A 249,143-nucleotide genomic window follows, 5' to 3' on the forward strand; every position below is an offset into this window, starting at 1 on the left:
ATGGCGCTTCAGTAGCTTTCAGTCTGACCACAGGCGGTGAGATAGCTCTAACCTGGTCCTCATCACGAAGTGAAGGTGAAACAGAACTCACATGCGGATTGACTTTGAGCTACCGGTGAACTAGAATGACTAAAGGATCTCTCAGCGTCTAGCTGTCTAGCAAAAACACCAGATCCATTATCAGTGTGCCCATGTGACCTGTAGCTTGACCTGCTCCATACTGCACCAGAGATAACTCACTCATAGGAGGCTGATCCACAGTCGAGCCTGGCTCGGCCTGTCCACTGAGGTTTAGCTGTGCTGTTGGGGGATCCATCCTTGGCTGGTATGAACTGTCGTACAGCACAGGATCTGGTATGAGAGATTTAGGTAATGTAAAGTCATAAGCTTGCAGACGTGTTGAGAGCTGATGTGCTCTGGCCTGTGGTCGAACAGGATGTGTGGAATCAGGAGAGTAATGTTGGCTCTGTTGCTCCATATCACCGTAATGAGTGCAGCATCCGGCTCGAAGGAGCAAATATTGCGTGTTAAATATTTAAATATAGGACGGTGAATGCATATCCACTACAGGGCTCTGGTAAGAAGGGTGACAGGAGACAGGGAACTGTTAAACGCTTTATAGATTTAAATGTTCACATGTATTGGCATCATCCAGTTGTATTGAGTTTTCTAATATATGGACAAGGTATTGAATGTGGTCGTTATCAACACCTGAAGAAATGGCGGAGTAGCGGAAACTAACGTTACCCAGCAGCATACACCGTAAAACGTGTCATTATAAAAGTCCTTCTCGAATACTTGTATATTGGGAATTTAGAACAGTAATATGGGCCTAAGCAACTATTTTAATAATCTCCTTTTTGACTTGTTTGAGTTTGTCTAAGTTTAGATGTTTTTACACAGAATTGGAGAGGGAAAAAAAATCCATCAGTCTCATTATACAGATCCAATGAAACGTAGTTAGCATCTAACCAGAAGTGCAAATAGGAAAATGTATAGAAATGGTTAATGTACAGTGCAGGTATGTGTGTGTGTGTTATGGTTACAAGTCTATAAGTTACTTTTAAAAGTAATGCATAACAATATTGCGTAACTCCCTAACTAATATGTAACTAATATGTTACGCTACATTTTCTCCCCTGGACTGGGCTTGCGATTTATTAACATAAATAACCCTCTGGCTGAAGCAAGTGTAAATTCACTCTTGTACAGTAGAGGGCGCCACTCAAACAAACCTTTCAGCCGCTGCCATTCTGGATCACAGGAGAATAGATGCAGGAGAAGAAAGTTCAACAGCATCAGAACCATAGATATCATATCTATGATCAGAACAACCACACACTTCCCTACAGTACCTAACCTATAGTAGGCGGAAAACTGTGTGACAAAAGACAAAAGGGGTTTGGGGGGCGTGGGGGAGAAAACTAAACACAGAACTGCTTTTTTTTATTTTTATTAAACTGTTCTTTTTACAAATGTGTGTTGAAATCAATTCTATTATAATTAAACATTTCTAAAGGATAACAATAAAATCTATCTTAGCTAATGCTGTAAACTATATTGGGAGTGCTTAGTTACACATTACTATAATATTAAAGGTAACAACAGAGCCCAAATTATTAAATTGAGTAACTATTTATTTTTTTAGATATAATAATCAACACTCAGATAAACAAAAACTGTAAATTGCACATAAGGTAGGTTTTGCAATAACTTCTAAAGTTAATTTTCTACTCAAATTCATTTGTGAAATATAATCCTTTACACAGTGGCTGTCATGTAGGCTATGTTTAAATAAATTTGTCAAGAAAACGGTAATTAAATAATCAAGACATTGCTAACAGGTTAAGTATATATTTTGTTGTAAATTTAAAAGTTACTCTATGACAATGCATGGCTGTTTGTGTACGCAGACCCCGCTGACGTCACCAGTAAATGAGCAATATTCTTTATTTCTTATATGGTTTTATTACATTATTTTGGCACAAATTAAATAAGGCACATTTACTGCATTGTTACAGAAAAAAGCTGAAATGTAATCATACAAAAATAATTGCTCTCTAGCTCATCAGATTGCCACAAAAACCCCTTACATTCAAAGATGTGCGACATTTGATCACAAACCAGCTGTTTTTATTACATGGCCAATTTGTGTGAAGATATTTAATTACTTTCTGTCCAGCATTAATTCTAACCCTTCTAACACACACTCCTGCAGTAGAAAATGCACTAACACCCGCCACTCAAAATGTGTTGTTAGTAAACTGCAAAGTCATATTGGTGAACCAATCAAACACAGTAACCTTGCAAGGGAATAAAGTGCATGACTTAAATAGAGCTGTGGTCCATAATACTGACCCCTGACCCCTGCTGAACCCAGACCACATTTATCCTGCAGGAATTCTTCACTTCTTTACAAATGCAACATTTTCACCTTGTGCTAAGAAGAAAAAGAAGAAGAAGAAGAAAAATCCACACACCAAATATAATTCCTCTGCATTATTATTAAAAGTGATTTATCAGCTTTATTATCAGCGTAATTAGTTGTTTAGTTTGAGGGACTTTTTAGTGTATAGAGGAGATTCATCCCATAAAAGACCAATGGAATTAATCGCAACAGAAAAGACCAATGGAATTAATCGCAACAGAAAAGACCAATGGAATTAATCGCAACAGAAAAAAAAAAAAAATGTTGGAAGACATTAAAAGAAAAGAAAAATGAGGGGAAAAATACACTATTAAGTACCTATTAGAAGAGCACCTAATCCTGTGAAAAGACATCTACAAACAGAGATGTTTAGCAAATGTAAGATTAATGAAAAGAAACACTTCAGTTTTGTAAATAAAAATAATAATCTTGCTACATGATTTTATCTTTAATTATCCCTTTTCATAATGTGACATTCTGAAAGAAAATGAGGTGCTAGTTTAAAACGAAAAACAAACAAAAAACTCCACCTTCTTTCAGTGCAGGTTATTCTAAATGTCTCCCTTTAACCTACAAGTAATAAAATAAAGTTTCTTCAAACATCCGAAATATTCTCTAAAGCTGGTTCCTGTCTTATACTTTTCATTGCTGTTTTAGTCAGTTCACCCATCACTGTTGACACATGCAAAACATTTTTCTGATATTTTGTGATTTGGAAGTGTAATTAAAAACCCCTTCTGGCTGGGGAGCAAATTCTGATTTCCACTAAAAACCTCTAAAACAGTTTTTTACCATCTCATAAACCAAAGGCGTGAGGAAATATGTTCACCTTGGAAACCACAGTCCTTGCATATTCAGGTCAATAGAGCTACTTCAACAATACAGCAAAGACCAGGACGGGGAGGCGGAACAGATTTACTATGAGAGGTTCATATTTAGTCTATTAAGCAGGAGTTGTTTGAAGAAGACATGTGACATCAGGTTCATCACAACACAACACTGTCCATTTCTGTGCCAGCGGTCTCCACACGGCTTCCCCCGGACTGAGCCTCCCCCTCCAGGTCCGTGGCCAGCGCCGGGTCCCCGTTGAGCTGCGGGTCGGCTGAGGGTGTGTGGAGCGAGCGCTGGGTCAGGTCCTGGCTGATGGTGTGGCAGCGGGTCAGGCTCCTGCTGTGGCTCTGGGGTGACGGCGGGCCGCCGATGTCCAGCGTTTCTCCTCTCATCAGTCTCCGTCGGTCACTCGGACTGTCTGGAGTCTGTGGTGAACCGTTCAATCAGGAGTCATGTTAGCAGTTAACATGTTTTTTTAATTTCCATTACAAAACCGTGCTATTCAAAGTGCCCCTATTATGCTTTTTGGGATATTGCCTTTCATGTAGAGTGTAATGTAAATGTATGTAAGTGTGTAATGTAATATAAAGTAAAATGTCTGCAAAGTTTCAAAGATCAAAATGCAGATAAATGGAAAGAATCGATTCTGAACTGCTGAAACGAGTCGTCAGTAATTCCCGTCTCACTTCCGGCTGAACTTGCGTAGGTTTGGAACAGATTTGCATAATGCCAGTTAATGGTCTTCATTGGCTGCCGGCGAATAGCGTCTTTGACCCTCAAACTGTAGTTGTATCTGAGACTGGAAGATATTGATAGATATTTGAGTATCTGAGACCGGAAGATATTGTAAGATAACTGAGACAATAAACAATAACAATACTTGCATTTTAAAGTGCAATCCAGCATTCTCTCTCTCTTTCAAAAAAATAATTAAAAATCAATTTGTCATTGGCGAGCAATGAATCGTGGGATAGGCTGAGAAGGATCCACTCGTTGTGACGCTTCAGCATTGGAAAGATGCAGCCTCTGAACTGGGACGCAGCTACTGTGAGAAAAGAGCTGATGCTGCAGTGTATTTTATGAGAAAATGTGATTTTGGACCTTGGATGCATGTAAATGTACTGTAGGACACTCTAAAAATAAAATTAGGAGCCTTTAAAATAGCATAATAAGGAAGACCAAATCATTTTTACTTACATTTTATGATATAGATGATTATGGCTGGGTGAATAATGATGATGATAATAGTAATAATAATAATGACTAAAAATTGATGATGACTATTCCATTGTTCTTCCAAATGATGTTGTGGAGAAGAGTACCTGCTCTGCTACTGCTAAGGTGGTTGCAGCTCTGTCAGTCCTCTTCTGACTCCTGTCAAGAGCAAAAGCTTCTCAGAAACAGCTTGAAATCATATTGAGGAGAAGTCAATCTAGTCAGCAAGTGAATGATCACAATGGGGATTTTTTTAAAAGGTTTTTAAGATATTAATTGTTTAGCAAGGACACACTACATTGCTCAAAAGTGTCAGTAAAGACAACTATAGTGTTACAAAAGATTTATATTTCAAATAAATTCTGTTCTTTAAACTTTCTATTCCTCAAATAATGCTTAAAAAATATTAGAAATTAGATTTTCTGAAGGATCATGTGACACTGAGTAATGATGCTGAAAATTCAGCTTTGTTCACAGAAATAAATTACAATTAAATATATTTTCAAGTATAAAACAGTTCTTTTAAATTGTAATAATATTTCACTGTTTTTACTGTATTTAGACTTTTTTCAGAAACATTTGAAAATCTCACCGACCACAAATTTTGAATGGTAGTGTAGATCAGGGGCGTTTCCTCCGAGGAGGCAAGGGAGGCAGTGCCTCCAAAAAATTGGAGAAAATTATCCATATTTTCAAAAATAAAACAACGCAAATATTACAAAATGTGACATTAAAAAGTGTATAAATAACTCGTTTTTTAAAAGAAACACAGTCCAACAGCGCCACCAACAGGTGAAGTTACAGCAGGAGTCCTCATCTCTCTTGCCTCCTCTGAGCCAATTGACTTATAACAGTGAGGACTTTACCTCCTCATTTCAGAACACCGCTGGTGTAGATTTATATCTCAGTCTTATGCCATAGACTAGCCATTAATGGACAGTAAACATACCTTTGTTTAGTATGATCTAAGTCTCGTCTGCCACTGTTGGGACTCTCACGCCGTTTCACTCTTTGCACTATTGAGTGTCCTGTTGGAGATGATGAGGATGAGATGCCTTGTGAAAGTTGAAGAAAGTTATGTAATTAAACTGAACTCTATATTTGCCATATAACTAGGGGTGGGCGATATGGCAAAAATATCATATCACGTTTTTTTTCTCTCTTTTTCATGTTGGTTTTACTATTTTGCAAGTGACTGAGCATTACAGCCAAACTAATGGCCCTATTTTAAAACCAAAGCCTTATGTAAAAAAAAAAAAAAAAAAAAAGGCTGACATTTAGGCCAAAATGGCGAAGATAAAAATCTTATTCATTATTTTCTTTGTTATTAAAAATTAAGAACAAAGATACACATTACACATACACAACTATATATATAAATGAAATAAACAGTGCATTATTTTTTCAGCTACAGTAGATGTATTTAACAGTAGCATTGAAAAAAGTAATTAAATGAACAAATATGAAAATAAAACACAACACACTGTATACATTATACACTGATTCTTATTAAAGCTACTATTAAAGGGATAGTTCACTTTGAAATTAAATTTTGGTATGTTTTAGCTTACCTGAAGGGCATCCAAGATGTAGGTGTCTTTTTTTCCGCAGTAGTTTCAATTTTGATATTTTTAGGTCAAACCGTTCTTGTCTGTTAGTCATTTCATGCAGGTATATGGATACTGACTCAAAGAGCATGCACAAAGTCCAAAATAAAACAGTTCCCCATCGTCCAAATTAAACAATTCCCCATCGTAAGTACACATTGATGGCCTAAGACACGAAACGAGCGGTTTGTGTGAGAAAACGAACAGTATTTATATAGTTTTTAGCTCTTATAACACAGCCGCGTCCAAATGATCTGAGGGCTCGGCGGGTATAGATACACTAGATGTCGCTTGGCTACGGTTTCGTTCCAATGAACTGCAGTAACCAAGGCGACATCTAGTGTATATATCTATACCCGCCGAGCCCTCAGATCATTTGGACGCGGCTGTGTTATAAGAGCTAAAAACTATATAAATACTGTTCGTTTTCTCACACAAACCGCTCGTTTCGTGTCTTAGGCCATCAATGTGTACTTACGATGGGGAATTGTTTAATTTGGACGATGGGGAACTGTTTTATTTTGGACTTTGTGCATGCTCTTTGAGTCAGTATCCATATACCTGCATGAAATGACTAACAGACAAGAACGGTTTGACCTAAAAATATCAAAATTGAAACTACTGCGGAAAAAAAGACACCTACATCTTGGATGCCCTTCAGGTAAGCTAAAACATACCAAAATTTAATTTCAAAGTGAACTATCCCTTTAAAGTTCTCAGTCAAGAGCAGTGAGTGATTTCCTCTTTGTGTTTTGTTGTTTTATTAACATTAAAGGGATAGTTCTCCCAAAAATTTGAATTGTCATCATTTACTCTCTCAAGTTGTTTTAAACCTGAATAAGTTTCTTTCTTCTGTTGAAAATTAAAGTTATTTGGAAGAATGTGGGTAACCAAACAGTTGATGAACCCCAGTGACTTCCATGGTATATTTCTTCCTTACTATGGAAGTCAATAGGGACCAGCAACTGTTTGGTTACCCACATTCTTCAAAATATCTTCTTTTGTTTTCAGCACAAGATTGAAATGAATACAGGTTTGGAACAACATTAGAGTGAGTAAATAATGACATTTTGTTTTTGGGTGAACTATCCCTTCAAGGCAGCATGTTTATTATTAGGCCACTGTCCCTTTAAGACCGGCACGTTACGCATTTAATATACACGCATTTGACAAGCAGATTTTCTCTCAATTTAGACATAACCAACTTTGTTTATGTAAACCTTGTGTGTATTTGACAGTATTATCGCATTAAGACTCAAAAGATAACTTTCGGCTTGGGTGTATGCACTCAGAAAAGCGCATGCTAGAACAGCGCATCAGCACGTGAATGACATGTTCAACAGGCAAAGCTTTAAAGCACATGCAAATACTGAAGTTTTGAGAACTGCAGTGTCCCGTTTCTCTGCGTTAACATGTGATGTGAATATACGTTGCGTTGTACAGTGTGTTGAGACGGAGGCGCCAGAACTGAACTGAGAGAATGCACTGCAGCACGATACTACGATACTTCTTCAAAAGCAGGTCGTGGAGACATTTTAATCATCCACGATCAAAAGTCGTGAAATCGCACACCCCTACATATAACACGTACTATCTTACACATCACAGCCTACTAGAGCATTTCTGGAGATGAAATAAAACAGTATAAATATAATTCTCAGATTCTTACCCACAATGCCCTCTAGTCCTCTGGAGTGTGGTTTGACCAGACGGAGATCCGGGACTTCAGCACAGGCTTTCTGCAGGAGTCTCTGAATCTCTGTGTTCTGTGGAAGCATACAAATACAGATGAAGCATTTCCTTCCCGTGACACAGATTAGCATTTTGTGAAAGAAAGAAATATCTAAAATAGGGCTGTCAATGTATAATCATAACAGGGTTGCCAACTCTCACACATTCAGGCTCACACTCTCACCCACAGGACTTGCTGGTACCCCTCAAGTACTTTGAGATTGTAAACAGCATGCAACCAAAAAAGTTTCTAAAAAGTGTGACTAACCTTAACCTGTTATCTGTCAGCCAAAATTTTTTGATCATAGATCTGAACTTACATGGTTTTAAGAAGATACTGACAGTTAATAGTCTCTGTTTTAAAGGGCCCTTATTATGCTTTTTCAAATATTACCTTTCATATAGTGTGTAATATAGCTGAATCTTTGCAGACCTTTTACATTCACAAACAAAGATCAAAGTGCAAAACCAAAAGAACAATCAGAATCAGAAAGAGTTTTACTGCCAAGTGTTCTTGCACACAAGGAATTATTCTTGGTAGTGAAGCTTCCAGTGCACATATACAAATACAACAACAAGAAACAGTGATAAAAATGTAAGATTTAAAAATATAAAAGTGTAAAGACAGGGTTAGGTTTAGTCTAAACATTTACAGATTATGAACATTTACAGTATTATGAATAATATGAATATCAATTAAATTAGCAAAGATATTGCACTAAGCAGGTGGTATTGCACTTACAGGCATATGCCCTGGGAAGCAAACTGTTTAAGGGGAAAATGTCCAGTGGGAATAAGCTGTTCCAGTGCCCAGATGATCTAGAGCCCAGTGACCCGAATCACCGCCCAGAGCAATAGCTCAGACAGGCTGTGTCCGGAGTGAGTGGAGTCTGTGGTGATATTACCTTCTCCTTTTACTCACTCTGGAAGAGTACAGGTCCTGGAGGGTGGGCAGGGGAGCACTAACAATCCTATTAGCTTATGTCTGATGTGGTAGATGAACCAATCCAGACAGTTAAAGAACTGCATAGAACAGACTCAATGACGGCTGAGTAGAACGGCATCAGGAGCTCCTGTGGCAGACTTCCTCAGCTGGCAAAGGAAGAACAACCTCTGCTGGGCCTTTTTCACAATGGAGCCAATGTGATTGTCCCCCTTCAGGTCCTGGTAGGTCCCAGAGATGGTAGAGCCCAGGTAGATCCTGAAAGACTGCTGATGAGGGGGAGTGGGGGAGCGCTGGGGTGTTCCTCCTGAAGTCTACTGTCATCTCCACTGTTTTGAACATGCTCAGCTCCAGGTTTTTATGCCTCCAGTCTGCACCAGAAAGCCAGTTGCTCGCCCTCTTGTCTGTATGCAGACTAGGGGTTGAATGACTTCAGATTTTTTAAAGTCAACATTTATGTGATGAAAGTCGAGTCATTAATGAACAAGAATAGCCTGAACCTCGAGCTGAGACTGGAACAGATATGGCGTATGGACACAGCGCTCCTACATAACAATTTCTCACAGATTTCTGCTCGTTTTAAATCAGATACAGATAAACTACCACAGTAAAGATTACATTTATATGAATGAGTGTGAATTAATTCTACCTGGCAGCGTCTCTCTACTAATAGTGAAGATGTGGGTTTTAGTTACTAAGAAGTATATGCTAGAACTTCAGTTACTTAGCTATTTTATTGATAAATCACAGATCAGTGTTGACAACACATTTATGTGCTATTGGATGATTCTGTGTGCGTGATCTGAGCTGCTTCTGTGTGTGTGTGTGTTTTGCCGATTAATTGCCGATTATCTTGTGTGTACAAGAAGCTGATTAAAACGTGCTTTCACCAGATCGATTTTGAGCATCCAGATGGTATAATCAAACACGTCTTGTGGAGCACTCTCAGAGTATGCATTTTAATTGTCATTTTAACCGTTTGACTTTAAAGATTTCTTATCCTGTTGCGCCCTCCATAGGGGACGACCAGTGACTAGTCGACGTCAAATGGCACATCATTAAAGTCGACTAGTCTGTGCACCCCATTAATGCAGACTCGTCACCACCCTGGATGAGGCCGATGACAGTGCAAAATTCAGCTTAACAGAGGAGTCATTTAAAGTGCAGTCATTTGTGTATAGGGAGAAGAGTAGTGGGCAGAGGACACATCCCTGAGGAGCGCCAGTGCTGATGGTGAGAGTCCTGGATGTGAGTTTCCCCAGTTTCCCCATCAGAGAGCTGGTGATCCACTGACAGATGTGGGTGAGCACAGAGAGCTGGGTCAGTCTGGCTGTGAGAAGATCAGGCATGATGCTACTGAAGGCCGAACTAAAGTCACCAAATAATATACCAAATACACCAAATAAGTCCCAGATCTGTCGAGATGTTGCAGGTTGTAGGGCAGTCCCATGTTGACTGCATCATCCACAGACCTGTTTGCTCGATAAGCAAACTGAAGAAAGTCCAGCAAGGGTCCAGTGATGTTCTTCAGGTAGGCCAACACCAGTCTTTCAAACAACTTCATGACCACAGACGTGAGAGCGACAGGTCTGGAGTCATGAAGTCCAGTGATTTCGAGTTTTGAAGCAGCAGGGAACCTCACACTCCTCCAGTGATCTGTTGAAGATCTGCGTGAAGATTGGGAACAGTTGTCAGCGCAGAAACAGGCGGGTGAAACACCGTCTGGGCCTGAAGCTTTCCTAGTCTTCTGTTTTTGAAGACCCGGCACACACCCTCCAAACCGACCATAAGCACAGATTGAATAGCAGGAGGGGGGAGAAGGTAAGGGGGTAATCCAGCACCGGGAAAGCGTACCTTCCCTGGGCGCCGCCATTGGTTAGCAAGCCATCACCTGCTGTTAGCATTCCATTGACTCCCATTTATTTTGGCGTCACTTTGACAGCAAATAACTTTACATCTGAGGCGTTTAAAGACTCTATTTATCCATTGTTTATTTCTAAAGAAACATGACAGTGTATAAAAGGCTCCATTACCTTGTATCTTACGTTATGGCCCCGTAGAAGCAGTTTTTGTAAAAATAGGCTAACGATTGCGTCATAACCACGCGACTCTCTGTCGCACAGTAGAGAAATTACCGTATAGACAGGAGGAGAAGCTCGCAGTTCAATCGGGGGGGCGTGGAGGCATAGAGTCCGATAAAGTCAAGCTCATGGACAGCTCCTACTCACACTCTCCGTCTCTGCAAGATTCGGAAGGGAATGATTCAGATTTCTCTGACAGACGGTTCAGAAGACAGACGGGTTGCTCACGTCACATCTACGTCGTCAAGCTCAGTTTGAGTCTGTGCAGTCGCTCAGCCATCAGGAAGTCAGTGCTTCTAATTGACTTCACTGGTCTCCGTCGAAGTCGAAGAGGTGTGAAGTGCAGGTCAGGATGGATTTGGGGTGTGAGATTGGGCTTTTCAACCCTACAGTAAAACACATTCAGATCCTCAGCCAGGTCTTGATTCTCCACAGATCGGGGGGTGGTTTTTATTTTATTTTGTGATGTTCCTCAGGCCAGTCCAAACTGACGCCAGGTCGTTGGCTTAGTATACATTTTTCAGCTTCTCAGAGTAGCTTCTCTGGTCTCCTTTATTAGTTTGATTCTGGCCTCGTTGTGCAAGATTTGATCCCCACTTCTGTAAGCATGATGAAGCTGTCTGAGTTTTGCTGTAAACCATGGTTTATTGTTATTGAATAATAGAAATGTCCCAGTAGGAATGCACAGATCGGTGGCAGCAGCTTCAAAAACAGTCCAATAAATGCAATCGAAGCAGGCTTGTAAATCCCGCTCTGCTTCATTAGTCCATCTTTTAACCATCCTAATTACAGGTTTAGCTGATTTCAGTTTTTGCCTGTAGGTCGGTATAAGAGTGATCAGAGAGCCCCAAAGCTGCTCTTGGGATGGAGTGATATAAATTCAGTACATTACTGTCTCTGGTGGGACATGTAACATGCAGTCTGTATTTTAGCAGTTCACAGGAGAGATTTGCTTTGTTAAAATCCCCAAGAATGATTGTAAGAGAGTCCAGTTAATGTTGCTCTGTGTCTGTGATCTGATCCTCCAGCTGTTGCAGCGCTGCGTTCACACACCCGTTTGGAGGAATGCAAACATTCACAAGAATGAATGAGGAAAACTCCCACAGCGAGTAGAAAGGTTTTCAGTTTACAAAGGACGCCTCTTAATTAGGAGAGCCCATCTTCTTTAGGGTTGTTACGTCTGAACACCAACTCTCGTTTATGTAAAAACATAATCCACCACCTTTTGTTTTCCCTGTTAACTCCGCGATCCGAACAGCTGGAAGCCCGACAGAAGTCAAGTCACCGTTATTTATATAGCGCTTTATACAATACAGATTCTATAAAGCAGCTGTACAGTGAGAACAGGAAAATTATGCATTTCGGCTGTTGTTCTGTTGATTCAGTTCCGTTGTAAAGATCATCAAATTAATTTATTTACAGTTATTGTTTCTTAAAAGAAAGAATCGATTCTGAACTCGAGTCCTCAATAATTCCAGTCTCACTTCCTGCTTGAAACTGCGTAACAATGTAACAAATTTGCATAATGCCAGTATATGGTCTTCATTGTCTGCCCGTGAACAGCGTCTATTTGCCCCTCAAACACTGTAGTTTATCTGAGACTGGAAGAGTTTGGTTCGTGTTGTTCATGATGAGAAGACACTGATTTCTGCTGACAAAGCAAATCCACTTTGATGCACTTCCAAAGGATGAGATTAATATGCTAAAACCGACGCCGTAGTTACTGTTCGTGTCACTGTGTATCGAGTGCTGAGATTCAGATATGATAATGAGCGTTTTGTTTCCGACACATGCTGTAAGCGGCCAACCAATCACAACAGACTGGGCAGTCTGGTCTACTCTGCTCTGATTGGTCAGATGACCCGGGTCTGTTGTGATTGGTCTACTCTGCTCTGATTGGTCAGATGACCCGGGTCTGTTGTGATTGGTCTACTCTGCTCTGATTGGTCAGATGGCCCAGTCTGTTGTGATTGGTCTACTCTGCTCTGATTGGTCAGATGGCCCAGTCTGTTGTGATTGGTCTACTCTGTTCTGATTGGTCAGATGGCCCAGTCTGTTGTGATTGGTCTACTCTGCTCTGATTGGTCAGATGACCCGGGTCTGTTGTGATTGGTCAACTCTGTTCTGATTGGTCAGATGGCCCAGTCTGTTGTGATTGGTCTACTCTGTTTTGATTGGCCAGATGGGCTGGTCTGTTGTGATTGGTCTACTCTGCTCTGATTGGTCAATCACAACAGACTGGGCCGTCAGACAAAATGTAGGGCATCTTTTAATGAATTCAGTCCTTCTTTTAAATAGCAATAAATATATGTCTCATAATGTTGGTATAAATGTTAAATATGTTAATATATGTTGTTAAACATTACGTAGGTGCCCAATTTAAATGATCTAAATTGCTGATAAGGAAAGTTTTTATTCATTATCTACTAAAGATTGAAAAAATAATGAACACACACACACACCTTTCCGGCGGTCTCGTGAGCGCAGTCGAGGGCGGTCCTCTGTCTCTTGTTGCGCAGGAGCACCAGAGCCCCCCTGTGCAGGAGCAGCTCCACCAGCGGGACGTGCCCCCCCCTCACCGCCTCATGCAGACCCGTGTTCCCGTGGCTATTCGCCAGATTCACCAGTGCACCGCTCTGATCCACATCACGGGTGTAGAGTACCAACAACATCATTAGTTATATAAACTATAAAAACTATCAATGTATAGTGATATATCATAATACATAAATGCAAATTATATTTCTGTACATTAGACACATATTATTATTTATATAGTGTGATATAAATATGAATAGAGTACCTCCAGCAAGACAGTGGCTATCTCCAGATTTCCCTTTAGACAAGCATGAATCAGCGCTGTATTTCCATATTGATCCTTCTTATTCAGTTTGGCATTACACTCCAATAGAGCACGCACCACCTGGAACAACACACACACACACACACACACACACACACACACACACACACACACACACACACACACACACACACACACACACACACACACACACACACACACACACACACACACACACACACACACACACACACACACACACACACACACAATGAATCTTGACAACCTCAGTTCTTATATTTTTTTATTATATAGAAAAGAGTAGCAAATATATTGTACAAAGGAAGAAAGACATGGGTTTGGAAAAACATAAGGAAATACCATTTTTGGGTTCTTTAATATTATTTTAGTAAATGTAAAATTGTAAAAACACATCTTTTGGTTTTTACAGTAATCTGATATATTGAAACTTGAATGAGGAAATGTAGGCAGTTTATTAATCTGCATTTGATTAGACTGAAAAATATTAGACTATAATAATATTGGTTAATATTATTGTTCATACAATGTTTTTGTAGGCTGCATTTATTTGATATACTGTAACATACTGTAAAACGTGTAATATTGTGAAATAGTACAAAGCAACACAGCTGTTTTCTATCTGAATATATTCCTGTGATCAAAGCTGAATTTTCAACATCATTACTCTAGTCTTCAGAGTCACATGATCCTTCAGAAATCATTCTAATATGCTTATATTATTATTTATATATTTATATTATTATAGTGCATAATTTGCACTATAAAAAACTGTGTTTTTAAAAAAGGGGCAATTTTGATTTCATTTTGACTAAGTTTAAATTGGCTTACAATGTTATCAGGGAAATTAATATAATTAACATACAGTTTTAATCATTTACACAGCAAAATGGGGCACACAAAAACTACTAGTTAAATCCGAACTGGTGACCGTTTCCCGATCAGTCCTGTTGATCTGTGTGAGAGGTGAGCTGTGCCCACCTGTGTGTGGTTGTTCTGGCAGGCCAGGTGAAGCGGAGTGGCGCTCTGGGTGTTGCGGGCGTTGATGTTGGCACCGTGACGGGTGAAGAGAGACACCAGAGCTGTGTGTCCGTGCAGCGCTGCCACATGGAGCGGCGAGAAGCCGTCGGCACTGATGCTGTTCACACCGAGACCGTCCGGCTGCAGGCGGGCTGCTTTCTGAACACACACACACACACACACACACACACACACACACACACACACACACACACACACACACACACACACACACACACACACACACACACACACACACACACACACACACACACACACACACACACACACACACACACACACACACACACACACACACACACAGTCAGCAGGAAGCGTTTCTCAACTCATTTTAGGGCTGTGAAACGATTAATCACATCCAAAATTTTGTGTTTACATAATAAATGTGTGTGTACTGTGTATAATTATTTGGTATATATAAATACACACACACACACACATGCATGTATATATTTAAGAAAAACATTATTTATATATAAAATATTTATATTTATATATACAATTATATATACAGTATATACACATGCAAATATTTCTTATACATGCATGTGTGTGTATTTATATATACAAAATAATTATACACAGTACACACACATTTATTATGTAAACAAAACATTTTATTTTGGATGTGATTATCGCTTCACAGCCCTAATTCATTCCACTGTCTTTCAATAGAGATTTGAACAGAGGCACACATGTTGCATAGAAGATAATGTTTAAATTTAATCGTGGGAAAAAAAATTGTAATTTTGCAATATTTTCATCTTCTGGGTTTAAATTCGGGACCACAGGATGTGATGTTTTCTTACACCGTACATTGATGACTCATCGGAGTCGTATAATTATTCATGAGACTGCGTGTCCTCATCCTATGAGAAGATGTCTCGCTAAATTATTTCCTAAGGCAGACACTTCAAACTGTGTCTACTGAGAGTCTGTTGAATTGAAGAGAACATGTGATGGAGAACATCACACTCTCTGCAATAGATTCAGAGACTTTGACACAAACACGATTCATCCACACTGACAAAAAACACTGAGTTCCCACACTGTGTTTGTGGGAAGCTTTTTCCTCAATGAGCGAGATAAAACTGTCTGAATTAGCATTTTGCAAAACTGTTGCAAGAACTATCTGACACAGGATCTACACTGGATGCGACACAGAGAGATTTGCAAATCCATTAGTTCTGCGTGTCATAAGCAGCACGAGCGCTTGAAGTGCGTCAAACACAGAACAAGACTCAGTTTACTGTCGGGAATTTGCTGCACCGCATCAGTGTAGACAGATTCAGTGATTATAATGGGTTCTGATTGCCTTTGTGCACAGTGCGCAGTGGATCAAATGATTCATTTAAATGTTAATACATAGTAGTTAATAAAGACACTTAATATAAAGTGGATCCATATTTCTATTACATTTATTTAGTTAAGAACACACACACTATATATTTGGATGATGCTGAGTGTTCAGACCTTCTGTGTGGGTTCACAGCGTGAGAACTGGCACAGAGGACACACACACACACACACACACACACACACACACACACACACACACACACACACACACACACACACACACACACACTATATTTGGATGATGTTGAGGTGTGTTCAGACCTTCTGTGTGGGTTCACAGCGTGGGCTCTGGCACAGAGGACACACACACACACACGCACACACACACACACACACACAATGTATATTTGGATGATGTTGAGGTGTGTTCAGACCTTCTGTGTGGGTTCACAGCGTGGGCTCTGGCACAGAGGACACACACACACACACACACACACACACACACACACACACACACACACACACACACACACACACACACACACACACACACACACACACACACACACACACAGTATATTTGGATGATGTTGAGGTGTGTTCAGACCTTCTGTGTGGGTTCACAGCGTGGGCTCTGGCACAGAGGACACACACACACACACACACACACACACACACACACACACACACACACACACACACACACACACACACACACACACACACACACACACACACACACACACACACACACACACACACAGTATATTTGGATGATGTTGAGGTGTGTTCAGACCTTCTGTGTGGGTTCACAGCGTGGGCATTGGCACAGAGGATGGCACAGCTCGGTCTTTCCTGTAACCTCCTCTTCCTCTGGCTCCTCATCCAACCACTCCAACAGATAACGCACCTAATACACACATGCACACACACACTACTGCCATTCTGTGTTGAACTCTTATTATTATTACTAAAGCAAGATCAAAGCAAGACTCCTCTTTGACAAGGTTTATGCGACCCGAGATGAGCTCACCATCTGCACATCTCCATCAGCCACAGCTCTCAGCAACTTCTCCACCTGTTCAGCAAAAACAAGGAAGAAAGAGCACAAGCAAAACTTTACATAACATTTCTCCACAAACACATTGATAGTTAAGTAATGATACATGCTGTTTTTCAACAGTCAGATTCATATTATAAATTATGCACCCTTATTTTCTTAGACTAAACTTCTCTTATACTCTGCCAATACACTGATATTACATCATTTTCAAAACATTGCATTTGCAATAATTTTTAAAGGGGTCATTGACATGGGACATTAAATTTACCTTGATCTTTTGACATATCAGACCAGTCTTTGAACCATTAAAACATCCTTTAAGATTCATAGCTTAAAACAACATCCTCAGAACAAAACGAGAATTTGAGAACCACCGACTGTAGCCGAAGCACAAGACACTCATTTAGTCTTTCCCAAGGCTCATATTAAATGTATATTTCTGGTAATCCATAACCTGGTCTCATGAGAACAAAATCAATCATTTTGGATCTAACAGCATCCAAAACGTGTGGCACTGCAAGAGGGAGGAGTGCAGTGAGAAATGTTCAACATGACAATGACTCTACACATTCCCCCAAGGTGAGGATCCTTCAGTGGACGAGTATTTCACCGAACACTATAGGGCAGCCGAGGGGGACTGTGTGAGACAGGCTGAGCAACACTTCCCGTCACACACCAGAACACTCAAGGAGCTCATACTCCCGGAGTTCAACAGGATAGATGTGAAAATGTGTTGTGAACTTATAAACTTAAAAGAATAATTCACTTAAAAATGAAAATTCTGTCATAATTTACTCACCCTCAAGTTGTTTCAAACCGGTCTGAATTTCTTTCACAAAAGAAGATATTTTGAAGAATGTTGGTAACCAGACAGTTGAAGGCAGCCATTGACTTCCATACTATTTGTTTTTCTACTATGAAAGTAAATGGGGAATGGAGAAATATCTTCTTTTGTGTTCAGCAGAAGAAATAAATTCATACAGGTTTGAAACTTGAGGATGAGTGAAAAATGAGAGAATTTTTCTTTTTAAGTGAATTATTCTTTTAAGTTTACAAGTTCACAACACATTTAAGGTTTACTCACTATTCCTTTACTGCCAAGAAGGTCATAGCAGTATATTAAAAGCTATGGAGGACATACGGTGTACTAGAAGATTACATGTTTGTTGAATATAATCAAGGGCGTACTCATTTTTGCATCCCTTCATTAAAGCAAAATTAGCTGATTTACTTATTTCACAGATACTGAAGACATATACAAGTATATGTTTAATACATTTAAATGTTGTCATGTTTCCATGAAATGTTATAGTGATCACTAAGAAGTTTCAGATGGAGTGTGCTCATTCATGATGAGTGCTGTAAATGATCTCATCCTGGAGAAGTGTAACGCTGAGATCTGTCCTCCAGATGGCGCTGCCTGTACCTCTTTGTGTCGGGTGCGTTCGGTCTCTGGCGGCGTGGCCTCGACGCTCAATGATGACGAGCTGGACATGGATGAGCGTCTACTGCTGCAATCAGACGGCGGAGGAGAGCGACTCGGAGACTAGAGAGAGGAGAGAGAGAGAGAGAGAGAGAGAGAGAGAGAGAGAGAGAGAGAGAGAGAGAGAGAGAGAGAGAGAGCGAGAGAGAGAGAGAGAGAGAGAGAGAGAGAGAGAGAGAGAGAGAGAGAGAGAGAGAGAGAGAGAGAGAGAGAGGGAGAGAGAGAAAGACAAGGGGATTTGGGAATGGAGAGAACGGTTAGATCTGTTGCTCAAAGACTTTCTCTGTAAAGATTCTGTAGAGTTTTTCCAGTCAACTGAACGTGTTTCTCTGTTGCTCAAGGCATTTTGAAACTTGTCAGAATGGGTTCATCGGTTGAGACACGGATGAGTGGCGAAACAATGTCTAGAACGGGGTTTCCAAAGGAGTTTGTGAGGGAACTGCAGGGGGTTTGTGACATGATGAAACACTAAGAATTATATTAAAAGCAAAATTTTTATAAATAAATAGGGCTGGACGATAATTGTGATTATAGCATTCCAGCATTTCACCAGTATTCTACCAAAATAAAAGCTTGAGGGTTCAAGAATTCAAGAATTTAAGACATAAATAATACGATTGTTACTTAAAATTAATACAATTATCAAATTATCACAATTCTTATTTTACAGTACAATTAAAATTTACATCAGCAATATATTTCGGTCTTAAATTTTATAATTAGACGAAATTATATTACAATAGTAATAATAATTATTTTCATTCAATTCGATTGGCTTCCTTAAACACCAGTGAATGTGATGTAAACTGAGATAGTATCGCAACTGAAGAGATGTTTGAGTCTGCTATAAAGTTCAGCTACAAAGTGATTATGTGAACGTGTCATTAAATTATTGAAATGCTAACTTAAGATCTGGGGGGAACCATTGGTCAAGAGAAACACATCCAACTCACAAGAACTAACTTTACTAACATTTAAAAAATAAGTTTGAATTTTAAGCTCACCTCAAATCCACTTTCCCTTTTACTGGAGTCATGGTGTTTGCGCTCCAACAATGACAGAATCTGCAACACAGATCATTTCGATAGTTTACGAAATTCTCTGTTGAACATAAAACGACTGGACACCCCTGAGCTGCGTTCCAGTTCTCCATGCCCTTCCCTCGCTAACTTTCCTCAGTCCCGTTCACTCAGTGCGTCATTGCTTGCGTTGCATGAGTGTCCACTACTGGCGGACCCCTTGCAGTGTGTTGAATTTGAACGTCCTAAGCCCTTGATCACTTGAATCCGCTATGGAGTTGATATATTATTTACTCTTTTTTTTTTTTTTTTTTCTGAAAAATTAGTTTAATACCGCGTTCTATATGTAAATAGGTGTGTTTGGGTTGTTTTAAATAAAAAAAATAAAAAAAATTATTTAATAGATCATAGAGTTGTGTGTGGTGGTGGTAAATTAAACATTATATGCTGTGACATCACAATCGTGTTGCATTGTGGTATATGGAGCTATATGAAGTAGACTCGCTCCCACGGTCAACATCGAGGGATCGAGGGTCTGTCCATATAAACTTCCCTCGTCCACTTCACGAAGTGGATCGGCACGGGGATTCCCCCGAGGGGAAGTGCTCAGGGAAGTTCGTGAGTGCGTGTCTAAAAGTGGAGTGGAACGCAGCCCTGGTCCAGACTGTGTGCAAACCTAACCTTGGAGTTGAGGGCACAGTGTAACGGAGTCTCCTTGGCTTTGTTATGGATGAGCGTTGATGCTCCATTCTCCAGGAGCACCTCCATGATGCCCTCGTAACCCCAGCGAGCGGCGATGTGGAGCGGCGTGTCTCCCTTATCATTCTGAACGTTCAGTCGACAGGAGTGCAGGTCGAAGTACACCAGGGCCTTCACACACTGACACACACATTTACATCAAGAATGAAATACCTACATTACATACACCATCAGTTTTACCACTAGACATTCACAAATGGAGTTAGTTAAATGTAATGACGTGTCACAATTAAAAGAAAGTAAAACTACTATGTACTGTGTCTTACATCTTCGTGTCCGTACATGCAGGCCAGGTGTAGAGGAGTGTTTCCACTGTTATCCTGAGCATCTGTGTTTGCCTTATAATCCAAGAGCAGCAGCTACAAGAGCAAACGTGAATCGATGAAACAGCAGATAAGGGACAATGCACAGGAGTTTTATGAAATATGATGAGACTTATTATGATGCACCAACTCCAGAGAAGACTTCAGATGACAAACTCTGAATCAACATGCACCAATGCTACAGTTCTCTATATGTCCTAATCATTTGTTAACAAACATGGATTCATTACTTTACTGAGTTCATCGTTTCTGCCTTAAAGCAACACTATGGAACTTTTCCTCTGCGGTCCCCCTACTGGTTGGAAGCCGAATTGTCCATTACCGCTGTCGTAAATCATTTAGCCCACCGCAGCTACTGTCGCACACACGCTCGCTGTTTGGAATGAACGATGTCCACAGATAAGGTAGAGTATGATGCATGATTTTATGAAAGTATGATGTATTGTGACATCAGAAACGAAGAAAAACTAAATAATGACTATTGTAACGCTTGCCGTAAAGCAAGTCAAATTTGTAGTTTTCTTATAGGTCTCATTAGAACTACAGAAACACGACCCGATCTGTAGGGGTGGTTAATCTGTCTGATTTCCCGATTCGATTCGATTACGATTATTGAAGTCCCGATTCGATTACAGTCGATTTTCGATTAACGATTCTCGATTAGCGATTATTGATTTTCCATTTCACAACAGTAAACGAAAATACACTACAAAGTGATTGCAGTATTAAAAAAAGTCAGCTGCTGAATTACTTAACTCTTTTATTGAGTAACAACAACTCAAAGCACTTTCTGTGTCGTGTAGTTATAACTTCAGAATTATTTTGTATTTAGCTTATGTTCTGTAGAACACAGAAATGAATACATCACATTGTGTTGAGACTCATCAAGTTGAACTAAACAATAACAAATAAATGAAAGGCTTATTTCCTTTAGGAAGTAGATCAGAACCAACATACTGTAGAAATTGGACAATTTTCTTCTAGAAAGACAAGGTGTTCAGGTGGAGGAAGACTGCAGGTTGCAGTCGAAACATGTCAAGGTAAAGAAAAAGGTTTTTCTCCACCTGAACACCTTGTCTTTCTAGAAGAGAATTGTCCAATTTAATCATTAAGAAGACAAACTGAACATTTTTGAACAACTTACTGTAGCTTCAATTAGTAACATACAAAGCCACTCTTATACACAACTAAATAATAAAGAGTTATGACTTGAAATGTTTTGCTGTATACTACAATCAAAAACAGCTTATACAAAAAAGTGAATGAACATCTGCAGAGAGCACAGTCAAAATGTAACTTTTTGTGCCTGAAATTGCACATATTGCAGTATAACGTACATATAACAGATCGGTTTACACAGTGTACTGATGTGAAAACTAAACAATACAGAAAGCAGCTCTCATACAAAAATACTAAATAGGTAACAATGAAATTGCCAATTTTACATACGTTAGCTTTTAACGAAGAAGGTGCCGTTCGAATTTGGCGCTCAGCCATCATGCGTCTGTTATGTATGTGCACGTCTCTGTTATGTGCACGCCACAGACTGTCCGCGCACTGCACGTCCGCTTATTGTTCCGTCAATATTACGTTATTAGAAAAAAAAAATTTTTTTTTTTAGAAAATCGATTTTTTGACATTTGTGAATCGATTCAGAAGCGTCCACGTCCGCATCGCGATGCATCGAAGAATCGATTTTTTCCCCCACCCCTACCGATCTGGCAATCTTACATAGTGTGGTTATAGCAGATAAAGGACCGCAAAGCAGAGGCATAAGTGCCTTTCACCCTGTTGCGACTTGATGAACCACTGAAACGATTTTGGAAACATTATTTTAAGGTAAAAAAATGTTACATAGTGTTGCTTTAAATTAATACATTATTAGCTAACTGTGTGATTTGTACATAACTTGGACACAATCACCTCTGATAACAGATCACTCTAAATTGTAATGCAGACATGCACTTTCTGTCCCAGTGTTGGAAAATAATCTAACACTAGGAACTAACCACACAGTTGTGTTACTCTGCTCATCAGAGCTACATAACTACAAGATAGTTATTGACACACGCTATGTGGAGCTCTGACCGTGACTCCCTGGTAGCCCTTCTGGCAGGAGAAGTGTAGCGGTGTGAGGGCATGGTAATCGGTGGCATTCACCACAGCTCCCTTTGACACCAGCAAGTCAATCAGCAGGGACTGACCTGGTCACAAGCACAACACAGTCACAACATTTATTGGTCAACTCCGTGCGAAATCTACAGATTCATGATGCAGATTCAAAAATACTACAACAAAATCTACCCCATTATAACATCTATCATGTGAAAAATACAATCCTCACCACAAATAGCAGCAACATGTAGAGGAGTGTAGCCTCGGTCATCCCGAGAGAATGGAGTGACTATGGACGGGTCGTTTAATCTCCTGAACCAAGAAAAGACCAAGAAAGACAAGCAAAGCAAGACTTTAACATTTAATTAGGGAAAGGACATTCATCACTTTGTGGTGGTCATCAGCCCAACATATGGTCATTAAGGTCTCAAAATTAATTTGACAACAAATTAAAAGACTGTGATAAAGATTGTAGTGTTAAAGGGGATATATGTAAGAATGTTTATGTATTAATCACCTTTTATTGCCAATGTGAACAAGTACTAATGAAAAAAACTTGAACTTCCCCGACTTCCTAGGTTGTGTATGAAAGCCTGTAGATTGATATTTAAGTGAAGGACTCGGGCATTTTTTGCAGGGAAAATCAAACAGATGTGACGGCTTAGTGCCTTTCTTCAGTTCAATGACACATGAAACGAATGCTTATACAATGTTCAGGATGTAATGCTGAAAGAGCCATTCTGTAATGCCAGTCTCTCATGAAAGGAAAAGGGATTCATTCAAACCATAGTCTCACATAGCCAGTCTATATAGTCTATCGTCTCAAATATACTTTATAATCAAACTATTATAACAGTGTAATTTTAATGACCTCATCTGTCGACATGATTCTGGTGAATTGCAGAGCTGTATCCGCATCACTATGATCAGATGCTTTCTGAACTGCTGTTTTTGTTGTGTTTATGTTGTTATTGAGAGGAAAGCATAAAGCACATATTCACATATTGTATGTGAAATTCATTAACAGTATATCGCTGCAAAGGTATTTACAACTTCTTTTTACTTCTAAGCAAAGAACGAAGACCTTCGTCGTGGACCTTGAATCACATTCAGTCTCTTGTACGTTACGTGTGCATGAGCCGTGAGTTGCAGGCTGCATTTCACTCAAGTGTCACCGGTATAACAAGGGTTTCTGAATTCTACATATACCCCTTTAGATAATACTGTCCTCGTTCACACGGATCCGCACCAAAAATGCTGTATTCTGTATGCCAGGCCTTTAGGTGGCGATATCACTTTGTAAAGAAAAACTATAGACTGAACACTAATAAGCATTTTATGATGTCAACATTTTCACAAATCACATTTTTGTAGTTTACACAGACAATAACAGTATAATTTTCAAAAAGCTACACTTTGAAACCCGTTTTCAAAAGTTTGTTTTCAGGCCCCCAAAAGGCCATTGTAAAGGAATGTCCAAAACGCATAAAAAAGATTTTAGTTGAAAACGGTGTCGTGTAAATGACCTTAGACCTTCAAGATCGCCTTTAAGATCAGGTATTTGGTGTTTAAAAGGCCTTAATGCAAAATTTCAGATCACTTCAAAAGCTTCTCTGCATTTGTTGTGTGTGTGATAAATATGTTTGCTAGTCTGTCAGTACTGACCCTGAGATGTGGAGGTCACAGGCGTCACAGGAACACAGTGGGTGGCATAACTTTTTCCCGTCCTCCTCACTCTCGCTTTCACTCAGCAAACGCTGAACCTCGACCTCATTTCCGCTCACAATGTACTGCCCACATACATACACACTTAGAATCAATGCATTACTGCTAATGCGCTCATAAATCATATATTTATTTAATCAAGAGCCAATTTGAGACACTTGTCTTGTGCATCTAAACTAGAATAAAAATGTACTTCCTGTTCTCGAGCCAACCAAAAATAAGGCAGAAAAACAGCCAATGGTGCTCACCTCAAAGAGCTGATCTGTAGGTGTTGCATTCTGGGACAGCAGGTCCACCTTCTCTCTGAAGGACAGCCTGTCTCTTGACCCCTGTGGACCACAGCACACATTCACCAACCAAGACATTGGCTCAGAATTCTGGGATTAAGCATCCCTCTTTAAGGAAACATGGGGTGCTGTTGACTATCGGGTCAAATACTGGGCCTGGTGCCTGAAAGTGTTCAGCTTCAAACCCTGCAGTGGTTGATCAAGGGACTTCCAAAAATTCAAACCAATTGCTTGTATAAAAAGTTAAATTAATTAACGTTAATCTTTCTATTTAAATGAACTCAATAAAAGTTCCTTGCACAACACTATTTTTTTGACTTGGAATATAGTGTAATAGTAAAATGAGCTAATTATAAGATACTTTCATGGTGGTGTTTGGTTATTTTTGGAGCTTGACAGCATTTGTTCCCATTCACTTGCATTTAGAGGTTGGCGATATGACCAACATCTTTATTGAATAATTTTACCTATAATAATATTAATACAAATACAAATATGACTAATGTTATTTCAAGATAACAACATATGATGTTGTTTTTGCTAGAATTTAGGTTGTTACAATATCAACACTTATGATACCATTGAAATTACATAATTTTGACACCAATTTCAATATCAGCAAACCAAATTCAAGCCTAAGGGCTGGGTATTAACATTTCACGACTCGATTCAATTTACATTTGCAATCTTCAATTTAATTCGGATCTTGATTCAAATTGATTTGATATAGATTAATTTGGAGATATACAGTAGTGGCCAAAAGTGATGTTCAGAGGAGATTTTTTAATCAAATGTTGGGTCATCATCATCATAATTAGAAACCAAACCATATCTTGACTGTCTCAAGCACTGTGTTTGCTCTTACCAGAGGGCTCTGGGTGAGGTTCCCCTGGCGGATGTACTCCACAGCAGCCTCAAACGAGCTCAGATAGTAACTCAGATCATCCTTACTGGAGTTGCGGAAGCGGAAGTTCTTTATATAACTCAGATTTGCCATCCTGAAGAAAAAGTCAGATCATCAACATTCTGCATATATAATCCACAGACTGCTAAATACATTCATTTAAAGGCACACTATGTAATTTTTCACCACTAGAGGTCGCTTATTCAAAACAAAGGTGTAGCTTGATGACGCCTTGATTTGGCGGGATCATGGGAATTGTTGTCTTCACCTCTACAGCCAGCTGAGAATACGACTGGACTCGGACAGAAATCATATTCATGGATGACCGGTAAAGTATTAAAGATTAATTAACATTGCAAAAGCCGTTGGAGTGAAACGAGGCGCTGGAGCGATTGCTAATGAGAGACGAGCGCGACACATGGCTCGAGAACAGTGGAACTTTTATGATGTCGCAGACCGCTTGCGTATGTGGGGTAACGCAGCGCTGTTTTATCATATTAGATACTTTTGAGTGTGTTTGAAGTTGTTATAATGCTGTTACCGTGCGTTCGCTCGGCGGCTGCTATATGAGACACTTGTTGCACACTGCGGTAAGCTAGATAATTATTAGGTATGGCAAAACAGGGTACTCGCGGTAAATCAAGAAAACGATATTTAAACAAAAAGACTAACTGTGTTGAGCTTATATATAATAATGATTAGGTTTCTGTCAATTAATGTATCCAAACGGTTGCTCACTTGTCTAATAAAACACGTTATAGCGTCTTTGGTGTTTCCATGAAATCGAGAGTAACGCGGGTATGATTCTTAGAAACATTTGGGATAATGCAAGAACACAAATCAACTAAATATATATCATTGTTCTAGTGGTTTTTGGATATTTTGATCCAAAAATCTTACATAGTGTGCCTTTAACAATCACATCAATGATACAGAAAACAACACTCACCAGTTAGGAATTTCAGTTTTGATTAGCAAGTAGAGAATGACTGACAGAAGATCATCAGCACACATGGCCTCAATGCTCACCGCTGAAAAGAGACAGACAATCATCATCAGCTTTTTAAATGTGTAATATCTTACTCTACACATGAGAAAGATAGAGTCACATGTTCAGTCCACCAGATTGCTACACTAAGTGCTTCTCGTGAAGAACTACAGCCATGGTATTGGCAGCGACAAAGTTTGTTGCTTCAGTATTTGTAGAATATATTTTCACATTTTTCTCTTTTTTACTGGAAAACAATGTTTTTTTTGTTGTTTTTTAAATCTTTTACTGGGCTTTTATTGGCAAAAACATATACAAAGACTCAATATTTAAAGTGTTGACCATTCTTCATAACCTCTGCAATTCACTGGATATCACTGGATATCAGCTCCTTACTGATGCCGATCCATTCTTGCCTCGGTGCCCGGAGTTGATCACAGTTTGTGGGCTTCTACTCGTCCACTCGCCTTACATGGATCATCACCAAACTGCTCCTGGATCGTTGGGAGAAGTTGCTTCTGCAGGACGTTTTGTTTTATTCCTGGCAGTGTTTTGGGCAGAATTGTGAGAGAGCCCACATATGGATGGTCTCAGGATGCATCACTCTCGGCACAGAACAGGACTTCCATGGTAGCGTTCACCTTTTCTTCTCCTGACAACTGATTTTTTTAGATGCCCCAAACATTCAGAAGAGAGCTTCATCAGATAAAATAACTTTGCACTAGTCTTCTGCTGTCCAATCCTTGTAGCCTAGAAATCTAGACGCACCCTAGCGGCAGCAAAATTTATTTTGCGCCCAGGGTAGTCTAGCAACTCTCCGTTGACTTTCGGAGCTGTAAAAACCTAAATTGGGTCAGGCCAATCACATCGTGTATAGAGTAGGCGGGGCGGGCTTAACATAATGATGACAGAGTTGCGATGGTTCCCTGCTACTTGAAAACAAAGAATGGCGGCTGCTGCTGGAGAACAGTCTTTCAAATCGGCTTTGTCCGCGACTCTGGAGGACTTGGAGTTAAGCTTTTCTTTGAGAAAAGAGCAAAGAACGGCACTTAAGTCATTCTTAAAAAAGGAAGATGTGTTCGTAGTTTTGCCGGCCAGATTCAAAAGTTGAATCTATCAACTAACGCAAGCTCCGCTGTTGGGAAAACGCTCTGGTTGGTTGAAGCGCTGTCCTATTGCGTACAGAGGGAATTTGAAAGCGTTTGTGTTGCTTAGGCGATGTATAATATTTATAAAATAATAAATACAACAATATTTCACACACATTATGTGACGTGTGCTCTGCACGTATATGGGCACAATGAAAGTAGAGAAACTAAATAAGCCCGAGTCCAACCCGAGCCCGATCTGTAAAAAAAAAAAAATGGCCCGAGCCCGGCCCGAATGGGCTTAGCGTGTCGGGCCCCGTCGGGCTTGCAGACCTCTATGCCAGACCTAACATCTTGATGTAGGTCTGGCTTGCCAGGCTACAATCCTTGTACTTCCAGCAACATTTCAGTCTGTACTTCTTTGTGCTTCCTTGCTGCTCTTCTTGACACCAGGCCAATGTCCAAAAGTCGTGGCCTCACTAGCGCATTTCCATTACCCTTCAAATTGTGCGAATTTGAAATTTAAAATTTAAAATACGGCCAATGGAAAGACGTCAATTTTGCAAAAACTCCCATATATTGCAAAAAAGTTTTTACGCTCGCATGAGGTGGTTTTTCAGGCAATCCGAAAAAGGAATATTTCGCAAAACTGCAATGGAAACAGATTTACAGTCACCTGACGTACAGAACAGTCATTCTTTAAAAAAGGCGTGGTATGTTTGAACAGAAGACAAGAGAGTTCTTTATTCAAATCATAAAAGATAAAAGAAATACGGGAATACTGGATTCTAAACAACAAAGAAATGCCCCAATTTATCCAGAGCTTGAAGCAGATATGAGGGAGAAACACCCAGAAACACCTCATATGTGCCGCTCCCAGTATAAGGGGTTTTCCTTGCCATTAATGCACGCCTGTCTCCTTCCATTAAAGATAATGTCTAGTGCGGTGGCTGAGATATATACAAACCTACCAACATTCATCGCCATGATTTTTGGAATGATTATCGTGAGAGGAAAAATTAAGTTTTAGTCGCATAACATCGGTTAATGGAAACGGCGTCATTTCACAATAGTTTTTTATCGACATTTCGAAAATATCGCAAGATTTTCTCACACTCTTCTGCTCAGTAGGAGACGGTCCTGGTGCTTGATGGACACTCTGGGTCATCCTGAAGCCTCCTCCACTGCAGGTGAACCTCTTTCCTTGAGGTTCTTGATGATCCTGTAAATGGTTCTTTCAAGTGCAATATTCTTTGCATCAATCTCCTTGCATGTGAGGCTATTTTGATGAAAAGCAATGATGGCTGCACGTCGTTCTTTGGAGGGAGCCATTGCTAACACAAGAACACAATGACTGGAAGCACTTCTTCCCTCTTTTAAAAGCGATCAGTCTGCTGTAATAATCCACTCAAAATGATTGCGCTTTCACCTGAATAGAACTTGTTCACACTTTCCCATGTGTTGACGATGATTAGTGAAATGATGTTAGCTGATGTTAGCTTTTTCTGCGCCAATTAAGCTTTTTGCAATTCTTTAAAATGCACCTGGTCACTCTGCAAAATAATCTAGAAACAATGGAAATCAACACCACAACAACTGAAGAAGCAAACTTTGCAAAAACAACTTTAAAAATAACAGGGTTTAAATAAGAGTCATATTTCCTGGGTTGTGTCGACGTGTGGTAGTGAAATATGTCTAAATTCAGCAGTTTCAAGGCGGCCTCAGATCAGAAGTTTGGGTGGAGCTGACGATTGCCTAACCCGCCCCAACAACTAACCATAACTTCACTATAACTAGAAGCTCCACCATAACAAATGCCCGACCCCACCTCACCATTAAACCTAACCTTAAAGATGCTGTAATCTCCAGCCTGACTGCTGGTCTTAAACTGCTGGTCTTAAACTGCTGGACTGCTGGTCTTAAACTGCTGGTCTTAAACTGCTGGTCTTAAACTGCTGGTCTTAAACTGCTGGTCTTAAACTGCTGGTCTTAAACTGCTGGTCTTAAACTGCTGGTCTGGCGCTGCTGTCCTGAGACTGCGGTGTTGTATGGCTCTGCGGTTCTGCAGTTGGTTAATATTGTAACTTTATATATCTGCACAGTGCAAGACTGCTTGAAGTTACTGACATGTTAGAGTGATAAAGAAACATTCACGAAGGAGAAAAAACATGGGACACGCTCAATTTTAAAAAGAGTTAAGCACAATAAGCCTGGAATGCTTAATGCTTTAAAAAATTTTTATTGCAATTAACGCAAATAAAAGATGTGAAAAAAACAAAAGAATGTGAAGCTGCGTCATTAACACAATTTATGTCAAGCAAGATTATCTCAGAAGTCTTGAGGTTATCACACTGAGCATCTACAAGCACCTGTAACCCTGCTAGGAGGAAATTTCCATTTCTAACCCTTTAACCCGATTCTGCTTATCTGTTTGTGATCAGACCATTTAAAGCCCTGAAACTAGATAATCCAGTAATCAAATTCATTCAAACAATCAGTCCAAAACAGCGCTAATGTAAAGAAGGCCCGGCTGATCCCGAGAGAGAATAAAGACTCACATTGCGTTTTTAGTGAATCACTCATCCCAGTGTGTGCTTTACTTTAAAACACAAGTTCTGTCATATTCTGTGCTTGTTTCTGAAGAGAGTGCAGTTTTAGTGACGTACAGGAGTCGTACAGTAAGCGTGTGAGAGTCTGTTAATGCACAAACAGCTCTCGATCACAGATCACACACTGCATTTATACAGACATTTCAGTACATCCGCGTTGTTTCCACACACACTCAGGATAATGTTGGATTTGTAATGTGTACGTAGCTGTGTTTAGCAATCGTAGGTTTATGCAGTCAAGGCGCTTGATTTAGTTTTTTTTTTTTTTTTGCGTCTCCACGTGGTCCTGTTCGGGATCGCATTTTGACTCGTCTAAAATGAAGCTCTTTGTTGTAGCTCTGTACACATACTATAACATGTTTTATTGTAATGTTTTTTCATGGGTGCTATGGTGTGCATAAATGTATCATATAATAGAATTATATGGACTACTTATATAATTTGGTTATTTGATGTCCTTTTGGAGTCTCCAAGTGTGAAGCTTGCAGAAAATACAGTTTTGTGAGAATCACCCTTCAATTTGATCGTTTACTTTGCTGGATAGCATGGAACAAGATAAATGGCTTATGCTTAATTTCACAATAAGTGTGCGATTAATTGTGTCATTAATCCGATTTTTTTTTTTTTTTGATTAATTTATTCAATTTCTGTAATATTATTTACTTGATCACTACTAAATAGACCTGCATCTGAAAAAACTTAAAGCACTGTTTATTTAATTTGTCTGTGACAAGTGAATGTTTTCTCCATCCGAGTTTAACAAGGCAATTGAGGTCAATAATAACAGTTTAATCTGGTTTTATCCTTTTAGCCAAGTTACCAATCTTGCAAAGATCTGTATTTTACCTGTAGGCTTGTCTGTATCATAGACGACTGGTGTGATTTTTTATTTAATTATTTGTTTTTAAGGGGAGGGAATGCTCAAAAAAAGCAGGGCAGTGACATACAATAGTTAAAGAGATTTAATTATTTATTATAATTGACCAAAATGTTCTAAATAAAATCCTTCCTGAAGAAAAGAAGCATTGAACACATGTATAAAAATGGAAAGAACATCCTGTGCCTGTTTTTCTGTCTGCCTTCAGTGCCCTGTTATGGCAAAATTGAGAAAATGGCTTAACAAGCTGTTTGACAAACAGACATTAGGACGGCATTCCTCTAGTTTACACACACTGGAAGTGTTGAGGCTCTGCTGCATGAAAACTAAGATCTGAGGTAAAACAGAGGACTAACTGTTCATGAATGAGCGTAAACTGGCTAATCCGGTCATAAGAGCCATGCAGAACGAGATCTGTTTGCAAAAGGGAAATTTAGACAAACCTTCACACGCACACGCACACGCACACACACACACACACACGCACACCCACACGCACGCACACACACAAAGTTCATCATTCATTTACCATGGTATTTACATGGCACTCCTAAATAGTTGCAAAAGTACCATGGTAATACCTTGCTGTGAATACAGAGTATTTAGATAGAAAGTAAGGTTTGTGGTCACAGCACCTGTATCTCGGCGTCTGGTGGACTGCATGATGGTTAAAATAACTTTCCTTATGCAGAGCAGTTTCTGCAGGGGAGACGTACAGATGTTCAGCTGACTCAATTCCCTCTTAGCCCGAAGAATATTTATACTAGGAGAGAGAGAAGTGACATATGATCACTAAATAATTTAAAACTCTCAGAGTCTATTCTTTACAAAACTTTTAACAGATTTTGCATGTCTCTATGATATTCTGGTCTTTAAAAAAATGGCGCAGGTCCTTCCTTAAATGTTACTCTATGGGATATTAATATTTCATCTGTCTGAGCACTCAAAAATATCAAACTATAGTAATTTGGCTTAGCAGCACTTAAAGGAGCATTTCACCCATGGGAAAATTAATCTTTATTGAAAGTGGGTCATTTAAAATATATAATAGGTCTGTAGCGTGAGTGGGTCCCATGAGGAACGAGTGTTTGTAGTCTCAACGCCTCTACAAAGATATGGGACTTCCTGCTTAGAATGACACAAAATGGCGATTTTTACATCATTATAAGCAGGAACTGCAACACTGAAATCCGTATTTCTCCCGTCTCAGGGGAAAATGAGGGAATAATGCACGACCATTCAAAAATATGACTGGGTTTCTAACGATACAAAGCTTCATGCAAATGGGTGAAGTGTTCCTTTAAGAAAAAGACATCCATCTAGAGATAGAGCAGTTCACCTGAATTCTGACTTCACACCAAGGTCTTTCTGTTGCAGTTCCTGTAGGGATCGCGTTGTTTTATTGAAAGCTGCATCCTGTCAAGACAAATATACATTTAATAACGGAAAATACTCCCTGCAACAAACAAACACATTAAGGTGAAAGTGAGCTAATTAATGGAATGGTTTATCAGTACCCGACTTGCTTCAAGAGTCCCAACATAACTAAAGAGTAGATCATGGATGCCATGATGGATGTACATCTGAAAACGGAGGAAATAAAAACCAAATTAATTCTTAACTCAAGGTTACACGTTTAAAAGACAGAACAAACTGTTTGGTTGTTCACTGACCTCCACTGCTTGTTTGAGTAGAGTCATCTGTATCTCCTGTCTCGCCAAAAGTCTCTGAAAAGAAGACATTTTACCCAGTCAGCATCACAAGAGACCGTATTAGAGAGATCCCTTCTTAAACAGCTTACCAGATGAGAGTCCCTCAACAGCCACTGAAGACATCTTGTGTAAAGGGTATTTACAGAGTCCTGAAGGATTGGGTGACAAAATAAACAATAAATAGTGAGATCTAAAAAGGATTGAAGTTAAATACATGATATTGTTATTTTATTGAGGAACCAGGGGCCGGTTGCATCAGCTGCGCGCAAGTTACAACTTAGCCTAGTTTTGATGTAAATGGGTACACTAAGTTACAACTTATGCACTATTATTTATTTAGTAGTGCACAACACCATATTTGTGCATTGCTCCATTAAACTTAGTTGAAACTTAACTCTACGTATAAACTAAATATTAACGGAAGCCTCCGATCAGGAGTTGGAATGAAATAGACTGACTGAACTGCATCGACAAGCTCTTGTTTTTCCCCACAGACTTCAAATCTTTAGACATATGTGACCCTGGATCACAAAACCAGTCACATGTCGCACGGGTTTATTTGTGGCAATAGCCAGCAATATATTGTATGGGTCAAAATTATCGATTTTTCTTTTATGCCAAAAATCAATAGGATATTAAGTAAAGATCATGTTTCATGAAGTTATTTTGCAAATTTCCTACCGTAAATATATAAAACATTTATTTTTGTGAGTGAATGCAGCACAATCGCCAACATAAATGGACAACTTTAAAGGAGATTTTCTCAATGTTTCGATGTTTTGCACCCTCACATTCCAGATTTTCAAATAGTTGTTTCAGCCAAATATTGTCCTATCCTAACAAACCATACATCAATGGAACGCTTATTCAGCTTTATATAAATATAAATGATATGATATAAATCTCAATTAAAAAAAAATTACCCATGTGACTGGTTTTGTGGTCCAGGGTCACATATATGGTAATCAGTGATGAGAACGCATTAGAAGTAACTTGAGTCATGAAATCAAATTACTTTTTTTAAGTAACTAGTAAAGTAACGTATTACTTTTAAATTTACAACAAAAAGTTACTTTTTCAAACAAGTAACGCAAGTTTACTTTGTTTTTCCATTTATTGACTAACAGCTCTCCTGTCCTCATGTTGAGAGAGATCGTGAGTGCAGAGGTGTTGTGAACATGATGGTTATTGTAGTTCTAGAATAAATGGAAGTTGGCATTTACTAATTTAACTTGCAAAAAATAAAAATATAGTAAAAAATAAAAAAACAGATTCAGTATCACCCAAATGTAATAAAAACAGTGAAATGCAATCTCAGAATATTACGCAAACCTGCAATAATGTTACATTAAATATACTTTATGTATTTAATCTCACTTTATTACTGTCTTTGCTGCTGTCCTTCCATGATCCACTTCAATAAGCAAAAATGACTTTAGATAAACATCTCATGTGTTTAATTTTATACATTTTTATTGCAGAAGTAATAAGCGTGTTGAACTTCTCCTGCATCCTATTCTTCTTTTTTTTTTTTTTTACTGTACACTCTACTGTACAGGCGTGAATGTGTGTTTCCTTTAGCCTGAGGCATATTCATTTCACTTTTGGTGTGAAAGGGCCTTTACATTTGCTGAAAATAGAACTCTTTTTGTTATAAAAACAAAACAAAAAAACAAGCCCAGCCCAGCAATTTAACACATTACTTTACATAAAAAGTATCTAAGTAATGCAGTTAGTTACTTTTTTATGGAGTAAAGCAATATTGTAATTCATTACTTTTAAAATAACTTTCCCCAACACTGATGATAATGCTGACATTTACACTCGTTTATATTTTAAGAGAGAGAACATTATGAATAAACTACTTTGTTAGTAGCTCTTCAACACGAATCCGTCCTAAACAATGTGTCGCCGTGTGTATCAGTCCGTATTCTGCATGCCAAATAAAATGTCATAAATATAAATTACTATGTTTTTTTGCATCAGTATTTATTTATTGATCCTTATTAATGTCAACTACAGTTTCTGAATGCTATTTACATATAAAAATACCCATCATGTTATTCATGATTAAGTAGTATCATATTTAATGGAAACTTATTTTTATTGTTAGTTACGTGAGGCAAAAGAAGTTAGAATGAAGGAGAAAGTGGAATTCACAGCATTTCAACACAAATTCGGCTCACATATTTGAAGGCTGCTATTGGATCATTGAGGCACCACATATATTACGCAACCACGCATTACTTACTAGCTTCGTTCTGTCTTTAGAACAAATGGTGCAACCGAATAAAGTACAGAGTTATTTACAAACGAGCTAGCGGTTACTAAGTCTCTAGTGTGGACTTTAAGTCCCATTTTAAGAAAGAACTTATGAATGGCTGGTGCAACTGCAACACATATCTTGTAATACATTTCTTCAGTCACAGTAAAGTGACTCTTGTGAGGCGGTTCTTTTTAGCAAATCAAATTAAAGACATATTCCTTTTAATGGATAGTTAAAAAAAGATGTGTTACCAGTTTGAATCAGTGTTAAACAAATCCCTGTATATTTACAGCATTAGCAGAGAGAAATTATTTGATATGCAAGCAAAATAAACATTATTACTGTTAATTGAATTGCAATCAAATCAAACTGAATCAGAATCTAATCGAGATCTTGTGAATCGGACTTGAATAGAATCTGGAATCTGTATTGATGACCAGCCATATGGTCTTGGAATAACGTCTAGCTCCTGGACAGGGAGTTTAAAGTTTTAAAATCGTATTGAAATCCCGTTTGATGTCAAACAGGAACACTGAATCTTTATTTTTTTTCTTTTTTTTTGTAATAAGATAAAAATGTGTTCTAAATATCTATTTGTAATATTTTAATGCTACAAGACAATTCCCATTAGTATTCTTTAGGATTGCTTTCAAATAATAATATGTTCAATTCATTTGTTTTACTGTTCCCACTTTTCTTAAGGAATTATGTATGTTGTCAGGCTCTGATTAAGATAAAAGCAAGGTATTATGAAATGTAAATCTGGGTTTGTCTCACTATGTGATGTCGTAGGCCCTTCCTCTCTTGTTCTTTGAAGGACTGACAGAAGGTGGCCACAAACTTGTCCAGTTTCTCAGCATGGCGGCCCAAGAATTCCCTTACTTCCTCGATATTCTTCAGACAGTACAGAGCAGAAACAGAACTCAACTCCTCTGCGAAAGATAAAACAAATCATCAAATTCATAGATTTTGAACAGTTGATCAAAAGGAACGAATCAGTTCAGCAAACGATCCATTTACAGTAATACAACATTGGCATCTGTGACTGTTTCAGTTTGTTTCATTGCTATTGCTTTTCAGACAAGGTGTCAAGCAATATATCACTAAACATGTAAATGTTAAACTACATTCTTTGTCCAAATCAGTCATTGCATGTAGAGACTTTTTATCAACTGCATGGATTTAATTTTTGTACTGTTTTTCTTCTGTTTGGCTGTAATTTCATCGCCTCACACAACATTTACTTGATGCGTTGCAGTTAGGATGAAGTGTTAAAGTCCCCCTGTGGTGAAAATCCAGCTTTTAAATGTTGTTTATATCTATGTGGTGTTTTTAATATGATTTTGCACATGGTTTGCCTTAAATTCATAAGTCGACACCATTGCTGAGTATTTCCTCCTTAAAACTGCAGTGAACCAAAGACAGTCTCAAAAACACGCTTTGAAATCGCTGGTGTTTCTGACGTCACAAACTACCTTGTAAGCAATCAGATCAACGTGTGATCGTCAACCAGTGGATCGCTGAGCTGAGGGAGTGAGTGGAGGCGGGGCTCATTTGCATATTCATGGAACCGCGTACTAAATGAGGCAAGGGTGTGGAGTTACATTCAAGATATATTATGGCATGAAGACTTTTTTCAAGGACAAATTTTGGTGATCAAAGATGAGTTTTAAGGGATACAACTATTGGCTACAGGGGGACTTTAAGGTGTGGTCACAGTGGCGAAATTCAGCAGGTGAACTGTAGTGATCTAAATAGGTATTTGGATTTTCTGCAAAATATTCCACACAGATTTCATTTTGTGGATTTGCATTTAAGTTTATGGAATGTTTAAGGCAAATTCACTGCATTACCAATTTAAATCTGCTTGGTTTGGAAGTGACCTCTGTGTTTCATGCATTATTACACTAATACGACTGCACCTTTAGCTAGAACCTCTTACAAACAAATTACCAGGGCTGTGGTCAGAATCGAAGGGTCTTGTGATGCACAGTATGCTGTAGGCCTGCTCTTTCTCATTGTAGAAAGTCTCCTCAAACAGGATGGGGACAGAAGTGGGATTGGGAAACCCTGCTCCCAGGCGGACCTGGTTGTTGTCTATAGACACTTCCTGGAAGATACGCCACAGTAAAAAGCTGGTCAGTTACAGTCAGCATCCTGATATTTAACTCTGAATGATATATGTGGGACTTCTGCATTATTACATGTGGGATTTTACACACCTTTCCATCTAGCGTCTGGTAACCCTGTTCAGCCGGCTGAAGCACGTAATCGTCAAACTGGGCTGCTGTAAAAGAGGCCGTTGGTAAACTTCCACAACACGGTACCAGGATCTAAAAAAAAAAAAGAGGTTTGTAAGTTTTGAATTGATCAAGCACAAACAAACTCATCACAAGCTTTACTACGACTTCAGGAGCCTTGGAAAACAGCACACAAGTCATAAGGACTACTTATATGGTGTGTTTTGTTCTATATCGTCACTCACTATATGCTTCTTTTGAGTTCATAAAAGAAAGAAAGTCATATGGATAAAGAACAACATAAGGGTGAGTAAATAATGTTCAAATAAAGCAATAAACCATGTGGATAATAGTGTTTTTACCACTTAGAGGTAATTGAAACCAAAATATAAGACTCAAATTTTCTTCAATTTTTTTTATATTAATAGACCTTAATCAGGGTAGCACCAGATTTTATTTTTGCCAACGAGGCTGAGTTCAGTGTGTTCAACGAGGTTGAATTTTTCCATCTTTCAGAGGAAAATTAATACCGATTTATTTTATTTTTTTAAAAGAAACTTTACATAGTGCATGCCACGGAGAAGACTGTACAGTGAGCATATCCTTCAGCCTCGTTTTCATGCCCAACCAATACACCCTGACTAAGGTCTATAATCAAATCAACAATTCTTCAGCAAAGTATTATAGTTCATTAGTCTAACTGGAAGCGGTTTATGGCTGTTAGGCAACACAGAAACTTCAATTACACAGTATTATACAGCAGTTAGTTCCCATCCTCGGGATATTCCTGATATTGCTCCAACAGCACTGGGATGTTTGACTGTGTCACTCAGTTTGAGTAGCTGCGTTTACATAGACACTTATAATCGGATTGACGGCTCAATCGGACTAAAAAACCTTCATGTAAACACCTTAATCGATCCGATTGAGCTCGATCCGAATGAAATTTCGATCGGATTGAAAGGGGTGGTTTATCCCTTTTGTAATCCGATCGAGAGAACATGTAAACACTTGATCGGATTGAAAACCTAAACTGAAAGGACTGCGCATGTGCGATGGCGTTAACTAGGGTAATGACGTATGACGCGCGAAACGAGCTGTTCTTCCCGTTGAATAAAGTGTCATATTAATAAGTTTCCCGTCATTCTAAAATTCTCATTTCACACGCGCGTCTGTGAAGTGAAGCAGGACAACGTCCCACCAGTCCTTGTTTTGGATTCTCATCCACAGACGACTGGTTTTGGCCGCGGGGAGGGGCATTTTTACTGCTTGATCAATAAGCAGCACGGCAAAACGGTTAATATGCTCTAAATTATGACCAGAGACAAATTAATATTACGTCTGTTTAAAACAAATAAAGAACCAATAGAGGAGAATATTTATGCGCGGAAAGCGGGAAACTCTGTACATTCGTGCAGTGTGCGCATGTCAAAACATCAGATCCAATTTAAAACTTGTGACATATAAACGCGCACATCAACCCGATTATTTATCATTCATGTAAACACCTTGTTCGGATTCATCAATCGGATTGATTTCATTCCGATTGTGTCCATGTAAACGTAGCTAGTGTTTGTTACTTTACACAATGGTTGATCCTGCTTCGGCTTTGTTTGGAAGTATTATCACAGAGAGCATTACAGGAATGAGTCCTAAATCCCAGAAATTAGTTAGTATTTTTGCATACCAGGTTCCAATATGGGTTGAATACGTTTTTGGTTAAATTAAATAAATAATAAAAGCCTAAATGAACTAGGGCTGGGCGATATGGAGCAAAAAATATATCTCGATATATTTTGCTATATCTCGATATACGATATATATCTCGATATCTTTACAGGAAAAATAACCCCCCAAAAACTACTGCAAAAACAAATATGCCAAATACTACAAAGTCTTTTTTTTTATTGAAGTGCAAATAGGTAGGCAGTTCATGTATGAAAAAAATGTTTCTGCGAAATTTAAAAAAAAAAAAAAAAATCCCTGTATACAAAAATAATAATTTAACTGTAAAATAAAGGAAGAAATAATACATATTGCACTATTTTTAATAAACCTGTATATAAATATCATTACTAATTTTGGCAAATAAATTTAAAAAATGCCATATATCCCCCAAATATCCCCCCCCCGCGCGCGCTGTTTCGGACGCACTTCAAGCACTCGCTGGGCGGGGAAAGATTGATGTGACTTGGTTGAATGAGACAACACGCGAGGGGAGGGGGAACAAAAGCAAGCAGGCGGAGGACGGCAACGGCGAGCACAGCACATAGAAGGCAAACAAGCAAAGTGGCGAAATCAGAATTAAATATAAACAATATATCGATATATACGATATGTGAAAATCCATATCGAGTTTAAAAAATATCTCGATATATCGTAAATATCGAGATATCGCCCACCCCTAAAATGAACACAAGCTCATGATATTATCACGTTTTATTCTACGACATAAATAATTAGGCTTCAAAATTCATAATGGTGGTTCGCGTGACACTAGTGAAACCAGACTTCATTCGCCCCAATGGAAAGCATATTTACACTGTCTGAATCGTTCCCTATCCCCTATATAGTGCACTATGTGCCATTCACCAAATACATGATAGTTAATGCGTGAACAAGTGACTGATTTCAGCTGCAGCTTCAGCATCTACTAATAATGTAGGGGGCGGAGCTTCAGATTCTAGAGAGCATTTGATTGGACAGAAAATCTGATGAGAAGCTGAAGTGCAGAGTGATGTCATCAAAATCACTGATCCATGTTGGCGGAAGTGAGAGACTGTACGTTTATATCTTCTAAATGTGAATTTTGGCACTGTTTTGGAGCACACTAGCTTTAGATAACAGTAAGCAGTGGTTGACCGATGTTGGTTTTTTGATGGCCGATGCCGATATTTTTATATATATACTTTATATTTATTTTAATCAATATTTAATAAATTAGAAATAAATTAGAAAACAAATCCTTAAAATAAACATGCTTATACTTTAGATGGCAACTTCTTGAATCTGCAATCCTATTACAGTATTTTTCACAAATAAAGTAATTGTTTAAAAATGTATGCATATGTGAATAAAAAGGAAGTAAACACTGTAACAGGGCTCTCAGTAATCTGGCAATATCGTGCACACTGGTAATCCTATTTTTCAAATAAAGACAAGGTAACGCTAATTTTACATACAGCACACAGTGAAAATTATATGAATATGACACAGTGGGCAACTGGATATAGCACAGCATATTTTAAAATGAAGGATTTCAAGTTTTTCGATCACGTCTCCTGTGAAGCTGATCTTCTGTTCGCATTCACTCACTTCGCACGGACCGACCGTTACTCGCAGTAACACGTTTATGCAGGCTACAAATGCACACTTCACAAGATATCACAGCTGGATTCAATTAAATCTGCAAGGTTTGTGAAATTAAATGTTGATTATATATTCAAGGATTTGTTTAAATGATGTAGATGCGCATTTGCTGAATGTTGACGGTAAATGAAATTATTTTAGCCTGATTGTTTGCCTTTTCTGTTACAAATAATATAAAAGCAACGCTTTACTTTTTTGCATAGCATTTACTTTCTTTGTTTACCAGTTCTGTCTAACAAAGTATTAGATATGACTGACAGAGATCGTAAACTAATGAAGATGGAGAATGTGAGTGAGCGCTGTGTGATCAGGCGCTGCCGTTCTCTTCTCAGGCGCTGGTGTTCTCAGCGCCGCCCGTCAAAAAAAAATTCCTGCTTCCAACACATCGGCCAATCAGAAAAACGTATCGGCCGACGCCGATATTTAAAAAATGCCAAATATCGGCCGATATATCGGACCACTAACAGTAAGGCTAACATATTCATACTAAATATTTTGATTTCATGGGGTCTTTAACTTCTTGATTATTGAACAGATTGAACTGATCTGGTCACAAGCATGAGGCTGCAGGCCAAATGAAATCGGAGACGAGCTGATAACCACAACAACAGAACAATTTGTGATAATATAGAATGTGCATCACATGTTCACGCTTATCAGCATTTTTATCAGCTTGAAACACAGCTCATTCAATCATTTTTAGGAGAAGTATTCATTTAAGCATTGTTTTAAAGTTGAGAATGACCTCAAGACAGACACTGTCATTATCATCTGATTAACAGAACTTCAAACATCACCCAACAATTAAAGAATCAGTTCATACATACAGAACCTCTTTCTGACCGCATGTGAACTGACCACAGTCACATGAACGAATACATGACTAATTCTGTTCTACAAATAAATCCGTTCATCGTTCCAGTCGTCAACACGCAGACAACATTCACTTTTGCTGTTTCAAAGCGGTTTAAATGAGTAAGAACTTGAAGAGCATTTCCGATAAAGCACATAAAATGGTGATAAATGAGGAAGTGTGAACTCACAATGCCATGTAGTTCTGCCACCCTGCTGCTCAGGTCCGGTCTGTGCTTTTCCAGGGCCAGGTAAAAGGGGTTCTTTAGGATATTCTCATCATACACAGCCATATGTGTCCCAAACTCCAGCTCCTTCAAGAGAAAGAAAGGAACAGATAAAGAGAAAGAATGACGCAAAATGGGGGAACATATGGAGAAAAGGAATTTTAGAAATGTCACAGGACGTGGGGGTTGAACTAAACTGGATTAGCATTACTAACCACTTTTGCTCAGCTTACATTTTCTCTCCGGATTGTTTTTGAACTTTGCAAAGCTGTATTTATGTCATTATAAACCTAATTTAATATTAAGTGGCATTTGCCAAGCCAAGCATGACTATTACTCATACTTAAGATTGGTAATTTGAACAAAACCCCATTCCTAAGTATTAAAAAAAAAACCTGTTCACACCAACAACAATAACTATAAAGATAATTTACACTATAACAATAATTATATCAGCATCCACCAGTGGAAGATATCGTTCTGTTTATTATAAGTGCTGTCGTTTTGTCGTCTGCAGCTTTAAATGCTCCAGTGTTTTAAGGCAGGATTGATTCTGATTGGCTGTCAATGTTTTTATCGTTCATTAGCTTGAAAAAATCGTTCTGAAAGTGATTCCAACGATATCGTTCTTCTGTGCCATTATCGTTATAGTTGTGATGTGAACTCTGCTGTTATTTTAATGATAGAATGATTTTAAAAACTGTATCTTTATCGTTAAGGTTATTGTCCTCCTTCGGTGTGAAAATTTGGTGCAATAAATATTTTAATTTGAATGGGCGGCAACAGACAGTTCTCATTTGAATGAACACAAATATTCGCATGCTAAAATGCTGTTAGATTTTTACAGAGAAATGTTCTGATCTCATTTCCATTTCACTGAAACAGAAAACTGCACAGTGCTGCTTTGTACACCGTATTAACCAGGGTAACTGCTGTATTACTGTTATAATCAACCGGGGTAACCGCTGTATTACTGTTATAATCAACCAGGGTAACCGCTGTATTACTGCTATAATCAACCAGGGTAACCGCTGTATTACTGTAATAATCAACCAGGGTAACCGCTGTATTACTGTAATAATCAACCAGGGTAACCGCTGTATTACTGTAATAATCAACCAGGGTAACCGCTGTATTACTGTAATAATCAACCAGGGTAAGCTGTATTACTGTAATAATCAACCAGGGTAGGGTAACCGCTGTATTACTGTTATAATCAACCAGGGTAACCACTGTATTACTGTAATAATCAACCAGGGTAACCGCTGTATTACTGTAATAATCAACCAGGGTAACCGCTGTATTACTGTAATAATCAACCAGGGTAACCGCTGTATTACTGCTATAATCAACCAGGGTAACCGCTGTATTACTGTAATAATCAACCAGGGTAACCGCTGTATTACTGTAATAATCAACCAGGGTAACCGCTGTATTACTGTTATAATCAACCAGGGTAACCGCTGTATTACTGCTATAATCAACCAGGGTAACCGCTGTATTACTGTAATAATCAACCAGGGTAACCGCTGTATTACTGTAATAATCAACCAGGGTAACCGCTGTATTACTGTTATAATCAACCAGGGTAACCACTGTATTACTGTAATAATCAACAAGGGTAACCGCTGTATTACTGTAATAATCAACCAGGGTAACCGCTGTATTACTGTAATAATCAACCAGGGTAACCACTGTATTACTGTAATAATCAACCAGTGTAACCACTGTATTACTGTAATAATCAACCAGGGTAACCGCTGTATTACTGTAATAATCAACCAGTGTAACCGCTGTATTACTGTAATAATCAACCAGGGTAACCGCTGTATTACTGTAATAATCAACCAGGGTAACCGCTGTATTACTGCTATAATCAACCAGGGTAACCGCTGTATTACTGTAATAATCAACCAGGGTAACCGCTGTATTACTGCTATAATCAACCAGGGTAACCGCTGTATTACTGTAATAATCAACCAGGGTAACCGCTGTATTACTGTAATAATCAACCAGGGTAACCGCTGTATTACTGTAATAATCAACCAGGGTAACCGCTGTATTACTGCTATAATCAACCAGGGTAACCGCTGTATTACTGTAATAATCAACCAGTGTAACCGCTGTATTACTGCTATAATCAACCAGGGTAACCGCTGTATTACTGTAATAATCAACCAGGGTAACCGCTGTATTACTGTAATAATCAACCAGGGTAACCGCTGTATTACTGTAATAATCAACCAGGGTAACCGCTGTATTACTGCTATAATCAACCAGGGTAACCGCTGTATTACTGTAATAATCAACCAGGGTAACCGCTGTATTACTGCAATAATCAACCAGGGTAACCGCTGTATTACTGCTATAATCAACCAGGGTAACCGCTGTATTACTGTAATAATCAACCAGGGTAACCGCTGTATTACTGTAATAATCAACCAGGGTAACCGCTGTATTACTGTAATAATCAACCAGGGTAACCACTGTATTACTGTAATAATCAACCAGTGTAACCACTGTATTACTGTAATAATCAACCAGGGTAACCGCTGTACTGTAATAATCAACCAGTGTAACCGCTGTATTACTGTAATAATCAACCAGGGTAACCGCTGTATTACTGTAATAATCAACCAGGGTAACCGCTGTATTACTGCTATAATCAACCAGGGTAACCGCTGTATTACTGTAATAATCAACCAGGGTAACCGCTGTATTACTGCTATAATCAACCAGGGTAACCGCTGTATTACTGTAATAATCAACCAGGGTAACCGCTGTATTACTGTAATAATCAACCAGGGTAACCGCTGTACTGCTATAATCAACCAGGGTAACCGCTGTATTACTGTAATAATCAACCAGGGTAACCGCTGTATTACTGTAATAATCAACCAGGGTAACCGCTGTATTACTGTAATAATCAACCAGGGTAACCGCTGTATTACTGCTATAATCAACCAGGGTAACCGCTGTATTACTGTAATAATCAACCAGTGTAACCGCTGTATTACTGCTATAATCAACCAGGGTAACCGCTGTATTACTGTAATAATCAACCAGGGTAACCGCTGTATTACTGTAATAATCAACCAGGGTAACCGCTGTATTACTGTAATAATCAACCAGGGTAACCGCTGTATTACTGCTATAATCAACCAGGGTAACCGCTGTATTACTGCTATAATCAACCAGGGTAACCGCTGTATTACTGTAATAATCAACCAGTGTAACCGCTGTATTACTGCTATAATCAACCAGGGTAACCGCTGTATTACTGTAATAATCAACCAGGGTAACCGCTGTATTACTGTAATAATCAACCAGGGTAACCGCTGTATTACTGTAATAATCAACCAGGGTAACCGCTGTATTACTGTAATAATCAACCAGGGTAACCGCTGTATTACTGTTATAATCAACCAGGGTAACCGCTGTATTACTGTTATAATCCCCTACTGTCAGAGAGTAAATGTACATGTTAATTTAGCCCTTCTGACGTTGTTTTTTTTTTTTTTCACGCATTGGTCTGAACAGACAAATCTCACTGAATTAAGTTGTTGTGAGAACATTCATGTTGGTGTGTGAACAGGCCTTTAAACCTTGACGTGTAACCCATCCCACATAGTAACATGAATGATATTTTCAATAGTGCAACTTGTTTAAGTGATCAGATTAACATTGAAGAGGGACAAGAGCAATATCAGAGACGTGAGGTTGTTACTTTTGACATGGGTTACTAGTACACAGTCACCTTGCAACCACCTTAGGCTATATATCAACCGCAAAATAACGCCTCAATAAACACTCTGAACACCTTAACAACTGCACATCAATGCCCTATAGCGCCCACTCAGGCCACCCTACAGTCGCATTTGTGGTAGTGAGTTTTTTCAGAGACAAGCCCCACTTTACGCAGGAAAACATCACTCACTTTTTTTCTACAAACAGACAGAAGTTAAAGGAAGAGAGCCTTTTTTTGTCTTTCACTGTCTGTCCGATCAGTAGAAATGCAGCTGAACTAATTTAAGCATTCTGAAAATGAAATTAACTTCAAGACACTCCAACGTACAGTAAACATGATCGTATCCAAGTAAACAGAGGCAGACTATGAGGCGGCAAAGCACCCAACAACAAACTTTCCTCTGACTGAAATTCAAAGCCACAGCACATGTTTCTGAGGGGGAAAGACGCCTTTATTACATTTCCACCAACAGTTGTATTTTTGAGCCAGTCTTGAAACTGCAGGAAATCCCCACTATGTTCAGAGTGGGAAATAAAAAGTCTATTCGACTCACTTCCTTAAAATGTGTGTGTGAATTCTGACCAGAAAGACAAACAAAACCTGTCAAGAACGAATCTGAGACATATTGGATCTCAAAATTAATAGAAAAATTTAAGAAACTATACTTAAGAAAATGAATCTTGTTTTTAAGACCATTGCATTTTTTTTGCTCTGTAACATTATTTGAATGACAACTATACGGATTTCACCCACCAATTAAACCAGTTTACATAATTGTGATTATTTTAATTGTCACTATCGCAGTAGTATATTTCTACCGCCTTAAAATTACACTTAAACACCATTGATTTACTGCATTTTTTTTTACAGTATGAGGAAAAAACGTCCAGAGCATTGTATTTCACCCTATTATTCAACCATGTTAGATGGTATTCAGGCCATGAAGTTTGTGTTTTAATACGAACATTCCCAGTCTAGAATCCTCAGCTTCATGTTCCAACCAGAAAACTTGTAAAAACAGTAAAAGTTTGAACGATTCTGCTAAAGACTTACTCACATATTTATGATGGTTAAAGAGAGTTTGCGACACCATAAATAATTTCTTCTTCAAATCGTTGAAACGACGGATAAAGAGGAGGAAAGCCATGAAGATGAAGAGGCTCAGGGTGTCCTGGCGAAGATTAAAGAATCACATGGCAGCTCTGAGAGGTCAAGGCCAAAATCCCGATAATATTCAAGAGTCAGGCCTCCACCCCTCATTCTGGGCATCATGGGAGGATTGCTGGGATGACTGTCTGCTGAAACCCTGAAGAATGTGAAATCTGCCATGTGATCTGCTCCTCCGGGCCATAACAAACTGGGTTGAGGGGGAACCACACTCCTGTGATCCTTACAGGGATTTCATGGAGCGTGTTTTCCGGTTGACATTGAATTGAGCCATGCCTCCCAGATATCCAATACGCTGGCAATCGGTCACATGACTTACCATATAAAAGTATTTCACAATGAGCTTTTATCTTGACCTAACACCAGGCCACAAATGATTCAAGCAGAACGATTTTATACTTTAAACGGACAAAACAAAAATGGGCAACTGACGTGACATTACAAGAGATGTCATTTTACTGTCCTCAGAGATCATTTGGCTGGACTACAACAAACACACATATTTCACCATGACGCGGCGGAGTCAAGCGCATCTCCGGTCTGATCTACGAAGAGACCCGCGGAGTGTTAAATTAAATTACCGATATTTAACCAGTATTAATCGGTCAAAATTCTTAATATCAGTTAACTGTTAATTATGAGCATCCTAATGCTGGGTACACACCAAAAGATAATCGGGCTGATTTTGGGCCGATTACCCCCCTTCTGGCAATCCTAGCTATGTCCCGATTATCTTGATGGTTCTACAGATTATCTAATTAGATTTTCCCTTGGTACAAACGTCGGAGCCGCCCCGATCACGAGTCGTAAATATTCAACATGTTTAATATTTACGATCAGAAATCCTGATGTGTGTGATGACCCCGAGGACAAACGCGTGCACACTCTGGAGATTATCACGTGAAACGAAACAATATCCAATCAGAAAGCGAGATGATGGAAGACGGAAGCATTACAAACGCAGTCATGGCGCAGCACAAAGTGAAACTGATGTGGACAGCAGAGATGGAGGATCAGCTTGTTGATTTGTGGCAACAGCACAAATGTTTAAATACAACGTGTTGTGTAAAACCTTTCCAAACACTATATGCTTATTCTGAGGTCTCGCGAGATTTTGCAAGATTTCCTGTGTTCACAGTCGAGACTCTGGTTGAAAATCTGTTAGTGTGTGGTGTGTAAGTAGAACTGGTAAGTGATGGATGCTGTGTTAAATATTGGGTGTGCATTAAACACATGTTCCTGCTGCAGTGGCTCCTGTTAACAGCATCACTGATTGTAAACGCAAGCGAAAGGGTTTTATTGCAGCTTGCAGCTCGAATACAGTACAAGTATCTCATAGTGCTGATTCACTCTCACTGTTGGTGATATTACAGTCTTACAGAAAGATTTCAAATATTGATTTGATCTGTTTATCTGTCTTAATTTATTCAATCCACATTGCTATATGTATTTTGGGTGAATTCCTGCATTATAAGCACCAAACTTGCAAGACAGCTTAAAAGTTACGCGCAATAATCACAGTCCTATGCTAAAATTCAGGGCCAGAATAGTGAATATGGCCTGATAGTATTTTAATATAATGGCATTATATGTAAACTTGCGGAGTCCTCCAGGGATCTACCCTTGGACCTCTCCTGTTCAATCTGTATGTTTCCCACTAGGTCAAATAATGGCAATAATGTTAAAAGCAGATGAAACTCAAATCTACCTCTATTATCAGGTGACGACAGTCCCATGACACAAACTGTGAAGTAATGATGAAAACCGACCACACTGCATTATATTATTTTAAACTGGTTGCCTATTTCCCAACAACGTAAAAGAAATCATTACAATTTTCTCACCACTTATTTAATTGTGTGGGGGGGGATTCACAAAATCAATTTCATTGGACAATCTCTAGTGAATTCGTAAAAATCTTGTCAATAAAGACTTCAAAACTTTTAGCCTAAATGGCAGGTGTCTTTCTTTTTTATTCTTCTGCAAATTAAATAATTTTGTTCAGAAATAATGCATCAAATGATAAAAAGAAAACAACAACAGACAGTTCTGAAGTTTCAATTCAAAATATGATCACGTGCCTCATTGCAAATCAATATGAACATTACAACAGTTATGCTCATGTTTTACAATCATGCACACTGCATTTGCTATAAACACTTACATTCGTTAGTAAATAGATAAAGACCTTAGAAAATGCTGATAATATTGATAAAAGTAAGCACCCAATTTAAGGGAAAATAGCAGGAGACTCAAAACAACAACATATGCTTAGTGTGCATATTTTTATACATGGCATCCATGGGTTCAGTCTGGAATCAGTATCTGAGCCTGACGCCGATTCAGATCACACATCATTTGTAATTCAACACTATGTGTAATAAAACATAATCTGTATTTCATGACTAATGGTAAAAATAGCATCCGATGCTAACTAGCCATTTGCAAACCAGAAGAAAACACAAACTGCATGGGTCAAATGGTTGATCAAGTATGGTTTTTGATTAGTTGTAATTATTTGTGTATACATGCATGTTTCATTGATGCAGAATATAAATAATGACAATATGAGTGCTAATATTAGCGTTCATTTTCTGTCAGTTCCTCAGACTTGCTATTGCTAACAGCTCTAAAACAAAAGAGCAAAAACACTGAAGATATAACTATTAAGCCGTCTTGAAAGAGGAAACAGGTTCGTCTTACCTCAAATAATTATGTACAAGATGGTAAAGTGGTAAACAGAACATTTACTGGAGTTTGGCAGCGATCGCAGAAACATTTCAGACAAGTATCGTCAGTCACACACTGATGATTACTGTAAAATGACACACACCAATCAGAGCTGTGTTCGATGAGGTGTTAGCCAATCACAAAGCGTCTTTCAGTTTGCTATCGTGATACAGGGAAGCGTCTTGTTTGGGTTAGGCAAAATCTTCTTAAGATTATTTAAATTTAAGAACAGATGCACAAACAATTAAAATCACAAAAATGTAAAAAATAACAATAAAATAAAATAATTGGGAAAACTTGTATGAATTACTTGGCATGAGCATGCCTGGACAACAGCGTACTCTAGTGGAAAATTCCAAAGCCTTGTTAATCAAACCTGGTCATTTTATAAAACAGATTTTATTCATTCAATAAAATATGTTTAAATACAAGTAAAACATGTTCATTTTAAATTAGGATGAAAATGTAATATTTGTATTCTAGAATAAAAACAAACATGACATTCTTGATATAGTCATGTAATATTATTTTACCCCTCTCATTAAATTATTTAAATCAATCTAATAGTATGTTATTATTGTATTACTTTTTATTAATTATTCACTTTTGAAGATTTATCAACATATATTAAATGCATTTGTACTACAGCAAAATTGTTATAATGTAGAACAATTTCCTTTTGACTTTCAGAAAACCTATGAAAGTTTATATCGATACACATATTGAATGATGTATACTTTCTAATGTCTAATGTTTCAGGATAATTTATACATTACATACACTGAAGAAAGCAAACAGTTGTATCAACTTAACAAATTACTTTAATTGGTAAAGTCATCTTTTCTTTTTCAACTTTTTATCAACTTAATTTAACTAGGTCAATCACACTTATATTATTTAAGTTTGTTCAATCCTTTTATTTACATAAACTTAATTTGATTGCATTCCAACTTTTTTTCCCAAATCATTTTTAATTGACCTTTAAGTAAAAACTTTATAATTTCAGAATTAATATTGATAAAAAGTAATATTTTTAATTAGTTCTGAATTATGTACCTTTCCCGATAATGCAAGATTGTTTAGTCACAAAAGACTCAAATTGCTTTATAAGTATTTATTAACGTTTGTTCAGTTTACACACTGACAGTACACTGATACAAATCATACAAAAACAACTGAAACATCTATCAACTAAAACAGTAGACATTCTTGAAACTCTGAAAAGATTCAAAACTTCAACTCCCTCGATCGATCACAATGCCAAGGTCAGCAGGTGGTTTATGAAGTTCTCCTCCCTCCTTCCAAATAATGAACACCGCCATGGTGAGCTGCTCAAGGTCAACCTCACAACCATCAGTTTCCACACTTCATCATCTCTGCTGGCTCCACTCTACTTCCGGTTCTCTGGCTGCGCCCCCTCCATCGGCTTCGTCTGGTTCTCTGGCTCCGCCCCCTCCATCGGCTTCGTCTGGTTCTCTGGCTCCGCCCTCTCCATCGGCCGGCTTTGTCCGGTTCTCTGGCTTTGCCCCCTCCATCGGCTTCGTCTGGTTCTCTGGCTCCGCCCTCTCCATCGGCCGGCTTTGTCCGGTTCTCTGGCTCCGCCCCCTCCATCGGCTTCGTCTGGTTCTCTGGCTCCGCCCTCTCCATCGGCCGGCTTTGTCCGGTTCTCTGGCTCTGCCCCTCCATCGGCTTCGTCCGGTTCTCTGGCTCCGCCCCCTCCATCAGCGTCATCCGGTTCTCTGGCTCCGCCCCCTCCATCGGCCGGCTTTGTCCGGTTCTCTGGCTCTGCCCCCTCTATCAGCTTCGTCTGGTTCTCTGGCTCTTCCCCTCCATCAGCTTTGTCCGGTTCTCTGGCTCTGCCCCCTCCATCAGTTTCATCTGGTTCTCTGGCTCCGCCCCCTCCATCAGCGTCATCCAGTTCTCTGGCTCCGCCCCCTCCATCGGCCGGCTTTGTCCGGTTCTCTGGCTCTGCCCCCTCCATCAGCTTCGTCTGGTTCTCTGGCTCTTCCCCCTCCATCAGCTTTGTCCGGTTCTCTGGCTCTGCCCCCTCCAACAGCTTCGTCTGGTTCTCTGGCTCTGCCCCCTCCATCAGCTTCATCTGGTTCTCTGGCTCTGCCCCCTCCAACAGCTTCGTCTGGTTTTCTGGCTCTGCCCCCTCCATCAGCTTCGTCTGGTTCTCTGGCTCTGCCCCCTCCATCAGCTTTGTCTGGTTCTCTGGCTCTGCCCCCTCCATCAGCTTTGTCTGGTTCTCTGGCTCTGCCCCCTCCATCAGCTTTGTCTGGTTCTCTGGCTCTGCCCCCTCCATCAGCTTTGTCTGGTTCTCTGGCTCTGCCCCCTCCATCAGCTTCATCTGGTTCTCTGGCTCTGCCCCCTCCATCAGCTTCATCTGGTTCTCTGGCTCTGCCCCCTCCATCAGCTTTGTCTGGTTCTCTGGCTCTGCCCCCTCCATCAGCTTCATCTGGTTCTCTGGCTCTGCCCCCTCCAACAGCTTCGTCTGGTTCTCTGGCTCTGCCCCCTCCATCAGCTTCGTCTGGTTCTCTGGCTCTGCCCCCTCCATCAGCTTCATCTGGTTCTCTGGCTCTGCCCCCTCCAACAGCTTCGTCTGGTTCTCTGGCTCTGCCCCCTCCATCAGCTTCGTCTGGTTCTCTGGCTCTGCCCCCTCCAACAGCTTCATCTGGTTCTCTGGCTCTGCCCCCTCCATCAGCTTCGTCTGGTTCTCTGGCTCTGCCCCCTCCATCAGTTTCGTCTGGTTTACTGGCTCTGCCCCCTCCATCAGTTTCATCTGGTTCTCTGGCTCTGCCCCCTCCATCAGCTTTGTCTGGTTCTCTGGCTCTGCCCCCTCCATCAGTTTCATCTGGTTCTCTGGCTCTGCCCAGCTTCGTCTGGTTCTCTGGCTCTGCCCCCTCCATCAGTTTCATCTGGTTCTCTGGCTCTGCCCCCTCCATCAGCTTCGTCTGGTTCTCTGGCTCTGCCCCCTCCATCAGCTTTGTCTGGTTCTCTGGCTCTGCCCCCTCCATCAGCTTCATCTGGTTCTCTGGCTCTGCCCCCTCCAACAGCTTCGTCTGGTTCTCTGGCTCTGCCCCCTCCATCAGCTTCGTCTGGTTCTCTGGCTCTGCCCCCTCCATCAGCTTCATCTGGTTCTCTGGCTCTGCCCCCTCCAACAGCTTCATCTGGTTCTCTGGCTCTGCCCCCTCCATCAGCTTCGTCTGGTTCTCTGGCTCTGCCCCCTCCATCAGTTTCATCTGGTTTACTGGCTCTGCCCCCTCCATCAGTTTCATCTGGTTCTCTGGCTCTGCCCCCTCCATCAGCTTCGTCTGGTTCTCTGGCTCTGCCCCCTCCATCAGTTTCATCTGGTTTACTGGCTCTGCCCCCTCCATCAGTTTCATCTGGTTCTCTGGCTCTGCCCCCTCCATCAGCTTTGTCCGGTTCTCTGGCTCTGCCCCCTCCATCAGTTTCATCTGGTTCTCTGGCTCTTCCTCCTCCATCAGCTTTGTCCGGTTCTCTGGCTCTGCCCCTCCATCAGTTTCATCCGGTTCTCTGGCTCTGCCCCCTCAGGGCTCGACATTAAGGACTGCACGATGGCCCGGGGCCAGTGTGAACGACGCTCAGGACAGTTGAGGGAACTGTCACTTGCCCAATCAGGCCAGTGCTGTAGGGGTGTACAATATATATCGTCTATGATGTCGTAATTGTTGATTTAAACGATCTGACATTATCAGTATGTCCCTCACATTACAAAAACCAAACAAAAACGCACCAATTGAGTGCACGCATACACTACGTGATGTAGTCTAGTAGATTAGACTAGCGCTTGTACATTTAGAGTGCACGCTTTTACTGCGCGATTTAGTGTATTAAAATGCATTTAGAATGCCCCCAGATTCAAGATAAGGGGCAAAAATGTAAAAATGTAATGTAAATTTGTTGTGGGGCCAGTGAAAAATTTGGCAGGGCAAGTAAACTTTTTTTACCACTGACCCGACCAGCCCAGTCAAAAAAAAATTCTATTAAACACTGGTCAATTCTTCAATTGCATGTGCTGGAAGCAGGAAAAATGGGCAAGCAAAAACATCTGAGAGAGAAGGGCCAAATAGTGATGCTAGACGACTAGATCAGACCCTCTCCAAAATGTCTTTGGGGGCTTTTCCTGGTAAGCAGTGAATTGGTGCGAGGAAGGACAATTGGAGAACCAACATCAGGGTCATGGATGCCCAAGCCTCATTGATGCACATGGAGAGCGAAGGCTATTCCATCACACAGAAGAGCTACTGTAGCTCAAACTGATAAAAAACCTAATGCTGCCTGTGATAGAAAGGTGTCAGAACACTCAGAGCATCACAAGTCAGGTTTCCATAACAGATTTGGGCAAAACTTTTGCAATATTTTCTAAATGTCAATAAAAAACAATCGCAAAATTACTGCCAGTATTCCCGTAATACTTTTGTCTTTTATGAGTTTAATGAAGAACTCTGTCTCGTCTTCTGTCCAAACATACCGCGGCATCTTAAAAAGATACCTTTTATAGAAAGAGGAAAAGGTAAAAAAAAAAGGGGAAACCATCTACCCTGAATAATCACTGCAAAATAGTTATGAAAGAATGAGACATTTTACTCAAAGTGTTTGTAAAATCTGGTCTTATATTGATATGCAAAGATGTACTTCCATGAGAAACAAAACAACTCATACCTTACGTAAAGCCAAGGCATTTTTTTGTGCAAATAGAAATGGCAAAATCATATGGCAAAATATTAATAAACTGATTGGAAAGCAAAATAAAATGGACAATGATAGATTGGAAATAAAAGTTAACAACGAGCTGCTAAATAATCCAAATTAATTAGCAACTGAATTCAGCAATTTCTTTATTAACTCTGTCAATGAAATAACACAAATGTTTAGTTCGTCAGAATAGCTCGTAAGCCTATTGATCCTGGACAGCCGGTTTTCAGGTTAGAGCAAATAACTGATCTGGAAGTGGCTAAGATTATTAAGCCCATGAAATCCTCAAAGGCCAAAGATGCGTATGAAAATATATAAATACACAAAGACGCGCTGGTATGCTCGTTAACACATCTGATAAATATATCAATTAAAATGGCAGTTGTTCCATCAGTTCCTGTCAAGCGTCAACATATCAGAAAAACATACCCGGACAAGAGAAAATGGATCAGAGAGTCTTTACAACTTTACAACAAAAAAATAAATAATAACTTGCCAAGGTCCAGTTGTTGATGACATTGTAAAATGGTGTGGTGATGCTTGTCTGCAGCTCAATCTAAGACCTAAAATATGACTATTGATTACAGAACTGAAGCTCATTCTTCCCAGTATGTTCATTAAAGGTGAGAAAGTGGAGTGTGTGGAAAATTATAAATATTTAGGACTATTGTTGACAATAAACTGCGTTTTGGTGTGAATACCAAAAAGAAGTCTGTCAGTTTTATTCAACAGTTATGTCCTTAATCATGCTCTTAGCTAGTGACCTTTTTTTTGCACTCAAAGTTCTCTATTCTGCTCTTGCTAGACTACAAACGATGAAAAACAATTGATGCAAATATTAATTTGTCCCTTGTGCAATCAGATTGTTAAATACTCAGAATGGTAAATATTAGTATTTTAAATGTATATGGATGATTCTTTAACTATGGTACTTTTCTTGTCCCTGGATGAAATAATAAAATCTAAAAAACATTTCTTCTTTTTTGTTTTTGCCACATTTACTTCACCCCAAGGGGAACTTATAAAAAATGTATCATGGCTCAATCATTATTTTTATTATATAATATGAGGCCTTTTATGCATGGTGTTTACCGTTTTCCCTCTGTCCCTAAGTCAGACTTTGTACCTTCAACCTCGCTTAATTCTAAATTAAATATTTAAATAATGTAGATTTCAAGTACAAATGATAAAATATTGTCTAATTCAATTATACATATTATATATTCCAATATTTATTCACATTTTCCTATATTTTTCATAAGTATAACCCTTGTCCCTTGGGTTCACTGTCATTTCCACCACACTGTACAAAATAGAATCCTGGGATCATTGTTTTAGGTTTGTATAGACCTTATGCACCAGAGAAACAAGGGCGCCGCCATCTTTGGAAAATTGTCTTTTAACTTCCGTTTTGCGGTCGCTCTGTATATTTATATGGCATTTCTGTCCAGGAGTAATTAGCTTTTTAAGTGGATTTACTTAATGTAAAGTTAACGAAAGTTATCATGAGGACTGTAATGTTTAAAGCAGATGACTTAACAAATGTAAATCGACCGGGAAGATTTTAAAACGAGCCGTTCATTAATAAACACGCAAAACGCTGTGAAAATACAGACCGGAAGTCAAAAGACAATGAGCGCAGCGCTGAAAAGGGGCGGAGCTACATAAGGTCTATAGACCAACGCTACTTTTGCGTCATCGAAGGGTAACGCCCCTTTTTGGGGGAAAACAAACGGAACAGAATTCGCTCTAGATCTGCAAAGTTTCTTGAATAAACTTGAATAAAAAAGCAAAAATGGCACAAACATACAAACTCTCTTTGCTTGCCGAGGACCGTGAGCAGTATTTAAAGAAGCTACTGGATACGGGGTTACAGAGGTGTCCCTTTGAAATGGTCGAAAACTGGATTAATGACCCCACGCAGTGGCCAAATATGGACTATTCAGACATCAACCACTATCTCGTGGAATCACCAAGTTAAGTGCTAGCCTATTTTTTTTGTCATTAACACACTCACAGTATGACAAACTAGACGATGAGGAGGAGTCTAGAGGAGACGGTGGTTTACTTGGATCATATTTCTCTTGATTTTTTAGCTATTGACATAGTTTTGTTGTCGACTAGCTATATAGTTAGAAAGACGAAGCTGCTATCAGCCAGCTAACGTTACGTGATTAGCCCTCACTAGGCACGCTACCGTGGCTGTTAACTGATTTTACTGTTGAAATAGTAGCAGGCTAGGACTAAAGTGGACTTGGCTGGTTTCTGCTGGTGTCTAGAAAGTGCTAGGGCTTTGAAAGTTGTAAAAAGGTTCAGTGTACGGCAAAATTTGTATGGGACCAATGTATGTATGGGGCTGTCAAATTGGATGTTGTGACATTACGCTATCCTATCTAGCCTAGAAGGCTTGATCTACTGCCGTTCGTGTTGTTACATGTAAAGTTAGCCCAGCAGTGGTTGTTGAAATGTCATATTTTACAACTTTCAAAGTCCTAGCACTTTCTAGACACCAGCAGAAACGAAGGTAGCGTGCCTAGTGAGAGCTAATCACGTAACGTTAGCTGGCTGATAGCAGCTTCGTCTTTCTAACTATATAGCTAGTCGACAACAAAACTATGTCAGTAGCTAAAAAATCAAGAGAAATATGATCCAAGTAAACTACCGACTCCTCTAGACATGGCCTCATCGTCTAGTTTGTCATACTGTGAGTGTGTTAATGACAAAAAATAGGCTATATTTGGTGATTCCATAGTGGTAGATGTCTGGATGTATTGGATTGGGGATGTAAAAAAATGTCTTGCATCACAAATAAGTGTATTGTGATTGTCAAAAGATTTTAGTAACTAAACAGAATTGTATTAGGTTTAGTGACAACATGTTACAATGTTTACATGGTACAATTTCTGATAAGCTATGTTTTTTTTTATTATCTTGACACAAATTTCACAATAAAGTTCAGATCTTGTGATTTGATTCAATATTGACTCATCTGGATAAATATTAGGTAAGCCTACACAAGATAGGCGTACATTTTTCTCAAGAAAAAAAAAACTCACCTAATGCTGTAAACATATAGAGAGCCCTATCTAGTATTATTTAAGATTAAAAATAACTCAAATTAAATATAATGCATTTTTTTTATTATAATAACAACCTTATTTAATGATATAAGTAAAAATATAATAAATATGTAATAGTAGCCATACACATATTTAGCCAAATACTCTCTATAGCTCCTTTTTCTAGCTTAACTTTAACTAACGTGCTAGCCTATATTACGGTCATTAAATGGATTTCCTGAGGTAAATGTTATGTGACATAATTGTTCTCCAGCTGTTCAGTTTCCGCGGTTGAAAAACACTGATTCATCGATATTATGTATGAGGAATATACATTTCCGCTAGGGATCTGTCACGTAACATTTACAATTACCAAAACGGTATTTAGTGTTTGAATTTCGTAATAAAATTGACAGAATCTGAGAGCTGATCATTTTTTATATCATAACTAACCTGCTCTGTTGTGCCAATTTTGCTATCAAGAAACTTTGCAGATCTAGAGCGAGTTCTGTTCTCGGGGGAATCCGTTTGTCTTCCCCCAAAAAGGGGCGTTACCCTTCCATGACGCAAAAGTAGCGTTGGTCTTATAGATAACTTTAAAAATTACATTCTAATAATACAAATACATTTATTTACAGTAGAAAAAGTCAATGCATATTAAGTTTTTAAGTTTTAAATTTCAAAAACAATATTCACATTATAATTATGAATTGTAGCTGAAATATAGCCATTGCATGCATGACGTCCACTACAGTGGACATGTGATTAATCAGAGTTTTCTCTCAATCTAAAATCAAAACTTGGAAAATTTTACTGTGATATGACTCATTAGATATTGCTTTATGCTGCAATATTTTTTTTACCTACAAGAGTCTCCTAGGATAGAAGGAATGGGTGGATATTCTGGAGCAACTTGGCATGTCTGACTGACCCTTGGCCATCTTGGTTTGGAGGGGGAAAAAATCGAAACACAAAGGCTTGCCACTTGGTTGCAATTTATAGGATGATGCACCAGGGTCCAATGAAGAGATTGATGTGCAACTTTGCCATAAAAACCCGTGCAAATTCAAGAAAATGCTTTTTTAATAGCTGTCCACTGTAGTGACCACTATGCGTGAATTAATAATGTGTAATTTGTGTATATTTAATGCTAACTCTAAAACTAATATTAGCAGGCTATCATAGCATGATATTTTAGAGAGAAAGGGGGGAAATGTCATTTCCACCACAGTCATTTCCACCACGGTGTTCATTGTGGTGGTAAAGACAGGTTGTGGTGGAAATGACATTGTTCGTGCTAAACAGCATTTTTTTTGGGCTATAATACTAAAACTTCAATGTAAAAAAACATATAATTAATTAACCCTTTCATGCATAGTGGTCACTACAGTGGACAGCTATTAAAAAAGCATTTTCTTAAATTTGCACGGGTTTTGATGGCTTAGTTGCACACCATCCTCTTCAGTGGACCCTGATGCATCATCATACATTGCTACCAAGTGGCAAGCCGTTGTGTTTTGATTTTTTTCCCCTCCAAACCAAGATGGCCAAGGGTCAGTCAGAAATGCCAAGTTGCTCTGGAATATCCACCCATTCCTTCTAGGAGACTCTTTATAGGTAAAAAAAAAATATATTGCAGCATCAAGCAATATCTAATGAGTCCTATCACAGTTACATTTTCCAAATTTTAGATTGGTAGAAAAATCTGATTAATCATCTGTCCACTATAGTGGACCTCATGCATCAATGGCTATATTTCAGCTACAATTCATAATTATAATGTGAATATTGTTTTTGAAAATACTTAATCTGGAGTGGCTTTTTTGACTGTAAATAAATGTATTTGTATTATTAGAATGTAATTTTCATTGACATCAAAAAAGTTATGTGATTACATAATGTATGTGACTTGTAATGCATTACTTTACTTGTTAGATCAAAAAGTAATCTGATTTCGTAATGCATGATATTGTAATGTGTTTCTTTACTCGTAACATCAAAAAGTAATCTGATTATGTAATGCATGTTACTTGTAATGTGTTTCTTTACTCGTAACATCAAAAAGTAATCTGATTATGTAATGCATGTTACTTGTAATGCGTTTCTTTACTCGTAACATCAAAAAGTAATCTGATTATGTAATGCATGTTACTTGTAACACATTACTTGTAACATCAAAAAGTAATCTGAATGCATTATGCATGTTACTTGTAATACGTTACCCCCAACACTGATCATTTCAGATGAGATTGAAAAAAACGTATCGCTAGGTTTTCTCAGAGGAGGGCTATGATAGAAATGTGTCCATCTTGAACATAATCAGAAATATAGCTGCGAGCAGCGATTACGGGCCCAAGCCGGTGGCACCGCAACCCCGGTGCCTTTAGTTACCTAAAGGCACCGGGGTGGCGGTACCGCCGGCTTTGGCCCTCCATCGCTGCTCGCAGCTATATTTATATATATATATACATACATACATACATACACACACATACATATATATGTATATATATATATATATTATTGTTCAAAAGTTTGGGGTCAGTAAGATTTTTAATGTTTTTAGGAGAAGTCTCTTCTGCTCACCAAGGCTGCATTTATTGATATAAAAAAAACAAAACAGTAATATTGTGAAATATTATTCCAATTTAAAACAGCTGTTTTCAATTTTTAAATATTTTACATAGTAATTCATTTCTGTGATCAAAGTTGAGTTTTCAGCATCATTACTCCAGTCTTCAGTGTCACATGATCCTTCAGAAATCATACTAATATGATGATTGATGCTCAATAAATATTCATTATTATTTTCAATGTTGAAAACAGTTGTGTACAGATTTTTTTTTTTCAAAATGCTTTGATGAATGTAAAGTTCAAAAGAACAGCATATATTTCAAATATATATATTTTTAACATTATAAATGTCTTTACTGTAACTGTTGATCAGTTTAACTCATCCTTCATAAATAAAAGTACTGATTTATTTTATTTATTTCCCCAAAAAATAAAATTTTAATTATTACTAACCCAAAACTTTTGAGCGGTAGTGTTTAACGTTACAAAAGCTTTAGATTTCAGATAAATGCTGTTCTTTTGAACTTTCTATTCATCAAAGACTGTACACAACTGTTTTCGACATTTAAAATAATAATGAATGTTTCTTGAGTATCAATCATCATATTAGAATAATTTCTGAAGGATCATGTGACAGTGACGACTGGAGTAATGATGCTGAAAACTCAGCTTTGATCACAGGAATAAATAACAGTTTAAAATATATTAAAATAGAAAGCAGCTGTTTTAAATTGGAATACTATTTTACAATATTACTGTTTTTGTTTGTATTTTTAATCAAATAAATGCAGCCTTGGTGAGCAGAAGAAACTTCTCTGTTATGTGCGCGCCACAGACTGCACGCACGTCCGCTTAGAGTTCCGCCTTTTGCCTTCCGTCAATATTACGTTATTAGAAAATTTTTTTTTAGAGAATCGATTTTTTGACATTTGTGAATCGATTCAGAATCGTCCACGTCCGCATCGCATCTAAGAATAATTTTTTTCTCCCACCCCTAGATTTCATACAACAGGTTAATAAACAGTTACAATTAAGTCACTTACATTTTAGATGCAATGTTGACTGTTTTTGTTCTGTTTCAGCAGCGAAAATAGTTAAACAAAGATCACGGCAGAACCATCACGCATCACGTGTTTTCTCATAACTGAACGATTCAGCATTTTTAACGAATCGGTTGACTCAAAGATTGAATGATCAATCCATAAACATCTGTCTTAATCATGATCGACTCATTCGAACAAATCGTTTGAACGAATGAATCAATGACTCGCTTATTAAGATGGATGCCTGGCGACACCTAATGGCGGTTTAGTGTTGTTTAAAAGCATCATTCTTTCCCACATGTGTGTGATTTGTGTGTGCAACATTATCATTATTTTTCTTACACTATTATATTAGCGATTTAAAAGCACCCACTCGTGTCACACGTCGATTAACCGGTGGGAAAATATCCTCAGACACATACCTAATACATGTATATTTAAATACAATATTGGCCTACCTGGTAAAAAGTTTTATATACTTTTTTGATGTCCTTTTGGACACAAGAGGGCAGTATAGCCCTATGTTTGCTTTTTTGTTGAACCAAATAGCACTAAATAGCCTGTTTTAACTTTTTCATTCTTCTTGAATTGCAAAAACAGAATAAAATGGGTTTAGTTGTGATATTTGTATACTTTTATATAGAAATAAATGGTATATAATTACATTTTTAGAAGATTTTTAGTGTTTCCTTTTTGGACATTATTTAATCCCTCGCCATAGCAAAACCGTTTGAGATATTTATTATCCATTCACAATTTAGCATATTTAATGTAGTTTCATCATGTTGAAAAAGTTTGGTACGAATAAAATAAATAGTTTAAGAGGAGTGGCTAAAAATTCAGAGGCTGATTTTGCAAAAAAATTCACATTCAGACCAAAATATCTGACTTCCTGATGCCCAGAGCTATTGAATGTAAATTAGAAAGTTGTCCGGCTTGATGAGAACAATATACAAACTATTTTTTCTTTACTGTAGTTAAAACTAACCCCCCCACTTTTGTCAAAAGCATGTTGAAAGTGACACACTTCCTGCTGCCAGTTGGTGGCGCTATAACTTTGACTCACAATAGCTACATCCATCTGATCGGCCTCTTACCACGAACACACTGCTGAAGTTTCATCAAGATCAGTTAATGTATGCAGAAGTTATTCCACTTCCGTGTTTCTCTTTTCTCGCCATAAATTCGATTCCTCGCCACAGCCAAACCATTCGAGATATCAAAAATCCGTCCGCAATTTAGCATCCTCAAAGTCTTGACTACATGCACACCGAGTTTGAAGGGGACACGGTGAATTTTCTAGGAGGAGTATTTCACATTCCACAGCAAGCGTTTTCCAAACAACCCATAATAGCCGACTTCCTGTTGGGCTGGCGTAAAACTTGACTGGGGTAAAGTTGTTCGGCCCGATGAGATCTATATGTGTACCGAGTTTCATATTAATTCATGCGAGCGTGTTTGATATATGGATCAAGTTTTAGAACCCCGTTCAAGGGGGCACTGTTGAGCCCCCCAGCCATGCCCGGGTACCAGCTTCAGCCCGGCCCTGATGGCCGTGGGTTCTGACCTGTGTGCAAAGTTTCAAGAGTTTTTGAGCACGTTAAGGACCCCAAAAGCCCCTGAAACCTTGATTAACAATATAAAAGCAATAGTCAAATCCCCCCCTCCCCTCACACGCACACAGACACAGAGAGAGGGAGAGAAAATTCTTCAGAAAATCCACATTCAAACCAAAATATCTCTCTTCCTGTTGGTCGGAGATGGTTCATGTAAATTAGAAAGTTGTCCGTCTTGATGAGAACAATACGCATACCAAGTTTTGTTGCTGTTGATAAAACTAACCCCCCCACTTATGACTAAAGGTGGCGCTACTGAGCCCCTCACCACGCCCGTTTCTGAAACTTTGCACATGTCTACTGGATAATAAATGTGATGTGTCTGTCGAGTTTCATGCAATTTCAAGTATGTTAAGAGTCTCAAAAGCATAAAAAAAGAATATTAAAGTTTGATGCGTTGCCACGGCAACAGTATCTAAGATATCAATAATCCTTTCACAGGTTTACATCTGCCGTGTGTCTACATTGTACACATAAAGTTTGAAGCAAATCTGGTAAAAATAAGACAGTGATTTCAAAGCATTTTAATAGTGATGTACTTCCTGCTGCCTGTTGGTGGCGCTATAACTTTGACTCACAATAGTCACATCTGTGCGATCGGCCTCTTACAACGAACACACTGCTGAAGTTTCATCAAGATCAGTTAATGTTTGCAGAAGTTATAACACACTTCCTGATTCATTTTTTCGCCATAAATTCGTTTCCTCGCCACGGCCAAACCGTTCGAGATATCAAAAATCCGTCCGCAATTTAGCATCCTCAATGTCTTGACTTCATGCACACCGAGTTTGGAGGCGAATCGATGAATTCCCTAGGAGGAGTACATTAAATTCCACAGCATGCGTTTCCAAACAACCCTAAATAGCCGACTTCCTGTTGGGCTGGCGTAAAACTTAGAGCACGAAAGTTGTTCGGCCCGATGAGATCTATATGTGTACCGAGTTTCATATTATTACATGCAAGCGTGTCTGATTTATGGACAAGTGTTCGGATCCCGTTCCAGGGGGCGCTGTCGAGCCCCCCTGCCACGCCCGGGTACCAGCTTCAGTCCGGCCCTGATGGCCGCGGGTTCTGACCTGTGTGCAAAATTTCAAGAGTTTTCGAGCATGTTAAGGGCCCCAAAAGTGGCCGAAAGGTTGACAAAATAATAATAATAATAATAATAATAAATATAGCTGCGAGCAGCGATTACGGGCCCAAGCCGGTGGCACCGCAACCCCGGTGCCTTTAGTTACCTAAAGGCACCGGGGTGGCGGTACCGCCGGCTTTGGCCCTCCATCGCTGCTCGCAGCTATATTTATATATATATATATATATATATATATATATATATATATATATATATATATATATGTATTTATATATGTGTGTATATATATATATATATACCGTTCAAAAGTTTGGGGTCAGGAAGATTTTTAATGTTTTTAGGAGAAGTCTCTTCTGCTCACCAAGGCTGCATTTATTTGATTAAAAATACAAACAAAAACAGTAATATTGTGAAATATTATTCCAATTTAAAACAGCTGTTTTCTATTTTTAAATATTTTACACTGTAATTAATTTATGTGATCAAAGCTGAGTTTTCAGCATCATTACTCCCATCTTCAGTGTCACATGATCCTTCAGAAATCATTCTAATATGATGATTGATGGTCAATAAATATTAATTATTATTTTCAATGTTGAAAACAGTTGTGTGCAGATTTTTTTTTCAAAATGCGTTGATGAATGTAATGTTCAAAAGAACAGCATTTATTTCAAATATAATTTTTTTTAACATTTTAAATGTCTGTACTGTAACTTTTGATCAGTTTAACTCATTCTCGATTAATAAAAGTATTGATTTATTTTATTTCTTTCCCCCAAAAATAAAATTAAAATTATTACTGACCCCAAACTTCTGAACGGTAGTGTTTAATGTTACAAAAGCTTTAGATTTCAGATAAATGCTGTTCTTTTGAACTTTCTATTCATCAAAGACTGTACACAACTGTTTTCGACATTTAAAATAATAATGAATGTTTCTTGAGCATCAATCATCATATTAGAATAATTTCTGAAGGATCATGTGACAGTGACGACTGGAGTAATGATGCTGAAAACTCAGCTTTGATCACAGGAATAAATAACAGTTTAAAATATATTAAAATAGAAAGCAGCTGTTTTAAATTGGAATACTATTTTACAATATTACTGTTTTTGTTTGTATTTTTAATCAAATAAATGCAGCCTTGGTGAGCAGAAGAAACCTCGCTTAAAAATCTTACTGACCCCAAATTTTTGAACAGTAGTGTATATATATATTATATAAAAATGTAATGGATAAGACACAGATAGTTTTACTTGCCTGACCTGATTAGAACAATGAAAAAACTTAAATGAAAAAATAACTTGGGAATCTCTAAAACGAGGGCGCGATTAAACAGTGGACACATAAAAACATACTCTGTCATTTTGTTCAGAACATCATTCAAACTGCAAAGTGTTAACTTATATTTTTGTACAGTAGCAATAAAACACAACATTGTGCTTTTTTTTAAATACATTCAAGCAATCCTCCCCGAAAATGAAACTAAAATGCTCACGGCTGCACAGGCATTCATAATGGTGCGCGTCCTCAGCGAGGAACGAGCAGAACAGAGTCAACGTTTTTTAGGTCATTCCTCCTTCCATAGAAAGTTATTGAAAATGCTCGCTCTGCTCCGCACCATTATCAATGTCCGTGCGGACGAACATATTTTACTTTCGTTTTTAAGTTAGCGATTAAAAAGCCCCCAGCGGTGTCACACGTCAGTTAACCGGTGGTAAAATATTCTTACCGTCACATACCTAGTATATTTTTATATAGATATAATAGGCCTACCTGATTTTGAACACAAGAGGGCAGTATAGCACTATGTTTGACTTTATTTATTTATTGTTTAGACTAAACAACCATTCTGGCAGTTTTTAAACTTAAACTTCATTCTTAAATTGAAAAAAAAAAAAGAATAAAATGAGTTAAGTTCTGATATTTGTATACTTTTATATAGTAATAAATGGTTTATAATTACATTTTTAGAATATATGAACCTTTTAGTGTTTCCTTTTTAGACAATACTTTAATCCCTCGCCATAGCAAAACCGTTTGAGATATTTATTATCCGTTAACAATTTAGCATCATTAATATATTTTTATCATGTTGAAAAAGTTTGGTGGGAATAAAATAAACCACTTAGATAAAGGTGGCTAAAAATTCAGAGGCTGATTTTGCAAAAAAATCCACATTCAGACCAAAATATCTGACTTCCTGATGGTCAGAGCTAATGACTTTAAATTAGAAAGTTGTCCGGCTTGATGAGAACAATATATGAACTGAGTTTTTTTTACTGTAGTTAAAACTAACCCCCCCACTTTTGTCAAAAGCATGTTGAAAGTGACACACTTCCTGCTGCCAGTTAGTGGCGCTATAACTTTGAATCACAATAGCTACATACATCTGATCGGCCTCTTACCACGAACACACTGCTGAAGTTTCATCAAGATCAGTTAATGTATGCAGAAGTTATTCCACTTCGTGTTTCTCTTTTCTCGCCATAAATTCGATTCCTCGCCACGGCCAAACCGTTCGAGATATCAAAAATCCGTCCGCAATTTAGCATCCTCAAAGTCTTGACTACATGCACACCGAGTTTGGAGGGGACACGGTGAATTTTCTAGGAGGAGTATTTCACATTCCACAGCAAGTGTTTTCCAAACAACCCATAATAGCCGACTTCCTGTTGGGCTGGCGTAAAACTTGACCAGGGGAAAGTTGTTCGGCACGATGAGATCTATATGTGTACCGAGTTTCATATTAATTCATGCAAGCGTGTTTGATATATGGACCAAGTTTTAGAACCCCGTTCAAGGGGGCGCTGTTGAGCCCCCCTGCCACGCCCGGGTACCAGCTTCAGCCCGGCCCTGATGGCCGTGGGTTCTGACATGTGTGTAAAGTTTCAAGAGTTTTTGAGCACGTTAAGGACCCCAAAAGCCCCTGAAACCTTGATTAACAATATAAAAGCAATAGTCAAATCCCTCCCCCCCTCCCCTCACACACACATAGACACAGAGAGAGGGAGAGAAAATTCTCCAGAAAATCCACATTCAAACCAAAATAGCTCTCTTCCTCTTGGTCCGAGCTAGTTACTGTAAATTAGAAAGTTGTCCGTCTTGATGAGAACAATACACATACCAAGTTTTGTTGCTGTTGATAAAACTAACCCCCCCACTTTTGACTAAAGGTGGCGCTACTGAGCCATTTCACCACGCCCGTTTCTGAAACTTTGCACATGTCTACTGGATAATAAATGTGATGTGTCTGTCGAGTTTCATGCATTTTCAAGCATGTGAAGAGTCTCAAAAGCATCCGAAAAGAATATTAAAGTTTGATGCGTTGCCACGGCAACAGTATCTAAGATATCAATAATCCTTTCACAGGTCTACATCTGCCGTGTGTTTACATTATACACATAAAGTTTGAAGCAAATCGGGTAAAAATAAGAGGGTGATTTCAAAGCATTTTGAAAGTGACACACTTCCTGTTGCCAGTTGGTGGCGCTATAACTTTGACTCACAAATTTCACATTCATGTGATCGGCCTCTTACAACTAACACACTGCTGAAGTTTCATCAAGATCAGTTAATGTATGCAGAAGTTATAACACACTTCCTGTTTGAATTATTCGCCATAAATTCGTTTCCTTGCCACGGCCAAACCGTTCGAGATATCAAAAATCCGTCCGCAATTTAGCATCCTCAATGTCTTGTCTTCATGCCGACCGAGTTTGGAGGCGAATGGATGAATTTCCTAGGAGGAGTACATCAAATTCCACAGCATGCGTTTCCAAACAACCTATAATAGCCGACTTCCTGTTGGTCTGGCGTAAAACTTAGAGCACGAAAGTTGTTCGGCCCGATGAGGTCTATATGTGTACCGAGTTTCATATTATTACATGCAAGCGTGTCTGATTTATGGACAAGTGTTCGGATCCCGTTCCAGGGGGCGCTGTCGAGGCCCCCTGCCACGCCCGGGTACCAGCTTCAGCCCGGCCCTGATGGCCGCGGGTTCTGACCTGTGTGCAAAATTTCAAGAGTTTTCGAGCATGTTAAGGGCCCCAAAAGTGCCCGAAAGGTTGACAAAATAATAATAATAATAATAATAATAATAAATATATATATATATAAATATAGCTGCGAGCAGCGATTACGGGCCCAAGCCGGTGGCACCGCAACCCCGGTGCCTTTAGTTACCTAAAGGCACCGGGGTGGCGGTACCGCCGGCTTGGGCCCTCCATCGCTGCTCGCAGCTATATTTATATATATATATATATATATATATATATATATATATATATATATATATATATATATATATATATATATATACATACATACATACATACATACACATACATATATATGTATATATATATATATATATATATATATATATATATATATATATATATATATATATATATATATATATATATATATATATTATTGTTCAAAAGTTTGGGGTCAGTAAGATTTTTAATGTTTTTAGGAGAAGTCTCTTCTGCTCACCAAGGCTGCATTTATTGATTAAAAATACAAATAAAAACAGTAATATTGTGAAATATTATTCCAATTTAAAACAGCTGTTTTCAATTTTTAAATATTTTACATAGTAATTCATTTCTGTGATCAAAGTTGAGTTTTCAGCATCATTACTCCAGTCTTCAGTGTCACATGATCCTTCAGAAATCATACTAATATGATGATTGATGCTCAATAAATATTCATTATTATTTTCAATGTTGAAAACAGTTGTGTACAGATTTTTTTTTTCAAAATGCTTTGATGAATGTAAAGTTCAAAAGAACAGCATATATTTCAAATATATATATTTTTAACATTATAAATGTCTTTACTGTAACTGTTGATCAGTTTAACTCATCCTTCATAAATAAAAGTACTGATTTATTTTATTTATTTCCCCCAAAAATAAAATTTTAATTATTACTAACCCAAAACTTTTGAGCGGTAGTGTTTAACGTTACAAAAGCTTTAGATTTCAGATAAATGCTGTTCTTTTGAACTTTCTATTCATCAAAGACTGTACACAACTGTTTTCGACATTTAAAATAATAATGAATGTTTCTTGAGTATCAATCATCATATTAGAATAATTTCTGAAGGATCATGTGACAGTGACGACTGGAGTAATGATGCTGAAAACTCAGCTTTGATCACAGGAATAAATAACAGTTTAAAATATATTAAAATAGAAAGCAGCTGTTTTAAATTGGAATAATATTTTACAATATTACTGTTTTTGTTTGTATTTTTAATCAAATAAATGCAGCCTTGGTGAGCAGAAGAAACTTCTCTGTTATGTGCGCGCCACAGACTGCACGCACGTCCGCTTAGAGTTCCGCCTTTTGCCTTCCGTCAATATTACGTTATTAGAAAAATATTTTTTAGAGAATCGATTTTTTGACATTTGTGAATCGATTCAGAATCGTCCACGTCCGCATCGCGATGCATCTAAGAATAAATTTTTTCTCCCACCCCTAGATTTCATACAACAGGTTAATAAACAGTTACAATTAAGTCACTTACATTTTAGATGCAATGTTGACTGTTTTTGTTCTGTTTCAGCAGCGAAAATAGTTAAACAAAGATCACGGCAGAACCATCACGCATCACGTGTTTTCTCATAACTGAACGATTCAGCATTTTTAACGAATCGGTTGACTCAAAGATTGAATGATCAATCCATAAACATCTGTCTTAATCATGATCGACTCATTCGAACGAATCGTTTGAACGAATGAATCAATGACTCGCTTATTAAGATGGATGCCTGGCGACACCTAATGGCGGTTTAGTGTTGTTTAAAAGCATCATTCTTTCCCACATGTGTGTGATTTGTGTGTGCAACATTATCATTATTTTTCTTTCACTATTATATTAGCGATTTAAAAGCACCCACTCGTGTCACACGTCGATTAACCGGTGGGAAAATATCCTCAGACACATACCTAATAAATGTATATTTAAATACAATATTGGCCTACCTGGTAAAAAGTTTTATATACTATTTTGATGTCCTTTTGGACACAAGAGGGCAGTATAGCCCTATGTTTGCTTTTTTGTTGAACCAAATAGCACTAAATAGCCTGTTTTAACTTTTTCATTCTTCTTGAATTGCAAAAACAGAATAAAATGGGTTTAGTTGTGATATTTGTATTCTTTTATATAGAAATAAATGGTATATAATTACATTTTTAGAAGATTTTTAGTGTTTCCTTTTTGGACATTACTTTAATCCCTCGCCATAGCAAAACCGTTTGAGATATTTATTATCCATTCACAATTTAGCATATTTAATGTAGTTTCATCATGTTGAAAAAGTTTGGTACAAATAAAATAAATAGTTTAAGAGGAGTGGCTAAAAATTCAGAGGCTGATTTTGCAAAAAAAATCACATTCAGACCAAAATATCTGACTTCCTGATGGCCAGAGCTATTGAATGTAAATTAGAAAGTTGTCCGGCTTGATGAGAACAATATACAAACTGTTTTTTCTTTACTGTAGTTAAAACTAACCCCCCCACTTTTGTCAAAAGCATGTTGAAAGTGACACACTTCCTGCTGCCAGTTGGTGGCGCTATAACTTTGACTCACAATAGCTACATCCATCTGATCGGCCTCTTACCACGAACACACTGCTGAAGTTTCATCAAGATCAGTTAATGTATGCAGAAGTTATTCCACTTCCGTGTTTCTCTTTTCTCGCCATAAATTCGATTCCTCGCCACAGCCAAACCGTTCGAGATATCAAAAATCCGTCCGCAATTTAGCATCCTCAAAGTCTTGACTACATGCACACCGAGTTTGAAGGGGACACGGTGAATTTTCTAGGAGGAGTATTTCACATTCCACAGCAAGCGTTTTCCAAACAACCCATAATAGCCGACTTCCTGTTGGGCTGGCGTAAAACTTGACCGGGGTAAAGTTGTTCGGCCCGATGAGATCTATATGTGTACCGAGTTTCATATTAATTCATGCGAGCGTGTTTGATATATGGATCAAGTTTTAGAACCCCGTTCAAGGGGGCGCTGTTGAGCCCCCCAGCCACGCCCGGGTACCAGCTTCAGCCCGGCCCTGATGGCCGTGGGTTCTGACATGTGTGTAAAGTTTCAAGAGTTTTTGAGCACGTTAAGGACCCCAAAAGCCCCTGAAACCTTGATTAACAATATAAAAGCAATAGTCAAATCCCCCCCTCCCCTCACACACACACAGACACAGAGAGAGGGAGAGAAAATTCTTCAGAAAATCCACATTCAAACCAAAATATCTCTCTTCCTGTTGGTTGGAGATGGTTCATGTAAATTAGAAAGTTGTCCGTCTTGATGAGAACAATACACATACCAAGTTTTGTGATTCTAGGAAAAACTAAGCCCCCATTTTTGACTAAAGGTGGCGCTACTGAGCCATTCCACCACGCCCGTTTCTGAAACTTTGCACATGTCTACGGGCTAATAAATGTGATGTGTCTGTTGAGTTTCATGCAATTTCAAGTATGTTAAGAGTCTCAAAAGCATCAAAAAATAATATTAAAGTTTGATGCGTTGCCACGGCAACAGTATCTAAGATATCAATAATCCTTTCACAGGTTTACATCTGCCGTGTGTCTACATTGTACACATAAAGTTTGAAGCAAATCTGGTAAAAATAAGACAGTGATTTCAAAGCATTTTGAAAGTGATGTACTTCCTGCTGCCTGTTGGTGGCGCTATAACTTTGACTCACAATAGTCACATCCATGTGATCGGCCTCTTACAACGAACACACTGCTGAAGTTTCATCAAGATCAGTTAATGTATGCAGAAGTTATAACACACTTCCTGTTTCATTTTTTCGCCATAAATTTGTTTCCTCGCCACGGCCAAACCGTTCGAGATATCAAAAATCCGTCCGCAATTTAGCATCCTCAATGTCTTGACTTCATGCACACCGAGTTTGGAGGCGAATCGATGAATTCCCTAGGAGGAGTACATTAAATTCCACAGCATGCGTTTCCAAACAACGCTAAATAGCCAACTTCCTGTTTGGCTGGCGTAAAACTTAGAGCACGAAAGTTGTTCGGCCCGATGAGATCTATATGTGTACCGAGTTTCATATTATTACATGCAAGCGTGTCTGATTTATGGACAAGTGTTCGGATCCCGTTCCAGGGGGCGCTGTCGAGCCCCCCTGCCACGCCCGGGTACCAGCTTCAGTCCGGCCCTGATGGCCGCGGGTTCTGACCTGTGTGCAAAATTTCAAGAGTTTTCGAGCATGTTAAGGGCCCCAAAAGTGGCCGAAAGGTTGACAAAATAATAATAATAATAATAATAATAATAATCCTACCGAAAACAATAGGGCCTTCGCCCTTTCAGGGCTTGGGCCCTAATAATAATAATCCTACCGAAAACAATAGGGCCTTCGCCCTTTCAGGGCTTGGGCCCTAATTATCAGCTAATAAGGGTAAATCTCCATACTCTGGTGCACTGGAGGGAGCATCTGAGTGGTTTCCACAGTTGTACTTTGACAGGCTGTAGAAAATTCTGATGGAATCACGTCCTCATGTTCTGATATCATAGATACGCGAAGTGCAACTTGTAAGTTCAATTGCCTTTGCAATATTTCACATTTATATATTTTTTGTATATATTTTATAGTTTTCACATGATTTGATATAATTTTATTGATTAGTTTGTTAAATACACATACTTTATCTATTTGATTATTGTATTACGGTATGTTTAATACAGTATCTCTTCAGTTTAAACTATAAACACATGCTGTCCACTCAAATGGACATCTGAAAATCTCTTTGAAAAATGTGTAAAAAAAACAAAAACAAAAACAACAATTCAAATCTTGTTTTTCATGCCCTATAAGAGCAATAAAAACACATAGGAAAAAAATCCTGACTGAGGTTATCATAATTCATACATGAAAAGGTTAAGTTAAAATATTTTATTATTTATTATAGTTACAATATTGTTGGTAAATAAGAGAACAATAGATAAGTAAGTTTGGCATGATGTCTTGGCTCTTTCTTTAAGATGGCAAGCAATACCACAGCACAGAGGTCAAGATCATATAGAGAAAGAATAAAATCAGATCCACTTAAATATTACCTATTTTATCTGTTATTCAACATTATATTCAACTGGTTATATTAAAGTTATATTAAGGCAATGATGATATAAAGGGTTTGCTCTAGTTTGTACTAGTTTGTTCTAGTTCAGCATGTAGAAAGCAGTGAAGAAATGATTTGCTGATTTTTAACACATATTCATGTTTTTTTCATTTTTTGGATTGTTTTTCTTTTAAAAATATTGATTATATGTGTTTTGTTCACCAATGTTGTTGCTTATTGATTTGCTCTGGTTCACCATAGAGCAGTAGAAAAATAGTTTTTAATTGGAAGTTGCCTATATATGTCATTTCCGCCACACACTGTCTCTTCCGCCACGCCATGTCATTTCCACCACAACACATATTTTAAAGTAAAACATATAAAAAACATGCAATCAAAACAACTATATTCAGTGGTGTTGATAATTGTGCAGTTAGGGGTAAGATATGTGTATACACTTTGAGAAATACATGATTTTGAGCTATGATAAGTAAATTAAATGTTCCAGTGATCTAGTTTTAGGTGTTTTTTAGTGTAAACATTGTAAAATCTTTACAGTTACATTTCTGAAAAATAAATAAATTACAAATTTGATCAGATATGTGTGTGCTATTTAATCAAATATATTTATAACAGAAGATATTTAATTATTTTCTCTTCAAAACACATGTTTTGCTATGTGATGGAAATGACCGTTTTCTTGGACTGTCAGATAAAAATGGCAAAATATATATATTATTCAATACAAATCATCACAGCCAACTTAAGGGTTTCTAGATAGATTGAGAAACCAACAGATACTAAAAAACTGTTTGTAGAAATGTTTTTATTTTCTGAAACTGTCTAGCTCAAAGAGTACCATAGGTGAAGAATTACCCATATGTAGCCTACTGTTGTGTGTTATAATTTATTTTGTTTTATATTGTGGTCTATATTTTATGTTTCTACTACGCTGCATACAAATTGCCCGCAAGGGATCTTAATAAAGTTGAACTTGAACTGGCGCGTTAGTGAATTTATTTATTTTTATTTTTTGAAAGAAAAAAAAAGCAACATACAAAACTCCCGTAGGGGAAAGAAAATATATATGCATATACAAATGTTGTCAATATACAAAAAAGTATTAACCAAGCAGAAAACAACAACAACAACAACAAAGAGGGGGAGCTACTTCATAATACATAAATCAAAGGCAAAAAGGCTAAAGAAAATAAAATTAACATTTGGAGCGTCACATACACACAATGGCGCGTTAGTGAATGGTGACATAAGAAGGAGAAAAGATTGTCACAGGATCAATAACATCCCGCCGGATAGCCTGAATTTCCGTTGAAATTCATCATCAACAGGGAACTGAGGGAAGGAATGAAACCGACAGATAGCCTATGGCTGCTTTTGGGAATAACAAAAACAGCCCGGTACGCTACAATAACTCTTGCTCGTTGCTTGTGCTATTTGTTCTGACCGGTGCGGAAGAAGATTACCACGACGATTGCGTATTTCCGGTCACAAATACGGAAGTTGTGAGAAAGGTCTATAGTCTCACCAATGTTTAAATCAGGAGACAAAGCAAACATTTCAAATTATCGCCCCATCAGCATCCTCCCTGTTGTATCTAAGGTTGCAGAAAAGTGGATCGCCAAGTTGCTGAATAAACACCTCAGCCACGGCCATTCTCTCCTGCACCCCATGCAATTTGGGTTTCACCATGCAGTACCACTCCACAGAGACGGCAAACTGTGTCTTCATAGAAACAGTGAAATCCTTGCTTGATAAAACCACCTGTGTTGGTGCAGTCTTTTTGGATTTAACCCATTCAGACCCTGCGTCCATTACAATGGACATCACATGTCAACCCCCCTTTTTTTTACTTCTGAAGCATTTCACCTAGTTTAAAGCCTGCAGTCCATGATATTGGACGCTTGTCATCCAATCAAATGGCAGTAAAGCTCTGCATGTAGAAAAAAACACTACTTTGAAGAGAAGCATGTCAGCACTTCACTCCAAACACAGAAGCAAGCAACATTTTCTGTGGTTTTATTTACATTTTTTGATATGTTTGTCAGTATTTCATAGTTTGTATGTAAAATAGAAAGATTGAACTTATTAATTAAAGTTAAAAATCGATTGTAGAATTTCAAATTTTAAATCAGGATTTTTTCAAATGTGTCTGTCCATTAGAATGGACAGTGGGTTCAAAAGCCTGTTACTGAAATCACATTCCAGTAATTGAAGTCCAGTAATGCTGATTGAAATTTCTTATATAAAAATCTATATGACAGTACCGATAAATTTTTTTCTTACTTTTTCATATGCAGAATATATAGTTCTTGATGTGCTTGAACATATAGCTGATGGAAGTATCTCAGATGTTGACTTTATGTGGAGTGATGATGAGGAAGATGGAGATGTAAGAAAAATATCCGTATAAACTTTATAAAGTAAAATGACTAGCTTCCGGCCAAACGAAACATACGGATTTGACATAAATCTAAAGCGTAACTTGAAAATGAATTATTTTTTCTTACACAAACGCATCGCTTCGCTTCAATAGGCCTTTATTTACCCCCAAGAGCCGCATGGAGCACTTTTATCATGGATGGATGCACTTTTATGGGCTTTCAAAACAGAAACAACCATTCACTGCCATTATAAAGCTTGGAAGAGCCAGGACATTTTTAATTATAACTCCAATTGCATTCGTCTGAAAGAAGAACGATGTCATATACACCTAGGATGGCTTGAGGGTGAGTAAATCATGGGCCAATTTAAATTTTTGGGTGAACAATCCCTTTATGGGTATAGTACACCCAAAATTTATATTTGTCATCACTTACTCATCCTCATGTTGTTCCAAATCTGTATGAGTTTCTTTACTCGGCTGAACACAAAAGAAGATATTTTGAAGAATGTCGGTAACTAGACAGTTGACAGTATAGCCATTGATTTCCATATTTTTTCCTACTATAGCCTATATTTCCTAATAACGACATATTATATTATTATGATATAATATTATCATTATTAGTAATTATTTTGAAAATTATAATAATATTTATCAGCAATTTATCAATATAGATATTACAGTACAACACCGTATTATTAATTACAGCAAAAGCAGATCAAATGACGAAATACAGTACAAATACAGTAAAGTACTATTTGGTAGTGTACAGTACTGATCTTGTGTACTGTAAAGTGAATTACAGTACAGTTACTGGAAATCGAAATACATGCATCATGCATGGCAACCGTGCTGCCAGTAATGTACTGTAGAAATACAAGAAAATCGTTAACAGAGAAATTGTTTCAAAGATGCACACAGGAAATTATTCTAACGTGAATGCGTTGATTGATTCCTAGGTTTATTTTGTTATGAATAAACAAATGTGCGATCTATAAAGCAAAAACCTTACAATTAAAGTTGAAATGTTGTAATGTTCAAGTTTTTGATCTAAAAAAGAAAGATGCGCAAAGAAAACGACTCTAACATGACCATATTGATTGATTCTAAGATATTTAGTTTGTTACAAACAATGTGCAATCTGTAAAACAAAAACCTCAAAATTAAAGTTGAAATGGTATACTGTTGGAAAGTTTTTGACCTTGAGAAAAAGCTTTAAGTATATACTAACAATTTTTATGTTTATTATTTAATTTTATGTTGGTACATTTTTGTGAAGTACACCTGTTTTGACCTGACGTCCATTGAAATGGACAAAAAAAATTACAATTAAAGCAAAACATTTTTAAATTTTTTTTCATTTGGTCTCATTTATAGAAGCCTCATGAGCTGGGAAAATGTACTTTTATATTTTTCAGAAACCTAAAACATAATTCAGGTCTGAATGGGTTAAAGAAGGCGTTTGATACAGTAGATCATCAAGGCCTTCTGTCTAAACTGACTCACTTCAACTTTGCAACGATGGCAGCACAATGGGATGAAGACAGCCGGTGGAGGCAGTGTTATGCTCTCAATCTTCTGCTGGGAAACCCTGTGTCCTGCATGGATATTAGTTTGACATTTGACACTAGCTAAACATTGTTGCAGACCATACACCCCTTCAGGACAATGGTGTTCCCTGATGGCAGTGGCTTCTTTCAGCAGGATAATGTACACTGACACACTGCAAAAATTGTTCAGGAATGGTTTGGAGAAAAGTATTGCCCTCCAAATTCCCCAGATCTCAAACCAATTGAGCATCTGTGGCCCTGTTTACACCTGGTATTAAGATGCGTTTTGGTCAATCGGATCACAAGTAGACGAGGGAGACTCATTCCCGTTTATACCTGTATTTTAATCCGTCTCTTTTGTCCACTTTCAACCACTTCTGTCCTGACTACTTCAAGGGGAGGGTCTATGGGCGGGTAAATGTATGAACTTTTTCAGATCTTTCAATCTTGGAAAAAATAAGCTTGCACAATTTACATATACTGAATTGCAGAGATGCAATATGCACATCACTATTATCAGACATATGTGTTATTAACTGCTAATAAGAACTGCTATAATAATAATAATAATAATAATAATAAAAGAAAACTGAATCTCATATCTACTGACAATGTAACCTAAATGTAACCCGTAACACTTTTGATATATATAGAGAATATAATACACTGAGTAATTTGTGAATTTTGGACAGTTAATATTAAAATTAATGGCTGCTTAAATATTGACTTCTTGGTGGCCATTTGGATCTGGTTAATTTCTATTTTCAGTTTATAGCCTGTTAGGGGGTAACAGTTTAGGACCCAAGGACCAGATGTTTGAAAGAAGACCCGGAGTCAGAATTATAATAAATTGAAGAAAAGTTTTAAGATAGTTTGCAGTTTCATCAGCAGAAGTCAGCTTCAAGACTCAGGAGTTCGTAGGCCGCCCCGCTTACAGTTACAAAGATCACAGCAGCAACACACACACACACACACACACACACACACACACACACACACACACACACACACACACACACACACACACACACACACACACACACACACACACACACACACGTTGAAGACCTTTCTCAAACACAAAACGAGTCCATATTTCATTTCTGGAAGAAGGGCTAAATGAGCAAGCATTGTTACTGCATTCATATCAAATACAGACATTAGAGAATACATGAAAATAACATTTCAGTAATCACACTGTAACTTCTATAACAAAGTAAAATCTCCAGAGAAGTCATTCAACTCATTTGATATTTAGAAGGAAACATATTGATTAATACCTTGATTATAATCATATACACTGAAGCAGCAGTGGATTCCAGAATACACCCCCTTCAAGCCCTTGACCTAAATATGATGCAAGTACCAATGAAACATTTAAAGTTATGATGGTTTCTTAGCTCTTGGACCAGTAACTTTGTATTGTATTGAAGTATTGCTAGTTTATTCATGTATTCATGTATATTACTGTAATCCATTTAAAATATATGTTGTAGAGAACACTTCCTTTCTTAACATTTAAAACAGAAACAACATGTGCAGTGGTGCAATGAGATCAAGGCAGACGAGCAATGATTATGTCAAAGATCAAATTTGAATAAGGAATAACAAATGTATTAAGTAAAAATGTAAAATTATAGTGACAAACAATTGAATCAAATAAATAAGTTTATATTAAAATCCAAAGTATTGTATCTAACAGATGAAGATTGTGAAGATCAAAGTATAGAGAAAGAAAGACAAAAGAAGTAAGAGTCTATATGATTTTATTTATTTATTTGGACACATTTTTAATTCAACATTTGTATAACAAAAGGAAGATTTTTGGTCAGTTTTATTGGACCTGATTAACCAAGCTGTCCAGAAAACAATCCCTTCAATTGTTATCCCTTCAAAACAATACATTATAAATAAACTCTTCATATGGTTTAAATGTATTAATTGCATTTAATATATTACACTTTCAATAAAACGTGAAAAGATGCTTTATTACATTTACGCCGTAGCAGCGTGTCGAACGCTTTGAAACAATGAATAATTTTCAAACTTTCGAAAAGCTTTGTTTCTTCAATCACTAAACGAAATGTCGACCTGTGAACTGTGGGGTATAAGATCAGTACCGTTACTGTATGAAGCCCTGCAATAACAAAATAATACTGATCACCATGTGGATCTCCCAGGATCTCTGGTCAACAGACGGGTATCATATGTTTAGCACCGCCTTTGCATGTTTCAACTAGGTCCTGTAAGCGAATGTAAATTTCTACTCGCACAGCTTCAGCTATTTTCAGATTCTGCTGTGAAGAGTAGAACTTGAACATTAGTGAAACATGTCTGGAAGAGGCAAAGGCGGTAAAGGACTCGGGAAAGGAGGCGCTAAGCGTCACCGTAAAGTTCTCTTACGAGAGGTTCTCTCGTATTGCGTAAGGAACTTACGCTACGGGAAAAGTCATCTTTTCTCGAGATACTGAAGCCAAAAAATTATCCTTAATTTTTCATAATTTGTCAACGCAGTGCAGCAGGCAGCACAGCAGAGCTAGAGCGGGCAATACTGCGTGCTCATTGGCTGCCGCGCGGCAACTGCTTAAGCCTACCAGTGAGCCCCGCGTGACGTCACGCCCAATCAGGGTGCGCGCGCCCTCGCGCGTCACAACCCGCCAGAAGGGGCGGCGTCAGAGCGTATAAAAACAGGGCTCGGAGGCTTAATTCTCTGATTTCTGTCTCTTCAGCGAAGCTCTTTGCATCGCTGCTCTCTGAGAGAAGCCGTCGCCGTCGAAACCAGCAACGAGCCAGCCTAGGACAGCCTGAGGAAGCCGGACGAATCTTCGCCGCCTTCAGCCTGCCGTGCCAGCTCAGCTATCCGGCGATATATCCTTTCTCATTATGTGTTTTACTGATGTATCTTTACACGAGGCGTTGTTTCAAATGCCTCGCTCCACTCCCCGCTCTCTCTCTCCCTCTGTCGAGCCGCGCAACTGCGCCTCTCACAAGGTGTGTTAGAGATGCGGATGATTACGGGGCTCGCTCTCTCCCTCTGTTCGAGCCGCGCAAAACGTGCCGCTCACAAGGGATCGCAGACGCGTACGGTCACGGGGCTAGCTTTCTTTACGTTACAAGAAAGCTACCCCCCCTCCCCCCGCCCGCCGTCTCCCGGCGAAAGGAGAAAAGAGTGTTCTAGACCCGCCAAGGCCGGTCTAACCTCCATCTCTAACATATTTCTCAGTCCCCTCCTAGTTCAGGCTACTGGGAATATCTATACTGCAGTAAACGAGCCTGTCACAGTACACGCACACCTGCAAACAGGATAACGATCTCTGGCTACTCGCCCTCCCCGCACTCTCTCCCTCTGTTCGAGCCGCGCAGACAGCACCGCTCACAAGGGATTGCAGAAGCTGACAGTCGCGGGGTTAGTTTTCTTTACGTTACAAGAAAGCTACTGTCCCCGCGTCCGTCACTCGCCGGTGATAGGAGAAAAGAGAGTGTTCGAGTCTCACCGAGGCTTGGCTACCGTCTTCTCACATATTTCTCAGTCCCCTCTAAGTTCAGGCGGCTGGAAATATTAATATTGCAGTAAACGAGCCTGTTACAGTACACGCACGCCTGCAAACATGATAACGCTCTCTGGCTACTCGCTCTCTCCGCACTCTCTCCCTCTGTTCGAGCCGCGCGGACTGCGCCGCTCACAAGGGATTGCAGAAGCTGACAGTCGCGGGGTTAGTTTTCTTTACGTTACAAGAAAGCTACTGTCCCCGCGTCCGTCACTCGCCGGTGATAGGAGAAAAGAGAGTGTTCGAGTCTCACCGAGGCTTGGCTACCGTCTTCTCACATATTTCTCAGTCCCCTCTAAGTTCAGGCGGCTGGAAATATTAATATTGCAGTAAACGAGCCTGTTACAGTACACGCACGCCTGCAAACATGATAACGCTCTCTGGCTAACGTTACTCGCTCTCCCCGCACTCTCTCCCTCTGTTCGAGCCGCGCGGACTGCGCCGCTCACAAGGGATTGCAGAAGCTGACAGTCGCGGGGTTAGTTTTCTTTACGTTACAAGAAAGCTACTGTCCCCGCTTCCGTCACTCGCCGGTGATAGGAGGAAAGAGAGCGTTCGAGTCCCACCGAGGCTTGGCTTCCGCCTTTCTCACATATTTCTCAGTCCCCTCTAAGTTCAGGCGGCTGGAAATATTAATATTGCAGTAAACGAGCCTGTTACCTTACACGCTCGCCTGCAAAACATGACGACGCTCCGGCTACTCGCCCCGCTTCCCGCGCAAACTGCGCCGTTCTCAGGGATGTCAGAGCGGACGGTCACGAGTAATGCTCAGCACCCCGCGTGCCTCACTCACCGGCGGAATGAGGAGGGAGATGTTTGTAGCCCCGCTGAGGCCGGGCCATTCTCCAATTCCCATACGTTTCTCAGCCCCCTCTGAGTTTAGGCGGCTGAAAATGTTAATGTTGCAGCAACGAGCCTGTTATAATACACGCACGTCTGCACGCTATCGCCGACGAAAAACATGACCCGCACTCTCTTATGCTCGAGCGAACCGATAGCCTATGCACTCTTCCCCTGTGGCTCAGTGGCAGAATAACAGGCTTTCACACCAGAGACCCGTGTTCGATCCCGGCTCTGGCAGCAAAATTTTTTATGCTGTTCGCTGATCCAAGCTCGCGGCCAGCTTCTCACACGCAGAAAGTGTGTGTATTGCAGCCAATGAGTCAGTTATACAACTCGCTCGCCTGCACACAAACGCTGTTCGTACAGCGGCCCAGAAAATCTGGAAAAGAGTGTTAATTCTGGTTATTCGGCTCACGCCGACGGTGTTTGAGTGTAGTAAATATGCCCACGACCCAGTGTTCAATTCTACACACAAGCACAATTCCCCCTGTGTATCCCACAGAGCACACTCACATAAAGCGCGCACTTGCCGCTCGAGTGTTAAGTGTAGGAAAGGTGCCCGCTCACGAGTGCTCACAACCACACGCTGTTCGCTCTGTCTCACACGTTCAGGGTTCAGATATCGCCACTGCCACCGGCCGTGTTTTAATAAAGAGTCCTGTGCCCGCTCCCCTGCGTTCACACTCTGCTATAAACACTCACGCGCGCTCTCTCAGCGCAATCCGGCCGGTCACTGCTATCAGCGAGTCCCCGTCTCGCAGCACTGTCTCAGCGCGCACCGCGCGCCCGCCACTGCAGGTCCCTCGTCCCGCGCTATGCAGCGGGCAGGACTCAGAGGCCATTCGACCCCTAGCTATGAGTGCGAATGCATGGAAAGCTATTCCGGGTGTGTCGACATGGGTGCTGGACACGGTAATACAGGGCTATTCGCTACAGTTCAGTCGTCGGCCTCCGCGCTTTCAAGCCCGGACCGAAACGAAAGTGAACGCAGAAGCAGCCCATCTGCTTCATGCAGAAATAGCGAAGCTGCTACGAAAAAAGGCGATAGAGAGAGTTCCTCCTTCTCTGACCGAGGCGGGCTTTTACAGCCGTTATTTCCTCGTGCCCAAGAAGGACGGTGGGCTCAGACCCATATTAGATCTGAGACATTTGAACAGGGCTCTCATGAGACGGCCGTTCAAAATGCTTACGACCAGGCAGATCCTCGCGCTAATTCGCCCGAGGGACTGGTTCATATCTCTCGATCTGAAAGACGCGTATTTTCAAATCCAGATTATACCCCGTCACAGGCCATTCTTGAGATTCGCCTTCGACGGCCAGGTGTATCAATATACCGTCCTTCTGTTCGGCCTGTCCCTAGCACCCCGTACATTTACGAAGTGCATGGATTCAGCTCTCGCTCCCCTGAGAAAACAGGGCATGCGAATTCTGAACTATCTGGACGATTGGCTCATTCTAGCGCAGTCAAAAGAGGAACTCATCTCTCACAAGATAGCGCTTCTCAGTCATCTGGAAAGCCTGGGTCTTTCGGTGAACTGGGCCAAGAGCTCACTTATTGGGGATAAGATTGGTTGACTGGGGGTCAGTCAACTTCCTTCCTAGGAATAGAACTGGACTCGGTGGCGATGACGGCCAGGCTGTCAGAACAGCGCGCGCGCTGTGTTCGACACCTCGCCGCATCCTTCCAAAAGGGCAGATACCTCCCTCTGAAACGTTTCCAGAAGCTGTTAGGCCATATGGCATCAGCCGCAGCGGTCCTACAGCTGGGTTTACTTCGAATGCGCCCGCTTCAATGCTGGCTGAAATCGAAAATACCCCGCGGAGCGTGGGTTTCGGGCAGCGCTCAAGTCAGCGTGACTCAGGTCTGTGTCTCAGCCCTGCAGCCCTGGCTAGCGCCCGAATGGTACCGACAGGGAGTGACAATGGGAGTCATCTCACACCGCAAAGTGGTCTCGACAGACGCGTCCAACATGGGTTGGGGAGCGCTTTACGGGGGCAGACCAATCTGCGGCCCCTGGTCGGGCCCAGAGCGGAACCTCCATATAAACTGTCTGGAGATGTTAGCGGTCGAGAAGGCTTTGAAGCATTTTCTCCCATACTTGCGGGGACACCACGTGCTAGTTCGCTCAGACAACATGTCAGTGGTGTCCTACGTGAACCGCCAGGGCGGACTCAGATCCAGAGCCCTGCGCGCTCTAACAGAACGCCTTTTGGTCTGGGCTCAGGGCTCGCTGCGCTCGCTGAGAGCCGCGCACGTGCCCGGGCACCTGAACGACGACCCGGACAAACTGTCCAGGGACAATGTTACCCCAGGGGAATGGGCGTTACACAGCCAGACGGTACAGACGTTGTGGTGCCGCTTCGGCGAAGCGAAATTGGACCTTTTTGCCACAAGCGAGAACGCTCAGTGCAAAAGGTTCTTTTCGAAGAGCAAGGATGCGCTGGCCCAAGTTTGGCCCAGTGTCCCGTTGTACGCTTTCCCCCCGATCTCAATGCTGCCTCAGGTATTAGCAAAGATCAGGGAAACGCGCTGCGCAGTGCTCCTCATAGCCCCGCACTGGGAGAACCAACCCTGGTTCCCGGAGCTGGTGAGCCTGTCAGACACAGCCCCGTGGCCGATTCCGGCGAGGAGAGACCGTCTCTCTCAAGCCCGAGGGTCAATTCTGCATCCCCATCCAGAGCGCTGGTCTCTGCATGCGTGGGTAATCAACGAATATTCGCTGATCTGCCAGAAGGGGTAGTTAACATGACCTCGCAGTCCAGAGCCCCCTCGACGAGGCGGCTCTATGCGTCTAAATGGTCAGTGTTTAACAAATGGTGTGCAGGGAAGAGTTTGAACTCTCAGTCCTGTGGGGTTCCACAGGTTCTGAACTTCCTCCAAGAGCTCTTGGACGCGGGCAGGTCCCCCTCCACGCTCAAGGTGTATGTTGCGGCGATTGCTGCGTTCGCCGACTCGGCGCGCGGCCGCGCACTAGGAAGAAACAAACTCATTACCCGTTTCCTGCGAGGCGCCAGGAGGCTGAACCCTCCGCGGCCACCTTCGGTTCTGATATGGGATCTGTCTTTGGTCCTGGAGGCCCTTAAAGCTTTTCCCTTCGAGCCGTTAGACTCTGTGGGTCTCTAATACCTCACTTTCAAAACCGTTTTTCTGCTGGCCCTCGCCTCAGTAAAACGTGTGGGTGACTTGCATGCGCTATCAGTTAGCGCGTCGTGTCTCGAGTTTGGACCTAACGACTCGTTAGTCATTCTCAAACCTAGACATGGCTATGTCCCTAAAGTGTTGGGTACTCCTTTCAGAGCACAGGTTATCTCCCTCTCAGCCCTGCCGCCGGCAGCCAGCGAGGTCGATAATAACCTCCTTTGCCCTGTCAGGGCGTTAAGGCTTTATATTACGTGCTCTGCAGCCTTCAGGCTCTCAGAGCAGCTCTTTGTTTCGTTTGGTGGGCACACCAAGGGTCTCGCCGCCTCGAAACAGACGCTATCCAGATGGATAGTGGACGCTATTGCGACAGCATACGCGTCCAAAGACCTGCAGTGCCCTCTGGGCATACGGGCTCATTCCACCAGAGGCGTTGCCTCATCGTGGGCATGGTCCAGTGGGATTTCCATTTATGACATTTGTACGGCAGCAGGCTGGGCCTCCCCGTCTACATTTGTTAGGTTTTATAACCTGGAAGTTCCCGCCCTGCAGGCTAAACTTCTTGCAGTCTAAAATCATGTTCATGCCCTGCTCTTCGCAGGCTGGATATTAGATTTGACTCTTCTGGTCGAGCCGCACTTTCAGGGAAAGCTTTTATATACAGACCGGCTGCGCCGCTCTGTTTCTCCCTACGGGTGCTTATGTACATGTGTTGGCCCGCATTGCTGGCCACCTCTCTCCCCACTCTTCACTCCCCGGGTCCCCTCCCCCTGGAGTTGTGTGTGGATGCATGGCGCGCACGGCGTTGACAAAGGGTTCCCGTAGCGTAAGTTCCTTACGCAATACGAGAGAACCTCTCGTAAGAGAACGATACTCGGTTACTCACGTAACCTCGGTTCTCTCTAGAGAGGGAACGAGTATTGCGTTCCCTGCCGTGCTTGCGCCTCGAGCTCATGTCGCTTCATTCGACAGAAACCAGAGAATTAAGCCTCCGAGCCCTGTTTTTATACGCTCTGACGCCGCCCCTTCTGGCGGGTTGTGACGCGCGAGTGCGCGCGCACCCTGATTGGGCGTGACGTCACGCGGGGCTCACTGGTAGGCTTAAGCAGTTGCCGCGCGGCAGCCAATGAGCACGCAGTATTGCCCGCTCTAGCTCTGCTGTGCTGCCTGCTGCACTGCGTTGACAAATTATGAAAAATTAAGGATAATTTTTTGGCTTCAGTATCTCGAGAAAAGATGACTTTTCCCGTAGCGTAAGTTCCTTACGCAATACTCGTTCCCTCTCTAGAGAGAACCGAGGTTACGTGAGTAACCGAGTATCGTTTTGCGCGATAACATCCAGGGAATCACCAAACCCGCCATTCATCGTCTGGCTCGCCGCGGCGGCGTCAAGCGCATCTCCGGTCTGATCTACGAGGAGACCCGCGGAGTGTTGAAGGTGTTCCTGGAGAACGTGATCCGCGATGCCGTCACCTACACCGAGCACGCCAAGAGAAAGACCGTCACCGCCATGGATGTTGTGTACGCGCTGAAGAGACAGGGACGCACCCTGTACGGCTTCGGCGGATAAAGGCCTGAAACCAGGAGAAACCACACAAACCCAACGGCTCTTTTAAGAGCCACACACTCTGCCACATAAAAAGGCAATGTTTTGACTATATCAACCATAGAATTAAATAGAATTATATTATTATTATAGTCCGAGACTATATATATATATATTTTTTTTTTTAATAACATCACATATAAAAATGTAAACATTCGTTTTTGTGGTAAATAATAATTTAACGAATATTCTTGTTTTGGAAACTGACAATTCAAACTAGCAATTAGATCAACATAGTAGTCTACCACAGTTAAGAGAAGTGAAGATCAAGACGAAAATGTTATATTGAACACAAACGGAGCAATGAACTTGCATTAGCTTTTTCTGTCATTTAAACAATTTAACAATAGTTTCATGAGGATACACTGTTTTTAAAGGGTGTCTGACCATTATTCGTTTCTTTTCTCCCAAACTCTCTCAATAGGTTTTAAGGGGTTTAAAAATTACATGATGATGCACAATATTAGAAGAACCGCTTATTTTCTCAAAAAATATTGAATAAAAGAGCGGGAAAGGAAACTTGAGGGAGGGTGTCGTTCATGCAGCAGTGGGCGGGACTATTATTTAACCTCCTGTGATTGGCCCTCGTGATGCTTTGAGTTGTCCAATGAAGTACGAGTTTATGGGTTTGGCCTATGGAAACAGACAATCAGAGAAATCCCGTATCCCTTTGAAAATTAGCATAGGGCAGTGAATAAATACCTCTGCATCACACAAAAGGAAACATAACTTTGTCAGTCTTCTGATCTCGTATCATCATGCCTGAACCCGCAAAGTCCGCGCCCAAGAAGGGCTCAAAGAAGGCCGTCACCAAGACCGCCGGTAAGGGAGGAAAGAAGCGCAGAAAGTCTAGGAAGGAGAGCTATGCTATCTATGTGTACAAAGTCCTGAAGCAGGTTCATCCTGACACCGGCATCTCCTCTAAGGCGATGGGCATCATGAACTCCTTCGTCAACGACATCTTCGAGCGCATCGCCGGTGAGTCGTCTCGCCTCGCGCACTACAACAAGCGCTCCACCATCACTTCTAGAGAGATCCAGACCGCCGTGCGTCTGCTGCTGCCCGGAGAGCTGGCCAAACACGCCGTGTCCGAGGGCACAAAGGCCGTCACCAAATATACCAGCTCAAAGTGAGTCGCGCCTGACTTCAACTACCCCAAAGGCTCTTTTAAGAGCCACCCATCTTCTCAAACGAAGAGCTTATATTCTTGTATTTTTTTCCTTTCTTTATTTTAAGTGCTAAACATATTTTTTTGGGGTGCCCATTCCATTTTTGCGAGTCTTGTACTCAAAAGCAGAAAAGTTTCAAGTACAGTTTAGGTTTTGGAGTAGCGTTCTTCAGACTTGTACTATCCTGTTACCCAACTGCTGCTTGTGGGTTTAACGTTACTTCATTTAAAATTATTAACTAGAAGTTCTTATAATATCTGCTAATAATGATGATAATAATAATAATATTTTCTTATGATGACAGCCTCACTCCACTTGCTGCATTTGGAGGCCAGAATCTAATGTACACACTTAACCAGAGTCAATCATATATATATATATATATATATATCTTGCTTGGTGATCAAGAATCACCACACTGTCATGAATAAAGTTTACGCAAGAAACGGTAACAGGACTTCTTTACATTTAGGCTCTTCAAGAACAATAAATGTCAGTAATATGTGACTGTATTCAGGGGCTGCATGTGTTTTCTTACAGAACTTTCTCCCTCTGACCTGTTTGCATTCAGATTGTGCCTTTGCTTTTTCTTTTCTTTAATTTATTAATTTTAATCCAGGAGTAGGCAAGTTTGGTCCTAGAGAACAGCTGTTCTGCAGAGTTGTCCTGAAGACACTGATTAGCTTGTTCAGGAGTGTTTGAGTTAAACTCTGCAGGACAGTGGCTCTCCAGGACCAAACTTGCCTCCCCCTGTTTTAAATGATCATTCTGCTTTACATCTGTGGACCAGCAAGCTTATACTGAATGACCTACAACACTTTTTATATACTATAACATGGAGGCCTTTACTGCACCTTTTTGCCACATAGTGTGTAGACCGTACAAAAATAAATGAGTTGTGTCTTTAATAAACTAGTCATTAAGAAATCTGAGTGGCTGGTAATTTTCTGTGCCTCATTCTCAGTCTCTCTTTCACTCAAGAATGACACGAATCCACAGAAAGAGTCATAAACATGCAGCCTATCTCTGTTCACAAAACATATCCAGCATGTTAGCTTTTATTCAAGCAACTGTCCAGTGAGAATCTACATTATTACATCATATAGAAAGCAAGACAAAGAGTAACACAAGTCCATAAGGAGAAGGCTGGTATCCAAGAAACAAACACACACACACACACACACACACACACACACACAAAGCATACAAAAGCTGAACAGCTTCTGAACAAGAACAGCTTCTCCCCTCTCCACATTTCTCCAAAGTCAGCATGTTTCCACAGACCAGAGAGAGGGTTCATAAAGATAAAAACAGGGAAAGACAGAGACAGAAAAGTCAAGCTGAGAACATTTCTCTTTCAATTCAAAGCAAAGTTAATAGGCTACGGTCCGTTTCTAATAAAAAATTAATTTGTATTATTAAGGCAAAATAAAAAATGAATATTTGGATCCTTAAAAGCTCTTGTCATTGATGTCCTCAAAATCTCACTCCAACCAGGCAAACAACAAAACAACTCAATGGTTCAATCAGTTTTGACAACAAAAGTATATCCATTTAAGCACAACAATGTCCAAAGTATGTTGTTTCAGGCCGAGAAGTTTTCTTTAGAAAGAACCCTTTAGGCGCCAGAGGTTTTTTCCTAAAACGTTCGATTTTGACATCTTAATTTCAAAAGGCTATATCTTAAAAGTGATAAAAGATAGAGACTTTCTGTAAATTAGAGAAATATTAAGGATGACCCAAAGTGTGATGCAGAGTCAGAGACGTTCGGATCCATTTGCAGTATTTATTAAAGGATAGTCACAACAGGCAGTGGTCAGAGTACAGCATAGACAATAACGGAGGGAATCCAAGAACAAACAATACCAGGCAGAAGTCGAGGCAGGCGGCAGGAATCAGAGTAAACGGTGACAGGCAGCAGGCAAGGAAACGGTGGTCGATGAACAGTCACAGGTCAATACACGGAGAATCAATAACAGAGAGTAAATGCTTGGAAATGTTAGCCGTGGCAGAACAAGACTTTGCAATGTGTGAAAGTCAGAAGGCAGTTTATATGGAGAAGAGAATTGGGAACACCTGTGCGGGTGATTAGCCCTAGGTACGGGGTTTATGGGAAATGAAGTTCAATACTCCGGTGAAGGTGTTCTTTGATGAATGGAGAGAGCCACAGAGGTGCGATCTATGACACAAAGTTTATGTAGGGATTACATTTTCCCATCTAATTTGCATATTATGACGTCATATGGTGGCGGCCATCTTGGATTATAGAATTTTTATGTTTTTTGTTTATGTTTATTTGGTTGTTTTTTTGTTTTTTTTAGCTGACAAAGACGCACACATCACAAGGACATGAACACACAAAAAAGAACACATATTGTACACTACTAAATGGTCAGGGAAATAGATAGTAAATCAACAGTGTAATAAATGGCAGACAAAAACAATTGTTGCAGGGCTTTTGCTGTAGAGATAATGACTCCCTATTCATCCAGGTGACATTTCTTGTAGTGTTTCATGGTGTGGTCTTGCGATAGACTATGCATAATAGCCCCTCTGCCCCGTGTCACATCGCCTCTGTTCCTGCTACGAGCAGCAGCGCGGGCGCGGCCAGATCTGCCTCGCGCGCGCCGAGTGTGCACAGCTCGGACTACTGTCATTGTCATTGCGACTCCCCACCCTGCCTCCACGTTGCCCCTTAACTGTCCTATGAATACTTCGACCTCGTCTAACATACCCAGTGGCATTAGACAAAGCCTCCACCACAATACTGTCGCCACGATTGCGGAGAGGCACACGGTCACCATGGCTAGCGCGGTAAACATCTCCCGCGGCCGCCTCGTTCCCCACAACACTAACACGCCTGCTAACTTCGCGATGAACACTCCGACCCCGGGAAACATTGTTCCCACCACTGACATTGGGAAAAGGACCATCTAACGTTATATTGGGCAAAGGATTCACCGTTTGTGCTTGGTGTAGGGCTATACTTTCACTTTCAGAATCACCGTCATTTTCTGAAGGCAGATAACGTTATTCCCCTTCAGAATCAGGGTCCGCGAATAGAAGACCCAACACTTCATTGCGGGTAAGCTTTATTGATGCCATTAGATAATAATAATAATAATAATTTAATGCAAATACTCGCTGACGTTGACAATATTGCTCTGATAAAATGGCTCACTCGCACACTAGCTCCGCTTTTGTTCGCACTGATTCAATGCGCTCTAGCTCGAAGATTTTGTATAGAAGCATGCCTTTTTTTTGAGTCGGGGATGAAGTATGACATGTCTGCCAACTAGTGGAGGGGAGGTTGAACGAAATTTGACACTTTGATTGACAGCTTGATTGACAGCTGATAACGAGCATAGGCTGCGCCAAGGAGAATGACAACATAAGAAGCGCCATTTTTTAATTTACAGTTGAAATATAATACTACTGTTTCTGTATCATGAAATGTAGTTTTAAGAGTTTTTCAGGCGAGAATGTAGTTGTTTAAAGCTCAGATCTGTGGTTTATTTATAAAGATTTATGAAAATTTGATCCAGGTTGTGAGATGCAGGCTATCACCGGGCGCTCGGCGCTCATGTACCCCGGGAACAGCCTTTCCTCGGCTAGTCGTTCTGACGTTTGCCGCTGACTCTGGCGTCTCTGTAGTGGTTAAACATGAGATATAATTCGTCTTGTGTATATCTAACGGGCGATATTTGGTCTCGTGAATCTATCATTTGTTCCCAATTGTTTTGGCTGAGGGCTAAGTTAAGTGAAATTTCATAACTTTATAAGCTATTTAACTTTACCGTTGCATGGTTAGACTAGAGCGCTGACTTTGTATGTTTGACTGAATTGTTTGCTTTATTTGTATAGCTTCTTGTACCTTTTACTTATACTTTTATAATGGCTAATATTGATAAAACTGAAATTTAACAAAAAGAGACTGGGTTGAGTTTTGTCATTTTACATTTTAATACAACAAAGATGATCTGTAAAGTTGTTTACTGCAACATCTGTTGTTTAGTACAAATGCACATATTGCCTGGACCATATTAAAATGTTTAATATTTTTATATTATATAAATCGAAAAGAGGCAGGGTTGTGTTTTATATTTCGTTTTGTTATAAATAGGCTAATGTTATATGCAGTGAATATAATCAATACGCGTTGCCTGAACCACATTTGTGTGGCTATAATGTTTAAGATTTCTTTAAATTAAAACGACAAGAGGCAGTGTGGTGTTTTATAACATATTTCGTTTTATTGTTGCCTAAAATATACAGAGATAACCGGAGTAGCAGAGCGAGCTGAGTGACGCGCGCTGTTCCATTTGCAGAATAACCGGACTCGCACCCTCGTCCACTTGGCAATTAAGTCCGAACTTTGCGTACTTGCTATCGAGAAACGCCTAATGTCGGCGCTTGGCTTCTTGTGACAAATACGCCGAGAAGCAAGAACAAGATCTGCTGTATGTCATCCATTGTTGTTTATGTTGCTTTCTTCACGCGAAAATGACATCGTTCCAGTCTCACACAAAGCCCGCCCTTTTACCCATATATGGATTGGCCAGAAGGTGGGTGGGGTTAGGATTTCCCGAGATTTTCCAAGATGGCGCCGCCCATACCCCCCATAAACGGCTTCAAACCCGTTCTTCAGAAAAGGTGTGTTCGACATCGGCTGCGGCTGGATGCACCCGATCGGCGAGAGCAGCCGCGTGCAGGCGGGGAGGAGCTGCAAACGGAGACATGAAGTCGGACACTTTCTGGTTCCCGTGGTGACCGCTCACGTGGTGTTTGCATACTTTACCACAGCTGAAGTGAAATAAATGCAATATTTGCCAAATAATACACTGATGTTTCAGAGACATTTTCATTCAATACTTTATGTACTGCTTCATACAGCGTCTGTTTGAACAAGAATAAAGTTCAACATAAGCTACTATCAATGAAGTGGAGTCTACGTTTTTTAATCAGTTTTAATTTGATAAACATGACACAATATAACATCGCAACGACATGAAAAGAGTGTTTACTGTTATAAAAAAACTGATTTGAGAGCTTTACTGTGCGTTCACATCGGACGCGAACAGCGCGTCAAATTCGCGCCTGCCGCATCTAGTTATACGCTTGACCACTTTGTGTGCATTCGCGTGTCAAGAGCGAAATTGACGCGCGTAAAATCAAAAGTTTGAAGCGAAATTTACGCGCGTCACGCGCGTCAGAAGCAAAAGTTTCGAAACCTGTTGGCGGCCATCTTTTTTTAGATGTTTATCGAGCATTAGCATTAGCATTAATCGAGAGAATCACCGCTCGGAGAGCAGAAACAGCTGCGTAGGGGACATCGTCGCTGTACTCGGGTCCACCAAACCCTCCGGAGGGTTTCAGGAGTTTCACAATTTGCTCCAGGAGGTAGGTTTGGTGGACCTAACGGTGAGGACGCTGACGAGGACAGCGTAGGCCGTATAAGCCTCGGCCTCGAGTGGTCGCTGCCTGACGAGCCCGCGCTGTACAGCCCGGCGCGAGGTTCACCCTCGCCGCACCTAATCTGTGATTTATTTTTGTTTTGATAATAAATGGAGCTGAAGCCTTCAAAAGTGAAACCTGTCCTGTGATTATTATTTTTTTATACACTAAATTGTGTTTGTTGTCTTTACATTAGATTAATAATGTTTCATATAATCTAGAATAGATATGGAATAAATAGCATTCAATACAAAATGAGTATCTCTCAGATATTGAAATCGAGTTTTATGTTTTTATTTGCTTTATTGTGCATTTTAGTCATAGGCCTATTACAAAATAATTTATTGAGGCCAAACATAAAATAACATTATAAACTGTCACTTCACCACGTGACAGCAGCATGCAAGCAGGCTCCTGATTGGTTAACGCGGCGCGAATTGACGCAGAAGTTCAGATTTTTCAACTCGGGCGGCAGACGCGAATTCGCGTCAAACGCGTGAATGCACAAATAGCACTAATAAAATCATTCGCGCGTAACGCGCTTAACGCGCCAGACGCTCAATTCGCGTCATTCGCGTGAATGAGGCGAATTCGCGTCTACCGCGCCGCGCTAAACGCCTCATTCGCGCCGCAGGAATTTTTGCATTGACTTAACATTGAAATCACTCGCGCCTGACGCGCTACACGCGTCCGGTGTGAACGCACCATTAGAGAAACTAAAGGTGTTCGAATAAACACGAAACACACGTGATCGTTGTCATGCAGTGAATCCGGCCAATCATGGAACAGCTGTGTCGTCATCAGCCCTCGTGCAGCCCAGTGCAGCCGCTCTTGAGAAGCTGCGCTGGCTGAGTTCTCCAGCTACTCTCGAATCGCTCTCGCGGTACTTTGATGGCATACGTCACAGTCACGTGGTGTCGGCGCTGTATCAAGTCGGACAAAATTTCTAACCGGCATGCACTGCTTTAAGTCAGCCGCCGATCGGTCGAGTAACCCCAGAGTGCAGTCTGGACGATGGGGCGGGGCGACACTTTTAGGCGGGGCGACACGTGTCGCTCCGCCCACACCCGATTTTATTGGTTTATAATACAGCAATCTAATTGGCGTATCCGTTTGAGGCATGAGCATGCGCATTCATTTATGTACGAGTCTATGGTATGAGTTTATGAATGATCTACGACTACGACGCTGTTTGGCCATACTACAGAAATATTAAGTGATGATAACCATGGGGATTTCCGATTTCAGTAGCCTAATGATCAATTGGATAATATTTTGCTGAATTTACGAATCAAGTTAGATGAAGTTACTGTCAAAATGTATTCGCATAGCGCTCAATTCACATCGTCTCAAAGCAGCTTTACAAAAAATCATATTGTAAGCTTTAGGCTAATATTGAGCAGTTTTAGGGCTAGGCAATATCACGAAATATGTTGCTGATAAATTACTGTTTGAAATTTAGATAGCCTACTCTTATATTTATTAATTTACCCTGCAGATAAGTCAGTGCCACTTTTAGTGAGCAATGATCATGACAGCATGAAATTACTGGCATATAGGCTATCAAAGGAGAGATCATTTCTATAGGCTGATATAGGCTAGACCAGGGGTTCTCAAAGTTTTGATAGGTGAGGGCCAATTTAGGAACCCAACATTGAACTGAGGGCCGCCAAAGGGGCGGGGGAGAAAAAGAAAAAAAATAAATACTGAAAAGAAAATCCCATTTGAAATAATTTTAATGACCAGGTTGCATCTCTACAGTTTACATTTATTGAGGCTATTATTATATAACTGAGGCTAAACCTGGCAAATCTTGAGAAAAATTGCAATGCAACTGCTGCGCAAAAAAAGTAAATATCGACGAATTTTCAGATTTTTGTTTATGACTTTTTGCCCCTTTATTAAACATTTAAAATATTCACAAATTAATATGGAAAACATGTCGATTTTACTGGTTTTCTAAGGCCAAATTAGAACCTGGAATTGATATTTTTCCCACAGTGCTGAATATAGCCTGTGTCTCTGGAACCACAGCCCACAGAAAGGTGAGTTATAGAATAAAGATAATAAATGTGTCTGAAATACAGCGAGGCATTTTAATTGTTTATTAATAAACTATTGTTTTCTAAGTGTCGGCTAAAAAACATATCTCCATCTCCGCTGTTAAGCAGATGCGCTTTTAGAGAGAAATGCACCTTTCATACGGATAACATCAGAAGGTATTAGCTTTCGATTCGAGTTTGTTTGTTTAAAAGTGGACATTTCAAGCTTTAGCCAACATAGGCTATATTGTTTCAGTTCTCGCGCTCCAGTTCACGGAGATCATGAAAGTGCGTAGGCTAGCCTACTGATTGTTTTGTTTTATTTTACAAAAGCACAACGTTTTTTTGTTATTATGAGTTTACACAAATAAAAGTAGTTGCAAATAATGTAGTATTATTTTCTGTATGACCAGAAATGATTGAGTATTTTAAGTTGTTTCCACTGTTGATAGGAAAATGCAAGTGTTCGCGCCGTGAAAAATTTGAAAGGTAATGGAAACGCGGCTATTAATATAAGCTTGTCACTGCGATCGGTCGGACCACACCTGTAATTACCGTTATGCCTATAGATGCCGCTAAACACCACTAAACGGAGATTAATTTTTTCAAAGCAATGTAGCCTACAGTTTTAACAGTTTTACAGATGTTATCAGATGTTATCGCGGGCCGCCAGAAATGTTTCTGCGGGCCGCCATTGGCCCGCGGGCCGCACTTTGAGAACCTATGGGCTAGACAATATTTTTCCGCATGTCATGCAGGGCTCCGGAATTTCAAATCATTCGTAAATGCTTCTTCGTTTTTCCATTAGGATCAGTGAATAAACGCAAACTCGGGATTTTACACAAATGATGATAATTCACTGTATTTCAGTAAAACATCGGATAAATCCGAAAGTTTGTTTTATTTTATTTTAAAGCAAAACCACAGTGACAAATAGGCCTAAGACAATAATAGGCTATAGCCTACCAAATAGTATACAAGCCCAGATCGATATAATAAATCTGTTTTAGTAAATAGCCTACATATTTATTTATTTATTTATTTTCACATTTCAGCACTACACGGTTTTAATTCTATTGTAGCCAACGCACAAAACCCAATGGCCTGATGTCACAGTAACAGATAGTCGAATTGTAGCCTACGGTCGACACTTATAGAAAACATGAATCTTTAAAACTATAACATAGGGATTTTACAGAACCAACAGGCCCGCATTTTATTAACAAAGAAACGTGAGTTTGCCATTAAACATTTTATTTGCACTGTAGCCTAACGCACGCATTGGACAACATGTCGCTAAAAAAATGACAACAAAAAACGGTCGTGCTTTCAGCTGCTTTTACATTCTTACAGTGAATTATCATCCTTTGGGTAAAATCCCGAGTTTGTAAAACATCTCCTTGAAGTAGGCCTGCGTTCGTTTTTAAACAATAACTTCATCCATTCTGTTTCTTAAGTACAATAAAACATTAGCCAATAGATCTTAACTAAAATTACCATGGTAAACCGACAACATATAGCCTACGATTAAAGTTAGCATTTAATATTTCTTTAATAGCCTACGGCCAAATCATTCATAAAATCGTACTTAAAGGAATGCGCATGCTCAGACCTGAATCGTCTACACCAATAAGATTGCGGTATTATAAACCAATTAAATTGGGTGTGGGCGGAGCGACACGTGTCGCCCCGCCTAAAAGTGTCGCCCCGCCCCATCGTCCAGACTGCACTCTGGGGTACTACGATCGGTCTGCGCAGAGCTGCATGAAGTCGAACAAGCCTATTGTCTATGGGTGACGTCACAGACGCTTTGTCCATATTTTTTACAGTCTATGTTTTTTACACAATCCTCATTCATATGATGAAAACCGAGATGAATAACGAATAAGGAGAAACAAATATGATGATTTGCATTTTTATTTACGTTATGTGCATCAGCTTATGAAAATATATATATAAAATACCAATTATTATTATTTTACTGCCAGATCACAGAGAGACTCGGAGCCTCCGGATGATGTTCGTGTGCTTCAAGCTGCCCAAATCAACATCTGTATGAAAGCCTCCTCACGGCCCTCACTGATGCTGATTTCATTAAAGTCTATTTCAGACTGTTTGCTGAACACACAGATGAGGCGTTCAGGCTTTTATTAACCTTTCCACTTAAACGATCTGTCAAATGTACACGCGGCTTTCCCCCGTGGTTGATGCTCGCCTTGGATTTGATCTGACGAAGGCAAAATAAACATTTCCTGTCGCATATTTTATTCTCCAATGAAAGCTCAGAACCTCTGCTTGGTGTTCACTTTGTTTTGACTGCGCCAAACTATTTTACCACTCCAGTTTTGAACCAAATGTAAGAGAAGAAAACACACACATGAGGGGCTCGTGGACGCGCACAGAGGCCGAGCTAGCAGGTTGAGTCTATAAGGTTCTCATGTGCTATTTAAGAGCGCAGCGCCGCTCGAGCGCGCCACTCATTGCTGAAAACAGAGACAGTGTTTGAAACACTGTTGATCCGACCAGAGAGAAATGGCAGAAACCGCCCCAGCACCCGCTGCTGCCGCCCCGGCTAAAGCGCCCAAGAAGAAGTCCGCTGCGAAGGCCAAGAAAGCAGGTCCAGGCGTCGGCGAGCTCATCGTCAAAGCTGTGTCCGCATCCAAGGAGAGGAGCGGCGTGTCCCTCGCCGCGCTGAAGAAAGCGCTCGCTGCCAGCGGCTACGACGTGGAGAAGAACAACTCCCGCGTCAAGATCGCCATCAAGAGCCTTGTAACTAAAGGCACACTGGTGCAGGTCAAAGGGACCGGCGCCTCGGGCTCATTCAAGCTCAACAAGCAGCAAGCCGAGACCAAGAAGAAACCGGCCAAGAAAGCGGCTCCTAAAGCGAAGAAGCCCGCGGCCAAGAAACCCGCTGCTGCCAAGAAGCCCAAGAGCGCAGCGGCTAAGAAGCCCGCCGCCAAGAAATCGCCCAAGAAGGCCAAGAAACCCGCAGCCAAACCCGCGAAGAAGGCGACTAAGAGCCCAAAGAAGGCGAAGCCAGCAGTCGCTAAGAAAGCAGCCAAGAGCCCCAAAAAAGCTAAGGCTGCTAAACCTAAAGCGGCAAAACCTAAAGCCGCCAAGCCTAAAAAGGCAGCGCCCAAAAAGAAATAAAGTCCAGTGTTTATTCCTCAACGGCTCTTTTAAGAGCCACCCACTAATTCTGAATAAGAGCAAAACTCGTTTATATCAATGATTTGTGTTAAATTTTAAAGCAGGTATGTGATATGTGATTATGACTTCTTGGACTCTTGCAATCTGAACAAACAAGTCAAAACACCGTTTTGAAGGAAAAAAAAAGTCATGTTATCTATTATTTGTACATAAATGTATTGTAAATGGCCAAAAAAGAGGTTCAGACAGTGATCACAGTGTAAATAGGATGTTGTACAACAGTATGTTGTGTACACAACACTATGCTGGATAATTGTGACACTACAAATGACCCACATCCAAAAATATGGGCAGTGATAAAACTCCAATATTACATAGGAACATAATACTGTACAGTATCAGACGTACATATTTTATCTGACAACGAGCACTTTTCTCTGTTAATATTTATAAACCGTATAAACTCTTTTGGTTGGGGGGAAAATTACCCACCAAACGACTAAAGTTAGAGTGTATGATTGTTTACCTCGACGATATATATATATATATATATAAATGGTTTCATCTCTTCTGGCTTAAATGTAATTAAAGGGATAGTTCACCCAATAATGAAAATTCTGTCATTTACTCTCCCTCAAGTTGTTCCAAACCTGTATGACTTTCTTTCTTCTGCTAAACACAAAAGACGATATTTTGAAGAAAGTCTGTAACCAAACGACTGATGGACCCCATTGACTTCCATAGTAAGAATAAAAAAAATACTATGGATGTCAATGGGGACCAGCAACTGTTTAATTACCAACCTTCTTTAAAATATCTTCTTTTGTGTTTAGCAGAAGAAAGAAAGTCATACAGGTTTGGAACAACATACAGGTTTGGAACAACTTGAGGGAGAGTAAATAATGACAGAATTTTCATTTTTAGGTGAACTATCCCTTTAATACTCGTGTATAGTAATCCCCGCCAGAAAGGGGGTTGGGCTTTGGAGGGAAGTTCAGTGATTGGTGTGAATCTTTACAGTCTCTAAACCAATGAGCGACTGGCACTCTCGTGTAAATACAGTGTGTGGAAACACGAACGACATATTTCATTTCACTCTAATTAACTGAACTGATCTGAAAATGAGCGGAAGAGGCAAAACCGGTGGTAAAGCCCGAGCCAAGGCTAAGACTCGCTCCTCCAGGGCGGGACTGCAGTTCCCTGTCGGCCGTGTTCACAGGCTTCTGCGCAAAGGAAACTACGCCGAGCGCGTCGGTGCCGGAGCTCCTGTTTATCTGGCGGCGGTGCTCGAGTACCTCACCGCTGAGATCCTGGAGCTGGCTGGAAACGCCGCTCGGGACAACAAGAAGACCCGCATCATCCCCCGTCACCTGCAGCTGGCGGTGCGCAACGACGAGGAGCTCAACAAACTTCTGGGCCGAGTGACCATCGCTCAGGGCGGCGTGCTGCCCAACATCCAGGCCGTGCTGCTGCCCAAGAAGACCGAGAAACCCGCCAAATCCAAATAAACAGATTGAAGACTGGGTTACTGAAACAACGGCTCTTTTAAGAGCCACCCATGTTATCTGACAACGAGCGCTTTTCCTTGTTTATATTTACAAACGCCATAAACTCATTTGGTGAAGTGGGAAAATGACCCATCAAATATATGTGGTTTCTCTATATCGACGATTCCATGTATAATCGTAGTTGTGCGCATGCTTGTTATAAGCGCATTATGATCCCCTGACGTGTGTTTGCTACCCAATATCTCACCTAATATTAAAATATAGTTGTTTACAAAGCCTTGATAGTTTATTTTATATATATATATATATATATATATAAAAAATATATATTTTATCTCAAATAAATATAAAATCCATTTGCATATCAGCTCCAGGAAAACAGAAATTGGTCATCAATGTTACTCTGGGTCTTTTGCCCTTTATGCTGATTTACGGAACGTCCCCCTGTTTTACGGGACGGATGGAAACCCTAATGCGTCTCGCTGCAGTGCTTTTACACAGACTGTAAAGTGACTTTGTTCTAATCCAAAATCTGCACAAGCACTGGGAATTAAGGCGAGTATTTCAGAACACACAAATACAACAATGTGAGTATAAAGACCAGGGAGCTTATGTACATTGTTTTATGAGCAAAGTAGTCAACGGAACAAAGCATCTCGAGCGGGAAACCCTCCACTCGTTTGAAAAGAGGAAACGCGCAGTCATTGGCTGGCACTCATGCGCAGACATCACGTATTAACTTACCAATCACAGGCCTGCATCATCGCGTCACTATGAGCTCGTGGCGGTTCAAAGCTTTAAAAGCGGGTGTTTAACGTATAGCAGCATTTCCAGCGCAAGCAGGACAGAGAGAAAGATCGCAGCAATGGCAAGAACCAAGCAGACCGCTCGTAAATCCACCGGTGGTAAAGCTCCGAGGAAGCAGCTCGCTACTAAAGCCGCCCGTAAGAGCGCTCCGGCCACCGGCGGCGTCAAGAAGCCTCACCGCTACCGGCCCGGGACCGTGGCTCTGCGGGAGATCCGCCGCTATCAGAAGTCCACCGAGCTGCTGATCCGCAAACTGCCCTTCCAGCGGCTGGTGAGAGAAATCGCTCAGGACTTCAAGACGGACCTGCGCTTCCAGAGCTCCGCTGTCATGGCCCTGCAGGAGTCCAGCGAGGCTTATTTGGTCGGTCTGTTTGAGGACACCAACCTGTGTGCCATCCACGCCAAGAGGGTCACCATCATGCCCAAAGATATTCAGCTGGCCCGCCGCATCCGCGGAGAGCGCGCTTAAACCCGCGTCTTCCTCAACCCACAACGGCTCTTTTAAGAGCCACCAAAACTGCACAAAACGAGATAATTTCTAAATTAACTCGAGTTGTATTCATTAATTACATTAACACCATCTTAGTCACCCTTCACTAAATCATCAGTTACCATTACTATAAGAATTAAATATAATCCTAATTATAAAAAAAGGACTGATCGTTTCGCTAGATAAGACCCTATTCCTCAGCTGGGATCCTGCAGAGCCCTTTGAAACTGCGTTGATTTGGACTTCAACAATTTGGTTACCGTTGAAGTCAATTGAGTGGAGAAAAATTCTGAAGTGTTTTTCTCAAACAAATAGTTTATTTTCCACGAAAGAAAGTAAATTATCAGGAACTTTTCTTTTTGAGGTGAATTAATCCTTTAAGTTTAGAACTATCCAGCTTGCAACTATTATTACATAACTTATGCATATTGACATCAATCTATAAAACTGCCTTGTCTGTTTAAAGTCAGTCTCAAAATGCTCATCTGTAAAAAGGTGTAAACTCTTTACAACATATCTGAATTAAAGTTATACAACCTAACTATCTATAGGCTAATCTCTTTGTTTATGAGCAATCTTATGAACATTGAGCTAATTCTTTTAACTGCAAAATTTATTCAAAACAAAAACAAAACTCAGGTTACTGCGATGTGCATTTGTAAACTGCAAACCACTGTTGAGACCTTGTACCATTTTCAGCCCGGGACACCATTTACCCATTTTCAGCTTGGGAATCTAAAGCCCAGGACACACCAAGCCGACACTTAATGCCCAAGGCCAGCCCCTCCCACCGGGGTTGAACCTGGATTCATGAAGTCACAAATCTGTTCTTACTATCCTGTATTATTTATTTTTAACATGATTCAAGAAATATGAATAATATAATATAGCCAAATAACAAATCACATACTGAGTTTTCTGCTAGAAAGAGTTCAATTGTTACTTTATTTTTTTTAAAAAAGTGGTCTGCATTCAAAACAAAAATGACGTATTGCAGTAAGAAATATACTTTTTCGACTTTTGTTTATATATATATATATGAAGAGTTCAGATGCAAAAGCCTCTAAGTGCCATTTGAAAATTTCATCTAGAATGGTCATTTTTATCAAGCTTGTATATTTAAGTTCAGTAATTTCACTTAAATGACAATTAATAGGTAATGTTCATTGCCATTTAAGTGAAATTACTGAACTTAAATATACGAGCTTGATAAAAATGATCATTCTAGAAGAAAATTTCAGATGGCACTTAGAGGCTTTTGCATCTGAACTCTTCATATATAATGGCATAAAATATATATAACATAAAACATGTTAATACATACATATACATATTGATGTAATAAATACATTGTATGAAAATTTTCTGCTACAAAACATACAACTGTTGCATTATGAAAACAAATATTTTTTAAATTAAAAACTACAAAGCAGTCATCTCTAACTAAACTGACAATCAATATGCAAATATGCAAATATGCATCTCAATATGCAAAGAAAGAAAGAAATAGGCCTTCATTCTTTACAAGTTTTGGCTTACACTCAGAACTGAAAATAGCAAAGCCTTAAAGCATCAGCAACTGCCTAAGCAGTGCACTGGTTTCTGCAACTTTGTTAATAACTGTCTCATTGTCTATAGACATGAGTATTTCCTTTTCTGTGCCCATTAGCATGAATCCCTCTAAGTGCTCCTGAGACCTTGCGCTTCTTAGCCTGTTCTTAACAAATTTCAGTGTTGAGAAGCTTCTCTCACAGGCGATCTGAGTGATTGAGATTGTCAACAGAAACTTATATGCCAAACCAATTACATAGGCATCAGTAAGAAGGTTGTACTGTGAGAGGATGAGAGACACACATATGGCAGAGTTTTTGCAGCAGGAACAGGTTGTGTTCTCCAGTTCTACCTCTGGTTCCATATACAATGGTCCGCTTATCAAATTTAAGGAGACACTTGCTGATGTCTTGAAGAGCTGAACTATGGAGCCCATTTGCCTTAATTTTGCCAAATTTATTAGGATCAAGAGTTCTGCATTTGCTGAAAACCTTCTATGCTACCTGCCAGTGTCCAGAATGACATTGTGCACATTGACCTCAAAGTCAGCATCTGGTGATGTCAGAGGGTCATCTTCTGATAGCTCTCCATGCATGTTTTTCTTTTTCCGAACCCGTTTCTCTGGAAGTGCAGTCTGCAGTTCTATCTCAATGCTGTCCTCTTGTAGTTTTTGATTGGCACTATACCCACAAACCCATCAGCTGCTACTTTCACTCCCTCAAAGTCTCTAATAAATTTGTTAAGGCTTTCCTTTGTCCCCTCAACCAGGTGCTGAGCTGCAAGAATATCCATAGCCTTTATCTGTACTTGGAGAGGGGGATGTATGCTCAAAAATTCGGAGAACGGTTTGAGCAGTGAGGACTGTCTCAAACTTTAAAAGAGCTTCAATGTATACCTTTGCTTTGACCCTCTCTGTTGGCTTCATACTCATATCTTCCTCAATTGAGGCGAGAGTCAGCAGCATGTCAACATGCAGAGCATCTTGAGGCATACCAAAACACCCAAAGTCCTCAGTGATAGCCTGGTCCTTTGCCCACCACCCGGTTTCCCCTATTGGGCACAGTCTTCTATGACGTTTGTTGTTACTTGTCTCTTCCCACCTCTTCATACGCTTATACGACTCTCTGAGAAAAACTGCAACATAATTAAGCAATGAAAAGAGTGATGTACTTTCTACAACACTGCATGTTGTGTCTGCCAGTACCAGATTCAGAATATGTGACTAACACCAGACATGAATCTGTGTAAGAGACTGCTCTGAGAGAAATGCAGAGAACCCTTGATATTGTCCCTGCATGTTAGCTGCACCATCAGTGAAGTTGCCCACACATGTGCCAATGCCAATACCAAGCTTGTCTAATGTCTGTTTTGAGCATCTCTGTGAAATATTTTCCTGTCGATGCTTCACAGTCTACCACAGCAACCAGTCGCTCATGGATGGCATCTGTAACATATCTCAAAATTACTGCACATTGGTCTTTTGAGGTTATATCTTGGGTGGTATCTATTTGGACCGAAAACATGCCTGCCTGTTTAATCTCATCTGCAATTGTGCTCTTTATAATTTGGCTGATGACATCCACAACTTTAAAGATGATGTCTTTTGAAAGAAAAGTCACAAGAGAGCCTCTGCCCTTTGCTCCAGTGTCATGATGTTTCTTGATTTGTTCAATACAAGTGTTCAAGTGCTGTTGAAGGCACATATCATACTTGCTCAAGAGTATTATCAACTCTAGGAAGTTGCCATGATTGACAAGTGTTTTCCAATGTATAAGCAGTTTCTGCTTTATCTCCTCTGTAACTAAGTCCACATTTTCCATTGACATTTGTGACATCTACTATGCGTTTCATTACCTGACGCTTTTTCTTTACTTGTTCATAATGTAAAGACATCTGGTTCCCAGTCAATAGACTTTTGCCTTTTTAGCCATTAGAAAGTAAGTATCGGCACAATCTATGTGGGCATTACTTTTCTCATGTTCCTCAATCCTCTGATGAACATGTTTCCATGCATTCATACCTCCCTTTATGAAAGGACTATCACGTGCAAGAGGTGCAAATGCCAAACATACAGAACAGTTCAAAGAATTTGCGGCTGGTTCCATCCTTTCTGTTATAAACTTTTGATATGTGATGTTTCGGTGACTGTTGAGGATGATAACTGAAAAAGATGTTAAGGTCATTTGACTGCGGATGAGCAAAATAAACTGATCAGTCTCGTCTACACTGGTTGCTTGTAGCTCAGGGAACTTCTGCCTGGCTGCTGTTGTCTCATTGAAGATCTCTTGTCTCTTTCCTTTACTCACTTCCCTCAGCTTCAGAATTAACTGTATTAAACCATCACATTTAAAATAAGTTAAAATGCTAAAATCACTGAAATTGAATTAAAAGAGATAAAGCTGAATAAAAAATAATTCCTAATTCGCTTTGCAAATATGGCCACCAAGTGAACAGACTTTCCTTGAAAGGGACTTTGCTATAGTACATTTACATTTATTTTATTTCGGGCATTTAAGACTAAGACCAATGTATTTGAATGGAGGAATCCTAAAATCTCAAACTACTTGCCGAACTCACAATTAATTAAATTATTTTAAATCAGCAACAAAATCTTACATGAACTTTCCCCTAAATGTTGGTTCTTATGTTCGTATAGCATTAAAAAAAGACTTATTTTTCAGGCTAGACGAGCCAATGCGCATGTGCAGTCCTAAGCAACAGTCTCAGGTTTCTATGCAAACTGCCACTGGAGTGTCTAACTGCAGCGACGTAATGACTTTACCAATCAGCTTTTGGCTCTTCAACTTAGAAGGCGGGACTTTCTGTGTTTCTAAATCTATAGTCTTTGACCATATAGTCACTATACCTTGAGTCGCCAGTTCCTGTGTGTTCATCTGTCTTGAAAAAATATGTCAGTTTGGCACGTTTGTCAGTGAACTTCTGGCTGGCTGCTGTTGTCTCACTGAATATCAATGTATCTGTCTCTTTCTTTTTCTCATTTCCCCCAGCATCAGGCTTATCTTTATTAAACAATCACAATTAAAATCACTGAAACTGAATTAAAACTGATAATCAAAAGAATGAAAACCTGAACTGAATAAAAAAAGAATTTCTTCGAAATAAGTCACTTTGAATAAACACATACACAAACACATGTAGCCAGTTTATCTACTATAATCGCTGTACCTTGAGTCGCCCTTCCATGTGTGCTTGTCTGTCTTCTTGAATCAAATCTAACTTAACGTAACACATATAGACCTATGTGTTTCTGTGTGTGTGAAAAAATGAAGAGAAAGCAGGCGAGTCTGCCGGTCCAATTTGAGCCGTGGCCCTATGGCCACTCCGGGCCTGCCTTGAGGGTATTTTCACTTGTCTACCTGACCTGGGGGCTGTTCCATAAACCAAGATTAGAGTATAAGCCAGGCTTATTTCGGTTAGTCAGGCTTATTGTCGGTGGATTCTGTTTCATAAAGCAAACTTAAAATAGTTCAAACTCAGTTACCCTGGCAACTTATGCTGGGAAACTAGCCTGGTCCAGGGCAGGCTAACTGTCAGGCTAAGCCTCAGTTGTTACACAGATCCTCTAACACTGACCAATAGGAACACAATGATATTACCACTGACACTCTCTCATACCATTATTGGACTTTATTAACCACTATTAGTCCAAAAATAAATACACAGTATACAGAAAATCAACTTAAATAAGGCTACAATGATAAATTAGACAATATAGACCTATATATATATATATATATATATATATATATATAGATAGATATAGATAGATAGATAGATAGATAGATAGATAGATAGATAGATAGATAGATAGATAGATAGATAGGCCTAAATACAATATATATACTACAGGTTTTCTTTTTTTACTGGCTGAATGTTTTGTGCCCAAGATTTAATTACATTGTTTTAAAGATTTATGAATACATTTCTCTCTGGTTTTGTTTGGCAGCTGTAGTACATGTTTATGATTAGAAGAACATTAGAACACAATCTGAAAAAAGCTTTGTAAAGCAGAAGTTAAAATCACAAAATTAAAAATAAATAATTACAAAAGCACAGTATAAATTTTAACTGGTAAGATGAATCTGAGCTTAGTAATTGACAGTATATTAGCCTACATTTGATTTACCCCATTACAATAGTCCCTTTACAGTTATTGCTATCATAAAAATATACACACAGGCTTAAAATTCTAAATAAGGCACATCTAATGTCCAAATAACAAATATTTTAGTATATATATATATATATATATATATAAAATGTACTTTATTATGTCTTTCAATTCAAACACATTTAACACAATTATACAAATGGACAGTTCCTTTAAAGACATCATATTTTCCCCCAATAAATATTCCTTATTTTTCCTTCTACTTTTTTTCTTTTGTGATAATACCCACCAACACATAGCCTAAAATCACACATGATTAGAACAATAACCAAAAAGTACATAGACACTTTTACATATGATTTAAGGGGGAAAAGACAAAAAACAATAAATAAATAGTAATAAAAATTTAACATTAACATATTTATATCAAACTCTTATAATGACACATAATTCCTAATAGTTATTCAAGTAATATTATTTGAATATCAAATATTCAATATTAAATAAGTAAATAAATAAAATAACAAATAACTAGAAATAAAAGGGAGGGAGGGTTATATAAAAATGTAGTTAATGTAGGCTAATATATATTCCTTTATTTTATGGAATATTCTTTGATTTTAGAGTTGCACATATCTTTTCAAAATGTATACATTTGCTCTTAATTTAATGTTATCCTCTCCATAATGTACTTTAGAAACTAAATCTACTCATTTAAAACTGGGGATTCTTGCTTTCTCTCAAAAAAAATGGCATTAAAAGCTGTAATTCTGAGCATTCTAAATAAGTATACATCATCTTTATTAAGTAGCATAGGTCCTATACCCAAAACTATATTTTGTATCTCTATATATTTAGTTTCTTAAAAAAAATCTTCCCTGAATTATAGGCTACTTCACTGAAGTACTTCTGTTCGCTAGAAGTTCAGTGCAACTTATCCAACATCCTAAAGATAAATTATTATAATTAGAAGATATTTCTAGTGTTATAAAATATCGCATATTAATTTTCCAAGCAAAATGTATATTTTAGTCAGAATTATTGCGCTCCTATTTGGCGCGCATGCGCGCAGCAGCGCTCGTTCAATATGAAAATTAGCAGCAAAATGGATACATTTGCATGACTTTCGAACATTTACAGATGGAGAATATAACTGTAAAATGTAAGTTTTGAACTGAGGGGGAAAAAAAACATGTCACAAACGCATAAAACAGCACAAAATATACGCTATTTGATGATGGATCGATTTGATCCACGATCGACCTCTAGGGCTGCTTAAGAAACGCGTGCACACGCAATTATCTAGACTAGATAAACCTGGATCAAATTAGTGAGATTGCGTGAGCTTCAATTACCTTTTATGGAACCACTTTAGCCCCAACTCATTTGTCAGGCTCATTCAAGTCCGGTTTTGGAGTTTAATCCCCGCTTTTCTAAGCGTCTTTTATGGAACAGCCCCCTGGTAATGTATCCATGTGGCTGAGAATCAGGCAGTTCTGTGTATTGTGTGTCCTTGTCAGTTGTAGATGACTGAGTGTCAGTGACCTGTGAGTCCATCTCACTATTAGTGTCGTTGACTGTTGTCTGTTGCTGTTGTGAGACTTTTTTTCCCCAGTCTTTAGAATATGTTTTTGGTTCCTCCTGTATGTTTTCCCATCTGGTGTTTGTATGATGAAGGATCTTGGTTGCTCATGTCTTTTTATGATTACTGCAGGTTTCCAGACATCTAGTTGCACTCTCACTCTTTCTCCTATGTGGACATCTGGAAGCAGTCTTGTTTGTCTGTCAAAGTATAGGCTTTTTGTTTGTCTTGTCTTATAGTTTCAGGCTGTCTTGGATCTATGTTGCTCTCGGGCGACAATAAGGTGACTGAGGTAGGTATTTTGGATTTTGAACGATGTCCCATTAGTAACTGTACTGGTGAGTATAACATCATACCCAATACCATCCAATGGCGTGTTTCGGTATTCCAACAAAGCAATGTAGGGGTCACTTTTGCCACTCTGAGCTTTCTTTAACAAGTTTTTTTATGGTTTGGACTGCTAGATCAGCTTGTCCATTCGACTGTGCGTGTCCTCAGCTGGAAGTCACATGTTTGAATTCCCACACTTTTGAAAAGTTGCTGAACTCTGTGCTGGCATACTGTGGACCATTGTCCGAGACTACAGTATCTGGTATACCATGCTTTGCGAACATGGATTTCATGGCCACGATTACACTCTGAGCAGTTGTGTCAGACATAGAAAAGCGTTTTCTTTCTTGCGGGGGGGGGCGACTTTTGCAGATTATGTGAAGTAAATCTACGCATCCACGGTACAATCAGTGTCTATGTCGTCACGGCTCTCAGCCCGCCCTCTGTTCGTTGATTGGCCGGCTGTTTTCAGGCCGGAGGAAAACGGAAAGATATTACGCTATCTCAGACTGAGTACAGAAGCGAAATGAAATTGAGCGGAAGTACGAAGTCTGACGTAGTCAGGCTAACAGGAACCTTTCTTGGTGGATGAATCACCGGTGAGACATTGGGGTCTGTTTTGATGTGATGCTCAATTGGTAAACAACCAAGGCCAGAAAACAGGTCGTCAAAGGTCATCTTTAATCTTTATTTCATATCTTCTCACCATCCCTAATTTTTCACAGGTTGTACATCCATGAAGTGCAGGTACGTTGCCATCGACCACTTGAAATTGAATATTATGCTTTTGGTTTCTGTAGGTGAAGGGAAGTTGAACTTGTCCCACAGGTGACATCTTGTGGCCAGAATATGTAATTAAGTGACAGGTGGATTTTTTCAGTTTTCGAGTTTCCAGTGACCTGAACACATTGTTGGGTATTACATGACATGCTGCTCCTGTGTCTAATTTAAATGTAACGTTCTTGTTGTTTATTTCCATTTGTCTTTTTTCATTTGGTTTTTCAGTGGTGCCTGTGTGCACATTTTTCATTGTTTGTTGTTTGCACATCAGTGGTTCCAACAAAGAAATCATCTTGCTCATCACTTTGTTCCCCTTGTTCTACAGCCTGTATTTTCTTGGTGGAGACTTGCGTTCTACACATTTTTGCAAAGTGGTTTCGTTTGTTGCATGTTTTGCAAATTCATCCATAAGCTGGGCACTTTTTGTATTCATGTTGGTAGCCACATCTTAAACATTTCACGCTTGCTTTGTGGTGACTTTCCATTGCATGCTGTGTTCTTTTCTGTTCACTTTGCACTGTTTTGCCTCCTCTTTTCTTTGTTTTTGACACTGCTTATTTTGTTTACGTCTATTTCTTCAGCTAGCATTTTCATCTGATTTGGCGTTAACTCGTTGGCCTGGCAGGTGTTGATTGCTTTTTCCAACGTGAGGTCTGCCTCACGCAACAATCTTACTGCGTGTACATTGTCGTCTCTTATCCCGCATACGATTCTATCCGTGATAAATTAATCAGTCAGGTCGCCAAATTCACAGTCTTTCCCCTTGTGTTTAAGATCTGTGACGTATGCATCAATTGTTTCTTCTGAGCTTTGCGCTCTCGTAAAAAAAAACATATGGCGAATGTGCGGCAGATTCTTTCTGGGCTCACAATATTCTTTGAATTTCCTCTTTAGTGCATCAATTTTATTCACTTCTTGCTCCGTGAACTGGAATGTGTTGTACACTTGTACAATGGCTTCTTCACCCGCAATATGAAGAAAAGTAGCACACTGCACTGTCTCTGACAAAAAAACAGCTGAGAAACCTTTTGTTAGAATTTTTTTAGGGTAAAACAATTCTAACAAAAGGTTTCTCAGCTGTTTTTTTGTAGTATAAGGTGTCCTTAATAACATACTAAAAGTTTACCAAAGTTTGACCACTAGAAAGGTGTAATTTTCAAGATGGCGTCCAAGATGGGCAGGAAGCCCTTAAAATGTCCTAACTCCTTCATTATTTGACCTAGCCAAGTAATCTTGGTGCCTAACTCCATGTTTTCTGGGTCTATGAATCCATTGGACTTGTTTAAATTGCACTGACATGATTACATACTTATGGAATACATGATTTTGTGAGATTACTGTAAGGTTTTATCTTTGTTTGGGGTGAACCAGAGATGTAAACAATTTAGCCTATGTCATTTAACTCCTACTCAGTATGTGTTTTTGGACACATACCCTTTTTTTGCTAAAACACAGATTTAACAGTCAATGTAAAAGTTACTGCACCCAAAAGTAACTTAAATTGGAGTTGTATAACTTTGATCATAAACAACTCTGAATTAGCCCGAACAGAGGCCTGTGTGTGAACCCTCTAAAACGGTCACTCATTTAAAATGTTCTCAGCTCCAGGGCAGGATTTGGCATCCTCGACCCAAGATATGGAGGCTGTGGGTGTGGTCGATAAGAGGCAGTCGCTAGCGACAGTGGCATCTGGTCTTCCCGTTGATGTTTGGGAGACCATTGATAACGCTTGTGAACCTTCTACTAGACGGCTGTATTACTCTAAGTGGAAGGTTTTTGAGTCTTGGTGTTCGGCTCATGCAGTGGACCCAGTCAGCTCCCCGGTCGGTTCAGTGCTGGAATTCCTGCAGGATAAATTTGTGGCTGGAGCAGCTGCTACCACCTTGCGAGATTATGTCGCGGCTATCGCTGTGGTGCATGTCGTCTCAGTTGTTCGTATGCTTTGGGGCTGGCTACCGAGGGCTCGCCGCCTCTAAGCACAGGATCTCTCACTGGGTGAGAGATGCAATTTCCCTGGCTTATGAGGTGCAGAAGCTTCCTTCACCTCTGGGCGTTAAAGCTCTACTAGGAGTATCGTGTCCTCCCAGGCTCTTTTCAAGGGAGTTCCTTTAGAGGATGTTTGTGTGGCGACAGGTTGGTCCTCTCCGCACACTTTTATTAGGTTTTACAACTTTGATTTAGATGCGGCCCCTGGTTCCCAGGTTCTTTCTATATGAACTTGTTGCCTAGGTCCTAGTTGAGTCAAGAAAAAACAAAACAAAACAATTATGCCGTTCCTTGTTGGGCCAGATCTGGCAGCACTTAGCTTGGCATGTGTGGTATATCTTTCCCATTGTGTCATCGCTATGCAGCGTCGAGTGAACCTGTGAAAGAGAACGTCCCGGGTTACTCGCGTAACCCATGTTCTCTGAATAGGGAATGAGACGCTGCGTTCGCTGCCAAGCTCCTCTTGCTGCCGAAGGAGCTGCTGCTTCTTCGGTGGAAAATCTGAGGAGCAGATGGTGAGTTCACTGAATAAGAGTGAGTGACGTAGCCCCGCTGAGGAGGCGCCCGCGCCATCAGCCAATGAATTGGCGTGATTCTATACAGACAATCAGCACATGCCTTCACATGGCAGCCCTGTTTTGACTAATTTTACAGTACCACACATGTTCTAAGGAATTTATTCTTTATCGGAATCAAAAGAATATTTATGAACCACAGAAACCACCAACACTAGGCAAAATGATATGAGATCTGCACACAAAAACAGTTGGTTTCACCAACCACTCAAAACCAAAATAAATAGTGTTCCAACCAATCACCGACAGGGGTGGGTGTTGTGAGGTTTTGCGCTCGTGCACGGCTGCCTATGACGGCAGCACGCGAAAACCTCACAACACCCTCCCCTGTCGGTGATCATCTGACCTCACACACTAACCTCGCGACAACTGCCACCTACAGTACCTGTAGTAGGCTACTGCAGGTGGCAGTTCTCTTACGAGAGGTTCTCTCGTATTGCGTAGTTGCTACGCTACGGGAAAGCCTTTCTTTCTCGAGATACTGAAGCCAAAAATTATCCTTAATTTTTATAATCTTGTCAACGCAGTGCGGCAGCCTGCAGACCTAGGGCGAGCTACTAGCGTGCCCATTGGCTGCCCTGCGGCAACTGCAGCAGCCTACCGCTGAGCCCTTGGCGTGACGTCACGACCAATGAGCGCGCTTGGCGCGCTTACTGCGTCACAGCCCGCGAAAAGGGGGGTGTGGCTTAGCGTATATAAACAGGGCTCGGAGGCTGCTTCTCTGATTTCTGTCTTTTCAGCGAAGCTCTTCGCATCGCTGCTCTCTGAGGAAGCCGCCGTTGAATCAAGCGACCAGCACGCCGAGGATCTCAGCCTGAGGACGCCGGCCGCCTTCGCCGCCTTCAGCCTTCCCTGCCTGCTTCGCTATCCGGCGAATATATCCTTTACTGCTCTGTGTTGTATGTGTGTGTGTGTTCGCCCCGCGACACACTTTGCATCTAAAAGAGCGCGAGGCGTTGTTGCAAATGCCTCGCTCATCCTGTGGCTCGTGCAGAGCCTCGCTCAGCGACGGAGACCGCCACGTGGTCTGCGCTCTCTGCCTGGGCCTCGACCACGCAGCCCGCGCCCTCTCCACGGGCGGCTGCGAACAGTGTGAGGACTTGCCGATGTCGACCCTGCGGGCTCGACTCGCCATGTTTGATGATCCTCCACCTTCCCCGGCTGCCTCTTCAGGGCCGCGAAAGAAGAAACGCCGCTCTCAAAGGCCTCCCGAGCCGGTGGTTATAGCTGAGCGCTCGCCGGAGCCCCTCCCGCGAGCCTCGCTCTCTCCTTCTCCCCCGCCCTTCACCGACGCGCAGCGGCCGGCCACTGCCTGCACTGCCGTCGCCTTAGGGGATGAAGCAGATGACGCCGCTGACAGCTGCTCTCTGCTTGCTTCGGACAGCGAGGAGTGGTCGGGCTCTCACCGCTCCGCCTCCTCGACTCCAGAGTCTGGCAGGTCCCGCTCCAGTGTTGACGCGGAGCTTATCCGCCTCCTCACCAAAGCGGTCGACCGACTGGGATTGGACTGGTCCCCACCCAAGGAGCCCGCGCCGAACCGACTCGACGGGTGTTTTCTGCCTAGCCGCCGCCAAGCGCCAGCCTCTAGGTCAGCACCCTTCCTGCCCGAGCTCCATGCGGAGCTATCGAAGTCGTGGAACGCGCCCTTCTCCGCTAGACTCCGCTCATCTGTCTCCTCGGCCCTCTCCCAGGTGGACGGGGCCGCCGAGAAAGGATATACCGGCATCCCTTCCGTTGAGGAAGCGGTGGCAACGCACCTTTGCCCGCCGTCTGCTAGATGGCGCTCAAAGTCTGCCCTGCCGTCCAAAGCCTGCAGGACCACATCAGCTCTCGCCGGCCGCGCATTCGCCGCCTCCGGCCAAGCTGCTTCCGCCCTGCACTCGATGGCTGTTCTCCAGATCCTGCAAGCCGACCTCCTCCGCGAATTGGACGAGAAGGGCTCGGATCACACAGCCTTAACAGATCTGCGCAGCGCGACGGACCTTTCGCTCCGCGCTACCAAAACCGCTGCACAAGCCATCGGCAGATCCATGGCCGCGCTCACCGTCATCGACAGACACTTATGGTTGACGCTGGCGGATATGAGTGAGTCAGAACGCGCTGTTTTCCTCAACGCCCCGCTCTCGCCCACTGGCCTCTTCGGCCCTGCGGTCAGCGGGATTGTGGACCGCTTCTCTGAAGTACAGAAGGCGTCGCAGGCTATGAATCTCTTCCTGCCCCGCCGCTCGAGCCCAGCCGCAGGCCGCTCTCAAGCTCAGCCTCCTGCGCGCAGCTCCACACAGCGCTCGTCTCGGCCACCAACTGCTTCGCAGCGACGCCAGGGCGGCCGCCCTAGGTCGCGCTCAACCAGCCGTCACAGACCGCCGCCCCCCCGGGGTCCGCGTCCCAAGATAACGCTGAAGTCTGAGCCCGCGAAGTCCTCCTAGCACCCGCAGGGAGGAAAAGATGGCTGAGTCCCGCTGCGGCCGGACCGCCATCAAAACGCCCAGCTCTGTCAGTCCCCTCAGTACAGGCTACTGCAGCAGCTTACACCGCAGCCAACGAGCCAGTAACACCACTCGCTCGCCTGCACACAAACGCCGTTTTTACGGCGGCCCAAATAAATCTCAGAAAGAGTGTAAATTCGGGTTTTCCGGCTCCGGCCGAAGGTGTTGTAAGTGCAGAAAATGTGCCCACTCCCACGTGCTCACTGCTTCACACAAACACGGTCCCCATGGTAACGCGCTCAGAGCGCTCTCTCATAAAGCGGTCACACACCGCTCGAGTACTAAGTGTAGTAAATGTGCCCACAACTCTGTGCTCACATCTACCCGTAACTCGCTCTGTCACTCGGTTACCCCGGGCAACAACGGCTCAGGCCGAGAGTATTATAAGAGTAGAAAATGTGCCCACTCCCATGTGCTCACTGCTTCACACAAACAGGGTCCCCATGGTAACGCGCACAGAGCGCTCTCTCATGAAGCGGACGCAAGCCGCTCGAGTATTAAGTGTAGAAAATGTGCCCACAGCCTTGTGCTCACACCTACCCGCTGTTCGCTCTGCCAGTCAGTTACCTTGGGTCACAGACCCTCTAAAGCTCCCAAACACTGGCCATGTCATAAGTGTAAACTCTGCGCCCGCTCACGAGCACGCGCACTCACTTTTAGACATTATAATCCCCACGCCACTCTCGCGCCTGGGATGTTTGACAGCAAATCACGCTCCATCCGATGGGACCGAGCTACTGAATGCTGTTCAGTCGGCCAATACTGTTTACCAGCCCCCGTGTTCGAGCACCAGCGGCGCGCACGCCGCTCCATCCTCTCTGATACAGGTTCCCCATCCCGCGCAGCGCGGCGATCTGAACCCAGAGACCATTCGACCCCTAGCTATGCATGCGAAAGCATGGGAAGCGATTCAGGGCGCGTCAGAATGGGTGCTGAATACTATAAAACACGGCTATTCGCTTCAATTCGCTCGTCGCCCTCCGCGCTTTACAGCACAGACGGAGACGAGAGTGAGTTCAGAGGCTGCGCACCTGCTTCAAGCAGAAATAGCGAAGCTGCTGCGCAAAGGGGCTATAGAACAGGTTCATCCTTCTCTGAGCGAGTCGGGCTTTTACAGCCGCTACTTCCTCGTACCCAAGAAGGACGGAGCGTTAAGACCTATTTTAGATCTGAGACATCTGAACAAAGCCCTCATGAGACGGCCGTTCAAAATGATCACAACCAGAAAAATCCTCGCGCAGATTCGCCCAGGAGACTGGTTTATCTCTCTCGATCTAAAAGACGCATACTTTCAGATCCAGATAACTCCCCGTCACAGGCCATTCTTGAGATTCGCCTTCAACGGTCGAGTATATCAGTACACAGTCCTGCCCTTCGGCCTGTCTTTGGCACCCCGTACATTTACGAAATGCATGGACACGGCCCTCGCTCCCCTGAGAAAACAGGGAATGCGAATACTGAATTATCTGGACGATTGGCTTATTCTAGCGCAGTCAGAGACGGAACTTGTGTCTCACAGAACAGCGCTTCTCAGCCATTTGGAGGAGCTGGGTCTCTCGGTCAACTGGACCAAGAGCTCGCTATCGCCCCGTCAGTCAATTTCCTTTCTTGGAATAGAACTGGACTCGGTGGCTATGACGGCCAGACTGTCGGAGCAGCGCGCGCGCCGCATCCGCCTCCTCGCCGCATCCCTCCAAATAGGCAGCCGGGTTCCGCTGAGGACATTCCAGCGTATCTTGGGGCATATGGCCTCAGCTGCAGCAGCGCTCCAGCTGGGCTTACTGCGCATGCGCCCGCTTCAACGCTGGCTGAAAGCGCGCGTGCCCCACCGAGCCTGGGCGGCCGGCGGCTTGCGAGTCAGAGTGAATCAGGGCTGCATTTCAGCCCTGCAGCCCTGGCTGGCAGCCGAATGGTATCTCACGGGAGTGACTATGGGAGTGATTTCACACCGGAAAGTTGTCTCGACAGACGCTTCCAACCTAGGTTGGGGAGCGCTCTTCGAAGGCAGACCGGTCTATGGCCGCTGGTCAGACCAGGAGAATCTCCTACACATAAACTGTCTAGAGATGCTCGCGGTCGAGAAAGCGCTCAAACACTTCCTCCCATTCCTCCACGGTCACCATGTTCTAGTCCGCACGGACAATACATCGGTAGTGGCCTATGTGAATCGCCAGGGCGGTGTCAGATCAAAGACGCTCTGCACCCTGGCGGAACGCCTCCTCGTGTGGGCTCAGCACTCTCTGCGCTCGCTGAGAGCCGCGCATGTGCCTGGCCACCTGAACGAGGGTCCCGACAGACTGTCCAGGGACAACGTTCCCCCTGGGGAGTGGTCTCTACACCCCCAAACAGTCCAGTCACTGTGGCGCCGTTTCGGCAAAGCGAAAGTCGACCTTTTTGCGTCAAAAGACAACGCTCATTGCCCAGAGTTCTTCTCGAAGAACGAGGACGCGCTGGCCCAGACCTGGCCCAGCGGCCCGTTGTACGCTTTTCCCCCGGTCTCTCTGCTGCCTCAGGTCATCGAGAGAATCAGGGAAGCGCGCCACTCAGTGCTCCTCATAGCCCCATGCTGGGAGAACCAAGCTTGGTTCCCGGATCTAATACAGCTGGCAGACTCAGCCCCCTGGCCGATACCGGTGAAGAGAGACCTTCTCTCTCAAGCCCGCGGTTCGATATGGCATCCCCATCCAGAGCGCTGGTCTCTGCATGCGTGGAGCCTCAACGATTACACGCTGATCTGCCAGACGGGGTCATGAACACGATCATACAATCTAGAGCCCCCTCTACGAGGCGGCTCTACATGTCGAAATGGTCAGTGTTTAACAGATGGTGCACTGCTAAGGGGCTCAATCCACAGACATGTGGGGTATCGCGAATTCTGTGTTTCCTTCAAGAGCTACTGGACGCGGGCAGGTCCCCCTCCACGCTCAAAGTCTATGTTGCGGCCATTTCAGCGCTCTCTGTTTCAGAGCGGGGCCGCGCATTAGGAAGGAACGAGTTCGTCATCCGCTTCCTTAGGGGAGCCAGGAGGATGAACCCCCCGCGACCCCCCGCGGTTCCTATGTGGGATCTTTCTCTGGTCTTGGAGGCCCTGAGAGCGCATCCCTTCGAACCCTTGGAAACTGTGGATATGAAATACCTCACGCTCAAAACCGTTTTTCTGATAGCACTGTCTTCAGTCAAACGAGTGGGAGACCTTCACGCGTTATCTATTAACGCCGCGTGCCTCGAGTTCGGACCTAATGACTCCAAAGTCATTCTCAGACCGAGGCATGGGTACGTTCCCAAAATTTTGGGCACTCCCTTCAGAGCACAGGTCATTTCCCTCTCAGCCCTGCCAACGCATGGCAGCGAGGCCGATGGTAATCTCCTCTGCCCGGTCAGGGCGTTGAGAAACTACATTTCACGATCCGCCGCTTTCAGGCGCTCGGATCAGCTCTTTGTTTCGTTTGGTGGGCGCACCAAGGGTCTCGCCGCCTCGAAACACAGCCTGTCCAGATGGATAGTGGACGCTATTGCTGTGGCTTATGCGTCTAAAGACCTGCAGTGCCCATTGGGCATTCGAGCTCACTCCACCAGAGGCATGGCCTCGTCGTGGGCGTGGTCCAGCGGGATTCCCATTCATGACATTTGTGCAGCGGCAGGCTGGGCCTCCCCCTCTACATTTGTTAGGTTTTACAACCTGGATGTTCCCGCCTTGCAGGCGAAAGTGTTATCAGTCTAAGTCTCGCGTATGCCGGCCCACTATCTGTGCGCGGGCTACGGTGTGTGATTTAGCTCTACTGGTTGAGCTGCACTATGCAGGGAATTGTCAGTTCGGACCGGCCGTGCCGCTCCTAACCCCCTAGTGTGTGCTTATGTACGGCGCTAGCCCTCTTTAGGCCGCCCGGCTCTCCGCTATCACGTTCCCCGGGCTCTCCCTGGGACTCATTCAGTGGATGCTGGGCGCGCACGGCGTTGACAAGGGCGTTCCCGTAGCGTAGCAACTACGCAATACGAGAGAACCTCTCGTAAGAGAACGTTTCGGTTACTCACGTAACCTCTGTTCTCTCTAGAAGAGGGAACGAGTATTGCGTAGCCCGCCGTGCTCGCGCCACGAGCTCATTTCGCTTCATGCGACAGAAACCAGAGAAGCAGCCTCCGAGCCCTGTTTATATACGCTAAGCCACACCCCCCTTTTCGCGGGCTGTGACGCAGTAAGCGCGCCAAGCGCGCTCATTGGTCGTGACGTCACGCCAAGGGCTCAGCGGTAGGCTGCTGCAGTTGCCGCAGGGCAGCCAATGGGCACGCTAGTAGCTCGCCCTAGGTCTGCAGGCTGCCGCACTGCGTTGACAAGATTATAAAAATTAAGGATAATTTTTGGCTTCAGTATCTCGAGAAAGAAAGGCTTTCCCGTAGCGTAGCAACTACGCAATACTCGTTCCCTCTTCTAGAGAGAACAGAGGTTACGTGAGTAACCGAAACGTTATCGCGAGGCTACTGACAGACTCAGATTAGGAATGTTTTTTTTTTGTTTTTTTTTTACTCCGCCCGGGCCCGGGGTAGCCTATTATTATTTTTTAATAACGCAGGTTAAAAACTGGGAGATTTACGGGAAAATACTAATACGGGAGGACGGCGGGAAAGAAGGGTAAAATACGGGACTTTCCCGGCCAAAACGGGATACTTGACAGGTATGAATTTAATTGTTTAGTTGGTCTCGCATCCTGTTGAATAACACGGGGAGGCGGGGCTTATGACCTATACTAGGACCAGTCACCGGGGGGCGATCGAGACGTTTTGGCTTCACTTTTCAGGGCTTGTGCGGCACGCTTGAGGAGCACTCATCCTGCCATTTTGCAGGGTGCAGAGGATGGCATTCCCCCTGTACCTAGGCCTGCTACTGACACTGCTGAGCCATCTAAGCAAGGCATGTTTGAAATATAATTATTTGTATCCTTGCTAAAAATATCTTTGCATGCCAGCAACAAGTGTCCCTTGTGAGAGGATTTTTCAAAGGCTGGAGAAATTATCTGTAAAAAAAGAAGTAAGCTAAGTCCTTCCACAGCAGAGAAATTAATATTTTTGAATAAAAATCTATAAAAAAAAGTGAGACATTGTGGCTTGATTTCCTATATTAATATTCATTTTTCATGACCAAAATAACATTATGCACAGTGAGGAGCCTACAGGTTACAAGCTTCACATATTAGAAAATACAATAATAATAATAAAAAATAATAATAAAAAATAATGGCTCGTTGTCAAGGTTGTTTCAGATCAACACCTGCAAGTGACCACTAGGTGTCACCGTTGAGACGGGTGTCGGATTGTTTTGAAGCCAATGGCAATGTTTCACAAAGCCTCGATTTGCCCATCGCTACCTGTATCTTAATTAAGACATATTGAAGGTGCAACCTGTAAAGGGGAAATAAAGACTTTATTTATTAATTAATGGTAATTCAGAAAATACCTGTATTTTGTTATGTGTTTGTTATTTTAGTTTGTTGATATTTTTACCTTTTCTTCATTAAAATTACCTGCCAAGTACAACACATCGCCTGTTCATTGGAGGAACACTTTTTGAAGGAACGAGTTTAGCTTGCTGTTTCATGTCAGATGAGAAGTAATGGTTATTTTAAGGACCTGACGGCCGCCATTTTGAAAATGAGGCCTTTCTTGGAGTCAAACTTTGGTAAACTTTTTAGCCATTTTTGCAGCTGACTACTTTTAGGATATAGCCTATGGATCGCGAGTCTGACAGCATTGGAACGCGTCCGGACAGAATGGATCGTTTCCCTTTGTGTGCTGTTCACTTCAATCAATATTTTGTGGAAAGTGTGTGTTTGTTTGTGTCTTACAATATTTTGCTTCTTACTGAAACAACACATTAATTGTGAATTTGAATGTCCAGTTATATGATTATTTCATTTTTACAAAGAGGTTCATAAGGACGGTAGTGTGTTTGCAGCCCCATGTGATGCATTTAAATTCAATATTTTCAGGTATTGACTATGGGACTTGCGGTGGGGTACAGTGGCGAATAGCTACGTGTTTGTCACCATTACTGTGGATTTTTCTGTGAATGTGTTTGCTATTTTTTTTTTTTTGTCATATTTTCTTGTGTGCTTGAAAATTTGTTTTATCATGTGTTTTTGATTTTTGAATGTTTCTTTTATAATGGAAATCTGCGACTACTACGCTTTAAAGGGATTTTATGTGCTGGTGACTGGCGTTTATTATGATCTTTGTGAAATACATTTTATGAAACCTGAATTTTAATATGAAACAGGCCAGGGTTGGAATTAAATCACATGTGCTTTAGCTATATTTTGGGGGAGGGGTGTGTGTCATGTGACGCGGCACTGGTTTCTGTCAGGTCCTGTATGCGAATGTAAAAAGCTTCCTTAAAATGCACAACAGTATTTATTCGTTGTTTTTCATTGATCGACGGAAAATAGTAAGAGTGAAACATGTCTGGAAGAGGCAAAGGCGGTAAAGGACTCGGGAAAGGAGGCGCTAAGCGTCACCGTAAAGTTTTGCGCGATAACATCCAAGGAATCACCAAACCCGCCATTCGTCGTCTGGCTCGCCGCGGCGGCGTCAAGCGCATCTCCGGTCTGATCTACGAGGAGACCCGAGGAGTGTTGAAGGTGTTCCTGGAGAACGTGATCCGCGATGCCGTCACCTACACCGAGCACGCCAAGAGAAAGACCGTCACCGCCATGGATGTTGTGTACGCGCTGAAGAGACAGGGACGCACCCTGTACGGCTTCGGCGGATAAACGCCTGAAACCAGGAGAAACCACACAAACCCAACGGCTCTTTTAAGAGCCACACACTGCCACATAAAGAGTTAATGTTTTGACTATATCAACCATAGAATTAAATATAATTATATTATTATAGTCCGAAACTATAATTATTAATATTTATAACATCACATATAAAAATGTAATTAAAAATGTAATTAAACATTTGTTTTTGTGTTAAATAATAATTTAACGAATATTCTTGTTTTGGAAACTGACAATTCAAACTAGCAATTAGATCAACATAGTAGTCTACCACAGTTAAGAGAAGTGAAGATCAAGACGAAAATGTTATATTGAACACAAACGGTCAATGAGCTTGCATTAGCTTTTTCTGTCATTTAAAAAAAATTAACAATAGTTTCATGAGGATACACTGTTTTTAAAGGGTGTCTGACCATTAATCGTTTCTTTTCTCCCAAACTCTCTCAATAGGTTTCTAAGGGGTTTAAAAATTACATGATGATGCACAATATTAGAAGAACCGCTTATTTTCTCAAAAAATATTGAATAAAAGAGCGGGAAACGAAACAACGGAAACTTGAGGAAGGGTGTTGTTCATGCAGCAGTGGGCGGGACTATTATTTAACCTCCTGTGATTGGCCCTCGTGATGCTTTGAGTTGTCCAATGAAGCACGAGTTTATGGGTTTGGCCTATGGAAACAGACAATCAGAGAAATCCCGTATCCCTTTGAAAATTAGCATAGGCCAGTGAATAAATACCTCTGTATCACACTAGAGCGAACATAACTTTGTTTATCTTGCATCATGCCTGAACCAGCAAAGTCCGCGCCCAAGAAGGGCTCAAAGAAGGCCGTCACCAAGACCACTGGTAAGGGAGGAAAGAAGCGCAGAAAGTCCAGGAAGGAGAGCTATGCTATTTATGTGTACAAAGTCCTGAAGCAGGTTCATCCTGACACCGGCATCTCCTCCAAGGCGATGGGCATCATGAACTCTTTCGTCAACGACATCTTCGAGCGCATCGCCGGTGAGTCGTCTCGCCTCGCGCACTACAACAAGCGCTCCACCATCACTTCTAGAGAGATCCAGACCGCCGTGCGTCTGCTGCTGCCCGGAGAGCTGGCCAAACACGCCGTGTCCGAGGGCACAAAGGCCGTTACCAAATACACCAGCTCAAAGTGAGGCGTGCCTGACTTCAACTACCCCAAAGGCTCTTTTAAGAGCCACCCATCTTCTCAGAGGAAGAGCTTTTGTGTTTCCTTATCTGTAGCCCTCAATTATATGAGAAATGATGAATCTGCTAGTAGAAACACTGACAACACTGTTTCAGGTTCTTGAGCAGATTTAGTTTGAGCACATTTCATAAATCTCGTCCATCTCTTTCAGTCTGTTAGTTTAACAATTTGAAAGTAAGGTTGTGTCTTTTTCTTTCTTGCTCCTTGTGTAAATAAATGGCTTACTCACGGCATTACCCAACTTGTGTAAATCTCATCAACACCGAACTGTTCCTTACATTTGAAACTCACTCAAACTGCTTTACCTTCCAGCAACAGGTATTAATGTCTTATTATACCAATAAACAAACTACCAATGAAAGTAAGGAATCACTGTTTAAGTTAAAAGTAAAAAATCAAAAACATAAAACAAGATGGATTTGCAGAAGTACAGACAAAATTACCATGAGGTGCTGACATTTTTTAAAGAATAAAAATGGTTGATTTGTTTTATATATATATATATATATATATATATATATATATTTTTTTTTTTTTACTATTTAAAACTCTAGTCAAACTTTTGTTTTATTGTTTTAATTTCATCAGCTGTGTGCAGATACAAGTTAAATAAAAAATAATTTAAAAAATGTTATTTCCCTGGATTTACAATTTATATGCGTTTGTAAAATTAAAGTAAAATTAACATTCTATAAAATACTGACATAATTTCTTCCAAATTTCAAGTAAGAATATTACTGTAATTTATAGAGCATATGTTTCCAGAAAAAAAAAAAAAAAAAGAACTAAAATAGATTAGAGGGCCACCACTCCCTTTATAAGTGAGTTATGTTTAAACTAGTTTAAACAACAATTTAATATTTAAATTTAAAGTAATCAACTTATCAATTTGTTTGTGTTTATGCTTCAAATTAAGTTTGTCTAACTCAATGTTGATTGTAGGTTGAAGATAGTTTAATTAGAAGTTGTGACAATTTGATTGATGCAAAATATTTAATTTGTTTTAAGAGTGAATTTGAAAACAATTGATGACAACTTTAAAGGATTCCAATGCGTTAGAACAGAGGTTACAACAAATCAAAGCTTCATTTGGAGGAAAGTGCTTGTCTCCAGATGACCTTTCGGAGGCGGAAAATTATTATCCAGTTCTGGCAATGGGAAAGATTCAGCCAAGAAATTTCATCACTGGAATCTGGAAGATCTGAAATCAGAAAACACAGTGCTATTCACAAATTAAGCCCCATTCTAGAAGATGGATTGCTGAGAATCGGTGGCAGGTTAGGCAAAGCTGCTATGCCCAAAGAAAGGAAACATCCAGTTATTTTATCTAAAGATCAGCATATTTCCAAACTGATTCTTAGGCATATTCATGTAAAGAGTGGCCATAGTGGAAGAAACCATATGCTGTCTATATTAAAGGTCCCATTCCATGGATTATTTTTATTATTTTATCATGTTTCCAGGGGTGCCCTTATAATGTTAGTATGTTTTTTAGATCAAAAATTGTTATAATTTAGAAGTAAAAGGCATATTTCCTAGCCTGATTTCATTCCCTGGTTTGAACACCCTGTTTGAAGGGGCGTGTCTGCTGTGAGACTTCAGTGTAAACGCCCTCTGCTGTGATTGGCTGAAATGCTTGCATATGAAATATCTGGCATTACATGTGGAACTATCTGGAAAACTTTTACTATTACAGCTATTATACGTTTTTACTATTACAGCTATCGGGATTAACGAATCGTGAGAAGTTTTTTAAGTATTTAGATCTATTTCAATCACATAGAAAATTGCAGTGATGATGAGCATTGAGCAGATGACAGCCTGTTGATCGCGTGAAAGATCTTATCATTGCAACGCAGTTTCTGCACTCACTAATGATTTCACCAATGCAAACATGAGGTAAATACAGTAAGAGCTTCGTTGTGCAGTGTAACAGCGTCATTGATTTCATAACGAGTTTTGGCAAGTGTCCATATAAACTTGCGCTGTGTGTCACAGCTTGGCCGATTGGAAAGGGATTGTTCTGTGATCGCTTTCTGTATATTAATCACAGTTTAAGTAAGATTATTTTCATCCTACTAAGAGAAACGATGTGAAGTTGATCGCTACTTCCATATTAAATCACTACTTGTACTTACCGCTTGCTGGAATATAGTTGAAATTGCCCCCTTCGTCAGTATGAGACGCTGAGAGAAGTCTGCTTGATATTATCCCAGGTTAGAAAAACAGTCCGTGGTGAAATGGACAGAGCAAACTAACAACTTCGAATTCAACTTTTGCGGTATCCGATTATAGATAAACATCAACCGTCTGTTGACATTTCGCCATCAATACGCCTGTGTTCCTGTGGGCGGAGTTTAGTCTAAACACGGTTCTGGTGATGTCACTAAAGCAGGATGTAGAGGGGTGTAGTCCAATCCAGGCGTTTTTTGTAGTCAACTTCTGTTAAATAAAATATCTCGCTTGGCATTGAACTTTGAGCGTTATAATTTAACAGATATTATTTATACTCTAACAACAACATTACACACTAACTAAACTTTGAAACATGGAATCGCATGCAACGGGACCTTTAAGAGAAAAATACTGGATTACTCAAGCCAATGCAACAGCCAGAAAGATTATTTCAAGCTGTACTTTCTGCAAACGACACAAAGGTAAGCTAGGAGAGCAAAAAAAAAAAAAAAAAAAAAAAAAAAAAAAATTCTGACTTACTCGAAGAAAGAGTAAATGCAGATCTACCTCCTTTTTCATATGTAGGAGTTGATTACTTTGGCCCAATTGATGTAAAAAGAGGTCGAACCTGTGTGAAATGCTATGGCGTAATATTTACATGCGTGGCCAGTAGGGCAGTTCATTTGGAGGTGGCATACTCAATGGACACTGATTCTTGCATAAATGCTTTGCGACGATTCATATGCAGAAAAGAACAAGTAAGTCATATGAGGTCTGACAATGGAACAAATTTTACTAGTTCAGAAAAGGAATTGAAAAGAGCACTGGCAGAGTTAAATCAAAATAAAATCACAAAGGTTTTAGCACACAAAGGAATTAAATGGAGTTTTAATCCACCAACAGCTTCACATCATGGTGGCGCATGGGCGCGCATCATCAGAATGTTAGGAATGGTGTTGTCCTCCATTTTGAATCAACAAACGCTGGATGATGAGGGATTACACACTGTTCTGTGTGAAGCCGAGGCAATTCTCAATGATCGACCAATCACCAAAGTGTCCGAAGATCCAAATGATCTTGAAGCACTTACCCCCAATCATCTGCTTACGATGAAGAGAAAACCAGTCTATCCTCCTGGTCTTTTTGAGAAATCAGATCAGTATGTAAGAAGAAGGTGGAAACAAGTACAATACCTTTCAGATCTTTTTTGGAAAAGATGGATACAAGAGTACTTGCCTTTGTTACAGGAAAGGCAAAAATGGACCAAAGAGAGACGTAATCTCATGCCTGGTTATATTGTACTCATTGCAGATTCTACAGCCCCACGCAATTCTTGGACTCTTGGAAGAGTACTAGAGACTTTCCCAGATAAAAAGGGTTTTGTTAGATCTGTACGAGTTCAAACCAAAACAAACACAATAGTAAGACCAGTAACAAAACTTTGTCTTTTATTAGAAATGTGAAAAAAGAAGGCTCAAATGCATGGTGTACTCATATATAAAAAAAAAAAATGTATGTCCTCCTTATGTAAATGTATGTGCAATTGATGTAATTTTTACAATAAATTTTACAACAACATGTATTCATGTTTTTATTGTAAATGCAAATGCATGATGGGAAATTTATGGGCAGTCCTGTAATTTTATTGTAACTACACTGTAGAAGCATTATTTTACAGCCACCGCAGAGCATTTTGGGATCGTTGCTGTTTGAATTTTGAAATAGGCTTTATGCCGAGCGTCACTTGACCAAACCGGAAAACAGGTGTCATGACTTCCGCCTTTCGAAGACAGCGCGGTAACAGCAGTGTCTCTGGTAACAGTGTGATTGCAATGATTACTTTCATTTGTGATCTGGCATCATCAATTCTCAGATTAAATTTCTTTGCATTCCACCAGGGAGAATATTACCTCCAAGTTAAAGGCACAAGTATGGGGAGTACCTTTGCCCCCAGTTATGCGAACTTGTATGTTGGATTCTTTGAACAACAGTTTATTTTTAACGAGGACAGAAATCCCTTCTACAGTAATATCATCAGATATTTTAGATACTTAGATGATGTCTTGTGTGTTTTTAAAGGGTCCCAAGATGAGCTGAATGAATTCACTACTCACCTCAATAGGATGAGCTCAGATCTAAAATTCACTGTAGAATCTGACTCCAAATGTGTGCATTTCTTAGACATGCGGATCAAACTAGAAGATGGTAGATTGACCACAACCCTCTATCGTAAAGAGACGGATCGCAATTCGTTCCTTTTGGCAAGCAGCTCGCATCCCAGTGCCCTAAAAAACGGCCTGCCTAAGAGTCAATTCTATAGACTTAGACGGATTTGCCATTCAATTGAAGAGTTCAAGGAGAATGCTATAGATATAAAGCAAAGATTTCTAGCCAGGGGGTATCCCACTAAAAGTACTGAAGAGGCATATAATATCGCCCTCTCCACACCACGGCCACACCTTTTGAAAAAGAGTGTTAAAAAGGATAAAAAGTTTTCTGTCTCTTGCATAACTACTTTTACTCCAAGATCCTTTATTATTAAAAACACCATTATGAAATACTGGCACCTAATATCTGATGATTCTTCTCTTCAGGATAAATTTAAGGATCCACCTTTGTTTGTGTCCAGACGGGGCCCTAACCTCCGCAACAGGGTAGTAAAAGCATGCATAAGATCAGCTCCTACCCAAACACTCTTAGCACCTCTTAGGGATGGTAACTATCCCTGTGGCAAGCCCAATGTAATAATACACACAAGACCTGTAACTTTAAACATCCCAGATCCGGTAAGAGCTACAATGTGAAGGGCATTATTACATGTAAAACTAAGAATGTTATTTACATTTTAAGATGTCCTTGTGACATGGTGTATGTGGGAAAGACCACACGTAGTTTAAAACAGAAGATAAGTGAGCATAAAAGCTCTATCAGACGTGCTGACCCTAACTACCCTGTGGCCTGTCACTTTACAGAGTGTGCTCACTCAGTCTCTTCTCTCCGTTTTCAGGGAATTGAACAGATTAAATTATCTAGAGGTGGCAACATTGACAAAGTGCTATGCCAAAGGGAACTGTACTGGATGCCTTATATCCCAAAGGTTTAAATGTGGATTTCGACATGAGTGTTATGCTATAGTCACAGCTGTACTGTTTTTATAAGTCTTGAATACTGCAGTTTATGAAGGTTTTTACTGATGTCCTTGCAGTCTCCATGTACTTATACAGCATGTATGTATGTATATATGTATATATGTGCTTGTATTTCTGTATTTTTGTATATTTGTACTTATGTTTGTTTCTTGTATTGGGGATTTTCACTATGGGGAGTAAATGTGTAAATTATGTAGATAACTCAATATGTTGGGTAGGTTAAAGAAAAACTACAACTCCCACCATTGGACTACAACTCTCCTACCTGGCTTCCACAGGTGTGGTAATCACTGTTAATTGTCCTGATGTGTTTGAACACAGTTAAGTTGATTGCTACATTGACTGTTTGTATGCCCTGAGGATGGTCGTTTGACCGAAAGCTTGGCTATTAAATTTGCTGAAAGGATTCAAGTGTGCGGACAGTTTTATTTATCTTTTGAGATCTTCAGTTGTGTTTGTCTGGCACCTTGTTGTTCGTGAGTGCGGTGTTACTCCTTCAAAACAGTGTGATTGCAGCAAATTAACTGATGGGATTTTAAGGTTTCACTTCATCCCTTTGTTCTTTTAATTGGTTAAAATTATTATCTTGTGTTCATATCAGATCATCAGCGAGAAAAATAACGTTCTGTACAAGCTACGTTGATTATGGCGCTGTTCTCTTATGAGAGGTCTCTCGTACTGCGTAAGAGTATCTTACGCTAGGGGAAAATCCTTTTTCCATGAGATATTGAAGCCAAAAATTATCCTTAATTTTGCAATAATGTAAAGCGCGTTGCGGCAGCATACAGACATAGGCAAGACGGCACGCTCGCCTATTGGCTGGTCTGCTGGCAACTGCGTGAGCCTATCGAGCGAGGCCTGGCGTCGACGCGATATGAACATAATGTCTGAACACACCAAGGATCTTGTTATCTGGTTGCCTCGTGAAACAATTAAAGCTATGTTGCCCGAAGCTTTTAAAAAAACACTTTTCAAACACAACATGTGTAATTGACTGCTCAGAGACTGTCTTACAGAAAGCCAAAAATCTGGACTCTAGAAGGGAATCATACAGCCACTATGCTGCTATAGCCACTACTATACCACTATACTAACAACACTGTGAAATATTTAGTGGCAGTTTCTCCCTCTGGAATAATCATGTTCATTTCAGATGCTTATGGTGGCAAATGCAGTGACAGGTACATAACACAGAACTCAGGGTTTCTGGACTATTTGCGTGCTGGAGATGAGGTGATGGGGGATCGTGGTTTCACAATCAGGGATTTGCTGGAGGAGCGTAGAGTGAACTTAATCATTCCAGCATTTACACGCAAAGGATGCCAGCTGACCAACGAGGAGGTAACGCATACACGGCACATTGCTCACGCCCGCATTCATGTTGAACGGGCAATAAGGCGTCTGAAGGTGTACAAGATTTTTTCGCAAACAGTGCCAATTAGCTTGGTCCCAAAAATTGATAAAATGCTCAAGATCTGTGTTGGTCTAGTGAATTTAAGAGGTGAGCTTATTTCAAGTGAAGAGTGAGAACGAGAAGACATTTATTATTGCACTCCAACACACACACACACACACACACACACACACACACACACACACACACACATTCATTTCACATTTTTTTTATGATACAATGTATTATCTAACTTTTGTATCTAACACATGTAATATACCTTTCTAATGCCTTGCGTTTTTAATACTTTTTTCTTGTTTTTATTTTAACTACATTTTTGTTTTCCTATTGATGCTTTCATTCAGTACTCTTGATGTTTGTGGTGTGTACAAGTTATAACACCTGGTATCTGCTTACTGTATTTTCAAAAGATCCAGGTATTTAGGGCAGAGCTTTGTCATAGAAATTTTAAACTGTATATTAAACTAACCATATTTCTAACATCTAACCTTATTTAACATCTAACATTTGAACAGGATGTACTGTACGAAACAAATGGAAAACTTGTGACTTTTGACTGTGTGCGGATGTGTATATAAAAATAACATAGTTTGGGAAATGAAACTAGACAGTCTGTTAGAATCTTGTGATTAACAAATGAAGTCATCATTAAAACAGATATTGCTTGTGCCAGTGACAGAGGAAAAAGGTTGGGGCTTTTGATCCAATTGAACCAATCATATTGAAGGTGACATGTTAGTCTTATTTGTTGTCTCGATTCTATAAAAAAACTGTTGTATATGTGTTTTACGGTGGGATTCTTAATGGAATTTGTCTGAGATCCTCCGGCCTTGCTTCTTGGGAGATATTCCCTGAGAACTGCTCGGGAAGATCTCCTGGCCGTGATTAAAGCATAAAGGACATTTGCAGGTCTGTTTGTCAATTTATTCCTGCGCAGGAAGCTAGTTTAGGAAGTAAGTTAGTTTAGGGGAACAAGTTAGACTAGGTGAGATATCGAGTGTGGACGTCGATTTGGAGATGAGACCCAGATATCAAATAGTGGGGACGTCGATTTGAAGACAAGACCCAGATACCCGAGTGGGGATGTCGATTTGTAGACGAGACCCAGATAGTTAGGTTTAGGGAAAAATCTACCACAGCTTAAATTTCTTTGCAACAAAATCATCCACTAATCTTGGAAGCATGTGTGAAAAAAAAAAAATTCTGGAGGTGTTTCATGTGTGCATCTGTATATTTTTTGTCAAATGAAATGTCTAACTCCAGGTGCTCAGTTGATGTCCAGATAACCAGCTTGCAGCTCTGCAGCCCCAGGCATATCATTGTCAGCTGGATCTGGAAGAATAAATGTAAAATAAAATGGCTTACATGTTGTTATAATGAGAATCAAGAAGTATCTCTCCCATTAGTTCAAATCTTAAAAAAAAAAAAAAAAAAATTCACCCACCTGGAGGCAGTGTCCACTTTGCCCATTGGGAAGGATGATATACTTCCCATCACTTAAGCATCTGATGTCACCATTTGGCCGACTAAGAAATTCTGCAAGTGACATGGCACTCTTTAGGGGACACTTTATCTCAAGAAGCTGTGTTGAGTCCAAAACTCCATCTGGGCTGGCTCCAAACCAGGGATGGTCAGGACACACCACCAGGCCTTTCCTCTACACAGTGTGCCCATGAGCCTCCATGAGCTGTATGGCTATGTCCTCATTTTCTTTTCCATATTTAGTTGCAGTATTGCCAGTGAAGGTGGGATGCAAGTGTTCATTCAGGAATTTTTGTGGGTTAGTAGTGCTCCGTTTGGGGGCTCTCTTTGCTGTGCTTGCAGTCAATCGCAGCTTCCTTACATCATGCCAAAGTTGTGATGCACTCTGTACCTGTCTCTTCAGTCAACTTCTCCACCTGAGCAGGGCTTAGCTGAATATAGGTCTCATAAAAAGTTAGACACTTCTTACAGGTTAGTGCTGGTCCATGTTCTGCATGTGGTATCTGTAGATCACTGGCCCTGAGAAGACTCATTATTCTCTACATCTAATCTGTAACAGTTGAATGAGACCATCCGTCTCTAGATTAAATAGTGGGGCCATCACAGAAGAACTGACATAAGTTTTAAATTCTGAGTGATCCTTGAAAAGTTTGGGGGGTGCTTCTGTGGATGACACACTTAGGGGATCTGGTGCTGATGAGCCTGGATGAATGTGGTCTTGTTTATGACGTTTGAAATTAATGTGCTTTACCTTTTTCTGCTCTACATTCCACTGCGTTCCACTTCCTCTGCACATCAGTACATGATATCCCTGTCTTTCCCTGTCTGACTGCATTCTCAACCTACATTAGAAAATGTTCCATTATAAAATACACTCAGCAGTTGCAAGCTGATTCGATTAAATTCACATTTATTTATATGTAAAATCCACATGTATTTATTTATTTGCCTTTCACAATACAAATCATTTAAAAGCAGCTTTACAGAAAATGCATGTCTACATTACAATTTAGAGTGATCTTTTATCGGAGGTGACTGTGTCCAAGCAATGTCTTTCATAAATGTGCATATACATAGGCCTACTATTCACACAGTTAGCTAATAATGTATTAATCTAATGCAGAAACTGAGCTCATTGAAGTAATGAATACATGTTTGTTAACGAATAGGTTATAACAATTTATTAAGATGTAACAGGCAAACTGACATTACAAAACTATCTGAAGTATCAACATTTTACCTTCCAAAGTATTGCAGCTGCGTGGCTGCAAGATCGCCCTGGTCCCGCAACACATGAACACCCTGCCGTTTGTATTTCACCTGACGATGAAACTAAAACCCAGGCCTGATGATGTGGAACTTTAAGGCTCTGACTAGGCTCTATGTCTGCTTTACGATAGACAAGATTTTGTCCCACCTCCTTTAACAAAGCGCGACCGACTTTATTGCTGTGGACGTACTGATAAGCCTCGGAGCTTTTCAGATTGTTCATCGCTTCACCGTCCGTAGCAACAGAGTCAATAAAGTAGCTAAATATACTAGTGTAAGTTATCTGAGGCCACTTCTTCAGGTCGTCCTCCCATCCCCCAACAGTAGAAGGCAGAGGTATAATAACATTATTCTTTTTGAGGTGTAACAAGCTGTGTTCCCACATGTTTAAGTTACCGCCAGAGAAAGTCTAATGAGGGGAGAAGTGCCACTCAATAAACTTCCGGTTGCAGTTCCACTCTTGTTCCATATGAGGGCGCTCACATGACGAGTGCAGAATGAATGGAGGTCTATGGCGGTATACCCCTCAAAATCCACTTTTCTTAGGATATAATTTTTTTGTCTAGTAATTTGAATGTTGTTTTCGAAAGGGGATGCAAAGAAATTACACATTGCTTGGTGTTAGATTTTTTAGAGTCACTTATTTGCTTTAAAAAGTCTTTCAAAATGTCAATGACGTCAGAATGCTGACGTCATTAGCAGAATGCTAGCGTGTTATGGGCAACAACAACTCAACCTATAAGAAATCGAAAAGAAATAAGTACTCGTTCATTCAACTTTCGATCTATAACCCATGTTGAACTTGCAAAACCTACAATCAAATCTGAGATTTCTCAACGGCAATCGGGTGAGGGAGACAAATTTAGCCGTCTAGCCCCATTGACTCCCATTCATTTTGCACTCATGGCGAGCGCCCCCAGTGGAACTCTGATTGGAACTACAACCAATAGGACTTAATAGGGCGTTGGAGTGAACAGGCTTTCCGTAGACGGGCTTTGTTACCGCTTATGACCGTAACCACGGAAAACGCCGGTTCAGTGACAGTACGCGACGGAAGTCGCGCCCATAATTCGCGCAAAGCGTCATGGGGCGTAGGAATAGTGTGGATAGAAGTTACCAGTGTGATTACTGTAATGTTATTTTCATGTATTCTCTAATGTCTGTATTTGATATGATTGCAGTAACAGTGCTTGATCATTTATCCCGGCTTCCAGAAATTAAATATGGACTCGTTTTGTTTGAGAAAGGTCTTCAACATGTGTTAAAACATATAAGGCTCATTGGAACCAATATTTTAAGTGACCATTTCTTTGATAAAGCTTTACTTTACTGTGTTATATTAAAGTGTCCTCTCCTTGAGAGAAAGAAAGTATTATTTTGATGTTTTGAGAAGACTCTCCTGTTTATAGTTAGAGCTTATTCAAATCCAACCTTGAAAAAGCTGGTGTGTGAAATAGTGTGTGTGTCTTCTTCTGCCTGATGAAACTGCAAACTTTTCTTCAATTTATTATATTCTGACTCTGGGTCTTCATTCATCATATCTGGTTCTGGGTCTTTGACTGTAAATCCCCTTAGAGTTTCAACAATTAACTTATAAAGGGAGTGGTGGCCCTCTAATCTATTGTAGGTTTTTATTTTTATTTTTATTTTTTTGTGAAAAAGCTAGAGCTCATACTACATAATTTATTTAGCATGTAAATTTAATGAACAATAAGATGTTGGACAACAAGATACTCGCATTAGCATAGTCATTGCTCATATAGAAACAATTACTCGTTCAATGTTGCATCTCAAGTTATTATTCAATAATAACTAAAGTATCTCTATATTTGTGATGTAATATATATATATATATATATATATATATATATATATATATATATATATATATATTTTTTTTTTACCAGTGTTAATTTTCTGGAAACAAATGCTCTATAAATTACAGTAATGTTCTAACTTGAAAATTGGAAGAAAAGTTGTCAGTATTTTATATAATGTTCATTTTACTCAAACACACATATTAAAGTCGGCATGAAATCAAATTTGACAAATCTTCTTTTTATATGTAATATTGTAGTGTTTATTATAAATGATTTATCTGTGCACTTCATTTTTTTTTTTTAAATTCATGTACCCTTATAATCTTTAATCAAATACATTACCCTTCCCTCCCCCCTCGAAACGACCTCTCTTCTCTTTCGGTCACGTGCCATGGCGAAAGGGTGCGGCCAGAGGCCGATGAGGGTGCGGCTAAAATCGTCCACAACTGAATGTAAACTGGCATTCAAATCTGCCTCCATTTTGTTTGCAACGCCCAACCTCCAACGATCCAATCAATTCCCAAAGGACGAAATCAAGCAACGCCCTACATTTTTTTCTAATTTCAGAAGCCGTTTCACTCGGATATACGTCACAACAAGGAAAAAATGACAATCTCAACTTCCGTTTCATGCCGACTTTAATAGTAAATCCTACGGTGGCCAAGAGAGCTCAACGTGCTGCAACTGAAGAACACACATGGAAAGAAAAAAACACATGCAAATATGAAAAAAACAAAAACAAAAACAAAACAAAAAAACCCCCACAAATTAAAGCTAGGGTAGGTAGGATTTTTGTAAAAAACTTTTTTTCAAATTTGTTTAAACTGTCTTTATATACCAATACATAATTAAAATGTAAGTGCTCTGAAAAAGAGAGTATAAAAATCGAGTGACTGGAGACCGTTTAATCTGCAATAAACACAGCTCATTATTTCCATCCGGGACGAAACAATTGATTGGTTTGGGCGACTGTCACTCACTCTCGCAACCATGGCTACCACCCCTGTTGCTAGATCTGCCCATATGCGCGCGCACCCGTTTGATTTGAGAGGCGCGGAACCTACGAAGAGTAAAATTATGGCAGAGAAAGAGCATTCAAAATTCAAAGCACCTGCATATTCAGTCAGCGAAGGCAAACAAGGCAAAAACTATTTCCTCGGACCCTGGTTGCCCGCACTCTTGAACGACCTCCTCTGCTTCGCCCTCGACCCCGGACCTGTCCTCGAACCGACGAAGCGGTACTTGTCACCGGAGTGTAACGTTAGTCCTCATCAGAGTCAACAATGTTTTCATCATGGAAACTCTTACATGCAAAACACCGTATATGTTATGAATCTTACGCGAAATTCACCTTCATCACAGTGTAACTGATGGTAATGGAAAAACGTGTATCAATGCAACCTGTTTTTAGCTTTGCCTTATAAATATAGCTCGTTACCTATAGCCTAAATATATCTCGTTACCGAATCAAACAAAATATATTTTAAACTTTACCAGTATCAATATGCTAGCTTGATAGTGAGTACTAAAAGCCATCTTATTTGTTTATATTCATAGTGATAAAGTTAGGTATTTTATTACATGTGATTCTGACATGATGTCACTGCATGCACTGCCTCCTTCCTCTCCACTTGTCTCAGGTAAATAAATGCGTCTTCCAGCTGAGCCTGAGCGTTTGGCGTCGTGCGTTCATGTGTTTTGGGGGCGTGGCTTTGGAAGGAGCCCAGAAGGGAGGGGGTGGAGTGAATGGAAATAATTAGCTGTGTTTACAACAGTCGTGAGAGGTCTACAGACACTCGATTTTTATACTCTCTTTTTCAGAGTACTTACATTTGAATTATGTATTGGTATATAAAGACAGTTTAAACAAATTTGGAATGTTTTTTTTTTTAGAAAAATCCTACCTACCCTGCCTTTAAGAAAACATCTTCATAAGTTTTACAACACACGTGCTCCAAATACTCACAACACAACCAAATAGAGAAACGCGCTGCAAATAACACAGACCACAACAAAAATGTTTCCAGTGGAACCAAATAAGTGACGAACCCGGCTGGGACGTGCTTACAGCTCAAAAGTCTACTTTATTTTTATTTTATTTTTGCATAAAACAAACATTTCTATGACATACAACTTGTATACAATATACAAAATGTATTAACAATATGTTCAATATCATCAGAATACAAATGAGAAAAGAACAATGAGCTGAAAACTAAAATAAGTCAATAAAAAAGATAGAGAAAAAGAACATGAGGGAAATATATTAATCTATACATCAGTTGCACTGTACACATTTTTTCATGTTATGTTTAAATTTTCATAAAGAAAAGTTTCATAAGAAATTTTAGGTAATGTAGGGTCCAACGTTTTAAAGTTGAGACACTCACACACAGATATATAACGCATATTTTAAAAGCTTGTTTGTAAAACAAAAAAAACATGTATATATATATGGTGAAAAGAATGAGGAAATTACATTGTCTTTCGTTGCTCCCTTCATCAAGTGTGATCCAAACGGCTACATAATGGCACACTAGTGCCCTGCTCACTCCAAAGTCCCACTTCAAGGGCTCTGCCGTCTGCCCTTCGAAGGGAGCAGGGCATAGGGATGCTCATGAGCAATTAGCACGTCCCAGCCGGGTTCGTCACTTATTTTGTTCCCCTGGAAACATTTCCGTTGTGGTCTGTTATTTGCAGTGCGTTTCTGTATTTGGTTGTGTTATTTGGAGCACACGTGTGTTGTGAAACTGAAGATGTTTTCTTAATTTGTGTGTGTTTTTTTTTTTTTTTTTTTTTTTTTTCTATTTGCATGCGTTTTCTTCAGTTGAGCTCTCTCGGCCACCGTAAAATCGTTTTTAAAAGTTGGAAAAAGAAAGAAGTTTTTAAATGTAACTTTTATTTGCACACAGCTTAATAAATTAAAACCATAAAATAAAAGTTGATGACTTGAGTTTTAAATAGTAATAAAACAAACAAAAAAAAATCTTAAAAAGGTACAAAACATATTTCCTCTTTAAAAAGTGTCAGTACATCATGGTAATTTTGTCTGTACTTCAGCAAATCCATCTTATTTTAGAACTTTTTTTTTTTTTTTTACTTTTCTCTTAAAACTTCAACAATGATTACTTGCTTTCATTGGTAGTTTTTTTTTTTTTTTAAATGGTATAATAAGGCATGAATACCTGTTGTTGGAAAGTAAAGCACATTTGAGCGTCAAAAGTAAGGAAGTTCGCCGTTTGGTGTTGATGCCATTTACACAAGATGGTTAATGCTGTGAGTAGGCCATTTACACAAGGAGCAAGGAAAAAAAACAACCTTATTTTCAAAATTTTTAACTAAACACAGACTGAAAGAGATGGATTAGATTTATGAAACGTGCTCAGCCTAAATCCCCTCAAAAAATTTAAACCGTATTGCTAGTTTTTATTTGCGGATTCATCAATTCTCAGTTAAAAGCTGTAAATAAAGAGATAACACACAAAAGCTCTTCATCTGAGAAGATGGGTGGCTCTTAAAAGAGCCTTTGGGGTAGTTGAAGTCAGGCACGTCTCACTTTGAGCTGGTGTATTTGGTGACGGCCTTTGTACCCTCGGACACGGCGTGTTTGGCCAGCTCTCCGGGCAGCAGCAGACGCACGGCGGTCTGGATCTCTCTAGAAGTGATGGTGGAGCGCTTGTTGTAGTGCGCGAGGCGAGACGACTCACCGGCGATGCGCTCGAAGATGTCGTTGACGAAGGAGTTCATGATGCCCATCGCCTTGGAGGAGATGCCGGTGTCAGGATGGACCTGCTTCAGGACTTTGTACACATAGATAGCATAACTCTCCTTCCTGGACTTTCTGCGCTTCTTTCCTCCCTTACCGGCGGTCTTGGTAACGGCCTTCTTTGAGCCCTTCTTGGGCGCGGACTTTGCTGGTTCAGGCATGATGATACGAGATCAGAAGACTGACAAAGTTTTGTTGCCTCTTGTGTGATGCAGAGGTATTTACTCACTGCCCTATGCTAATTTTCAAAGGGATACGGGATTTCTCTGATTGTCTGTTTTCATAGGCCAAACCCATAAACTCGTACTTCATTGGACAACTCAAAGCATCACGAGGGCCAATCACAGGCGGATAAATAATAGTCCCGCCCACAACTCCCCAAGATTCCCCATTGTTTCGTTTAAAACCCCTTATAAATCCATTGAGGGAGTTTGGGAGAGAGAAACTGGGGTCATGTGGGTGGTCATGAAACGATACTCGGTTACTCACGTAACCTCGGTTCTCTCTAGAGAGGGAACGAGTATTGCGTAAGGAACTTACGCTACGGGAAAAGTCATCTTTTCTCGAGATACTGAAGCCAAAAAATTATCCTTAATTAATTTTTCATAATTTGTCAACGCAGTGCAGCAGGCAGCACAGCAGAGCTAGAGCGGGCAATACTGCGTGCTCATTGGCTGCCGCGCGGCAACTGCTTAAGCCTACCAGTGAGCCCCGCGTGACGTCACGCCCAATCAGGGTGCGCGCGCCCTCGCGCGTCACAGCCCGCCAGAAGGGGCGGCGTCAGAGCGTATAAAAACAGGGCTCGGAGGCTTAATTCTCTGGTTTCTGTCGAATGAAGCGACATGAGCTCGAGGCGCAAGCACGGCAGGGAACGCAATACTCGTTCCCTCTCTAGAGAGAACCGAGGTTACGTGAGTAACCGAGTATCGTTCTCTTACGAGAGGTTCTCTCGTATTGCGTAAGGAACTTACGCTACGGGAACCCTTTGTCAACGCCGTGCGCGCCATGCATCCACACACAACTCCAGGGGGAGGGGACCCGGGGAGTGAAGAGTGGGGAGAGAGGTGGCCAGCAATGCGGGCCAACACATGTACATAAGCACCCGTAGGGAGAAACAGAGCGGCGCAGCCGGTCTGTATATAAAAGCTTTCCCTGAAAGTGCGGCTCGACCAGAAGAGTCAAATCTAATATCCAGCCTGCGAAGAGCAGGGCATGAACATGATTTTAGACTGCAAGAAGTTTAGCCTGCAGGGCGGGAACTTCCAGGTTATAAAACCTAACAAATGTAGACGGGGAGGCCCAGCCTGCTGCCGTACAAATGTCATAAATGGAAATCCCACTGGACCATGCCCACGATGAGGCAACGCCTCTGGTGGAATGAGCCCGTATGCCCAGAGGGCACTGCAGGTCTTTGGACGCGTATGCTGTCGCAATAGCGTCCACTATCCATCTGGATAGCGTCTGTTTCGAGGCGGCGAGACCCTTGGTGTGCCCACCAAACGAAACAAAGAGCTGCTCTGAGAGCCTGAAGGCTGCAGAGCGCGTAATATACAGCCTTAACGCCCTGACAGGGCAAAGGAGGTTATTATCGACCTCGCTGGCTGCCGGCGGCAGGGCTGAGAGGGAGATAACCTGTGCTCTGAAAGGAGTACCCAACACTTTAGGGACATAGCCATGTCTAGGTTTGAGAATGACTAACGAGTCGTTAGGTCCAAACTCGAGACACGACGCGCTAACTGATAGCGCATGCAAGTCACCCACACGTTTTACTGAGGCGAGGGCCAGCAGAAAAACGGTTTTGAAAGTGAGGTATTAGAGACCCACAGAGTCTAACGGCTCGAAGGGAAAAGCTTTAAGGGCCTCCAGGACCGAAGACAGATCCCATATCGGAACCGAAGGTGGCCGCGGAGGGTTCAGCCTCCTGGCGCCTCGCAGGAAACGGGTAATGAGTTTGTTTCTTCCTAGTGCGCGGCCGCGCGCCGAGTCGGCGAACGCAGCAATCGCCGCAACATACACCTTGAGCGTGGAGGGGGACCTGCCCGCGTCCAAGAGCTCTTGGAGGAAGTTCAGAACCTGTGGAACCCCACAGGACTGAGAGTTCAAACTCTTCCCTGCACACCATTTGTTAAACACTGACCATTTAGACGCATAGAGCCGCCTCGTCGAGGGGGCTCTGGACTGCGAGGTCGTGTTAACTACCCCTTCTGGTAGATCAGCGAATATTCGTTGATTACCCACGCATGCAGAGACCAGCGCTCTGGATGGGGATGCAGAATTGACCCTCGGGCTTGAGAGAGACGGTCTCTCCTCGCCGGAATCGGCCACGGGGCTGTGTCTGACAGGCTCACCAGCTCCGGGAACCAGGGTTGGTTCTCCCAGTGCGGGGCTATGAGGAGCACTGCGCAGCGCGTTTCCCTGATCTTTGCTAATACCTGAGGCAGCATTGAGATCGGGGGGAAAGCGTACAACGGGACACTGGGCCAAACTTGGGCCAGCGCATCCTTGCTCTTCGAAAAGAACCTTTTGCACTGAGCGTTCTCGCTTGTGGCAAAAAGGTCCAATTTCGCTTCGCCGAAGCGGCGCCACAACGTCTGTACCGTCTGGCTGTATAACGCCCATTCCCCTGGGGTAACATTGTCCCTGGACAGTTTGTCCGGGTCGTCGTTCAGGTGCCCGGGCACGTGCGCGGCTCTCAGCGAGCGCAGCGAGCCCTGAGCCCAGACCAAAAGGCGTTCTGTTAGAGCGCGCAGGGCTCTGGATCTGAGTCCGCCCTGGCGGTTCACGTAGGACACCACTGACATGTTGTCTGAGCGAACTAGCACGTGGTGTCCCCGCAAGTATGGGAGAAAATGCTTCAAAGCCTTCTCGACCGCTAACATCTCCAGACAGTTTATATGGAGGTTCCGCTCTGGGCCCGACCAGGGGCCGCAGATTGGTCTGCCCCCGTAAAGCGCTCCCCAACCCATGTTGGACGCGTCTGTCGAGACCACTTTGCGGTGTGAGATGACTCCCATTGTCACTCCCTGTCGGTACCATTCGGGCGCTAGCCAGGGCTGCAGGGCTGAGACACAGACCTGAGTCACGCTGACTTGAGCGCTGCCCGAAACCCACGCTCCGCGGGGTATTTTCGATTTCAGCCAGCATTGAAGCGGGCGCATTCGAAGTAAACCCAGCTGTAGGACCGCTGCGGCTGATGCCATATGGCCTAACAGCTTCTGGAAACGTTTCAGAGGGAGGTATCTGCCCTTTTGGAAGGATGCCGCGAGGTGTCGAACACAGCGCGCGCGCTGTTCTGACAGCCTGGCCGTCATCGCCACCGAGTCCAGTTCTATTCCTAGGAAGGAAATTGACTGACTGGGGATAAGTGAGCTCTTGGCCCAGTTCACCGAAAGACCCAGGCTTTCCAGATGACTGAGAAGCGCTATCTTGTGAGAGATGAGTTCCTCTTTTGACTGCGCTAGTCTTTCAGATCGAGAGATATGAACCAGTCCCTCGGGCGAATTAGCGCGAGGATCTGCCTGGTCGTAAGCATTTTGAACGGCCGTCTCATGAGAGCCCTGTTCAAATGTCTCAGATCTAATATGGGTCTGAGCCCACCGTCCTTCTTGGGCACGAGGAAATAACGGCTGTAAAGCCCGCCTCGGTCAGAGAAGGAGGAACTCTCTCTATCGCCTTTTTTTTTTTTTTTTTTTCGTAGCAGCTTCGCTATTTCTGCATGAAGCAGATGGGCTGCTTCTGCGTTCACTTTCATTTCGGTCCGGGCTTGAAAGCGCGGAGGCCGACGACTGAACTGTAGCGAATAGCCCTGTATTACCGTGTCCAGCACCCATGTCGACACACCCGGAATAGCTTTCCATGCATTCGCACTCATAGCTAGGGGTCGAATGGCCTCTGAGTCCTGCCCGCTGCATAGCGCGGGACGAGGGAACTGCAGTGGCGGGCGCGCGGTGCGCGCCGAGACAGTGCTGCGAGACGGGGACTCGCTGATAGCAGTGACCGGCCGGATTGCGCTGAGAGAGCGCGCGTGAGTGTTTATAGCAGAGTGTGAACGCAGGGGAGCGGGCACAGGACTCTTTATTAAAACACGGCCGGTGGCAGTGGCGATATCTGAACCCTGAACGTGTGAGACAGAGCGAACAGCGTGTGGTTGTGAGCACTCGTGAGCGGGCACCTTTCCTACACTTAACACTCGAGCGGCAAGTGCGCGCTTTATGTGAGTGTGCTCTGTGGGGTACACAGGGGGAATTGTGCTTGTGTGTAGAAATGAACACTGGGTCGTGGGCATATTTACTACACTCAAACACCGTCGGCGTGAGCCGAATAACCAGAATTAACACTCTTTGCCAGATTTTCTGGGCCGCTGTACGAACAGCGTTTGTGTGCAGGCGAGCGAGTTGTATAACTGACTCATTGGCTGCAATACACACACTTTCTGCGTGTGAGAAGCTGGCCGCGAGCTTGGATCAGCGAACAGCATAAAAATTTTTGCTGCCAGAGCCGGGATCGAACACGGGTCTCTGGTGTGAAAGCCTGTTATTCTGCCACTGAGCCACAGGGGAAGAGTGCATAGGCTATCGGTTCGCTCGAGCAAAAGAGAGTGCGGGTCATGTTTTTCGTCGGCGATAGCGTGCAGACGTGCGTGTATTATAACAGGCTCGTTGCTGCAACATTAACATTTTCAGCCGCCTAAACTCAGAGGGGGCTGAGAAACGTATGGGAATTGGAGAATGGCCCGGCCTCAGCGGGGCTACAAACATCTCCCTCCTCATTCCGCCGGTGAGTGAGGCACGCGGGGTGCTGAGCATTACTCGTGACCGTCCGCTCTGACATCCCTGAGAACGGCGCAGTTTGCGCGGGAAGCGGGGCGAGTAGCCGGAGCGTCGTCATGTTTTGCAGGCGAGCGTGTAAGGTAACAGGCTCGTTTACTGCAATATTAATATTTCCAGCCGCCTGAACTTAGAGGGGACTGAGAAATATGTGAGAAAGGCGGAAGCCAAGCCTCGGTGGGACTCGAACGCTCTCTTTCCTCCTATCACCGGCGAGTGACGGACGCGGGGACAGTAGCTTTCTTGTAACGTAAAGAAAACTAACCCCGCGACTGTCAGCTTCTGCAATCCCTTGTGAGCGGCGCAGTCCGCGCGGCTCGAACAGAGGGAGAGAGTGCGGGGAGAGCGAGTAGCCAGAGAGCGTTATCATGTTTGCAGGCGTGCGTGTGCTGTGACAGGCTCGTTTACTGCAATATTAATATTTTCAGCCGCCTGAACTTGGAGGGGACTGAGAAATATGTGAGAAAGGCGGTAGCCAAGCCTCGGTGAGACTCGAACACTCTCTTTTCTCCTATCACCGGCGAGTGACGGACGCGGGGACAGTAGCTTTCTTGTAACGTAAAGAAAACTAACCCCGCGACTGTCAGCTTCTGCAATCCCTTGTGAGCGGCGCAGTCCGCGCGGCTCGAACAGAGGGAGAGAGTGCGGGGAGAGCGAGTAGCCAGAGAGCGTTATCATGTTTGCAGGCGTGCGTGTACTGTAACAGGCTCGTTTACTGCAATATTAATATTTTCAGCCGCCTGAACTTGGATGGGACTGAGAAATATGTGAGAAAGGCGGTAGCCAAGCCTCGGTGAGACTCGAACACTCTCTTTTCTCCTATCACCGGCGAGTGACGGACGCGGGGACAGTTGCTTTCTTGTAACGTAAAGAAAACTAACCCCGCGACTGTCAGCTTCTGCAATCCCTTGTGAGCGGCGCAGTCTGCGCGGCTCGAACAGAGGGAGAGAGTGCGGGGAGGGCGAGTAGCCAGAGAGCGTTATCCTGTTTGCAGGAGTGCGTGTGCTGTGACAGGCTCGTTTACTGCAGTATAGATATTCCCAGTAGCCTGAACTAGGAGGGGACTGAGAAATATGTTATAGATGGAGGTTAGAACGGCCTTGGCGGGTCTAGAACACTCTTTTCTCCTTTCGCCGGGAGACGGCGGGCGGGGGGGAGGGGGGTAGCTTTCTTGTAACGTAAAGAAAGCTAGCCCCGTGACCGTACGCGTCTGCAATCCCTTGTGAGCGGCACGTTTTGCGCGGCTCGAACAGAGGGAGAGAGCGAGCCCCGTAATCATCCGCATCTCTAACACACCTTGTGAGAGGCGCAGTTGCGCGGCTCGACAGAGGGAGAGAGAGAGCGGGGAGTGGTGCGAGGCATTTGAAACAACGCCTCGTGTAAAGATACATCAGTGAAACACATAATGAGAAAGGATATATCGCCGGATAGCTGAGCTGGCACGGCAGGCTGAAGGCGGCGAAGATTCGTCCGGCTTCCTCAGGCTGTCCTAGGCTGGCTCGTTGCTGGTTTCGACGGCGACGGCTTCTCTCAGAGAGCAGCGATGCGAAGAGCTTCGCTGAAGAGACAGAAATCAGAGAATTAAGCCTCCGAGCCCTGTTTTTATACGCTCTGACGCCGCCCCTTCTGGCGGGCTGTGACGCGCGAGGGCGCGCGCACCCTGATTGGGCGTGACGTCACGCGGGGCTCACTGGTAGGCTTAAGCAGTTGCCGCGCGGCAGCCAATGAGCACGCAGTATTGCCCGCTCTAGCTCTGCTGTGCTGCCTGCTGCACTGCGTTGACAAATTATGAAAAATTAATTAAGGATAATTTTTTGGCTTCAGTATCTCGAGAAAAGATGACTTTTCCCGTAGCGTAAGTTCCTTACGCAATACGAGAGAACCTCTCGTAAGAGAACTATTGTTGAAATGTTTAAATGACAGAAAAAAAGCAAATATAAGCTCATTTGACAGTTTGTGTAACATTTTCTACATCCTCACTTCTGCAAACTGTAATATTATGTTGATCTAATTGCTTTTTTGTTACTTTCGTAAAAGAAAACTCGTTCAAGTGATTAACATGTGCAACACAAACAAATGTTTTAATTTTTAGGTGCTATCTGTTAAATAACACATATGTTGATAGAGTCTCGATTTATTACTGTGAAACGTTGTTTGGTGGAATTCATCCTGTATTCAGTTAGCGAAAAATGTTATATTTGATTCTATGGTTGGCATGGTCAAAACATTGCCTCTTTATGTGGCAGAGTGTGTGGCTCTTAAAAGAGCCGTTGGGTTTGTGTGGTTTCAGGCGTTTATCCGCCGAAGCCGTACAGGGTGCGTCCCTGTCTCTTCAGCGCGTACACAACATCCATGGCGGTGACGGTCTTTCTCTTGGCGTGCTCGGTGTAGGTGACGGCATCGCGGATCACGTTCTCCAGGAACACCTTCAACACTCCGCGGGTCTCCTCGTAGATCAGACCGGAGATGCGCTTGACGCCGCCGCGGCGAGCCAGACGACGAATGGCGGGTTTGGTGATTCCCTGGATGTTATCGCGCAAAACTTTACGGTGACGCTTAGCGCCTCCTTTCCCGAGTCCTTTACCGCCTTTGCCTCTTCCAGACATGTTTCACTCTGATTTTCTCAGTCAATCAATGAAAGACAACGGATAGATATAATGAGTGCGTTATAAGGAAGGCTTTTACATTCGCTTACAGGACCTGACAGAAACCAGTGCCGCGTCACATGACACACACCCCTCCCCCAAAATATAGCTAGAGCACATGTGATTTAATCCCAACCCTGACCTTTTTTTCATAATAAAATTCAAGTTTCATAAAATGTATTTAACAAATATTACAGTAGTACTGGTTGATAATGAAAAGTGATTTTCTGAAAGTTTACCAAATTAAACGAAGAGGGACACAAGATGACATATCACAATATCAAAGTAAAATTATTTACCCATGTAATCCCATTTCCCTCCCAGAGATGACATTTATGAATATGTATGGTATGTGTAGGGATATTAAACAATCAATGTTAATTATGTAAAAAAAAAAAAAAAAGTCCATTAAAATTGGGTTTAATGTCTGGTCATAAACACATAGACTAGGTCTATGGTGTTAATGCATTAAACAAATGACAAACCTCCTGTAATTAGTTTAAAGACTGGGTTAAATTGTTGAATTGGGTGTTTTATTCCATTAACAAATAAGTTAACATTGTCTGGCTCAGTTTCAAAAGGGACAAAATCATTCCTATGCAGCAGTACTGCTCAAATATTCAAATACAATGACAAAATTACATAAATTATAGGAAATTGGAAAGTAATTATTGTTAACTTCATTATAAACTGAAATAAATAAACAAATAGCACATTTAATAAGTAAAGTGAAGTAAAGATAGATAGATAGATAGATAGATAGATGAGAAAATTGCATTTAAAATACAATAACATTAAAACATATATATATAGTTTAGTATTATCATATGACATTTGACAAAATCTATTAGTCATGTGCTTAAAGTTGTTGGCAGGAGACATTAGCACATGTTAGGACACATGCTTGGTATGGTTTGGTAACCATCATTCTATAAAATAAATGTGTGTTCAACAGAAGGAAGAAATCCATCCATACATGTTTAGTCAGAACAACTTGAAACTGAGTATATATTGACAGAATTTAAAATTTTGGGTGAACTATCCCTGTAAAGAATAATGTTAACAAACCTTATTCTAGTATTACCAGTTTCTTTTTGAATGAGAAGTACACGTTGCTCTTTTGTGTGTGTGTGTTGCAGCTCGATATACTATCTTTTCTGATTATTCAGACCTGGAAGTTAATGTAATCAAATATCATGCTGCGTAGGACCCGGATGTTTAATATTCGTTATTTTCAATGTTACACTAGAAATTCCCTCATTCAGTTTAAATTGAAGTGGCTCTTAAAAGAGCCGTTGTGGGTTGACGCAGACGCGGGTTTAAGCGCGCTCTCCGCGGATGCGGCGGGCCAGCTGAATATCTTTGGGCATGATGGTGACCCTCTTAGCGTGGATGGCGCACAGGTTGGTGTCCTCGAACAAACCGACCAAATAAGCCTCGCTGGACTCCTGCAGGGCCATGACAGCGGAGCTCTGGAAGCGCAGGTCCGTCTTGAAGTCCTGAGCGATTTCTCTCACCAGCCGCTGGAAGGGCAGTTTGCGGATCAGCAGCTCGGTGGACTTCTGATAGCGGCGGATCTCCCGTAGAGCCACGGTCCCGGGCCGGTAGCGGTGAGGCTTCTTGACGCCGCCGGTGGCCGGAGCGCTCTTTCGGGCGGCTTTAGTAGCGAGCTGCTTCCTCGGGGCTTTACCACCGGTGGATTTACGAGCGGTCTGCTTGGTTCTTGCCATTGCTGCGGTCTTTCTCTCTGTCCTGCTTGCGCTGGAAATGCTGCTCTACGTTAAACACCCGCTTTTAAAGCTTTGAACCGCCACGAGCTCATAGTGACGCGATGATGCAGGCCTGTGATTGGTAAGTTAATACGTGATGTCTGCGCATGAGTGCCAGCCAATGACTGCGCGTTTCCTCTTTTCAAACGAGTGGAGGGTTTCCCGCTCGAGATGCTTTGTTCCGTTGACTACTTTGCTCATAAAACAATGTACATAAGCTCCCTGGTCTTTATACTCACATTGTTGTATTTGTGTGTTCTGAAATACTCGCCTTAATTCCCAGTGCTTGTGCAGATTTTGGATTAGAACAAAGCCACTTTACAGTCTGTGTAAAAGCACTGCAGCGAGACGCAGTAGGGTTTCCATCCGTCCCGTAAAACAGGGGGACGTTCCGTAAATCAGCATAAAGGGCAAAAGACCCAGAGTAACATTGATGACCAATTTCTGTTTTCCTGGAGCTGATATGCAAATGGATTTTATATTTATTTGAGATAAAATATATATATTTTTTATATATATAGATAAAATAAACTATCAAGGCTTTGTAAACAACTATATTTTAATATTAGGTGAGATATTGGGTAGCAAACACACGTCAGGGGATCATAATGCGCTTATAACAAGCATGCGCACAACTACGATTATACATGGAATCGTCGATATAGAGAAATCACATAGATTTGATGGGTCATCTTCCCACTTCACCAAATGAGTTTATGGCGTTTGTAAATATAAACAAGGAAAAGCGCTCGTTGTCAGATAACATGGGTGGCTCTTAAAAGAGCCGTTGTTTCAGTAACCCAGTCTTCAATCTGTTTATTTGGATTTGGCGGGTTTCTCGGTCTTCTTGGGCAGCAGCACGGCCTGGATGTTGGGCAGCACGCCGCCCTGAGCGATGGTCACTCGGCCCAGAAGTTTGTTGAGCTCCTCGTCGTTGCGCACCGCCAGCTGCAGGTGACGGGGGATGATGCGGGTCTTCTTGTTGTCCCGAGCGGCGTTTCCAGCCAGCTCCAGGATCTCAGCGGTGAGGTACTCGAGCACCGCCGCCAGATAAACAGGAGCTCCAGCACCGACGCGCTCGGCGTAGTTTCCTTTGCGCAGAAGCCTGTGAACACGGCCGACGGGGAACTGCAGTCCCGCTCTGGAGGAGCGAGTCTTAGCCTTGGCTCGGGCTTTACCACCGGTTTTGCCTCTTCCGCTCATTATTATTTTTTTAAATCGATTACTCCAAACTTCTCAGTCAGAAGTTACAGAATGATACTAGCGTGTTTCCACACACTGCATATAAACGAAAGTGGCAGTCGTCCATTGGTTTAGAGTGTGTAAATATTCAAACCAATCACTGAACTTCCCTCCAAAGCCCAACCCCCTTTCTGGCGCGATTATTATGCACACGTATTAATGACCTTTAAGACTTAAGTCTTAATAAGACAGAAAAGATGAAACCATATAAATGTTTGTTATATAAAATTTAAATAAGTACAAAAAGGGATATTGTATGCTGTTACTACTAAAGGTACTACACCTTTTTACACACTGTATGTTCTGGGTACAATGACTGTCTGATACTGTACAGTATTATGTTCCTATTGTAATATTGGAGTTTTATAACTTATAGTTTAATAACTAATTGGTTGGGTGTGGGTTGTTTGTATTGTCACAATTATCCAGCATAGTGTCCTGTGTATATTCTGCCTGTACTTTTGTACAACATATTTAGACTGATCACTGTCTGAAGCTTTTACAATACATTTACAATAAGTCTAGTACTTCTAAACAATGATTAAAATACACAATTTCACCCACTGTGATTTACTGAGTGTTTTTCTTTTTTCCAAACGGGGGTGTTTTGAATTGTTTGTTTAGATTGCATGAGTCAAAGAGGACAAAAGTCACATCTCATCTATTTGCTTTCAAAAGTAACACAAATCATCGATATATGTTTTGCTCTAATTCAGAGTTAGTGGGTGGCTCTTAAAAGAGCCGTTGAGAAACAAACATTGGACTTTATTTCTTTTTGGGCGCTGCCTTTTTAGGCTTTGCAGCTTTAGGTTTAGCAATCTTTGCCTTTTTTGGGCTCTTGGCTGCTTTCTTAGCGACTGCTGGCTTCTTTGCCTTCTTGGGGCTCTTCGTCGCCTTCTTTGGGCTCTTAGTCGCCTTCTTCGCGGGTTTGGCTGCGGGTTTCTTGGCCTTCTTGGGCGATTTCTTGGCGGCGGGCTTCTTAGCCGCTGCGCTCTTGGGCTTCTTGGCAGCAGCGGGTTTCTTGGCCGCGGGCTTCTTCGCTTTAGGAGCCGCTTTCTTCTTGGTCTCGGCTTGCTGTTTGTTGAGCTTGAATGAGCCCGAGGCGCCGGTTCCCTTGACCTGCACCAGTGTGCCTTTAGTCACCAAACTCTTGATGGCGATCTTGACGCGGGAGTTGTTCTTCTCCACGTCGTAGCCGCTGGCAGCGAGCGCTTTCTTCAGCGCGGCGAGGGACACGCCGCTCCTCTCCTTGGATGCGGACACAGCTTTGATGATGAGCTCGCCGACGCCTGGACCTGCTTTCTTGGCTTTCGCAGCGGACTTCTTCTTGGGCGCTTTAGCCGGGGCGGCAGCAGCGGGTGCTGGGGCGGTTTCTGCCATTTCTCTCTGATCTACAGTGTTTCAAACACTGTCTCTGTTTTCAGCAATGAGTGGCGCGCTCGAGCGGCGCTGCATTCTTAAATAGCACATGAGAACCTTATAGACTCAACCTGCTAGCTCGGCCTCTGTGCGCGTCCACGAGCCCCTCATGTGTGTGTTTTCTTCTCTTACATTTGGTTCAAAACTGGAGTGGTAAAATAGTTTGGCGCAGTCAAAACAAAGTGAACACCAAGCAGAGGTTCTGAGCTTTCATTGGAGAATAAAATATGCGACAGGAAATGTTTATTTTGCCTTCGTCAGATCAAATCCAAGGCGAGCATCAACCACGGGGGAAAGCCGCGTGTACATTTGACAGATCGTTTAAGTGGAAAGGTTAATAAAAGCCTGAACGCCTCATCTGTGTGTTCAGCAAACAGTCTGAAATAGACTTTAATGAAATCAGCATCAGTGAGGGCCGTGAGGAGGCTTTCATACAGATGTTGATTTGGACAGCTTGAAGCACACGAACATCATCCGGAGGCTCCGAGTGTCTCTGTGACTCATGTCTGGCCAGCAGATGATCTGGCAGTAAGGTAATAATTGGTATTATTATTAATTGAAAATATATAGCATTTTCATAATCTGATGTACATAAATAAAATATCTCGTAACTAAAAATGTAAATCGTCATATTTGTTATTATTCGTCCTTCATCTCAGTTTTCATCATGTGAATGAGGATCATGTAAAAACTCATCTGAATGAGCTGCCCATTTAAGCAACGCAGAGCAAATGACTTAAAAAACAACTTATTTTCCCCCACTGTTTCATATTTGCCTTGTTCTAGCTTGTACTTTTCTGGACAATGTTTGAAACTTTGTGTTGCAAGCATTTCTTATATCATTGCCTCCTTAAGATGAATTGCTTGTTGTATTTCTCCATAAATCGCTTAGGATAAAATCATCTGCTAAATTATTAAATGATAAAGAGCAGGCCACTTATTGTAAGTGTGTTATATTTTGATTTAACCACTGTTGAATACCAGTTCATAAAATAGTCATATCATTTGCACTATATGTTTGATATTTGTACAGATGTTGAGGTTTTGGTCAGGCTATACTTAGTTCAGCTCTAACCCATCTCCGGGTCAAGATAACGAAGGTGTTCAAAATTACACTGGGATTATTACGAAGTTATGAGGACACTGGAGCTGAAGAGTGAAGTTTTAATGAATGTTTTAATGTAGTTAAAACATTTTGAATTTAAACACTCAAAATCAATTTAAAACGCAGTTTTGTTGGGTCTCAGTTGCTTAGGAGTTTTCGCTTATTCCTAAAATGTTTATTGGAATTGAAAACATCAGGGAATATGAGGGTATTCTAATCCAAGACAATATTTTTCTGTTAGATTCGTTTTCAGGTAGACTCTCTGCAGCCTCGAAGCATCTGTCAGTCATCAGATGGAAACAGGCCTCGACCCCTGTGATGTGTGGCATCAGCGCGAGATCAATGATCAAGACACCGACAGTGTAGTACCATCACTTTCTCAACTTTATTAAGGAGGAATTGGGTCATATTTATACAAGATAAAGCAGAATCATCCAGAATGCCCAGGCCATCCAATCATAATACTGAAAGATCAACCCCATATGGCATATTAAGAAATAATAACAAGTAAGAGAGAGTAAGAGAGGTCAGATATTCAAATGTGTGTGTGTCTTGACTCTAGCGGCATAGTCCTTGTTTTGTCTAGGTGTGCCCATGATGTGCACATAACAAAACTGAAAGAAGGTGCACAAGTCTTACACAAGAATAGTCAAATGTGAAGCCTAAGAAAGAAGAAAATATTACACTTCTCTTGTGAAAAAGAAATGCGGGGCTCTCATGACGCACTGTAATTATATGAGAAACATAATTTCCCTAATGTGTCACTATATTAGCAAGGACATTTGCCAGTGCCTCACGTGTAAAACCAAACATACAGCATCTTTTATTTAACCCTGAACCGAAACTGGGAAAACTTCTCTGCCTAAAATAACACTTTGTAGGCTACATTAATGTGCTTAAATGGATATAATTTTGAGCGTGCTTAAACTGCGTCTGCTTCAACCCACAACGGCTCTTTTAAGAGCTACTTTAACACTGAGCAAGGGAATTTCTAATGTAACGCAGAAGATAACGAATATAAAATAGATATTTGATTTCATTAACTCCCATGTCTGAATAAATAGGAGATTTCGAGCTGCAGCGCGCACACACACACACACACACACACACACACACACATACAGCTCAGGAAGGAAGTGAAGGCGAGCCATAGCTCTATATGGTTTAGACTATGTGTCTATATGTCTCATTAGACTAAAAATTCATGATCTGATTATTTATTGATATTCAATTTAAACAATGTAGTTAACTAATGAAACATAGCTTTTTTTCTCTCTTTTTTTGGTGATTTTTTTATTGTAGGCTATTATGAGATAACATTCACTTCATGTTAATTTTGTAACAAATACTTAAAGACAGTATGGATATTTGATGCCAAATTTGTTTAAAAACATTTTTGATGCCAAAACTTTTTAATTTTAAATTCTAAATAAATATTAAATTTCCAATATTCATTAGGGCCCGAGCACCGATGGTGAGAGTACCCTATTGTTTCTGCTCCGTTTATTATTATTATTATTATTCCGCTTCTTCTTCTTCTTCTTCTTCTTCTTCTTCTTCTTCCGCTTCTTCTTCTTCTTCTCCAAAGTGAATCGCTTTTTAGAGGGCCTTAACATGCTCTAAAAAACATGAAACTTTGCACACGCTTCAGAAGTGGTGAAAATTTACGTGTGATATGGTTTTCAAAATTGGGTGGGGCAAATTCTGTAAATTATTGCCCCCACATTTTGCCCCGGCTCTACGTTTCACGTATAGGTATGACATTTGGTACATACATGTAATGACCCAATACCTACAAAAAAGTCTCTTGGAGCATAGCCCTAAACACAACAGGAAGTCAGCTATTTTGAACTTCCTCTCAGATTTTGTGCAGTTTTTGCCTTTTCCAGACTTTGTACTTTAACAAACTCCTCCTACAGTTTTGATCTGATCCTCTTCAAATTTGGTGAGTGTAATCTTAAGGCCTTTGCGACGTAAAATTGCGAAGATCTTGCGTTTTCGTTGAAGGGTGTGTCCTCGGTGGCCTGACAAACGTACACCCAATTTCAGCCTTTTGGTGACATGATCAGATAAGTTCTGTCAATATTGCTTGCAGTTCCGATGTTGCTAGGCAACCACAGACAGCCTGCAGTAACTCAGGCATACAATTTCCAATCTGCCCCAAACTTCACATGTTTGATAAGAGTCCTGTTCTGAACACATGACCATGCTCATATTTGGTTATAGCAATAGCGCCACCTGCTGGTAGCAGGAAGTGTGGCAAATACAAATTACTTTGACAAGGAAGTGTGGCAAATACAAATTACTTTGACATAGTCCTCCTATATTTTGTTTTGTGGTGCTTAATTTAACCCCTTGTTTGGGTCTTAAATATAGACACCTTCTACCTTATTTTGTTTATTCTCAGGTTAGGTAAAGTCAGTCGAATTCGTTCTAAACAATAAGTATATCAATATCCATACTTACAATTCAGTCGAAAGACTGCTCCGTGGTTTAGTTCAGCTCAATATTTTGTAAAACAGAGACTTAAGGCAGGCGAGCTTCTTCATTTCAATTATATGTATTTTTTATTAAATACAGGTTAACTAGTTTACATAAACGGTACTAATATATAAAATAAAAATAAAAGTAAATCAAAACCAATTAATTTACAAGCTTTCATCTTCATGAGGCGCAATGGCAAGGCATCTAACACCGGAGAGGCCGTCCTTGGTGAATCAGCGTCTGACTTTGACATTCCTTACAATACTTTTTATAGTCCACACGCCCTCCACACAGATTCAGTCCTTTACAGACAATCTGTCCAATCCGAAGTCTTGAACTGTTCTCCGTTCTGGAAACCCCCTTCTAAACTCCATATATAAAGCTCTTTCCTTTGTTCTCCTTTGCTTGCTGCTCTGGACCCTCTGCCTTTCTCCTGCGCCTCATGCTCCTCATCAAACGGGTATTGCTTGCCATTTCTACTTTGCTAAGATACATGCTTTCTACTACTTAGTGTTATTACTACCTACTGTAGTTTATTCTTTCATTTGATTAAATGCTTAAACATCGAATATAGTATAGTCATTTCTTTCATGCATTATCACAATAAAAACTTTTACAATACAAGTTGCAGTGTTTTTCTTAATAAACCAGATTCATAACAAAAACTTTTACAATACAAGTTGCAGTGTTTTTCTCAATAAACACTCTCTCTTACAATTAACTCTCTCTTAAGTTACAATTGTGGTTATATCATATATAAGCCTATATATATGAGGCATTATAAAATAATAAATTGCATGTTCACTCAACAATTTACATACTGCCCACCGTGCTCTGTTTTCCTAAAGGCGCCGGGTGGCGGCGGCACGGGTGCGAGGGCCCTTTTCATCGCTGCTTGCAGCTTCTTCTTCTTCTTCTTCCTCTTCTTCTTCTTCTTCTTCTTCTCCAAAGTGAAACGCTTTTTAGAGGGCCTAAACATGCTCGAAAACTCATGAAACTTTGCACACACGCTTCAGAAGTGGTGAAAATGTACGTGTGATATGGGTTTCAGAATTGTGTGGGGCAAAATGGCTCAGTTATTGCCCCTACATTTTGCCCCGGCCCCTGGTTTCACGCACAGGTATGAAATTTGGTACATACATGTAATGACCCAATACCTACAAAAAAGTCTCTTGGAGCATAGCCCTAAACACAACAGGATGTCAGCTATTTTGAACTACTTCTCAGATTTTGGGCAGTTTTTGCCATTTCCTGATGTTGTACTTTAACGAACTCCTCCTACAGTTTTGATCTGATCCTCTTCAAATTTGGTGAGTGTAATCTTAAGGCCTTTGCGACGTTAAATTGCGAAGATCTTGAGTTTTCGTCAAAGGGTGTGCCCTCGGCGGCCTGACAAATGTAGATGTGCACACCCAATTTCAGCCTTTTGGTGATATATGCATCATCAGATAAGTTCTCTGTCAATATTGCTTGCAGTTCCGATGTTGCTAGGCAACCACAAACAGCATGCAGTAACTCATACAATGCAGGCATACAATGTCCAATCTGCCCCTAACTTCACTTGTTTGATAAGAGTCCTGTCCTGAACACATGACCGTGCTCATATTCGGTTATAGTAATAGCACCACATACTGGTAGCAGGAAGTGTGGTAAATACAAATGACTTTAACATAGTCCTCCTATATTTACATACTGCCCACCGTGCTCTGTTTTCCTAAAGGCGCCGGGTGGCGGTGGCACGCGTGCGAGGGCCCTTTTTATCGCTGCTTGCAGCTTTAATTATTATTTACATTTACTCACCCTCAAGTAGTTTTTGACTAAATCTGTATGATTTTCTTCATTACACACACACACACACACACACACACATATATATTTGAAATAAAAATATTACCAAACTGTTTATGGTCCCATTGACTTTTTTAATACTATGGAAGTCAATGGGACCAGCAACTGTTTGGTTACCAACATTATTATAAATATCTTGTTTTGTGTTCAACAGAAGAAAGAAATTCATACATGTTTAGTCAGAACAACTTGAGGGTGAGTAAATGATGACATAATTAAAATGTTGGGTGAATATGAAGAAACATGAACTAACAATGAGCAATACTTCTACAACATTTATTAATCTTAGTTAATCTCAACATTTACTAATACATTTTAAGATCAAAATGTTTATGTGTTAACATTAATACACTGAACTAACATGAAACATTTTCATTAACAAAGGCTAATAAAATATATTGTGCATTGTTAATTCATTTATTTTTAATGCATTAACTAATGTAAACAAATTAAACCTTATTGTAATGTTTCCAAGACATTTCAACAAACAATAATAGAACAAAAAATTAAGTCAGTTCTGGTAGGTCACGTTAGTCAAGCTCTCACCAGTGACTCTCAGCTTATCCACGTCTACCTATAGGAATACGACACCTATCACTGTATACATATATAAGCTCCTTCAGTATTATCAGCAGCTATCGCGTTTCTCAGGAGCTAATTATTTCCTCCATCCCCAGCTCCTCAATTCGTCCAGTCTGTATGGCATTCTGATTCCCCCTGAATCAGAATAAATTCTCGAATCATGTTGTACTTTAAATTCTTGAATTAATGATATCTGCATTCATTCATGCTCTCTGCTCTTATCCATGCTAGCCTGTCCTGACAGAATTATACACAAGTTCAATTGTAATAGGAGAAGCAACCAAAATGAGGATTTTCAACTCCAACGTGAAGTCTGTTCTCCTATATGGGTCGGAGACATGGAGAATGACCAAGCGCACACTGCAGAAGATCCAGACTTTCACCAATGGATGCCTAAGGCGCATATTCAAGATCTGGTGGCCTGACCGTCCCAACAATGAGGAGCTCTGGCAAAGAGCCAATCAAGAAAGCCATCACCCAGTAGATAGGGAGGAGAAAGTGGGGCTGGATTGGACACACATTACGCAAATCAATGAGTAATGTGACATGCCAGTCCCTCATTTGGAACCCTCAAGGAAGAAGAAAGAGAGGACAGTCCAAGAACAGCTGGAGGTGAGACACAGAGACAGAGCTGAAGAGGAGTGGTATCACCTGGACTCAAATAAAAAAGACAGCCCAAGACCGTGCCCGCTGGAGAATTGTTGTCGATGGCCTCTGCTCCAGGAGTAAATAAGTACAATTGCAATAGGCTATATAATAATAATAATAATAATAATAATAATAATAATAATAATAAATATAGCTGCGAGCAGCGATTACGGGCCCAAGCCGGTGGCACCGCAATCCTGGTGCCAGGGTGGCGGTACCGCCGGCTTTGGCCCTCCATCGCTGCTCGCAGCTATATTTATATTTATATATATATATACACACACACACACACACACATGCATATATATATATATATATATATATATATATATATATATATATACACACACACACACATACATATATATATATATATATATATATAAATAAATTTAAGGGACAAGACAGATAATTTTACTTGCCTGACCTGATTAGAACAAAGAAAAAAATAAAATAAAATAATAAGTAGGGGATCACTAAATCGAGAGAATATTCTGATTTTATGATACACTCAAAATATTCCACAACAAATCCTTTAAATGTAATGATATTCCGAACGGAACAAGAATAAAAAATAAACTATAAACAAAGCCAAAACGAAAAAAATAAATATAATAAAAAAAATTAATTTCAAGCAATCCATGGCATGATTTATTTATTTTTTGGACTAAAACATTCTGGCTTTTTTTAAACTCAAACATAATTCTTAAATTGAATAATAATAATAATAAAAGAATAAAATGGGTTTAGTTCTGATTTCGTTGAAATCGCTCGCTCTCCGTACCTAACTTTTCCTGAATACAATCACCATTGAAACTGTGACATTGATTTCATACAACAGGATATTAACAGTTAAAATGAAGTCATTTACATTTTAGATGCAATATTGACTGTTTTTGTTCTGTTTCAGCAGCGAAAATAGTTAAACAAAGATCACAGAAGAACGCATCTCACAGGAACGTGTTTTCTCATAACTGAATGATTCAGCATTTTGAACGAATTGGTTGACTCAAAGATTGAATGATCAATCCATAAACATCTGTTTATGTTTATGGATTGGATGTTTATGGATCCATGTTTATGGATCTGTATATGTTTATGGATTTCGAATCGTTTGAACGAATTAATCAATGACTCGCTCATTAAGACGGTCACTTGGCGACATCTAATGGCGGTTTAGTGTTGTTTAAAAGCATAATTCTTTCCAACGTGTGTGTGATTTGTGTGTGCACCATTATAAATGTCCGTGCGGACGTCCGTATTTTTCTTTCACTTTTATATTAGCGTTTTAAAAGCACCCGCTCGTGTCACACACGTCGATTAACCGGTGGGAAAATATCCTCAGACACATACCTAATAAATGTATATTTAAATACATTATTGGCCTAGCTGGTAAAAAGTTTTATATATTATTTTGATGTCCTTTTGGACACAAGAGGGCAGTATAGCCCTATGTATGACTTGAATTTTTTTTTTACTTTACTGTTTTAAAATTTAGAATAAAATTAGAATAAAATTCTTTTTAAAAACAGAATAAAATGGGTTTAGTTGTGATATTTGTATACTTTTATATAGAAATAAATGGTATAAAATTACATTTTTAGAAGATTTGAGGCTTTTAGTGCCTTTTGGAGGCTGATTTTGCAAAAAATCCACATTCAAACCAAAATATCTGACTTCCTGATGGTCGGAGCTAATGACTTTAAATTAGAAAGTTGTCCGGGTCGATGAGATCAACATACGTACTGAGTTGTGCTACTGTAGGTAAAACGACCCCCCCCCACACTTTTGTCAAAAGCATTTTGAAAGTGACACATTTCCTGCTGCCAGTTGGTGGCGCTTTAACTTTGACACACAATAGTTACATCCATCTGATCGGCCTCTTACCATGAACAAACTGCTGAAGTTTCATAAAGATCAGTTAATGTATGCATTAGTTATAACACTTCGTGTTTCTCTTTTCTCGCCATTAATTCGTTTCCTCGCCACGGCCAAACCGTTCGAGATATCAAAAATCCGTCCGCAATTTAGCATCCTCAATGTCTTGACTTCACGCTGACTGAGTTTGGAGGCGAATCGATGTATTTCCTTGGAGGAGTACATTAAATTCCACAGCAAGCGTTTCCAAACAACCCTAAATAGCCGACTTCCTGTTGGGCTGGCGTAAAACTTAGAGCACGAAAGTAGTTCGGCCCGATGAGATCTATATGTGTACCGAGTTTCAAATGAATTCATGCAAGCGTGTTTGATATATGGACCAAGTTTTAGAACCCCGTTCAAGGGGGCGCTGTTGAGCCCCCCTGCCACGCCCGGCTACCAGATTCAGCCCCGCCCTGATGGCCGCGGGTTCTGACCTGTGTGCAAAGTTTCAAGAGTTTTCGAGCACGTTTAGGGACCCAAAAGCCCCAGAAACCTTGAAAAACAAATGAAAAAGTAAATCTCACTCAACTGACAAATCACCCCCACCCCTCACACACTCAGAGACAGAGAGAGAGAGAAAATTCTCCAAAAAATCACATTCAAACCAAAATATCTGACTTTCTGTTGCTTTGAGCTAATAAGTGTAAATTAGAAAGTTGTCCGGCTCGATAAGAACAATATACATACCAAGTTTTGTGATTCTAGGTAAAACTAAGCCCCCATTTTTGACTAAAGGTGGCGCTACTGAGCCCCTCACCACGCCCGTTTCTGAAACTTTGCCCATGTCTACTGGATAATAAGTGTGATGTGTCTGTCGAGTTTCATGCAATTTCAAGTATGTTAAGAGTCTCAAAAGCATCAAAAAAGAATATTAAAGTTTGATGCGTTGCCATGGCAACAGTATCTAAGATATCAATAATCCTTTCACAGGTCTACATCTGCCGTGTGTCTACATTATACACATAAAGTTTGAAGCAAATCGGGTAAAAATAAGAGAGTGATTTCAAAGCATTTTGAAAGTGACACACTTCCTGCTGCCAGTTGGTGGCGCTATAACTTTGACTCACAATAGTCACATCCTTGTGTTCGGCCTCTCACAACGAACTCACTGCTGAAGTTTCATCAAGATCAGATAATGTATGCTGAAGTTATAACACACTTCCTGTGTCCCTTATTCGCCATAAATTCGTTTCCTTGCCACGGCCAAACCGTTCGAGATATCAAAAATCTGTCCGCAATTTAGCATCCTCAATGTCTTGACTTCATGCTGACCGAGTTTGGAGGCGATTGGATGAATTCTCTAGGAGGAGTACATTAAATTCCACAGCATGCGTTTCAAAACAACCCATAATAGCCGACTTCCTGTTGGGCTGGCGTAAAAAGTAAAAGTACGAAAGTTGTTCGGCCCGATGAGATCTATATGTGTACCGAGTTTCATATTATTACATGCAAGCGTGTCTGATTTATGGACCAAGTTTTCGGACCCCGTTCAAGGGGGCGCTGTCGAGCCCCCCTGCCACGCCCGGGTACCAGCTTCAGCCCGGCCCTGATGGCCGCGGGTTCTGACCCGTGTGCAAAGTTTCAAGAGTTTTCGAGCACGTTAAGGGTCTCAAAAGTGCCCGAAAGGTTGACAGAAAAATAATAATAATAATAATAATAATAATAATAATAATAAATAATCCTACCGAAAACAATAGGGCCTTCGCCCTTTCAGGGCTTGGGCCCTAATAATAAATAGGACATTTATCAACTTAACACTCTTGAAAATAACAGTTTACTTTTCAGTCCCATTGTTTCATTGCATGCTTATTAAAAAAGACTATATGTCTTCTCTAAATGAAAAGGAAATGTAAAGGGCTCTTTGAAATCTTTCAACTGTTCCGTGAGATTTCGGAGAGCCATTTCCCCGTTGTCCTCATCCATTTTGAGGAAAATAAGCTCTTCCACGGGGCCCCTGAACACGGAAGTATCCTTTTCACGGCCAATTTCATGTGTCTGATTATTGGGAGTTCCTTCATTAGAAAATGGCAAATAAATTATATAAAAAACCTTGGCTGTAGTTTGCTGGCCATGTGTTTTGGACGTTTTCTGTCCTGTAACACATGGTGTGGTTGATTTAGGCTTTTGGTTGAGATGTAGTGTGAGCTGGAGGGAAATAAGGAGATAGGCTTTCAGAGAAAACTCCAAAGTTCGAGAACTAGTGCCCATCATTTCCTAATATTTGAAAAGTCATGCTTTAAGACGGAAATATATAAAGACAACATTAAATATCAACAGCAACTATAGCATGAAATCCATGCAATTACTTGAGCTGAATTCAGTTCTTCTGGATTTAGTCAGTTTCTTCATGTAATCACAGACTTGATGATAGTGAGATCAGATCATACCGGCTGTTTTACAAACATCTCACTGGATTATAACAATTAATGGCAAAAGGAATTATTTCTGAGCAAATGTTCTGTGTTTCATGGTGCTGGACATTCAGACTTTGCGGAAAGTAGTATATTATTCAGTAAAATAAGCAATAAGCTGCCAATAACAATCGTCATTAATTGAACATTAACAACGTTATGGGAGGGTATGGGCTTTGTACGGAGGGAAAACATACAGAAAGCTTTAGTTTCTGCTCTGACAGCCGCAAGAACGTGTGTTAGAAATCAGGAATGGTGATTTTCCATCTTCAAACCAAACTTGGGTCTCCAGCCGATAAAGTTTAAATCCCATTTGGCTAGAGCACTTCTCATAATGTCTACGCATTAGGTCAGTAGGCGGAGAGTAGATGGTCTTTTGTGGCTGTTCGAACACATTCGACCACATGAGCGTTTACACTGGGAAAGCAATTCGGTCAAATGCGTTTTCTACCTCTGGAAGTGGTGGAAAGTGGACAAGCTTTACACATGTATTTAGCGTCGGCCATGTGATCCGAACGACCGAAACATATATTAATTCCAGGAGAAAACAGGACCTTAGACATGTCATACTTTTTACCTTAATAGAGCATCATGGGAGATACAACTCATGAAATCTATCAAAATATAGGCTATCAAATATAAGAAAATCAAAATAAAGAAAAACTCATTTGACTATGTTTTACTCAAGTCTTTTTATATCATAAGATGATATAAAAAGTGACATGAAATGATGTTTTGCTGATTATTTTCCAGTACTGATTAAGAGTCCAAATGTATGCAGTCAGTAAAGTTGTGAAAGAGTATCTCAAACATGATCCTGCATTTTAGCATAGCAGTTTTAATACAGTAATTTTGTCTCTGTCTTGTTTGTCATTGTTTGTGTTTAAGGAAAATAATACTTAAATGATACATGTACAAACACAAACAGGCATACACAGAAGATATAACAGATGTGCCACTCTGTATTTATTCATTTTACTTTTAATATTGTGATATGGCGTCTTCATTCACTTTGGTGAGTTTGTTGAAAATCACTTTTCATTATAAACCAGTTACTACTGTAAAATATATGATCTTTGTGAAATACATTTCACAATTTTTTATACGAAACAAAGGTCAGGGTTGGGATTAAATCACATGCCCTAGCTATATTTTGAGGGCGGGGTGTGTCATGTGACACGGCGCTGCATGGTTTCTGTCAGGTCCTGTAAGCGAATGTATAAGGCTTCCTTGTAACGCATAGAGCATCTCTTTATTGTCTTTCATTGATCGACGGAAAGTAGTCAAAGTGAAACATGTCTGGTAGAGGCAAAGGCGGTAAAGGACTCGGGAAAGGAGGCGCTAAGCGTCACCGTAAAGTTTTGCGCGATAACATCCAGGGAATCACCAAACCCGCCATTCGTCGTCTGGCTCGCCGCGGCGGCGTCAAGCGCATCTCCGGTCTGATCTACGAGGAGACCCGCGGAGTGTTGAAGGTGTTCCTGGAGAACGTGATCCGCGATGCCGTCACCTACACCGAGCACGCCAAGAGAAAGACCGTCACCGCCATGGATGTTGTGTACGCGCTGAAGAGACAGGGACGCACCCTGTACGGCTTCGGCGGATAAACGCCTGAAACCAGGAGAAACCACACAAACCCAACGGCTCTTTTAAGAGCCACACACTCTGCCACATAAAGAGGCAATGTTTTGACTTAAGTCAATCAGAGTCAAGTATAACATTTTATCTTTATCTGAATCCAGAATCAACTCCACCAAATAACGTTTCACAGTAATAAATCGAGACAGTATCAACAGATGGCACCTAAAAGTTGAAACATTTGTTTGTGTTTCACATGCTAATCACTTTAACGAATTTTCTTTTACGAAATTAACAAAAAAGCGATTAGATCAAAATAATATTAACGTACAGTTAGCAGAAGTGAGGATGTAGAAAATGTTACACAAACTGTCAAATGAGCTTATATTTGCCCTTTTCTGTCATTTAAACATTTCAACAATAGTTTCATGACCACCCACATGACCCCAGTTTCTCTTTCCCAAACTCCCTCAATGGATTTTTAAGGGGTTTTAAAATTACTCGGTGATGCAAAATATTGGAATCGCTTATTTAAAAAATAAAAAATAGAAAAACAATAATAAAAGAGCGGGAAACGAAACAACGGGGAATCTTGGGGAGTTGTGGGCGGGACTATTATTTATCCGCCTGTGATTGGCCCTCGTGATGCTTTGAGTTGTCCAATGAAGTACGAGTTTATGGGTTTGGCCTATGAAAACAGACAATCAGAGAAATCCCGTATCGCTTTGAAAATTAGCATAGGGCAGTGAATAAATACCTCTGCATCACACAAGAGGAAACATAACTTTGTCAGTCTTCTGATCTCGTATCATCATGCCTGAACCAGCAAAGTCCGCGCCCAAGAAGGGCTCAAAGAAGGCCGTCACCAAGACCGCCGGTAAGGGAGGAAAGAAGCGCAGAAAGTCAAGGAAGGAGAGTTACGCTATCTATGTGTACAAAGTCCTGAAGCAGGTTCATCCTGACACCGGCATCTCCTCCAAGGCGATGGGCATCATGAACTCCTTCGTCAACGACATCTTCGAGCGCATCGCCGGTGAGTCGTCTCGCCTCGCGCACTACAACAAGCGCTCCACCATCACTTCTAGAGAGATCCAGACCGCCGTGCGTCTGCTGCTGCCCGGAGAGCTGGCCAAACACGCCGTGTCCGAGGGCACAAAGGCCGTCACCAAATACACCAGCTCGAAGTGAGACGTGCCTGACTTCAACTAACCCAAAGGCTCTTTTAAGAGCCACCCATCTTCTCAGATAAAGAGATTTAATTCTAATAATTTCGATGAATCTTAATATTCACACTAACAACACTGTCTAAGCTTTGAGGACATTGAGGCTGAGCACGTTTCATAAACCTAATCCATCTTTCAGTCTGTCATTAATTAAAAAAAAAAAAAAAAAAAATGAAAGTAAGGTTTCATCTTTGTTTTCCTTGCTCCTTTACAAATTTATAGAGCATTTGTTTCCAGAAAATAAACACTGCTAAAACATAATTTTTCATCACGAATAGAGATACTTCAGTTATTATTGAATAATAACTTGAGATACAACACTGAACGAGTAATTATTTATATATGAGCAATGACTGTGCTAATGCCAGTGACAATATCTTATTGTTCATTGAATTGACATGCTAAAATAAGTTATATAGTATGAGCTCTAGCTGTTTATTTGAACTAAAATAGTTAAGAGGGCCACCACTCTTTAAGTGAATTGTTTAACCTAGTTGAAACAACAAATTAATATAAGCTATCATATCAATTTATTTGTGTTTATGCTACAATTTAAGTTCATCTAAATCAATGTTGTTTGTTGGTTGAAGATAATTTAATTAGAAGTTGTAACAACCGTTTGATTGATGCAAAATGTTTAATTTGCTTTAAGAGTTTATTATGTGGACTGGACAGAAAAATCCACAATACATGTACAGTGCAAGAAAATAAACTGTGAATATCATAGCAAAAATCAATTACTTCTGATTCTTATATCTTTTTTAATGCAAAGGATTGCTCTATAAGTTATGGTCATTGCTTAATATGTAAATTCTGAGGTTGCTGTTGTGCCCAATTATGACCATGAAGAAATGAGAAGCCATAGGAAATGGATAAGAGGCTATGCTTATTCATTGGAACAAAATAAAGATAAACAATGTTTGCATCAACATCTTTATGCATGGACTATGTTTGCACACGTTACTTGCTCACTCACTCATTCTTAATGGAAAGCCGTAACAATCAGAGTTCCTCTTTCAAGCACTTAACGCAAGTTATTTGTTTTCCAATCTATTGACTGATAGCTCTCCTGTCCTCATGTTGAGAGAAATCGTACTCGGTTACTATCGTAACCTCGGAGTATTGCGTAGCTATACGCAGTGGGGAAACTCCTTTTCCTCGATAATACTGAAGCCTAAAATGTAAAATGCATTTGCAGCTGCACAGCTAGCACAGTGTCTTGCTCACTCATATGCTGTGCTGCGGCAACTGCGACGTGAAGTGTGTCGCTGAAGGAGATAAATCTGCTATAATGGCTAATTCGGGCTCTAATATAGTTTTAGCCACGCCCAAATTGGCGGTCTCTGACATGTGTCGGCGCGCTGCTAGCTCATTGGCGCACACGTCAAAATGGGCGTGGCTAAGACTATATTAGAGCCTGAATTCGCCATTATAGCAGGTTCAAATCGACTGAAGCGACAAACTTGCCATGTTACTATAGTGCGGCCGGCTACGCAATACTCGTTCCGTTACTCTCAGGGAACCGAGGTTACGATAGTAACCAAGTACGTTCCCTTTCGAGAACGGTAACTTTGTATTGCGTAGCTATACCCAGTGGGGAAGCCATGTAAAACGCTGCACTATAGGTAACTGGTTGCTTACTGCAGCTCAGGACTCCTGAGCTCACAGAAACAAGCCAGAACCCAAAGTATATATATTGGAAAAGACCGGACAACGTCGGGTCTAATAATATATATAATGTCAGTAAACTCATACCCAACATAATATACCAATAAGACCGGACACCGTCGGGTCTATTAAGTATAAGGGATATCAGAACTGGCCAAAGGCGGGTTTTATAATAATAATGGATAATGTGCTTATGAACAGTGACATAACACGTAGATAAGACCAGACACCGTCGGGTCTTAATCATACCGAAAGGACCTTCGTTTGCAGGGAAGGTACCTCCATGTTATAGAACCTCATAATGTGGAAGGAGAGGACTAGCCGGCTGCCGCACAAATGACCTGAATAACCCATGACGAAGCCATGCCTCTAGTCGAATGGGCTCTAGTACCTATAGCGCAAATCTGACCCACTGAGGTGTATGCCAGAGATATGGCTAGGCGTGGATAAGACTATATTAGAGCCCGAATTCGCCATTATAGCAGATTTATCTCCTTCAGCGACACACTTTACGTCTCTGACTCCTCTGCAAGCCTTCGCTGTAGAAACAAGCCATTTACAGCCTGAGTTTTACAGCAGACTACACCTTCAACACCCGAAGTCGTTTTTCTCCTGTTTTCCGCTCTCCTGTGGCCATCTGACGATCGACGCATATCCTTTTCATTGCATTATTGCTACTGTGTTTGCGCTGCGTTCACATTAGGGGTGTCGCAATATACCGGTGTTTAACGATAATCGTGATATTCAAAGCAGGAAATATCGACATCGTGTTAATTTAGAGTGTGACAATATACCGGTATTGGCGATAACCACAATGGTAAAAATGAATAGGACTCTTATGATAACATGACACGTAAATACTCCAGCGCCAGTACCTGGTTGACCTCTCAGGTGGCAGTATTGCACCCGCGGACACCTATCAAATAAGAAGACGGCGCAGTGCACACCCGTGCCCGCGCAGCTACACTCTGAAACACTCTGTCCACACCCGAAAAAAGTAAGCTCGCCACAGTATGGAGTTCTTCGGCTTCAAAGAAAACAGCACCTTAAAGGGGGTCACACACCGGACGAGAAGCGCAGTGCCACGTCTTTAAAATTCGAACACATTATTCTCTATGAGTGTCCACACACCGGCGGTGCCATTCGGCTCTGTCCGCGGCACCCAGACACAGAAATTACCGCAACACAGAGCGCCATTTATATCGTTTTTATATTACATTTACATTATATTTGTCTCAAATCATCGTAAATGACTTCACCCTGTGCTGCAATATACATTTAATTTTACATTAATATACAGAAATCATCTGCTTGAATGAAAATTGCTGATGTTATCGGATTTTCAGGTCATATTCTCAATTCATTCAGTTAACGGATGCTCTGAGGTAAAGTGTTCAGATCACAGAGTCAGCAACTATTGTATTTAATTGTACAGTGCAATCATAACATAGTAGGCCTACAGACATTATCTTAATTTCATTATGTCCTTAAAAGGACACTCGGTTACTAACGTAACCTCGGTTCTCTCTAGAGAGGGAACGAGTGTTGCGTAAGTTTAGCTTACGCTACGGGAAAACTCCTTTTCTCGAGAATACTGAAGCAAAAAATTATCCTTTAATTTTTAGAATGTAAAACGCATTTGCTGCAGCAGGCAGACATAGGCGAGACAGCTCGCGCGCCTATTGGCTGCTCTGCGGCAACTGCTGCAACCTATCAGTGCGTCTTGGCATGACTCCAGCGCCAATGGGAAGCCTTCCCGCGCTGTCGTCATAGCCCGCCAGAACAGGGTGTGGCTTCGCCTATACAACCCCACTGCACAGGTTGCACAAGTGATTTCGTCTCCTTCAGCGAAGGACTTTGCTGGATCTAGAGAGAGCAACGCCGTATATCAGCATATCAGCGGGACGAGCTCGAGTCAAGGACCCGGCTGGATATTCGCCACCTTCGCTTGCCGTACCTGCTGCGCTCCCGGCGCTCATATCCTTTTACAATCTCTCCGTGTGTGTTCGCCGCTGCGACACGCACATTTTTTTTCCTCTAAAAGAGCTAAGGCATTTTTCAATGCCCATCATGTCCTGTGGCTCGTGCCGAGCCGTTCTCAGCGACGGGGACCGCCACGAGCTGTGCGCTTCTTGTCTTGGAAAGGACCACGCGGATCACGCGCTCGCCGAGGGCGGCTGCCGTGAGTGCGAATCTTTGCCTCTCTCGACCCTGCGGGCTCGACAGGCTTTGTTCGCCATCAAAACCGCTATCTCTACGCCTTCTGCTGGGCCGCGCCGTAAAAAGCGCCGCTCACAAAGGCCACCAGAAGTCTCTGTGAAAGAGCACTCGCCGGCGGCGTCCCCGCGAGCCTCTTTCTCTGAGTCCCCCGTCTCTTTTCTCGACGGCCAACGCCTCGCTGTCGTGGCGCCCGACGAGATGGAGCGGGACATCGCGGAGGACGACAGCTTTTCGATTCTGGCGTCCGAGAGTGAGGGCTGGTCAGGCTCCATCCCTGACCCCGCCCCGTCGACGCAGGAATCCAGCGTGAGGGCTTCTGTCAACGCCGAGCTTCTCCGTCTTATCACTAAGGCCGTAGAAGACCTCGCCCTCGAGTGGTCAACGCCCAAGGAGCCCGCGCCTAACAGGTTGGATGGCTGCTTTCTGCCTGGACGCCGCTCTGCACCTGTTTTGAGGCCCGCTCCCTTCCTCCCCGAACTGCATGATGAGCTCTCCAAGTCATGGGGAGCTCCATACTCAGCCAGGCTAAAATCCTCTGTCTCTTCGACGCTCTCTGCGGTTGACGGCGCGAAACACAGGGGATATCTTTGTGTTCCTCCCGTCGCCCTCTGCGGGATGGCGGTCCAAGCTGAGCCTACCCACTAAAGCCTGCCGAACGACTTCAACGCTGATCGGTCGCGCCTACGCCGCCGCCGGTCAAGCTGCCTCCGCTCTGCATACCATGGACGTTTTGCAGATCCACCAGGCCAACCTTCTCCGGTCACTGGACGAGGCTGGCCCATCTGCGGAGTGCGTGACGGACTTGAGGAGCGCAACAGATTTAGCTCTCAGAGCTACCAAGACCGCTGCTCAAGCTATCAGCCGCAACATGGCCGCTCTCACGTCACTGAGCGTCACCTGTGGCTAACGCTGTCCGACATGTCCGAGTCTGAACGCGCCACTTTCCTCGACGCTCCCGTGTCACCAGCGGGTTTGTTCGGTCCCTCGGTGAAGGGCTTCACGGAGCGTTTTACAGAGGTGCAGCAAACGTCCCAGGCCATGAGACATTTTCTGCCGCAGCGTTCTAGTTCCGCAGCAGGCCGCGCTAGGAAGCAGCCGCCCGCTCGGAAAACAGCACCCCCACCGCCTCCTCTGCCCACCTCACAACGCCAGGGTCGGGATGCACGTCAGCGTTCGCGCTCCGCCAGCCGCCGCAGACCGCCTCCCGCCCGGGGACCCAGGCACAAGCTCGCGCCGAGCTTTGAGCCTCCCAAGTCTTCCAAGCCACTCTAGGAAAACGCCGATGGTCAAGCCCCGCCGCGGCCGGACCGCCATCGAAGTATGCACGAACCCTCTCTCAGTTCCCTCAGCAGAGGCGACTCGAAGGGTGTATCCAGCAACCAACGAGTCAGTTCCACAACTCGCTCGCCTGCACATAAACGCCGTTCTCACGGCGACCCACATATCTCTCAAAAAGAGCATTATTTCGGGTCATATTCCGGCTCAGGCCGAAGGTGTCTTAAATGTAGGACAGGTGCCCACTGCCCAGTGCCCACCCCTACACGAAAACACTACCCTCATTGTGTGTCACACTCATTCAAGGTCGAAAACAATAAAGCTGGCTCAAGCCGCCCGACCGCTAAGTGTAAGAATTGTGCCCACTCCCCAGTGTTCACTCTTACACACAAGCACTACCCATGCAGTGTCCCACACCACCACAGGGTCCATATCAGTCAAACCGGCTCACGCCATTCATGTTCTAAGTGTAGGAAATGTGCCCGCTGTACAGCGCTCACCCCCGCTTGTGAATATGACTGTATCTGCGCCGCGCACACACGTAGAGCCCCAATGTGTGAGCGCGCGCGCTGCCAGTGTGGTGAGTGCAGGTCACATGTCTGCCTCTCAGCGCACACACTTTGTGAACAGCTCGCAGCGCCACGCGTCGCGAGCCCACAGAGCTGTATCTGTATCAAAGCAGCTGCCCGCGCTCACGACTGGGCCGCCAGTTACAGAAATACTGCGCGAAGCACTGTATGCCCCACTCGAAATGAACATGATGATCGAAGTACGTCATCATGGCTGGGTCTCCGGGTCCCCGAATATGAGGGACCACAACCCAGATTTCATTCTACCCCTGGCCATTCACGCGAAAGCGTGGGAAAGCATTCCAGGGGCTTCGGTGCTAAATATAGTGAAACGTGGATACTCGCTACAGTTCGCTCGCAGACCACCGCGCTTCATAGCCCGGGTCGAAACCTCGGTGAATCAGGAAGTAGCACACCAACTTCGCACCGAAATAGCGAATTTACTGAGAAAAGGGGCTGTGGAAGCAGTCCCCTCGGCAGGAAGCGAGTCGGGGTTTTACAGCCGTTACTTCTTAGTACCAAAGAAGGATGGCGGGCTCCGCCCTATACTAGATCTCAGACACCTGAACAAAGCGCTGGTGAAGCGCTCGTTCAAAATGATTACAACCAGACAAATTCTCGCTCGAATTCGACCCGGGGACTGGTTTATATCAGTGGATCTGAAGGATGCTTATTTTCAGATCCAAATAGCAGCCCGTCACAGGCCCTTCTTGAGGTTCGCCTTCGAGGGCCGGGCTTATCAGTACACCGTTCTTCCCTTCGGCCTGTCTTTGTCACCTCGTACATTTACGAAGTGCATGGACACGGCCCTCGCGCCCCTCAGACGAAGGGGCGTGAGAGTCCTGAACTATCTGGACGACTGGCTAATTATAGCACAGTCAAAAGAAGAATTGCTGTTACACAGAACACTACTGCTGACCCATCTCGAGCAGTTGGTTCTCAGAGTCAACTGGGCCAAAAGCATTCTTCTCCCCAGCCAGAAAATTTCCTTTCTGGGGATAGAACTGGACTCCAACTGTATGGTGGCGCGCCTGACGTGAGAACGCGCGGCAGTGATACAGCGCCTGGCAGCGACATTCACTGTGGGGAAAAATCTCCCCCTCAGAGTGTTCCAGAGGATGATGGGTCTCATGGCCTCAGCCTCGTCAGTACTACAGTTGGGTTTGATGAATATGCGCCCTTTTCAACTATGGTTGAGACGGCGAGTACCAGTGCGAGCATGGACCTCAGGTCTGCTCCGTCTCATGGTGAATCAGACATGCGTTTCCGCCCTGAAACCGTGGACGAGATCCGGCTGGTACCAGTCAGGCGTGAACCTGGGCATCGCTTCACGAATCAAAGTGGTCTCGACAGATGCGTCCAACACGGGTTGGGGCGCCCTATACGAAGGGAGACCTTCTATGGGCCTGTGGTCAAACGCAGAAAAGCATCTCCACATAAACTGTCTAGAGATGAAAGCGGTCGAGAATGCCCTTCAGTTCTTCCTCCCTGCAATGAGGAACCACCACGTTCTAGTCAGAACAGACAACATGTCAGTGGTGTCTTACATAAATCGCCAGGGCGGCCTTAAATCCCGGAGCCTCTTTGCAATAGCAAAGCGCCTCCTCATATGGAGCCAGCACAATCTGCGCTCGCTGAGAGCGGCGCACGTGCCGGGCGTCCTGAACGTGGGCCCAGATATGCTATCCAGGGCAAAGCTCTCCCCAGGAGAGTGGTCCCTGCACCCCCTCACGGTGCGAAATATCTGGGACGTTTTCGGCAGAGCAGAGGTAGACCTGTTCGCGTCGCAAGCCAACGCTCACTGCCCAATGTTCTTCTCGAAAGAGATGGACGCGCTGGCCCAAAACTGGCCCAGACGCCCGCTGTATGCTTTTCCCCCGGTCGCTCTGTTACCACAGGTAATCAAACGACTCAGGGAGAGCAAATGCTCGATACTTCTCATAGCTCCGCTATGGGAAAATCAAGTCTGGTTCCCAGAACTGGTAGAACTAGAGAGCGCGGCTCCATGGCCGATTCCGCTGAGGAAAGACCTGTTGTCTCAGGCCCAGGGAGCGATTTGGCACCCATACCCCGAGCTGTGGGCTCTGCATGTGTGGGCGATCAACTACCACCACTGCACCTCCCAGAGGGAGTGCTGAACACGATCACAGAGGCAAGAGCTCCGTCTACTAGACGGCTTTACAACTCTAAATGGTCAGTGTTTGCTGAGTGGTGCTCAGCTCATGATTTAAACCCGCTAAAAGGGGAGGTAACGGTGGTTCTTTCTTTCCTACAAGAGCTGTTGGACAGCGGGAGAACCCCTTCCACGCTCAAAGTGTACGCGGCGGCTATAGCAGCGTTCACAAACCCTGCAAATGGCCAGTCGTTAGGAAAGAACGACCTCATAATTCGTTTCCTAAGGGGTGATAGGAGGATGAATCCTCCTCGGCCACCCTCGGTTCCGGTTTGGGACCTTTCTACGGTCCTCGAGGCCATAAAGGGCGAACCGTTTGAACCACTGCACACGGTAGATAAAATACCTATTGTTTAAAATACCTATCGGTTAAAACCGCTTTTCTGCTGGCGCTAGCCTCAGTAAAACGGGTGGGCGACCTGCACGCGCTTTCAGTAAGCGCTACGTGCCTGGAATTTGGGCCTAATGACTCTAAGGTCATCCTCAAACCAAGACACGGTTATGTCCCTAAACTGCTTACGACTCCCTTCAGAGTGCAAGTTATCTCCCTCTCGGCCCTCCCTATGTCTGATAGTGAGGCAGGGGTTAACCTTCTCTGCCCGGTGAGGGCATTAAGGATTTATGTGGAGCGCTCCGCCGCTTTCAGGCAATCGGAGCAGCTTTTCGTTCCATTCGGTGGCCGCATTAAAGGGCTAGCCATCTCGAAACAGACCCTGTCCAGATGGATAGTGGACGCTATTGCGTCAGCTTATGCATCCAAAGGTCTAAACTGCCCTTTGGGGGTGAGGGCCCACTCGACTAGGGGCATGGCCTCGTCGTGGGCATGGTCAAGTGGGGTTTCTATCCATGACATTTGTATGGCAGCAGGCTGGGCCTCGCTGTCTACATTTGTAAGGTTTTATAACCTGGAAGTACCCGCATTACAGGCCAGACTGCTCTCAGTCTGATAATGCTATATTAACGTTGTCTACCCAACTCGGTTTGACTAGACTGTTGATATACTGCAAGTCCTGTGGCCTACGCAGTTTAAGGTGGTCCTACTGCCTTAACTGTATGGATACACGTTAATGCACCTATCTCATAACACAGAGTCGTCCCGCCCTGTTATGCCGCTGTGATTGCTTCACTTTACATGAGCCCCGGGCACTGCCCTTGGGACATAAGTGTTTGAAATTCAGCACGCACGGCGTTTTACATAGGGTTCCCGTAGCGTAAGCTAAACTTACGCAACACGAGAGTACTCTCGTAAGAGAACGACACTCGGTTACTAACGTAACCTCGGTTCTCTCTAGAGAGGGAACGAGTGTTGCGTAGCCTGCCGTGCTTGTGCTGCACTTTGGTTTTCGCTTCTAGTCGACTGAAATCACTTGTGCAACCTGTGCAGTGGGGTTGTATAGGCGAAGCCACACCCTGTTCTGGCGGGCTATGACGACAGCGCGGGAAGGCTTCCCATTGGCGCTGGAGTCATGCCAAGACGCACTGATAGGTTGCAGCAGTTGCCGCAGAGCAGCCAATAGGCGCGCGAGCTGTCTCGCCTATGTCTGCCTGCTGCAGCAAATGCGTTTTACATTCTAAAAATTAAAGGATAATTTTTTGCTTCAGTATTCTCGAGAAAAGGAGTTTTCCCGTAGCGTAAGCTAAACTTACGCAACACTCGTTCCCTCTCTAGAGAGAACCGAGGTTACGTTAGTAACCGAGTGTCCTTTTAAGGACATAATGAAATTAAGATAATGTCTGTAGGCCTACTATGTTATGATTGCACTGTACAATTAAATACAATAGTTGCTGACTCTGTGATCTGAACACTTTACCTCAGAGCATCCGTTAACTGAATGAATTGAGAATATGACCTGAAAATCCGATAACATCAGCAATTTTCATTCAAGCAGATGATTTCTGTATATTAATGTAAAATTAAATGTATATTGCAGCACAGGGTGAAGTCATTTACGATGATTTGAGACAAATATAATGTAAATGTAATATAAAAACGATATAAATGGCGCTCTGTGTTGCGGTAATTTCTGTGTCTGGGTGCCGCGGACAGAGCCGAATGGCACCGCCGGTGTGTGGACACTCATAGAGAATAATGTGTTCGAATTTTAAAGACGTGGCACTGCGCTTCTCGTCCGGTGTGTGACCCCCTTTAAGGTGCTGTTTTCTTTGAAGCCGAAGAACTCCATACTGTGGCGAGCTTACTTTTTTCGGGTGTGGACAGAGTGTTTCAGAGTGTAGCTGCGCGGGCACGGGTGTGCACTGCGCCGTCTTCTTATTTGATAGGTGTCCGCGGGTGCAATACTGCCACCTGAGAGGTCAACCAGGTACTGGCGCTGGAGTATTTACGTGTCATGTTATCATAAGAGTCCTATTCATTTTTACCATTGTGGTTATCGCCAATACCGGTATATTGTCACACTCTAAATTAACACGATGTCGATATTTCCTGCTTTGAATATCACGATTATCGTTAAACACCGGTATATTGCGACACCCCTAATGTGAACGCAGCGCAAACACAGTAGCAATAATGCAATGAAAAGGATATGCGTCGATCGTCAGATGGCCACAGGAGAGCGGAAAACAGGAGAAAAACGACTTCGGGTGTTGAAGGTGTAGTCTGCTGTAAAACTCAGGCTGTAAATGGCTTGTTTCTACAGCGAAGGCTTGCAGAGGAGTCAGAGACGTAAAGTGTGTCGCTGAAGGAGATAAATCTGCTATAATGGCGAATTCGGGCTCTAATATAGTCTTATCCACGCCTAGCCATATCTCTGGCATACACCTCAGTGGGTCAGATTTGCGCTATAGGTACTAGAGCCCATTCGACTAGAGGCATGGCTTCGTCATGGGTTATTCAGGTCATTTGTGCGGCAGCCGGCTAGTCCTCTCCTTCCACATTATGAGGTTCTATAACATGGAGGTACCTTCCCTGCAAACGAAGGTCCTTTCGGTATGATTAAGACCCGACGGTGTCTGGTCTTATCTACGTGTTATGTCACTGTTCATAAGCACATTATCCATTATTATTATAAAACCCGCCTTTGGCCAGTTCTGATATCCCTTATACTTAATAGACCCGACGGTGTCCGGTCTTATTGGTATATTATGTTGGGTATGAGTTTACTGACATTATATATATTATTAGACCCGACGTTGTCCGGTCTTTTCCAATATATATACTTTGGGTTCTGGCTTGTTTCTGTGAGCTCAGGAGTCCTGAGCTGCAGTAAGCAACCAGTTACCTATAGTGCAGCGTTTTACATGGCTTCCCCACTGGGTATAGCTACGCAATACAAAGTTACCGTTCTCGAAAGGGAACGTACTTGGTTACTATCGTAACCTCGGTTCCCTGAGAGTAACGGAACGAGTATTGCGTAGCCGGCCGCACTATAGTAACATGGCAAGTTTGTCGCTTCAGTCGATTTGAACCTGCTATAATGGCGAATTCAGGCTCTAATATAGTCTTAGCCACGCCCATTTTGACGTGTGCGCCAATGAGCTAGCAGCGCGCCGACACATGTCAGAGACCGCCAATTTGGGCGTGGCTAAAACTATATTAGAGCCCGAATTAGCCATTATAGCAGATTTATCTCCTTCAGCGACACACTTCACGTCGCAGTTGCCGCAGCACAGCATATGAGTGAGCAAGACACTGTGCTAGCTGTGCAGCTGCAAATGCATTTTACATTTTAGGCTTCAGTATTATCGAGGAAAAGGAGTTTCCCCACTGCGTATAGCTACGCAATACTCCGAGGTTACGATAGTAACCGAGTACGATTTCTCTCAACATGAGGACAGGAGAGCTATCAGTCAATAGATTGGAAAACAAATAACTTGCGTTAAGTGCTTGAAAGAGGAACTCTGATTGTTACGGCTTTCCATTAAGAATGAGTGAGTGAGCAAGTAACGTGTGCAAACATAGTCCATGCATAAAGATGTTGATGCAAACATTGTTTATCTTTATTTTGTTCCAATGAATAAGCATAGCCTCTTATCCATTTCCTATGGCTTCTCATTTCTTCATGGTCATAATTGGGCACAACAGCAACCTCAGAATTTACATATTAAGCAATGACCATAACTTATAGAGCAATCCTTTGCATTAAAAAAGATATAAGAATCAGAAGTAATTGATTTTTGCTATGATATTCACAGTTTATTTTCTTGCACTGTACATGTATTGTGGATTTTTCTGTCCAGTCCACATAATAAACTCTTAAAGCAAATTAAACATTTTGCATCAATCAAACGGTTGTTACAACTTCTAATTAAATTATCTTCAACCAACAAACAACATTGATTTAGATGAACTTAAATTGTAGCATAAACACAAATAAATTGATATGATAGCTTATATTAATTTGTTGTTTCAACTAGGTTAAACAATTCACTTAAAGAGTGGTGGCCCTCTTAACTATTTTAGTTCAAATAAACAGCTAGAGCTCATACTATATAACTTATTTTAGCATGTCAATTCAATGAACAATAAGATATTGTCACTGGCATTAGCACAGTCATTGCTCATATATAAATAATTACTCGTTCAGTGTTGTATCTCAAGTTATTATTCAATAATAACTGAAGTATCTCTATTCGTGATGAAAAATTATGTTTTAGCAGTGTTTATTTTCTGGAAACAAATGCTCTATAAATTTGTAAAGGAGCAAGGAAAACAAAGATGAAACCTTACTTTCATTTTTTTTTTTTTTTTTTTTAATTAATGACAGACTGAAAGATGGATTAGGTTTATGAAACGTGCTCAGCCTCAATGTCCTCAAAGCTTAGACAGTGTTGTTAGTGTGAATATTAAGATTCATCGAAATTATTAGAATTAAATCTCTTTATCTGAGAAGATGGGTGGCTCTTAAAAGAGCCTTTGGGTTAGTTGAAGTCAGGCACGTCTCACTTCGAGCTGGTGTATTTGGTGACGGCCTTTGTGCCCTCGGACACGGCGTGTTTGGCCAGCTCTCCGGGCAGCAGCAGACGCACGGCGGTCTGGATCTCTCTAGAAGTGATGGTGGAGCGCTTGTTGTAGTGCGCGAGGCGAGACGACTCACCGGCGATGCGCTCGAAGATGTCGTTGACGAAGGAGTTCATGATGCCCATCGCCTTGGAGGAGATGCCGGTGTCAGGATGAACCTGCTTCAGGACTTTGTACACATAGATAGCGTAACTCTCCTTCCTTGACTTTCTGCGCTTCTTTCCTCCCTTACCGGCGGTCTTGGTGACGGCCTTCTTTGAGCCCTTCTTGGGCGCGGACTTTGCTGGTTCAGGCATGATGATACGAGATCAGAAGACTGACAAAGTTATGTTTCCTCTTGTGTGATGCAGAGGTATTTATTCACTGCCCTATGCTAATTTTCAAAGCGATACGGGATTTCTCTGATTGTCTGTTTTCATAGGCCAAACCCATAAACTCGTACTTCATTGGACAACTCAAAGCATCACGAGGGCCAATCACAGGCGGATAAATAATAGTCCCGCCCACAACTCCCCAAGATTCCCCGTTGTTTCGTTTCCCGCTCTTTTATTATTGTTTTTCTATTTTTTATTTTTTAAATAAGCGATTCCAATATTTTGCATCACCGAGTAATTTTAAAACCCCTTAAAAATCCATTGAGGGAGTTTGGGAAAGAGAAACTGGGGTCATGTGGGTGGTCATGAAACTATTGTTGAAATGTTTAAATGACAGAAAAGGGCAAATATAAGCTCATTTGACAGTTTGTGTAACATTTTCTACATCCTCACTTCTGCTAACTGTACGTTAATATTATTTTGATCTAATCGCTTTTTTGTTAATTTCGTAAAAGAAAATTCGTTAAAGTGATTAGCATGTGAAACACAAACAAATGTTTCAACTTTTAGGTGCCATCTGTTGATACTGTCTCGATTTATTACTGTGAAACGTTATTTGGTGGAGTTGATTCTGGATTCAGATAAAGATAAAATGTTATACTTGACTCTGATTGACTTAAGTCAAAACATTGCCTCTTTATGTGGCAGAGTGTGTGGCTCTTAAAAGAGCCGTTGGGTTTGTGTGGTTTCTCCTGGTTTCAGGCGTTTATCCGCCGAAGCCGTACAGGGTGCGTCCCTGTCTCTTCAGCGCGTACACAACATCCATGGCGGTGACGGTCTTTCTCTTGGCGTGCTCGGTGTAGGTGACGGCATCGCGGATCACGTTCTCCAGGAACACCTTCAACACTCCGCGGGTCTCCTCGTAGATCAGACCGGAGATGCGCTTGACGCCGCCGCGGCGAGCCAGACGACGAATGGCGGGTTTGGTGATTCCCTGGATGTTATCGCGCAAAACTTTACGGTGACGCTTAGCGCCTCCTTTCCCGAGTCCTTTACCGCCTTTGCCTCTACCAGACATGTTTCACTTTGACTACTTTCCGTCGATCAATGAAAGACAATAAAGAGATGCTCTATGCGTTACAAGGAAGCCTTATACATTCGCTTACAGGACCTGACAGAAACCATGCAGCGCCGTGTCACATGACACACCCCGCCCTCAAAATATAGCTAGGGCATGTGATTTAATCCCAACCCTGACCTTTGTTTCGTATAAAAAATTGTGAAATGTATTTCACAAAGATCATATATTTTACAGTAGTAACTGGTTTATAATGAAAAGTGATTTTCAACAAACTCACCAAAGTGAATGAAGACGCCATATCACAATATTAAAAGTAAAATGAATAAATACAGAGTGGCACATCTGTTATATCTTCTGTGTATGCCTGTTTGTGTTTGTACATGTATCATTTAAGTATTATTTTCCTTAAACACAAACAATGACAAACAAGACAGAGACAAAATTACTGTATTAAAACTGCTATGCTAAAATGCAGGATCATGTTTGAGATACTCTTTCACAACTTTACTGACTGCATACATTTGGACTCTTAATCAGTACTGGAAAATAATCAGCAAAACATCATTTCATGTCACTTTTTATATCATCTTATGATATAAAAAGACTTGAGTAAAACATAGTCAAATGAGTTTTTCTTTATTTTGATTTTCTTATATTTGATAGCCTATATTTTGATAGATTTCATGAGTTGTATCTCCCATGATGCTCTATTAAGGTAAAAAGTATGACATGTCTAAGGTCCTGTTTTCTCCTGGAATTAATATATGTTTCGGTCGTTCGGATCACATGGCCGACGCTAAATACATGTGTAAAGCTTGTCCACTTTCCACCACTTCCAGAGGTAGAAAACGCATTTGACCGAATTGCTTTCCCAGTGTAAACGCTCATGTGGTCGAATGTGTTCGAACAGCCACAAAAGACCATCTACTCTCCGCCTACTGACCTAATGCGTAGACATTATGAGAAGTGCTCTAGCCAAATGGGATTTAAACTTTATCGGCTGGAGACCCAAGTTTGGTTTGAAGATGGAAAATCACCATTCCTGATTTCTAACACACGTTCTTGCGGCTGTCAGAGCAGAAACTAAAGCTTTCTGTATGTTTTCCCTCCGTACAAAGCCCATACCCTCCCATAACGTTGTTAATGTTCAATTAATGACGATTGTTATTGGCAGCTTATTGCTTATTTTACTGAATAATATACTACTTTCCGCAAAGTCTGAATGTCCAGCACCATGAAACACAGAACATTTGCTCAGAAATAATTCCTTTTGCCATTAATTGTTATAATCCAGTGAGATGTTTGTAAAACAGCCGGTATGATCTGATCTCACTATCATCAAGTCTGTGATTACATGAAGAAACTGACTAAATCCAGAAGAACTGAATTCAGCTCAAGTAATTGCATGGATTTCATGCTATAGTTGCTGTTGATATTTAATGTTGTCTTTATATATTTCCGTCTTAAAGCATGACTTTTCAAATATTAGGAAATGATGGGCACTAGTTCTCGAACTTTGGAGTTTTCTCTGAAAGCCTATCTCCTTATTTCCCTCCAGCTCACACTACATCTCAACCAAAAGCCTAAATCAACCACACCATGTGTTACAGGACAGAAAACGTCCAAAACACATGGCCAGCAAACTACAGCCAAGGTTTTTTATATAATTTATTTGCCATTTTCTAATGAAGGAACTCCCAATAATCAGACACATGAAATTGGCCGTGAAAAGGATACTTCCGTGTTCAGGGGCCCCGTGGAAGAGCTTATTTTCCTCAAAATGGATGAGGACAACGGGGAAATGGCTCTCCGAAATCTCACGGAACAGTTGAAAGATTTCAAAGAGCCCTTTACATTTCCTTTTCATTTAGAGAAGACATATAGTCTTTTTTAATAAGCATGCAATGAAACAATGGGACTGAAAAGTAAACTGTTATTTTCAAGAGTGTTAAGTTGATAAATGTCCTATTTATTATTAGGGCCCAAGCCCTGAAAGGGCGAAGGCCCTATTGTTTTCGGTAGGATTATTTATTATTATTATTATTATTATTATTATTATTATTATTTTTCTGTCAACCTTTCGGGCACTTTTGAGACCCTTAACGTGCTCGAAAACTCTTGAAACTTTGCACACGGGTCAGAACCCGCGGCCATCAGGGCCGGGCTGAAGCTGGTACCCGGGCGTGGCAGGGGGGCTCGACAGCGCCCCCTTGAACGGGGTCCGAAAACTTGGTCCATAAATCAGACACGCTTGCATGTAATAATATGAAACTCGGTACACATATAGATCTCATCGGGCCGAACAACTTTCGTACTTTTACTTTTTACGCCAGCCCAACAGGAAGTCGGCTATTATGGGTTGTTTTGAAACGCATGCTGTGGAATTTAATGTACTCCTCCTAGAGAATTCATCCAATCGCCTCCAAACTCGGTCAGCATGAAGTCAAGACATTGAGGATGCTAAATTGCGGACAGATTTTTGATATCTCGAACGGTTTGGCCGTGGCAAGGAAACGAATTTATGGCGAATAAGGGACACAGGAAGTGTGTTATAACTTCAGCATACATTATCTGATCTTGATGAAACTTCAGCAGTGTGTTCGTTGTGAGAGGCCGAACACAAGGATGTGACTATTGTGAGTCAAAGTTATAGCGCCACCAACTGGCAGCAGGAAGTGTGTCACTTTCAAAATGCTTTGAAATCACTCTCTTATTTTTACCCGATTTGCTTCAAACTTTATGTGTATAATGTAGACACACGGCAGATGTAGACCTGTGAAAGGATTATTGATATCTTAGATACTGTTGCCATGGCAACGCATCAAACTTTAATATTCTTTTTTGATGCTTTTGAGACTCTTAACATACTTGAAATTGCATGAAACTCGACAGACACATCACACTTATTATCCAGTAGACATGGGCAAAGTTTCAGAAACGGGCGTGGTGAGGGGCTCAGTAGCGCCACCTTTAGTCAAAAATGGGGGCTTAGTTTTACCTAGAATCACAAAACTTGGTATGTATATTGTTCTTATCGAGCCGGACAACTTTCTAATTTACACTTATTAGCTCAAAGCAACAGAAAGTCAGATATTTTGGTTTGAATGTGATTTTTTGGAGAATTTTCTCTCTCTCTCTGTCTCTGAGTGTGTGAGGGGTGGGGGTGATTTGTCAGTTGAGTGAGATTTACTTTTTCATTTGTTTTTCAAGGTTTCTGGGGCTTTTGGGTCCCTAAACGTGCTCGAAAACTCTTGAAACTTTGCACACAGGTCAGAACCCGCGGCCATCAGGGCGGGGCTGAATCTGGTAGCCGGGCGTGGCAGGGGGGCTCAACAGCGCCCCCTTGAACGGGGTTCTAAAACTTGGTCCATATATCAAACACGCTTGCATGAATTCATTTGAAACTCGGTACACATATAGATCTCATCGGGCCGAACTACTTTCGTGCTCTAAGTTTTACGCCAGCCCAACAGGAAGTCGGCTATTTAGGGTTGTTTGGAAACGCTTGCTGTGGAATTTAATGTACTCCTCCAAGGAAATACATCGATTCGCCTCCAAACTCAGTCAGCGTGAAGTCAAGACATTGAGGATGCTAAATTGCGGACGGATTTTTGATATCTCGAACGGTTTGGCCGTGGCGAGGAAACGAATTAATGGCGAGAAAAGAGAAACACGAAGTGTTATAACTAATGCATACATTAACTGATCTTTATGAAACTTCAGCAGTTTGTTCATGGTAAGAGGCCGATCAGATGGATGTAACTATTGTGTGTCAAAGTTAAAGCGCCACCAACTGGCAGCAGGAAATGTGTCACTTTCAAAATGCTTTTGACAAAAGTGTGGGGGGGGGTCGTTTTACCTACAGTAGCACAACTCAGTACGTATGTTGATCTCATCGACCCGGACAACTTTCTAATTTAAAGTCATTAGCTCCGACCATCAGGAAGTCAGATATTTTGGTTTGAATGTGGATTTTTTGCAAAATCAGCCTCCAAAAGGCACTAAAAGCCTCAAATCTTCTAAAAATGTAATTTTATACCATTTATTTCTATATAAAAGTATACAAATATCACAACTAAACCCATTTTATTCTGTTTTTAAAAAGAATTTTATTCTAATTTTATTCTAAATTTTAAAACAGTAAAGTAAAAAAAAAATTCAAGTCATACATAGGGCTATACTGCCCTCTTGTGTCCAAAAGGACATCAAAATAATATATAAAACTTTTTACCAGCTAGGCCAATAATGTATTTAAATATACATTTATTAGGTATGTGTCTGAGGATATTTTCCCACCGGTTAATCGACGTGTGTGACACGAGCGGGTGCTTTTAAAACGCTAATATAAAAGTGAAAGAAAAATACGGACGTCCGCACGGACATTTATAATGGTGCACACACAAATCACACACACGTTGGAAAGAATTATGCTTTTAAACAACACTAAACCGCCATTAGATGTCGCCAAGTGACCGTCTTAATGAGCGAGTCATTGATTAATTCGTTCAAACGATTCGAAATCCATAAACATATACAGATCCATAAACATGGATCCATAAACATCCAATCCATAAACATAAACAGATGTTTATGGATTGATCATTCAATCTTTGAGTCAACCAATTCGTTCAAAATGCTGAATCATTCAGTTATGAGAAAACACGTTCCTGTGAGATGCGTTCTTCTGTGATCTTTGTTTAACTATTTTCGCTGCTGAAACAGAACAAAAACAGTCAATATTGCATCTAAAATGTAAATGACTTCATTTTAACTGTTAATATCCTGTTGTATGAAATCAATGTCACAGTTTCAATGGTGATTGTATTCAGGAAAAGTTAGGTACGGAGAGCGAGCGATTTCAACGAAATCAGAACTAAACCCATTTTATTCTTTTATTATTATTATTATTCAATTTAAGAATTATGTTTGAGTTTAAAAAAAGCCAGAATGTTTTAGTCCAAAAAATAAATAAATCATGCCATGGATTGCTTGAAATTAATTTTTTTTATTATATTTATTTTTTTCGTTTTGGCTTTGTTTATAGTTTATTTTTTATTCTTGTTCCGTTCGGAATATCATTACATTTAAAGGATTTGTTGTGGAATATTTTGAGTGTATCATAAAATCAGAATATTCTCTCGATTTAGTGATCCCCTACTTATTATTTTATTTTATTTTTTTCTTTGTTCTAATCAGGTCAGGCAAGTAAAATTATCTGTCTTGTCCCTTAAATTTATTTATATATATATATATATATATATATATGTATGTGTGTGTGTGTGTATATATATATATATATATATATATATATATATATATATATATATATGCATGTGTGTGTGTGTGTGTGTGTATATATATATATAAATATAAATATAGCTGCGAGCAGCGATGGAGGGCCAAAGCCGGCGGTACCGCCACCCTGGCACCAGGATTGCGGTGCCACCGGCTTGGGCCCGTAATCGCTGCTCGCAGCTATATTTATTATTATTATTATTATTATTATTATTATTATTATTATTATTATTATTATATAGCCTATTGCAATTGTACTTATTTACTCCTGGAGCAGAGGCCATCGACAACAATTCTCCAGCGGGCACGGTCTTGGGCTGTCTTTTTTATTTGAGTCCAGGTGATACCACTCCTCTTCAGCTCTGTCTCTGTGTCTCACCTCCAGCTGTTCTTGGACTGTCCTCTCTTTCTTCTTCCTTGAGGGTTCCAAATGAGGGACTGGCATGTCACATTACTCATTGATTTGCGTAATGTGTGTCCAATCCAGCCCCACTTTCTCCTCCCTATCTACTGGGTGATGGCTTTCTTGATTGGCTCTTTGCCAGAGCTCCTCATTGTTGGGACGGTCAGGCCACCAGATCTTGAATATGCGCCTTAGGCATCCATTGGTGAAAGTCTGGATCTTCTGCAGTGTGCGCTTGGTCATTCTCCATGTCTCCGACCCATATAGGAGAACAGACTTCACGTTGGAGTTGAAAATCCTCATTTTGGTTGCTTCTCCTATTACAATTGAACTTGTGTATAATTCTGTCAGGACAGGCTAGCATGGATAAGAGCAGAGAGCATGAATGAATGCAGATATCATTAATTCAAGAATTTAAAGTACAACATGATTCGAGAATTTATTCTGATTCAGGGGGAATCAGAATGCCATACAGACTGGACGAATTGAGGAGCTGGGGATGGAGGAAATAATTAGCTCCTGAGAAACGCGATAGCTGCTGATAATACTGAAGGAGCTTATATATGTATACAGTGATAGGTGTCGTATTCCTATAGGTAGACGTGGATAAGCTGAGAGTCACTGGTGAGAGCTTGACTAACGTGACCTACCAGAACTGACTTAATTTTTTGTTCTATTATTGTTTGTTGAAATGTCTTGGAAACATTACAATAAGGTTTAATTTGTTTACATTAGTTAATGCATTAAAAATAAATGAATTAACAATGCACAATATATTTTATTAGCCTTTGTTAATGAAAATGTTTCATGTTAGTTCAGTGTATTAATGTTAACACATAAACATTTTGATCTTAAAATGTATTAGTAAATGTTGAGATTAACTAAGATTAATAAATGTTGTAGAAGTATTGCTCATTGTTAGTTCATGTTTCTTCATATTCACCCAACATTTTAATTATGTCATCATTTACTCACCCTCAAGTTGTTCTGACTAAACATGTATGAATTTCTTTCTTCTGTTGAACACAAAACAAGATATTTATAATAATGTTGGTAACCAAACAGTTGCTGGTCCCATTGACTTCCATAGTATTAAAAAAGTCAATGGGACCATAAACAGTTTGGTAATATTTTTATTTCAAATATATATGTGTGTGTGTGTGTGTGTGTGTGTAATGAAGAAAATCATACAGATTTAGTCAAAAACTACTTGAGGGTGAGTAAATGTAAATAATAATTAAAGCTGCAAGCAGCGATAAAAAGGGCCCTCGCACGCGTGCCACCGCCACCCGGCGCCTTTAGGAAAACAGAGCACGGTGGGCAGTATGTAAATATAGGAGGACTATGTTAAAGTCATTTGTATTTACCACACTTCCTGCTACCAGTATGTGGTGCTATTACTATAACCGAATATGAGCACGGTCATGTGTTCAGGACAGGACTCTTATCAAACAAGTGAAGTTAGGGGCAGATTGGACATTGTATGCCTGCATTGTATGAGTTACTGCATGCTGTTTGTGGTTGCCTAGCAACATCGGAACTGCAAGCAATATTGACAGAGAACTTATCTGATGATGCATATATCACCAAAAGGCTGAAATTGGGTGTGCACATCTACATTTGTCAGGCCGCCGAGGGCACACCCTTTGACGAAAACTCAAGATCTTCGCAATTTAACGTCGCAAAGGCCTTAAGATTACACTCACCAAATTTGAAGAGGATCAGATCAAAACTGTAGGAGGAGTTCGTTAAAGTACAACATCAGGAAATGGCAAAAACTGCCCAAAATCTGAGAAGTAGTTCAAAATAGCTGACATCCTGTTGTGTTTAGGGCTATGCTCCAAGAGACTTTTTTGTAGGTATTGGGTCATTACATGTATGTACCAAATTTCATACCTGTGCGTGAAACCAGGGGCCGGGGCAAAATGTAGGGGCAATAACTGAGCCATTTTGCCCCACACAATTCTGAAACCCATATCACACGTACATTTTCACCACTTCTGAAGCGTGTGTGCAAAGTTTCATGAGTTTTCGAGCATGTTTAGGCCCTCTAAAAAGCGTTTCACTTTGGAGAAGAAGAAGAAGAAGAAGAAGAGGAAGAAGAAGAAGAAGAAGAAGCTGCAAGCAGCGATGAAAAGGGCCCTCGCACCCGTGCCGCCGCCACCCGGCGCCTTTAGGAAAACAGAGCACGGTGGGCAGTATGTAAATTGTTGAGTGAACATGCAATTTATTATTTTATAATGCCTCATATATATAGGCTTATATATGATATAACCACAATTGTAACTTAAGAGAGAGTTAATTGTAAGAGAGAGTGTTTATTGAGAAAAACACTGCAACTTGTATTGTAAAAGTTTTTGTTATGAATCTGGTTTATTAAGAAAAACACTGCAACTTGTATTGTAAAAGTTTTTATTGTGATAATGCATGAAAGAAATGACTATACTATATTCGATGTTTAAGCATTTAATCAAATGAAAGAATAAACTACAGTAGGTAGTAATAACACTAAGTAGTAGAAAGCATGTATCTTAGCAAAGTAGAAATGGCAAGCAATACCCGTTTGATGAGGAGCATGAGGCGCAGGAGAAAGGCAGAGGGTCCAGAGCAGCAAGCAAAGGAGAACAAAGGAAAGAGCTTTATATATGGAGTTTAGAAGGGGGTTTCCAGAACGGAGAACAGTTCAAGACTTCGGATTGGACAGATTGTCTGTAAAGGACTGAATCTGTGTGGAGGGCGTGTGGACTATAAAAAGTATTGTAAGGAATGTCAAAGTCAGACGCTGATTCACCAAGGACGGCCTCTCCGGTGTTAGATGCCTTGCCATTGCGCCTCATGAAGATGAAAGCTTGTAAATTAATTGGTTTTGATTTACTTTTATTTTTATTTTATATATTAGTACCGTTTATGTAAACTAGTTAACCTGTATTTAATAAAAAATACATATAATTGAAATGAAGAAGCTCGCCTGCCTTAAGTCTCTGTTTTACAAAATATTGAGCTGAACTAAACCACGGAGCAGTCTTTCGACTGAATTGTAAGTATGGATATTGATATACTTATTGTTTAGAACGAATTCGACTGACTTTACCTAACCTGAGAATAAACAAAATAAGGTAGAAGGTGTCTATATTTAAGACCCAAACAAGGGGTTAAATTAAGCACCACAAAACAAAATATAGGAGGACTATGTCAAAGTAATTTGTATTTGCCACACTTCCTTCTACCAGCAGGTGGCGCTATTGCTATAACCAAATATGAGCATGGTCATGTGTTCAGAACAGGACTCTTATCAAACATGTGAAGTTTGGGGCAGATTGGAAATTGTATGCCTGAGTTACTGCAGGCTGTCTGTGGTTGCCTAGCAACATCGGAACTGCAAGCAATATTGACAGAACTTATCTGATCATGTCACCAAAAGGCTGAAATTGGGTGTACGTTTGTCAGGCCACCGAGGACACACCCTTCAACGAAAACGCAAGATCTTCGCAATTTTACGTCGCAAAGGCCTTAAGATTACACTCACCAAATTTGAAGAGGATCAGATCAAAACTGTAGGAGGAGTTTGTTAAAGTACAAAGTCTGGAAAAGGCAAAAACTGCACAAAATCTGAGAGGAAGTTCAAAATAGCTGACTTCCTGTTGTGTTTAGGGCTATGCTCCAAGAGACTTTTTTGTAGGTATTGGGTCATTACATGTATGTACCAAATGTCATACCTATACGTGAAACGTAGAGCCGGGGCAAAATGTGGGGGCAATAATTTACAGAATTTGCCCCACCCAATTTTGAAAACCATATCACACGTAAATTTTCACCACTTCTGAAGCGTGTGCAAAGTTTCATGTTTTTTAGAGCATGTTAAGGCCCTCTAAAAAGCGATTCACTTTGGAGAAGAAGAAGAAGAAGCGGAAGAAGAAGAAGAAGAAGAAGAAGAAGAAGAAGCGGAATAATAATAATAATAATAAACGGAGCAGAAACAATAGGGTACTCTCACCATCGGTGCTCGGGCCCTAATGAATATTGGAAATTTAATATTTATTTAGAATTTAAAATTAAAAAGTTTTGGCATCAAAAATGTTTTTAAACAAATTTGGCATCAAATATCCATACTGTCTTTAAGTATTTGTTACAAAATTAACATGAAGTGAATGTTATCTCATAATAGCCTACAATAAAAAAATCACCAAAAAAAGAGAGAAAAAAAGCTATGTTTCATTAGTTAACTACATTGTTTAAATTGAATATCAATAAATAATCAGATCATGAATTTTTAGTCTAATGAGACATATAGACACATAGTCTAAACCATATAGAGCTATGGCTCGCCTTCACTTCCTTCCTGAGCTGTATGTGTGTGTGTGTGTGTGTGCGCGCTGCAGCTCGAAATCTCCTATTTATTCAGACATGGGAGTTAATGAAATCAAATATCTATTTTATATTCGTTATCTTCTGCGTTACATTAGAAATTCCCTTGCTCAGTGTTAAAGTAGCTCTTAAAAGAGCCGTTGTGGGTTGAAGCAGACGCAGTTTAAGCACGCTCAAAATTATATCCATTTAAGCACATTAATGTAGCCTACAAAGTGTTATTTTAGGCAGAGAAGTTTTCCCAGTTTCGGTTCAGGGTTAAATAAAAGATGCTGTATGTTTGGTTTTACACGTGAGGCACTGGCAAATGTCCTTGCTAATATAGTGACACATTAGGGAAATTATGTTTCTCATATAATTACAGTGCGTCATGAGAGCCCCGCATTTCTTTTTCACAAGAGAAGTGTAATATTTTCTTCTTTCTTAGGCTTCACATTTGACTATTCTTGTGTAAGACTTGTGCACCTTCTTTCAGTTTTGTTATGTGCACATCATGGGCACACCTAGACAAAACAAGGACTATGCCGCTAGAGTCAAGACACACACACATTTGAATATCTGACCTCTCTTACTCTCTCTTACTTGTTATTATTTCTTAATATGCCATATGGGGTTGATCTTTCAGTATTATGATTGGATGGCCTGGGCATTCTGGATGATTCTGCTTTATCTTGTATAAATATGACCCAATTCCTCCTTAATAAAGTTGAGAAAGTGATGGTACTACACTGTCGGTGTCTTGATCATTGATCTCGCGCTGATGCCACACATCACAGGGGTCGAGGCCTGTTTCCATCTGATGACTGACAGATGCTTCGAGGCTGCAGAGAGTCTACCTGAAAACGAATCTAACAGAAAAATATTGTCTTGGATTAGAATACCCTCATATTCCCTGATGTTTTCAATTCCAATAAACATTTTAGGAATAAGCGAAAACTCCTAAGCAACTGAGACCCAACAAAACTGCGTTTTAAATTGATTTTGAGTGTTTAAATTCAAAATGTTTTAACTACATTAAAACATTCATTAAAACTTCACTCTTCAGCTCCAGTGTCCTCATAACTTCGTAATAATCCCAGTGTAATTTTGAACACCTTCGTTATCTTGACCCGGAGATGGGTTAGAGCTGAACTAAGTATAGCCTGACCAAAACCTCAACATCTGTACAAATATCAAACATATAGTGCAAATGATATGACTATTTTATGAACTGGTATTCAACAGTGGTTAAATCAAAATATAACACACTTACAATAAGTGGCCTGCTCTTTATCATTTAATAATTTAGCAGATGATTTTATCCTAAGCGATTTATGGAGAAATACAACAAGCAATTCATCTTAAGGAGGCAATGATATAAGAAATGCTTGCAACACAAAGTTTCAAACATTGTCCAGAAAAGTACAAGCTAGAACAAGGCAAATATGAAACAGTGGGGGAAAATAAGTTGTTTTTTAAGTCATTTGCTCTGCGTTGCTTAAATGGGCAGCTCATTCAGATGAGTTTTTACATGATCCTCATTCACATGATGAAAACTGAGATGAAGGACGAATAATAACAAATATGACGATTTACATTTTTAGTTACGAGATATTTTATTTATGTACATCAGATTATGAAAATGCTATATATTTTCAATTAATAATAATACCAATTATTACCTTACTGCCAGATCATCTGCTGGCCAGACATGAGTCACAGAGACACTCGGAGCCTCCGGATGATGTTCGTGTGCTTCAAGCTGTCCAAATCAACATCTGTATGAAAGCCTCCTCACGGCCCTCACTGATGCTGATTTCATTAAAGTCTATTTCAGACTGTTTGCTGAACACACAGATGAGGCGTTCAGGCTTTTGAGTCATTCTACGAAACGGGTGCCATTTCCACTTTGCAATTTTCCAAATTTTCATTAAAGGAGAACTCCGGTCAATTTTAACATTGAGCTCATTTTTTTGTACATTTGGAGTGCTGTCAATACAGAGAACAACGACAAAAATCGGTGTTGCCTACACCGAGTTATTCTATTTTTAAAATTTGCACCCTGTTGACTTCAATGGGGCAAGTACTAAACCTGCTTTTAGGCTCTTAACATCCTTGATGTGTCATTACAAGTGCACAGAAAATGTGAGTGATTCCTTCTGAGTGAACACGAGTGGATCTGACTGCAGTAGATGTAAAATATATGTATAAAAATGATGTTATTTAAGCCAGCGCAAATACCTGTTTACATCCTGTTTTTCGGTTGAAGTCCAAAGTAGTCGATTGCCGAGTTCACGCGCATAGGTTTAGTTACCTATGATCACGCGCGTGAACTCGGCAATCGACTACTTTGGACTTCAACCGAAAAACAGGATGTAAACAGGTATTTGCGCTGGCTTAAATAACATCATTTTTATACATATATTTTACATCTACTGCAGTCAGATCCACTCGTGTTCACTCAGAAGGAATCACTCACATTTTCTGTGCACTTGTAATGACACATCAAGGATGTTAAGAGCCTAAAAGCAGGTTTAGTACTTGCCCCATTGAAGTCAACAGGGTGCAAATTTTAAAAATAGAATAACTCGGTGTAGGCAACACCGATTTTTGTAGTTGTTCTCTGTATTGACAGCACTCCAAATGTACAATAAAATGAGCTCAAAGTTAAAATTGACCGGAGTTCTCCTTTAAGAACAAACTTATTTTTGAAAAACTTACACCTTTAAAGATATGTTAATCCTCCAAAAAATTATATTTTCCCACCTCAGGCACAAAATCCTGAATAATATTATCCTTTTTATTCAGGCATGGGAGTCGTTCTTGTACCACCCCGTCACGGACAATATGTATGCCATTAGAGTAGTAAAACAAGAAATACATTTTTAAAATCTAATGTTTTCCTAATAGTAAAGTGTCCCTTTTTTGTAAACCACGAATTGAAAGTCTGTAATTTAATCCATTATTTTTTTTCTTAGTTTTTTAATCTTGAAATATGAATTCAACATTTCAATGGCCTCATTGTTTGTACTGAAAAAACAAATTCACTTAAAAAATACAAATAAAGTTACATTTATTTGATTAGTCCACACAACAAGAACATCATTCAACATTAATTTATGCAAAATTGTATTTCCTTTCCCTAAAATTTTAACAAAAATGACCCCGTGACGGGGTGGTAACTGATGTGACGGAGTGGTTCACTGTGACAGGGTGGTATGGACAAAGTGTTTCTCTATATGATCTGTCGGTTTTAAACTTTATAAAACTGGGGGAGGGGAAACATTATGATTATATAACATAATAATTAGAGATTTAATGGAAAACTTTGGTCATGCTCTGAAAAACTGAAAAGAGCATCATATTAGTATTAGTAGTTCTCTTACGAGAGGTTCTCTCGTATTGCGTAGTTACTACGCTACGGGAAAGCCTTTCTTTCTCGAGATACTGAAGCCAAAAATTATCCTTAATTTTTATAATCTTGTCAACGCAGTGCGGCAGCCTGCAGACCTAGGGCAGGCTTACTAGCGTGCCCATTGGCTGCCCTGCGGCAACTGCAGCAGCCTACCGCTGAGCCCTTGGCGTGACGTCACGACCAATGAGCGCGCTTGGCGCGCTTAATGCGTCACAGCCCGCGAAAAGGGGTGTGGCTTAGCGTATAAAAGCGGGGCTCGGAGGCTGCTTCTCTGATTTCTGTCTTTTCAGCGAAGCTCTACGCATCGCTGCTCTCTGAGGAAGCCGCCGTCGAAACAAGCGACCAGCACGCCGAGGATCTCAGCCTGAGGACGCCGGCCGCCTTCGCCGCCTTCAGCTTTCCCTGCCTGCTTCGCTATCCGGCGAATATATCCTTTTACTGCTCTGTGTTGTATGTGTTTGTGTGTTCGCCCCGCGACACACTTTGCATCTAAAAGAGCGCGAGGCGTTGTTGCAAATGCCTCGCTCATCCTGTGGCTCGTGCAGAGCCGCGCTCAGCGACGGAGACCGCCACGTGATCTGCGCTCTCTGCCTGGGTTTCGACCACGCAGCCCGCGCCCTTCACGGGCGGCTGCGAACAGTGTGAGGACTTGCCGATGTCGACCCTGCGGGCTCGACTCGCCATGTTTCACGATCCTCCACCTTCTCCGGCTGCCTCTTCCGGGCCGCGTAAGAAAAAACGCCGCTCTCAAAGGCCTTCCGAGCCGGTGGTTATAGCTGAGCGCTCGCCGGAGCCCCTCCCGCGAGCCTCGCTCTCTCCTTCTCCCCCGCCCTTCACCGACGCGCAGCGGCCGGCCTCTGCCCGCACTGCCGTCACATCAGGGGGTGAAGCAGACCAGCTGGTTACTCCCCTCTGTCAAGCCGCGCAAACGGCGCCGCTCACAAGGGATGTCAGAACGGACGGTCACGGGCTATAGCTTCCTTTACGTTACAAGGAAGCTACCCCCCCCCCCCCCCCCGGATGACGCACGCCCTCTCCCCCTCTGTTCGAGCCGCGCAAGGCGCCGCTCACAAGGGATGTCAGAAGTAGACGGTCACGGGCTGGCTTCCTTTACGTTATAAGAAAGCTACCCCGCGCCTCGGTCGCGCGCGTCACTCTCCGGCCACCTCCGTTTCTCACACATTTCTCAGTCCCCTCCTAGCTCAGGCGACTAGAAATATCTATATTGCAGTAAACGAGCCTGTTGTTATACACGCACGCCTGCAAACAAACGATGTCACAGCACATAATGACATCTTCCCGCTCTCTCTCCCTTTGTTCGAGCCGCGCAACTGCGCCGTTCTCAAGGGATATCAGAGCGGACGTCACGAGCACCGGCGAAAGGAGGAAGAGAGAGTGATTTCGTCCCGCTTAGGCCGGACTTCCTCCAATCCTCGCATATTTCTCAGTCCCCTCTAAGTTCAGGCGGCTGGAAATACTAATACTGCAGTAAACGAGCCTGTTTTAATACACGCGCGCCTGCAAACAAACGCTCGGTCATATGCTCGCACTGACTGGAAGCTCATGTGTGCCCCTGTGGCTCAGTGGCAGAACATTAGGCTTCCGCACCAGAGATCCGTGTTCGAATCCGGCTCTGGCAGCAGAAAAACTTTTTTCTGCTTGCTTCTCCGAGTTCGCGGCCAGCTTTCTTACATACAGAAAGCAAACCCGCATCTCACGGGATACATATTTCTCAGTCCCCTCTAAGTTCAGGCGGCTGGAAATACTAATACTGCAGTAAACGGGCCTGTCTTAATACACGCGCGCCTGCAAACAAACGCCGAAACGAAACACGACGCTCGGTCATATGCTCGCACTGACCGGAAGCTCATGTGTGCCCCTGTGGCTCAGTGGCAGAACATTAGGCTTCCGCACCAGAGACCCGTGTTCGAATCCGGCTCTGGCAGCAGAAAAACACTGGCCGTGTCATAAGTGTAAACTCTGCGCCCGCTCACGTGCACGCGCACTCACTTTTAGACATTACAATCCCCACGCCGCTTTCGCGCCAGGGGTGTTTGTCAGCAAATCGCGCTCCATCCTCTGGGACCGAGCTACCGAACGCTGTACAGCCAGCCAATACTGTTTACCAGCCCCCGTGTTCGAGCACCAGCGGCGCGCACGCCGCTCCATCCTCTCTGATACAGGTTCCCCAATCCCGCGCAGCGCGGCGATCTGAACCCAGAGACCATTCGACCCCTAGCTATGCATGCGGAAGCATGGGAAGCTATTCAGGGCGCGTCAGAATGGGTGCTGAGTACTATAAAACACGGCTATTCGCTTCAATTCGCTCGTCGCTCGTCGCCCTCCGCGCTTTCTAGCACAGACGGAGACGAAAGTGAGTTCAGAAGCTGCGCACCTGCTTCAAGTTGAAATAGCGAAGCTGCTGCGCAAAAGGGCTATAGAACAGGTTCATCCTTCTCTGAGCGAGTCGAGCTTTTACAGCCGCTACTTCCTCGTACCCAAGAAGGACGGAGCGTTAAGACCTATTTTAGATCTGAGACATCTGAACAAAGCCCTCATGAGACGGCCGTTCAAAATGATCACAACCAGAAAAATCCTCGCGCAGATTCGCCCAGGAGACTGGTTTATCTCTCTCGATCTAAAAGACGCATATTTTCAGATCCAGATAACTCCCCGTCACAGGCCATTCTTGAGATTCGCCTTCAACGGTCGAGTATATCAGTACACAATCCTGCCCTTCGGCCTGTCTTTGGCACCCCGTACATTACGAAATGCATGGACACGGCTCTCGCTCCCCTGAGAAAACAGGGAATGCGAATACTGAATTATCTGGATGATTGGCTTATTCTAGCGCTGTCAGAGACGGAACTTGTGTCTCACAGAACAGCGCTTCTCAGCCATCTGGAGGATCTGGGTCTCTCGGTCACTGGACCAAGAGCTCGCTATCGCCCCGTCAGTCAATTTCCTTCTTGGAATAGAACTGGACTCGGTGGCTATGACGGCCAGACTGTCGGAGCAGCGCGCGCGCCGCATCCGCCTCATCGCCGCATCCCTCCAAATAGGCAGCCGGGTTCCGCTGAGGACATTCCAGCGTATCCTGGGGCATATTGCCTCAGCTGCAGCAGCGCTCCAGCTGGGCTTACTGCGCATGCGCCCGCTTCAACGCTGGCTGAAAGCGCGCGTGCCCCACCGAGCCTGGGCGGCCGGCGGCTTGCGAGTCAAAGTGAATCAGAGCTGCATTTCAGCCCTGCAGCCCTGGCTGGCAGCCGAATGGTATCACACAGGAGTGACTATGGGAGTGATTTCACACCGGAAAGTTGTCTCGACAGACGCTTCCAACCTAGGTTGGGGAGCGCTCTTCGAAGGCAGACCGGTCTATGGCCGCTGGTCAGACCAGGAGAATCTCCTACACATAAACTGTCTAGAGATGCTCGCGGTCGAGAAAGCGCTCAAACACTTCCTCCCATTCCTCCACGGTCACCATGTTCTAGTCCGCACGGACAATACATCGGTAGTGGCCTATGTGAATCGCCAGGGCGGTGTCAGATCAAAGACGCTCTGCACCCTGGCGGAACGCCTCCTCGTGTGGGCTCAGCACTCTGCGCTCGCTGAGAGCCGCGCATGTGCCTGGCCACCTGAACGAGGGCCCCGACAGACTGTCCAGGGACAACGTTCCCCCTGGGGAGTGGTCTCTACACCCCCAAACAGTCCAGTCACTGTGGCGCCGTTTCGGCAAAGCGAAAGTCGACCTTTTTGCGTCAAAAGACAACGCTCATTGCCCAGAGTTCTTCTCGAAGAACGAGGACGCGCTGGCCCAGACCTGGCCCAGCGGCCCGCTGTATGCTTTTCCCCCGGTCTCTCTGCTGCCTCAGGTCATCAAGAGAATCAGGGAAGCGCGCCACACAGTGCTCCTCTTAGCCCCATACTGGGAGAACCAAGCTTGGTTCCCGGATCTAATACAGCTGGCAGACTCAGCCCCCTGGCCGATACCGGTGAAGAGAGACCTTCTCTCTCAAGCCCGCGGCTCGATATGGCATCCCCATCCAGAGCGCTGTCTCTGCATGCGTGGAGCCTCAACGATTACACGCTGATCTGCCAGACGGGGTCATGAACACGATCATACAATCTAGAGCCCCCTCTACGAGGCGGCTCTACATGTCGAAATGGTCAGTGTTTAACAGATGGTGCACTGCTAAGGGGCTCGATCCACAGACATGTGGGGTATCGCGAGTACTGTGTTTCCTTCAAGAGTTACTGGACGCGGGCAGGTCCCCCTCCACGCTCAAAGTCTATGTCACGGCCATTTCAGCGCTCTCTGTTCAGAGCTGGGCTGCGCATTAGGAAGGAACGAGTTCGTCATCCGCTTCCTTAGAGGAGCCAGGAGGATGAACCCCCCGCGACCCCCCTCGGTTCCTATGTGGGATCTTTCACTGGTCTTGGAGGCCCTGAAAGCGCATCCCTTCGAACCCTTGGAAACTGTGGATATGAAATACCTCACGCTCAAAACCGTTTTTCTGATAGCACTGTCTTCAGTCAAACGAGTGGTGGAACAGCTCTTTGTTTCGTTTGGCGGGCGCACCAAGGGTCTCGCCGCCTCGAAACACAGCCTGTCCAGATGGATAGTGGACGCTATTGCTGCTGCTTATGCGTCTAAAGACCTGCAGTGCCCATTGGGCATTCAAGCTCACTCCACCAGAGGCATGGCCTCGTCGTGGGCGTGGTCCAGCGGGATTCCCATTCATGACATTTGTGCAGCGGCAGGCTGGGCCTCCCCCTCCACATTTGTTAGGTTTTACAACCTGGATGTTCCCGCCTTGCAGGCGAAAGTGTTATCAGTCTAAGTCTCGCGTATGCCAGCCCACTATCTGTGCGCGGGCTACGTTGTGTGATTTAGCTCTACTGGTTGAGCTGCACTATACAGGGAATTGTCAGTTCGGACCGGCCGTGCCGCTCCTAACCCCCTAGTGTGTGCTTATGTACGGCGCTAGCCCTCTGTGGGCCGCCCGGCTCTCTGCTATCACGTTCCCCGGGCTCTCCCTGGGACTCATTCAGTGGATGCTGGGCGCGCACGGCGTTGACAAGGGTGTTCCCGTAGCGTAGTAACTACGCAATACGAGAGAACCTCTCGTAAGAGAACGTTTCGGTTACTAACGTAACCTCTGTTCTCTCTAGAAGAGGGAACGAGTATTGCGTAGCCCGCCGTGCTCGCGCCACGAGCTCATTCGCTTCATGCGACAGAAACCAGAGAAGCAGCCTCCGAGCCCCGCTTTTATACGCTAAGCCACACCCCTTTTCGCGGGCTGTGACGCATTAAGCGCGCCAAGCGCGCTCATTGGTCGTGACGTCACGCCAAGGGCTCAGCGGTAGGCTGCTGCAGTTGCCGCAGGGCAGCCAATGGGCACGCTAGTAAGCCTGCCCTAGGTCTGCAGGCTGCCGCACTGCGTTGACAAGATTATAAAAATTAAGGATAATTTTTGGCTTCAGTATCTCGAGAAAGAAAGGCTTTCCCGTAGCGTAGTAACTACGCAATACTCGTTCCCTCTTCTAGAGAGAACAGAGGTTACGTTAGTAACCGAAACGACTGTCTGCTTAATATCTGCTAACACTTTATTGGTCTTTTACTTTTACAACTACTTGTCACTTTTACTAACCCGTACCCTAATCTAACAGTCTACTAACACTGTACTACAGTCTACTAATACTCAACTGAGAGTTAGTTGACATGTAGTTGAAAAATTACTTTTTATTTTGTAAAGTGTACAGTAGTGAAGTATTTTTACTTTATCAGTGTTTTTCTTTGGAAAACTTTTACTTCAAAACATTCCAAAGCATAATGTTGTACTTTTTACTGCACTACATTTCATAAATAAAAGTCTATGGTCAAATTTAAAAAAAAATGTTAACTTAAAATGTTGTACTTGATTAAAACTTTGAATTACTATTACTCCAATGTAATTAAGTATTAAATGAAATTCAATATAAAATGTAGTGCAGTAAAAAGTACGACATTATGCTTTGGAATGTTGTGAAGTAAAAGTTTCCCAAAAGAAAAACACTCTGATAAAGTACAGACACTTGAAATATAGTGAGTGAGTGAGTGAGTGAGTGAAAGTGATATAGTGAGTGAGTGACATGATGAGTGAGTGAGTGAGTGACATGGTGAGTGAGTGAGTGAAAGCGATATAGTGAGTGAGTGAGTGACATGGTGAGTGAGTGAGTGACATGTTGAGTGAGTGAGTGAAAGCGATATAGTGAGTGAGTGACATGTTGAGTGAGTGAGTGAGTGAGTGAAAGCGAAATAGTGAGTGAGTGACATGGTGAGTGAGTGAGTGAAAGCGATTGAGTGAGTGACATGGTGAGTGAGTGAGTGAAAGCGATATAGTGAGTGACATGGTGAGTGAGTGAGTGAAAGCGATATAGTGAGTGAGTGACATGGTGAGTGAGTGAGTGAGTGAAAGCGATATAGTGACTGAGTGACATGGTGAGTGAGTGAGTGAAAGCGATTGAGTGAGTGAGTGACATGGTGAGTGAGTGAGTGAAAGCGATATAGTGAGTGACATGGTGAGTGAGTGAGTGAAAGCGATATAGTGAGTGAGTGACATGGTGAGTGAGTGAGTGAGTGAAAGCGATATAGTGACTGAGTGACATGGTGAGTGAGTGAGTGAAAGCGATTGAGTGAGTGACATGGTGAGTGAGTGAGTGAAAGCGATATAGTGAGTGAGTGACATGGTGAGTGAGTGAGTGACATGGTGAGTGATCGGTAACCACAGAACCGCGTTCTTCCAGCAGGGCCGTGGAGTGAGGCAGGGCTGCAGTCTGAGCCCGACTCTATTCAACATCTACATCAATGATCTGGCGTCAGTGCTGGAGAGCTCTACTGCGCCCGGCCTCACTCTACAGGGGTCAGAGGTCAGATGTCTGCTGTACGCGGATGACCTGGTCCTGCTGTCCCGCACACCTGAGGGCCTTCAGCAGAGCCTGGCCCTGCTGGAACAATACTGTCACGACTGGGCCCTGACAGTCAATCTGGACAAAACCAGAGTCATGGTGTTCCAGAAGAAAGCCCGATCTCAGGCACACAAACACCAGTTCCTGTATAAAGGCCAGGTCCTGCAGCACAGCTCTAGCTACAGATATCTGGGCATCGACATCAGCGCTTCGGGACGCTTCGGTCTGGCTGTGAAAACACTCGGTGAAAAGGCTCGGAGGGCTTTCTATGCTATAAAGTCACGATGTGGACACTTAAAATTACCCATTAAAACCTGGATAAAATTATATAATTCAATAATAAAACCAATAATTTTATATGGATGTGAAATTTGGGGACCAGTACTAAATTGTAAAAATTGGGATAAAACATCAGTAGAAAAATTACAATTGGAAATTGGCAAAAATATTCTCGGGGTTCACAGAAACACGTCCACTGCCGCCTGCAGGGCTGAGCTGGGCCTGTACCCGCTGAACATCGAGATCCAGAAGAGATGTGTTCAGTTCTGGCATCATCTCCATCAGTCTGACCCAGAGTCAGTGCAATATAAAGCCCTCCTCGCCAATGAAACCTCAGCAGAACCTCATCCTCTGAACACACTCGCTCTCCAACTCGTCCATCAGACTATACTCCCCATCAACCCCAAACCTATCATTAACCAAATCCACAAACATCTAAAAGACACTCATGATGAAGCACTAAAAGCACATTTTGCCCTCCAGAATAAACTCCAATGTTACTCGACCCTCAATAGAACCACTAAATTGGCCAGTTATCTATTTATTAAACATTTTAAAGAAAGACAAATCCTCTCCAAATACAGATTAAGTGACCATGATCTAGAGATAGAGAGAGGAAGACGTAGACTAACATGGACAGAGAGAGAGCAGAGGATCTGTAGACACTGTGACCTACAGCACATCGAGGATGAGGAACACTTTCTGCTCTTCTGCTCCAGATACTCCAGTATAAGAGAAACCTTTCTGCCCAGATTTGAAATCTTGATTCCATCATTCTTTGAACTGAGTGACACTGAGAAAATGTTCTTCTTACTGGGAGAAGATGATAGTACAGCTGCACTAGCGGCTAAATATGTGTTAGCTATTCACAACGCCAGAGTCAGCTAATTCTCTAGAGAGACCCACTGTATTTATTCATTTATTAGGATAGATTGTGTTTATTTATCTATTTATTTATATTTACTATGCTACATATGACATGATCTATACATATATGTTTTATTTGTTTTATTATTTATATATAATATGTTGATGCTTTGGCAACATTGTGTTACACAGTCATGCTAATAAAGCTCATTTTTTTTGAATTTTTTTTTGAATTTTTTTGAGTGAGTGAAAGCGATATAGTGAGTGAGTGACATGGTGAGTGAGTGAGTGACATGGTGAGTGAGTGAGTGAGTGAAAGCGATATAGTGAGTGAGTGACATGGTGAGTGAGTGAGAGCGATATAGTGAGTGAGTGACATGGTGAGTGAGTGAGTGAGTGAGTGAGAGCGATATAGTGAGTGAGTGACATGGTGAGTGAGTGAGTGAGAGCGATATAGTGAGTGAGTGACATGGTGAGTGAGTGAGTGAGTGTAAGCGATATAGTGAGTGAGTGAGTGAGTGAGTGAGTGAGTGAAAGTGATATAGTGAGTGAGTGACATGGTGAGTGAGTGAGTGAGTGAAAGTGATATAGTGAGTGAGTAAAAGTGATATAGTGAATGAGTGACATGTTGAGTGAGTGAGTGAAAGTGATATAGTGAGTGAGTGAGTGAGTGAGTGAGTGAGTGAAAGCGATATAGTGAGTGAGTGACATGGTGAGTGAGTGAGAGCGATATAGTGAGTGAGTGACATGGTGAGTGAGTGAGTGAGTGAGAGCGATATAGTGAGTGAGTGAGTGAGTGAGAGCGATATAGTGAGTGAGTGACATGGTGAGTGAGTGAGTGAAAGTGATATAGTGAGTGAGTGACATGGTGAGTGAGTGAGTGAGTGAAAGCGATATAGTGACTGAGTGACATGGTGAGTGAGTGAGTGAAATCGATATAGTGAGTGAGTGAGTGACATGGTGAGTGAGTGAGTGAAAGCGATATAGTGAGTGACATGGTGAGTGAGTGAGTGAAAGCGATATAGTGAGTGAGTGACATGGTGAGTGAGTGAGTGAAAGCGATATAGTGAGTGAGTGACATGGTGAGTGAGTGAGTGAAAGCGATTGAGTGAGTGACATGGTGAGTGAGTGAGTGAAAGCGATTGAGTGAGTGACATGGTGAGTGAGTGAGTGAAAGCGATATAGTGAGTGAGTGACATGGTGAGTGAGTGAGTGACATGGTGAGTGAGTGAGTGAGTGAAAGCGATATAGTGAGTGAGTGACATGGTGAGTGATTGAGAGCGATATAGTGAGTGAGTGACATGGTGAGTGAGTGAGTGAGTGAGTGAGAGTGATATAGTGAGTGAGTGACATGGTGAGTGAGTGAGTGAGAGCGATATAGTGAGGGAGTGACATGGTGAGTGAGTGAGTGAGTGTAAGCGATATAGTGAGTGAGTGAGTGAGTGAGTGAGTGAAAGTGATATAGTGAGTGAGTGACATGGTGAGTGAGTGAAAGTGATATAGTGAGTGAGTAAAAGTGATATAGTGAATGAGTGACATGTTGAGTGAGTGAGTGAAAGTGATATAGTGAGTGAGTGACATGGTGAGTGAGTGAGTGAGTGAGTGAGTGAGTGAAAGCGATATAGTGAGTGAGTGACATGGTGAGTGAGTGAGAGCGATATAGTGAGTGAGTGACATGGTGAGTGAGTGAAAGTGATATAGTGAGTGAGTGAGTGAAAGTGATATAGTGAGTGAGTAAAAGTGATATAGTGAATGAGTGACATGTTGAGTGAGTGAGTGAGTGAAAGTGATATATTGAGTGAGTGAGTGAGTGAGTGAGTGAAAGCGATAGTGAGTGAGTGACTGAAAGAGATGGTGAGTAATAGGTGTGTGAGTGATAAAGTGAGTGAGTGAATGGAAAAAAACAGGATTAAGTTAACAGTAAAACAACATTTTGATTATCCTATCTTAGAATTCTTGATTTCACACATCCTCACATTCAAATGGGAAGCAGAACCACCCCGTCACATCCCTTACCACCATGTCACAATAAAACATGTTACGGGGTGGTATGTGACGGGGTGGTAAATTTCATCCCAAAATGGCCACATATCTTCCATGTGGTCAAGTTCCTCACCTAGCATACATGCATTCAATCTGAAATACAATTTTCTTTGCATTAATAATGTAAAAAAATATATACAGATCAGTTTTCTCTCTTTTTTTTTGCGTGACGGGGTGGTTGATTTGAGCTTGACGGAACCTGCCTAATATGAAAAAGGAACAAATAACTAATGTAAAAGAATGTCAGTACTTGCCTGCTTTTGTTCTCTTACGAGAGGTTCTCTCGTATTGCGTAAGAAGCTTACGCTACGGGTAAAGTCATCTTTTCTCGAGATATGAAGCCAAAAAATTATCCTTAATTTAATATCTTGTCAACGCAGTGCGGCAGCAAGCAGACCTAGAGCAAGCGAAGTCGCGTGCTCATTGGCTGCTCTGCGGCAACTGCAGCAGCCTATCGCTGAAACCTTAGCGTGACGTCACGCCCAATGAGCGCGCCGGGCGCGCTCACGCGTCACAGCCCATGTGAGGAGGCGTGGCTTTAGCTTATAAAAGAAGGTTCAGAGGCTGCTATTCTCTGATTTTTGTCTCTTCAGCGACGCACTACGCATCGCTGGACTCTGAGGAAGCCGCCGTTGAAACAAGCGCCTTGCAAGCCGAGGATTACCTGAGGAAGCCGGTCGTCTTCGCCGCCTTCAGCTATCCCTGCCTGCTTCGCTATCCGGCGATTATATCCTTTTACATTGCATCATGCCTAACTGCATTTCCTGCAAAGCTCCGCTCAGCGAAAGAGACCGCCATGTGATCTGCGTTCTCTGCCTGGGTCGTGACCACGCAGCCCTCGCTCTCTCCGCGGGCGGCTGTGAATTATGCGAAGAACTGCCGATGTCGACCCTGCGGGCTCGACTCGCCTCGTTCGACGCTCTCGCTGTCTCACCGTCTGCCTCCACCGGGCCGCGCAAGAAGAAGCGCCGCTCTCAGAGGCCACCGGAACCCGCGGCAGCTGCTGAGTGCTCGCCGGAGCCCCTCCCTCGAGCCTCGCTATCTCCCTCTCCCCTTCCCGACGCGCAGCGGCCGGCCTTCGCCCGCACTGCCGTCGCCCTAGGGGATGAAGCGGACGACGCCGCTTTATCAGACAGCTGTTCTCTTATGGCTTCGGACAGCGAGGCATTGTCGGGGTCTCACCGCTCCGCCTCCTCGACACAGGAGTCTAGCAAGTCCCGCGCCAGTGTCGACGCGGAACTCCTCCGCCTCCTCACCAAAGCGGTCGACCAGCTGGGACTGGACTGGTCCCCACCCAAGGCCCCCGCGCCTAACAGGCTCGACGGGTGTTTCCTGCCTAGCCGCCGCCAAGCGCCCGCCTCTAGGTCAGCACCCTTCCTGCCTGAGCTCCACTCTGAGCTCGCTAAATCGTGGAACGCCCCATTCTCCGCGAGACTCCGCTCACCGGCCTCCGCGACCCTCTCCCAAGTGGACGGGGCCGCCGAGAAGGGATATACACAGATCCCTCCGGTCGAAGAAGCCGTGGCAACGCACCTTTGCCCGCCATCCGCTAGATGGCGCTCAAAGTCTGCCCTGCCGTCAAAAGCCTGCAGGACCACCTCAGCCCTCGTCGGCCGCGCTTTCGCTGCCGCCGGCCAGGCCGCTTCCGCCCTGCACTCCATGGCTGTGCTCCAGATCCTCCAAGCCGATCTCCTCCGTGATCTGGACGAGAGAGGCCCGGATCAGGACACTCTGACTGACCTGCGCAGCGCGACGGACCTCTCGCTTCGCGCCACCAAGTCAGCGGCACAAGCCATCGGAAGGTCCATGGCTTCGCTCACCGTCACCGAAAGGCACCTTTGGTTGACGCTGGCGGATATGAGCGAAAGGGAGCGCGCAGTTTTCCTCAACGCCCCGCTTTCCCCCACCGGCCTGTTCGGCCCAGCGGTCAGTGGGATTGTGGATCGCTTCTCAGAGGTGCAGAAAGCCTCACAGGCTATGAACCTCTTTCTGCCCCGCCGCTCGAGCTCCGCTGCAGGCCGCTCTCAGGATCAGCCTCCTGCACGCAGCTCGACACAGCGCTCTGCTCAGCCTCCATCTTCGCGACGCCAGGGCGGCCGCCCTAGACAGCGCTCAGTCAGCCGTCGCAGACCGCCTCCCCCCCGGGGACCCCGGCCTAGGATAGCGCTGAAACCTGAGCCCGCGAAGTCCTCCTAGCAGCCGCAGGGAGGAAAAGATGGCTGAGTCCCGCTGCGGCCGGACCGCCATCAAAGCGCTCAGCCCTGTCAGTCCCCTTAAAAAAGGCTACTGCAGTGGTTCACATCGCAGCCAACGAGCCAGTAACACAACTCGCTCGCCTGCACACAAACGCCGTTTTTACGGCGACCCAGAGATATCTCATAAAGAGTTTGGTTTCGGGTTTTCCGGCTCACGCCGAAGGTGTCATGAGTGTAGAAAATGTGCCCACACCCACGTGCTCACCACTACACACAAACACAGTTTCCCCGGTAACGCTCACAGAGCGCACTCTCATAAAGCGGGCAAGCGCCGCTCGAGTGCTAAGTGTAGAAAATGTGCCCACGAATCTGTGCCCACACCTACACGCTGCACGCTCTGTCACTCAGTTATCCCGGGATGCAGATCTTCTAAAGCTCCCCAGCACTGGCCGTGTTGTGTATGTAAGCCCCGCGCCCGCTCACGAGCGCGCGCACTTACAATCAGACACGTTTATCCCCATGCCGCTCTCGCGCCACGGGCTCCCAGCTTCAAAATGTGCCCCGTCCACAGTGATCGAGCCATTGAATGCTGCACAGCCAGTCCCCGCTGTCTGCGAGCCCCCGTATTCGAGCACCGGCGACGCGCGCAATGCGCGCGTCCCCCTATCTTCTCTGATACAGGTTCCCCATCCCGCACAGCGCGGCGATCTGAACCCAGAGACCATTCGACCCCTAGCGAGATGTGCCAGCGCATGGCAAGCTATCCAGGGCGTGTCAGAATGGGTGCTGAATACCATAAAGCACGGCTATTCGCTTCAATTCGCTCGCCGTCCGCCTCGCTTTCTAGCGCGAACCGAGACGAGTGTGAACACAGAAGTGGCTCATCTGCTTCGGGCAGAAATAGCAAAGCTGTTGCACAAGGGGGCTATAGAACAAGTGCATCCTTCTCTGAGCGAGTCGGGCTTCTACAGCCGTTATTTCCTCGTACCCAAGAAGGACGGGACGCTGAGACCCATTTTAGATCTGAGACACTTGAACAGAGCCCTCATGAGACGGCCGTTCAAAATGATTACAACCAGACAAATCCTCGCGCAAATTCGCCAGGGAGACTGGTTTATCTCTCTCGATCTGAAGGATGCATACTTCCAGATCCAGATAATTCCCCGTCACAGGCCATTCTTGAGATTCGCCTTCGACGGCCGGGTATATCAGTACACCGTCCTGCCGTTCGGTCTATCTTTGGCACCCCGTACATTCACAAAGTGCATGGACGCGGCTCTCGTTCCCCTGAGAACTCAGGGGATACGGGTACTGAACTATCTGGACGACTGGCTAATTCTAGCGCATTCAGAGTCAGAGCTTTTGTCTCACAGGACAGCGCTTCTCGGCCATCTGGAAAGTTTGGGTCTCTCGGTCAATTGGGCCAAGAGCTCATTACTGCCCCGCCAGTTTATCTCTTTCCTCGGGATAGAACTGGATTCGGTGGCTATGACGGCCAGACTGTCAGAGCAGCGCGCGCGCCGCATTCGACACCTAGCCGCATCTTTCCAGACGGGCAACCAGACTCCGCTGAGAACATTCCAGCGAGTTTTGGGGCACATGGCCTCAGCGGCTGCAGTGCTTCAGCTGGGCTTACTGCGCATGCGCCCGCTTCAACGCTGGCTAAGAGCGCGAGTGCCTCACCGAGCCTGGACGGCCGGCAGCTTACGAGTCAGAGTGAGTCAGGGCTGTGTCTCAGCCCTTCGACCCTGGCTGGCAGCCGAATGGTATCGCACTGGGGTGACGATGGGAGTTGTCTCACGCCGGAAAGTTATCTCGACAGACGCGTCCAACGGAGGTTGGGGAGCGCTTTTCGAGGGCAGACCGGTCTATGGCCGCTGGTCAGACCAGGAGTGTCGCCTTCATATAAACTGTCTAGAGATGCTGGCGGTCGAGAATGCGCTCAAGCACTTCCTCCCATACCTGCAAGGCCACCATGTACTGGTCCGCACAGACAACATGTCAGTGGTAGCCTATGTGAACCGCCAGGGCGGTCTCAGATCCAAAATGCTCTGCACCCTGGCGGAACGCCTCCTAGTGTGGGCTCAGCACTCACTGCGCTCACTGAGAGCCGCGCACGTGCCGGGTCGCCTGAACGATGGTCCAGACAGACTGTCCAGGGACAATGTTCCCCCGGGAGAGTGGTCCTTGCATCCCCAAACAGTCCAGTTACTGTGGCGCCGTTTCGGCAAAGCGAAAGTCGACCTCTTTGCGTCACAAGACAACGCGCAATGCCCAAAGTTCTTTTCAAAGAACGAGGACGCGCTGGCCCAGAACTGGCCCAGCGGCCCGCTTTACGCTTTTCCCCCGGTCTCCCTGCTGCCGCAGGTTATCGAGAGATTCAGGGAAGCGCGCCACACGGTGCTCCTCATAGCCCCGTATTGGGAGAATCAAACATGGTTCCCGGATCTAATACGGCTGGCGGACACAGCCCCCTGGCCGTTACCGGTGAGGAGAGACCTTCTCTCTCAAGCCCACGGCTCGATTTTGCACCCCCATCCAGAGCGCTGGTCTCTGCATGCGTGGGTCATCAACGGTTACCCGTTGACTTGCCAACAGGGGTTGTGAACACGATCACACAGTCTAGAGCCCCCTCTACGAGGCGGCTCTATGCTTCAAAATGGTCTGTGTTTAGTAAATGGTGCACCGCCAAAGGGCTGGATCCACTAACATGTGGGGTATCGCAGGTGCTGTGCTTCCTCCAAGAGCTGTTGGACGCGGGCAGGTCCCCCTCCACGCTCAAAGTTTATGTTGCGGCCATCTCAGCTTTTGCCGACTCGGCGCTGGGCCGCGCATTAGGGAGGAACGAGTTCATCATCCGCTTCCTCAGGGGAGCGAGGAGATTGAACCCGCCGCGACCCCCGTCGGTTCCTATTTGGGATCTTTCCCTGGTCTTAGAGGCCATGAAAGCGCATCCCTTTGAACCCATGGAAACAGTGGATATGAAATATCTCACGCTAAAAAACGTTTTTCTGATAGCACTGTCGTCAGTTAAACGCGTGGGTGACCTTCACGCGCTGTCAGTTAACGCTGCATGCCTCGAGTTTGGACCTAATGACTCTAAAGTCATCCTCAAACCGAGACACGGTTATGTCCCCAAAAGTCTGGGCACACCGTTCAGAGCGCAGGTCATTTCTCTCTCCGCTTTGCCGTCATCCGGCAGCGAGATCGATGGTAAACTCCTTTGCCCTGTCAGAGCGCTTAGGAATTATACTACACGCTCCGCCGCTGTCAGGCGCTCGGAGCAGCTTTTCGTTTCGTTTGGTGGGCGCACCAAAGGTCTCGCCGCCTCGAAACACAGCCTGTCCAGGTGGATAGTGGACGCGATTGCAGCCGCTTATGCGTCTAAAAATCTGCAGTGCCCGCTGGGTATCAGAGCCCACTCCACCAGAGGCATGGCCTCTTCATGGGCTTGGTCTAGCGGAATTTCCATTCATGACATTTGTACAGCGGCAGGCTGGGCCTCCCCCTCTACATTTGTGAGATTTTACAATCTGGAAGTTCCTGCCCTGCAGGCTAAACTCTTATCTGTCTAAGTCCCGCGTAGCCAGCCCACTCTGTGTGCAGACTACTGCTGTGTGATTTAGCTCTCCTGGTTGAGCTCAATTCTGGGGTTGTTAGTCAGACCGGCCACGCCGCTCTGAGCCCCTTATGTGTGTGCTTATGTACTGCGCTAGCCATTCTTGGCCGCCCGGTTCCCTGTTATAGTGTTCCCCGGGTTTCTCCCTGGGACTCATTCAGTGGATGCGGGGCGCGCACGGCGTTGACAAGGGAAGTTCCCGTAGCGTAAGCTTCTTACGCAATACGAGAGAACCTCTCGTAAGAGAACGTACTCGGTTACCTAACGTAACCTCTGTTCTCTCTAGAGAGGGAACGAGTATTGCGTAAACCGCCGTGCTCGCGCCACGAGCTCACTCGCTTCAGCGACAAAAACCAGAGAATAGCAGCCTCTGAACCTTCTTTTATAAGCTAAAGCCACGCCTCCTCACATGGGCTGTGACGCGTGAGCGCGCCCAGCGCGCTCATTGGGCATGACGTCACGCTAAGGTTTCAGCGATAGGCTGCTGCAGTTGCCGCAGAGCAGCCAATGAGCACGCGACTTCGCTTGCTCTAGGTCTGCTTGCTGCCGCACTGCGTTGACAAGATATTAAATTAAGGATAATTTTTTGGCTTCATATCTCGAGAAAAGATGACTTTACCCGTAGCGTAAGCTTCTTACGCAATACTCGTTCCCTCTCTAGAGAGAACAGAGGTTACGTTAGGTAACCGAGTATGTTCTTGGTGGCTACAGGGTTCAAATGATGTCACTTCCACTTTGTGATGTCATTTAAATCAACAGTCCATGATCTATAGATAAAACAAGTTAGTGTGACGGGGTGGTAAGTCAAACTGAGGGACGCACACATATCATAAAATATTTACAAAAAAAAATAAGGTTTATTTTGAATAAATATATCTTATGTAAAAAGGGACACACATATAATCCTGAAAATAATAAATGTTTTATAAAAAACAACAACTTATTTGGTGATATTTTAGATACAAATGTCATGTTGGTCAACACGGACATGTGAAATTGGCTATGTACTAAAGAAAAAATATTAAAAATAGTATGTTAATCTTTAAGAATAGTATTTTATCATATATCATGTTAACAAGAACACTTGAATTAATAACATTAAGCTTTGGAAACACATTTTGGGACATTTTTGTTCCTTATGCATCTCATCAAATGTTGCGGACACAAATGGCACCCGTTTCGTAGAATGACTCTTTTATTAACCTTTCCACTTAAACGATCTGTCAAATGTACACGCGGCTTTCCCCCGTGGTTGATGCTCGCCTTGGATTTGATCTGACGAAGGCAAAATAAACATTTCCTGTCGCGTATTTTATTCTCCAATGAAAGCTCAGAACCTCTGCTTGGTGTTCACTTTGTTTTGACTGCGCCAAACTATTTTACCACTCCAGTTTTGAACCAAATGTAAGAGAAGAAAACACACACATGAGGGGCTCGTGGACGCGCATAGAGGCCGAGCGGCCAGGTTGAGTCTATAAGGTTCTCATGTGTTATTTAAGAATGCAGCGCCGCTCGAGCGCGCCACTCATTGCTGAAAACAGAGACAGTGTTTGAAACACTGTAGATCAGAGAGAAATGGCAGAAACCGCCCCAGCACCCGCTGCTGCCGCCCCGGCTAAAGCGCCCAAGAAGAAGTCCGCTGCGAAAGCCAAGAAAGCAGGTCCAGGCGTCGGCGAGCTCATCGTCAAAGCTGTGTCCGCATCCAAGGAGAGGAGCGGCGTGTCCCTCGCCGCGCTGAAGAAAGCGCTCGCTGCCAGCGGCTACGACGTGGAGAAGAACAACTCCCGCGTCAAGATCGCCATCAAGAGCCTTGTAACTAAAGGCACACTGGTGCAGGTCAAGGGAACCGGCGCCTCGGGCTCATTCAAGCTCAACAAGCAGCAAGCCGAGACCAAGAAGAAAGCGGCTCCTAAAGCGAAGAAGCCCGCGGCCAAGAAACCCGCTGCTGCCAAGAAGCCCAAGAGCGCAGCGGCTAAGAAGCCCGCCGCCAAGAAATCGCCCAAGAAGGCCAAGAAACCCGCAGCCAAACCCGCGAAGAAGGCGACTAAGAGCCCAAAGAAGGCGACTAAGAGCCCAAAGAAGGCGACGAAGAGCCCCAAGAAGGCAAAGAAGCCAGCAGTCGCTAAGAAAGCAGCCAAGAGCCCAAAAAAGGCAAAGATCGCTAAACCTAAAGCTGCAAAGCCTAAAAAGGCAGCGCCCAAAAAGAAATAAAGTCCAATGTTTGTTTCTCAACGGCTCTTTTAAGAGCCACCCACTAACTCTGAATTAGAGCAAAACATATATCGATGATTTGTGTTACTTTTGAAAGCAAATAAATGAGATGTGACTTTTGTCCTCTTTGACTCATGCAATCTAAACAAACAATTCAAAACACCCCCGTTTGGAAAAAAGAAAAACACTCAGTAAATCACAGTGGGTGAAATTGTGTATTTTAATCATTGTTTAGAAGTACTAGACTTATTGTAAATGTATTGTAAAAGCTTCAGACAGTGATCAGTCTAAATATGTTGTACAAAAGTACAGGCAGAATATACACAGGACACTATGCTGGATAATTGTGACAATACAAACAACCCACACCCAACCAATTAGTTATTAAACTATAAGTTATAAAACTCCAATATTACAATAGGAACATAATACTGTACAGTATCAGACAGTCATTGTACCCAGAACATACAGTGTGTAAAAAGGTGTAGTACCTTTAGTAGTAACAGCATACAATATACCTTTTTGTACTTATTTAAATTTTATATAACAAACATTTATATGGTTTCATCTTTTCTGTCTTATTAAGACTTAAGTCTTAAAGGTCATTAATACGTGTGCATAATAATCGCGCCAGAAAGGGGGTTGGGCTTTGGAGGGAAGTTCAGTGATTGGTTTGAATATTTACACACTCTAAACCAATGGACGACTGCCACTTTCGTTTATATGCAGTGTGTGGAAACACGCTAGTATCATTCTGTAACTTCTGACTGAGAAGTTTGGAGTAATCGATCTAAAAAAATAATAATGAGCGGAAGAGGCAAAACCGGTGGTAAAGCCCGAGCCAAGGCTAAGACTCGCTCCTCCAGGGCGGGACTGCAGTTCCCCGTTGGCCGTGTTCACAGGCTTCTCCGCAAAGGAAACTACGCCGAGCGCGTCGGTGCCGGAGCTCCTGTTTATCTGGCGGCGGTGCTCGAGTACCTCACCGCTGAGATCCTGGAGCTGGCTGGAAACGCCGCTCGGGACAACAAGAAGACCCGCATCATCCCCCGTCACCTGCAGCTGGCGGTGCGCAACGACGAGGAGCTCAACAAACTTCTGGGCCGAGTGACCATCGCTCAGGGCGGCGTGCTGCCCAACATCCAGGCCGTGCTGCTGCCCAAGAAGACCGAGAAACCCGCCAAATCCAAATAAACAGATTGAAGTCTGGGTTACTGAAATAACGGCTCTTTTAAGAGCCACCCATGTTATCTGACAACGAGCGCTTTTCTTTGTTTATATTTACAAACGCCATAAACTCATTTGGTGAAGTGGGAAGATGACCCATCAAATCTATGTGGTTTCTCTATATCGACGATTTCATGTATAATCGTAGTTGTGCGCATGCTTGTTATAAGCGCATTATGATCCCCTGACGTGTGTTTGCTACCCAATATCTCACCTAATATTAAAATATAGTTGTTTACAAAGCCTTGATAGTTTATTTTATATATATATATATATATATATATATATAAAAATATATATATTTTATCTCAAATAAATATAAAACCCATTTGCATATCAGCTCCAGGAAAACAGAAATTGGTCATCAATGTTACTCTGGGTATTTTGCCCTTTATGCTGATTTACGGAACGTCCCCCTGTTTTACGGGACGGATGGAAACCCTATTGCGTCTCGCTGCAGTGCTTTTACACAGACTGTAAAGTGACTTTGTTCTAATCCAAAATCTGCACAAGCACTGGGAATTAAGGCGAGTATTTCAGAACACACAAGTACAACAATGTGAGTATAAAGACCAGGGAGCTTATGTACATTGTTTTATGAGCAAAGTAGTCAACGGAACAAAGCATCTCGAGCGGGAAACCCTCCACTCGTTTGAAAAGAGGAAACGCGCAGTCATTGGCTGGCACTCATGCGCAGACATCACGTATTAACTTACCAATCACAGGCCTGCATCATCGCGTCACTATGAGCTCGTGGCGGTTCAAAGCTTTAAAAGCGGGTGTTTAACGTAGAGCAGCATTTCCAGCGCAAGCAGGACAGAGAGAAAGACCGCTGCAATGGCAAGAACCAAGCAGACCGCTCGTAAATCCACCGGTGGTAAAGCCCCGAGGAAGCAGCTCGCTACTAAAGCCGCCCGTAAGAGCGCTCCGGCCACCGGCGGCGTCAAGAAGCCTCACCGCTACCGGCCCGGGACCGTGGCTCTGCGGGAGATCCGCCGCTATCAGAAGTCCACCGAGCTGCTGATCCGCAAACTGCCCTTCCAGCGGCTGGTGAGAGAAATCGCTCAGGACTTCAAGACGGACCTGCGCTTCCAGAGCTCCGCTGTCATGGCCCTGCAAGAGTCCAGCGAGGCTTATTTGGTCGGTCTGTTCGAGGACACCAACTTGTGCGCCATCCACGCCAAGAGGGTCACCATCATGCCCAAAGATATTCAGCTGGCCCGCCGCATCCGCGGAGAGCGCGCTTAAACCCGCGTCTGCGTCAACCCACAACGGCTCTTTTAAGAGCCACTTCAGTTTAAACTGAATGAGGGAATTTCTAGTGTAACATTGAAAATAACGAATATTAAACATCCGGGTCCTACGCAGCATGATATTTGATTACATTAACTTACAGGTCTGAATAATCAGAAAGGATAGTATATCGAGCTGCAACACACACACACAAAAGAGCAACGTGTACTTCTCATTCAAAAAGAAACTGGTAATACTAGAATAAGGTTTGTTAACATTATTCTTTACAGGGATAGTTCACCCAAAATTTAAAATTCTGTCAATATATACTCAGTTTCAAGTTGTTCTGACTAAACATGTATGGATGGATTTCTTCCTTCTGTTGAACACACATTTATTTTATAGAATGATGGTTACCAAACCATACCAAGCATGTGTCCTAACATGTGCTAATGTCTCCTGCCAACAACTTTAAGCACATGACTAATAGATTTTGTCAAATGTCATATGATAATACTAAACTATATATATATGTTTTAATGTTATTGTATTTTAAATGCAATTTTCTCATCTATCTATCTATCTATCTATCTATCTATCTTTACTTCACTTTACTTATTAAATGTGCTATTTATTTATTTATTTCAGTTTATAATGAAGTTAACAATAATTACTTTCCAATTTCCTATAATTTATGTAATTTTGTCATTGTATTTGAATATTTGAGCAGTACTGCTGCATAGGAATGCTTTTGTCCATTTTGAAACTGAGCCAGACAATGTTAACTTATTTGTTAATGGAATAAAACACCCAATTCAACAATTTAACCCAGTCTTTAAACTAATTACAGGACGTTTGTCATTTGTTTAATGCATTAACACCATAGACCTAGTCTATGTGTTTATGACCAGACATTAAACCCAATTTTAATGGACTTTTTTTTTTTTTTTTTTACTTAATTAACATTGATTGTTTAATATCCCTACACATACCATACATATTCATAAATGTCATCTCTGGGAGGGAAATGGGATTACATGGGTAAATAATTTTACTTTGATATTGTGATGTCATTTTGTGTCCCTCTTCGTTTAATTTGGTAAACTTTCAGAAAATCACTTTTCATTATCAACCAGTACTACTGTAATATTTGTTAAATACATTTTATGAAACTTGAATTTTATTATGAAAAAAAGGTCAGGGTTGGGATTAAATCACATGTGCTCTAGCTATATTTTGGGGGAGGGGTGTGTGTCATGTGACGCGGCACTGGTTTCTGTCAGGTCCTGTAAGCGAATGTAAAAGCCTTCCTTATAACGCACTCATTATATCTATCCGTTGTCTTTCATTGATTGACTGAGAAAATCAGAGTGAAACATGTCTGGAAGAGGCAAAGGCGGTAAAGGACTCGGGAAAGGAGGCGCTAAGCGTCACCGTAAAGTTTTGCGCGATAACATCCAGGGAATCACCAAACCCGCCATTCGTCGTCTGGCTCGCCGCGGCGGCGTCAAGCGCATCTCCGGTCTGATCTACGAGGAGACCCGCGGAGTGTTGAAGGTGTTCCTGGAGAACGTGATCCGCGATGCCGTCACCTACACCGAGCACGCCAAGAGAAAGACCGTCACCGCCATGGATGTTGTGTACGCGCTGAAGAGACAGGGACGCACCCTGTACGGCTTCGGCGGATAAACGCCTGAAACCAGGAGAAACCACACAAACCCAACGGCTCTTTTAAGAGCCACACACTCTGCCACATAAAGAGGCAATGTTTTGACTTAAGTCAATCAGAGTCAAGTATAACATTTTATCTTTATCTGAATCCAGAATCAACTCCACCAAATAACGTTTCACAGTAATAAATCGAGACAGTATCAACAGATGGCACCTAAAAGTTGAAACATTTGTTTGTGTTTCACATGCTAATCACTTTAACGAATTTTCTTTTACGAAATTAACAAAAAAGCGATTAGATCAAAATAATATTAACGTACAGTTAGCAGAAGTGAGGATGTAGAAAATGTTACACAAACTGTCAAATGAGCTTATATTTGCCCTTTTCTGTCATTTAAACATTTCAACAATAGTTTCATGACCACCCACATGACCCCAGTTTCTCTTTCCCAAACTCCCTCAATGGATTTTTAAGGGGTTTTAAAATTACTCGATGATGCAAAATATTGGAATCGCTTATTTAAAAAATAAAAAATAGAAAAACAATAATAAAAGAGCGGGAAACGAAACAACGGGGAATCTTGGGGAGTTGTGGGCGGGACTATTATTTATCCGCCTGTGATTGGCCCTCGTGATGCTTTGAGTTGTCCAATGAAGTACGAGTTTATGGGTTTGGCCTATGAAAACAGACAATCAGAGAAATCCCGTATCGCTTTGAAAATTAGCATAGGGCAGTGAATAAATACCTCTGCATCACACAAGAGGCAACATAACTTTGTCAGTCTTCTGATCTCGTATCATCATGCCTGAACCAGCAAAGTCCGCGCCCAAGAAGGGCTCAAAGAAGGCCGTCACCAAGACCACCGGTAAGGGAGGAAAGAAGCGCAGAAAGTCCAGGAAGGAGAGCTATGCTATCTATGTGTACAAAGTCCTGAAGCAGGTTCATCCTGACACCGGTATCTCCTCCAAGGCGATGGGCATCATGAACTCCTTCGTCAACGACATCTTCGAGCGCATCGCCGGTGAGTCGTCTCGCCTCGCGCACTACAACAAGCGCTCCACCATCACTTCTAGAGAGATCCAGACCGCCGTGCGTCTGCTGCTGCCCGGAGAGCTGGCCAAACACGCCGTGTCCGAGGGTACAAAGGCCGTCACCAAATACACCAGCTCAAAGTGAGTCGTGCCTGACTTCAACTACCCCAAAGGCTCTTTTAAGAGCCACCCATCTTCTCAGATGAAGAGCTTTTGTGTATTCTCTTTATTTACAGCTTTTAACTGAGAATTGATGAATCCGCAAATAAAAACTAGCAATACGGTTTCAATTTTTTGAGGGGATTTAGGCTGAGCACGTTTCATAAATCTTAATCCATCTCTTTCAGTCTGTCTCTAGTTGAAAAAAATTGAAAGTAAGGTTGTTTTTTTCCTTGCTCCTTGTGTAAATGGTCTACTCACAGCATTAACCATCTTGTGTAAATGGCATCAACACCAAACGGCAAACTTCCTTACATTTGAAACTCACTCAAATGTGCTTTACTTTTCAACAACAGGTATTCATGCCTTATCCCTTAACGCCTGAATTTATATAGCTGTATATAAATAAATAAAAAAGTTGTGTTTTTGCCTTTAAGTAGATGGTAAATAATGTTGAGATGATCAATTTCACTTTTGCACAACAAATAAATAGAAATTTTGGTATGTTGCAAATTTGCGACAACAGGCATTTAGGGTAATTTTTTTTACAAAATGGTAAAATTAATAAAACACATTTTCCCATCTCAGGTATGTAGATTTTATTCATGGCACAAAGTTGTTAGAACTTATAAACTTTAATTGACAAATTAATGAATCTTGACAACAGCAAGAAACAAAACACTCTCCTACTCCCTAACATTGACAGTAGTTTCTATACATTCCATGTTACACTCTGTTTAACTCTTTCCTTGTTTCTCCAGTGCATACATTATATATTCTTATAGTGTTATATCCTAACATGCTATTTTTTGTGAAAAATAAAAAATAATAATTTTGGCTGAAACCATCTAAATACAGCATTATTATAATATGTAGCCATTAGCCCAATCCAGCCGTTGTGGACCAATGTCGCAAATTTGCTACAAACAGAAATCTACAAAGTACGTAAAAAATATTCGTCACATGAAGCCTATATGAATAACATAGCTATAGAAGCAATCAATAAGCTGGTACATATTTTTATCTTAGCACAACTTAACTCATTTTGGCCAATTTCTCCACATTTGCGCCCTTGATATGCGGATTTTGCAAACCAAAATATTAGCTTCGGTGAACCGGATGTAGTTCCCACTCCGACCGCTCCTACGAGAAACCAGTGCGTGCAAAATGTTCCTAGGTATGTATCGAATGTGCACAAACAGGCATTGGGGGAAAACACACGCTATCTCGCCTGCAGTCTGAATGGAAGGGGGTTGTTGCAAATTCGCGACAGTGGGCGTTAAGGGGTTAAAAAAAACAAAACAATGAAAGCAAGTAATCATTGTTGAAGTTTTAAAAGAAAAAAAAAAAGTCCTAAAATAAGATGGATTTGCTGAAGTACAGACAAAATCACCATGATGTACTGACACTTTTTAAAGAGGAAATATGTTTTGTACCTTTTTAAGATTTTTTATTTTTTTTTGGTTTTATTACCATTTAAAACTCAAGTCATCAACTTTTATTTTATTGTTTAAATTTATTCAGCTGTGTGCAGATAGTGAAAAAAATGTATTTCCCTGGATTTTACGGTGGCCGAGAGAGCTCAACTGAAGAAAACACATGCAAATAGAAAAAAAAAACAAACAAAAAAAAAACACGTAAATTAAGAAAACATCTTCATCAGTTTCACAACACACGTGTGCTCCAAATAACACAACCAAATACAGAAACGCGCTGCAAATAACACAGACCACAACGGAAATGTTTCCAGGGGAACAAAATAAGTGACGAACCCGGCTGGGACATGCTTATCATAGATATAAAGGCTAGATGTCTCGTCCGCGCTGCTGGCCAATGGAGCTCGACATCCGCACACGGCGGCCATCTTACGACAGGATGCTCGCTCACTCATAACATGGTGCATGTACTTTTAAATAACCATAACTTGCTCAATTTTCTACCGATTTTCAAACGGTTTGGTTTGTTATAAACGTAAGAGATGTAGCTATTATACTGCATACATATGAATAATTATGTTCAAAATGTTTAAGCATTCAGAATTATAGCCACGTTAATAACGTTTGTAAGAAACCAAACCGTTTGTAAATCCGTCCAGATTTCAGCGAGATAAGAGGTTCTCTTACGAGAGTCCTCTCGTACTGCGTTTTTATCAAAACGCTACGGGAAAAGTCTCTTTTCACGAAATACTGAAGCAAAAAATTATCCTTAATTTTCATACATGTAAAGCGCGTTGCAGCAGTAGTCAGCTGTGGCGAGACGGCTTGCTCGCTCATTGGCTGCTCTGCGGCAACTGCATAAGCCTATCGAGCGAGGCCTGAGATGACGTCAGGCCAATGAGGGCGCTTCGCGCCCTCCTTGCCATTTCCCGCCGAGACGGGTGTGGCTAACCTCTATAAAAGGAGCTCGAAAAGGCTGATTCACTTGATTTTCATCTCTTCAGCGAAGCGCACGCATCGCTGGATCACGAGGAAGCAAGCGTCGTCTGAGGCAAGCACTTCAGCGGGACGAGCCACTTGAAGCCGCTGGCCAACGCCGCCTTCTACTGCCGTACCTGCTGCGCTTTCCGACGCATATCCTTTCATTACCTTCTACTGTTCTTGTGTGTGTGTGTGTGTGTGTTCGCCTTGCGACACTCACCCCCTAAAAGAGCTGCGTCTTTTTAAAGATGCCTTCATGCGGCTCGTGCCGAGCCCCACTCACCGAGGGAGACCACCATGTCGTCTGCGTCTCCTGTCTGGGTGAGGACCATGCAGCGCTCGCGCTCGCTGACGGCGGCTGCCCTCACTGCGAGCTTTTGCCGATGGTGACTCTGCGGACTCGCCTGGCATTCTTCTCAGAGCCTGCATTCCCCGCCGCGCTGCCGCGCCGTAAGAAGCGCCGCTCGCAGCGGGTCCCGGAACCCGCTCCAGCCCGACTAAGCTCGCCGGTTCGCCCGCCTGCTTCACCGGCTTCTCCTGAATCACTTCCTGATGCTCAGCGCCCGCAGTCTGCCGCCGCTTCATCAGAGGAAGTCGGTTCCGAGGCCGCGTCGGGGGAAAAGGATTCCTGCTCTCTGCTAGCTTCAGGCAGCGAGGACTGGGCGAGCTCTGAGGATCTCGCGCCTGCTGCCCGCAAGCCCACTACGAGAGCCAACATCGAGAGAGAGCTCATGCGAGTACTCGCGCTGGCCGCGGCGAGCCTCGGCCTCGAGTGGTCTGCACCGGAGCTCCCCTCTCGCACCCGGCTGGATGGTAGCTTCCTCCCTGGTGAGCGCACTTCTCCGGATTCAAAGCCCGCTCCTTTTCTTCCTGAGCTGCATGAAGAAGTTGCGAAGGCCTGGAACGCGCCCTTCTCTGCGCGAACGCGCTCGTCTGTGTCACCAGCATTTTCCTCCCTGGATAATGCGAAAGACCGAGGCTACCTTTCACTTCCGCCGGTGGAACAGGCGATAGCAACCCACCTTTGCCCGCCCTCTGCTGGACGGCGGACTAAACCGGTGTTGCCTTCAAAAGCCTGCCGCATGACGTCCACGCTGCTCGCGCGAATTTTCTCCGCCGCTGGGCAGGCCGCGTCAGCGCTGCACACCATGGCTACACTACAGATATTTCAGGGTGATCTCCTCCGTAAGTTGGACGAGATGGGACCTGAGGCTATCTGCATCGCGGATTTGAGGAGCGCTTCAGATCTAACACTCCGCGCTACCAAGTCTGCTGCACAAGCCATGGGAAAGTGTATGGCTTCCGCCACTGTTGCTGAGAGGCATCTATGGCTGACGCTCACGGAGATGGCTGATTCCGAGCGCAACGCGTTTCTCGACGCCCCGCTGTCTTCCGCTGGCCTTTTCGGTTCTTCTCTCTCCGAGTTCGTGGAGAGATTTACTGAAGCCCAGAAAGCGTCTCAAGCCTTCAAGCACTTCCTCCCGAAGCGCTCCGGTTCTGCAGCGAGTCGTGGAAAACAGACTCAGCGGAGCTCTCAGCCTCAGCCCCCGCCTTCGGCCGCATCCTCACAGCAGCGACAGCAGCGCAGCTCCAGGCCCCGCTCTCGCTCTAACAGCCAACGCCCCGCTCCGCGCGGGCCGCGATCGAGGATTGTGGTGAAGCCGGAAGCCCCGAAGAAGTCCTAGCACGCCTAGGAAAGCGCAGGTGTGTGAGTCCCGCTGCGGCCGGTCTCTCACCCAAGCGCGCCGCTGTTTCAGTCCCAAGACTTGCGACTGTTCCAGCGTTTTCTGCAAGATGCAAGCCCGCTCAGCCGCCCGCTTGCCTGCACACAAAAGCCGTTTTTACGGCTACCCAGATATATCCCGAAAAGAGTGTATTTTCTGGTGTCCCGGCCACGGCCGATGGTGCTATAAGTGTAGTGTCGATGCCCACTCCTCAGTGCCCATCTCTACACACAAGCACAGCCCTACACTTAGGGCTCGCGCACATAAAATCGACTCAGGTCGATTGCGCTTCCAACATAGTGAAAGTGCCCGCACAAACACTATGTCTCACACACCACAGGCTCTCTGTAAAAACGAGACCTGTGCGCGCTCGCTCTGCTCAGTCAGACAGCGCGCCCAAAGCAGTGAATGTGCCCGCTTCCCACCCACATTTACTCGCAAACATGAGTCCCACGGGACCCGCTCAGCCCTCCCTCACTCAGTCAAGCGCTGTAGTAAGGTCGAGGACGAGCGCTCTGCCCGCTGTAATAAGCGCGCCCCCCGCCTCGAATGCCACAGGCATAATGCCTACGTTAGTGCCCCCCGAAGCGCCTCTGTCACACGGCGAACAGAGCGCGCTTCGCATCCAGCCCTTAGCCAGCCATGCAGAAGCATGGGCAGTGCTTCCAGGGGTTTCGGACTGGGTGCTAGGCATTATAAAGAGAGGCTTCTCGCTACAGTTTTGTCGACGCCCTCCCCGCTTCACAGCGCGCGTCCAAACTACGGTGGTTTCAGAAGTAGCACACCTACTTCGCGCCGAAATATCAAAACTGATAAGCAAAGGGGCGATAGAGCGTGTTCCCCGAGCTCAAAGCGAAGGGGGACTATACAGCAGATACTTTCTAGTCCCCAAAAAGGACGGAGGTATCAGACCCATTCTGGATCTAAGACGGCTAAACAGAGTATTAGTGAAACGCAGTTTCAAAATGCTCACGACCAGCAAAATTCTCGCGCATGTTCGCCGAGAAGACTGGTTCATGTCGATAGATCTGAAGGACGCGTATTTTCAAATACAGATAGCGTCACATCACAGGCGATACTTGAGATTCGCCTTCGAGGGTCAGACATACCAGTATACAGTCCTGCCCTTCGGCTTGTCCCTGGCACCTCGTACATTTACGAAATGCATGGACGCAGCGCTCGCTCCCCTCAGACTCAGAGGCATGCGAGTGCTGAACTATTTGGACGACTGGTTGATCCTAGCTCAATCACGATCTCAGCTCGTGGAGCACAGAACCATTTTACTCGATCACCTCGAGAATCTTGGTATCACGGTCAATTGGGCGAAGAGTTCACTGAACCCCAGTCAAACGATTTCGTTTCTGGGTATTGTTCTGGACTCGCAGTCTATGACGGCGCGGCTGTCACCACAGCGCGTGCTGCACATTCAGCGCGCGGCGAAGTTTTTCCGCCGCGGCGTTTTCACCCCGCTCAGGAAGTTTCAAAGGATGCTGGGTCTCATGGCCTCAGCATCATCAGTTCTCCAGCTGGGCTTGCTCCGCATGCGCCCGCTGCAGTTCTGGTTGAAAGCGCGAGTGCCGCGCGGAGCGTGGGTGTCCGGCCGGTTACGCCTCAAGGTCAATCAAAGCTGTGTGACAGCACTGATACCTTGGTTGGCGGAAGGCTGGTACCAATCAGGTGTAAGCCTGGGGACTTCCTCGAGAGTGAGGATGGTGTCGACAGACGCATCCACCTCGGGATGGGGAGCGCTGCTCGAGGGCAGACCGTTCTTCGGCCTGTGGTCGGAACGAGAAAAGCTCCAACACATCAACTGCCTGGAAATGCTGGCAGTGCACAACGCGCTGACGCGTTTTTGTCCCCATATCAAGGACCAACACGTCGTAGTCCGTTCGGACAACACGGCCGTGGTGTCCTATATAAATCGCCAGGGCGGTCTGAAATCCACATCCCTGTACAGGCTGGCGAAACGCCTCCTAATATGGGCTCAGCACAATTTGCGCTCGCTGAGGGCAGTGCACGTGCCTGGGCTCCAGAATGTGGGCCCAGACAGACTGTCCAGGAACAACATTCCCCTGGGCGAATGGTCTCTACACCCACAAACAGTCCGGCTGCTGTGGGAGAGATTCGGCAGAGCGGAGGTCGACCTATTCGCGTCCCGCGAAAACGCTCATTGCCCCGTGTTCTTTTCCAAGAACGACAGCGCGCTGTCCCAGATGTGGCCGCGCTGCCCGCTATACGCTTTCCCCCCCGTCTCCCTCCTGCCACAGGTGTTAGAGCGGGTCAGGGAAACAGAATGCCCAGTGCTGCTTGTAGCACCGTTCTGGAAGAACCAAGCATGGTTTCCAGTCCTGATGCAGCTAGCAGACTTCGCTCCATGGCCAGTGCCATTGAGGAGAGATCTCCTCTCGCAGGCCGGGGGCTCGATTTGGCACCCACACCCGGAGCTGTGGTCCCTTCATGTGTGGGCGCTCAACGGATATCCGTTGACCTCGCAGAGGGAGTAATAAATACCATCACTCAGGCCAGAGCGCCGTCGACTCGGCGGCTTTATGCCTCAAAGTGGTCGGTTTTCTCCGGCTGGTGTACAGCTCGGAGCCTATCACCTCTCGATTGTGAGGTGACGGAGGTTCTCTCCTTCCTACAGGAGCTGTTGGGTAAGGGTAGATCCCCTTCCACGCTCAAAGTTTACGTGGCGGCTATTACAGCGTTCTCCGGATCGACGCTGGGTCAGTCACTAGGAAGGAACGATTTAGTCATCCGCTTCCTCAGGGGAGCTAGGAGGCTGAATCCACCCAGACCTCCTTCAGTTCCTATGTGGGACCTTTCTACAGTCTTGGCGGCCATGAAAGATGCCCCTTTCGAGCCTGTCCAATCTATTAGCCTCAAACATTTGTCTTTCAAAACAGTGTTTTTGATGGCTCTCGCTTCGGTGAAGCGCATAGGCGACCTGCACGCGCTCTCCGTGAGCCCAGCGTGCTTAGAGTTTGGACCTAATGACTCTAAAGTCATACTCAAACCTAAGCATGGCTATGTGCCAAAGTCCCTCAACACGCCGTTTCGGGCTCAGGTTATCTCCCTGTCTGCCCTGCCGGGGTCAAGTGAGGAAGGGGACTCAAGTTTTCTTTGCCCTGTTAGGGCTTTAAGAGCTTACGTGTCCCGCTCCGCTGTCTTCAGACAGACTGAGCAGCTCTTTGTCTCGTTCAGTGGACGTTCCAAGGGAATGGCTGTTTCGAAACAGAGCTTATCCAGATGGATAGTTGACGCCATAGCGCTGGCTTATACTGTCAAGGGCATTCAGTGCCCGTTGGGAGTCAGAGCGCACTCCACGAGGGGCGTTGCCTCCTCGTGGGCTTGGTCCAGCGGGATTTCCTTACAGGATATATGTACGGCGGCAGGCTGGGCCTCGCCCTCTACATTTATCAGGTTTTACAACCTAGAAGTTCCCGCCTTGCAGGCTAAGCTACTATCGGTGTAATCGATTCAGCTGTCTAACTAGAACACTGAAATCGCATGCGCAACGCGCTACCGACTGTCTTAGGGGCAGAATTGTGTAAGACCCACATTTCCCACATTCAGTTCAGGTTCCCCACCCTGTCTATGTGATGTCATATTCGCGTCTGCTGGCGCGACCATATAAGGACGGAGGGAATCCCCCTCTTGTCTCTAGACTCTCTCTGTGAGGTCATGTTTACGTCTGCGGACGTTACAGTTTAGGGAATTAAGGTCCCCCATCCCTTATTCCCGGATTCTTTGTGAGTCTATCTGGTGATTATGCACTGTACATCTGGCTTAGCTTCCAGTGATCGGTGTTTTTATCCCAGCACGCACGGCGTTTTACAAGGGGTTCCCGTAGCGTTTTGATAAAAACGCAGTACGAGAGGACTCTCGTAAGAGAACGTACTCGGTTACTAACGTAACCTCGGTTCTCTCTAGAAGAGGGAACGAGTACTGCGTTCTCTGCCGTGCGTACGGTTCACTCTGGTTCGCTTCGGCTATGAAAATCAAGTGAATCAGCCTTTTCGAGCTCCTTTTATAGAGGTTAGCCACACCCGTCTCGGCGGGAAATGGCAAGGAGGGCGCGAAGCGCCCTCATTGGCCTGACGTCATCTCAGGCCTCGCTCGATAGGCTTATGCAGTTGCCGCAGAGCAGCCAATGAGCGAGCAAGCCGTCTCGCCACAGCTGACTACTGCTGCAACGCGCTTTACATGTATGAAAATTAAGGATAATTTTTTGCTTCAGTATTTCGTGAAAAGAGACTTTTCCCGTAGCGTTTTGATAAAAACGCAGTACTCGTTCCCTCTTCTAGAGAGAACCGAGGTTACGTTAGTAACCGAGTACGATTTGTGTGCGTGCTGCTCACTCACCTTAACCCTTTAGGCGCCAGAGGTTTTTTCCTAAAACGTTCGATTTTGACATCTTAATTTCAAAAGGCTATATCTTAAAAGTGATAAAAGATAGAGACTTTCTGTAAATTAGAGAACTATTAAGGATGACCCAAAGTTTATGTAGGGATTACATTTTCCCATCTAATTTGCATATTATGACGTCATATGGTGGCCGCCATCTTGGATTATAAAATTTGTATGGTTTTTGTTGATGTTTATTTGGTTGTTTGTTTTTTTTAGCTGACAAAGACACACACATCACAAGGACATGAACACAAAAAAAGAACACATATTGTGTACACTACTAAATGGTCAGGGAAATAGATAGTAAATCAACAGTGTAATAAATGGCAGACAAAAACAATTGTTGCAGGGCTTTTGCTGTAGAGATAATGACTCCCTATTCATCCAGGTGACATTTCTTGTAGTGTTTCATGGTGTGGTCTTGCGATAGACTATGCATAATAGCCCCTCTGCCCCGTGTCACATCACCTCTTCTCCTGCTACGATAAAATGGCTCACTTGCACACTAGCTCCGCTTTTGTTCGCACTGATTCAATGCGCTCTAGCTCGAAGATTTTGTATAGAAGCATGACTTTTTTTTGAGTCGGGGATGAAGTATGACATGTCTGCCAACTAGTGGAGGGGAGGTTGAACGAAATTTGACACCCTATTTGACAAAATCGGCCGTTTTATTCAGTGCCGCATCTTGTCGAGTAAACTCGACCGTGGCGCCCAGAGGGTTAATTCACAGAGCCCTGTCCTAAGATGGCCGCCGGTGATGCCGGAAGTGACTCCGCCTTAAGACATCTAGCCTTTATATGATATCTATGATGCTTATTGCTCATGAGCATCCCTATGCCCTGCTCCCTTCGAAGGGCAGACGGCAGAGCCCTTGAAGTGGGACTTTGGAGTGAGCAGGGCACTAGTGTGCCATTATGTAGCCGTTTGGATCACACTTGATGAAGGGAGCAACGAAAGACAATGTAATTTCCTCATTATTTTCACCTGGGATGTTCCCATGACAACGGCAGCACGGTGTCCATGTTAGCATAACGGTTGCAAATATATATATATATATATTTATATTTATTTATTTATTTATTTTTTACAAAAAAGCTCTTATATGCTCCGCGTTATAAATATGCATTATATATCTGTGTGTGAGTGTCTCAACTTTAGAATTTTGGACCCTACATTACCTAACATTTCTTAAAAAACTTTTCTTTATGAAAATTTAAACATAACATGAAAAAAAAAAAATGTGTACAGTGTAACGGATGTATAGATTAATATCTTTCCCTCATGTTCTTTTTCTTTATCTTTTTTATTGACTTATTTTAGTTTTCAGCTCATTGTTCTTTTCTCATTTGTATTCTGATGCCATTGAACATATTGTTAATACATTTTGTATATTGTATACAAGTTGTATGTCATAAAAAATGTAATCTCTGTATGTTTTGCAAAAAAAAAAAAAAAAAAAGTTAAAGGGGTGGTATAATGCCCTTCTCACAAGATGTAAAATAAGTCTCTGATGCCCCCAGAGTGTGTATGTGAAGTTTTAGCTCAAACAGATATTTTTTATATAGCATGTTAAAATTGTCACTTTTTGAGGGTTAGCAAAAATGCACTGTTTTTGTGTCTGTTCCTTTAAATGCAAATGAGCTGCTGCTCCCGGCACAGGGGGCGGAGCTTCAATAACTCTTGTCCTTAGCAGCTTCGATTACCTCACACACACATGCACTGAAAATTTCAAACACTTTTAGCCTTTTATGTTCAAACCGGAGTCAGACAATGATGGAGAGACTCAAGAAGAAGTGACAACATGTAGAAGCAACAGGACATTTCTGAATGGTTAGTTGATGAATTTATGCAGCTTATGTGTAGTTATCTTCTAGGCATTGATTAGCATATTCTGTCTTGATAATCTATAAACTGTGTTCTGGGGGCGGGGTTTATGTAAATTCTAGGGTTGGTGATGTCACTAACCCGGGAGGAATGTGGTGTAGTCTCTACCAGCCGTTTGTTGTAGTCCTTAAAGCTACACTGTGTGATTTTTACCCCATCTAGCGGTGAAATTGTATATGACTACCCAATGAATTTTAGTTTCTGTTCCTCTCAATTCCGAGGGCGTTTTAACTCCTACGGTGGCCGTATTATTCCAAGATTAACATGGCTTCCAGTTATCACTTCGTCCATGACAATAATAAACAATACGTCTAAAATGAATAAAACTACAGGACAGATGTCAGGAGGTAAACGTCACCCTTGGAATCGGCTATCCCAGCATAATCAGATTAGGCTAACGTTACAATGTGTACAAAGTAAAAGCTATTAAAAATAACTAAAACGTTCAGTGTCCTTTTTTATATAGCTTAAAAAAGTGCGCCTTTAAAACTATTCATCACCTGTGATCCGTCGCAGCACAGATTTATGTTACAAGGTAAACAATACTTTTTCACCATTGACGCAAGGATGAAGTTATACTAGAGGTCGATCTGGCGTTATGCACAACCATGCTATGTTTAGACAAGCAACTATAAAACTTCGAATTTACACAAATGAATTACAACAGGGAATTATGAATTACCTGTCGAGAAGAAAGCAGGCAACCTCGGCGTCCGTTTTAAAATCTTTTCTCCTCATGAGCTCTTTCCATCTGGGAAAAGTTACTCCAATATTGACTATGGTCTTGCTGATTTGTCTGTCGCGTTGACGTTTTAATTCTCTCTTTCAAATGTGAGTACGCACACACACACACACACACACACCACACTATCTTTCAAATCTGCCGGCACTCGCGAGCTCGCGAGTAATCTCCCCCTCGCATTCGTCACGGTGTCACTGAGTGAAAAACGCAAAAGGCGAAGCTTGAATTTTCAGGCATGTCCCTCTTTGGCTAATGTAGTTTCAAGATGGAGGGGCAACATGGCGACCGGCATTCGAACCCCTTACCCGTATGTACTTTTAATGGCAGATTATAAACTTAAGAGAATACTTTATTACTTGAAAGAAGTAAATATACATTAATGAGCACATATATTTTTGAAAGAACTAAGTGTTTTTTGCTAAGAATCAACTAAAAAAGTTACACAGTGTAGCTTTAAAAAGTGATTTCTTTAAAAGCAAATATCTCCCTTTGCTTTGAACTTTGAGCGTTGTAACTTTGCAGATGTTGTTTATGCTCAAACAGCAACATTACACACTAGAGAAGTGAAATCATAATCAACCACCCCTTTAAAACATGATTAAGTAGATTAAGGCCTACTCCTGTCTTAATTTAAACCCTGTCTGGGAAACCTGGGAAAGGTATTCTTGCCACTATATCTTATGGCTTCCTAAAGACAAGTTTATAGGTAAATAAAATATTAATAATAAAAATATAATGATTATCAAAACACATTTTAAATATAATGTAGTAATTTTATTATAGCACTCATGTTGTTGAGCTGTAGAGGTGAAGGACCTCTGTTTTCTGGCGTTCGAGGGGTGCACATGGGTCAAAGACGAGACGTCAACATTTTGGTGTCCGCATCAAATTAAATTTACAGAAGTCATTTGATAAAAAAAATAAAAATAAAATAAAAAAAAAACGTTAAATGCAAGTAAAGTGTCTACTTTAATATTTCAAATAACTTTTGTGAAAATGAAATGGCAACATATGGGGTAAATTATGTTCCAAAGTGTAAAATTGTCATTGCATTTGAATGTGAATGACATTTTAGTGGGTGTCTACTGTAAATCATGGTAAAAATGTATGATAGTCATTATTTTTTGGTCAAAACAATATAAAATTAAACAGGACACATAATAATGTGCAGAAAAAAAAAAAAAAAAAAAAAAAAAAAAAAAACTAAATTTACAGCTGTATTACACTTTTTTATTTATTTATTTTTTTTTATTTTTGGGATGCTTCAATGTCTTTGACCCACTTGTGTATGCCGAGCCTACAAAATTATCTGATGACAGTAAAATCATTTATTAGGCCTGGGTCCTCTCTATTGTGTCAATATCAAATAAAGGAATGATGTTACCATTAAAGGAAAGAATATAAATACAAAATACATTGTTTGACATTAAAGGGATAGTTCACCCAAAGAGGAAAATTCTGTCATCATCTGCTAAACGATTGAATGTAAATGTAATGAGTTTGCCAGCTTGAGATATTGTTGACATTGAGTAATTGTCATAATATGAAATTGCTTTGTTTTAGGTGAACCATATGAGATGCTGGAGAACCACCCTGACTGGAAGCCGTCTTTGCTGTTGGGCCACAGCGATGTCCAGGCGACAGACCACGAGAGGTTTGAGCGGTATACAAAGCACAAGGTGAGGGCAGACTGGCAACCAGAGGAGCCGAGGGGCAAAGAGAGGAGAGCATCCACAGAGCATCCGCCGCCCCACCAGGACGCTGAGCACCCTGAACTGAGTGGTGAGGAATGTGCACTCTTGTATGCACAGTTGTCTCCACTGGTGCACTGGCCAGACAGAGAAAATTTGTTGGTCAGTATGCCCCACCAGTTTGTGGGGGCGTTTGGAAAGCATGTTGCTGCTATTGTGAATTGTTTCGAGATTTTCATAGTAAGACCATCAAATCTCCAGGCAAGGGCGCAGACTTTTTCACAATACAAACACAACCACTCACTGAAATATCTGACTGTCATCACACCACAAGATGCAATTTCTTTCATCTCGAAAGGGTGGGGTGGGCGCAGCAGTGACAAACTAATAACAGAGCGTTGTGGTGGTACTGGTTGACATTGTGTTGGCTGATCGTGGATTTAATGTCAGGGAAAGTGTAGGTATGATGTGTGCTGAAGTGAAAATATCTGCATACACAAAGGGTTGTGCACAGCTAGATGCTAAGGATGTGGAAGAGACTAGGCCATTGCACATCTTCGAATACATGTGGAGAGAGTAATTGGTGTTGTGCGCAACAAATACAAGATTTTGCATTCTAAAGTCCCCATCAGCATGGCTCTCCCCTGTGAGGAGGAAGACATAGCATTTTTGGACAAAATTGACACTGTTTGCTGTGCTTTAACAAACATGTGCCCAACTGTTGTTTGACTGTGCCTGCTGTGACTTGTGCTGTCTAAGGATGAATTGCATCCAAAATAAAAGTTTTTGTTTACATAATTATACACAGTACACACGTATATTATTATGTGTATATATAAATACACACATACATACATGCATGTATATATTTAATAAATATTTGCATAATGTACTACTGTGTATCTGAGATTGTTAATTGTTATTTTTTATTTTTTATTAAACTGTGTATATTTCTCTGCTCATATAAAACACTTACAACAATTTCATATGACTTAACTGTGTTTATTTAGACAAATGTTATGTATGAATACAATTATATAGTTAGGGATGCAGAAAAACCACAATTGTTTATAAATATATTGCAAATATACACTGTAAAAATTTTCCAGGATTTCACAAGATATAACTGTAATATTTCACAGTTAATTACATTATTACCACTTCACAGGCTTTAACTGTGATAATTCACAATATAATACCGTATTTAGACTTGTACTGTGAAAATAATGCAGGCGCGGGGCTTTTACAAGAAACTACTGTGAATTCCGTCTTTTTTGAGTGGCAACTGCGGCAGCGTCATCAGAACGTCATCAGAGCTCTCTGATCTACGTGGTCTCATTCGGTGGATTCAGACAGCGGTAAGTGTTTAAATGTCAAACTTTATCAATTTGATGACTGTTTTTTATATGATAGTGCACATAATTTAAAAGTATTAACCAAATTAGCGTTAGTTGTAGGTTCTGTTGTCATGTTTTTGTAACTTAGCTGGAGCAGACTCGCGTCGACGTTTAAGCGCGCAAATTTGAATGAAAAGACGTTGGTTGTAGTGTTAATTATACCATATTAAGTTAACTGTGAGATGTCTGATTAGATACACCGTCGAACATTTAACTTTAGCTTTGCTTAAAGCTTATCTTAGTTACTCTAACAGCGTTCTCTCTTTTCCCACAGCATTTTCTACATTGACCGACGAGAAATAAAGTTATAAGGTAAGATGTGGCCTTAATGTGGGTATTATGACAGTTATTATCAACTAGATAAATTATGGTGTTGTGGATTTGGGCAAAGGTGGATTAAATTCATCTCAAATTAGTAACTTTATAATATTCTTCCCTGCTGTGTGTGTGAAACGGAGCAACCGTTGTCTGTCTCGTCAACAGAAAAATGAAGTGCGCATGTCCATGTATTTTTTTTTTTTATTATCTTGTCTCTGGAATTTTCCACTGCCAAAATAAATGTTTTGCGCGGCAGTTTTCCCGCTGTTAGACCAAGGTGCACTTATCTGTGTTTTGCCAGTACATTAATGTTGGTTATAACTAGACAGTCCAAAGTAATTGCAGTGATTTGTATCTGTAGGATATACGTTTGTAATTATTGTCTTTTAATCGTCATCTGGTAATGGTGTTTGTATATACAACTTAAATACAAACCGTATAGTTTAGTTTCCAGTAGCCTACAGGGTGGTGGTGTAGCTTTCTAGCTACACTACACACTGTTCATTTTAAAGTTAATAACCCGAGTAACTTAGTCCTTAATAGATTCTATATTTTCACATTTATCTTTAACTAATGTGTATATATTGTTCATTACTTTTTATGTGGTTCAGTAGTGTTTAGTAATTTAGGTGTGGGTGATCCAAATACAGTATGTTGGTGTTATAAGGGCAATCTGCTAGCTACATCCAAAATTGCTAGTTTAAAAAAGCCCTGTATTTAGTTTTTCTCAACTGAAGAACACAATGTTCAACTGTAAATTCAGTTTATGTGAGCATGTGTCTGAGACTGTTAGTGAGTTTATTCAACACTCAAAGCTGCATAGCAATGCTCCTAACTTTAAGTACAATTGCGGTGTGCCTGAATGCTCTAGGATGTATCGCAAAGCACATATTTTGACAACTCATATGTATAGAGAGCATAAAGGGCTTGGATCATCTGTGCGACCTTGCAAGCAATTTGAGACTCCCTTAAAATGTGTTGCTCCGTTTTGTACAGTTGCATGTGACACCGTAAGCTCCCTCATCAAGCATTTGAAGTCACACATACATGAGGGATTAGAAATCAAATGCCCAGTCAGAGGTTGTGATTGCAGCTTTACAGTTGCATCCACTTTAGCCTCACATTTTTCAAGGAAACACAAAAATCTAGATCACACCTTGTTAGATGTGTCCGATCCTGCTGAGCCTAGTAGTCTGCATAGTCAGCCATGTTCTGATACTTCTGTTGTGGATGATAATGAGCCAGAGGGGCATTTTGCTGTAGATGAAACTCTCTATTTGCAAAACCTTGCCCTTCTGTATCTTAAATTACAAGGAAAGTTATTGCTACCAGCCAGTACCATACAGACAATCATTGAGGACTTTCAAAATGCCCATGAAATTGGCTTATCACATTCCCTTATGATCTTAACTAAGAAACTGAAAGAAATTGGAATCCAAGAGGACACTATAAGCAACATCATTGATGAAATGAACAGGGATGATCTTCTTAAGATGTGTAACAGGGACATTTTGAGTACAGACCAAAAAAGGAAGGGTTTTTTTAAAACCAGTTTCAACTATGTTGAGCCTGTGCCTTTTCTTTTGGGCAGTGATGAAAATGGTAAAGAGTGCTTTTCCCAGTATATTCCCATCCATGAGACGTTAGCTACACTTTTCAAAAGTGAGTCTGTAAGAGAACAATATGTCGCCACACATTTGCAACCAGCTACTGAAAATATAATTCAGGATGTGAGAGATGGAGAGGGATTTAAGGGCAATCAGCTGTTGAAAACAGAGCCTTCCTCTGTTGGTGTGATCCTATATCAAGATGCTTTTGAGGTTGTGAATCCACTTGGTTCAGGGAAAAAAAAACACAAGGTTTTAGCTGTTTACATGACCCTGACTGACATTTTGCCTCACAATAGATCCACAATAGATCAAATGCAACTTGTCCTCCTATGTAGGGAGAAAGATTTTAAATACTTTGGCATGAACAAAGTTTTTGAACCATTGATCACTGACCTCAAACTTCTAGAGGAAGGAGGTTTTTTGACAAATGATGGCAGAGTTGTAAAAGGAGCTTTACTCGCCATTTCAGGAGACAACCTGGGATCACATTGCATTGGGGGATTTGTTGAAAACTTCAGTCGGGCAAGCCATTTCTGCCGCTATTGTGAGATTGACAGAAATGCATTCATGAATGAACCATACACGTGTGGGACTTCAAGAACTGCACAATCCTATCAAAGTCATTTGCAAGGTTTAGACACCAGTGCTACTGCTACAGTTTGCGGCATCAAGATGGACTCTCCTTTTAACCAGCTTAATTATTTTCATGTTTGCCAGCCAGGGCTCCCGCCATGTCTGGGGCATGACTTGTTTGAGGGTATTGTGTCTTATGACCTTGCCTTGTTTGTTGGTCACTTGGTTCAGGAGAAGCACTTTACCTACTTACAATTAAACAGATGTAAAAATCAATTCAAATATCAAGGAAATGATGCCAGCAGCAAACCAGCAGACATGTCTCCTGTTAGTGAACGCTTAAGTGGACATGCAGTTCAAAACTGGTGCTTTCTGAGGTTGCTACCTCTTTTTGTGGGTGACAGAATTAAAGATCCTTCTGAAAATGAAGTATGGCAACTCATTCTGCAGCTGAGAGAGATTGTGGAGCTTGTTTGTGCACCAACCATTACAACAGGCCAAGTGGCATATCTTAAAGTCCTTATTGAAGAATATATCTTCAGTCGTCAAAGGCTTTTCCCTGCCAGTCCATTAAAACCCAAGCATCACTATCTGTGCCATTACCCAGAGCTGATTCTTCACTTTGGCCCACTTATACGCCTGTGGACGTTACGGTTCGAGAGCAAACACACCTTCTTCAAGCAGTGTGCTAGGAAATTGCACAACTTTAAGAATCTTTGCAAAACTCTTGCAGAAAGACACCAACTATTGCAAGCCTACCTGAGTGCAGGCAGACTCTTTCCTTCAGATGTGCATGTTGATAAGGGTACAGAGTTTTATGTGAGTGATTACAACGACAGGATCAGGGCTTCAGTAGCTGGTCAAAATTTTGAGTCACAGTCTGCAGTAGCTTGCAATGAGGTCACAGTGAAAGGCACAGTATACCGAAAGGGGATGTGTGTTTTGCTTGAGAGTACTGATAGAGAACTTTCTGTGGGAAAGATTAATCTTATCATTGCTCTTAATGAGTCTGTGCAGTTTGTGACTCAGAAACATACTTTTGTGAAGCTGAGCGACATGGGTGTCTATTGTGAATTAGGAGCAGCCCAAGAGGATTATGTTTGCATCGAGCAAAAGGATTTGCTTGACTATTATCCTCTTCCATCATATAAAGTATATGATATATCACTAATTGCTCTCCACCATTCTTTTCCAGAGGCAGTTTGAACTAGCACTTGTCAGAGGTAGCCGGAATTGATGTGACGAGTAGAGCAAGCAGGTAGAAATGCACACACAAGAAGTAAACATATTGGGTGTTCCTTTTAATAACATTTTTTTAAGCTATGGCACAGGTTCTGCTTTACTACCATATGTTCTGTAGTACATGTTCTCATCACAGTGATTTAAAAAAAAAAAAAAAAAAAAAAAAAAATTGATTGTAAAACTGTTCATATTTTAAGCTTGTTTAAGCTTAGTCATCATTTTATAATTCATCACACGGTTAAAATGTATATGCCCAGAGCTGGTGGTTTTTAGGTGTGATAAAAAAAATGCTGAAGAAAAAAAGAAAATGATACCATCCCTGCCTGTATTAAATCCAACTATTTCAATAGTATATTTGTCTAAACTGTTATTGGTTTCTTAAATATCCTAGTTCATTACATCCAGATTCAATTCATACATTCCTTTTGTCAATTACTTGAGACAATGTTTTGCTTACTAAATGTGTTTTTCTATATAGGTGTAAATAGTTTGATTGTATTCCCCAAGTTAGTATATAGTGTATAGTAGTGTATATAGTTAGTATATAGTGTATAGTAGTGTATATAGTTAGTATATAGTGTATAGTAGTGTATATAGTTAGTATATAGTGTATAGTAGTGTATATAGTTAGTATATAGTGGAAAGATATCTGTTGTGGAAATGTTGGACAACTTTTACATTTTTTTTTTCCTTATATAGCGCTTTTAACAATGTAGATTGTTTCAAAGCAGCTTTACAGAGATAAGTGTATAATTTAAGGTTACAGAGATTGTTTTGGCTTTATAGCAGTGTTAAGTTATTTTCCGTCTAAAGTTAGTTTTGATTGATTCGCTTCTGTCGCAATGATCATTTGTTATTAAATCAGTGGCCGCTAAGTTTGAGCAGACATGCAAACAACAGATATGTAACATGTAACATTAAAGTGTGAGGAAACATAATTTGTTTGTAATCAACATGGAAAATGGACAGTGTGACTGAAAAGTGCAGTAAACTCTTGGAAACTTTTAGTTTGGTCAGGAATGATTGAGTTCTATATATATATATATATATATATATATATATATATATATATATATATATATAATGATGAGTTATATATAGTTCCACTCTTTTAGGTACAGTCTGTTGCAATAATAAAGCTCAAACATTGTGTATATAACCATAGTAATTTGACAAATGGAATTGTTTGTATGTCTGCTCAAAGTCTTTTTTCAGAAAATGGATGAAGTAATGATGAAAGAAGTGGTGCTGTCATTCATACCTGGTCTCTCTGAAGAAACTCTGACTTCACTGCTGTATGGGTTGCAAGAGCTTGGTGTGGAAAGCAAGGAAGACCTTGCTTTGGTTCAAGAAAAAGACATTGAGAAATACCTTCGACCTATTCAGTGTCGAAAGTTACTGAATGGCTTTAAAGGTAACTATATTTTTGATACTTTCCCATTGAAAAGTTGAATAATCTAAAGTTAAATAAAATTGAATAGAATAAAAATAAAGTTAAAAATAATGCATATAATGCATAAAATTAAGTAAAAAAAAAAAAAAAAAAATCATTTTTGAAGAAAGGCAGCATTACATAAGTGTAAATATAGCATGAATATAGCATCTACTCGGTCGGTCAAGTGGGCTAGAAATCTGCCCAAAGTAAACAATTTCTTGGCCAAAGGTTTTTTGTTTTTTTATGATTTTGTAAATTCGTACCCGCAGAGCTTCAAACGGCATCCGACCCGTTTTCCGACAGCAGCACTAATTAAAATCCGCACCCGACACGCTTAAAATAGAACCGACACTCGACCTGCAACCGAAATAAAATAAGTTTAGCCAATCACATTATAGACACAATTACAAAAATGTTTATTGCCAGGTCATACAGAAGTTATTACACGACAATTAACACAAGGACAAGGACAAGTTCAGCCGAAGCTGTCAGAAGGCCGGTACATGAAGAACATGGCTAACGTTACCATAAAACTGAGTAGCCTTATCACATTTTACCAATCGAACTGACGCGGCTACAACACTATATCTGCCACGCAATTTCGTATAGCCTACATCTGACTATTTTGGGTTCAAACACGCCTGCACACCACACATACTGAACAGTGTTACATTTGAAAAATACTGTTCGATAGAACTGCTTTGTTACCACAGTTTCTGCGTGCTTCCTCGGCGATGAAGTTCCACATCTGCGGCTATCCAACACGAAAATGCATGCAGCAAATAAGCCTTTCACAATATTTTCTTCAGATAACTCCAAATTTCTCCCACACACATGCATGGTGTTTGAGACTCACTGTATGTCATGTCCATGTACTGAACTCTTGTTATTTAACTATGCCAAGATAAATTAAATTTCAAATTCTAGGGCACCTTTAAAAAAAAACATGAGCAAAAATAAGAAAATACATTTTTTTTTGTCAAAGACTACATCCAGATCGGATTCAGAGCGATAATCAAACACAGATGGAGTACTTTCTCTCTCCCTTCATGTAATAATCTGTTCTCTTGTGTGTAGGACTCGCAATAGTTCAACTGGAACTGGTTCCTGTCACTCCAACCGTTGTCCCCAGCTCCTTAAACACTCCTTCCAACTTCCCATGCACTCAAGACACAATTTCATCTACATCCTTGCCGCTTGGCAGACCATGGCATGTAGCCTTCGAGGTCAACTGGGATAGGATGCCAGCAGCTATTCGAAAGGCACTGACAAATAATACAAGACCATCACCAAGCGATAGAAAAGATATGGTTAGGGCAGTGGTTGATCAGATGTTGGATCATGACCCTAATCCAAACAGAACAATGTGTCACAACATTGCTCGAAGCATTGTAAGGAGCCATCCGAAATGTTTTGCTGACGTTGCAAAAAATGGAGACATGCTTGGAGATGGTTGTCATTCTTTTCTGCAGCAAATAAAAACTAGGGTGGAATATAAAACCAGGAACAACACTCTAGTGAGACGACGCAGAGAGAGGACGCACAGTCAGGTACCAGATGAAGGCAGAGGCATGACAAGAGGCCCTGTAGATCAGTACGGCTGTGTAAGGTGGTGTCCTGTGGAAGTCCCAGTTGGCGAAACTGAGGAATCATTAGATGGCATCAAAAGTCATCTCCTCAACATCTACTCAGAGGAAGGCATGAGTGGTGCTGAGAGAGCTGAACCTCTGATGGAGAAGACCTATATCATCCAGCGACGCTATCTTAATAGTGTACCTGCGCCAGCCATTGCAGTTGTAAAGGAGGAATGGCCCTTTCTCTTTTCACCAAGAGGTATTTTTTCCCTATTCCATCTTGTGTAGCACATGGCTCATTGCATGGGTGGAGTATAGTCTCAATCATCTGAAATGTAAAATGCACATCTCTTTCAAAAAAAATCCAAAGCTATAAAAATTCCCTTATTTTACATGGCAGTATGTATGTAACGGGTTGCGACTATAGCCGCTTTCCGACCAAGTAGTTATAGGAACTTAGTTCTAGGAACTGTCCACTTCTAAACCGTTCTAATAACTACTCTCCCCCAAACTCGGTTTTGCTGTTTGCGTTCGCACAGGCCAAGTGGCCATAGGAACTGGTAGGAGGGGTAAGGGAGTGATGCAAACACGGTGACTTTTATTTTGACGGCGTGACGGATCTTTATTTTGGCGGCGCTGAGAACGCCAGAGCAAACAATGCTCGCATCCTCTGTGTTTATTAGTTAGCAATCTGTCTAACAACACTGTTTAATATGTTATTAGAAAGAACTGTTATAGAAAGTAGACGGTATATGAAAAAAAGGTTATTAGCCTATGCCGTGTGGTTGATGTCCAGTGTTGCTAGCTGGGCAGATAAACTTACTCTGAAGTAGGGCCTAAATTAGTTTCTACAAATGGAGTACCTAGAACTAAAATCGTTCCTAGTTCCTGCGGTGCGAACACGCCGACATCCGGGTACTTTAGCCAATAGTTCTAAGAAATGTGAAAAGGTTCCTCCGGTCGGAAAGCGGCTAAACACAGGGCTTTCTTCAGGGTTATTGTCCACAATATCTTTCTTTTGTTTTGTTACAATAGTTAAAGGGGTCATGTTATGTAAAATTCACTGTTATAAGTTGTTTGAACAGCAGAGTGAGAACAATGAGCCTATACTGGCAAAAATCCACTCGCTCGTTTTTGAGGCCATATTCCATCCATGCAACACACACAATGTACCTGAAGCATCCAAAGAGCACCTGTATATTATAATTACAACAAAGATTCAGCAGCACTTGTACTCCATTATCTTCAGGTATATGTTCCCACTTTACTCTTCTGACCGATGTCTCCATCCTCGTGAAGTTTCGAGAGGCCCTGGAGAACAAATTCAACACCATTCTGAAGTTCTGCCAAGAAGTCAACTGTCATCAAGGCGTGAAAGATGTTTTGGCTTGTTTTGAACCGGAGGCTTCAGACAAGGCTACATGCATTCTTCTCCTTCTGATGGCGTACTTCAAAGAGCCCAAGGATGCTATTGTGCTTGATGTTGATGTAAGTATATTTTCACTCTCACATTAACATAAGCATTAGGCCTATTGTTTTTTGTAAATGGTAATAGGACTGTACTTATATTGCATCTTTCTAGTTTTCTGACCACAAAAAGTGCTTCACTCTACACTTCACCATTCATACAGGTGCCAACCGCTCATCAGTCCAAAGAAACCAGTCACATTGTCATGATCACATTCTAAACTTTACCAAATGTGTACTGCCTAATCTAAGATAAATCAATGGGGGCCAAGGGAAGATTTGTTCGCAAATATAGCTACTATAGGTACAGATTATTAACAGTTGAATCTTATTCTACTGTTATTTTTGCAGCCTTGTGCCACAGCCACTGATGTAGAAGGGACTGTGATGCTACCAAGCACCCCTCGCTTGATTGTTCAAGGTAATGTTGATGTCTTCCTCATTTTGAATGTATTCTGTCAAGTCATCCACAGATTTGTTGAGAGCAGTTTCATGTAGTAACTATTTTCTTTCAACCGATAGTTCACATGAAACTGCTCACAATAAGGTCTGGATTATCTTAAGTAAACCAGGTCATGATTTCTGGAAAGAGACATTGCTGTTGAGTTTTTCCAAAAAAAATGTTTGCACTTTGAGCACCACAAACAAAGTTCCATATAGTCCCTTAATATACAAAAAAATCAGTTAAAAAGATAACCTGAGAGTGAGTAGTGTTCTGAGTATGATGCTCATGTATTAATTTCATTTAAAGGATCTAAATGTAAACAAAATTTGGCTTTCTCCCTGAAGTCAACATAAACAATCTGCTATCACTCCCCAATTGAACGACTTGGTCTTAAAAAAGTTTAAAGGGATAGTTCACTTTGAAAATAAATGTTGGTATGTTGTTTTAGCTTACCTCAAGGGCATCCAAGATGTAGGTGTCTTTTTTTCCGCAGTAGTTTCAATTTTTATATTTTTAGGTCAAACCGTTCTTGTCTGTCAGTCATTTCATGCAGGTATATGGTCACTGTCTCAAAGAGCATGCACAGAGTCCAAATTAAAACAATTCCCCATCGTCCAAATTAAACAATTCCCCATCGTAAGTACACATTGATGGCCTAAGACACGAAACGAGCGGTTTGTGTGAGAAAACGAACAGTATTTATATCGTTGTTATCTCTTGAACACAGCACACGTCCAAATGATCTGACGGCGCGGGCGGGTATAGATATATACATAGATGTCGCATTGGCTATGGTTTCGTTCCAATGAACTGCAGTAGCGAAGGCGACATGTAGTGTATACATCTATACCCGCCCGCGCCGTCAGATCATTTGGACGTGTGCTGTGTTCAAGAGATAACAACGATATAAATACTGTTCGTTTTCTCACACAAACCGCTCGTTTCGTGTCTTAGGCCATCAATGTGTACTTACGATGGGGAATTGTTTAATTTGGACGATGGGGAATTGTTTTAATTTGGACTCTGTGCTTGCTCTTTGAGACAGTGACCATATACCTGCATGAAATGACTGACAGACAAGAACGGTTTGACCTAAAAATATAAAAATTGAAACTACTGCGGAAAAAAAGACACCTACATCTTGGATGCCCTTGAGGTAAGCTAAAACATACCAAAATTTTATTTCAAAGTGAACTATCCCTTTAAATTGCAATTCTCTTGGGTTTAAAAAATATTAATAATCTATTATGAAAAGGACAGATTTTTAATATCCAAAAGAAACTTTTAAGTGATAAGGTATGTGGTGGTGTGAATTATACTGTACACCTGAAACTTTATTTACTTATTTACTGTTCAACATATGGAATGTATTGACATTTTCTTTTAAAGAAATGTAACACACAGTAGTTAGAATATGCCACAACTATTTTTACTCTAATTAAAAATAAATAAATAAATTGATTCCTTTACTGAACAGTTGTCCATGATGAGTGTATCTGGTTTTGTTTCAGGTGACATAATGAAACCAAGGGCATGGATGCTGTCGTTGGAGGGTAAAGTGGTCATGGGACCTGACCTTGACTTTACAACTGGTCTGGCTGCTATTTTTTCCAGCTACTACAATTTTAACTTGAAGTATGCTGAAGATGCTGCTTGTACTCTGGAATTTATCCAAAGGTAATATCTACATTAATATTGTACTTGAGGGCTTGCTTTTTATTTGGTGGGTTAAACAAGGAATGTTTGGATGTATAGTGTTTTGCAATCCGCTCAGGACTACAGCAGCCAAATGGTGATGACCCCCCTTTCTCCCCCTCAAACAAGTGGTGTGTTGCAGACTTAATTTGTGTGTCTGTGCTGGAGACCAGACCAGATTAGACCAGAGACAAAGCTTAAAAAAAGTCAGAAACAACTAGAAAACTGGGTGCTTTATTGTGAAAAAGATATAAGAAATGAAATGTGTTTATCACATCATCTGTGAACGGGTAATAATTCTAGGAGGAAGAGTACAAGTAGAAACAGCCATAGGGAGATGGACAGGCAACCGGCTCTTACTCCATCCTCTGCAAACTGCACATGTAAATTATGTAAATTGTTGTGTGCGAATGCTTTGCCTGGGTAAATCACACACCTCTACTTTGGTGAAGGTCTATTCTTGACTGTGTTTGTGATGGAAATGTTTTTCAGTTCAGTTCCATGAATTTTTTTTTTTCTGAATTACAGTACAGTACAGTACAGTACACCTGAATTACACCTTGTTAAAACTGAGCTAACTTTAGTTTGACTCTGTACTGCAAAAGCAGTGACCCACTGAAGGTGGTGACTGGGAACTGACACCTTTTTCATCACACTTGAATTAAACTAACAGCTTTCTTCTGTCTTTTTGTTTGTAGGTGCTTCTTGGGCATCAACCCAGAGACGGGCACAAAATCTAAGAGGCAGAGAGGTCACATGAACCAGCAAGTCTGCACTCTTATCAGGAAGCTCATTGACTTCGAATGGATGTCAATCTAATGTAAGCTGTGTTCCAATTTAAGAACGGACTAATGAAACACTGTATCTGTGTTAAAGGAACACGCTGACTTTTTGTGACTTCTTATTCACCGTATCCCCCAGAGTTAGATAAGTCCACACACACCCTTCTCATCTCCGTGCTTGCCGTAACTCTGTCTGAGGCACCCACCGCTAGCCTAGCTTAGCACAAAGACTGGAGGTAAACGGCTCCAGCTAGCATACTGCTCCCAATAAGTGACAAAATAACGCCAACATTTTCCTATTTACATGTTGTGATTTGTATAGTCACAGTGACTCTAACCATCTTCTAACCGTATACATACTGGGAACTATATTCTCAGAAGGCGAAGCACTGCTACTTGGGGAGTGATTTGCTCGCAGCACCTGAGAAGCCCTGTGGTGAGGAGCAGAGAGTTTGCTCAGAATTGGAGTAAATCACTCCGCAGAAGTAGCAGTGCTTCGCCTTCTGAGAATATAGTTCCCAGTATGTATACAGTTAGAAGATGGTTGTGTCTCATGTGACCTTGTTATTTGTACACACTGTGACTATACAAATCACAACATGTAAATAGGAAAATGTTGGCGTTATTTTGTCACTTATTGAGAGCAGTATGCTAGCTGGAGCCGTTTACCTCCAGTCTTTGTGCTAAGCTAGGCTAGCGGTGGGAGCGTCAAACAGAGGCACTCAAGGAGATGAGAAGGGTATGTATGGACTTATCTAACTCTGGGGGATACGGTGAATAAGCTAAATAAGTCCCAAAAAGTCGACGTGTTCCTTTAAGCTAGATGTAGTTATGCAGTAAGAAGTTTACTGAAGCTATTAAAGGGTTAGTTCACCCAAAATTGAAAAATCTGTCATTAATTACATCCCCTCATGATGTTCCAAACACAAGAATTTTGTTCTACACAAATTAAGACAATTTTAAGCAATCCGAGAGCTTTCTGATCCCACCTATAGACTACAATGTTATAACCATTTTCAAGTCCGAGAAAGGTAGTAAAACCATCGTTAAAATAGTCCATGTGACTACAGTGGTTCAACCTCAATGTTATGATGCGACGAGTGCGCAATGCAATCACATGCATGATCGAGGACACATCACGTGAACAGCATCGGATACTGGCACAGAAAGGAAAAAAATTGTTGAATAAAGTCGGTATTCTATTTTGTTTTGTTTTGTTTCTGCGCAGTAAAAGTATTCTCGTCGCTTCATAACATTAAGGTTTAACCACTGTATACAAATGGACTATTTTAACAATCTTTCCGGGCCTTGAAAGTAAAATAATTGCTGTCCATGGAGGATACAGAAAGCTCTCGGATTTCTTAAAATATCTTAATTTGTGTTCCAAAGATTTTTTGGGTGAACTATCCCTTTAATGTGTTCTATAGTGTCTCCTGATTCAATGTAGAGTTTAGACAGACTGCAAAATAAATGTGTAAAATTCATTGTTTTTACGTTTATTTGAATTTAACATGCCTTGACGTCTAAAAACGTCAAATTTACAGTACTTTACAATAGTTTTAAGTGTAAATTTGCAATGCATGCAATTTAGCATGCAATTTTTGCTTAAAGGGTTAGTTCACTCAAAAATGGAAATTCTGTCAGTAATTACTCACCCTCATGTTGTTCCAACCACGTAAGACCTTCGTTCATCTTCGGAACACAAATTAAGATATTTTTGATTAAATCTGAGAGCTGTCTCACTTCTCCATAGGCTTCTAAGGGATTGAAACTTGCTGGCCCAGAAAATGTATTAAAGACATCATTAATATAGTCCAAGTGACTACAGTGGCTCAATCTTACGTTTACCAAGCAACGAGAATACTTTTTTTGTGCGCAAAACCCCCCAAAAAATAATGACTTTATTCCACTATTCATTTCCTTCTCTCTGGGCCTCGGGTGAATTCATGTAGTATAACAGCGTAGCACTTCTGTGTTATACGTCACATGCATCACACACATGACCAGCGTCGGCCAATAGTGAGCCTACGTGTGACGTATAACATAGAAGTTATACTACATGAAAAAACTCAAGGCCCACAGAGAAGGAAAATGAATTGTGGAATAAAGTTGTTGTTTTTTACGCAAAAAGTATTCTCGTCGCTTTATAAACTTAAGATTGAGCCACTGTAGTCACTTGGACTATATTAAAGATGTCTTTAATACATTTTTCTGGGCCAGCAAGTTTCAAACCCTTAGAAGCATATGGAGGAGTGATCCAGCTCTCAGATTTAATCAAAAATATCTTAATTTGTGTTCTGTAATTACTGACAGAATTTTCATTTTTGGGTGAACTAACCTTTTAACCTCAATCATGTTACTTTCAGTCCTGTTACTCACGTGAAAAATAATAGGACTGGGTAAAAGTAACAGGAGTGATTAGAGTCCTCTGGTTTGTTGATTTAATATTAATTGAGAGTACTATTCACATAATTTTTTTTAATAGTTGAAATTACTTAAATTGTAGACATTTTAGGATTAGTGTTACAATGCGAACACCATACTTACAGGGAGCCAGTCCACCACAGAGTAACTTAAACTTTTTGTCTTTCTTATCTTTTGTATATAGTGGATAGAACCCACACTATGCAGGTGCCAGCTGCGAGGGAAGGAGCGAGACACCTGCGACCCTCTCTATTCCCACCTTTTTGTCTTTTCTTACATCTCTCTCCCTCACTCTCTCTTCTCTGTCTCCTTCTTTCTCTTTTGACAAACATTCCTGTTACCCAGTGTCAATCCCTGTTACCCAGTGTTTTATTCATGTAATTAAATTGTATTTTACTTTTAAAAAATAAAAGTTATGTCACTGTTTTTATCAGTTTTGTTTGGTCCATCATTTATGCTAAATCACAGTAATAGATAGACATTCACAGTTATGTACAGTAATTCTACAGCTGCTTACTGCTAAATTACAGTAATAGATAGACACTAACTAATTTCACAGTTAAATACATTAATTCTACAGCTGCTTGCTGCTAAATTACAGTAATAGATAGACACTAACTAATTTCACAGTTAAATACATGAATTCTACAGCTGCTTACTGCTAAATTACAGTAATACATAGACACCAACTGTAATTTCACAGTTAAATACATTAATTCTACAGCAGCTTACCGCTAAATCACAGTAATGCGATGTCATAATTACTGTGAAGTCACAGTATACAGCTGTCATTTCACAATAATTTACTGTACAAATGTTACAGTAACTTACTGTGAAAGTCATGCAATTATTAACCTGCAATTTATTGTAAATTTACAGTCAAATAATTAACAGTGTACACTTGACAAGGTAACAATGTGCAATAACGTTTAAATTTCACAGTGCTATAATGAATGCATCTATAAGTAAACAATGTGTGCATTGAATGTGCATATTGTGCATTAAAACACTACTTGGCACAAGAGGGACAAACCCAGGGAGACCCTTCAGGAGGGGTTTCTACAAGCCCCACACAATCAAAATGAAACCACTGAAATGGACAGTTCTGGTTGTCACATGCCACCATATGATCTCTCTCAGGTCCATGACAGAGACACCATAGTGCTTTCTTCCTCTTAACAGTGCTGTCTTTTTTGCCAGCCTGCTTTCTTGGCTTTTTATCACTCACTTTCTGTTGCTGGAGAACTCTGCTGTTCAAAGATGCTTGGTCGGAGGTTGTCCGGTGAAATATTGTGCTACCAATTCAGGGAGAGACACCTCTTTGAAAAACTCCAGTGCCTTTTGAAGTCGTGGCTTCCAAAAATCAGTCTCTGGGGTGATGCGCATAACAACACAATCTTTCAGTGGCCAGACGACAAAGTCACAGTAAGCACTGTCTGCGACAAAAATTTGTGTCTGTAATTGGCTGTAGTACTGGTGACCTTTTCTCAGATGCACCTGTACAACTACAAGTTGAAGGCAGAAGTTCCTGTCGTTGGAGGAACATGCATTGAGGATTGTGCAGTGCTTGTATTTTGAAGGACACTTAATTTCAATTTAGCCTTTCCCACAGCAGGTACACCTCACAATGGCATCTGGTGACGCTCCTACTTGTGGAAAGGCTGTGTTGATAAAACCCCCCACAAATTTGCACCTCCTGATTGCTGTGCTGTCCTCTTGTTTTATAGATGTATGCCTTCCTTGCATTATCCTCCTGTCTGATACCCTTGGTGGTGCCTGCTGTTTCTGGGCCATGCTTAGGGTAAAATAATTTCTTTACAGTAGAAAGAGCTGGTGAGTTTATGTCTGTTGCATAGACATGATGCATGCAAGATGCTGTGATCCTGCCAGCCCGTGCTGCAAACCAAAGTGCGGAGTTGTGCAGTCGTGCCCTTGTCTTTCTCTCAATCTGCGCTGCCTGATCCTCTGAAACATCTGCTGTGCTTATTATCACCTGGCAGTGCTGCCGCAGTGTTGAAAAGTCACTACCATCAAGGCTGGTGTTACGAACACTTGTCAGGGATTTTAAGTTTCTAATGGGCAGAACAGGGTCTTTGAAGTCCTCACAGTAATGTGGTAGCACGCATAGAATGGCTGATATTGCACCTGTGTTGTAGAGATCACTGTAGAATTTAGCCATTTCTTCTGGTGTTGGTGGCGGTGGTGTTGTTTTGGTGGAACATGTCCTCAAAGCAGGCCTACTGTGAGTCTCACCATCCAGAAGACTGTTCAGAGACCTACGTGTGGCAGCAGCAGATAGTTGATTTTGTAACCAACCTCTGGATGGACCTTGTTAATGTTGCTTGGCAGCATCCAGTAGGCCGGCCATTCAGTGACTGTGGCCTTTTCCCTGCAGTGGACAGTTGCCTCCACCTTGAAAAGCAAGGCTCCAACATGGGTGCAGGACTCTGCCACACCAGCCATGCAAGTACAGTGGGCTGAGGACACTTCACCTGACGACTTAAGGATGGCCCACACTCATTAAGGCACTGTGAATGTGTAACTGGTGTCTTGTTATATCTGCGTTGTGTTGTGTTTCAATAAAACTCTTGCTTCAAGAAATCTTCTCCCATCGATTTTATTCACTGAGAAAACATCTGAGTAACTGAGTGAGTTGATATAATTCAGCATACGACACTCCTCGTGCTGGCGCGCTGGCCTTACACACGTGAACTGATAGTTGCATATCACAGTTGAACAAATTAAAACATATAAACCATGGTTTAAAATAATGCATTCTCACAAAATCAAACCATAACATGTACCTGAGAAAACATCGTGTAACAGAGTGAGTTGAAATAATTCAGCATACGACACTCCTCGTGCTGGCGCTATAATAAAACACACATTTTTCACACTCTTCATGAATATATAACGCTTTTCTTGGTCTCGAATAAATATGCTGTTGCTCATGATATATCACACATTTCATAGACAGATCATTACAGACAGAATTACAGAGCTCTCAATCACACGACTTACCGCTGGCCTTACACACATGAACTGATAGTTACGACACAGGGCGCACACAGCACAGAGAAGCAGCCAGCCAATAGGAAACCCTGTTGACCCTTATTCCATCCAATCATCTTTCAGTGTGAATATTTAACAGATCATTATTAGCAAGTGGAGACACACACACTATATATATATATATATATATATATATATATATATACTGTATATATATATATATATATATATATATATATATATATATATATATATATATATAAATAATAGTGTTTTTCTTACAAATGTAAGATCCATTGTGCACAAAATGGATGACCTAGAACTGCGAATAGCAACTAACAACTTTGCCCGGGATTGCTGTGTGATGATCTTGTCTGAAACCTGGCTCCACCCTGCTATCCCCGATAACGCCGTACAGCTAGCAGGCCGCACCATCCACCGACACGACAGGAACAGTGACTCCGGTAAGGACAGAGGAGGCGGACTCGGTATCTATATTCGGTATCTATGACTTCCTGCTCAGCTACTGTTCGGACGCTCTTGCTTACCGCTCCGCGCTTTGCTCTATCGCTTTTACATTTTATCTCCTATTTTTTTATATTTTATTTCCTTTTATCACCTAATTTTAACTTCAGCAAATCAGCACAGTGCTCATACGACAAAGTTTGTATTACTACAAAAACGCAGAATTCTTTTACCCGACCAGCTTACATTCCGGGGAAAGGAAAACACAACTGCCTACAAGGATAAGAGAAAATGCCTCTTCTGGTTCAAGAATCTACTTGCTGCACTAACTGCCACAGACTTTTACAAAGGATTGCAGTTCTTGAAACAAAGTTACTTACGGGACCACCAAACCAGACGGAGCACACAACAGAGCTTCTTCATTGACACCCTCAGCATACCGGTGAGTCCCATGAAACTAGTGCTCCTCGACAGGTAGAGAAACAAGCCGATCGACTTATTAATCGATGGCACAAACAGGGAGCGAGACCCAAAGGCACTCGAGACATCAGACTGTCACAAGCATCACATATTGCCGCAGTAGCATCCTCTACCCCAGATACAGCTCTGACAAGGATTGCAAACACTGGTCTCCTACCACCGCCTATACATCTTGAGAACAGATTTGAAGTACTAATGAATGTAAATGAGGAATCCCCAAATGTGATGAATGTGATCGAACATAGACTGAATGGGCCAGTAGCTAACACTGATGCTAACTGGTGCTCAAGGTCGAGCAGACAGCGGCACTCAGCTCAGAGCGCAGCCGAGCACAGGACTCTGATAGTGGGGGATTCCATAATCAGAAACATTAGCAGCAGGGATATAACTACGTGCTGCCTTCCACAAGCAACAACTTCTGATATAAACATGGAACTTCAGAACATTCTGATGAAACATAAGACTGCAAATCGACTCATCATTCATGTGGGGAAGAATGATATTCATAAAGAGCAGTCAGAACTCCTTAAGAAGGATTTCAATTAACTTTTTGAAACACTTAAAAGACTGAAAGTTCAAACATTCATCAGTGGAACTCTCCCAGCAAGAGGAACAAACAGGTTTTCACGGTTACTTGGGCTTAATACATGGCTGCAAAAAACCTGCAATATAAAAGGAGTGAACTTCATTGACAATTTCAATCTTTTCTGGAGTCAGAGACAACTGTTTCATCGGGATGGCCACCACCCAAACAAACTTGGTTCAAGAGTGCTAAAGGACAATATCTACTTCTCCCTCAATCATCCTTCTGCAGTGTGTGCCAATCCACTCAATCTGAACGGCACACACACACCTGGACACAGTATGAATGACCACGGGACTTCACTTCAGCAGCAAAATGGACATGCGGTTGACATATCACACAAGGACAATGATAACACCACTCCGCCACAACAACCTCTGCTCACGGACACAATCTCAGCTGAGCCCTGTCCACAGAGCTCACCACAGACAGACATATCAGAACTGCTCCAAGATTCAGCACCCAAGGACGACTTCCTGGAAAACAGCCAGGGAAGCCAGGACAGCATATCGCAGCCTCCGATAACATCAGAGCAAAAGCCCCTTTCACCAGACACTTTTTCCCTCTCTCCAGCATCGCCACTTCTGTGCTTCTCACAGAAAATGGAAGAACTGGTGTATGCTGGAACCAAACTATCCCACTCTTTTGCTGCAAGCCCCCAGATACCAACCAAAAAACGGCAGGCACCTCAACCACCCGCACCAAAGCCTGCGGGCCCAGCTCGCCCTCCCCCTCCTGTGAGAGCTCTTCGGCCTCTGCCACAACGCCAGGGCCCACACCCTCCTCCATCTGCTCGAGGTGAACCAAAAACAACTGATACCAGCTCTCAGTTATATGTGTTGGGTCCCCGCTATGATAACAGTAACTTTCTCAAATGTTTACAGAACAAGCGGGAACCCAGTGTGCCTGTATCTTTCTCTATTGCTGTTCTATTACATGATAGAAATTCAAAGGCCTTCAATAGCCGTACAGCAAACCCAACTAATCTGGTGCCTATTACACGTCAAACTAATATTGCTGTGGGGAAAAGTAAGACTGTTAAGTTAGCACTTTTTAACATTCGGTCACTTAAAAATAAATCACTTCTAGTCAACGACTTAATAACCACAAACAACCTGGATTTTATGCTTCTAAATGAAACCTGGCTAGAAGACAGCTGCAGTGCAACAATCCTAAATGAAACATCCCCTCCTAACTTTACTTTTATGAGTGTCTGCAGAGCTGTTAAGAGAGGTGGGGGTCTAGCTGCTCGTTTTAAAGATATCTATCAATTTAAGCAAATATCATTTGGGAATTACCTGTCTTTCGAATATCTGGGTATTGTGTTAAAAGGTGCTCCACACATTTTACTTATCATTATTTACAGGCCTCCAAAATACTCTCCAGCCTTTGCTGAGGACTTTACAGAACTGTTATCAACAATTACCTCTAGTTTGACTGTTTTGCCATTGCTGGGGATTTTAACATTCACATAGATATTGCAGAAAACAATATGGCAAAAGAAATCAAAACTGTTTTAAAAAACTTTTGATCTGACTCAGCATGTACATGGACCCACACACAATCGTGGACACACTCTAGATTTACTTATCAGTAAGGGTCTAAACATTTCATCGATCGTTATTAAGGATGTAGCACTGTCTGATCATTTCTGTATTTTCTTTGATATATTGATCTCTCCTGCCACTGAAGCTAGATCTGTGTCTGTCAAGAAGAGATGCTTAAATGAGAACACTAGTGTACTAATTATGAAGGCTATATCCTTAACACCAAGCATATCTGCAGACTGTTGATTTTCTCCTTGATTCTTTTAACTCAAAAGTTAAAAGTGTAATTGATGAAAGTGCTCCTGTTAAAGTCAGGAAGAAGAGTGGCAGACAAAAAGCACCTTGGAGAAACTCATCAACAGTGCAAAATATGAAAAGACAATGCAGAAAAGCAGAGTGCATGTGGCGGAAGACAAAACTTGTAGTCCATTATAACATCTACAAATACAGCCTTCATGCTTTCAATATGGAACTAGGCAAAGCTAGACAGACTTTCTTCTCAAATATTATAAACAGTAATTTAAACAACACACGCACTCTTTTTGCTACTGTAGAGAGACTGACAAACCCCCCCCAAGCCAGATTCCCAGTGAAATGCTCTCAGACAGCAAGTGCAGTGAGTTTGCTTCTTTCTTCTCTGAGAAAATCAATAATATCAGAAAGGTGATCAGCACATCCTTGAGTTGTGCTGGGGTCAGACAGATCAGACCACCTGTGAAAGTAGTTACTATGTCTGATTTCAAAGAAATTGATGGCAAAATTTTGGAAGAAACCGTACAGCACCTTAAAACATCAACCTGCGCTCTTGACACACTTCCCACATCATTTTTTAAAAACTGAGTTAAACAGTTTAGAAGCAGATCTTCTAGAAGTGGTAAATGCCTCACTTCTCTCTGGGAGTTTTCCAAACTCCCTGAAAACTGCAGTTGTCAAGCCCCTCTTGAAAAAGAGCAATCTGGATAAGACCATATTAAGCAACTATAGGCCGATTTCAAATCTTCCTTTCATAGGCAAGATCATTGAAAAAGTTGTCTTCAATCAGCTGAACAAATTCTTATGCTCGAATGGATACTTTGACAATTTTCAATCTGGTTTTCAATCAAACCACACCACAGCACAGAGACAGCGCTCATAAAGATAATAAACGATATTCGCTTAAATACTGATTCAGGCAAATTATCAGTGCTGGTACTACTCGACCTCAGTGCTGCATTTGACACTGTCGATCACAACATACTTCTTGACAGGCTGGAAAACTGGGTGGGGCTTTCTGGGATAGTCCTAAAATGGTTCAGGTCATACTTAGATGGGAGAGGTTATTATGTGAGTATAGGAGAC

General features: G+C 42.1%; 22 protein-coding genes across 25 annotated transcripts; 14 read left to right on the forward strand and 8 right to left on the reverse strand.

The window, feature by feature from the left end:
- Window positions 1-2,364: 2,364 nt before the first annotated feature.
- Window positions 2,365-49,673, reverse strand: ankrd27 (ankyrin repeat domain 27 (VPS9 domain)). 4 transcript variants are annotated; one of them, XM_079859385.1, is made up of 29 exons: window positions 49,543-49,673; window positions 41,889-42,011; window positions 37,459-37,569; window positions 37,190-37,346; window positions 36,014-36,168; window positions 33,060-33,119; window positions 32,932-32,985; window positions 32,776-32,841; window positions 32,598-32,674; window positions 31,894-32,021; window positions 26,646-26,727; window positions 25,658-25,790; window positions 24,754-24,834; window positions 24,446-24,570; window positions 23,010-23,092; window positions 22,754-22,869; window positions 20,609-20,701; window positions 20,265-20,462; window positions 19,569-19,628; window positions 18,508-18,627; window positions 17,052-17,096; window positions 16,815-16,928; window positions 14,660-14,857; window positions 13,640-13,759; window positions 13,299-13,472; window positions 7,751-7,847; window positions 5,424-5,502; window positions 4,582-4,633; window positions 2,365-3,684 (listed from the first exon to the last, which is right to left on the reverse strand). In XM_079859385.1, the coding sequence occupies exons 2-29, from the start codon at window positions 41,988-41,990 to the stop codon at window positions 3,415-3,417; spliced, it is 3,150 nt and encodes a 1,049-aa protein (XP_079715511.1). In that variant the 5' UTR covers window positions 41,991-42,011; window positions 49,543-49,673; the 3' UTR covers window positions 2,365-3,414. The 4 variants fall into 4 exon arrangements, with proteins under 4 accessions (XP_079715511.1, XP_079715510.1, XP_079715509.1 ...); XM_079859384.1 differs by having other exon boundaries at window positions 5,424-5,529; XM_079859383.1 differs by lacking the exon at window positions 49,543-49,673 and adding an exon at window positions 46,730-46,875.
- Window positions 40,328-120,728, forward strand: LOC307151410 (histone H4). The gene is made up of 2 exons (XM_079859413.1): window positions 40,328-40,346; window positions 120,351-120,728. Exon 2 carries the CDS (start codon window positions 120,363-120,365, stop codon window positions 120,672-120,674), a length of 312 nt encoding a protein of 103 aa, XP_079715539.1. The 5' UTR covers window positions 40,328-40,346; window positions 120,351-120,362; the 3' UTR covers window positions 120,675-120,728.
- Window positions 86,580-87,004, forward strand: LOC307151407 (histone H2B; the record flags this gene model as incomplete). Its single annotated transcript, XM_079859410.1, has 1 exon — window positions 86,580-87,004. The coding sequence occupies exon 1, from the start codon at window positions 86,630-86,632 to the stop codon at window positions 87,002-87,004; it is 375 nt and encodes a 124-aa protein (XP_079715536.1). The 5' UTR covers window positions 86,580-86,629.
- On the forward strand, window positions 97,030-97,686 carry LOC307151392 (histone H1-like; the record flags this gene model as incomplete). The annotated part of the gene is made up of 1 exon (XM_079859392.1): window positions 97,030-97,686. Exon 1 carries the CDS (start codon window positions 97,069-97,071, stop codon window positions 97,684-97,686), a length of 618 nt encoding a protein of 205 aa, XP_079715518.1. The 5' UTR covers window positions 97,030-97,068.
- LOC307151398 (histone H2A-like) lies at window positions 98,797-99,243 on the forward strand. The gene has a single exon (XM_079859401.1). The coding sequence runs from the start codon at window positions 98,808-98,810 to the stop codon at window positions 99,192-99,194; it is 387 nt and encodes a 128-aa protein (XP_079715527.1). The 5' UTR covers window positions 98,797-98,807; the 3' UTR covers window positions 99,195-99,243.
- Window positions 100,045-100,519, forward strand: LOC307151416 (histone H3.2-like). The gene has a single exon (XM_079859419.1). It carries the CDS (start codon window positions 100,060-100,062, stop codon window positions 100,468-100,470), a length of 411 nt encoding a protein of 136 aa, XP_079715545.1. The 5' UTR covers window positions 100,045-100,059; the 3' UTR covers window positions 100,471-100,519.
- A 739-nt stretch (window positions 120,729-121,467) lies between the features above and the next one.
- LOC307151402 (histone H2B-like) lies at window positions 121,468-121,889 on the forward strand. The gene has a single exon (XM_079859405.1). The coding sequence runs from the start codon at window positions 121,470-121,472 to the stop codon at window positions 121,842-121,844; it is 375 nt and encodes a 124-aa protein (XP_079715531.1). The 5' UTR covers window positions 121,468-121,469; the 3' UTR covers window positions 121,845-121,889.
- A 14,869-nt stretch (window positions 121,890-136,758) lies between these two features.
- Window positions 136,759-137,161, reverse strand: LOC307151406 (histone H2B; the record flags this gene model as incomplete). The annotated part of the gene is made up of 1 exon (XM_079859409.1): window positions 136,759-137,161. Exon 1 carries the CDS (start codon window positions 137,131-137,133, stop codon window positions 136,759-136,761), a length of 375 nt encoding a protein of 124 aa, XP_079715535.1. The 5' UTR covers window positions 137,134-137,161.
- Window positions 137,162-144,073: 6,912 nt separating this feature from the next.
- On the reverse strand, window positions 144,074-144,442 carry LOC307151553 (histone H4). The gene has a single exon (XM_079859652.1). The coding sequence runs from the start codon at window positions 144,402-144,404 to the stop codon at window positions 144,093-144,095; it is 312 nt and encodes a 103-aa protein (XP_079715778.1). The 5' UTR covers window positions 144,405-144,442; the 3' UTR covers window positions 144,074-144,092.
- A 1,183-nt stretch (window positions 144,443-145,625) lies between these two features.
- Window positions 145,626-146,194, reverse strand: LOC307151564 (histone H3.2-like). Its single transcript, XM_079859663.1, has one exon. It carries the CDS (start codon window positions 146,171-146,173, stop codon window positions 145,763-145,765), a length of 411 nt encoding a protein of 136 aa, XP_079715789.1. The 5' UTR covers window positions 146,174-146,194; the 3' UTR covers window positions 145,626-145,762.
- A 785-nt stretch (window positions 146,195-146,979) lies between these two features.
- On the reverse strand, window positions 146,980-147,453 carry LOC307151694 (histone H2A-like). The gene has a single exon (XM_079859816.1). The coding sequence runs from the start codon at window positions 147,413-147,415 to the stop codon at window positions 147,029-147,031; it is 387 nt and encodes a 128-aa protein (XP_079715942.1). The 5' UTR covers window positions 147,416-147,453; the 3' UTR covers window positions 146,980-147,028.
- A 737-nt stretch (window positions 147,454-148,190) lies between these two features.
- On the reverse strand, window positions 148,191-148,851 carry LOC307151393 (histone H1-like). Its single transcript, XM_079859393.1, has one exon. The coding sequence runs from the start codon at window positions 148,832-148,834 to the stop codon at window positions 148,220-148,222; it is 615 nt and encodes a 204-aa protein (XP_079715519.1). The 5' UTR covers window positions 148,835-148,851; the 3' UTR covers window positions 148,191-148,219.
- Window positions 148,852-161,132: 12,281 nt separating this feature from the next.
- On the forward strand, window positions 161,133-161,532 carry LOC307151411 (histone H4). Its single transcript, XM_079859414.1, has one exon. It carries the CDS (start codon window positions 161,167-161,169, stop codon window positions 161,476-161,478), a length of 312 nt encoding a protein of 103 aa, XP_079715540.1. The 5' UTR covers window positions 161,133-161,166; the 3' UTR covers window positions 161,479-161,532.
- A 567-nt stretch (window positions 161,533-162,099) lies between these two features.
- Window positions 162,100-162,711, forward strand: LOC307151405 (histone H2B). Its single transcript, XM_079859408.1, has one exon. The coding sequence runs from the start codon at window positions 162,263-162,265 to the stop codon at window positions 162,635-162,637; it is 375 nt and encodes a 124-aa protein (XP_079715534.1). The 5' UTR covers window positions 162,100-162,262; the 3' UTR covers window positions 162,638-162,711.
- Window positions 162,712-175,402: 12,691 nt separating this feature from the next.
- LOC307151404 (histone H2B) lies at window positions 175,403-176,010 on the reverse strand. Its single transcript, XM_079859407.1, has one exon. The coding sequence runs from the start codon at window positions 175,849-175,851 to the stop codon at window positions 175,477-175,479; it is 375 nt and encodes a 124-aa protein (XP_079715533.1). The 5' UTR covers window positions 175,852-176,010; the 3' UTR covers window positions 175,403-175,476.
- A 571-nt stretch (window positions 176,011-176,581) lies between these two features.
- Window positions 176,582-176,981, reverse strand: LOC307151412 (histone H4). The gene has a single exon (XM_079859415.1). It carries the CDS (start codon window positions 176,945-176,947, stop codon window positions 176,636-176,638), a length of 312 nt encoding a protein of 103 aa, XP_079715541.1. The 5' UTR covers window positions 176,948-176,981; the 3' UTR covers window positions 176,582-176,635.
- Window positions 176,982-207,900: 30,919 nt separating this feature from the next.
- On the forward strand, window positions 207,901-208,569 carry LOC307151391 (histone H1-like; the record flags this gene model as incomplete). The annotated part of the gene is made up of 1 exon (XM_079859391.1): window positions 207,901-208,569. Exon 1 carries the CDS (start codon window positions 207,934-207,936, stop codon window positions 208,567-208,569), a length of 636 nt encoding a protein of 211 aa, XP_079715517.1. The 5' UTR covers window positions 207,901-207,933.
- Window positions 208,570-209,335: 766 nt separating this feature from the next.
- Window positions 209,336-209,765, forward strand: LOC307151752 (histone H2A-like). The gene has a single exon (XM_079859895.1). It carries the CDS (start codon window positions 209,374-209,376, stop codon window positions 209,758-209,760), a length of 387 nt encoding a protein of 128 aa, XP_079716021.1. The 5' UTR covers window positions 209,336-209,373; the 3' UTR covers window positions 209,761-209,765.
- An 865-nt stretch (window positions 209,766-210,630) lies between these two features.
- Window positions 210,631-211,058, forward strand: LOC307151858 (histone H3.2-like; the record flags this gene model as incomplete). The annotated part of the gene is made up of 1 exon (XM_079860061.1): window positions 210,631-211,058. One exon carries the CDS (start codon window positions 210,631-210,633, stop codon window positions 211,039-211,041), a length of 411 nt encoding a protein of 136 aa, XP_079716187.1. The 3' UTR covers window positions 211,042-211,058.
- Window positions 211,059-212,361: 1,303 nt separating this feature from the next.
- LOC307151913 (histone H4) lies at window positions 212,362-212,769 on the forward strand. Its single transcript, XM_079860160.1, has one exon. It carries the CDS (start codon window positions 212,404-212,406, stop codon window positions 212,713-212,715), a length of 312 nt encoding a protein of 103 aa, XP_079716286.1. The 5' UTR covers window positions 212,362-212,403; the 3' UTR covers window positions 212,716-212,769.
- A 668-nt stretch (window positions 212,770-213,437) lies between these two features.
- On the forward strand, window positions 213,438-227,647 carry LOC307151582 (histone H2B-like). Its single transcript, XM_079859677.1, has 2 exons — window positions 213,438-213,870; window positions 226,629-227,647. Exons 1-2 carry the CDS (start codon window positions 213,500-213,502, stop codon window positions 226,630-226,632), a joined length of 375 nt encoding a protein of 124 aa, XP_079715803.1. The 5' UTR covers window positions 213,438-213,499; the 3' UTR covers window positions 226,633-227,647.
- Window positions 227,648-233,114: 5,467 nt separating this feature from the next.
- LOC307151388 (uncharacterized protein) lies at window positions 233,115-242,144 on the forward strand (the record flags this gene model as incomplete). Its single annotated transcript, XM_079859388.1, has 7 exons — window positions 233,115-233,310; window positions 234,409-235,164; window positions 236,155-236,393; window positions 236,724-236,793; window positions 238,329-238,494; window positions 239,211-239,332; window positions 241,903-242,144. 6 exons carry the CDS (start codon window positions 233,115-233,117, stop codon window positions 239,329-239,331), a joined length of 1,548 nt encoding a protein of 515 aa, XP_079715514.1. The 3' UTR covers window position 239,332; window positions 241,903-242,144.
- Window positions 242,145-249,143: the final 6,999 nt, after the last annotated feature.

The sequence above is a fragment of the Squalius cephalus genome (assembly GCF_949319135.1).
Source record: "Squalius cephalus genome assembly, chromosome: 23".
In the NCBI taxonomy this organism is placed as follows: domain Eukaryota; kingdom Metazoa; phylum Chordata; class Actinopteri; order Cypriniformes; family Leuciscidae; genus Squalius; species Squalius cephalus.

Bases quoted from the DNA above. Each gene is read 5' to 3' on its own strand.
- ankrd27 (XM_079859382.1), bottom strand. From the start codon at position 46,819: ATGGCTTTCCTCCTCTTTATCCGTCGTTTCAACGATTTGAAGAAGAAA. The intron at 7,848-13,298 runs GTGTGTGTGTGT...ATGCTTCCACAG, and splicing joins CTCACGAGACCGCCGGAAAG to AACACAGAGATTCAGAGACT. The intron at 3,685-4,581 runs GTACTCTTCTCC...GGTTCACCACAG, and splicing joins CCTTAGCAGTAGCAGAGCAG to ACTCCAGACAGTCCGAGTGA.
- LOC307151398 (XM_079859401.1), top strand. From the start codon at position 98,808: ATGAGCGGAAGAGGCAAAACCGGTGGTAAAGCCCGAGCCAAGGCTAAG.
- LOC307151416 (XM_079859419.1), top strand. From the start codon at position 100,060: ATGGCAAGAACCAAGCAGACCGCTCGTAAATCCACCGGTGGTAAAGCT.
- LOC307151410 (XM_079859413.1), top strand. From the start codon at position 120,363: ATGTCTGGAAGAGGCAAAGGCGGTAAAGGACTCGGGAAAGGAGGCGCT.
- LOC307151402 (XM_079859405.1), top strand. From the start codon at position 121,470: ATGCCTGAACCAGCAAAGTCCGCGCCCAAGAAGGGCTCAAAGAAGGCC.
- LOC307151553 (XM_079859652.1), bottom strand. From the start codon at position 144,404: ATGTCTGGAAGAGGCAAAGGCGGTAAAGGACTCGGGAAAGGAGGCGCT.
- LOC307151564 (XM_079859663.1), bottom strand. From the start codon at position 146,173: ATGGCAAGAACCAAGCAGACCGCTCGTAAATCCACCGGTGGTAAAGCC.
- LOC307151694 (XM_079859816.1), bottom strand. From the start codon at position 147,415: ATGAGCGGAAGAGGCAAAACCGGTGGTAAAGCCCGAGCCAAGGCTAAG.
- LOC307151393 (XM_079859393.1), bottom strand. From the start codon at position 148,834: ATGGCAGAAACCGCCCCAGCACCCGCTGCTGCCGCCCCGGCTAAAGCG.
- LOC307151411 (XM_079859414.1), top strand. From the start codon at position 161,167: ATGTCTGGTAGAGGCAAAGGCGGTAAAGGACTCGGGAAAGGAGGCGCT.
- LOC307151405 (XM_079859408.1), top strand. From the start codon at position 162,263: ATGCCTGAACCAGCAAAGTCCGCGCCCAAGAAGGGCTCAAAGAAGGCC.
- LOC307151404 (XM_079859407.1), bottom strand. From the start codon at position 175,851: ATGCCTGAACCAGCAAAGTCCGCGCCCAAGAAGGGCTCAAAGAAGGCC.
- LOC307151412 (XM_079859415.1), bottom strand. From the start codon at position 176,947: ATGTCTGGTAGAGGCAAAGGCGGTAAAGGACTCGGGAAAGGAGGCGCT.
- LOC307151752 (XM_079859895.1), top strand. From the start codon at position 209,374: ATGAGCGGAAGAGGCAAAACCGGTGGTAAAGCCCGAGCCAAGGCTAAG.
- LOC307151913 (XM_079860160.1), top strand. From the start codon at position 212,404: ATGTCTGGAAGAGGCAAAGGCGGTAAAGGACTCGGGAAAGGAGGCGCT.
- LOC307151582 (XM_079859677.1), top strand. From the start codon at position 213,500: ATGCCTGAACCAGCAAAGTCCGCGCCCAAGAAGGGCTCAAAGAAGGCC.